At 45.0% G+C, this 288358-nt stretch overlaps 4 protein-coding genes and 1 long non-coding RNA gene across 5 annotated transcripts in view; 2 read left to right on the forward strand and 3 right to left on the reverse strand.

Moving 5' to 3' along the window:
- CFAP161 (cilia and flagella associated protein 161) overlaps nucleotides 1-953 on the forward strand; it is a 12523-nt gene extending 11570 nt beyond the window's left edge. Inside the window, exon 7 of the mRNA XM_027089251.1 lies at nucleotides 142-953. Coding sequence (XP_026945052.1) covers nucleotides 142-373 — 232 coding nt within the window. The 3' untranslated portion in view covers nucleotides 374-953. The remainder of the gene's footprint in view (nucleotides 1-141) is intronic.
- Nucleotides 954-32752: 31799 nt separating this feature from the next.
- On the reverse strand, nucleotides 32753-43906 carry LOC113610767 (uncharacterized). Its single transcript, XR_003429209.1, has 3 exons — nucleotides 43797-43906; nucleotides 39530-39542; nucleotides 32753-32764 (listed from the first exon to the last, which is right to left on the reverse strand). It is a non-coding gene; the product is annotated as an uncharacterized LOC113610767 (long non-coding RNA).
- IL16 (interleukin 16) lies at nucleotides 36126-152770 on the forward strand. Its single transcript, XM_027089163.1, has 19 exons — nucleotides 36126-36437; nucleotides 69105-69517; nucleotides 106317-106425; nucleotides 111960-112102; nucleotides 114439-114549; nucleotides 118026-118140; nucleotides 123700-123773; nucleotides 124993-125209; nucleotides 128110-128227; nucleotides 130418-130550; nucleotides 134505-134592; nucleotides 135309-135769; nucleotides 139271-139421; nucleotides 141986-143084; nucleotides 144636-144804; nucleotides 146906-147007; nucleotides 149290-149548; nucleotides 149777-149902; nucleotides 152285-152770. The coding sequence occupies exons 1-19, from the start codon at nucleotides 36398-36400 to the stop codon at nucleotides 152476-152478; spliced, it is 4122 nt and encodes a 1373-aa protein (XP_026944964.1). The 5' UTR covers nucleotides 36126-36397; the 3' UTR covers nucleotides 152479-152770.
- A 3266-nt stretch (nucleotides 152771-156036) lies between these two features.
- Nucleotides 156037-167790, reverse strand: STARD5 (StAR related lipid transfer domain containing 5). The gene is made up of 6 exons (XM_027089197.1): nucleotides 167628-167790; nucleotides 166897-166946; nucleotides 166411-166543; nucleotides 163187-163304; nucleotides 162251-162344; nucleotides 156037-157653 (listed from the first exon to the last, which is right to left on the reverse strand). Exons 1-6 carry the CDS (start codon nucleotides 167724-167726, stop codon nucleotides 157506-157508), a joined length of 642 nt encoding a protein of 213 aa, XP_026944998.1. The 5' UTR covers nucleotides 167727-167790; the 3' UTR covers nucleotides 156037-157505.
- An 8586-nt stretch (nucleotides 167791-176376) lies between these two features.
- TMC3 (transmembrane channel like 3) lies at nucleotides 176377-220533 on the reverse strand. The gene is made up of 22 exons (XM_027089234.1): nucleotides 220366-220533; nucleotides 218981-219127; nucleotides 215017-215092; nucleotides 209748-209829; nucleotides 206951-207057; nucleotides 205862-205960; nucleotides 205623-205765; nucleotides 202943-203090; nucleotides 202191-202234; nucleotides 198275-198422; nucleotides 196591-196700; nucleotides 193814-193892; nucleotides 192296-192541; nucleotides 191330-191458; nucleotides 190965-191032; nucleotides 189123-189251; nucleotides 187042-187152; nucleotides 185687-185812; nucleotides 184985-185063; nucleotides 182831-182873; nucleotides 180830-181079; nucleotides 176377-177196 (listed from the first exon to the last, which is right to left on the reverse strand). Exons 1-22 carry the CDS (start codon nucleotides 220452-220454, stop codon nucleotides 176377-176379), a joined length of 3273 nt encoding a protein of 1090 aa, XP_026945035.1. The 5' UTR covers nucleotides 220455-220533.
- Between the last annotated feature and the right edge of the window lie 67825 nt (nucleotides 220534-288358).

The following is a 288358-nucleotide window of genomic DNA, read 5'->3' on the forward strand; positions in this document are numbered from 1 at the left end:
TAGTGTTTTAGAGACCCGCCCCCCCCCCCCCCAAGAGCTTTATATAGCAGTCCGTTGGATTACGTGCTTTGAGATGAACTTAACAGCTTACTGAAGGTTGTAATTCCATTTCCAACCAGTGTTAATTCTTTCTTGCCCCAGTACCTATTTTGGAAAGGAAGCAGAGGTCGCTGCACACACATATCTGGATTCACACAGAGTTGAAAAGCCAAAGAACCATTGGATGTTGGTGACTGGGAATCCCAGGAAGGACTCGTCCACCATGTTGGACCTGCCTAAACCGCCGGCGGAGGACACCCGAGTCCTGGAGCACGTGGCGGAGCCGGGGACCAGGAACTCACCTGGCGCGCATGCGTGCACTCGTCCGATGTAGCTTTACAAGAAATCTATCTCGGTCATGCCTCAAGCTATTCTTAAGGAAGGCACAGAACTCTCTGAACTTTGTATTAAAACAAAGGCTGTATTCGGGTTATTGAATTAACGGTGGAGGTCTAGGACACAGGAAAAAACAAGCAAACAAAAAACCTTGCCTTGGGCCACAGCGCAGAAATGGTCTTTGAAAGTGACAGATGGTATTCCTTTGTTGATGACCAAATTCTGAAGACTCAGCTTCCTTTATTTAGACCCTACAGCAGCAGCTTCTATAAGGACTGTAAAAAACTCGTTACTTTTTAAAGCTATGTCTGTGTAATGAAGCTGTCGGAACTTTGCTGAATTCTCTTTCCCCCGACTCTGTACAATGTACTAAGAAATCAAAAATGGGTAGCTGTGGACTGTGGCCTTACTCTAGAGTTGAACATTTTCCCCCTTGTATTTTTGTGTCTCCTTCTAGCTTGCGAGGGTGGACTGAAGACCTCTATTTGACCTCCATTATTTTGTAATGATTTTCATATTGCGGAATCTCCTTATTTCTACTTTATCTTTGAAACCAGTACATTAGCTGTGGCATTCACATCATCAGACAAAATACATATGTATCCTTCCATGTGTTTGTCCGTCTACTCATTCTTTGTCGAGTGCGGAGCACCTATGATGTGTAAGGTGTTGTAATGGGATGAAGAGACGCCCAGCCCAGGAAGGAAAGGTGAGGGCTAAGGCTGGTTTGCTTTTAAATACCGTCGGCCCTCCGTATCTGCGGTTTCGCATCCGTGGCTTCAACCAACCGCTGAATGCGTAGTATTATGTTTATGATCTGCGGTTGGTTGAATCCGCGGCTATGGAACCCGCAGATTCGGAAGCCACATTAAGGAATTTGAGCATCCTAGGATTTTGGTATCCTCAGGGGCCCTGGAACCAATCCCCAGGGATACCGAGTGACGAGTGACGACTGTATACCCAGAGGCGGAAAGTAAGTCACGGGTTATGTAAATGCGTTGCAAATAGATGCGGCTTCAAGCCAAGGTGGCTTGAGCCTCTTCGAGGAGACAGGCATTTGCCCTTCACGTGCAGTAGGAGTTAGGGCGGCGGTTCCTGCCCTTGGCTGTTCACTGGGTTCAGCTGGAGAACTTTAGCAATTACTGATGCCTGGCACTAGCCCAGAAATTCTGAGTGAAGGGTCTGGGGTGCAGCCAGGGCAAGGAGCATTTTCAGTGGTCTTCGGCTGCCTCTGATGTACTGCCAGAGCTGGGATTCACTGCGTCAGGAGAGGAGAAGGAAGCGACGGTTCCTTGGGGGCGGTCAGGAAAGGCTTTTCTGAGTGGGCATTAAATCAGAATTTCTGGGGCGGGGCTTTAAAAAATACAGATGCTTGGGCCTACCTCTGGAGATTCTTATTTAATTGATTTGGATTGGAGCCCAGGAATCAGCATTTTAAAAACACTTGCTACTTTTTAAAAAATGTGCCGCCTGGGTTGAGAACCGCTGACTTAGCTGAGCAGAATTTGGTTTGCCTGTGTATCTCCAAAGGGTGTAACCAGAACTGGAAGTTTAAACAATCTGCAAGCGTCTAGATCAGTTCTGGTGCATTCTTGTCCTGCCATGAGGTGCCCGCGGAAAGCTTTCAGACAACATGGGGACCCACATTGCTTCCTTAAGCCATCTTTCAATGGTTCCCTGACTGAATTGCTAAAGAGCCTTTTTTTTTTTTTTTTTTTTTTTTGCGGTACGTGGGCCTCTCACTGTTGTGGCCTCTCCCGTTGCGGAGCACAGGCTCCGGACGCGCAGGCTCAGTGGCCATGGCTCACGGGCCCAGCCGCTCCGCGGCACGCGGGATCTCCCCGGACCGGGGCACGAACTCGTGTCCCCGGCATCGGCAGGCGGACTCTCAACCACTGCGCCACCAGGGAAGCCCTCGCTAAAGAGCTTTAGTCCCCCAGGAATACCGACCAAGTTTGCAAGCATATAGTTAGTGACAACTATGGTATGACTTCCACCTGGCTGATGGCAACTGTAAGGCCCAGTCATTTTAATTCAAAGATGTTAAAATATGAAAAAGAAATCCCTGTATATCTTGGAATAGGTGAAAGACAATAACTAGAAACTTAGTGCTATTGAACTGAGCGAACACTGTCACCTGTATATTACGTTGTGTGATCACATCAGAGCTTCTGCCTTGGGTCTGCTGAGTGCATTAAAAATTATTGAGGAGTTTTTACACTCATTTCCTTATTCTCACTATTTTCTGGGCTTAGATTGGATATTGTTCACAGCCATAACCCCATTTCTTGAGGAATATCTGTTGACTGAATCCGTATCCTTTGCAGAGGTGACAATAGGCTTGTAGAAGTTAAGCGATTTGCTCAAGGTCACATAGCTCATAAATAGCAGAATTGGGCAGGACCAAGTCAGATCTTCTAGACCTTCTTCTAAACCAAAGTTTTCTAACCGCACACTCTCAATTTTGGGGGGGGGGGGTCCAGATAATTCTTTGCTGTGGGGGACTGTCCTGCACCTTATAAGAGGGTTGGCAGCATCCCTGGCCTCTACCTGCTAGGTGACAGTAACACACCTCCACTTGAGACAACTAAAAATGTCTCTTGTCGTTGCTAAACATTCCCTGGGGAAAAAAAATATGCCATTTGAGTACCACTGTCCCTTGATCTTCTAGATCTTCTTTGTTTGCCATCGACAGAGGATGCTGTAGGGGGTTTTTCCTTTCTCTTTTTTTAAATAGAGGTTAGAATATACGGTGTCTAGGTTGCTTCCAGGTTTACTAATAATCTGCTTCTGGCATCTGACCTGAGCTTTGGTGGAAACCTAGAATTTTGTGTAGGTTGGGCCTCCAGGATAAGGTTGCTATGCGGACCTTTGCGTACTTCACCTTGATACACACAGCCAAGAGTGGTATTCAAATGGTTAAACAACCTACACAGTTTTTCCTGAATATCACTGAGCACCAACCTAACAAAACAAACTCCAGCCACAGGGCTGGGGTAGGGTCCTCAAGGCCCCCTGCTGGGCCCTGCTGGGCCAGACATTTACTCTCTAGTTTCTGAACTGCAGGGAAGTCCAAGGGTTTCCACCCCACCATGGAGTTGCCAGGGTTGCCCGGGGCATCTGAGGGACTTGGGTCAGTAGCTGTGGGAGAGGCACACAGTACCTTAGTAGTGGTCTCCAGTGTGGGATACACAAGCTGGCCCATTGAGATGTGAAAGGAAAAGTTTAGAACTTCTATGTATATCATTATTTTACCCTGTAAACTGCATTAATGTGTGTTTCCTATTGTTCAAAATGTTACTTTTTTTTAATGCACATATAGTTTAGTAGGCATGAATAAAATTTGTAAATATGTGTGTGTGTGTGTGTGTGTGTGTGTGTATGTAGTTAATGCTCAAAGCTTACCAGGAAGGGTGTACAATAACACAGTGTGGAGACCATTCTGTGTGCTGTGTGTCGCCGTTTGCTGTACGCAATGTGCCACTGAGTCAGTGCTGCTGCGTAGCTCTGTCCCCAGTCATGGACTACAGCTTCCCCCTGCCCAACCCAAGGTTCACGTTTGCTCAATGGCACAGATTTCTATCCATCCTCCACTGTGTGCTGGTTCTCTTACTAGGATGGTGGAGACAGCAACAAATAAGGCAAAGACCCTGCAACTGGGGGCGAAGGGAGAGGGAAGAAGAAACCACCAGTGATTATGCCCCGAACCTTCTATGATCCCTGTGGGAGAACAAGGAGATGCTCGGGGACCAGGGAAGGCTGCCCTCGGATGACACTTGAGTGAGAAAGGACACCACAGAGAAGAGCATTCCTGGCTAGGGAGGCCCGAAGTGGGGGGGCGTTTGGAGCAGTGGTGAGAGGGGGGCACTTGGCGAGGGGCCGGGTCACAAGGGGCTGTGTGCAGAGCTGCTACTCAACAGGTCCACCCAGTAAGTCTTCACTGGCTGTTAAAATAGTGTATCCCTCTGTATTGGTTGGAAAATAGCTACTGACCCAAGTCCCTGAGACGCCTCTGGCAACCCTGCCACCTCCCTGGGGAGGACCCTTGGACTTCCCTGCAATTCCACAACTACAGAGTTAATGTCTGGCCCAGCAGGGGGCCTCGAGGACCCTACCCCAGCCCTGTGGCCAGAGTTTGTTTTGTTGGGTTGGTGCCCAGTGACATTCAGGAAAAACTGTGCAGGTTGTTTAATAATTTGAATACCACTCTTGGGTGTGTGTATTAAGTTACTATATTTGCATTTTATCTGGAAGGTGGTGGTCAGCCTTCGAAAGAGTGTGAGGACGAAAGGGGCATGATTTTGCTTTAGAAAGAGTATTACGGAAGCAGCAGGGAGGTAAAGGGGTCCCCGGGGACAGATGAGCCTCTGAACTAAGGCAGTGTCAGGGGCCGTGCACAGGAGGGGATGGGTTGGAGAGAGGTCAGAGAGAGAGAGAGAGAGACAAACCTGGTGTATGTAAGACCAAGAGAAGACGAGGAGGCAGGTTTGGAGGGCGTGCCCATCCCTGAGACTCAGGACTCAGGAGGACCAGCAGTTGTGCAGGGAAGTTGAGTGGTTGCCTGGAGACAGCGTGATGTAGCCTGTTTGTCTGTGGGTCCAGCTGCAACCTTGCTACAGTGCCTTCCTCAGCATGGTGATGTCCTCCGCCAGGCTGGTTGGACCCACCAAAACCCCAGCTAAATCCTTGATAATTGGCAGCAAATAAAACTTTAAGATTGAGTAGTACCTATAACTCCCTGCCAGGGGAGCACGGAGGAGTCTGGCAAGCCTGGTGGCCAAGACTGGCCACTTCCCAGCTGCAGGGATGTTATCTCTCTGAGAATCAGCGCATCAGCTGTGAAATGGGGAGGGTACCGGCCCGTGAGGGCTGCTGGGAGAACCGGATATGTTCAGTTATGTGAAATCAGGTGCTCTGCGCGTGTAAGTGCTTCCCTGTTTCCCCTCTGCCTTTGTACGTGAGTTTAGCACATGGACATCCAAGTCAAGGAGTGAGTTTTTCTCCATCTCCACACTTGGTTCCAGCCTGGGATTGGACTCCTTTTCTTTCCCACACACAGTACACCTTTGTGCATTCAATCGAATCCAACAGACCTCATGACTTTTTTATATCAGGTACTGAGCTAGACTCTGGGAAGTATAAACGTGTTCTTACCTTCAGGGCCTCAACTGGGAGATGATGCTTAAGAGACGAAGAGAGGTTATTCCTGTTAAAGAAAAAAAAAAAAGCATAACCCAAAGCCATTGACTTGGGAGAAATGCAGGATGTATTAGGAAAGCAGACGGAAGTTCACTTTGATTGGAGCCTTGAGTAAGAGACAGGAGGTAAAGCCTTTAAAAGAAAGGCCAGGAGCCTCCCTGGTGGTGCAGTGGTTAAGAACCTGCCTGCTAATGCAGGGGACATGGGTTCAAGCCCTGGTCTGGGAAGATTCCACATGCCGTGGAGCCACTAAGCCCGTGTGCCACAACTACTGAGCCTGCGCTCTAGAGCCTGTGTGCCACAACTACTGAAGCTCACGCACTGCAACGAAGAGTAGCCCCGGTTTGCCTCAACTAGAGAAAAAGCAACACAGCAGCAAAGACCCAATGCAACCAAAAAAAAAAAAAAATTAATTAAAAAAAAAAAAGAAAGGCCAGAGTGTGGAAATTTGCATTTAATACAGTATGTAGCAGGGAGCTACTGCAGGTTTTGGAGCAGGGGAGAGATAGGACAAGAAAGGAAGGTTAATCTTGGAGGGACAGGTACAAGGTAAGTGAAAGGCAGAGGTCATTTCTGAATCCATAATCACAGATGATGAGACCACTAAGGCTTGAACCTATGGAGAGCAGAGCCGATATTCTTACTGATGGGTTTTAGCAGATGAATTAATCTTTTTCTATTGTCCCTTCACCAAAGGCAAAAATAGTAGGAACATTGCTTTTTCCATTAGTAAATTCGCTCAACATCTCTTGATATTATCTGGAGCTTTTCAAAAGGAAAATAGCTGCTTTATTTTTAAGAATAACCACTTAGAACCATTTATAGATTTGATAATAATTCAGTAGAAGTTCAGTTATTATGGAAATTTAACATAAGGAGAGTCAGTTAAATTACTGGCTTTGATTCCTAAAGGGAGACCATGTTGTAAAGAAGACAATTGGTTAATGTGTAAAGAACTCTTATAAGTGAAAGAGAAAACCACAATCATCCCATTAGAAATATAAGGCGCTGGGGCGGAGTCAAAATGGCAGTGTGGGAAGATGCCTAGCTAGCGTCTCCCCACAACTAGGGCACTTGCCAGCCGCTGGTGGGGACCCTGACGCCCAAGGAGATGGGAGGAACCCCCAAGTGAACCGGTAGGATGTGGGGGGACTGAGGGGGGAGGAGAAGTGGAGACCAGACAGGATCAGCACCCCTGTGGCTGGGGAGATCAGGAGAGGCAGGCTGGAGGGGCCCTCCAGGAGGAGCAGGAGAGGAAAGGAGGGTGTTTGCCCTGCCCACTCGAGCCCAGGAAGCCTGCTGGGCTCCCAGGTGAGGTCCCCCGCCCCCTGAGACCAGGAGTGGGGGGTACGCCTGGGCCCCTTCTGTTCTGTTGAGTTTAAGCCCCACCCCCCCCATGGCCCCCAGGGCCTTTTCCAGCCCTGTGGGTCCTAAGCATAAGCCCCGCCCACTACCCAAACCTCGCCCTTGCTTAAGCCCCACCCTCCACAGCCAAGGCATTTCCCCCCCCTTTTTTTCTTTTTCTGTCTTTCTTTATTTTTTGTCTCTTTTTCCTTTTCCCTCCTCTTTTTTATTATTGTGGTACTGTTGTACCTTCCGGTTGTTGATTCATCTATATTTTTATTTTTATATTCTTTCTAACATATCTGTTAGTTTCCTAGTCTAATTTTATTTTTTACTTTATTGTTTTTTCTCTCTCTCTTTTTATTTTTTGCCACCCCACGTGGCTTGCGGGATCTTGGTTCATGAACCGGTGGTCAGGCCAAAGCTTGTGCGGTGGGAGTTCCGAGTCCAAACCACTGGGCTAACAGAGAACCTCAGACACCAGGGAATATTCAGAAACCAGAAAAAGATATCACAAAAAAAGAAAACTATAGACCAATATCACTGATGAACATAGATGCAAAAATCCTGAACAAAACGCTAGCAAACAGAATCTAACAACACATTAAAAGGATCATACACCTTAATCAAGTGAGATTTATCCCAGTAAGCAAAGATTCTTCAATATACACAAATCAATGTGATACACCACATTAACAAATTAAGGAATAAAAACCATATGATCATCTCACTAGATGCAGAAAAAGCTTTTGACAAAATTCAACACCCATTTATGATAAAAACTCTCCTGAAAATGGGCATAGAGGGAACCTACTTCAACATAATAAAGGCTGTATATGACAAACCCACAGCAAGCATCATATTCAATGGTGAGAAACTGAAAGCATTTCCACTAAGATCAGGAACAAGACTAGGATGTCCACTCTCACCACTCTTATTCAACATAGTTATGGAAGTCCTAGCCATGGCAATCAGAGAAGAAAAAGAAATAAAAGGGATACAAATTGGAAAAGAAGAAGTAAAACTGTCACTGTTTGCAGATGACATGATACTATACATAGAAAATCCTAAAGATGCCACCAGAAAACTACTAGAACTAATCAATGAATTTGGTAAGGTTGCAGGACACAAAATTAATGCACAGAAATCTCTGGCATTCCTATACACCAACAACAAAAAATCAGAAAGAGAAATTAAGGCAACACTCCCATTTACCATTGCAACAAAAAGAATAAAATATCTAGGAATAAACCTGCCTAAGGAGGTGAAAGACTTGTACTCAGAAAACTATAAAACACTGAAAGAAATCAAAGATGACATAAACAGATGGAGAAATATACCATGTTCTTGGATTGGAAGAATCAACATTGTGAAAATGACTATACTACCGAAAGCTATCTACAGATTCAGTGCAATCCCTATCAAACTACCAATGGCATTCTTCAAAGAATTAGAACAAAAAATTTCACAATTTGTATGGAAACACAAAAGACCCCAAATAGCCAAAGCAATATTGAGAAAGAAAAATGGGTTTGGGGGAATCAGGCTCCCCGACTTTAAACTATACCACAAAGCTACAGTAATCAAGACAGTATGGTACTGGCACAAAAACAGAAATATAGCTCAATGGTACTGGATAGAATGCCCAGAGATAAACCCATACACATATGGTCACCTAATTTATGACAAAAGAGGCAAGAACATACAATGGAGAAAAGGCAGCCTCTTCAATAAGTGGTGCTGGGAAAACTGGACAGCCACATGTAAAAGAATGAAATTAGAACACTACCTAGCACCATACACAAAAATAAACTTCAAATGGATTAAAGGCCTAAATGTAAGACCAGACACAATAAAACTCTTAGAGGAAAACATAGGAAAAACACTCTTTGACATAAACCACAGCAAGATCTTTTTTTGACCCACCTCCTGGAGTAACAGAAATAAAAACAAAAATAAACAATTGGACTTAATTAAACTTAAAAGCTTTTGCACAGCAAAGGAAACCATAAACAAGACAAAAAGACAACCCTCAGAATGGGGGGAAATATTTGCAAATGAAAGAACAGACAAAGGATTAATTTCCAAAATATACAAACAGCTCATGGAGCTCAATATCAAATAAACAAACAATCCAATTAAAAATTGGGCAGAAGACCTAAATAGACATTTCACCAAGGAAGATGGCCAAGAGTCACATGAAAAGTTGCTCAACATCACTAAATATTAGAGAAATGCAAATCAAAACTACAATGAGGTATCACCTCAAGCTGGTCACAATGGCCACTATCAAAAAATCTAGAAACAATAAATGCTGGAAAGGGTGTGGTGAAAAGGGAACCCTCCTGCACTGTTGGTGGGAATGTAAATTGATACAACCACTATGGAAAACAGTATGGAGGTTCCTTAAAAAACTACAAATAGAACTACCATATGACCCAACAATCCCACTACTGGGCATATACCCTGAGAAAACCATAATTCAAAAAGGGACATGTACCACAATGTTCATTGCAGCACTATTTACAATAGGCAGGACATGGAACCAACCTAAATGCCCATCGGCAGATGAATGGATAAAGAAGATGTGGCACATATATACAATGGAATATTAGCCAAAAAAAGAAATAAAATTGAGTTATTTGTAGTGAGGTGGATGGACCTAGAGTGTGTCATGCAGAGTGAAGTCAGAAAGAGAAAAGCAAATACCATATGCTAATGCATATATATGGAATCTAAAAAAAAAAAAAGTGGTACTGATGAACCTAGTTGCAGGGCAGGAATAAAGATGTAGACACAGAGAATGGACTTGAGGAAACGGGGTGGGAGAGGGAAGATGGGGTAAAGTGAGAGTATCATCGACAAATATACACAACCGAATGTAAAATAGTTAGCTAGTGGGAAGCAGCAGTATAGCACAAGGAGATCAGCTCAGTGCTTTGTGACCACCTCGAGCGGTGGGATAGGGAGGGTGGGAGGGAGGCTCAAGAGGGAGGGGATATGGGGATATATGTATGCACATGGCTGATTCACTTTGCTGTACAACAGAAACTAACACAGTATTGTGAAGCAATTATACTCCAATAAAGATCTATTAAAAAGAAAGAAAAATAAGGCAAAAAGCTTGAACTGGAAATTATATAAGAAATAATTCAAGCATCCAATAATCATTTCAAAGCAAGTGCAAATGAAGACAATGAGATGCCATTTTTTCTTCCTCTGAAGAAAGGCAGTGCCAGAACCATAGAGTGTCAGAGCCCACAGGGACCAAACCTGATTTGACTTCCCCTGGTCATTTTACAGGTGAGGAAATAGGCTGGATCCCGGAAGGGACATGCTTAAGCCCATAGGGAAGATGGGCAGGGTTAGCTGAACTCCACATCTGTGTGACAGTGACTGTTGAGAGGTCTGGGCTAGTTAGTTTCACAATCAGTTAAGTCCTTTGGAGAATGGAACTAACTAGGGTAAGATTCATACAGGTGCTGAAGTCTGGATGGATCTAGAAGGTATTATGCTAAGTGAAATAAGTCAGACAAAGACAGATACCATACGATCTCACTTATATGTGGAGTGTAAAAAACAAAATAAACAGAACAAAATGAAAACAGACTCACAGATACAGAGGACAAATCAGTGGTTGCCAGAGGGGAGGGGGATGGGGAAGTGGGTGAAATAGGTGAAGGGGATTAAAAGGTACGGACCTCCAGTTATAAAATAAATAAGCCACGGCGATGTAATATACAACATAAGTAAAATGGTCAAGAATATTGTAATAACTTTGTATGGTGACGGATGGTTACTAGACTCATCGTGATCATTCCATAATGTATGCAAATGTCAAATCATGATGTAGTACACCTGAAACTAACATAATATTGGACATCAACTATATTTCAATTGAAAGAAAAAAAGAAAGGAAGAAAGAGAAGGAAAGAAAGAAAGAAAGAAAGAAAGAAAGAAAGAAAGAAAGAAAGAAAGGAAGGAAGAAAGAAGGAAAGAAAGAAAGAAGGAAAGAAAGAAAGAAGGAAAGAGAAAAGAGACTGGTTTCTCTCCTGCGGATTTGGTCTTGCAGTTTTCCAAAGCGGCCACAAGATGGCAATATTAAAAATGCTAACAAGTCAGTGCGGCCATCGCTCAACTGCTGAGCCTAATTTCAAAATACTAGGGAGTCTCCAGTTTTCAAAATGTATATTTTAAGAGGGGAAAACCCATAAAGGCCCTGCAGTCAGGGTATCAGTTCATTTTTTTTCCTTGTAAAAGAAATGGTGTATTAGGTGAATGTAAAGGCTGCTTACCAAATGTAAAACAGGTATCTAGTGGGAAGCAGCCGCATAGCACAGGGAGATCAGCTCGGTGCTTTGTGACCACCTAGAGGGGTGGGATAGGGAGGGTGGGAGGGAGACGCAAGAGGAAGGGGATATGGGGATATACGTATACGTATAGATGATTCACTTTGTTATACAGCAGAAACCAACACACCATTGTAAAGCAATTATACTCCAATAAAGATGTAAAACACAAACAAACAAAAAAACACACAGCATTGCAAGGGGTTGTGCCGAGGGACATTCAGGTTAGGGCACAGCCCCTTTGGGACTCTTCATTGGCATTCCACCTGAAGTCTGGAGTTTTCCCCAGGAAACTGCTTGGCACCCAGGCCCGGGACCCTGCGCTCTGCAGCTGCCCTAAGTGAGAGTAGCATGATGTCCAGGCGGGTGATTCCAAAGCCCTCTCTGTTCCTTTCCAACCTTGCCTAAGTCTTCCTCAACGCCAAGCCTCAGTTTTCTCTGCTGGGTTACTGACTTCCTCTCAGACTTGTTTATAAGATTGAATGAAATGACATAATGAATTCTCGAGAGAGGCAAGAGGGGATAATGGTTATAAGCTCCCCTCTGGGGTCAGACAACTCAGTGAGGATACCGGGCACTTCCTAGGTGTATGACTTTGGAGATCACGGCACCTCTTTGAGCCTCGATTCTCCCATAGGTTAAAAGATGGCTAACATGTCTCCCATCTCATAGGCTTGCTGCGGGATTATATATACTAAGCATTCAGCACTCCATCCAGCACCATGTCAGTAACAATACTAATTATCGTTATGACTTGGGTATCTCACACATATCTCTGCTGTCTGTGTGCTGCCTGGCGTTGCTGCATCCTGATTTTTTAATATCCATCTCCTCCACGTGACTGTGAGCTCTTCAAATACAGAAGCTGCACGTATGCATACATGATCTTCATTTCTGTACCCTCAGCGTTCACACTACTGAAATGCTCACCCCCTCTTCCCCCTAATTTCCAGGTAAATCAGTGAAAGCTTGGAGAGGGGAACTGTGTTGTCCAGCATTGCGCACGAATTAGCGCTCCCTCTGCACAGCCCTTGTCACTCTGAGCTGTCATTGTGCGTCTACTCCTCCACGTGCCATGCTTGACTGCAGGCTCCCTAAGGGCAGGAAAACCGATCTGGAGTTCCATCCCCAGTGTTAGAACATGACCGTCAAGATCATCATCATTGTAGCTAACATTTATGGAGGACTAGGCGCCAGGCACTGTTCTAAGTACCTTTTCATGTATTAATCAATTGAATCCTCACATATAACTTGTGAGATGGGGTGTCATCGTTATCTGAATTTATAGGAGGGGAGACAGACATAGAACGGTTAACTTACCCCATGCTGTACAACTAAGTAGGGGCGCCAGGCAGTCTGGATCCAGAGCCAGAGCACTTCATCAGTGAGGGGTGCTGCCCGTCAGCCAGAAAGCTTTTGATGCATTTCTGTTGGATTGAACTGAATCAGGAAGACTGGAAGTTGAGCAACATTATAGTGCATTATGGGGAGTAACCATAGGTATGCCTTCGAGTTCTGCATTCAGAGCTGCTTTAAACACGTCCTCCAAGGGCGCCTGGGAGAGCCTTGCCGGCAGGACACGATGAAAGGAGGGGGAGGGAGAGGGTAAGGAGCCTGGCAGCTCCAGAGCCATTCAGTCCCAGCGGCAGCAGGGAGCAGTGGCGGGGGGTATGGAAGAGGCTGGGAGCTGCCACAAGTCCATGGCGGGACCACAGGGGGCTCTTCTCAGCAGGAGGCAGTGCTCAGTTCCCTGGGCACCCAGGCTGCCTTGGCACAGCTGGAAGCTCAGTCACCCAGCTGCATCCTGCAAACCTGGAGGGGTGGTGTGTGGGCTTCATCTTGGGTACCAGCTCTGGTTGAGTAGAGGCAAGACTGGGTGTGTCCAGTGTCCAGTTTCAGTGGAGAGAGCATTCCAGCTGTCCCCATGTGTCCAGCAGGGGGCCGTGGGCCATGCTGGGCAAACCTTCCCTCTGATAGACCCCAATTCCTGCCGCTTCTCCAGGCCTCCCTGCGCAGCCAGCCTGCCTGGTGTTGAGGTTGTGGGTTCTTTCTGGGGCACTGAGTGCATCAGGCTGACCCACCTAGGGCTCTACCCCAGAATGCTGACACTGTGGGCGCCATACCCTAACTCACTGCTGGCAGGTCATGCACGAACCCCTCCCTCCCTCCTCCCCCAGAAGGAGGGGAGATGTTGTCTCCATGGTGTCCCCAGCTATGGGGCAAGAGCCATCTCCCCTCCTCTCTCCCTGCAACATCGTCTCTGTGCTGTGTTATTGTTGGCTGGTGTGAACAAGGTTGAACATCTGCCAAACATCTGCTCATGTCTCCTGTGTGTGCTCCCAAACAGACGGGCAGGAAGCAGCACCACCCCTGGACCAAAGTGCCAGGGGCTGTGAGCCACCACACAGGCACACTGCCTAGCATGTCTGGGGCTGGTGGGATCCCTTGGGGTCTCTGGGAGCTTGCCAGGTGGTGGGAGAGCTCTCGTTCTATGTCCTTCCCCTCTTCCCCGGAAGGGACAGTACTACGGTCAGGGATATTCAACAGAAGAGAGACCTGTTGGGGATGGCTGGGGGTAGGGAGAGGGGGGATATGCTAGAATTCCCCCAACCCTGGGGAGGCAAAGACAAGGGTGGATGTGGGAAGGAGAGTGGCTTTCTGGGTGCTCCAGGAAAGGGACCTTGATGTGAGCGCAAGCAGTTTATTTGGTGTGATTCTATTTGAGATGATGTGCAACAAGGAGGAGAAGAAAGTCAATAAAAGGCGCTTTATGAAGCAGTTATCATTGGGGGCACCTGGGACTCCATCCCACTGAGGAACCTGAAAGACAGTCTCATTCCCCCACCTGGGAGGTGGGCACGTGGGGACATTTCTTCTTCACCTCCCCTCTGCTGTCTGGAGAGCGGCGCCGAGGGCATCAGCTTCCTGACTTTTCTGCCTGCCGCAGAGAGTGGGCTGGGAGCAAGCCTGCAGGTGCAGAGGCCCCAGTGCTTGCAGGGAAGCCACAGAGGGGGATGGGCAGGACACGGAGGGTCCCTCCCACCAAGGGAGAAGGAATGTCAAGGATGAGGCTAGCTGGGCATTGGCAGAGTGGTTGTTCCTCTTCCCTCTCTCCTCTTTTTCTTTCTCTCTCTACCCCTTTCACTGTGAGTTGCCCATCTCCTACCCTCTCCTGTGGTCCTCTCCCTTCTCCCTCTCTCTGTCATCTCTCTTACTCTCTCCTTTTCCATTTGTACCTGCCTCTCCTCTCTGTTTTACTTATGTGGCCCTAATCCTGAACAAGGAAGGGATGGAATCATAAAGCAACTTCATTCTATTTCCCAAGGAAGGGCCCTTCCTCCTGTTCTATGGGACTAGGTGGTTCCTCCCTGTCTCCTGGATGAATACTCCACTAGTCCCTTCAGTGGTAAAGTGTCCTTTAACTACTTTATGTTGCTAAACACTTAAACATGGACTGCGGTTAGCAATTAAAATGTCATTTTCCCATGTAATAATCAAATTCTGGGCTTGATGGAAAATTGAGCCTTCCTTCCTCCTCCAGCTCGGCCCCCTGATGGCAGGAGGTTCCCTGTGTAGGTCTCCTCCCCCATCTTACCCACTGCACTTTCTAACCCTTTTGGGGTTGGAGCTTGGGGGAAGAAAAAGAGATCAGGACATCAGGAAAGTTCTTTGCTGACAGGCAGTGCTGGGAGACCCAGCTTCTGCGTGCTCCCATCTTGGCTGATGGCCGTGGTGAGTGTCTGTCTTTTTTTTTTTTTTGGCCGCACTGCACAACATGTGTGAGCTTAGTTCCCCCACCAGGGATCGAACCCGCGTCCTCTGCAGTGGAAACGTGGAGTCTTAAGCACTGGACGGCCAGTGTCTATCTTGAGGGTGCTGCTGTGTCCTCTGGGCATATCTCCCACTCCTGGGATCTTATCTAGAGTTTCCTGTGGAAGACAAATGCTGCTCTTCCTTGTTGCTTGCTCTCAGCCCCTGGGCATCCCCCATGTTTCTGGGTTCTTCCTCCTGAGGTCTGTTTGCTCTTCCAGGGCTCCTTCTGGACAGAACCTAAGATGCCCACATTGTCCCTCTTATGTGCTTCACATCTAGCTTACAGGAACAGTCATGGATTCCTGGAGTCCCAGCACATTCTAGGCATGCAGATCCGTCCCAGGGCAACCACCTGTTTAGTCACCGGAATAGCATCCCTTGATCTCCCGGGCAGAGGTGGTCCCTTTGCCCTCCCCTCTCCACAACAGACCAGCTCCCTGGGAAGCCTCACTCTCCCTGTCCGTGGCCCCTGCAGGGATCTGGTGAGGACGCACCGCTCGGGCTGCTCACTTCGGTGCCCCTAACCGGCACTGCAGAGCCCGGCATTCCGCTAGTGTGGAGTCGCTGTTTGTTAAGTGGTTGAGCGAGTCCTTCGGCTCTGGGCCGGGCGGAGGGATCTGGGTGTGCTGGCTGGGCAGGCCCCTGGCACAAGCGCCTTAGAGGAGTCTCTTACTGAGGCTGGTATTCAAGGTCAGATCCAGCTCCCATCTGCTCTGTGACGTTAGGTGCTGTCTTTAGCAGAGAGGGGGAGCGTTAAGGGCTGGACCAGGAGACCCGAGTCTGGAACAACGGGAATGCCCATGACAGCTTTGCCTCCTTTTCGTTTGCTTCGTACCAAACGAGCCATTGAGAGAGCTGGAGGAGCTGAAGGAAAGAATGAAGGCTCAGACAGCCTTTTGCTCCGGTGCTTTGTACAGCACGCCCAGGAACTGGGACGGCTGGCTTCTCTCGGTACTGCTGTTCATCCTTCACTTGGCACCGGGTTGGTATGACACCCTTGTGCAAATTCTGCTTCTCAGAAAGCTGAGGTTTCCTCCTGTCGTGGCCTCTTTGCCCCCTCACTGTCGCCAAGTCTTCCTCAGTCCCCTGAGCCTTCTCGCACCTGTTTCTATAGTTTTCCAAGAAAGTTGATTTTCAAGGAAAAACCTTTGGCTACAAGGTTGTTGGTTCAATAGAGTCCATCACTGTGACTTCTATTGCTTCCCCCTTGGCAGGCAGCAGGGTGATCTAAGAGAAGATTCTTAAAATGAAGTATGGTAGGAACCTGACGGATACCAATATGTTTAAAAAACATCGGGGCAATTTCCACAAAGGGAGATTATATACTGGGTTGAACCCATTTTTTATAGGCAACCATGGCTCAAAATTGGTAATTTTCTATAGCCCAATCTAATATTTGGTGCAAAGTATGAGTTGGGCATCATGGACTCTTGTCATACTTCAGTGGCGAAGGTGTTGTTAAACTTGATAGAGCCGTGTAACTTTTCTGGATATCAGTTTCTTTGTCCCTTTGATGTTGATACTGAAATAAACTATGGATTCCAAAAAAAAAAAAAAAAAAAGATAGGGACAAAACAGTTGTTTCAATCAAATGCTTCATTATGAGGTGTTTTCATTTTACTCATTCATTCATTCATCAAGCCCCTGGTTGTGGTCCAGGTGTTGGGGTTAGATATTCCTAGGCTGGCAGAGTCCTAAAAAAGGTTTCATATAGTCATCACCACGTGCCTGCGCACCGCGCATGAAAAGAGAGCCTTTGGTCCGCATCGTGTCTTGCGGACGCCTTCATTCCATGCCCCTGCTCGCACCTGGCTTCACACCCTCAGGCCATTGCCTGCGTGGCTGGCTCTGCTGCTCTTCTTGTCTCTTCTCCATGCCTGCCTTTACTCTTGGTTCCTATCCACAGAGAACCTTCTCAACCTTTCTGTCTTCTTGCCCCTCCCCAGGGTCTCCCAGGACTCATCACTTCTGGTACTTGAGGCTGAAGGGTTCACAGTTTTGTGAAACAAAGAAGTAAATGTGACAGGGTTGGGACATCTCCTCACAGTGCAATTTGAATGTGCACAACAAAGGACTCTTTTTTTTTAACAAATAAAACTTTTCCTTTAAAAATATTTCATTACTTATAAAATGCAGCAGAGGTAGTAGTGGTAGATGAGTAACAATATAACTTACAAAGTGCAAAAAGTATTTCTGGTGCCGTACTTTTATATAATACAATAAATAATCATGCTTTTTAAATGTGGTATCTTGATTAAGCATGGTTTTGTGTCTTTCCTTTATGAAAATTCATTTAAAAAGTCATTAAAATGTATACCTTTAGCAATTTTGTTTTTTATTTAACTTTGTATTTTATATTGGAGTATAGTTGATGAACAATGTTGTGATGGAACAAAGGACTCTTATACTCTGCAGCTACCGTGATTTTCTTCACAAAGCCCTACCTTTGGGTAAGGGGATGATGAGAAGGGGGCGCATTAGATCTAGTGCAACCCTGGGATCTTCTTCCAGTGCAATAACTCAAACAGACGCTTTAGGTAAAATTTTTGATCTCTTAAGTTTGTCGTCATCGTCTTTCTCTACCCCTACATGGCATGTGGGGTATGCAGAGGGCTTACCAGGTGTGCCTGGCAGCAGGGGAGAAGGCAGGTCCTCCAGTCCACAGTCTGTCCTGTTGGATCCTCGCTGAGCTCTGCCCTGGGTCACCTGGACTGGTAACTGCTGAGGGGTGACCAGCTCCCTCCCCTGGTATCTGTGGACCCTGATGATAGGAGTCTGTGGTTGGAATGATTAGTGATCGGGCCTCTCCTCTGGCCTGGTCAGGACTTCTTGGTCTTTCCTGGTTGGCCTAGCGTCACCTCAGTTCTCAGTGCACTGTGGCTGTCTTTTTTTTTTTTTTTTTTAACACTTTTTATTTTATATTGGAGTATAGCCGATTGACAATGTTGTGATAGTTTCAGGTGCACAGCGAAGCGACTCAGCCGTACATATACACGTGTCCATTCTCCCCCAGGCTCCCCTCCCATCCAAGCTGCCACGTCACATTGAGCAGAGTTCTCTGTGCTATACAGTAGGTCCTTGTTGGTCATCTATGTTAAATAGAGCAGTGTGTACTTGTCAATCCCAAACTCCCTATCTCTTTTCCCACCCTTCCCCTCCGGTAACCATAAGTTCATTCTCTAAGCATCACCTCAGCATCACCTGAGTTCTCAGTGTGCTGTGGCTGCCTTGATGCCTTCAGGTATGGGCCGCTTTGTCCCTGCAGCAGGGACCTGTCTGGTAAGCTCTCCAGCAAAACCCTCAGCTAACTTCTATGTATCCTTTTTGACAAATTGGAACTTCTCGGTCATGTGCACAGCACAGGGGAATGGGAAGCAGCTCGTTAGTGCTGAACTTAAGGGCCTCCCTCCCTAGTCCCACCGTATCTCAAGTTCACTTTGATGTGATTTCCCTCCAGGTCGTTTGGGTTGTAATTACCTGAGAGGTGAGTCCAGCTTGAATTGGGCAAAAGTATATTCCTCAACTTCCCTAAGTCATCAGGATCAAGGTATCAAGAGGAGATGTATCCCCTCTCCCTTCTTTTGCCAATCTCTCCTCCTGTCCGTTATCCTTCGGGGTCAGAGGTGAGGCTCCGGTTTCTCTACTTCCTCTGCATCGTACCTGCTCCCTCTTGGTCAGCATCTTAGGCCACAGTCTCCCTCAGAGGGCAGAGGAATTTTCTCTCTATTATGGAAAAAACTAAGAAATTTTGTAACCAGACCTGCTTCCTGATAATCCAGGGGGAAGGGGGATGAAAAACCTATTGGGAAATCCTTTTCTTGCAACAAATCTAGTTTATAGAACCGCTGTGTGACTGGAGCTCCAAAAATCCCATGTGATGCGGCAGAAGCTGAATCAGTAGCTTTGCCTTCCTGCTGTACTGGTCCCTATCTGTTTGCCTTTCCTTCCATCTCCAAGCACAGGTGTGTGCCTTAAGCTGTCTAGGAAAAGCACGGAAACAAATATGAAAGAGAAAAGCACATTAGTACCTTTAAAATATTACTACTATCTAAATGCTACCATTAAATACATAGGACTGTGGGAGAACAGAAGAGGGAGGGACTCTAGGATGCTTGATGGGATTAGAAAGACTTCTCAAAGGAAAGGCTAACTCAGGAGAAGGAAGGGCCTGTACACTAGTGCATCATCTTGAAAGAGATTCTTGAAAGACCTATACAGAGAATGCAGATTTCAAATGATCAAGTCAGGTGAACTGTTAAGAACTGTTATCTCCCAAGCAACTGAATTGCCTGTTGACTTAAGTATTTGTAGTTTTCTTCTGATTACAAAGTAATAAATACTCATTGTGGAAAACTGAGGAAAATAAAATAAGTATCCCTCATTTTTAGTGTGTTCCCTTAACATATATATATATATATATATATATATATATTTTTTTTTTTAAATGGCCGTCATTTAATTTGAGTTTTTTTTGTTTTGTTTTTTTGCGGTACACGGGCCTCTCACTGTTGTGGCCTCTCCTGTTGCGGAGCACAGGCTCCGGACGTGCAGGCTCAGCGGCCGTGGCTCACGGGCCCAGTCACTCCGCGGCATGTGGGATCTTCCCAGACCGGGGCACGAACCCATGTCCCCTGCATCGGCAGGCGGACTCTCAACCATTGCGCCACCAGGGAAGACCCCTGCAACATATATTTTGTATGCCATAGATATGCTGCCAGACTCATCTCAGTCTTTATATGAACAAGCAAGTGATGTGTTAAACCACTGAATTTGGGGGTTAATTTATGACCATAATATACCCTAGCTTATTCTGACTTATTTAGAAATTGACAGTAGAAGTAAGGTGCTGCAGTAACAAAAACCTACAATACCTGGCATCGATACATTGGTTAGGTGACCAGCAGCGAGGAAACAGGAGTGGAGGAAACCACCAGCCCCTCTCAGGCAGTGGTGAAATATTTGACTAGTCTCCTCTTATTCCTTGGAAGGCACATTTGGTTCCTAACGAACTTGTAGCTCCAGGAAAAGTGATCGGAACGTATAATGTTGGTAGTTGTGTTGGTTGTTACTGGCTCTGTTTAACAAGGTATTACAAGGCAGAGATGCACACAGAAAAGAATTGACTCGTTTCCAAGAGTAATGAGAGGGAATGGAGCAAGGCCAGAAATGAAGGTTGGAAAAATTAACTGCCTCTAGATGATACAGTCAGAAATGGGATTCAGAAAGACTTCTGAGTGGCCAAAGGCAAATTTAGGTTATGGGTGTGGTACCCAATGTGGTGTCCAGTTGGAATCAGGGCAGAAATCAAATTAAAGGTGTGGGTCTGGCGCCTATTATTACAATTTCGCTCTGGTTATTATGTCTCAGAGTAAATAGAAGAAGGATGTAAACTTCACACTTGCTGCTATAGGTTGCCTTAAGGCAGCCACTGTTGTATTGAGTGAAAGAGGCTTGGGGATGTGAAATAAAGAAATAAAGCAGATCCAGGAACCAAGTCTTGAAAAAACAATGGGTGTGGTTCCTGGAAGATGAAACTGGAAACTGACTACTGAGTTTGAGAGTCATACTGCCAAAAAGAGAACCCTGGCCTTAAAAATCCTGTGATTATTTGAGACCTTTAACCCTCTAGCCACCCTGAAGTTCCAGCCATCTACAGGCAGCAAACAGGCTGAGAAAGCTATGCAGCCCCCAAGGAGGACATACTTTCCAAAGTCTACTTCAGATGTGGCCAAGGAGGCAATGGAAAATGAAGAACTTTCCAAAAGGGGTCCTTCAAGAGCAGTAAATAATTGCAGTGCCCTCCTGAGCGCAGAATAGAGGGCTAGTCAGGGAACACGCCCCATCCTCAGGCTGGAAGTCTTCACAATGGCTGTCCAGTAGGGTTTCAGAATGTCTGTGGACCAATGAGTACTGGGTTCTTCCCATTTTTCTCCTCTTTGAATGGGAATGCTATGACAATTGAATACTAGGTGGGCAGAGGGCAGCTAAATTGACTTTTTAAATCGGCATTTGGCAAACACCACTGGTCAGATCCAACCTGCTGCTTGATTTTGTAAATAAAATCTGATTGGAACACAGCCATGCCCATCCATTTACAGATGGTCAGTGACAACGGTAGAGTTGAATACTTGCAACAGAGACCTTATGGCCCACAAGCCTAACATATTTACTCTCTGGTCCTTAAGAAAAAGTTTGCTGACCCCTGCTCTAGAAGGATGCTTCTCTGGACCGAGGGCAGCCACACCTGGCTCGATACAAGGACCACTGTGCATCTGCTGGAGATTCTGATCTTTTGAGCTGGGGGCTGTGACTCAATGGGACTGTGGGTCATCGTCCATGGATTGGGAGTGTTTTCTTGTGGGGGAGGAGGGAGAAAAAGGATATTGGTGACCAGACTGTAGCTGAGACATTGAATGCTCACTGACTATCCTTGTGCTCTTTCTAGCTGCCCGCCAGTTGGGCATGGTCAGAGGGTATGTTCTAGGCAACAGATCATGCATGAAAATGACATGTGTCACGTCTGGCCTGAGGCACTGAAAAGCCCATGTGAAACAGGAGGCAAGGGGGCAGGGCACAACCTTTAAAAGAATGACATAGCCATAGTACATGACGAAACTACTGAGAACCAACTAGGTCCAAGAAGGTGGAAGATCTGACTTCCAGTGGACCCTGAGCCTCATTATACGCTCATTGTAATATATTAGCATAAGCTAAGTGACACACCCACCAGTGCCATGACAGTTCTGAGGCCAACCATAAAAGGCCAAAAAGTGGGCGGTGGCCCAATTCCTGGGAATCCCCGCCCCTTCCCCCAAATAATTGGAATAATCCTCCCACTCATTAGCCTACGAAATTACCCAGCCCATAAAAGTTAACCACGCTGTATGTTGAAGCCTCTTGCCTTTTGCCTCTTGCCTTCCAAAATGACCCACCCTCTGTCTGTGGAGTGTTTCTCTCTAAATAAATCTGATTCTCACCTATCACTTCGTCTCTGAATTCCTTCGCGATGAGGAAAGAACCTTGAATTCACTGGGAATCCGTGTATAAATCTCTATGCCCTCTTTTATTTTAATTTTTTATTTTTTAACATCTTTATGGAGTATAATTGCTTTACAAGGGTGTGTTAGTTTCTACTTTATAACAAAGTGAATCAGCTATACATATACATATATCCCCATATCTCCTCCCTCTTGCGTCTCCCTCCCACCCTCCCTATCCCACCCCCTAGGTGGTCACAAAGCAGTGAGCTAATCTTCCTGTGCTTATGCGGCTGCTTCCCACTATCTGTTTTACATTTGGTAGTGTATATATGTCAATGCTACTCTCTCACTTCGTCCCAGTTTCCCCTTACCCCCCACCCCCGTGTCCTCAAGTCCATTCTCTACGGTTGTGTCTTTATTCCTGTTCTGCCCCTAGATTCATCAGAACAATTTTTTTTAGATTCCATATATATGTGTCTGTCAGCACACGATATTTTTTTTTCTCTTTCTCACTTACTTCATTCTGTATATAACTCAGCAATCCCACTCCTGGGCATATACCTTGAGAAAACCATAATTCAAAAAGAGTCCTGTACCACAATGTTCACTGCAGCTCTATTTACAATAGCCAGGACACGGAAGCAACCTGAGTGTCCATCGACGGATGAATGGATAAAGATGCGTCACATCTGTGCCCTCTGGTCCTCTGTTCTCGAACTCTGCACGCGTCATGTTGAGATGGTGGAGACGAAGGAGACAGCCAGGGTCCACCCCCCACCCCGAGTCACCACTTGGAAAGTACTGCCTGGCGAGGGGCCTGAGTTGCATCAGATTTTGTGTTGATGAGAAATAAACTTCCGCTGGGGTTAAGATACTGAGAGTTGAGGACTGATTTTGCTATTGCAGCTGAAACTGTTATTCTTTAAAAAAATTTCTTTTTATTGAGGTGCAGTTGATGTACAACATTAGTTTCAGGTGCACAACATAAAGATTAAATATTTGCATATATTGTGAAATGATCACCACAATAAGTCTAGTTAACATCCAACAACAGACATAGTTACAGAATTGTTTTTCTTGTGTTGAGAACTTTTGAAATCTAGTCTTCGTAACTTTCAAATGTGCAAGGCGGTGTTATTAACCGTAACCGCCACGCTGTACATTACATCCCCATGACTTATTTATAACTAGAATTTATACCGTTTGACTCACTTCACTCATTTTGCTCCTCCTCCAGCCGCCCTGGCTGCCCACTTCTAGCAACCACTAATCTGTTCTCTGTAACTACGAGCTTGGGGGTTCTTTTGTGTTGTTGCTGTTTTTTCAGATTCCACATATAAGTGAAATCATACACTATTTGTCTTTCTCTGTCTGACTTATTTCACTTAGCATAATGCCCTCAAGGACCATCCATGTTGTCACAGATGGCAAGATTTCATTCCTTTTCATGGCTGAATAATATTCCATTGTGTGTGTGTGTGTGTGTGTGTGTGTGTGTGTATCTCAATGAAATGAAATACATATGTGTATAATATAATATATATAAAAACATAGCATTTTCTTTTCTTTATCCATTCATCCATCGATGGGCACTTAGGTTGTTTCCATATCTTGGCTATTGTGAATAATGCTGCAGTGAACATAGGGGTGCATATATCTTTTCAAATTAGTGTTTCTGTTTTCTTTGGGTAAATACCCAGGAGTGGAATTGCTGGATCATAGGGTAGTTCTATTTTTGATTTTTTGAGGAATCTCCATACTGTTTTCTACAGTGGCTGTACCAATTTACATTCTCACACATAGTGCACAAGTGTTCCCTTTTCTCCGTATTCTCACCAACACTTTTCGTTTCTTGACTTTTTGATACTAGCCATGCTAACAGGTGTGAGGTGATATCCTGTTGTGGTTTTGATTTGCATTTCCCTGATGATTAGTGATGTTGAGCACCTCTTCATATACTGAAACTGCTATTCTGTCTGATTTAATATACATCACACCTATATAATATTGATAATTTAAATAAAATTGAGTTTATGCTTGTATTTAATTATCATTCAATTATACAATTTTATATTTATATAATTAATAGCTTTCCATACTATGTAAAATAATCTTTGAAACATGATTTTAATAACTTCCTAATATTTCATTTATTATTTCATTGCTAATGCACCGTGCTTAGGAAAGTATGGTGAGAAAGACAAGTTTCTGCATTGTGTGTAAAGGGGTAACTTTGTGCAATCTTTCTGAAATGCCATTTAACAACATGTTTATCTCCTGTGATCCATTCATTCTGTATCTGGAAACTTATCCTCAGGAAATACTAAGAGAGGTGGACGAAAACGGATAAACAACGATTTTTGTTTTAGCTTTGTAAAATCAAAGTTGGAAATAATCTAAACATTCAACAGTAACCAAAGAGTTACATAAATCACAGTGCCTCTCCAGGCATTGCCTGTTTGTTGATGTGGCTTGTTTAGTATCAGATGCTTTCAGCTCGAGACACAACATAGATCTGATCTAATAACTGGCAGGTTGGATGCCGCTGCCTTTCACACTGTACCTATTCATTCCCTGCTGACTGCCTTGGATCAGGGATGGGGCTGGCCAAGGCTTGTCTCCTTTTCGTTTCTCTGGCAACTGATGACTCTTGGCTGCAAAGATTCTTCAGATGGTCTCTTGGACATCAAACAGCGACAGCCCAACATTTGGTTACATAAAGTGCAAATGAATCATGAACACGTGGATTATATTTCCGTTCAAATACACAGGGATTTCAATTTATGGGAAATAGACTGTGGGCTGCACAGATTAGCACTAGGTTTGGGAAATTGGTCAAATCCCTGACCAGATCCTCAGTTTAGTTATGTCCATCTGTTCCCCCCACCAGTTCCCCTCCTTAGCACCCTAGAAAGGACAGCTGTTTCGTTCCAGGGCATGCTAAAAGCTAGTCTTTCCTCCAAGAAAGATGGGAGGCCAACTTAATTTGCCAAAGGTTCCTGAAGTTTATTTCTTTTGTCCCGAAGCCAGCGAAGACTAAACAAAATACAAAATGGACCCTCTTTTCCCCTTGGCTTCTGTGTTGGAAGTTTCTTAATTTTTATTTCTCTCTTTAGTTTCTTCTCGGCCTTGATGTTGCATGTCTCTTCCATTGCTGATCCCTTAAGTGTTGGAATTTCCCAAGGCTTCCTCCTGAGCCCGTTGTTCTTACTGTATTTTCTAGGTTATCTTAAACCTGAATCCTTGGCTCTGACTACTTTCTCTACACCTGTGATGCTCGGATTTCTATCCCCAACCCAGATCTCTCTCCTGACCCCTGATTCCTGCATCTGTAATGCCCACCAGGCACCTCTACTCTCTGTAGCCAACAGATGTCCAAATTGCACTCATCCTATTCCCCCTTATTCCAGCCATTCTCTCTGTATTCACTGTTCTAGTAACCGGAAGTGCTCTTCAATCACCAATGCCGTGATATGATTAGTGCAGAAAACTTTGAATCCTCACTGTATGTCAGCCACTGAGTTAGTTAAGGGGACGCAAAGATGATTAAGACCTAGTTCTTGCCCTTAACCTACTCATAACCTCGTGGGGTAGGTGGACATATAAATGAATAATTATAAGACACTGGAAAGCACAGCGTTAGAAATATGCAGAGGCTTTTCCACAGCATGGGAAAGGGGCACCATCACATTGATGCCTGAGCTGAGAATCAAAGGGTGAGTTAGGTGAAGTCGGAGAAGGGGAGGAACAGCAGGGTGGGAGCAGACAGAGGTGCACAGGGGCCAGATAATGGAGGTCTTACATCTCTTGTTCATAGGTTTGGATTTTATCAGCTAGTTTGTGTGGAATGTCAGAAGAGTGGGTTTTTTTAATCTTTTTATTTTACATTGGCGTGTAGTTGATTATCAATGTTTCAGGTGTACAACAAAGTGATTCAGTTATATATATACATGTATCTATTATTTTTCAAATTCTTTTCCCAATTAGGTTGTTAACAGAATATTGAGTAGAGTTCCCTGTGCTGTACAGGAGGTCCTTGTTGGTTACCTACTTTATATATAGCAGTGTGTACATGTCAATTCCAAACTCCCTATCTATCCCACCCCCGCACCCTTGACCCCTGGTAACCATAAGTTCGTTCTCAGAGGAGCGTTAAGTAGAGAGTATAACAATTTGATTTCTGCAGCTGTGGGAGAGTATGAATTTGAAGAGAGTAAGACAGAGGAGGGTGGAGAAGTTGAGATGCTAGAATTATCCGGGCTACATGTATGAGAGTCCAATCCAGGGAGCGTTTGAGAGATGTTGGAATGTACACTGGCAGGACTTGAATTGAGAGTAGAGATAAGGAAAAGGAGCCAGGGATGGCTTGTAGATCTGGCTTGGGCGATGGGGAATCTGCTAATGGTGCCAGGAGAGAAAACACAGACGGTTTCACAAACATTCTCCATATGCTGGATCGTAATTCCTGAACCTCTCCTGTTTCACGTCTCCGTACCACGGTGCGTGCTGGTTCCACTGGTGCAGACAGGCTCAGCATCCTGACTCACCTGATGAGAGTCAGCTTATCGGTCCAGAGCCTCTCCAACCTGGCTCTGCGTGGTCTGTGCCCTATTCTGTGCCCCCACGTCTCCCAGGACTAGGCTTTAGCCCCGAACCCACCCCACGGCAGTGTACCTGTCTCGGTCCCCGCCATCACTCTCCATCAGACAGCCCCTGAGGACGGCAGCTTGGCACCCATCCAGTGGCTGCTTGCCGGGTGCTGACTGCGTCTTGGGGAGATATGAAAGCCGCTCTTTCTGGTTATCAGGTTAAAACTCAACGCGTCAGCAAGATGAAAACAGCATGGAGGACATCTGAGCTTTGGTTTTATGACTGTTGCTCTGGCGTGGCCTCAGGGAGGTTTGCCGCACGGTGGTGACCATCTGACGGTGTGACCCGGGGCTGTAGCAACTTCTTTGGGCCCTATCTGCCTATTCGGTGAATAGGAAGTTTCACCTGTGCAAGTGGCTGGCCGACCCTTTGGAGGCAGAGTCCACTGAACATGGGGTGTGGGCTCAGGCCGTTCAGAGACCCACATGGGAGGAGAAGGGCTGGTGGAAACGAGGAGTAGCTGTATGAACAGCATGACGGCAACAAGAGGCCACAGCGAGGGGAGCCCAGATATGGGCCCTTCCCTTGTCTCCTTAGCTGCAAATGGAATCCTCGCAGAGGACGAGCACAGCAAATGATTAAGGTGTTGAGGACACAGGGTGGGGTAGTCAGGCTAGAGCAGTGGAAGGAAGAGGAGAGGGGACAATTGGCCCTAGAGGAGCAGTGTGCTGGGTCCACCGCAGACAGCGCAGGCTTGGAGACAACCACCAAGAGGCAGGGGGACCGATGGCCTCCCTGGTAGTTCTCCTGACTGTGTGGCCAGTGTAGGGGGAAGGCGGTGTGACATGGCCTGAGAGGAGTTGGGAGGGCACCTTGGAGAGACTGAGACTGCCTTTGAGGTGACGCTTAATGCCACCTCCTCCATGAAGTCTAGTCTAGTATGTTGTTATCACTGGGGCTCCTGTCCCCCCTTGAGCTCACTCCAGACCCTTAAGCCAGTCCAGTCTGCCCCCGCACTGTGTCCTCAGCTCCCGATGTCCTCCCACTCTGTGTTTTGGACACTGGCCTGGGGTCTGGTCTTGGCAACTTGGCTCTTGGGCTAAGCTTGAAAGTAAGCTCTGGCCTTTGCTGCCAACTCTCTGTACTTCAGACTGCCTTGGAGGGGACCCCTGGCCTTGGGTGGAGGCTGGGGCTCTTTTGGGTTGGCGTCCATTCAAGCACATCCAGTTCCCCCTGGAGAGGTGGGATTCAGACAGTGGTCCTTTGTCTCCCTGGCTTAGCACTCTGTCAGCCTCCATCTCAGCATCCCCACTGAGCCACGGCCTCTCCCAGGTCTCCCCAGCTGGACCACTGAGTAATTTCTCCACTGCAAGACTAAACTCGCTCGACCTTCCAAACGGTGGGCTTGTTACCTATCCACCCCCTCAAGGGAGAGCAAAGACATGACACCTCTGGGCTTACCATGGGGCTTTCATGTTTGTTCTGGTTCCCAAGTCATTCCTATGTCTCCCTCCTCCCCACTCACTGGGTCCCCTATTGCTTCCTGCATCCCTGCCTGGGCTGGTACTGGAGTGACTGTCCTTCTTGCTCCCTGTGCTACAGCAGACCGCCTGGCTGAAGCTCACTGGTCAGTCAGCCAGCCAGAGAGTGGCCGCTAGTATCTGTGGATAACTTGTTAGTTTCTTCCCTACCTTCTTGTCTAGGTTGGAGGAGATAATCAAGCTTTGATGAAGCATTCTGCGATGTGATGCTGACCACACCTGCCTTAAGGACCTACTGTACAGCACAGGGAACTCTGCTCGATATTATGTAACAACCTCAATGGGAAAAGAATTTGAGAAAGAATAGATACATGTATACGTATAACTGAATCCCTTTGTTGTACACCTGAAACGATCACAACATTGTTAATCAACTCTACTCCAATATAAAGTTAAAAAAAGAAAAAGAGCTTTAACAAACAGAAAAGGGAAAAAAAGAGGTCACAAATGTCACGTGACCACTACAGTGCCTGACACAGAGTGAAGACTCAGGAAGTGGTCACTGTCATCACCACCATCATCACCATCCTCACCATCATCATCTCTGTCATCACCACCATCCTCCTCCTCCTTGTTGTTCATTACAATTACTTGCATATAATCTCTCCATTTCCCAGTGTCCAGGCCCAGTCTAGGTGATCATATCATATGGAACTCAATCAGGGCAGCTGGCAGCCAGTGTCTTGAAGTGAAGGGTCTGCTCCCAGAGCAGAGTAAGCATGCTGTATACCCAGAGAGAGAGAGAAGACAAGCTGTAGTCCAGGAAATGAAGCCAGGGGCCCTGAAGCTTGGGGGTCACTGAGTTCAGTCCATCCACGGTCAGTCTTGAGTTGGGGAGGGACTACAAAGAAAGAGCAGGACGGGAACTACAGGGGGCAGAGCTGTGGGGAGGGAGACAGGAGCAGGAACCGGTGGAGGGTGGCAGCTGAGAAGATGATGATGTCCTACCAAGAGGTGGCTTGGGTCAGACCTGTGAGGACGGAAGAGGGTGCTGCTGAGAGCAGGCATGTGAGCTACCTGTGCTGGTACCCCCGCAGCCTGGTGTCTGAATCAGCACAGGTGCCTTGGAAATCCTGGCTGCCTTGAACTGACTACCTGATGCCAGGTATTATTGTGAGTTTCTTCCCTGTGGCCTGTGCTTGTTTCTCAGTTGCTCTTGGGGACTCATATAGAGTCAACTTCATATTTGTGGAATTTTGTGTATCGGCTGTGGGTAAACAGTGATACGTATGTACGTGTGCGTGTGTATATGTAACACGCACACACTGCAAAACCTTTGCAATAAGATAGGAAAAGTCCTCCAGAATAAAGCCTTTATACCTCTGGGTGTGCAGAAAATATTTTATGATAAATTAAAAATAGAAGACGAGATAAGATATTTACAGGTGTGCTTTCACAAGGACCAAGTGTGTGAAAGATTGCAAAAGCAAGTTCTATCCATCTCTGTGATTGCTGGGATGTCTCCCTGCTTGGGGAACTCCTGTGGACAAAGGAGACCGACCAGGGCATCAGTGGACTTCTCTAGATCATCTTAGTGTGCAGTAGACTGGTCACTAAGGGGTGGTTGAATGGGATCCTGGGGGCAGAGGAGTGGTGGGCATAGGTGGCCTGAGGACTCTCACATTTCTGTGATCCTCTGTCCTTGAGCCAGTCCTTTCTGCTCTAGGTCTCAGTATCTCCACGTGTTTGATGAGGGGGTTTCTTTAGGACTGCTGTTTTCCAGATGTGCTCATCAGAGCTCTAGCGGACTGCTGAAGAGCAGTAAAGGGGGCGGCTGGGGGCCAGCATCACCCTGCCTTCAACCAGAGCAACTAATGTTGCTCTGATCTGCTTTATCTACTGATGTTCCATGGAAGATGTTTGAAAAAAGGGATCTGGTCCTCCTAAAGTGTGGATTAGCTCCTCCCCAAGCCCTTCCACCTCTGACTTTCATGGTTCCATGACTATCCCAGCCAAGGCTTGGAGTGGGTACTAAAGATCACTGCCTTCCCATCTGGGGACATGAGGGATTGGTCCTTTTCGCTGGTGCAGTTATCTATTTAGTTCTTGACTGAGAAACTGTTATAGGTGTATTTCTTTTTAAAAATATTTTATTGAAGTATAGATGATTTGCAATGTGTTAATTTCTGCTGTACAGCAAAGCGATTCAGTTATACATATATATGTGTGTGTGTATATATATTCTTTTCCATTATGGTTTATCACAGGATATTGAATATAGTTCCCTGTGCTATACAGTAGGACCTTGTTTTTTATCCATCCTATATATACTAGTTTGCATGTGCTAATCTCAAACTCCCAATCCTTCCCTCTCCCACCCCTTCTCCCTCTTGGTAACCACAGGTCTGTTCTCTGTGTCTGTGAGTCTGTTTGTTTCTTGTAGATGTGTTCATTTGTGTCGTGTTTTAGATTCCACATATAAGTGATATCACATGGTATTTGTCTTTCTCTTTCTGACTTACTTCACTTAGTATGATAAACGCTAGGTCCATCCATGTTGCTGCAGATGGCATGATTTCATTCTTCCCTATGGCTGAGTAATATTCCACTGTATATGTATATACCACATCTTCTTTATTCATGTGGTAGGCACATTTCTGACCTTTACACGAGAATACCGGGCACCTCACCTCCATTGTTTCTTAGTTCTGTGACCCCAGGCAAGCCTCTCAACTTCTCTGAGCATCCACTTCCACCTCTGTAAAAGGTGGGAAAGCAATGAGGATTAAAGGATGCTATATGCGATAGGGTAGTTCTTTCTAATCTGAGAATGAGTGTGGACTGTCATTGTTAGGGGCTTAATAGTTAAGCAGGCTCTGTGGTTTCCAGCTCTGTCGCAGGTGACCTGACTGAATTTCAGCACTTTTTTCCTGAAATTTTTGATCACCCAATCTCCCAGTTTAGTCTGTATGTTTGCTCTTCTTTGAATGTTGTAGGAGGTTCAGTATGCCCTTAAAATGAATGTTTAAAAATTATAAAGCATTGTAAATATCAGAAATTGTCACAATAAGCCATCGCTATAATTTTCTGAGTGCAAAAGTAAAATTTAAAGGCAGTAAACATTTTAAAGTGAATGGGTTGGTTGAACAAGAAAATTGATTTTTAGGTGCATTTACCCTCCACAGGGATAAAGGCATTTGGGTTAATGATTACACATGAGATTGAAAAATAGTTTACTGCCTTTCACTGAGCCACCCCAAGCTCCCTTGGGGTCACTGTCATGCAGGCTGTCACATGTCCCTCCATGCAGTGTGGCAGCTCCATCTGTGGGCACGTGTGGAGACAGTGCTGACCTCATCGGAGGATAGAACAGGACACTTGCTGCTCTGGCCCTGGTTGAGAATGAAGAGGCAAAGCCTTAGAGATTGTGACCTTGGGGTGATGCCGGCAGACCATGGCTCAGCTCGTCCTTCGGTGTTAAATGCAACTTGACAATATCAGCAGGGGACCCAGATGCCCAGGCAAAGGGGAACGGGAGGATGAGGACTGTGGAAGGCGGTCCCTGGGCTGCTGCAGGCCATGAATCCATTATGCAATAGGGCTTGGGGGAGCTGGACTTGGTCTGGGCTGTTCCCCTTTGGGAAGGGGTCCATGCTGGAACCTGGTAGCGGCAGTAGCATGTGGCTTGGAAGAATGGAGCAGGGACAGGCCACAGGCCAGTCTTCAAGCTACAGGCCCCTAAATTTGATGGAATATACAGTCAAGGGTAGGCTCCAGGTCCAGCAGGGAGTGGACAGGCCAGTCAACAGAAGCAAGAGGAAGGCTTGACAGACCTGGCCAATACGTGGGGTCTGGGAAGACTCAGGGCTCATACAGGCATAGCAGATCCTGCATCCACAGCAGTGAGCACCCTCGTGGGCTCACCAGCCCAGCTCTCTGAGCCTCCAACAACCTGGCTCTCTGGTCAGAATTGGCCCAGGACGGGGTAGGGCTCACTTTGTAACTGGAGGTGTCTTTGTCTATAACACTGAGGGGCTGGGGGACACAGGGACCAGCCAGGGAAGGCGACCCTATCCTCTGAAGTAAGCGTGATCCAGAGGGCTTATTAAAAGTGTGTGTGTGTGGCGGAGGTGGACGGCAAAGGGCAAAGGCCTAGGGTCCTAGTATGGGGTCACTGCAGGTAGAGGAAGAGGCAGAGGCAGAGACCAAGAGGAGGACAGAGAGCTGAAACGTGGGGGTGAGGATCCATCTCTCCCCAGGTGATTTGACCAGTAGGAGATAGGACCCCCCCATTCTTTGGTGCAGACCCTAGGCAACAAAAAGATATCCTCTCAGTCACCTTATGCAGGGGAAGGATACCAAGGACGAGCCTTTATTTATGGGAAGAGGCCTCCACGAATGTGAGACCCCTCCATTATATTCCCTTATACTTTGTGGTTATATCTGAGATTGTGCCATTTGACCCCCTCTTCATTCACTTGGGTTGGGGGTACCTTCTGAGAGTAAGGAGCTGTAAATATATATATATATATAAAATATAAATATATATGTTCCTTTTGGAAAAATAAATTAGAAAAGAAATGAAAAGCACTCACAATTTTTCTCACTAGCCAGAGATAACCTCTATTTACATCTTGGCATCTACTAATAGACTATTTTCAGACAAAAGTCATGTATAAACATGCAGTCTTCCTTATTTCTCTGTTGTTGAACTTAACTCTTAACCCCCCATGTCTGTGGATGATGGAAGACTAATTTTGCCAATCCAAAGTAAATTTAGGCATTCCTGGTTTACTCCTGATTTCACTCAGGTCTCCTCTGGGTACCTACTCAGCCAGTTGAGGGTCTCCCTGCCTGGTTTCTACGTGATATGGTGGCGCCGGGGAAGGTTCACCCGGTCCTTGGTCCCCTCGCTGAGACCTTCACGGTAGAGGGAACCGGCCAGCCTCTCCTTTGTCCGAGAGGTTCCATCGCCACCATGTTGGCTGCCGAGGTATCTGGTTCTCTCATCACAGAGGTCACCCTGCTTCCTCCACACCCAACTGTGCAGAGCTCCTGGGCCAGCTGGGGCATTCAGGCATTCTGGGTACCTCTTCAAGGCACAGGGAACTTTCAGCTACACTCTCTCCTACCCAACCCTCCACCCTCCCATGGGAGACTCAGGGGATTGTCCCAGGATTTTGGTCTAACTCTCCCAGGTGGACGTTTCCACTCCGAGTTGTCTCAGGACACTCAAAGGAGGCTCTTTCCTCCCAGTATTTCAGATAGAAAGTGGGACACAGGTCTCTGTGCTAGGGCTTGTCCCCAGTGTGTACTACCTGTGTGTCTCAGTGCCAACCAGGAAGGGGCAGAAGTGAGGGGCTCCTTCCCAGGCCCCAACCTGCAGTCTTTGAAACTCATCCTCTCTTCAGTTGGGCAGACCTTTATCTCCTTTTAAATAAGAAAATAGCTTCTCTTATATCTTCATACGTTTTCCCCAAATCTGTGGGTTTATGGTATAAATTTTGTGCTTTGTATCCTCCAGGCTTTGCTCTTTGTAATCAAAACCAAGCTTCTGGCATCAAACAAAATAAAAAAAAATCCAAATGTGTTAGCGTCCTATTGCTGCTGTAACCAATCAACACAAAATTAGGAGCTTAAAACAATACAAAGTATCTTATGTAGTTCTGGAGGTCAAAAGTCCAAAATGGGTCCCCTGGGCTAAAATCGAAAGTGTTGGCAGAGTCAACATTCCTTTCTGGAGACTGGAGGGGAGAATCCTTTCCCTTGCCTTTTCTAGCTTCTGGAGGCCGCCTACACCCTTGGCTTGTAGCCCCCTTCTCCATCATCAAAGACATCAGTGTAGCTTCTTCAAGACTCTCTCTAACTCTGACCTCCTCCTCTGCCTCCGTCTCCCACTTTTAAGGACCCTTGTGATTTTATTGGGCCCACCTGGACAATCCGGGATAATCCCTCTATTTTAAACTCATCTGATTAGTAACCTTAATTCCATCTGCAACCTTAATTCCCACTTGCCTGTAACATAACAAGTTCACAGGTCCGTGAGAACAGCATGTGGACACCTTTGGAGGGACGATTACTCTGCTTACTGGTCAAATAATAACTCCTTTGTCAAAGGCTTAATTCATATGATCAAAAGCTATGACTTTCAAAATTATAGTTTTTGTTATTGATTTAACAAGATCTACTTAGTAGTTCCAAAGCCAATGACTTGACTTAATAAAACAATTTTTTTAAATTTAAAAATGTTTCTATCATCCTATAGGTGATACAGATTGGAAGCTATTACTGTTCATTGACCTGTGGGGCTAACATAATGGGTATTGGAAAGCTCAGTGGATGTTGGGAAGCTCATGAAGAAAAAAGAAATCCCTCAATTTTAGGTCTCCAAAGTTAATCTTGTTTCATGTATATGGGTCATACTACACAACCTGTGTTTGTAACCTGATTTAAGTCACTTGAAAATGTAAAGCAGATATCTTTCTATGGCAATAAATCTTACCTTATTACCTCATTTTAATTTCTGCAAAGTATTCCCCTGTTTATCTAGCCGGCTTCCCATTGCTGCTGCTACTGGGTATCACTAGAATGCAAGGCCCGTTTCTGGCCCTTATTGTTCTGCATGCGTAGTATAGCTGCAGCATCCTGACCTAGGCAGCTTCATGACCTAGGCAGTTAGGTGGTTATTCAAAGCAAGGTAGAGCAGGCAGCAGAGAAGTACCAGCTCTGGATCCCAGCCCTCATCTGGGGTAAGGATGACTCTCGGGGAGCTGTTCTGACTCCAGGTGCTGATAGCAGAGGTTTTCCTGGCACCCTGCAGCACTGCCCTGAGAAATGATTATTTAAGGGATGTGAGGGGTGAGGAGGTGGGGGAGGGGTAGAGTGGTCACAGTGACCTGGAGGTGCTTTGATCAAGTGACGGTGATTCGAGACTATGAATGGTGAGAGTGACATTGGTCAGGGGGCCAGAGGCAGCCATGGCAGGGGTCCATCCCTGGAAGACCTGGGCCACTTGGCAGGGGACAGGTAACCCAGGAACTGGACCAGGCTCTGTCACGTTTGCTTCCCTGGTGACTTTTTCTCTCTCTATCAGACAGAGCAGCCTTTCCCTTCAGTCTGCTCTCACATTGCTGCGTCCCGAAAACCGTCACATTCTTCTGCAGCTTTCAGCTCTGAGTCTTTGCCCACTTATTGTATATTCTTTTGGTCTTTTTGGTGGGGGAATCCAAGGATTTATTTAACCCAGCAATCAAACTGGTCATTTAAAATAATAGTACATCTTGTCCAAGTCTAAAAATAAATCCCCCTGGTATGGGAAGGCTAGCAAGGGGAAGTTGGGTAGAGCAGGCTGCAAACGTTTTATAGCCCAGTTAGCCAGGGCTTGAGCCCACTTTTCTTTCATCCCTCCTTGTCCTGACATGGGCGGGAGTCAGAGCGCCTTCTGTTTGCCTCGATTAGAGTCAGCCTCCACCTTCCCCCAAGCCCAACTGCCCTTCTCAGGACACAGGCTGCATTCACCATGCCTCGCTCTGCCCCAGCCCTTTGCAGATTTTATGAAAGGCGTTTTCACTTGGATTAAACAGGCACTGTGTTTGTGTGCGGCGTGTGTAAAGGAGAAAATGAATCACTTCGACTTTGGGCAAAGGACTGGAGGTGTTGTGTTTGTCCTTTGCAATTACATAAACACACCAGAACCCATGAAAAAGAAAAAAAGATGTAGGGTGGGGAGGGGGAAAGCCGCGTTGAGGGCTTGGGATGATCTGACAAGTTTAGCACATTTCCCATACGTTCAGTCTCAGAAAGCGTGTTCTGCCCGCTCATGACAGACGCCGAGGCCAAGGGAAAGTTTGAGGTTTTGCATTTCTGTTTGTGGTACCGGAAAAGGCTTATGATCTGAGGGCTTGATTCAGTGAAATAACATCGCCTTCTACACATTTGCTTCGCAAGGAGGGCAGGAGTTGGAAGCGACCGTTTTGAGATGTTAAAGATTTGCTGGCAGAGGGAAAGGGATTTTTTTTCCTCCCTCCCTGCCGAGGAAAAACAGTTCTAACGAGGAGTTACTTTGTAATTTTAACTCCCATTCAAATACTCCCAGCCCTAGAAGCTGCCGTTGATCCCCCGTGACTTCTTTTTTTTTTTTTTTAACATCTTTATTAGAGTATAATTGCTTTACAATGGTGTGTTAGTTTCTGCTTTATAACAAAGTGAATCAGTTATACTCAGAAGGGACCGGTCACGGCGCTCCCTCCTCCCTGGAGCCCCCGTCATGAGTTTGCAGAAGAGACTCTTCCCTGGAAGGGAGAATGGTGAGTGAGGCGGCTTCTAGGGGCTTCACGGGGAGGTGGGGATGGAGGGTTTGACTTTGTTTTTGGACACCGAGGGGTGGAAACCTAGGGAAGCATAATTTTGGTTATGCCGTGTGGTGTGGTGTGTGTGGTGTGTGTGTGTGTGTGTCTGTGTGTGTGCACGTGTGCAGTGCAGCGGGACACAGTCCCTCCCAGTCTGTCTGCGTTGTCCTCACAGAGGCTGGCTGAATGCTCACTAGGCTGCTTGGTGGAGGGGTGACAGATGGATGTATCACAGGACCCCCAAGGGGGATGAGAGTGAGCCCTGGCCAGGGCAGCTGCTTCCTACCTGCCCGTTCTCCCTCTGTGAGTGGTCCTGGCAACGCTCAGGGGTGGGGATATCAATATTTAAATGCTCAAAGCCGTCAGGGTCCCACGGCTGGACTCCGCTTCTAGCAGGATGCAGGACAGAAGGGGGAGCTGCTCAGCACCTGGGGGAGACCGGGGAGCAGGTCCCTGGAGCAGGGGGCCCCCTGAGCCTCATGGATCTGAGCCCTGGGAGGGGCGCCAGGTACCCCGGCCGGACTCCCTGCCTTGTTGCAGGTACAGCCCCGTGGATCAGATCATTTCTTATGACAACCTCCTTCCTTTGCTCCAGAAGCATAAACAAACAGGCATCAGGGAAAAGGATTTTAACCCCTCAGCCTAGCTTTTAAAGTCAACACTTGGCAAAACTTCAGGTCTGTCGTAACTTTGGCATAAGAGAATAAACACGTGGTTTTCTTTAAAAAGGAGAGCAAGGCGAGTCAAAGGCACATTCTGGCTCTTTCTGCTCCAGGAAGATATGATAGAGATGGCTAGAACCCTGGGATCCATTTGGTTAGGTTCTGTTAAAGAATTCTCTGAATTCTGAAGAAAGGCAGTGGGGCACAGGGGCCCAGAACCCGGGCTGTGGGGACGGAATCTTGGCTCTGAGATGAACAGGCTAGTTGGTGTGGGGAAAGGTATTTAACCTCGCTATGGCTCAGTTTCCTCCTCTGCAAAACAGGGGTCATAAATTCCTACCACACAGGACTATAGAAGCCGTAAATGAGATGAAGCTGGTGAAACGGCCCGAGCAGCATCTGTGCGATACAGAGAACGTTTCAACCCCCAAAGCAGCTGCTCCCCTGTTCTCCTGTCGTGACACAGGAACCCTCACAGAGTGCTCAGCCCTTGGGGATGAGAGAAGGAGGGTCCCATGGCCATGGCCTCCCTCTCTTGCAGAAGGTGGGCCAAGCTTCAGAGACAAAGTACAGGATGCATTTTCTTACACTGGGGCATCTTTGAGGACTGGACTTCACCTGGTATTTAGTAGGTGCTTGACGTTTGCTGAAACCATTTTATTCATTTTATTTCCACGGGGTCCTGCCACTTCCTGTCCCTGGCCGCATCACCATCTCTGGTTGGGTTTCCCTGGTGCGTGTAGCAAGTTCACTGGAGAGCGTTGCTCCAACACAAACCTCAGCCAGTCCAGCCGATCCCATGGGGCTTTGTACCCTTGCAATGACCCAACACTGCATGTGGGCTGCCCTGGGGAGAGGCCGCTGCCTTCAGCTGAGGGTAAGTCCTGGAGAGAGGTTCTGCTCTGAGCTGTTCCAGGCAACCTGTGTGCCAGCTGTGGGAATGAGTACTCAGCCCTGGGGCAACAACCCACAGCATCACTTCTCGACGGTAATCGAGTCCCTTCTTTCCTCTGGGTTCAGCAGCTGGAAGGTTGGGGGTTCAATGCACGGACACCTGTTCAGTTACATTCTTACACAGCATTATGACCTTGGATAAGCCCCTTCCCGTATCCAGGACTCACTGTCGCTGTCTGTAAGGTGGATGGAAGGTGTTAAGGAGAGATGGTCTCTAAGAACCCTTCTAGCGCTGCCTTTCCCCACGTGCAGATTCTGAGCATGTGACAAGGTGGTTGGTTGTACCCCCAGCAATAGTTGGGTCACGTGGTCTCCTCCACAGGTGCCTCCGTTCCTTCCGGCAGAAAATGGAATCAAGATATACCTGGGGGCCCTTGTGAGTCCCCAAGGCCAGCTGTCAGCAGGGAGGGGCCAGGCCTGTGAGATGCAGAGGGCGGGTCTCTGTAGGGCTGGAGGGCAGGGGGTGGGGTTTGAGGAGAATTCTGCCGTATGCTTTCTGCCGCCTCACCCCTGCTCTTCTCCCCAAAACAAAGTAAAACCACATTGGACGCTGCCATCCATCTTTTTCTTTCTTTCTTTTTTTTTTTTTTTTTTTTTTCGCGGTATGCGGGCCTCTCACTGTTGTGGCCTCTCCCGTTGCGGAGCACAGGCTCCGGATGCGCAGGCTCAGGGGTCATGGCTCACGGGCCCAGTCGCTCCGCGGCATGTGGGATCTTCCCGGACCGGGGCACGAACCCGTGTCCCCTGCATCGGCAGGCGGACTCTCAACCACTGCGCCACCAGGGAAGCCCTGCCATCCACCTCTAATGGTAAGGAGGTATATAATGTTGACTGGGACAGGCATGGATGTAGCTGGCTTTATTTTACTGCCTTTCCCACCCCACCACAGATTTTCTATTTATTTTTCAACCTACAAAGAGTGAAGTCACTATTTCAAACACTTGGAATTCATTCTCAGCAGATTATTTATTTAGAGCAGTCTGTGCTTCAGGCATCATGCTGGGCTCTGATGATCTGATGGGAGACTTGAGATTAAACAATCATACAAGCATCAATATAATGACAAGAGGGTTAGTTTTTTTTTTTTTTTGGAGTATAGTTGCTTTACAGTGTTGCGTTAGTTTCTGCTGTACAACAAAGTAAATCAGCTATACATAAACATATATCCCCTCTTTTGTGGATTTCCTTCCCATTTAGGTCACCACAGAGCATTGAGCAGAGATCCCTGTGCTGTACAGTAGGTTCTCCTTAGTTACCTATTTTATACATAGTAGTGTATATATATCAGTCCCAATCTCCCAATCCGTCCCACCCCCACTTTCCCCCCTTGGCGTCCATACTTTTTATCTCTACGTCTGTGTCTCTATTTCTGCTTTGCAAATAAGTTCATCTGTACCATTTTTCTAGATTCCACACACATATGCGTTAATTTACAATATTTGTTTTTCTCTTTTTGACTGATTTCACTCTGTATGACAGACCAAAGAGGGTTAGTTGCAATGAGAGGCTCTAACCAGGGAACCAGCCTAGTCTAGTGGTCAGGGCGGGCCTCCCTGAGGAGGTGCCCTTTGAGCTGTGTGCAGGTGTATAGGAGCGAGGTCAGGTGCAGAGGTAGGGAAGCAAGCTCTAGGTAAAGAGAACAGCATGCCGAAGAATAAGGATGAGAAAAGAGAACTGTCTCAACTCTTACGAGCTTAACTTTGTCACTGTGAGCTCTGCAAGCATCCTTCCATCCAGTCTGTTTTCCTTGCAGAATCTTTTAAAAAATCATCCTGGTGACTTGTTAGATCAGGGGAAAAGAGATTTTGCTGGTGAGGCCAGGTCTCAACAGCCCTCTCTCCGTGTGACAGCCGGTTCTCTCTGTTCCCCACATCTGGTGGCCAACCCCCGAGGGTGCCTCCTGGAAATCTCTCTGCAACTACTAGCACCTCCCTCCACCTGGGCTCTTTTAGCACCGGGCGCTGATTTAGGACCCTGATGGGCACTGACTCACTGCATATTCCCCCCACAGCCCTATGAGGCCAATGCCTTGTCTTGATCGTATAGGTAAGCAAAAATGAGGCCTGGGGAGCTTATCCAAATGGTGAGTGGCAGGACTGAGATTTGAACCCAGGGCAGGTCTGTTTCATTCTAAAGCTTGAGTTCTTAGCATGTGGCTGAAACATAACAATAATGATCCTGAGGTACGTACAGACGGATTCCCGTGCTGACGTTTCCACTGGGGGTTAGGGTTCTCAGTTCCTGCAAAGTTTTCAGAACCATCACCATTATGGCCCCCACGTTATGGACCCTTTAGATTGCTTTCAGTGGTATTTTTTCCAAAATCTTATTAAAAATGTTCAAACATACAGGAAGGTGGAAAAACCGTAGTCTAACAAGCACATACCCACTATCTAGCTTCCACAAGTAACACTTCATTTGTCTTCTCACGTGACCATCCGCCCCTCTATCCATCCACCCATGCACGCATCTTATTTTTTGAATACATTTCCAAATACGTTTCAGGCACCATTGCACTTCACTTCTAAACAGTTCAACATGGATGTAATTAAATCAAGTTCAGGGTTTGCCTACTATTCTCCTTTTAGGTAAAATTGACACACAGTGAATGTACATATCTTATGTGTACCATTTGATTAATTTTGACACATAGATACACCTGTGTAAGACAAACTCTTAGCATGATGGGAACATCATTCTCACCCCAGAGAGCTCTTCCATTCCCCTTCTCAGTTGCTTTCAGTTTTTCCTAATAATATATAACATGTCACTAGATTTAAGGGCCTGGTTTAATAAAGTACAGAACCTGCCTTGTCCTGCCTTGGCCGTGAGGGCAGAACCCTTGGTGGTAAAGGCCCCCAAGTCTGCTGGGGAGGCCTCACAATGGGTTCAAGTGCAGATTTTGGCTGGGGTTTGGGGAGAAGGGGACAGCACCAAGCAGAAGGTTTCGGGGGGCTGAGGGGGGCAGATATAGTTAGTGGTGCAGACTGGGCACGGGCTCCGGGGGCTCCAGTTGGGGCTCCGGGGTCTGTCAGTGCGTTTAGGCACAGGCCAGGATGGAGGAGATGGGGCAGGTGCCCTTTCGTGGGAACTGGACCCTTGGGTGGCGGGGAGAACCGTGCCAAGGCTCCGTATATACTCGTGTGTCCTAGGGCCTCACGGGGGGTCCCCACGGGGTCAGGGTGATAGGGACCAAGCCGTTTTCACCGGGGCTGCCTTCTAGTTCCTGATGCAGTCCAGACGGGTCCAGGAATTGGAGCCAGTACGTGCATCTGTCACTGGGAAAATGGACACAGAAGCAACCAAAATGGGTACCATGCAGTGTAGGGCAGATACGTTTCGAGTGTCTGAACAGCTGTGATGGAATGAGATGGCAATGGAGAGGGTCCAGACCCAGGGGCTTCTGGCTCCGGCACCCTGCATGCTGCCCTTCCCACTGTGGATGGCGTCTGGGGCATCGCGGGCGGAGTGCGGTTGAAGGAGGGCAGCGCTGATGCTTGTGGAAACACCACCGCACGTCAGGCGGCGACAGCATTCTTATTGAAGTCTTATAATCACACATGTTACAAAGGAGACATCTGCAGCTCAGAAGGGGGCGTGGCTTCTCCCAGGTCACACAGCCAGTCCGCAGCAGCCTCGTGGTAAGAGCTCAGGCCTCTGGACTCCTGGACCAGCGCTCTTCCTGCACAGACCCTGCGGTGGTGCACATATGCATCCCTGGGCATGCAGTCAGTTATATCCGTCTGTCTCTACGTCTATATTATATCTGCAGCTATGCATCTGACCACAAAGATCCCTCTCCCTCCTTCCTCCTGCCTTTTTGCCCTGTTTCTTTTCTTCTTCTCATCTCTTCCTCTAACAGGTATTTAACATCCACTTTGTGCCAAGGACTGTGTAGGGCAAGAGAGAGAGAGAGAGAGAGAGAGAGAGAGGAGACACAGTCCCTGGCATCAAGGGTCTCACAGTTACCGGGTAAGACCCAGATGAGAGAGCTTTGAGTGTACAGAAGAGCAGCTCCTTTTTCCATTCATCTGTTGATGGACATTTAGGTTGCTTCCAAGTCCTGGCTATGTGTGGTACATATATACAATGGAATATTACTCAGCCATAAAAAGGAACGAAATTGGGTCATTTGTAGAGACGTAAATGCACCTAGAGAGTGTCATACAGAATGAAGTAAGTCAGAAAGAGAAAAACAAATATTGTATATTAACGCATATATGTGGAATCTAGAAAAATGGTACAGATGATCTTATTTGCAAAGCAGAAATAGAGATGTAGAGAACAAACATATGGATACCAAGGAGGAACGTGGGGTGTGGGAGGAATTGGGAGATTGGGATCGACACATATACACTCTTGATACCATGTATAATGTAGATAACTAATGAGGACCTACTGCATAGCGCTAGGAACTCTACTCAGTGCACCGTGGTGACCTAAATGGGAAGGAAATCAAAAAAGAGGGGATATGTGTATATGTATAGCTGATTCACTTTGCTGTACAGCAGAAACTAACACAACATTGTAAAGCAACTATACTCCAATAAAAATTAATTAAAAAAAAAAAAGAAATTGCATTCTCCTCTCCACCGCCCCGCCCCGCCAAAAAGAAGGGCAGCTCCTAATTCCATCAGTGAGTTGGGAGGGAGGTGTCAGGGAAGACTTCCTGGAGGAGATGACTCTGAGCAAAACCTTGAAAAACACAGGAGAGCTGGCCGGGAAGCAGGGGCTCTGGGAGTTAGAAAGCGCATTGTGTGCCGAGGCGCGGAGGTGGGAGAAGGCACGAAGAGTCTGGAGGAACTTCAAGCCAAGGGAGACAGTCTGCGACCTTGGGCAGGGACTGAAAATTTTTACTTATTGAGTCAGTCATGTCACGACAATAACAAATGAAGAAAAGAAAGCAGGGATTTCTTCAAATTTAAAAATGTTACTTTCTGATGCAAGGCAGGAAGCGGCATTCCTCAGATAATTGTGTGGGCAGAAGGACTGCAGGAGGGGGACGGGCAGCCTCCCCGGCTGGCCAGGCTTGCTCCACCTCGGCTTGTCCCCTGTCCTGTGTGAACACGCTCCGGAGGGGGCCGGGCCCCCCGGCTGGGGGAGCTCCGGCATCCTGTGAGAGCCAGAAAAGACGGGGCACTTGACTGTCTCTACGCCCTTGGACCGAACACACGGTTCCTGCCAAAATCTTACTGAGTGGAAACATCCCCAGCGCCCTCTCCTCCCCCTGGGTGTGTCATTCATTAATACCTGGCCTTTTCTTGTGGCCTGGTGAAGGGGAAGCTTGCTGTGCAAACCATCCTGATCTTGGCCTCGAAAAAGCACCGCCCAGACACCAATCCTTCCCTCCTGGTTTGGTGTTTAACCCTTTCTCAACCTCCCACCCATGTGACTGCACGGCCGGGGATGGGTAGGGATTTCCAGATTGCTCAACATGGCACAGTTTATTTATTCAACGTTTATTCCAAGGGCCAGGATTGCCTGGACTTTGTTGTCAGATAACCTTGGGTTCAAAGGCTGGCTCCGTGCCTTGGGAAAACCGTTTTCTCCCTTCCTCGTCAGGAAAATAGGGATAACGAATGGCGCCAACCCTACGATTAGAGTTGGGAGATAGATGCTGTGTTGTCAGTACTTAGTGAAGTGTCTGGCTCATAGCAGGCGCTGCGCGAGTGACAGTTGTTACTATTATTATTATCATTACTATTTTTGTCCGCACCACGCAGCATGAGGGATGTCAGTTCCCCGGCCAGAGATCGAACCTGTGCCCCCTGCGGTGGAAGCTCAGAGTCTCACCAGGGAACTGCCAGGGAAGTCCCAGTTGTTCCTATTATTCATCAGTCGAGATTCTGTATCTCCAAGTGTTTTTCTTCATCCCACAGCTATGAATTAAACCAAGTGACTCTGCTCGGCCAATCCAAAGGGTTATTGGTGCTCTCAGAAATGAACTCTTTTCCCTTGCAGAGAACATTCTCACTCTGTCCCCATCAGTGACCTTGAGAGACTAGGAGAGAGGGTGTGAATATGTTTTTGAAGTTCTGTCTAAGTCTCAGCCTAATCACATAAATTAGATGAGGAAAATGTCTGCCAGAGCTCTCTGTAAACGCTAAAATACAAACGAGTGCAGAAGCTCATTACATGGCATTAGTCATTCATCTATTCATTCGGTTTGGGCTTGATTCATTCAGTAAGTGTTTACCGAGCCCTTCTAGACCAGGCATGTCCTAGGGCTGGAGACCCTGCAGTGAACAAAGCTGGCGAATTCCTGTTTGGGGTGCTTGACTGTCCATGGGGCACAGAGATACAGGCTAGAGACCGAATAGACTACAAGACACCTTCAGATGATGTCGAGTTCTATGAAGAAAAGGAGACGAGATGGGGAGTAGCTGGGGCCTAGTGTAGACGGGGTGGAGAGGAAAGGTCACATTTAGGATATCAAGGCAGGAAGGCGACAGCCGTAGGAAGATCTGGAAGTAGGAAATTCCTGGAAGAGGAAACAGCTTGGAAAAAAACTTTAGAGTGACATGAACTTGGCTAGTTCAGGAAAGGGGAGACTAAGAGGGGCAAGACCATGTAAGTCTTTCCGGACGTGGTAAAGAATTTGGACTTTATTTTGAAAAAGCAATGCAAAGCCTTGGGGAGGAGTAATGTGTGGGCCCCAGGGCTTTTCAGGGCAGTGGCACACTGCTCTGCATGACCCCATAATGGTAAATACATGATGTTATGCATTTGTCAAAGCCCACAGAATATGCAACCCAGAGAGCGAACCCTGATGTAACCTGTGGAATTTAGTCAATCACAATGTCTCAGTATTGATTTACCAATTGTAAGAATGCAGGATGTTAATAATAGGAGAGACCGTGAGTGGAGCATACGGGAACACTCTGTACTTTCTGTGCAATTTTTCTGTAAACTTAACACTGCTCTAAAAAAAAAAAATCTTTTTTTTTTTTTTTTTTTTTTTTTGCGGTACGCGGGCCTCTCACTGTTGCGGCCTCTCCCATTGCGGAGCACAGGCTCCGGATGCACAGGCTCAGCGGCCACGGCTCACAGGCCCAGCCGCTCCGCGGAAAGTGGGATCTTCCCGGACCGGGGCACGAACCCGTGTCCCCTGCATCGGCAGGCGGACTCTCAACCACTGCGCCACTAGGGAAGCCCTCTTTTTTATGTTTTTACTGTTTGATAATTTATGAAACATTTTAAGATACTTTCTTACGTTTTTGCAATATACTTGCTATGTTATTACATTTTTACAATATCTGTGTTGAAAACAACATGAATGAAGAAATCCATGGATAATCGAAATTATTTTGATAGAAACTTGAACAATTTCCCTAAAGAAGTAGATACAAGAATAATTATCAGAGAGTGATGTTTTAATTCATTTAAAGCACACATTGAGCTGTGACAGATGCATGAAGGTCTCAAGGTGAGGGAGACATTTGCCCAAACCCTCAATCTCCTTGGTGTCTTGTATTCCAAAACCAAAACAAAAGCATGTGGTTACTTCTAACAGCAAAAGTTTGTAGAGCTGTTCACAGGGGCTCCCTCTCCTGTTGTCTCCTTCCCTCTAACACCCTGCAGTGGGAGTTTTTTGTTATTGTTTACTTTTTATTTTTTGGCCGTGTTGGGTCTTCGTTGCTGCACGCGGGCTTTCTCTAGTTGTGGTGAGTGGTGGCTACTCTTCGTTGCGGTGCACGGGCTTCTCATTGCGGTGTTTTCTCTTGTTGTGGAGCGTGGGCTGTAGGTGCTCGGCTTCAGTAACTGTGGCATGCGGGCTCTACAGTGCAGGCTCAGTAGTTGTGGCGCACGGGCTTAGTTGCTCCGTGGCATGTAGGATCTTCCCAGACCAGGGATCGAACCCATGTCCCCTGCATTGGCAGGAGGGTCCTTAACCACTGCGCCACCAGGAAAGTCCCACGGTGGGAGTTTTTAATTCCATTTGGCAGATGAGTAAACCAAAGTTGAGACACGACCAAGATCCCATAGGAAGACCTTGCCCGAGCTTGGCATGTAGCTCAGGTGGGCCCCATTTCTCACCCAGGTGGGGCTCTCCCAGCTGCATCTTCCCGCCTTTCTTCAGGCACGAAATGAGCTCGCCTATGGAGACTGTCAGGGTGCAGAGGGAAGACTCCTTTTTCTGGAAGAGGTCCTGGAGGGCACTGATATGATACAGTCTCCACCACGAGGGAAACCACCCTGTGTCCGTAAAGGTCTGGGCAGGAATGAATTCACCTTTGGAGAGTGAGCAAGCGTGTATCATCTGAAAATGGAGAGGCAGGGGGCTTCCATGGCGGTCCAGTGGTTAAGACTTTGCCTTCCAATGCAGGGGGTGTGGGTTCGATCCCTGGTCAGGGAGCTGGGATCCCACATGCCTCAGGGCCAAAAAAACAAAACATAAAACACAAGCAATATTGTAACAAATTCAATAAAGACTTTTAAAAAACAGAGAGTAATATTCCATCGTATAGACACTGGAATATTACTCAGCCACAAAAAGAAACAAAATTGAGTTATTTGTAGTGAGGTGGATGGACCTAGAGTCTGTCATACACACTGAAGTAAGTCAGAAAGAGAAAAACAAATACCGTATGCTAACGCGTATATATGGAATCTAAAAAAAAAAAAGGTCATGAAGAACCTAGGGACAAGACGAGAATAAAGACGCAGACCTATTAGAGAATGGACTTGAGGACACGGGGAGGGGGAAAGGTAAGCCGGGACGAAGTGAGAGAGTGGCATGGACATATATACACTACCAAACGTAAAATAGATAGCTAGTGGGAAGCAGCCGTATAGCACAGGGAGATGAGCTCAGTGCTTTGTGAACTCCTGGAGGGGTGGGATAGGGAGGGTGGGAGGGAGATACAAGAGGGAAGAGATATGGGAACATATGTATATATATAACTGATTCACTTTGTTATAAAGCAGAAACTAACACACCATTGTAAAGCAATTATACTCCAATAAAGATGTTAAAAAAAAAAAATGGAGAGGCAGGAAGTGGATTCAGGTACAGGTGACAAGGCGTAGAAGGGAGGCTGTGGGGTCTGGGAAGGGCAAGGCTGGCCTCCTCACACCTGGGCTACCAGGTCGCCCCCCAGCCTTTCTGCCAGTGAAACAGCCTGGGCAGTTGATCCCCGGGCCCCAGCCTTGACTACACTGCAGGTGTGAGCAGAGCAGGCAACACTGACCGAGGCCCAGGCTTCCTGCACTTTAGAAGTTCCTCCACTGCGCCCCAGACTCAGCCCTGCCGTGTGGAACTGCCCCCTACACCCACTGACAAAGGCAGCTTTATCCCCAAAGTGCCTCCCTTGTGACCGTGGGCCTTGTTCCCACAGTAGTGCCTGGATCTCCAAAGCCTTGCTTGGAATTCCCAGGGCTTCCTACGAGTTGCACCTACACCCTCATTAAAGCCCCCAGTCAGCCCTGAAACATTTGGTGGTGAGCAGAGGAAAGCATTCCTTTTGTTAGAAGAGAGGGCCACACAGAAGTCCCGGCCCGGCACGTACAAACAGCTCACAGAGACCGTGCTTAGGAGAGATGTGTGGGATGGTCATGAAGGGGCAGACGGGTTAAATGTCACCCTTAGATCAGGTTCTCCGAGGGGACATGCGGGGGAAAAGCACTCTCACCATGCAATGAGAACCCTGATAGGACACACAGAGTGCCTTGTCCCTTTGTGCCGCGGTTCTCAACACGCTCTACGTAAGTGAAGTCCTCAGTTCTCAAACTTGAGCGGGCACCAGATGATTCTGGAGGGCCTGCAAAAGCAGAGTGCCAGGCCCGACCCCCAGAGTTTCTGATTCCGGAGGACTAGATGCAGCCTGAGAATCTGCATTTCTAGCAGAAGTTTCTACAGGCTCAAACTTGTTACATAACTTATTTTTTCCAGTGATCTCTTGGAGGCATCCCTTTTGATGCCTACAACTGGCGTGGGGACCAGACTGGCTCCTGAGAGCCAGTTTCTTATTTTAAGGACAGCCTAGCATAGAGAGGCAGCATGACGCCATGAAAAGAGCCTGGGCTTTGGAGTCGGGTGGATCTCAATTAGACTCCTGACGGGATCCCTTGCTAGCTAGGTGACCCCTGGGAAGGTGCTGGATTTTGCTGAACCAGGAGTGGGCTATGACCCAGGGTCACCAGGTCTGGCACACAGTAGGTCCTCAGTGAATCTCTGTGCGGTGACCTTTTCACCTGTAAAATGAGTATGGTAATATTTACAAGATGGATGGCGAGATAGTGTGAGCTGACGTTATGCCAGGCCCTTTGGAGGCACTGAGTAGCGTTTGTTACCTTTCTGCCCTCCCAGCCACTTCCAGGTTATCCAAGGAAGGCGGGGGTCAACTGGGACCCCAGCGAGGAACCTCGCTGGGCTCTGGGGTTCTGGGCGGCGCTGGCCTCCTGGGTGTTCTCTGCCAGCCCAGCAGATGGTGGAATTTGTTCTGAGCCGAGCTTCCCAGCGCTGGCAGCCCGGCCTTTTTGGACCAAGCGTCTTCACGCAGAGAAGTCAGATGGCTCAGGTCGGGAGTCTCCAAGCGAGCCGGTGCCAGGTTGGACACATTTGCCCTGAGTCACCTGTCCAGAGCAGGTTGTGAGAGCGTTGTCCGACTCACAGCATCCCAGCCATCAGCGCCTGAGATCCGATTTGAGACCAGCCTCTGAGTGAGAAAGGAGCGTCCATTTCTCATTCTTTGCCGGCTCTGACCCAGGCCCGGGCCCTGACTTTCCCGGGATAAATGGTTCCGTGGTCCCGGCTGGGCAGTTGGAGAGCAAAGCCCCAGGGGCTGTGAGCAGAGAGGTAGGTGGGCCCGGGTGAGAGAAGGTCCCTCAGGCAGCGGTTCTGACCAGGTGGCAGTTAACGGACGCAGGAGGCTGGCTTCTCTGACCTGCATGGGGACGGGGCCCGGTTGCTGGAACGTGGGCACCTGTTTGGAGGCTGTGCTGGGTTGGGCAGGAGGGGACACGGTCACTGGGGTAGGAATCGGGTGCCACCTTTGGTTGCAGAGGGGTGGGGGAGGAAGCCGTTTGAGAGGTTGGCGTGGGGAGAGGGCTGTCACTTGTCCTCACTTTGTAGCCCTGGGAGCTTCTGGGATTTCTGCCTGAACAGCCAAGACCTCGTCCTTGGGACTGGTTTATGGAAGGCGGCGGAAGGAAGGATGGAGAGACCAGAGGAGGCCCCCCCACTGCTCACTGTGCTTCCCCTCTCCCAGGCGGGCACGGTGCGTGGGCAGCCCTGCCACTGGCCTTGGGAAGACTGTCGGTCACTCCGCTTGCTGCAGATGAGGGTCCACTCCTTTAGACTAATTCCGCCTGGTTTCAGTCCCACGGTTGGCGCTCCTTTGGTTGATAAAGCTGCTTGCTTTCTGTTGTCGGAGGACTCAGCAGGTTCCTTGCTCCGTGAGGACACAGGGCAGCATTCACTTCCTTCTCTTTTTTTTTTAAATTTGAATTAATTAATTAGGCCACGCAGCTCGGCACGCGGGATCTTCCCCGACCAGGGATGGAACCCGCTCCCCCTGCGGTGGAAGTGCGGAGTCTTAACCGCTGGACCACCAAGGAAGTCCCATTCACTTCCTTCTCTTACCAAGTGAAATCCTCCCGTTTCTGGCAGAGTCCGTCAAAGGAGCCGAGCGCCAAGCCTTCCTTACTTCCCCAAGCAGCCCGGGATGCTGCCCTGTGGCTTCTTTCCCTTTCTCCAGGCTGCTGGGAAGGACAGGATGGCTCCATTCCTTTCCTCTCCTCTGTTCTCTTTTTGGTCCTGCAGTTAAGTGGCGGTCAACATTCATGACCACAGTTGAGGGTACCTCCTGTATTCCACGCATGATGAAGGCATGAGCTATCAGGGTGCGACAGTCCCCTCCTTGAAGCCCCGGCTATATATTTATTCTCCTCCACTGACGTTTATTAATCACACTGAACACCCAATCATTTCCTGTGCACTCTTCCTGCCCCAGGCTCTGTGCTGAAATCTTTTCCTGCATCATCTCATTTAAGCCTTAACAGCAACCCTGAGTTAGGTAGTGTATCCTCGCAAACTGCGAGACGAGGTGACTCGCCCAGGGTCACTCAGCTAGAAAGTGGCACTGAACCCCAGCCTGTCTGACTCCAAACTCTACAATCTTAACTGCTCTGCTACATGCCTCAACAAATATTTCTATTTCCAAAACACAAAGATGGTCATATATCCACAGGGTAAAAAAAAAAGAAAAAAATCTGAGTTGGATTATAATTACCTACAGCAGATGTTTTCTAGTTCTTTTTATCCATGGAAACCTGTTTAGAATTGAAATCTTTCATAAAAATTCATGTGTCAACAGTTTGGAGCAGAATTATTCAGACTGAAGGCAGGCTAGGAGTTTGAGACCTGTCCTCTTGCCAAACTCCCCACCCCCCTTTCTGGGCCCCAGCCAGGGTACCCCCGGGGTTTGGAGGTGAAGTGGGGAGGGTGCACTTTGAAATGAAAGCCTCTCACTAGCAGGATAGTGTCTTCATTCCTTAAGCACGACTGCTCGGCTACCTGAATTGGCCATTTGACCCTTCCCCTGCCCCGCTCACACCCAGACTCCAGTGTTGCCAAGAGATCTGCTCCGATCTGAATACAGGGGGGTCTTTTAGAGCTTTGTGCCTTTGCTTGTTGTTCTGTCTGCTGGAAATGCTCACTCTTCTGTCTTTCCCTCCCACGTGGAAAACCATCATTCAGCTTTCAAGCCTCAGCTCAGGGGCCGGTTCCTTGGTGACACCATCCATAATGTCACTTCAGATGGGGGTACTTGATTCAGACCATTATTATGAAACTTCCCACACTAGGAATATTATCCATGTACTCATCTGTCTTCTCTCACTGGCTGTAAAGGACCATGTCTTCATCCTTTACATCACGAATGCCTGGCACACGACCAATCTCAGAATATAGTTGTTGCAAAAATGAATGAACAATATCAACATAACAACAATGCTAACTCTGACAATAGCATCTTGTATTTGCATTGTCCGTTTGGGCTGGCAACCCATTTTAATATATAAGATGTTTTGGATACTAAGACACAAATCAGTGTGAATAGCAACATACTGTTATATGCAGGGAGAAAAATACCCCCCAAGGCAAAATAAACAAACTAAGAGCTTGGACTTTGGCTAGGAGGACTTTGGCTAGGAAGGCAGCCTGAAATTAGGAATTTCCTTCAAGTTCTTCTCTTGGATCCCAATTTATATAAGGACAAATCTATGTCGGTCCTGTCAGCTAGGCAAGTTATGGCAGAAGGATTAAGGGGGTCTGCATGAAAGAATGCAGAGCAGGGTGCTGAGGAAGGCTTGTGGAGGAGCAGGGTGCCTGGGTGGAAGGGCAGAGCCCACTGAGAGCTGTTATGCTTGCACGCTTGGAGATGCTGCAAGAGAGCGTGTGCCTTTCGCGGGAGCAGCTCATAAGTCTGGCAGTGCCTCTGTGCAGTGCCCCAGATGCTGAGGACCACCCAGAGTGGGGATCTCCACTGGTCTTGCTTCTGGCTGAGATTTGGCATGCACATCTGGGCCAGAAATGCTTCTCAGGTAGACAGCTACAGCAGCTAGGACAGGGCTGCCCTACCTGTTCGACGGGAGGTGCACCCCCCCCACACCTCCCACAAACGTGTTCTCCAAATGATTCAGAAGCTCTCCTCACTCCTGGGATGGCTGGCACTAGGGCTTGCTCCACAGCAGCTCTCATCTGGCAAGGGAAAGCTCCAGTCAACCTGAGCCCTCCCTCAGTCTTCCCTCTGCATATGAAAGATCTGAGCAGAAAATTTCAGGGTCGATCCCACCTCTCATATCTGGAGAAGCACAGGTCTCTGAGTAAGGACGAGCAAATGCACCCGAATCAACGTACACGTGAAAAGATTCAGAGGCTCAGAAGGGACCTAAATGAGGAACCAAAGCAAATACCCTCAAACGAAAGTACTGTAGGAAATCAGAGAAAACTTTAGAGTAGTGGCTTTCAAACATGACCCATGAGTGGACTGAAAATCAATTTAGTGGGTTGAGACCAGCTTTTTTTTTTTTTTAACAGAAAAGGAATAGAGTTTATCAAAATGCATCAGGTTCTTGGCAAAATCATTTTAAAATAATGTTTATTGAAGATTAGTTGATTTATAATGTGTTAATTTCTGCTATACAGCAGTGTGACTCAGTTATTATTCTTTTTCATATTCTTTTCCATTATGGTTTATCACAGGATATAGTTCCCTATGCTATATAGTAGGACCTTGTTGTTTACCCATCCTATATAAAATAGTTTGCATCTGCTAATCCCAAACTCCCAATCCTTCCCTCCCCCACCCCCTCCTCCTTGGCAACCACAAGTCTGTTCTCTATGTCTGTGAGTCTGTTTCTCTTTCGTAGATATGTTCGTTTGTGTTGTATTTTAGATTCCACACATAAGTGGTATCATATTTGTCTTTTTCGTTCTGACCTACTTTGCTTAGTATGATAATCTCTAGGTCCATCCATGTTACTGCAAATGGCACTATTTCACTCTTTTTTATGGCTGAGTAATATACCATTGCATATATGTACACACCTTCTTATCCATTCATCTGTCGATGGACATTTAGGTTGTTTCCATGACCTGGCTATAGTAAATAGTGCTGCTATGAACATTGGGGTGCATGTATCTTTTCGAATTATACTTTTGTCTGGGTATATGTCCAGGAGTGGGATGGCTGGGTCATATGCCAACTCTATTTTTAGTTTTTTGAGGAACCTGCATACTGTTCTCCATAATGGCTGCACCAATTTAAGAAAAATCATTTTTATATCATCTTTGTCATGTTTTCACCTTATTATACCATAGTAAGCGTGTTGTTTCATAAATCTTTTGTTTTGACTCTTTGTATTTATTTATATATTTATAACTATTTATATACGTAGACATCTAATGTGTTTATGTGGTACATACTATGATGTAAAATGTAAATTCTTACTGTAAGTGAATATTTACAAAGTTTCAAGAACAGTACTGTAGAAAGAACATTGGGTGGGATTTGGAAAGGCAGAGATGTGTTAGGAGAGCATTTTCAGCCCCAAGTATTCTGGATCTTCTCTTTCAACAAGATGGTCTTATCCCCGTCATCCAAGGCAGGGATTCCAGACCTAAGTCAGCTATGAGGTGATCTTGCGCTTTTCCTATCCTCACCTGTCCTTAAATCGATTAGAGGGGTTTAAGCAAGGGAAAGAATTGGAAAAAGTGGGAGGCACTCTGGGCTCATGTGCCTTCCGTCTTCTCATCCTCCAAGGGTGTTCAGAGTCAATTCCAGCCACACTGCAGTGGTCCGAGCACCTGGGGCAGCTGCTGATGGAGGGAGGAGACCCGTGGCCTTGACTAAGCAATGTCTGGGCACACACTTCCCCTGCACTGAGCTCTTTGTCAAAAGCAAACAGTAGGGCTTCCCTGGTGGCGCAGTGGTTGAGAGTCCGCCTGCCGATGCAGGGGACACAGGTTCGTGCCCCGGTCCGGGAAGATCCCACATGCCGCAGAGCGGCTGGGCCAGTGAGCCATGGCCGCTGAGCCTGTGCGTCCGGAGCCTGTGCTCCACAATGGGAGAGGCCACAACAGTGAGAGGCCCGCATCCCACAAAAAAAAAAAAAAAAAGCAAACATTATAAGTGTGTGTGTGTGTGCGTGCGTGTTGTGTGTTGAGAGAAATAGAAAATAATATTGAAAGAGATGATACATACCTCTTACCAAAACCGAAATCCCAAACAATCGTACACACACACACACACACATACACACGTGTGTGTGCACACACACAATGGCAGCAGTTGGACCACAAAGTCCAACAGTTCTTTTAGGCCAAAGACTATGATGATTTGTAGCTGTTATTTTGTTTTTCTTTGAATCTCCTCTCAGTTCGCCTTAGAGATCATTGGATATCAGTTTAATGCCCCTGCAGTTCCTTCCCCAGGAAGGGATTTTTGTTGTTTATCCAGGAGTATGTCTTGAGCATCTTTCTCAAGGCAGGTCTTTTAGCAAGTAGGTCATATTTTCAGTTTGTCTGTTTTAAATTTTCTTTTTTTGTCTTGATCTTTTCTCTTTTCTAGATTGTAATTAAGTGATGTATACATATTTATTACCAATGTATGATATTGCCACTTTGCCCACAGAAGGGCACCTGGGACAGCCCTAGGTCTGGATAAGGGTATGGTTTTAATTCAAAGAAGTGTTATCTAAAAATGGGATCTGAAGAGTGATGAAAATTTAGCGTCACCTAGGGTTATAGAGAGCAGGTGAGGCATTGGGAAGTGCCTGTGCCTCGGCCGGCAGGTTAGAGAAAGCCAGGGCTGCTCAGGAGGCTAAGAGCTTAGTTGTGCAGTGGACGGAGTTCAGGAAAGGAGCAGAGCGAGAGCTGCAGAGGGTGGTCGGGGCAGACCCTGCTGATGGAAGAGCAGATATTTGGGCCACAAAAGGAGGCTAACTCTAAGTTAAATCTCAATCATTGACGGTTCTCAACAGGATTTTGAAGTAAATGATAAAAATAATTTTGAAAGAGATAATATATAATGTCCTCCAAACAACCATTTGCTCTGAACTGAGAGGTTGGAATCAGGACGAAGTGAGAGGATTCCCAGCACCTGTAGGGAGAGGCATCAGGTACGGTGTCTTTCTTGGAATGGATGAAGAGGAAACAGCTACGCTCAAACATCACTTTCAAATATTCTTTATGGAGCCATCCATAATATAAAAATAGAACGTGAAACCTCTAATTCATTAAGGACAAGAAGCAGTGAATGGCTTGCCTGGAAATCAAGAAAAGGAGGCAGTAAGAAGCTACATAGGGCTTCCCTGGTGGCGCAGTGGTTGAGAGTCCGCCTGCCGATGCAGGGGACATGGGTTTGTGTCCCGGTCCAGGAAGATCCCACATGCCGCGGAGCGGCTAGGCCCGTGAGCCATGGCCGCTGAGCCTGCGCGTCCGGAGCCTGTGCTCCGCAACGGGAGAGGCCACAACAGCGAGAGGCCCGCGTACCGCAAAAAAAAAAAAAAAAAAGAAGCTACATAAAGAGAGCAAAACAAAGCATATCAGAAGGAAGACGTCTCAATTAAGATATGATATAAGGTTGTATATTAAATGTGTATAAGATATACAAAATATAGTATAAGATATAAGGTTGTATATTAAAATAAGAAGTCTCCCAGATACAGCTTAAAAAAGGGAAATTAAAAAACCCAAAGAAACAAACTCTCCCTCCCACTCCTATTATATCCCACTTGTAAGGGACACGTTTAAAACTAAATCACGTGAAGTTAAAAATAGTGATGGGCAAGAACCATGCAAATGCAGATTAAAAGAAAGTTTGGTAGCAATGTTAATTCTGTCAGACAAAATAAAAACTGAGGCAACTGTTAAACAGATCAAGAAGTACTTTTTACAAAATGATAAAAACACACAATGGAGGTATGAAAATCAGAGAACTTTATGCACCTAAGAAAGGCATTGAAATATGTAAAATAAAAATTTTTTGAAATATATTACAAATATGGTACCAGATTTCAATGCACATGACTCTAAGCTTTTTCAGATTAATTAGACAAAAATATAAATAGTTGATGACTTATAAGATTGAATATATACACATATTTTAATATCACATTTGAGTATATACATATTTGAAACTCCAAACAGAGGAAAATCATTCTTTTCAAATGTGCACTGAACATTTAAAACATTTAGTTACATCACATACTGGCTTACAAAATAAACCTCAATAAATTCCAACAAATAAAAAGTGTCCAGGGCACATCCTGTGGCCATGATGCAATTAAATTGGAATTTTCTAGTAAAAAAATTACAAGAACAACAAGGTTAAATCTTGGAAATTTAACCAAAAGAAATTAACAATAGCAATAGCAGTCTTCTAAAAAACTGAGTTTAAATTGGAAATCAAAGCTGCAATTACAGGCCATTTCTAAAATAACAACAATTAGAGCATCATGTTTCAAAATTCATGGGTTGTGGCCAAAGGGGTATTCAGAAGAAAATTTCTAGCTTTTTATAATAATGGTGATTATGACAATGGTGGCTATAATAACTAGCCAACAAACTGTGCTAAGGGATTTACATCCAGTATTTCAATTTATTATCTATCACAAAGTTGCTGTGAGGCGGCTCCTACAATCATCCCCATTTTGCAGATAACAAAACTTGAGTCACAGAAAAGTTAAGTAGATTTTCAAGTTTGGACACCTATTGGACTGGGATTTAAACTAAGACCTACTTGGGATCCATGCCAGACCAGGTAATCACTGCATGATATGCTGTTATTTCTAAAATAGGAAGAATGGATTTGGGGGAACTAAATATTAAACTCTAGAAGATGGAGAAAAGAATAAAACAAATATCAGAAAAACAGGAAGGAAAAAGGAATAAAACTTAAGCCGAAATAAATACGTTGGAAAGCAAACTGAAAAGAGTAGATGTTTTTACTAATTCTAAGAATGAGTCCTTTGAGAGGACCAATAGAATAGCTCTCTTCAATCAGGTAAATCAAAGCAGAGAGGAAGGAGGACCGGAGGACCAACTGAAATGTACAACACTGGCCATGAGAGACAAAGTGTATGTATATAATAGTTTCAGAGAAAAAAATTTAAATTGTGAATATGTAATGGACAGCTCTATACTAATAAATTTGAAAATCTTGACGAAAGGGTCATTTTATGAACAAGGTAAGTGATCAAAATTGACAGAGGAAAAGATTTTTGAAAAATTGAATAGACCAATAGCCAAGGAAACAATGGAAAGTTTCAAAAGTGATGCCAGGACCAAAAGATTTTATGGAAAACTATTTCAAACTTTTACTGGATATATTTTAAATTAGTAAACTATTTCAGACCCGGGCCCTCGGCAGTGAAAACGCAGAGTCCTAACTGCTGGACCTCCAGGGAATTCCCCCAATTCCTTTTATAATAACCTAAGACAGCCCAAAGTGGGGTGATAGGCCATTTCTTTTTGTGAGCGTAGATACAGAGATCCTAAACTAGATGTTAGCAAACTAAATTCAGTTCTCTATGAAAAGAATTGCACACTAAGATCCAATTGGTTCAAAATATTGGGGGCTCGGTCTTAATAATGCCAGTAATATGTTTCTTCACACTGAGAACTCAAAAGAACGATACACAACATGGCCAAGGAGCTGAAAAAGCATTTAATAAGCAACACCGTTCTTGGAGAAAATACTTCCCAAATTAAAACTAGTAGAATATTTCCTTAATATAATAAAAAATAATTTTATCTCAATATAGCCATCAATATTCTACTTAACTAGAGAATTTCCATTAATATCTAGAAAAAGACATGGAACTCCTCTATTGTAGCCATTATTTACTAAAATTCTGGAAACTTTAGTCAGTAGACTTAGAAAAATAAAATGAAATAAGTGGTATAAATATTTTAAAATGAAGCGAGCTTATTAATATGCAGAGATCCCATGATTGGAAATGCAAGAGAAACTATTGAATAGTTTCTAGGTAAGAGAGATCTGTAAGGTTGCTGGTTATGAAATAAATATGCGAAAGCCATAACTTACATATAAGCAATAACCAATTAGAAAAAATACTTTACAAATGGTCCATTCAAAATAAAAACAAAAGTGCTGACAAATAAATGTTACTAGAGATATTTAAAGCGTATATGAAGAAGAATATAAAAGTGGATTGAAGGTCTGAAAAGAAAAGCTGAACAAATATAAGAACAAAACAACAATTAAAAAAATGGTCCTGGATGGGAAGACTTTCTCCCCAAATTCATCTGTAAATATGAGGGAATCTCAATGAAAATTTCAACCAGATATTTTCAAATCTGAGAAAATTATTATAAAGTTAATCAGAACTACTAGTTAACAAAAATTAGCCATAAATTTCAATTTTATTCTTTAGAACAGAAACCTTTATTTTTCTGGTTATAATTGTGATACATGATTGTTGTCCAAAGAAATCAGGAATAGGAAATGATTAAGTAGAAAGGAAAAGCTCCTTGTAAATTCCATCTCCCAACATCTTCCTTCACCTTCCAGAAAAAATTATTAACAGTTGGGTTTTTATTCATACGAGTACACTTTTATAACCCAAACTAGTCGGTACGTCTACTTTATGGTGTTTCTTACAATATACTGTGGACCTCTTTCCATCGCCGTATATTTTATTCTTGATATTGGTCACATAATGTTCCATTGTGTGAATGTTCCATGATATGTTTAATAAAATCTCTCATTGATGTACATTTAGATTGTTCCTACTATTTTACTTTTTTCTTTTTCTTTTTTAGTCCATCTGTGTGTCAGGCTCTCAGCTGAGTCCTTTTCAGAGCTACCTGCTTTCGTTCCCACAGTGGTTAGCATTGTCATTGCCAATTTATGGGTGATCAGCAAGTCATAAGAGAGTTCAACACTTGGCTTGAAGTCGCACAGGTAAGGGGCAGACCTGGCATACAAACTAAGGCCACCTCCAGAGTCTAAGCCCTTGGCCAGGACATTTGTGTACCTGCTTGTCACTCCTCCCAATTACAAGCATCCTTGGGGGAGCTCTGGGCAGCTGACTGCTTATTTCATGGTAACAACATTTATTTTACCTTTTTTTGCAAACATTTTATTTATAGGTAGATAACATATGGTGGTTTTTTTAATTGAAGTAGAGTTGATTTCCAATGCTGTGCCAATCTGTGCTGTACAGCACAGTGACTCAGTTATACACATACATTCTTTTTTATATTCTTTTCCATTATGGTTTATGCCAGGATATTGAATATAGTTCCATGTGCTGTAAATTAGGACCTTGCTGTTCATTCATTCTAAATGTAATAGCTTACATCTAGCAACCACAAACTCCCAGTCCATCCGTTTCCCTCACCCCCCACGTTGACAACCACAGGTCTGTTCTCTATGTCTGTGAGTCTGTTTCTGTTTTGTAAATAAGTTCATTTGTGTCATATTTTAGATTCCACATATAAGTGATATCATATGATATTTGTCTTTCTCTTTCTGACTTACTTCACTTAGTATGATAATCTCTAGTTTCATCCATGTTGCTGCAAATGGCATTATTTCATTCTTTTTTATGGCTGAATAGTATTCCATTGTGTATACGTACCACATCTTCTTTATCCATTCATCTGTTGATGGACATTTAGGTTGTTTCCATGTTTTGGCTATTGTGAACAGTGCTGCTATGAACATAGGGGTGCATGGACCTTTTGGAATTATAGTTTTGTCCTGGTATATTCCCAGGAGTGGGATTGCTGGATCATACGGTAATTCTATTTTTAGTTTTCTGAGGTACCGCCATAGTACTTTCCATAGTGGCTGCACCAACTTACATTCCCACCAACAGTGTAGGAGGGTAACCTTTTCTCCACACCCTCTCCAGCATTTGTTATTTGTAGACTTTTTAAAAAATTTTTAATTAAATAATTTATTTTTGCTGTGTTGGGTCTTCGTTTCTGTGCGAGGGCTTTCTCCAGTTGTGGCGAGCGGGGGCCACCCTTCATCGCGGTGTGCGGGCCTCTCACTATCGCGACCTCTCTAGTTGTGGAGCACAGGCTCCAGACGCGCAGGCTCAGTAGTTGTGGCTCATGGGCCTAGTTGCTCCACGGCATGTGGGATCCTCCCAGACCAGGCTCGAACCCGTGTCCCCTGCATTAGCAGGCAGATTCTCAACCACTGCGCCACCCGGGAGGCCCTATTTGTAGACTTTTTAATGATGGCCATTCTCACCAGTGTGAAGTGGTACCTCATTGTAGTTTTGATTTGCATTTCTCTAATAATTAGCGATGTTGAGCATCTTTTCATGTGCCTGTTGGCCATCTGTAGGCAACAACATTTATTGAGTGTCTCCTATATGTGAAGTCCTCTTCCGAGCACTGGGATTTAATGAAGAATCCGTCTTAGCCAGTCCCTCCAGAACAGTGGTGGGTGGATGTGCCTACTTGAATTTGTCTAGGTTCTTTTTGAGGTTAATTCTATTTTCGGCCTTTTCCATCTTGGAGGGAATGCATGCTGAGGGGGAATAGTCCTGTCCATCTTCATCCTTTGTCTCAGAGACCTGGGTGTTTGGGGGGCACCCTGGTGATCTGACTTGTGCCTGCACGCTGATGGATTTGATCACCTTCCAGGATGCTGAAAGTGCAGAGGCCCCTGTGAGGGCCTCCTCTTAGCATCTTACACACGCCTTTAGGATTTTCTCCAGGAGCAGATTCCAGAATGTCTTTCCAATGGCTCTGACTTGTCATCTACTCTCAGGTGCAACCCACTACGACTCCTTATCACTCTGATGTCAGTCGGTTACCTGGAATCCTTCCTTCTGTGGTACTAGAGGGGATGTTTTCCCTGGTGTTTCGTCATAGTTCTGCAGAGAAGTAGACCAATAGGAGGTAGATGGATACATGGATGGATAGAAAGACAACAGATAGATGTAAGGAAGGAGATTTATTATGAGGGATTGGCTCATGTGCATACGTAGGCTGAGAAGTCCTAAGATCTGCTCTCTGCAAGTTGGGGGCCCAGGAAAGTGGGTGGTGTAGTCCAGTCCAAACCCAAAGGCCTGAGAACAAGGGGAGCCAGTGGTGTAAGTCCTGGTCCGAGTCCAAAGGCCCAAGAACTTGGACCACCGATATCCAAGAGCAGGAGAAGATGGCTGTCCCAGTTCCAGCAGAGAGAGTGATTTTTCTCTTCCTGCACCTTCTTCTTCTTCTAGTCAGACCCTCAAAAGATTGGATGATGCCCACCCACTTGGATGGGGGCAGATCTTCTTTACTCAGTCTACCGGTTCAAATGTTAATCTCTCCTGGAGAACCCTGACAGACACAGCCAGTAATACTGAAAACCCTTAGCCCAGTGGAGTTGACATATAAACTTAATCATCACGCCTGGGATCATTTCACCTTATATTGGTGTGGGAAAGGTCAACTGAAGGCAAAGGAACTTTTGAGATGTTCATCCACCATTCCTCCCTTCCTCCTTTCCTTCCTTCCTTCCTTCCTTCCTTCACTGGACATGCAAATGCCCCTACTCTGTGCTAAGCCCTGTCAAAGGTCTGCAAACATAAAAATAGTGAGATATGGTCAGTGCAGAGGAAGAAAGACCAAGGGTATAAAACTAACTTCAACACCACCTTCTCACTTTACCAGTTGGGAAAGAGGCTATGAGGTGCTGTGTCATTTGTCTTGTCCTGTGACCGATGTATACAGACATACACACCACCAGTCCCAGCGGCGTGTCCCACGGAATCCTATTAAAGATACTCTTTTAGAAAGAAAAGGAGCCATGAATTTCCTCCCTTCATTTCTTATCTCTGAGTCACTCTTTAGCTGAAGACAAAAATTATCCCCTGGGCAAGAGTGACCAAACTTTAAAAATTGCCTTTGATATAGAACACTGTTGGAGAATTCAGAAATTTGAAACATATTTTATCAACTAGTTCCCCTTTCTCCATATGGCTATTTACCGTCTCAGAGTTCTCCAGTCAAGTGAGTATATTCTAACCAGATGGAAGTACCTTTCCTCCAGTGGGTTAGCTTTGCCCAAAAGATAACAGGCACATAACAGTTTTTCTCAACAAGTGCTTTCCGAGGGAACAAAAGAAAACGAAGGAAGGAAAGAAGAAAAGAAAGGAGAGAAGGAAGGACTTCACTGATCCTTCTCCTGCGCCCCCAGTCTGGAAGTTTTTCAAGCCCCTTGAAAGGAAGAACCATCCGTTTCTTTGCACTTCGTCTTTATGCTTTTGGCTCTGCATTTTCTATACAGATGACAGCTAAGCCAAGGTGGGTCTAAACATACATTGGGAACTGTGATGGCGAATTGGTTCGTATCCCTTCTGGCCACACAATCTCCTCATGTGTGATGGGGAGACTCCTTCTGGCCTGAACATTCTGTGGAAACTCTAACTAAAGAGAATGCTATCATGGTTTGGGGGGGAAAGCCCCTCCCAAGGAGCTGGTTCCTGGGTGAAGTGGATCCTTTGGATTTTTCTGCTGGGAAGGGGAAGCAGCTGGTCCTTTTAGCTTAGCCATGTTGGAAACCTCAGCTGTGTATCCCTGGGAAGTCTCTGGAAGAGACCCACAAGACAGTCTCATGGAGGACCCACGGGGGGCAGAACACATTTGACAAGAGTTTGGCAAATGTTCTTGAAGTCCAGGGTAAAATCAGAGAGAGCTCATTAGCTTTGACCTGTTGAAGATGGCTGGAATCAGGGAATGGCACGGGCTTGCCCCCAACTTGCTCTGCTGACATTTGGTTCCATTAGGGACCAAGAGCTGTTTCCAATGTCCTGAGAGCAATTACCAAAGCTAAGCTGAACACAGTGCTGTGTTTTCAATTATTGTCTCTCTCCCTCTCTCTCTCTCTCTCTCTCTCTCTCTCTCTCTCTCTCTCTCTCTCCTCTTTCTTTCTCTCTCTCTATGCCAGGCCTAGAGGCAACACAGTCTCCCACAGAATTCCAATCCTGGCTTCTCCTCTACAATCCTTTTGCGATCATCCTCTTTCTTTTTTACATTTTCCATAATAACAAGGCTCATTTTGAAAACCCTCTTTGCTCTGGACCGAAGGGTTAACCCCTCATCCCCTGTGCCTTGCCCATCCCGCGGCTTCTGCCATCCCACACGACAGCCAAGGCCACAGAAGTTGCGGTTCTCTCTGGAACAGCTTATTTTAAGAAACTGACAGCTCTCATCAGACACTCGTGCAATGGTCCCCTGAGATTAGCCCAGTTTCCACCAAGGAATATTATCCCTCTGCTCTCCTAAATCCTACATGCAGCCAACTTTTCCACCACTGAGTGAAGCGCACAGCCTTGTACCTGGTCCAGAAAGCCCCCAAATGTCTGTGCCCTGGAAAATGGCCAGTGAGTGAGCTCGCCTTTGCTGGGACAGCTATTGTGGGTTAGGAGAGGACATGGGGGAGAAAGGGAATTGGGGTTGCAGTCTAAGAATCCATGCAGACGGTAGCAATGCTTGGTGAAAAAAGAAGGCAACAGGCCTTTATACCAGAGCCAGGAACTGAAGGGGAAAAGAATTGGGGCCTTCACTGGGGGTGATTGGCACCTCTCCTAGGCTTGAGATGGGATAAAAGACAGTTTCAAAAAGCCCCTTGGCCCTTGAATGTCACTGTTTTCTGTAACTTATGCCAGTGGCATCAGAGAGAAGAACAACTGTGCCAGCAGGATTTTTTTTTTTTAACATCTTTATTGGAGTATAATGGCTTTACAATGGTGTGTTAGTTTCTGCTTTATAACAAAGTGAATCAGTTATACATATACATATGTTCCCATATCTCTTCCCTCTTGCGTCTCCCTCCCTCCCACCCTCCCTATCCCACCCCTCTAGGTGGTCACAAAGCACCGAGGTGATCTCCCTGTGCCATGCAGCTGCTTCCCACTAGCTATCTATTTTACGTTTGATAGTGTATATATGTCTATGCCACTCTCTCACTTTGTCACAGTTTACCCTTCCCCCTCCCCATATCCTCAAGTCCATTCTCTAGTAGGTCTGTGTCTTTATTCCCATCTAACCCCTAGGTTCTTCATGACCTTTTTTTTTTCTTCCTTAGATTCCATATATATGTGTTAGCATACGGTATTTGTTTTTCTCTTTCTGACTTACTTCACTCTGTATGACAGACTCTAGGTCCATCCACCTCACTACAAATAATTCAATTTCGTTTCTTTTTATGGCTGAGTAATATTCCATTGTATATATGTGCCACATCTTCTTTATCCATTCATCCGACGATGGACACTTAGGTTGCTTCCATGTCCTGGCTATTGTAAATAGAGCTGCAATGAATATTTTGATACATGATTCTTTTTGAATTATGGTTTTCTCAGGGTATATGCCCAGTAGTGGGATTGCTGGGTCATATGGTAGTTCAATTTGTAGTTTTTTAAGGAACCTCCATACTGTTTTCCATAGTGGCTGTATCAATTTACATTCCCACCAACAGTGCAGGAGGGTTCCCTTTTCTCCACACCCTCTCCAGCATTTATTGTTTCTAGATTTTTTGATGATGGCCATTCTGACCGGTGTGAGATGATATCTCATTGTAGTTTTGATTTGCATTTGTCTAATGATTAATGATGTTGAGCATTCTTTCATGTGTTTGTTGGCAGTCTGTATATCTTCTTTGGGGAAATGTCTATTTAGGTCTTCTGCCCATTTTTGGTTTGGGTTGTTTGTTTTTTTGTTATTGAGCTGCATGAGCTGCTTGTATATTTTGGAGATTAATTCTTTGTCAGTTGCTTCATTTGCAAATATTTTCTCCCATTCTGAGGGTTGTCTTTTGGTCTTGTTTATGGTTTCCTTTGCTGTGCAAAAGCTTTTAAGTTTCATTAGGTCCCATTTGTTTTTTTTTTTTTTTGTTTTTATTTCCATTTCTCTAGGAGGTGGGTCAAAAAGGATCTTGCTGTGATTTATGTCATAGAGTGTTCTGCCTACGTTTTCCTCTAAGAGTTTGATAGTTTCTGCCTTACATTTAGGTCTTTAATCCATTTTGAGCTTATTTTTGTGTATGGTGTTAGGGAGTGTTCTAATCTCATACTTTTACATGTACCTGTCCAGTTTTCCCAGAACCACTTATTGAAGAGGCGGTCTTTTCTCCACTGTATATTCTTGCCTCCTTTATCAAAGATAAGGTGACCATATGTGTGTGGGTTTATCTCTGGGGTTTCTATCCTGTTCCATTGATCTATCTTTCTGTTTTTGTGCCAGTACCATACTGTCTTGATTACTGTAGCTTTGTAGTATAGTCTGAAGTCAGAGAGCCTGATTCCTCCAGCTCCATTTTTCGTTCTCAAGATGGCTTTGGCTATTCGGGGTTTTTGCATTTCCATACAAATTGTGAAATTTTTTGTTCTACTTCTGTGAAAAATGCCAGTGGTAGTTTGATAGGGATTGCATTGAATCTGTAGATTGTTTTGGTAGTAGAGTCATTTTCACAATGTTGATTTTTCCAATCCAAGAACATGGTATATCTCTCCATCAATTTGTATCATCTTTAATTTCTTTCATCAGTGTCTTATAATTTTCTGCATACAGGTCTTTTGTCTCCTTAGGCAGATTTATTCCTAGATATTTTATTCTTTTTGTTGCAATGGTAAATGGGAGTGTTTTCTTAATTTCATTTTCAGATTTTTCATCATTAGTGTATAGGAATGCCAGAGATTTCTGTGCATTAATTTTGTATCCTGCCAGTAGGATTTTTTTAAGCAAAAAAGAAGTTTTATTCGTTTGTCTAAGTGAATAGATAGTGTGGCTTCAGGCATGGCTGAATCTAGGTGTTCATATGGCATTGTCTAGGCTCGTCCTTCTCACTCTTTCTCTCTGTCCTCCTTCCTTTCTCTCTTTTTCTTCCCCTGTGGGTTCTGTACCTTCTGTGTTGGCTTCACTCTCAGGCAGCCCTGTCCATGTGGTGGCATCGGCAATTCTGGATTTATATCCCCTCTGTATAGCACCAGCAAAACTCCAGAAGGATTTTAAACTTTGATTGTCTTTCAATATTTCAAATACCTAATGGACTAGTGCTGGCTGTGACCAACAGACGCACACACACACACTTCCTTCTCCATGAGTCCCAGGTGAACTATGGGGAATCCTCATGAAGCTGAACGAAATGCAAAGAAGTTTGAATATTTTAATCCCTATAGTGGTGCTGGTGTTGAGAGTTACAAATTCTGGGATGTTGCATTGGCATAATGCAAAGGATCGTCGGTGCTGGGGAATGGTGGCAGGAAGGAGAAATTTACAATTTGGATTTGAAAGATGACATCCGGAAGTAAAGGCTAGTGATGAGAAGAAGGAAAAAAATTTTAAAAAGAACTACTGTAAAAGCTTGAATTCTCTATATTCTTCAGCCAATAGATCTGAGCATTGATATTTAGGTGAATGAATCCTCTAGAAATGAAGCAGGTTTCGAGCAAGCAGACCATGCCCTCTGAACTTGGGTTCATGACTTCGGTAAAATGCAGAACTGATTTTTTAAAAAAAAGAGTTTCAGTGGTTTTCGGGGAAGGAAGCAGACTCTGTGGGCTGTGGCTCAAAGAGGAGGTGAGCCTGAGAGCAGAAAGTACAAGTGTAAAACGTTTGTTCAAGAAGACAGGGAGGACAGAAGAATGGTCCGTTGTCAACATTGTGCCTGTTGATAACAGCATTGGGCTGTACACTTAAAAATCTGTTAAGATGGTAGATCTCATGTTAAGTGTTCTTATAATAAAGAAAAAGGAAAAAAAATATGAAGGGGATAAAAGAGAGGCAGGTAACAAGAGGAAGATAGGGATTCAACACATAGTTTTTAAAAGACAGACAATTTGAGTATGTTTACATGCTGATGATAAAACCCAGAACAGAGGGAGAGAATGAGGTGAAAGAAAGATGCTAATAAATGGCAGTGTGGAGCCATAGTAAAGATGCAGACTCCAGAGTCAGACTGCCTGTTTGAATTCCTGCTTTCACCGTGTTCTAGCTGTGTGATCTTGCGGAAGTGGCCTAACCTCTCTGTGCCTCAGTTATCTTTCTTTGTAAAATGAGGATATTGATGGAACCTACAGTAGATTTTGTGAGAACTAAATGGTAAAGCAATTAGAACAGTACATCATAAGCACTAAATAAGTGTTAGCAATTATCATTTTTATTGTTGTTAAGTCTAAAGAACTGAGTGGTATCCCGAGAACGGATGGGTGGGTTGACCTCAACAGGAGGGCAAACGTTTCACTACGAAGGGTATGGACAGGTATGTATGGATGGCAAATGGATTTGTATATTCGATGGTGGAAATTTGGGAGGGATTGCTATCTGAAAACTTCTGTGTTTCTATGAAGCAGAAGGTGACATTACCTGTTTATGATGAGGAGAGAGGTAAATCTAGTTTTGAAGACAGTGAAGTCTTGAAATAGTCATTATTGAGAATGCATGATCAACCTAACCATGGAAACACAGTACAGTTGTTGGCCAGAATGTTTCATGAAACCAATCTGCTCAGGAGTGGGCATGTCCCCTGCAGGGCTCAGAAACCTGCAAGCAGCTATGGAACTTAGTGGAGGATTGCATTCATCTGTGCTTGGGGTTTTGCTATTACAGTAACTCCCCTACAAACAAATGAGTTCCGTTCCGAGAACGCGGTCGTAAGTCCAATTTGTTCTTTAAGTCCAACAAAGTTAGCCTAGGTACCCAACTAACACAATCGCCTATATAGTACTGTACTGGAATAGGTTTATGATACTTTTCCCACAAATAATACATAAAAAACAAACAAAAACAAAAATAAAGAAAACAGTTTTAATCTTACAGTACAGTACCTTGAAAAGTACAGTAGTACCAGCTACATCACCACTGCTTTTACACTTGCTTCCGGACATCCTGGGCTTGAGATAAAAATACTGTACTCTATACAGTACTGTACAGTAAAGTACACAAAAGCACAGCCACTTGTAGAGGATGCACGCACGTGACAGTGTATGCCAGACACGTGAACTCACTTATGTGATTGGACAGGCGAACACATGTTCGCATCTTTGAAAGTTTGCAACTCGAAGGTTTGTATGTAGGGGACTTAGTGTGTTCGAGATGGAAGGACACAGAGTACAGGACTTTGGGATATTGGCCAGAGGGTGCTTGATGAAATGGACCAACATTGAGTTAATTTATACTAAAGCATTCAGAAGAGTGCCTGATGTATAGAGTAGGCTCTCAAAGAGTTATCCATTCATTCATTTTAATTCATTGCTATTGGCTGCTATAGATGATTGGTGGATAAATTGATAAAATTCAAAGGCTAATACAGAAAGCAATAAAATGGTGCAACTGGGTATTGAGAAACACTGTCTTCTTTTAAAAGAAGTTCTCTTTGGGGGGATTATGTAATGTGAAAGGGCTCCTACTTGATGAAATGCTGGAAGGCCTCTGCTTTTTCTTATTCAATACTAGTTGTGCACGAACAGCAGTACCCGTGGGCCAAGAGCATCCCACATTTGTTATTCTGGCAACAGGCTTGTTTTGTGGCTTGGGCCTGAGTCAGAACTTCTTTGGATGCAGCATCAGGGCCCCTTTCACCACCTGCCTCACGGAGACTGAATCCGTGGCTGGCCCCTCAAGGTGAAGCGGAGCTGAGCTGGGCTGGGCTGAAAGTGATGCCGTTGACCTGATGGGTGAAGCCAGTCTTTGATCCATCAGCCTGTGAGAGTTTGATCCCATGACAATAGGTGACAGAGCCAGAGACCCTCGGCCTGGCTGTGATACCGGCCAGGTGTGACCTTGGTCCCAGGAAAGGGCACACAGGTTTGCACACAGACACCTGTTGTGTGCTAAGCCCTTTGGCACGAACTGTCCCTGATTCACCTTGTTTTACACTCAAAACAACACTGATGGGTCAGCGTTTGGTGAGACTCCCAACCCTTCTAGTTTGTAGGCTCTTCATCTGAGAATGGAGCGCATAGACGTCAGCGGTCTTCAGCCTGGGCTCTGTGAATTCTCAGGTTGCTGTGGAGAAGATACAGACGTTACCAGGGTTAGCAAGAAGGGACTGGCGGGGGCAGCTTAGTCTTCCCCTTTGCCCTGATCTGCTCTAGAGTCTGGAGTTCCCTGTACGCTTTTGACTGAAGAACGGCTTTTACATTTAAAAATCTCGCAGAGCACAGGTCTCTGTGATCTCTAAAATTCTTCCCGGGATCTGATCACTGCCTCTCCTGCAAATGCTCTTTGTGGCTTTGCATTTGAGCCTCCTTCTCTGTGCCTTGGTGTCCCTGCGTGCAGAAGGAGGGTTTGGATAAGAGAAGCTCTGGTCTCCGGGATCCTGGGAGTGGAGGGCGTGGTAAAAACACTTGGGCTCACTGAACCCCGTGTGGCCGGCACCCTGGAAGGGCCAGTGATACTGAAGGATGATCTCTCCATCTGTCCTGTCTCACGGGCACCGCACCCGGCACTCGTGGCTCAGTTCCAGAACTCAGGTCTCTCTCCACTTGTCCACATCAAGTCACATTGCCTCTTCCCATTTTCTCTTTCCTCCAGGGACCCATGAAGTGGTGGCTAAACCCGGTTTGGTCGCCACCCGTCCACCGAGGGCCAGAGATCAGGAAAGGAAGAAGGGCAGCTTTACTTCCTCCCTCAGGATGGAGCCACACAGCCATTCTGGAAAGAGCAGAAAATCCACAAAATTCTGGTCCATCTCCCGGTCCCTGATCCTGTGTAATGCCAAGACCAGCGACGATGGCTCAAGCCCCGATGAGAGATATCCTGATCCTTTTGAGATTTCCCTGGGCCACGGCAAGGAGGGACTTTTCCTCTCATCTGTGCAGCTGGCAGACACGTCAGAGGCCGGGCCCGACAGCGTTCCTGATCTCACGCTGTCCTCCGAGGCCGCTCCACTGCAGGCAGCTGGGAGTGATGGAGGCCAGAACTGTAGGAGGATGCTCTTCATGAAGGTACGCCCAGGATTTGTTGGGCTGGAGGAGCCTGCAGTTGCCTTCCGGTGCTGTGAATGAAAGTCTTCGCGTTTTTTTATTCCAAAGTCAGGAAGGCACAGAGTTCTCATTCTGAACGAGAGCAGGGAAGAAGTTGAGGCAGGGCCCACTGGAATGATGACAAGGAGCACGGCAGTGAATCAGGCTCAGTTGACCTTCCTGCTTGAGACATTCTTTGAGATACGGTGTCAGGCCCAGGTAAACTGAGCCTGGGTCCCTGCTGGAAAATGCCAGGTGCAATATACTGGGAAGGGCTCATCTCCAGACAGACAGTATCCAGCACACCACAGGCAGCTCAGATCGAATCCAGTAGAGAACCTGATAGAAGCTGACTTATAAGGCCCGGACTGAGAAGGAGCTGGAAGGTCGAGCAGGGCAAGGAGTACAGCCTGAGTGAGTTTGCACTTGAATGCTGACCGAGAACGTTCCCCAGGTGCCCCGTGCCAGTTCCAACACAGGTGTGAGTGAGGGCTGGCAGGCAGAGCCATCAAGGAAGGGGGAGAGGGAAAACTAAGTAGGGTTTGGAGACTTGCCAAGATACAGAATGTTTTCTCTTCTGTTAGACAGTATTTCAATTTTTGTTATTATAGCAAGGTGGAAATTGCAGGGTACTGTGAGATAGAGGCAATTAAAGGATTTCACTCTCGAATTAGTCTCTATAAGTCCTATGCCCTCAGCCTTCCATCAAAGGCAGGATTTCTCAAGGGTCCAAACAGCCCTGAACCTTGGAGCCAGTGCGGCTCACTCAGGGATGGGCCAGCCCCGAGGGGCTTCTCCCACACCTTACTGCCAAGACCCGCGGGGCACAGTCACGTGACTGTCAACAGCAAATAGGGAAGGTGTTCCGGTACCTTTGGAGGAGATGCAGTGCTCTTGCATCTTTCCTTGAGGAAGAAAATCATTGCTTAACACATGAAGAGTAAACACCATCATGTAACATTATATAACAGGTTAGCAGGTCCGGCCCAATAATCTCCACACACAAGCAGCTACCTCAAGAGACCCACCCAGCCTAGGGTGCTCCATCACCCACAAGGTGGCTTCCGTTGATGTGACCTGAACTCACCCGATAGGGTAGAAGGAGGGAACAGCAGCTCAGTGGGTTTGGGGGAGCCTGGCCAGGCTCCTGGGTTGCCACCAATGATGTGACCAGTATACTATCCACCCACTGAGAGTCAAGTTTATTAATGACAATACCAATTTATCCAGGTCAGAGTTCACATAAATGAAATTTAAAAATCATTTGGAGATTCCAGCGGACTCCAGAACGAACTTTTCACTTGCTTCTATTTAACTGAACAAGCATTTCCTGAGCACCTGTTATGTGCCAGGCACAATAGGGATCCAGCCCCTGCCTTCAAGGAACTTGTCTCAAGTGGAGGAAAAAAGAATACACTCCAACGGGGCTGATGGAGGCAGCACATCTCTAGGGGTGGGTATCAGTACATTTAGTCAATGTTTACAGAGTACCGACCGGTGTCAGGCACTGTTCTAGGGAGTAAACCAGACTCAGTCCCTGCCCTTGGGCAGCCTTTCTTCTCGTGGGGGGATACAGGTGTTAACAACTCAGCATATGCTGTAATATTAAAGAGTGAAGGGCTCTGAAGAAATATTAAGCAGGATAAAGGGATAGAGAGCAATGAGGAGGGGTCACTGCCCTTTTTGAAAAGGTGATCACGAAGGCTCCTCCAAAGAAGTGACATTTGAGCCATGACCTGAACGAATGAAACAGAGAAGGGAGTCATATGAACATCAGGGGGGAAGAGCGTTCCGGGCGGAGGGAACAGCATGTGCGAAGACAGGAAGAGAAGAATGTGCTTGTGGAATGCTGGAGGAGAATAGGGTGCACGGGCGGTTCAGGGAAGGGGAGAGCAGGGGAGGATGGAGTCGGGGTGGTAGCCAGGCACCATACGTGGAGTTTTACTCTCAGAAGGATGGGGAAGCCTTGGAAGACGGAGCAGGGGAGTGACCCGATCCTTTTCAGGAGCACTCTGGCTGCTGAGCAGAGAAAGGAGCGTAGGGAGGCCGGTTAGCGGAGCTACGACAATAACCGAGGTCGGAAGTGACGTGGCTGGACTGAAAGGGTCATGGGGAAGGCACTGAGGATGCTCAGGGTAGGCATTTATTTTCAAGACAAAGCCAACGGGATTTGTCGATGGAAGGATGGAGGGGGGCGAGAGGCAGCAAGTTTAACTGCAAGTTCTGACCTGACCTACCCCGGGGAAAGGAGGTGGCCTATTCTAATATGGGAAATACTCAGGGCTGCAAAAATGATCGGGAAAATGTGAGATGTTGCCAGAAGGACGCAGGATCTGACAAAGCAGGGGTGGGTGGAAGAGAATCCTAGGTGGAAGGAGCTGTGTGAGCAAAGATGAGGGCAAGAGGCACCGAGTGCTTATGCGTGGGCCACCGTGCACAGGAGAGTGTGTCTCGAGCTGCGTTTTGGGCGCCTGTCCAGTGACAGGAGGCTGGAGACCCAGGGAAGCTAGATGAACAGGCATAGGACAGGAAACTGGCAAGGGGTCAACGATAAACTCCACCTTTTCGTCTCTCTGTGATTCATATGTGCACCATAATTTGGTTTAAAAAATGTTTTCACAGCTCTATCTCATTGTCTCCTTCCTGGGAGGAAGGAAGTCACAGCGGCATTTGTATTTCCGAGGGCGAGGGTGGGCTGTATGGCACAGGGGCTGGCGGCGTGGGCTCATTAGTCTGACTGCTTGGCGTTGAGTCCAGCTTTCCCAGTTGTGTGATCCTGGACAGTTCACTTTAACTTTTTATTTTATATTGGAGTATAGTTGATTAACAGTGCTGTGATATTGATAGTTTCAGGTGTACAGCAAAGTGATTCAGTTATACGTATACATGTGTCTATTCTTTTTCAAATTCTTTTCCCATTTAAGTTGTTATGTAATATTGAGCAGAGTTCCCTGTGCTATACAGTAGGTCCTTGTTGGTCACTTTACCTTTTTGTGTGCCCATTTTCTCATCTATGAAATGGAGAATGTTAATAATGATATATGAGTTTTCTTAGGATAAAGCTATAAGTATTTACATAAGAAAATCCACAGTGCAGTGCACATAGTAATTGCTTAATAAATACTATTATTATTATTTCTGTTTTAGGATGGGGATGCTGACTGTCACTGAGTAATTAAGTAATTCATGAATTCAATAGCATATATTAAATGTGCCAGGCCGTGGGCAAGACTTGTAGCTTTGCAATGCTCATAGGCTAATGAGGAAGACAGGGATGAAACAGATGATTCCTGTTTCGGGGTGCGGCTACAGATCTGTAAGGGAAATCGTGGGGGTGCTGAGGAGGAATGTGCTGTTCTATTTGGGGAAGGGCAACCCGGAGGGGGTGAAAGCAGGATCTCCAAGTAGACAAGTCCAGATCCTAGCCATACGAACAGGCAGAGGGACAGGAAGAAGTCTCAGAGGCTGGAAAGTGGTTTGTTTGCTGAGATGGGGGGAGGAGTGATGTGCATTTGCGTCAAGTTCGAGGCAGGGATGAACTGGGAAGGCAGATAGGGGTATTGGCCAGCTCTGAACCCAAGACTGTTTTTTTCTTTTTAAGGAGCACAGGTGATCTTTAACTATCCATGAATGAGTTCTGAGCAAGTAAATGTTTCAGTTGTCTGAGCAGGTCCTGTATCAAAAGTGCCAGGGCAGAAAGGCAAAGGTGACAGCTTGTCCCAATTTCCTTTTCTGGAAGAGCCTCTGTGTACTCAGTAACACCCCCCTCCCTGTCCCTTCTCGCAGGGACACTCTAGCCCCCGCCTGGCTTCTGCCCTGCACCCAGGCATGACTCAGTTGGCCCAGATGGACTCCTCAGCTTCCAGCAATGCCATGGTTACACTGATTTCAAAACAACATCTGGAAAGAGGCCCTGTGACATCAGCCTCTTCTCTAGAAACGCCTAATATGAAAATTAAAAAAGAGGAAGTTAGATAAACAGCCAACTGAAAAAAAAAAGCCTTATCGGATGTGTTGTGTTTGGCACAATTAGGACTAAGTAAATCATCACCCAGGGATGTGTCAAAGCTGGGCAGGGGTGTGCGGAATCTGGAGTAAGCATTTGGATCTGTGCTGTGCATTAAGGGACTGGCAGGGTCCTTTTTCAGGAGGAGCTTCCAGACCCCTGGGGAAGAATGTTCAAAGCCAGACTCCCCAACCTAATAAACAAAAACGCAATGTATCAGACCTAGACTTTTCAAAGGAGGGAATGCACAGACTCCTTGGCTACTCCAGACCCACTGTCTTTTTCCAAATGGCAAGAGTATTTTTTTTTTTTTTACATCTTTATTGGAGTATAATTGCTTTACAATGGTGTGTTAGTTTCTGCTTTATAACGAAGTGAATCAGTTATACATATACATATGTTCCCATATCTCTTCCCTCTTGCATCTCCCTCCCTCCTACCCTCCCTATCCACCCCTCCAGGCGGTCACAAAGCACCGAGCTGATCTCCCTGTGCTATGCAGCTGCTTCCCACTAGCTATCTACCTTACGTTTGGTAGTGTATATATGTCCATGCCTCTCTCTCGCTTTGTCACAGCTTACCCTTCCCCCTCCCCATATCCTCAAGTCCATTCTCTAGTAGGTCTGTGTCTTTATTCCTGTCTTACCCCTAGGTTCTTCATGACCTTTTTTTTTCTTAAATTCCACATATATGTGTTAGCATACGGTATTTGTCTTTCTCTTTCTGACTTACTTCACTCTGTATGACGGACTCTAGGTCTATCCACCTCATTACAAATAGCTCAATTTCATTTCTTTTTATGGCTGAGTAATATTCCATTGTATATATGTGCCACATCTTCTTTATCCATTCATCTGATGATGGACTCTTAGGTTGTTTCCATCTCCGGGCTATAGTAAATAGAGCTGCCATGAACATTTTGGTACATGACTCTTTCTGAATTATGGTTTTCTCAGGGTATATGCCCAGTAGTGGGATTGCTGGGTCATATGGTAGTTCTATTTGTAGTTTTTTAAGGAACCTCCATACTGTTCTCCACAGTGGCTGTATCAATTTACATTCCCACCAACAGTGCAGGAGGGTTCCCTTTTCTCCACACCCTCTCCAGCATTTATTGTTTCTAGATTTTTTGATGATGGCCATTCTGACCGGTGTGAGATGATATCTCATTGTAGTTTTGATTTGCATTTTTCTAATGATTAATGAAGTTGAGCATTTTTTTCATGTGTTTGTTGGCAATCTGTATATCTTCTTTGGAGAAATGTCTATTTAGGTCTTCTGCCCATTTTTGGATTGGGTTGTTTGTTTTTTTGTTATTGAGCTGCATGAGCTGCTTATAAATTTTGGAAATTAATTCTTTGTCAGTTGCTTTATTTACAAATATTTCCTCCCATTCTGAGGGCTGTCTTTTGGTCTTGTTTATTGTTTCCTTTGCTGTGCAAAAGCTTTTAAGTTTCATTAGGTCCCATTTGTTTAGTTTTGTTTTTATTTCCATTTCTCTAGAAGGTGGGTCAAAAAGGATCTTGCTGTGATTTCTGTCATGGAGTATTCTGCCTATGTTTCCCTCTAAGAGTTTGATAGTTTCTGGCTTTACATTTAGGTCTTTAATCCATTTTGAGCTTATTTTTGTGTATGGTGTTAGGGAGTGATCTTATCTCATACTTTTACATGTACCTGTCCAGTTTTCCCAGCACCACTTATTGAAGAGGCTGTCCTTTCTCCACTGTACATTCCTGCCTCCTTTATCAAAGATAAGGTGACCATATGTGCGTGGGTTTATCTCTGGGAGTTCTATCCTGTTCCATTGATCTATCTTTCTGTTTTTGTGCCAGTACCATACTGTTTTGATTACTGTAGCTTTGTAGTACAGTCTGAAGTCAGGGAGCCTGATTCCTCCAGCTCAATTTTTTGTTCTCAAGATGGCTTTGGCTATTCAGGGTCTTTTGTGTTTCCATACAAATTGTGAAATTTTTTTGTTCTAGTTCTGTGAAAAATGCCAGTGGTAGTTTGATAGGGATTGCAGTGAATATGTAGATTGCTTTGGGTAGTAGAGTCATTTTCACAATGTTGATTTTTCCAATCCAAGAACATGGTATATCTCTGCATCTATTTGTATCATCTTTAATTTCTTTCCTCAGTGTCTTATCATTTTCTACATACAGGTCTTTTGTCTCCTTAGGTAGGTTTATTCCTAGATATTTTATTCTTTTTGTTGCAATGGTAAATGGGAGTGTTTTCTTGATTTCACTTTCAGATTTTTCATCATTAGCGTATAGGAATGCCAGAGATTTCTGTGCATTAATTTTGTACCCTGCTACTTTACCAAATTCATTGATTAGCTCTAGTAGTTTTCTGGTAGCATCTTTAGGATTCTCTATGTATAGTATCATGACATCTGCAAACAGTGACGGTTTTACTTCTTCTTTTCCAATTTGGATTCCTTTTATTTCCTTTTCTTCTTTGATTGCTGTGGCTAAAACTTCCAAAACTATGTTGAATAAGAGTGGTGAGAGTGGGAAACCTTGTCTTCTTCCTGATCTTAGTGGAAATGCTTTCAGTTTTTAACCATTGAGGACGAGGTTGGCTGTGGGTTTGTCATATATGGCCTTTGTTATGTTGAGGAAAGTTCCCTCTATGCCTACTTTCTGCAGGGCTTTTATCATAAATGGGTGTTGAATTTTGTCAAAAGCTTTCTCTGCATCTATTGAGATGATCATATGGTTTTTCTCCTTCAATTTGTTAATATGGTTTATCACATTGACTGACTTGTGTATATTGATGAATCCTTGCATTCCTGGAATAAACCCCACTTGATCATGGTGTATGATCCTTTTAATGTGCTGTTGGCTTCTGTTTGCTAGTATTTTGTTGAGGATTGTTGCATCTATGTTCATCAGTGATATTGGCTTGTAGTTTTCTTTCTTTGTGACATCCTTGTCTGGTTTTGGTATCAAGGTGATGGTGGCCTCGTAGAATGAGTTTGGGAGTGTTCCTCCCTCTGCTATATTTTGGAAGAATTTGAGAAGGACAGGTGTTAGCTCCTCTCTAAATATTTGATAGAATTCGCCTGTGAAGCCATCTGGTCCTGGGCTTTTGTTTGTTGGAAGATTTTTAATCACAGTTTCAATTTCAGTGCTTGTGATTGGTCTGTTCATATTTTCTATTTCTTCCTTATTCAGTCTTGGCAGGTTGTGCATTTCTAAGAATTTGTCCATTTCTTCCAGGTTTTCCATTTTATTGGCATAGAGTTGCTTGTAGTAATCTCTCATGATCTTTTGTATTTCTGCAGTGTCAGTTGTTACTTCTCCTTTTTCATTTCTAATTCTATTGATTTGAGTCTTCTCCCTTTTTTTCTTGAGGAGTCTGGCTAATGGTTTATCAATTTTGTTTATCTTCTCAAAGAACCAGCTTTTAGTTTTATTGATCTTTGCTATCATTTCCTTCATTTCTTTTTCATTTATTTCTGATCTGATTTTTATTATTTCTTTCCTTCTGCTAACGTTGGGGGTTTTTTGTTCTTCTTTCTCTAATTGCTTTTGGTGCGAGGTTAGGTTGTTTATTCGAGATGTTTCCTGTTTCTTAAGGTAGGATTGTATTGCTATAAACTTCCCTCTTAGAATGGCTTTTGCTGCATCCCATAGATTTTGGGTTGTCGTGTCTCCATTGTCATTTGTTTCTAGGTATTTTTTTATTTCCTCTTTGATTTCTTCAGTGATCACTTCGTTATTAAGTAGTTTATTGTTTGGTCTCCATGTGTTTGTATTTTTTACAGATCTTTTCCTGTAATTGATATCTAGTCTCATAGTGTTGTGGTCAGAAAAGATACTTGAAACAATTTCAATTTTCTTAAATTTACCATGGCTTGACTTGTGACCCAAGATATGATCTATCCTGGAGAATGTTCCATGAGCACTTGAGAAAAATGTGTATTCTGTTGTTTTTGGATGGAATGTCCTATAAAAGTCAATTAAGTCCATCTTGTTTAATGTATCATTTAAAGCTTGTGTTTCCTTATTTATTTTCATTTTGGAAGATCTGTCCATTGGTGAAAGTGGGGTGTTAAAGTCCCCTACTATGAATGTGTTACTGTCGATTTCCCCTTTTATGGCTGTTAGTATTTGCCTTATGTATTGAGGTGCTCCTATGTTGGGTGCATAAATATTTACAATTGTTATATCTTCTTCTTGGATCAATCCCTTGATCATTCTGTAGTGTCCTTCTTTGTCTCTTCTAATCCTCTTTATTTTAAAGTCTATTTTGTCTGATATGAGAATTGCTACTCCACGTTTCTTTTGGTTTCCATTTGCATGAAATATCTTTTTCTAGGTCTGAAGTGTCTCTAGGTCTGAAGTGGGTCTCTTGTAGACAGTAAATATATGGGTCTTGTTTTTGTATCCATTCAGCCAATCTGTGTCTTTTGGTGGGAGCATTTAGTCCATTTACATTTAAGGTAATTATCGATATGTATGTTCCTATTCCCATTTTCTTAATTGTTTTGGGTTCGTTATTGTAGGTCTTTTCCTTCTCTTGTGCTTCTTGCCTAGAGAAGTTCCTTTAGTAGTTGTTGTAAAGCTGGTTTGGTGGTGCTGAACTCTCTCAGCTTTTGCTTGTCTGTAAAGGTTTTAATTTCTCCATCAAATCTGAATGAGGGGCTTCCCTGGTGGTGCAGTGGTTGAGAGTCCGCCTGCCGATGCAGGGGACACGGGTTCATGCCCCAGTCCGGGAAGATCCCATATGCCGCGGAGCGGCTGGGCCCGTGAGCCATGGCCGCTGAGCCTGCGCGTCCGGAGCCAGTGCCCCGCAACGGGAGATGCCATAACAGTGAGAGGCCCGCGTACCGCCAAAAAAAAAAAAAAAAAAAATCTGAGTGAGGTCCTTGCTGGGTAGAGTAATCTTGGTTGCAGGTTTTTCTCCTTCATCACTTTAAATATGTCCTGCCAGTGCCTTCTGGCTTGCAGAGTTTCTGCTGAAAGATCAGCTGTTAACCTTATGGGGATTCCCTTGTGTGTTATTTGTTGTTTTTCCCTTGCTGCTTTTAATATGTTTTCTTTGTATTTAATTTTTGACAGTTTGAGTAATATGTGTCTTGATGTATTTCTCCGTGGATTTAACCTGTATGGGACTCTCTGTGCTTCCTGGACTTGACTAACTATTTCCTTTCCCATATTAGGGAAGTTTTCAACTATAATCTCTTCAAATATCTTCTCAGTCCCTTTCTTTTTCTCTTCTTCTGGAACCCCTATAATTCAAATGTTGGTGCATTTAATGTTGTCCCAGAGGTCTCTGAGACTGTCCTCAGTTCTTTTCATTTCTTTTTCTTTATTCTGCTCTGCAGTAGTTATTTCCACTCTTTTATCTTCCAGGTCACTTATCCGTTCTTCTGCCTCAGTTATTCTGCTACTGATCCCATCTAGAGTATTTTTAATTTTATTTATTGTGTTGTTCATCCTTGTTTGTTTCATCTTTAGTTCTTCTAGGTCCTTGTTAAATGTTTCTTGCATTTTGTCCATTCTATTTCCAAGATTTTGGATCATCTTTACTATCATTATTCCGAAATCTTTTTCAGGTAGACTGCCTAATTCCTCTTCATTTGTTAGGTCTGGTGGGTTTTTATCTTGCTCCTTCATCTGCTGTGTGTTTTTCTGTCTTCTCATTTTGCTTATCTTACTGTGTTTGGGGTCTCCTTTTTGCAGGGTGCAGGCTCGTAGTTCCCGTTGTTTTTGGTGTCTGTCCCCAGTGGCTAAGGTTGGTTCAGTGGGTTGTGTAGGCTTCCTGGCGGAGGGGACTAGTGTGTTCTGGTGGATGAGGCTGGATCTTGTCTTTCTGGTGGGCAGGTCCACGTCTGGTGGTGTGTTTTGGGGTGTCTGTGGACTTATTATGATTTTAGGCAGCCTCTCTGCTAATGGGTGGGGTTGTGTTCCTGTCTTGCTAGTTGTTTGGCATAGGATGTCCAGCACTGTAGCTTGCTGGTCGTTGAGTGAAGCTGGGTGCTGGTGTTGAGATGGAGATCTCTGGGAGATTTTCGCCGTTTGATATTATGTGGAGCTGAGAGGTCTCTTGTGGACCAGTGTCCTGAAGTTGGCTCTCCCACCTCAGAAGCACAGCACTGACTCCTGGCTGCAGCACCAAGAGCCTTTCATCCACACGGCTCAGAATAAAAGGGAGAAAAAGTAGAAAGAAAGAATTAGTAGAAGAAAGAAAGAAAAAGAAAGAAAGAAAGAAAGGAGGGAGGGAGGGAGGGACGAGGAAGCAAGGAAGGAAGGAAGGAGGGAAGGAAGGAAAAAAAGAAAGAAAGAAAGAAGATAAAGTAAAATAAAATAAAGTAAGATAAAATATAATAAAGTTATTAAAATAAAAAAATTATTAAGAAAAAAATTAAAAAACAACAACAACCAAAAAAAACGGATGGATAGAACCCTAGGACAAATGGTGGAAGCACAGCTATACAGCATAAATCTTGCTCTCAAAGTCCACCTCCTCAATTTGGGATGATCCGCTGTCTATTCATGTATTCCACAGATGCAGGGTACATCAAGTTGATTGTGGAGCTTTAATCCGCTGCTCCTGAGGCTGCTGGGAAAGATTTCCCTTTCTCTTCTTTTTTCTCACAGCTCCCAGGGGCTCAGCTTTGGATTTGGCTCCGCCTCTGCGTGTAGGTCGACGGAGGCCGTCTGTTCTTCGCTCAGACAGGACGGGGTTAAAGGAGCCGCTGATTCGGGGCCTCTGGCTCACTCAAGCGGGCGGGGGGCGGGGGGGGTAGGGAGGGGCGCGGAGTGCGGGGCGGGCCTGCGGCGGGAGAGACCGGCGTGACGTTGCACCAGCCTGAGGCGCGCTGTGCGTTTTTCCGGGGTAGTTGTCCCTGGATCCCGGGACCCTGGCAGTGGCGGCCTGGACAGGCTCCCCGGAAGGGGGGTGTGGAGAGTGACCTGTGCTCGCACACAGGCTTCTTGGTGGCGGCAGCAGCAGCCTTAGCGTCTCCTGCCCATCTCTGGGGTCCGCGCTTTTAGCCGCGGCTCGCACCCGTCTCTGGAGCTCCTTTTAGCAGCGCTCTTAATCCCCTCTCCTCACGCACCAGTAAATAAAGAGGGAAGAAAAAGTCTCTTGCCTCTTCGGCAGGTCCAGACTTTTCTCCGGACTCCCTCCCGGCTAGCCGTGGCGCACTAACGCCCTGCAGGCTGTGTTCATGCCGCCAACCCCAGTCCTCTCCCTGCGCTCCGACCGAAGCCCGAGCCTCAATTTCCAGCCCCGCCCGCCCCGGCGGGTGAGCGGACAAGCCTCTCGGCTGGTGAGTGCCGGTCGGCCCTGATCCTCTGTGCGGGAATCTCTCCGCTTTGCCCTCTGCAGCCCTGTTGCTGTGCTCTCTTCCGCGGTACCGAAGCTTTCCCCCTCCGCCACCTGCAGTCGCCGCCCGCGAAGGGGCTTCCTAGTGTGTGGAAAGCTTTCCTCCTTCACAGCTCCCTCCCACTGGTGCAGGTCCTGTCCCTATCCTTTTGTCTCTGTTTATTCTGTTTTCTTTTGCCCTACCCAGGTACGTTGGGGGGGGGGGTGTTCTTGCCTTTTGGGAGGTCTGAGGTCTTCTGCCAGCGTTCAGTAGGTGTTCTGTAGGAGTTGTTCCACGTGTAGATGTATTTCTGGTGTATCTGTGGGGAGCAAGGTGATCTCCGCGTCTTACTCTTCAGCCATCTTCCCGGAAGCCCCTGGCAAGAGTATTTTTAAATGCCCTTTAAGTAGGATGTTGAGGCAAAGGGAAGGGAGCCCACTCAGGTGGGACTGAAGCTTACCTAAACCACCTTCTCGTTCCTCTTTCTTCTCCTTTCTCCTTCATCCCTTTCCTTCTGTTTCTCAAACATTGGCAGGCAAAGCACGTGCTACGAGCTCTCCTCTGGGGATAGAGAAACACATTTGATACTATTCCTTCCCTCAGATTGCTTGCAGGTGTGAACATAATCAATCCTGTTCCTTGTCCCCTCCCCTAAGCTATGGCTCTGCTGGTTCAGTTTTCTTATGGAAAGGGTCCCAGGTAGGGGAGGAGTAGTTGGGGAATTACATCCTCAAAGGAGCCTTCAAGGTTACCTTTCATTTTCCCAGAGCGTTCTACAGTCATAGGATTTATGTCCTTCATTATGGAACCTCCCTAGAGGCGAATGGGCCCAGGTCAATCACTGTGACATCTAAGCAATCTCAAAACAAGAGAATGGCTTAGGTCAAGCTGACCTAAGGGACCTGCTTGTCCCTCCAGGAGGCTCAGCATGTGTGGACGAATGCTGTAGGTAGTACTTCCTTGGAGGGAGCCAGAGTGGTGGGGTGTGCAGGTAGGATTGGGGCAAAAAATGCAGAGGGGGACAGTGGAGGGAGGGGAGAGAGAGGAGGTGGTGGGAATGGGAGAGAGATACCACTTCTACATCCCACAAGTCAAGCTTGACTCCAGATTTACTAGGGGTCCTTTTAAAGAAATTTTTTGTCTATTGCAAGGTCATAAAGATATTCCCCCGTGACGCTTCCAGAGGCTTTTTTGTTTTATCTTTCACATTTAGATCTTTAATTCATATGAAGCCGATTTTTGTATACCTTGTGTACACATTAAATATTTTTTTTCCTATATGGATATCCAATTGATCTAGCACTATTTTTTGAAAAGCCCGTCCTTGCCCCACTGTACAACAATGTCATCTTTTTTATAAGTCAAGAACTATATCTATCTCTCTGTTTCTGACCTCTCCATTCTAAGTATTTTTTCTTTTTCCTTTCACTGATATCACACAATTTTAATGATGATACTTTTAGAACAAGATTTTTGGTATCTGGTAATACAAGTCCTCTAGCTTTGTTCTACAAACTAGAGTTGATAATTCTGGTGGGCTTTTTACTGGAATTGCAAACTAGAGTTGATGCTTCTGGTGGGCTTTTTACCCTAATCCTCCTATAGATTTATTTGAAAAGAACTGACATTTTTACAATATTGAATTTTCCAATCTGCTGACATGATGTATTTCTTCAAAGTTTGGCTGCTTTTTTTTTTTGGTTTTCAGCATACGCAATTCTTTTTTTTTGCCATTTTTGAATAATCATAGCTCTATTTCTTCCTTCTAATTTTTTTTTTTTTTTTTTTGCGGTCCACGGGCCTCTCACTGTTGTGGCCTCTCCCGTTGCGGAGCACAGGCTCTGGACGCACAGACTCAGCGGCCATGGCTCACGGGCCCAGCCGCTCCACGGCATGTGGGATCTTCCCGGACCGGGGCTCGAACCCGTGTCCTCTGCATCGGCAGGCGGACTCTCAACCACTGCGCCACCAGGGAAGCCCTGCTTTATATATTTTGAAGTTATATTTTTACTGTGCATACACATTTAGCATTTAAAAATATTTTCCTGGTGGATTAACACCTTTATAATTTTGGAATAGTCCTCTTTAGTCTATCAATTACTTTTGCAGAGAAATGATCTGATATTAGTATAGCTTAGCCTACTGTCTTTTGGTTAGTGTTTGCATTGCATATCTTTTTCCTCTTTTTATCTACAACCTGTGTTCACCTATATAAGGAATATTTCATGTAAGCAGCATGTAATTAGGTTATTTTTCTTCCATCTTACAATCTTTATCTTATAATAGTGGGTATTCATACCACTTACATTTAATGTCATTGCAGATGAGTTTGGGTCTATATCTACTCTCTTAATTTTTGGTTTCTAGCTGTCCTCAAAGTTTTACATTTGTTTTTTTTATTCATCTCTTCTTGCCCTCTTTTAGATTAATACATTTTTTTTTACCACTCCATTTGCCCTTCTTTTAGCTTCTTAGTTATACATTTTTTACTATTTTTTAACCATTAAACTATACAACCTATGTTCTTAATGATTTAGAGTCTCCTATAAATTTGTACTCTTACCAGTTCTCAGACAACACTTAGACCTTAGACACACAGCTCCATTTATATGTCCCACTTCTTTTTGGATATTATCGTCATGCATCTCAAGTCTACAAATATTTAAAACTCAAGACCTGATAATTATTATCGTTCTGTAGAGTCAGTATTCATTTCCATTAATTCACATGTTTACCGCTTCCATCATTCTTCATTCATTCCTGCATGTCTGTGCCTCTCATTGCGATCACTTTCCTTCTGCCTGAAGCAGGCCTGCCTCTAACACGGGCAGGATCTGGGACAAGAGAACCAATGGAGATCTATATGCCAAATATCTCCATGTTTAAAAGTTATAAATTAAGGTAAAAATATGTTTAAAAATATATGTTCTGTCCTCCTCCCTTGACAAACATACCTTCATAAGTACTTGGACAGCCAAGTTCAAGTAAGTTCTTGGATTTCTCAGCATTTTGCCCTGGAATGTGGTGGCGCAGGGAGAGCCTTTGCTTGGCTCTCGGCCACCGTCCATGCTCCCCTTCTCCTACTACCCACAGCACAGTCCAGTACCACAAGAGGTCTTACCTGCAAGAATGTGGACACCTGCAATTCTCTAATCATCACCCCCCCCCACTCCAGCAAACAGCCACCCTGGCACCCCTCCAGCCTAGGGCTGTACACGTGAGTGGTGTGATTTGCTCTTGATCAGATAGACCCAGGGGAGAGGTTGCGGGCGCAAGGTCCTTTGATGCAATCTGACGCCTCCCACCTCATTTGTTTCTCCGTTTCTCTCTAGGTAAATATTAGCAGATCACCAAAAAGGCCTGAAGCCAGTATTTATCTACCCTGGAGCTGGCCCTCTTTTTATGGCACCGGATGAGATTGGGTACTGACACATAGTAGTGGCTCTATAAATATTTGTGGGAAGAATGGTTGTTGCATAAATGAGTGTAATGAGGCCACCCTTAAGGCCTAGAGTCTATTGACATAGCCTGAGCTGGCATTGGTGTTTTTGAGCCCACACATGGGTTTACATTGGACATTGCTTTGGGCATTCCCATTGGAGTCACTGGACACTCGATCTGGGGGTCTGGAGTCACTGGACACTCGATCTGGGAATAGGAGAGCAACAGATGAGGCCAGACGTGTGGGAGGGCCTCCCTCTGGGGCTGCCTTCCTAAAAGGATACAGAATGCTTTGATCCACATGGGAATGGCCTCTGTAGTGTGGAAAACCCTGCTTTTCTTTACAAATTCAAATTATCGGTTAGGCAAAGTCACCACTCACGCAGAGTGACTCAGGATATGATGAGGTCAGATCAACCGTCTGAATCTCTGGCATGTGCTGTTGCGGGGAGAGAGGGTGGTCGAGGCCCTCTGTGAGCAGACAAGTTTCTTCGTCTTGTTGCCTGCGAGCAGCTCAGCCTGTGGCTTTGAGGCCCAGCCTTCCTTGGCAAGTGGGAAACCCAATCCTTTGGCCGCTTGCCTCTTCCTGCCACAGAAGAGCAGCTTGTGGAGGCTGAGAGCAGCCCCTGGGAGGGAAGCTTGGGACTCCAGGACTCCCACGGAGTAGCCACATCCCCTGTGTGTGTGGGGAGGGAGCCTAGGGTGGTCCACGTGCAGGGAACTGGAGGGCTGGCCCACAGGTACGATTAAGGAGCACTTGCTGTCTTCCAGACATCACTTCACGTGATTTCTGGTTGCTCTTTCCATAGTCAAAGGCATTTGGAGCTATTTGCTTGGAAGCTGGTCTTCTGAACCTCATTGGTTCTGACAGGACACCATTTGGTTAGGGAAAGGGGGTCTGGTGGAGAGAAGCAGGAGGAGAAGGGAAATTGGGAAGAAGTAGTAAACCATCTACCTTTCCTACTCTTGTTTCTCAGTGTGGCCCTTCATATGTACATTACAGGCCACCTAAGGCTTCTCCCTATTCTTTGCATCCATCCCACTAGTTACTATCTCCAGGGTTCTGCCCTTGATGCCCCGGCTGCTTGGAATATCTTCTTGACTCTTGTCTTCATGAATCCATGTCTTAGTCATCCATTAAGGCTCAGCATCAATAGAATATCGGTCACGAAGCTTTTCCCGATCCTTCCTTTATTCTTTAGTTTCCACTATCCCTACTTGAAACAACCTCCTCCCTCTGGATTTCTAGGCCGTGCTGTGCCTCCTTATTTTACTACAGTAACTTATGACAGAAACACAAATGTACGTGTTCCCATTGAAGAATGAATTCTGGGTAGTAGTCACAGGAGAATGTCTGAAAAAATGTTAAAACCTGTGTGAGTTTCCATCACATGGATGTATCATAATTTATTATTTTAGGATCTTAAAAATAGTTTGTCAAATACTGAGAATATAAAAATGAATTTATAAAATGTATATGCGCTCTAAAAAATAAAGTTGCCCTAAATACCTCTCTATCAATCATCAAGTTGAAGGAACAAAACTTACCATGAACTTTGTGGTCCCTTGAGTGCCCCTACCTGCTGCCATCCCATTCCCGCTCTTAAAGAGGTAACCACTATCCTTAATTGTGGGGCTCTCCTTCCCCGGCTTTTCTTTAGAGTGTACCCTATCTGTTTATATTCCTGAATGATGTATTCTCTAGTTCTAGCTACTTTTTTTTGTGTGTGTGTGTGCGGTATGCGGGCCTCTCACTGCTGTGGCCTCTCCCGTTGCGGAGCACAGGCTCCGGACGCGCAGGCTCAGCGGCCACGGCTCACGGGCCCAGCCGCTCCGCGGCATGTGGGATCTTCCCAGACCAGGGCACGAACCCGCGTCCCCTGCATCGGCAGGCGGACTCTCAACCACAGCGCCACCAGGGAAGCCCATAGTTCTAGCTACTTTCGATTAATCTTTTCATATCTTTTTAAAATCCTTTTACTTTTGACCTTCCTATGTCATTATTTTCAAGTGGGCAGCATATAGTTGGGTCATTTTAAACTTTTATCTACTCTGTCAATCTCTCTATTTTGGATGTATTTAGATTGTGTACATGTAAAGAAAAATCAGTGTGTTTAAATCATTTACATTTCAAGTAATGATTAACATGTTAGGGCTTAAGTCTGCCACCTTATTATTTGTTTTCTGTTTGTTTCCTCTATTTCTTGTTCCTTCGTTGCTTTTCTCTTGCCTTCCTGTGGATTACTGGAACACATTTCAGAGTTCTGTTTGGATTTATTTACAATATTCTTGAGTATATCACTATTGATAATTTTCATAGAGGTTGCTATGTTATCGTATTGCTATGTATTGCCATATTGGTACAAGCGTTTTGCTATCTTGAGTGAAAACTGACTTCATTTAGGCCCCTTTACTCTCTTCATGTCTTAAATATTTCCTCTATATCCATTGAGTACCATATCGGATGACGTTACAACTTTTCCTTCAACCACAAATATGATTAAAGAAACTTATGAAGGGAAAAACAATCTATTATGTTTACTCCTGTTTTTACCAATTCTGCTGTTCTTTCCTTCCTGAAGTTTCCAGCTGCTTTATCATTTTCTTTTCATTTGGAGAGCTCCTTTGAGACATTCTTTAACGGTTGGTCTAGCAACACATTCTTTTAGTTTTTCCTATATCTGAGAATATCTTTATTTCCTCTTCATTTCTGAAGGGTATTTTCGATGAATATGGGATTTATAGTTGGCATGAATTTTTCTTCACTTGAAAAATATTGTCTTCCTTCCTCCTGCCTTCCATGTTTTCAGTGAAATCTGTCTTTTGACTTGGTGTTTTTTGGGGGAGGTAATGTATCATTTCTCTCTGGTTGATTTTAAGAATTTTTTTCTCTGTCTGTAGGTTTTCAGAAGTTTAATTATGAGGTATCTTGGTGTTAATTTCTTTGGGTTTCTTGAATTCAGTTCTCTAATCTCCATTTGCTTCTTTTAAAAAACCTATTTCTTGGTGGACGTCTCTTAATTTTTCATTTGTATCAAGAGAATTTGTCAATGATTGTTGAAACATTTCAATGATGACTGCTTTCTAATCCTTGTCAGATAATTCTGACATCTGATTCATCTTTGTAGTGGCATCAGTGGTTGTCTTTTCTTATTCAAATCATGTATTCCTGGCTCTTGATGTTAGAAGTGACTTTTCATTGTATCTTGGACATTTGCATTATTATGTTGGAGTCTCTTGATCTGGTTTAAATATGCCATTTTAGCAGGCAGCCACCTGCTTACGTTTAACATATAGTTCTGGACTACTTTTGCGGGCTCTTGTAATGACATTTTTAAGAGCCCTTGCTATGTTATTCTAGTCTGCTTCATTTTTTTGGCATGGCTAGAGCTCTCGCTTAATCCCTGCAGTTCTGCCTGCTGGGATGGAGAGAGCTTCTCTGGCCTGCCGGTATCACTGGTGACCATCTGCCGCTCAGGGTGAGGATGGGCGGAAGCTTCTGGCCCTGGGTCTCCTTTGCCACTAGCTGGAGGGCAGGAATACTGATCCTGCCCACACAGGTGAATCGACCTCCTGCTTGTGCCCCTGTTATAGACTGGGGGCTGGGTCAGCCTGGGGCTTTGCTGCTGCCGCTGCTGCAGGTAGATTGGACCACCTGCTGGTACTCTAGTTGTAGAACAGGGGCTGGGACGGCCGCCAGGGTTTGCTGCTGCCAAGACAGACATGTCACACCTCCTCTTGGTACCCTGGTTGTTGGGCAGGGGCTGGGGATCCCACTAGGTCTTTGTTGGTGTTTCCCATTTCCTGGTCTTGTGGCCAGACCAGAGAGAGCACTGTTGTTTGTTTGCTTGTTTCTTGTCATTGCCTATTGGCAGTTCTGGGTCGCAGGCCTTTCCAGGGCTTGATTTGGGTGTATAGTTCTTTATAAGAAACACAAAGAATTCACCAGGCTGTCATTCATCAAATTCTGTGGTCACTCGCCAATTAGCCTTCTCCCTGCTGGCATTCAGAATCTTTTTATTGTTATCTGTTATCTGTTGAATAATTTCCAGGGTATTTAGTTGTATTTAGCAGAGAGGAGGAAAGTGAGTCGACACCATCTTGTCCTAGAACCGGAAGTCTCAGTTCTACTTATTTTTGAAGATGATATGATCGCAATTGCGAAGACTTACTTCTGTTACTCCGTGTTATGTTCCAGAAATTTATTCATGTTATTCCATTTTGCTGTGGTTCATTGATCTTCACTGCTTTATGGTATTCTATTTTGTGAACACACAATTGATTTATCCATCCTACTACAGACGGGCTTTGGGAATATTTCCCTTTACTTCTCTTCAGAGACTGTACTAAAACGGTCACTCTTGTACATTTCTCCATGTGCATGTCTGCAAGTTTCACTAGGGTATAAAAATAGATGAGGAAGCAGTGAGCCTTAGGGCATGAATATCTTCATTTGTACCAGATATGCTAAATTATTTTCTAAAGTGATTGTGGCATCTACCCTTCCATCAACAGGTGTAAGTTTCTGATTGCTCTGCACCTTCATCAGTTTTCTTTTTAAAGATTTTTTTTGATGTGGATCATTTTTTAAAGCCTTTATTGAATTTGTTTCAATATTGCTTCTGTTTTATGTTTTGGTTTTTTGGCCGTGAGCCTTGTGGGATCTTAGCTCCCTGACCAGGGATCAAACCCGCACTCCCTGCATTGGGAGGCGCAATCTTAACCACTGGACCACCAGGGAAGTCCCCATCAATTCTTGACATCATCAGGCTTTGAAACTTTCCAGGCTGGGGCCTGTTAAATTGTCTTTCATATTGATTGTAATTTGCATTTCCCTAATTACTAGTAAGGTTGCACATATTTCCACCTGTTTATGGAACTTTTGAATTTCCTCTTCTGTGATAGGTCCTTCCAAGCTTTTTCTGTTTTTCTTTTGAGTTGTTGGTCTTTTTCTTTTCCTAATTTTTAGCGTGTCCTTTTACTCCTTTAGGTGATGAGCAGAAGTTCTTCATTTTAACGTGGGAGTTGTCAATCATGTCCTTTGTGCTTTTTGTATCTTATTGGAAAATTTCATCCTTTTCTAAAGTAAACACATTCTCCTACAATGTCTGTTCTCTTCTACTGTCTTCCGAGCATCGTATAATTTTGTCGTTATGTTTTTAATCCACCTGGAATTGATATTTGTGAAGTGTAGGGGTACCTTATCATTTTTTCCACATGGTTAATCTGTTTTCCCAGCAGGCCTATTGAAGTGCCCCTCTTTCCCCACAGATATGAGTATAGCATTAGTTCTCTCACAGATCAAGTTTCCTCATATGAATGTGAAGCTGTTTCTAGGCTCTCTGTCCTGTTCTATTGGTCAGTTTGCTACTGTTATGCCAAAACTCTACTGTCTTGATCATTATGTTTTTAAAATAAGTATTGTTCTCTTGTATTGAAATTTCTCTCTCTTCGTGCTTTTTAAGGTCTGTGTCTTTCTTTGAGGCCCTTGGCTTCTTGATAAAAATTTAAAGATCAGTTTGTGATGTTCTAAAACACATTTGAAATTTTGGTTAGTACTGCATTAAATTTGTAAATGAATTTGGGGGAGAACTTACATTTATAGAATAGTAAGCCTCCCATTTTCATGAACATAATGTACCTCTCCGTTATTCAGGCCTTAGTTAATGATTTTCAGTAAGCTTTGTAATTTTTCTCAGAAAGGGCTTACATATCTTTCATTGGATTAGTTCCTAGCATTCTTTATTTTCTGGTGCAATTGTAAATGTCAGCTTTTTAATAATCCTATTTTCTAACTGCTACTTCCTGGAATATAGAAATGCATCTTAAAATAGTTTTTGAAATTAAATTGTTTCCAGATTATTGTAGATTCATATGAAGATATGAGAAAATAATACAAAGAGTAAAATAATACAAATACAAAATAATACAAAGAGAAAATAATACAAATAATACAAATACAAATAATACATAATTTCCCCCAATGGTAACATCTTGTAAAATTATAGTATACTGTCACAGTCAGACTATTGGTATTGAAGTAGTCAGTATACAGAACAATTTCTGTTACTACAAGGATTCCTTATGTTGCTTTCTTATAGCCACACTCAGTTGTCTCCCACCTGTACCTCTGCCTTCACCTATGGCAACCATTTCTATACTTTTGTCATTTGAAAGCTTTGTGTAAATGGTACCACACAGTATGTAACCTTTGGGGTCTGGCTTTTTTTCACTCGACATAATTCTCTGGAGGTTCATCCAGGGTTTTGCATGCATCAGTAGTTAGTTCCTTTTTACTACTGAGTAGTAAGCATTGCATGGCAGGGGTGTGCAGTCATCCCTCAGTATCTGCAGGTTCTGCCTCCACGATCCCCAGCTGGTTGCACCAGCGAATGTGGAACCTGCAGATAGGGAGGGCAGACTGGACATAAGCGACTTGAGCATCTGCAGATTTGGTATCCTCGGGAATCCTTGAACCAATCCTTCCCTAGAACAAATGTAACACAGTTTGTTTAACCATTCACCATCAAAGGACATCTTTGGTGTTTTCACTTTGGGGCAATTATGAATAGTGATGATGTTAACATTCCTGTATAGGTTTGGTGTGAACATAAATTTTCTGTTCGCTGGGATAAATGCCCAGGAGTGCAATTTTTGGGTTGTGCCATAGTTTTGTGTTTTAGTTTTAAAGAAACTGCTGAACAGTTTTCCAGCGTGGCTGTACCATTCTACATTCATGTAAACAAAGTATAAGTGATCCAGTTTCTCTGTATCCTCCTTAGTATTTGATGTCACTATTTTAAATTTTAGCCATTCTGATAGGTGTGTAGTGATATCTCATTGTGGTTTTAATTTGTGTTTCACTAATGGCTGATAATGTTAAATGTATTTTCATGTGCTTATTTACCATCTGTATATCCTCTTCAGTGAAATGCCTGCTCCTATCTTTGCCTCATTTTCATTTTTTGAATTTTATTTTATTTTTTTATACAGCAGGTTCTTATTAGTTATCTATTTTACACATATTAGTGTGTATATGTCAATCCCAATCTCCCAATTCATCCCACCACCACCACCCCTTCCCCCTGCTTTCCCCCCTTGGTGTCCATACTTCTGTTCTCTACATCTGTCTCTATTCCTGCCTTGCAAACCGGTTCTTCTGTACCATTTTTCTAGATTCCACATATATGCGTTAATAAACGATATTTGTTTTACTCTTTCTGACTTAACTTCACTCTGTATGACAGTCTCTAGTTCCATCCATGTCTCCACAAATGACCCAATTTTGTTCCTTTTTATGGCAGAGTAATATTCCATTGTATATATGTACCACATCTTCTTTATCCATTCATCTGTTGATGAACATTCAGGTTGCTTCCATGACCTGGCTATTGTATATAGTGCTGCAAGTGCATGTGTCTTTTTGAATTATGGTTTTCTCAGGGTGTATGTCCAGTAGTGGGATTTCTGGGTCATATGGTAATTCTATTTTTAGTTTTTTAAGGAACCTCCATACTGTTCTCCGTAGTGGCTGTATCAATTTACATTCCCACCAGCAGTGGAGGAGTGTTCCCTTTTCTCCACACTCTCTCCAGCATTTGTTGTTTGTAGATTTTCTGATGATGCCCATTCTAACTGGTGGGAGGTGATGTCTCATTGTACTTTTGATTTGCATTTCTCTAATAATTAGTGATGTTGAGCAGCTTTTCATGTGCCTCTTGACCATCTGTATGTCCTCCTTGAGAGAAATGTCTATTTAGATCTTCCACCCATTTTTTGATAGGGTAGTTTTTTTTTTAAATATTGAGCTGCAGGAGCTGTTTATATATTTTGGAGATTAATCCTTTGTCCGTTGATTCATTTGCAAATATTTTCTCCCATTCTGAGGGTTGCCTTTTCATCTTGTTTGTAGTTTCCTTTGCTGTGCAAAAGCTTTTAAGTTTCATTAGGTCCCATTTGTTTATTTTTGTTTTTATTTCCATTACTCTAGGAGGTGGGTCAAAAAAGATCTTGCTGTGATTTATGTCAAAGAGGGTTCTTCCTATGTTTTCCTCTAAGAGTTTTATAGTGTCCGGTCTTACATTTAGGTCTTTAATCCATTTTGAGTTTATTTTTGTGTATGGTGTTAGGGAGTGTTCTAATTTCATTCTTTCACATGTAGCTGTCCAGTCTTCCCAGCACCACTTATTGAAGAGACTGTCTTTTCTCCATTGTACATCCTTGCCTCCTTTGTCATAGATTAGTTGACCATAGGTGCGTGGGTTAATCTCTGGGCCTTCTATCTTGCTGCATTTATCTATATTTCTGTTTTTGTGGCAATACCATATTTTCTTGATTACTGTAGCTTTGTAGTATAGTCTGAAGTCAGGGGGTCTGATTCCTCCAGCTCCTTTTTTTCCCCCTCAAGATTGCTTTGGCTCTTCAGGGTCTTTTGTGTCTCCATACAAATTTTAAGATTTTTTGTTTTAGTTCGATAAAAAATGCCATTGGTAATTTGATAGGGATTGCATTGAATCTGTAGATTGCTTTGGGTAGTATAGTCATTTTCACAATATTGATTCTTCCAATCCAAGAACATGGTATATCTCTCCATCTGTTTGTGTCATCTTTGATTTCTTCCATCACTATCTTATAGTTTTCTGAATACAGGTCTTTTACCTCCTTAGGTAGGTTTATTCCTACGTATTTTATTCTTTTTATTGCACTGGTAAATGGGATTATTTCCTTAATTTCTCTTTCTGATCTTTCATTGTTAGTGTATAGGAATGCCAGAGATTTCTGTGCATTAATTTTGTATCCTGCAACTTTACTGAATTTATTGATTAGCTCTAGTAGTTTTCTGGTGGCATCTTTAGGATTCTCTATGTATAGTATCATGTCACCTGCAAACAGTGACAGTTTTACTTCTTCTTTTCCAATTTGTGTTTCCTTTTATTTCTTTTTCTTCTCTGATTTCCATGGCTAGGACTTCCAAAACTATGTTGAATAATAGTGGTGAGAGTGGACATCCTTGTCTCGTTCCTGATCTTAGAGGAAATACTTCCAGCTTTTCACCATTGAGAATGATGTTTGCTGTGGGTTTGTCATATATGGTCTTTATTATGTTGAGGTAGGTTCCCTCTATGCCCACTTTCTAGAGAGTTTTTATCATCATGGGTGTTGAATTTTGTCAAAAGCTTTTTCTGCATCTAGTGAGATGATCATATGGTTTTGATTCTTCAGTTTATTAATAAGGTGTATCACATTGATTGTTTTGTGTGTATTGAAGAATCCTTGCATCCCTGGGATAAACCCCACTTGATCATGGTATATGATCCGTTTAATGTGTTGTTGGATTCTGTTTGCTAGTATTTTGTTGAAGAGTTTGCATCTATATTAATCAGTGATATTGCTTTGTAATTTTCTTTTTTTGTAGTATCTCTGTCTTATTTTGGTATCAGGGTGATGATGGCCATGTAGAATGAGTTTGGGAGTGTTCCTTCCTCTGCAATTTTTTGGAAGAGTTGGAGAAGGATGGGTGTTAGGTCTTCTCTGAATGTTTGATAGAATTCACCTGTGAAGCCATCTGGTCCTTGACTTTTGTTTGTCGGAAGAATTTTAATCACAGTTTTAATTTAATTACTTGTGATTGGTCTGTTCATATTTTTTGTTTCTTCCTGGTTCAGCCTTGGAAGGTTATACTTTTCCAAGAATTTGTCCATTTCTTCCAGGTTGCCCATTTTAGTGGCATAGAGTTGCTTGTAGCAGTCTCTTAAAATGCTTTGCATTTCTGTGGTGTCCGTTGTAACTTCTCCTTTTTCATTTGTAATTTTATTGATTTGAGTCCTCTCCCTCTTTTTCTTGATGAGTCTGGCTAAAGGTTTATCAATTTTGTTTATCTTCTCAAAGAACCAGCTTTTAGTTTTATTGATCTTTGCTATTGTTTTCTTTCTTTCTGTTTCATTTATTTCTGCTCGATCTTTATAATTTCTTTCCTTCTACTAACTTTGGGTTTCGTTTGTTCTTTTTTCTCTAGTTCCTTTAGGTGTAAGGTTAGATTGTTTATTTGAGATTTTTCTTGTTTCTTGAGGTAGGATTGTATTGCTATGAACTTCCCTCTTAGAATGGCTTTTGCTGCATCCCATAGGTTTTGGATGGTCGTGTTTTCATTGTCATTTGTCTCAAGGTAGTTTTAAATTTCCTCTTTGATGATTTCTTCATTGATCTCTTGGTTATTTAGTAACATATGGTTTAGCCTCCATGTGATTGTGTTTTTTGCGTTTTTTTCCCCTGTGATTTATTTCTAATCGCATAGCATTGTGGTCAGAAAGGATGCTTGATATGATTTCAATTTCCTTAAATTTACCAAGGCTTGATTTGTGACCCAGGATGTGATCTATCTTGGAGAATATTCAGTGTGCGCTTGAGAAGAAAGTGTAATCTGCTGCTTTCGAATGGAATGTCCTATAAATATCAATTAAATCTATCTGGTCTATGGTGTCATTTAAAGCTTGTGTTTCCTTATTAATTTTCTGTCTGGATGATCTGTCAGTTGGTATAAGTGATGTGTTAAAGTCCCACACTCTAATTGTGTTGTTGTTAATTTCCTCTTTTATAGCTGTTAGCATTTACCTTATGTATTGAGGTGCTCCTATGTTGGGTGCATATATATTTATAATTGTTGTATCTTCTTCTTGAATTGATCCCTTGATCATTATGTAGTTTCCTTCCTTGTCTCTTTGTAACAGTATTTATTTTAAAGCCTATTTTATCTGACATGAGTATTGCTACTCCAGCTTTCTTTTGATTTCCATTTGCATGGAATATCTTTTTCCATCCCCTCACTTTCAGTCTGTATGTGTCCCTAGGTCTGAAGTGGGTTTCTTGTAGATAGCATGTATATGGGTCTTGTTTTTGTATCTATTCAGTGAACCTGTGTTTTTTGGTTGGAGCATTTAATCCATTCACATTTAAGGTAATTATTGATTTGTATGTTCCTATTACCATTTTCTTAATAGTTTTGGATTTGTTTTTGTAGGTCCTTTTCTTCTCTTGTGTTTCCCACTTAGAGAAGTTCCTTTAGCATTTGTTGTAGAGCTGGTTTGGTGGTGCTGAATTTGCTTAGCTTTTGCTTATCTGTAAAGCCTTTGAATTCTCTGTCGAATCTGAATGAGATCCTTGCTGGGCAGAGTAATCTTCGTTGTAGGTTCTTCCCTTTCATCGCTTTAAATATATTGTGCCACTTCCTTCTGGCTTGTAGAGTTTCTGCTGAGAAATCAGCTGTTAACCTTACGGGAGTTCCCTTGTATGTTATTTGTCGTTTTTCCTTTGTTGTTGTCTTTTTGCTATTGCAGTTTTTTGGTACACGGGCCTCTCACTGTTGTGGCCCCTCCCGTTGCGGAGCACAGGCTCTGTATGCACAGGCTCAGTAGCCATGGCTCACAGGCCCCGCCACTCCGCGGCATGTGGGATCTTCCCGGACCAGGGCACGAACCCTTGTCCCCTGCATTGGCAGGCAGACTCTCAACCACTGTGCCACCAGGGAAGCCCCCCCTTGTTGCTTTTAATAATTTTCTTTGTCTTTAATTTTTGTCAGTTTGATTACTATGTGTCTCGGTGTGTTTCTCCTTGGGTTTATCCTGCCTGGGACTCTCTGTGCTTCCTGGACTTGGGTGGCTATTTCCTTTCCCATGTTAGGGAAGTTTTCGAGTATAATCTCTTCAAATATTTTCTTGGGTACTTTCTCTTTCTCTTCTCCTTCTGGGACCCCTATAATGCGAATGTTGGTGCATTTAATGTTGTCCCAGAGGTCTCTTAGGCTGTCTTCATTTCTTTTCATTCTTTTTTCTTTATCCTGTTCCATGGCAGTGAATTCCACCATTCTGTCTTCCAGGTCACTTATCCATTCTTCTGCCTCAGTTATTCTGCTATTGATCCCTTCTAGTGTATTTTTCATTTCAGTTATTGTATTGTTCATCCCTGTTTGTTTGTTTTTTAATTTTTCTAGGTGTTTGTTCTTTAATTCTTCTAGGTCTTTGTTAAACATTTCTTGCATCTTCTCAATCTTTGCCTCCATTCTTTTTCTGACGTCCTGGATCAACTTCACTATCATTATTCTGAATTCTTTTCTGGAAGGTTGCCTATCTCCACTTCATTTAGTTGTTTTTCTGGGCTTTTATCTTGTTCCTTCATCTGGTATATAGTCCTCGGCCTTTTCATTTTGTCTATCTTTCTGTGAATGTGGTTTTCCTTCCACAGGCTGCAGAATTGTAGTTCTTGCTTCTGCTGTCTGCCCTCTGGTGGATGAGGCTATCTAAGAAGCTTGTGTAAGCTTCCTGATGGGAGGGACTAGTGGTGGGTAGAGCTGGGTGTTGCTCTGGTGGGCAGAGCTCAGTAAAACTTTAATCTGCTTGTCTGCTGATGGGTGGGGCTGGGTTCCCCCCCCCCCGCCCCCGTTGGTTGTTTGGCCTGAGGCGATCCAGCACTGGGGGCCACAGGCTCTTTGGTGGGGCTAGTAGCAGACTCCAGGAGGGCTTATGCCAAGGAGCACTTCCCAGAACCTCTGCTGCCAGTGTCCCTGTCCCTGCGGTGAGTCACAGCCACCCCCTGCCTCTGCAGGAGACCCTCCAACACCAGCAGGTAAGTCCGGTTTAGTCTCCTATGGGGTCACTGCTCCTTCCCCCTGGGTCCTTATGTACACACTACTTTGTGTGTGCTCTCCCAGATTGGAGTCTCTGTTTCCCCCAGTCCTGTCGAAGTCCTGCAATCAAATCCCGCTAGCCTTCAAAGTCTGATTCTCTAGGAATTCCTCCTCCCCCTGCCGGACCCCCAAGTTGGGAAGCCTGAGGTGGGACTCAGAACCTTCACTCCAGTGGGTGGACTTCTGTCGTGTAAGTGTTCTCCAGTTTGTGAGTCACCCACCCAGCAGTTATGGGATTTGATTTTATTGTGATTGTGCCCATCCTACCGTCTCACTGAGGCATCTCCTTTGTCTTTGGATGTGGGGTATCTCTTTTGGTGAGTTCCAGTGTCTTCTGTCAATGATTGTTCAGCAGTTAGTTGTGATTCAGGTGCTTTTGCATGAGGGAGTCCATCCTTGGCTGTTATTGGCAAAGAGAGCCCATGATTTTTTGAGGGGGCAGCTATTTTGCATGGAAACATCACTACAAAGGTAGTGACATCTAAATTGATTCTTGAAGAATGAAGGGGAGCCAACGTGGGTAACTATACAGATAGGACAGGACACATAGGGTCTACCGATAGGACGTGTAACTAACTGGGCGCAATGGAGGCTTGAGTCAGTTTGAGTATTTTTTTTTTCTTAATTTTTAATGGAGTATAGTTGCTTTACAATGTTGTGTTAGTTTCAGGTATACAGCAAAGTGAATCTGCTATACATATACATAAATCTGCTCTCTCTTTTTTTTTCTTTTAGATTCTTTTCCCATGTAGGCCATTACAGAGTATTGAGTAGAGTTCCCTGTGCTATACAGCAGGTTACTATTAGTTATCTATTTTATATATAGTAGTGTGTATATGTCAGTTCTAATCTCCCAATTTATCCCTCCCCCTTCCCTTATCCCCTGATAACCATAAGTTTGTTTTCTACATCTGTGACTCTCCTTCTGTTTTGTAAATAAGTTCATTTGTACCCTTTTTTTTTTTAGATTCCACATATGAGCAATATCATATGATATTTGTCTTTCTGTGTCTGACTTACTTCACTCAGTATGACAATCTCTAGGTCCATCCATGTTGCTGCAAATGGCATTATTTTGCTCTTTTTTATGGCTGAGTAATATTCCGTTGTATATATGTACCACATCTTCTTTATCCATTCCTCTGCTGATGTATATTTAGGTTGCTTCCATGTCCTAGCTATTGTAAATAGTGCTGCAATGAATATTGGGGTGCATGTATCTTCTTGAATTATGGTTTTCTCTGGGTATATGCCCAGGAGTGGGATTGCTGGTTCATATGGTAGTTCTATTTTTAGTTTTTTAAGGACCCTCCATAGTGTTCTCCATAGTGGCTGTACCAATTTAACATTGCTACCAACAGTGTAGGAGGGTTCCCTTTTCTCCACACCCCATCTCCAGCACTTATTGTTTGTAGATTTTTTTTGTTTTTTTTTTTGTTTTTTTGTTTTTTGCAGTACACAGGCCTCTCACTGTTGTGGCCTCTCCCGTTGCGGAGCACAGGCTCCGGATGTGCAGGCTCAGCGGCCATGGCTTACGGGCCTAGTTGCTCCGCGGCATGTGGGATCTTCCCGGACCGGGTCACAAACCCGTGTCCCCTGCATTGGCAGGCGGACTCTCAACCACTGCGCCACCAGGGAAGCCCTGTTTGTAGATTTTTTGATGATAGCCATTCTGACTAGCGTGAGGTGATACCTCATTGTGGTTTTGATTTTCATTTCTCTAATAATTAGTGATGTTGAGCATCTTTTCATGTACGTTTTGGCCATCTGTATGTCTTTGGAGAAATGTCTATTTAGATCTTCTTCCCGTTTTTTGATTGGGTTATTTTATTTATTTATTTTTTTGGTAGTGTTAGAGAAGGAAGGACCTTCAATGACATGCCAGGGAGTTTGGATTTGATCTTGAATACGTCATAGATTTAATTAGGAAGTCTCATTTTTGTGAAATCATGCTGTCAGCAGAGTGTAGAGGGGTTGAAGTGAGAAAAGACTGGGGGCAGGGAAATTGTGAATCGATGAATGAACGGATGAATATTCCACTTTAAGTGGTTTTATTAAGATATAACTCACACACCATACAATTCACTTATTTAAAGTATACTGTTGAGTGATTTTTAGTGTATTTACAGAGTGGTGCAACCTTCACCACTATCTGATTTTAGAATGTTTTCATTACCCACAAAAGCCATCTAATACCCATTAGCAGTCATTCCTCATTACCCCCTCCCCACCACACTATTGCTCCATCCTTAATCGTCTACTAATCTACTTTCTGTATCTATAGGTTTGCCTCTTCTGGACATCTACTATAAATGGAATCATACAGTGTATGGTCTTTTGTCACTGGCTTTTTTCGCTTGAGTAATGTTTTCAGGGGTCATTATGTTATATCATATATTAGTACTTCATTCCTTTTTATTGCCAAATCATATTCCATTGTATAGCTATACAATGTTTTATTCACCTGTCCATCAGCAGATGGACACTTGGGTTGTTTCTGCTTTGGGGCTATAATGTATAATGCTGCTTTGAACATTTGTGTACAAGCTTTTGTGTGGATGTATATTTTCATTTCTCTTGAGTATATACCTAAGAAAGGGATTGCTGGATCATCTGGTAACTGTATATTTAACTTTTAGAAGAACTGCCAAGCTGTTTCCAAAGCATCTGCATCATTTTTTATTTCTACCAGCAATGTATGAGGGTTCTATTTTTTCCAAATCCTCCATATATTAGTGGATGTTCAGTGGGTGTGATGACAGCCATCCTAGTTGGTGTAAAGTGGTATCTCATTGTGGTTTCGATTTGCATGTCCTTGACGGCTAATGATGTTGAAGCTGTTTTCATGTGCCTCTTGGCTTCTTGTGTATCTTCTTTGGGAAGATATCTAATCAGATCCTTTGTCCATTTTAAAAATTGGATCATTTGTCTTTCTATAATTGAATTGTAAAAGTTCTTTATATATTCTTTTTTAAAAAATATTTTATTTATTTATTTGGTTACATTTTATTTATTTATTTGGTTGCGCCGGCTCCTTAGTTGTGGCATGTGAACTCTTAGTTGCGGCATGCATGTGGGAACTAGCTCCCTGACCAGGGATCGAACCCGTGTCCCCTGAATTGGGAGCATGGAGTCTTAACCACTGAGCCACCAGGGAAGTCCCTCTTTCTGTATTCTTGATACAAGTCCCTTACCAGACATATGAGTTGAAAATATTTTCTTCAATTCTGTGGGTTGTCTTTTCACTGTCTTGATGGTGTCCTTTAGAACACAAAAGGTTTTAATTTTGAAGAAGTCCATTTATCTGTATTTTCTTTTGTCACTCGTGCTTTTGATGTCATATCTACCAAGTCTTTCTCTAACCCAAGTTCATGAATATTTAGTCCTATATTTTTTTTTCTAAGAGTTTTATAGTTGTAGCTCTTACTTGTAGGTCCATCATTTATTTTGAATTAATTTTTGTGTATGGTGTGAGGAAGGGGTCTAACTTCATTCTTTTACATGTGGATATCCAGTTGTCCCAGACCATTTGTTAAAAATATTCTTAGGGCTTCCCTGGTGGCGCAGTGGTTGAGAGTCCGCCTGCCGATGCAGGGGACACGGGTTCGTGCCCCGGTCCGGGAAGATCCCACATGACGCGGAGCGGCTGGGCCCGTGAGCCATGGCCGCTGAGCCTGCGCGTCCAGAGCCTGTGCTCCGCAACGGGAGAGGCCACAACAGTGAGAGGCCCGTGTACCACCAAAAAAAAAAAAAAAAAAAAATTCTTAAAAATACTTTTCTTAGATGCCATAGGCCATTGTAATAGCCTAATCTAAAAGGTATACTATGAACTAGAACATAGCCAGCAAGAATGGATGTGTTGGGGCATTTTGAGAAGGTAGAATTACAAGGACTCTGTGGTTGTGGTCATGTAGGGACCACGGGAGGAGAAGCAGGACTTTTGGAGGACTCCTAGGTTTCTGGTTTCCACCCTTCCTCTCCATATCAGGAGGTATGTGGCCTCAGCATCCCACGTGACCATGTGACCATCCCAGAACCCATCTGCTGGGGCCAGTTATTTAACCTTCTGACTTAAAGGTCAAGTCTGCTGCTGCATGATCAACCCAACCACAGGAAACAAGCCTTGATCAGGAGGGCAGTTGGATTCCATTTTATGGCTCCCTTAGCAGCTATAGCATCTCAGTTCAAAGAGAAAATGGAAAGGCTTGTATGTAAGAGGAATGCAGTCACCAAGCTCCAGAAGGATCGAGCTCTGTCAGCCATGTTAAGGGTCTGGATACAAAATGAACGCTTCTAACAGAGTAATAGAGCCTTGGAACCTTTGGGGAACAGTTTAGACTCCAGAATAATGTTGCTTGTAGAAAGCAATGCCCCAGAATTCTGCATCTTCATTCCAGGTTTATTCCTTGGTTACATGCGGATCGTGGGTTTTTTCCATTGCTTGGGGTTGGCTGTTAAGTCCTAGCAGTTACGGGACTGGTCCTTACTTTGGGAGGGCTCTCTGGACAGTCTACCTCATTCCCCACTCAGGCACCAGTGGGACCGATACATGTAGAGACCGCCACCCAGGTAATGATGGGGCACACCACCCACAGAACTGCTGCTCTGGGTTGCAGTCTCTGAGGAGAACAAGGGGAGATGTGTCTGGAAATGACTTTGCCAGCCTCTGACCTCAGGGACCAATCCTTGGCCTCAAGAGCAGCCCCACCTTGGGAGCAAGAATAGAAGAGTTCTGTTCTGTGGGCTGGTGGGGGAGCTGTTCTGTGCAAATGTTCGTAGGGGCTCCTACAGAGACTCCTTTGTTGAGAAACCACTCCACCCAGGACATCCTTGCCAGACGGAGAGGGGCCAGGGAACCAAGGGAGGATGTTATGTCCTTGTGAATGATCTTCTGACATGTGATCATTTCAGAGAGGACAGTAACCCTTTTGCTCTTTAAACATAATCATCAGTTACATTCAAAAGTATAGAGCCGAAAGTGGTTATAGAAGTTGTTTCGTCCACCCCTTCACCTTACAAAAGAGGATACCAAGACCAAACAATCAACTGACCAGTCCAGGGTCATAAGAGGCTTAATGCTGCTGGCCTCATGACCCTTTATCTGCTCATCCCACTGTGCATATCTCGTGGAGAAACATTATGCTCAGGGTTTTATGATTAAAAAGAATGAATAGGGCTTCCGTGGTGGCGCAGTGGTTGAGAGTCCGCCTGCCGATGCAGGGGACACAGGTTCGTGCCCCGGTTCGGGAAGATCCCACATGCCGTGGTGCGGCTGGGCCCGTGAGCCATGGCTACTGAGCCTGCACGTCTGGAGGCTGTGCTCCGCAACGGGAGAGGCCACAGCAGTGAGAGGCCTGCGTACCACAAAAAAAAAAAAGAATGAATAATACCTTGAGATGATCTCAGAGTCTGGAAGAGCACTGGATCCTTGTTGATGTCCAGGAAATAGAAGGTCCATAGAACTTGTGCATTGCCTCTATTTTTGGAGCTTTTAGGGGCCATATAGTTTTTTACATGTATGTCTGATAGAAAATTGCTACTTAGATCTCATCTTCTGTTTATGGTAGTACATTTCCGTTCTTCCCTGTAGTAGCTGTCCAGTGAACAGATTCATACCACAGCCGTGTCAAAGTGAAGCACCTCCACTTTTCACAGCTCTCCAAGAGCTTGACGGTAGCCTGCTTAGATGCAACTCATTGAAACCATCAGCCAGTTCAGAGACTGGCTACATGGCAGAGGTTACATGTCTCATGTCTGAGACAGCTTTGGCTGGAGGACATAGAGTTGTGAAGTAGAAGGACTGGTCCATAAACTTTGTGCAGGCAGCAGAGGATCTATGGTCGGCATGTTCACAGTGAGATTACTGTTCCTGGAGCCATGGCCAGAAAAGGCTGAGCCGCTGAAATGTAGAGAACAGGGTGGCCGAGTGGTTGATCTGGCTGGTTCAATTTCTTTTGGATAAGGTCTAAAATCTTTTTTTTTTTTTTTTTTGTGGTACGCGGGCCTCTCACTGTTGTGGCCTCTCCCGTTGCGGAGCACAGGCTCCGGACGCGCAGGCTCAGCAGCCATGGCTCACGGGCCCAGCCGCTCCACGGCATGTGGGATCCTCCCGGACCGGGGCACGAACCCATGTCCCCTGCATCGGCAGGCGGACTTTCAACCACTGCGCCACCAGGGAAGCCCAGGGAAGCCCTCTAAAGTCTTTTAAGATTCCCTGTTCTGAATGTGGCGTTAACCATTTCCAGGTAATCTGGACCAAAAAAAAAAAAAAGACTCCACTTCTATGATTCTTCTGCCATCAATTGGCTTTATATGTCAAGCAATTTCGAAATCATCTTTTGGACAGGGAGCTTTATAAAGAGGATTAAAAGAAAGAAATTTAACAATAAATATACTTTGTCGTAAGTCTTCTAATGTGACAATTGAAATAAATGTAAAATTAATCACTTGTTTCTGGTCTGAAGTAATACATGCTCATTATAGAATATATGAAAAATACAGAAAGTTGTAAAAGAGAAAATAAGTAGCTATAATCCCATCACCCAAACACAATCCTGCTAATTCATGAGAGCAGGACCTTGTCTTTCTCGAGTACCGCCATTTCCTCATCCTTGGAACAGTGCCTCATACGTAGTAAATGCTTAGTAAAATATGGTGAATGAAAGAGTGTTACTATTTTGGTGTATTTATTTACAGTCCTTTTTCTAGGCCTGTTTTACATGATTGTAGTCAGACTCTATTCAGATCATAATATCTTTTTTTTCTAACTTACCATGAGAATACAAGTATATCTATATCCCAAAAGCTCTTTACAAACATTATTTTAAAAGATACTTAGTATTCTATGTTTTGTGTTTACCTCATTTACTTATTTATTTTCATCTTACTAGATATTTGGGGGGAAATACATCTCAATTGTACTTTGCAAATAAGGCTTCACTTCAAACAAGTAGACATCCTGGCTGTTTTATCAGTGAATCCAAAAGAGATACTGAAATAACATGTTATTATTTACTTTCATAGTCTCACTGGAGAACATGAAGAGGTGGGAATAATGCCAGAGGGCAGTCTTGATATTAGAATTAGGACATGACCTCGAGAAACTATCGGAGCTAAGAAATATCTTTTGACTACCATGTCGTATGAAACAGCTAATTCAAAGAACCAGCCATTTTGCTAAGTCCTAGAAATATGGAGTCTCAAGAATTCAACTGAACTAAACCACCTTCCATATAATCCCTGTTCTCTCCTTTAAAACATTTCCTGGGCTCCCCTGGTTAGAGAAGATAATTTTGTTCAGGTTAATATAGCGCCATCTGCTGGTGAAAAGGAAAATGAATGTCTAGGAAGATGAGTTCTCTGATTTTAACATTGATGTGTACAAGAAATAAAAGGGAATTGATATGTGGTTTCTTGCAGGACCCCTTGTGTCAGAACTGGATACAGTTTTAAAAAGAAAAAAAGGCTGTGAGTGGACTTCTGGCTCCAGACGGTTACAGAGTACACTTTATTAACTCCCCCACCTCTTAGAAATTTCTATCAAAAAAAAAAAAACAAAAAAAACCCTACCAATAGGGAGAAAAGCATGTCAGAACAGGAAGCCACGGAAAGGGGCCAACCACATTCTGGAACCCATGAGAACTTTCTGCATGACATAGTGCAGGTGAGACTGGATTGAGGGAAGGGCTTGTTAGCCTGCCGTTGACCACACGGGAGGGAAAGGCCTGGGGAATGAGTGGGACAGGGGCCAGCAGACCCCTCAACCCCAGTACCTACCAGCTCACAATGCCGGGGGCTGGAGGGGAGGATGGGTTACTTGGTGCACTAGGGAGAGGCAGCGGTAGATCGTCCCTCCTTCCACTCTGGGAAATGTACCAGGTGCTGGAAGTCGGCAGGCACTTGGTACACGAAATTAACCGGCACTGCCAAGGCTGGCTTTGAACAAGACGGACCTGTCAGAAGAGGGTGGCAGGTACCCCTAGCAAACCTCTACGCTAAAACACTAAATCCCGGGGAGCATTTGAGCCAATTAGAGTTTCTAGATAGGATAACCAATACCCCTAAACTCTATACTCAGCAAATCATTCAAGTGTGACGACCACAGGAAGACATTCTCAGACATGCAAATATTCAGAGAGCTTTCCATCTGCACAACTTTCCTGAGAACACACACACACATACACACACTCTCTCTTTCTCTCCTAAGGATTATGGTCGTGAGGAATAAAACCAACGTAACTCAAGAATTAAGTCAAGATCATTGTAGCTAATAAAGTTATGCAATAAAAAAAGATACAAAAAGTAGTTCTGGGAAGAGAAGTAAAATAATTAATGCCATTATCCTGTTAACCTCTAGCCTTCTGTCCGTCTGTCCTCTGTTTCTAAAATACCAGGGTGAGGAGAGGGAAGTGCGTGAAAGTTGTTTCAGATTCTCATCTTACCTGAGGAAGGGTCATATGTTTTCTATTTCATCACTGACCCTGATAGAGAGATGAGTTCAAGTATGTGATTTAATACATACTGCTTATAGACTCAGTACAATGAGTTCCCAAATTATTAGTATAAAAAAGAAGCAGGGAAAATTGGATCAATATGGCAAGGTAGAAAAAGAATAACAGAATGATAACCAAATTTAACTTAAGAATATTGATTTTTCAAGTCCTAAATGAAATTTTCACGGAGAGAAATCAGCAGTATAAGAAAATTGTAATACACTCAAGAATGCATGGGTGGTTCAATGTTAAGAAATCTCTTTATATAATATTCTTTGAATGACGGTTTCTAAGTGCCTATTATGTGCCAGAACGATGGAATTTACTTGATCATCTTCTCTAACACATTCCTCCCAGCCTCCCATTCACGTCAGTCTCTAGTTCTTTTCTTGGTAGCACTTATTATTCTCTGTCATTATATTTCACCTTTATCTGTTTGCTTGTTTGCTCTCGGCCTTCCGTCACGAAAATGCCTTTTCTCAGTGCCCTTCTCTGTCTTGCTCGCAGCTAAATCCCTAATGCCTAACAAAGAACCTGACATGTAACAGCTGACATAATCATTCAACATTTATTGCATTAGTTCAACATTTATGCAATCTCTATTCATTCTTTATTATAATTTGTATTCTTTGTCACATAAAGATATTATATTTTCATATTCTTTATTAACTGAATTAATATATCTATGAGTTAATGGATGACAGTAATTCCAAATCCCTGCTCTCATAGAGCCTGTAATTTAGGGAGGAGACAATCTGACAAGTACTTCCATGGTCAGTGTCGAATCTCAGTTTTTCTGTTCTAACTAAGTTGCTGAATAAAAGATGGAAATTGTTTTGCAGGAAGCTTCTACACCTTCCTCTCGAGAAAAGTCTGGAAAACTGGATGCACAAAGTAGTAACTTCCTGTTTCCCAAAGCCTGTCACCAAAGGACACGCAGCAACTCAACCAGTAAGTGTGTCATTGAACCATCTTTAGGAGCAGGGCTTAGATGTTGTTGAATATCGAGAACATCAGTGATGTTGGAGATTTGGAGGAGGGTGGGTCTCTGCTTGTCTAGAGGGACTAGCCCAAGATAGTGGTCTGCTTGCCCCTCTGAGAGCACCCTTCACTGCGTGTGCATGTCCTGGCCAGCTAGAGCACCTCTGCCCTTGCTGACAGAGCTCTCTGTGGTTTAGTCAACTTCTCTTCTAGATGGACTTCAAGTGCCAAGTTGCGAAGACGTGACACAGAAGATAAAAGACGAGGGCTTTACACCTGCTCTGTCTTCTAAGATGCTCCTTGGTCTTAGGAAGGCCACTGTCTCTCTCAGGGCCTCTGTCACCTCATCTGGTATAGGATGGGAGCTGGGGCTGGAAGATGTCGTGATTCTCGGTTGTCGCAAAGAGAACGGTGCTAATGCAAAGTCAGGAAAATGTGAAGAATGCAGAAAAGCACAAAGAAATTAAAACAATGCCAAATCCTAATTAGAGGCAATCTATGTTAACATTGTCAATTATTTCCCTCCTATGCCTATATATGCCTATAGAAAACGCACACACACACACACACACACACACACCCTTGACCTCACGTCATTGGGAATTCTTTGGTAAACACTATTTTTAGTGGATATATAGTGTTTCATTATGTACATAATCTGGTTAGCTTGCTCCCTATTATTAGATAGGTAAGTTATTCTCAGCTTTTTGCTAACATAATCAACATTGCTGAGGTTGTCCATGAAATTTTGTTCGAGTTTACAGTGATTTTCTCAGGTGAACTATACAAGGCAGTGGACTGATGTGTGGTTAGGAGCTCACACTTGGCAGCCAAGGCACTTGGATTTAGATCCTGCTTCCAGAAATAATTATCTCTGTGACCTTGGGCACATCCCTTAAACGCTCTAAGCCTCGTGTGATTCTGTTGTAGGATGGACCATCATTATAGTAATCATTTCCTATTTTTTGGACTACTAGTTGCCCTTTTTCATCACTTTTTTTCCTTTAGCATAATATCCTAGAAATGGAGTTTCAAAAGGTAAATATACCTTAGATTTTTACCTGGGCTTCCAAATTTCCAGAGCTAATACTCTAATACATGTATACAAATACCAATTTCTTCAATCATAGCCCACACTGGATGATAATTTTAAAAATATTTGCCATGCAGGTTTCTCTCTATTTCCCTCTTCCCCTTACCCATTGTCCGCTTTTTTGGTGGGGTGAGGGGGGGCTTGTTTTGCACCCAGGAGCAGCTCCACAATTTGTGGGGATCATTGTAAGATGAAAATGTGGGACTCCTGTTCAAATATTATGAAGAATTTCAAAATGGCGACAGCAGAGCATTAAACCAAGCTGAATGCCTTCTAAGTCTGGGGCTCTGTGAATTCACAGGTCGCGTGCCCGTGAAGCAGCCCTGCTTGCAGCCCAGCCACTGACTCTTTCAGATGGCGTCATCCAGGTGCCCTGGCCCTCTGGTTTCTAGTCGAGTTCAGTCGATCAACGGGAGACTGGAGGGTGGGAGGGAGAACCGCTGGGGTGTTTCTCTGCTCCCTCTGACAGTGCCCTGGTCCCAGCACTCCCTGGCCTGGTGATGCTGTTTCCTCTCTGTGCCCCTTCAGGTCTGGGATGGTAACAGCTTCCAGCTCTTGGCAATTCCTAGGTACCTCCTAGGTACCTCAAGAGGCCTTGTGGTTTTCTTGAGCCCCATCTACGCTTTGTCAATGGCCCCTTTATTCACTTTCTCAAAGTCCTACCTGAGTGTGCCTTTTGCTTTTGTCAAACCCTGACCGGCTCATGCGCCTATGAAATCAGTGGAAAGAACACCTCTCTACACAGGTGCGGTTCAACGTTCCTTCATTTGTTTATTTCCCTTCTTTTGAGTGCGCCTGTTTTTCTATGGGGAGGATCATTATTTTATCACTAATTTATGAAAAGTCGCTTGATAAAATTAATATTGGGCTGCTGTATTTGCTGAACATACTTTCCTCAGTTGGTTATTTTTCTTTTAACGTAATTTTTTAGCATTAAGATGTTCTCATCTTTATCTAATCAAACTCATCAAATTTTCCTGTCTAACGTTAAAAGTGTCTTCCACATCCAGAGAACTATTAAATGTTTGGCTGTGTTTTCTTCTAGTTTTTTCTCATGTATATTTATTTAATTATTACACTCTGACACCTTTAAGTTGCTTCCAGCTTATCGACATTTACAAAATAATTATAGATACATGCTGTACACATTTCTTTTATCATATTTGGTTACATATTTAGGAGAGAATCATTGAGGTTCTATAATATGAAGATTATTAAGTATAATCTTATTAAGTATGATATGAAGATTATTAAGTATACAACCACCTAAATTATTTCTACGTAGTGTTGTTTTTTCTAGTTTTTTAAATGATTTGCCTTTTTTTTCCCAACTTACTCTATCTGTAATTTATTTTTGGTGTTTGCTATGAAGCAATAATCTAGATAGATTTTTTTTCTAAGTGGCTGATTGCAGCATTACTCATTGGTAGTTTCTGCCCATCCTTTTATTTTACACTTTTTGTTTATTTTGTTTATCTCTTGCAAATGATATGCACTTAGATCTCGAAAGCAAATCTGGCCATCTTTTTAAAGAGAGACGCTTAAGCCATTGACATTAGTATTATAATTAATATTTGCTTTTACTCATGTTCTTTTTCATATTTATTTACTTATTTATTTGGTTGCACTGGGTCTTAAGTGGCAGCATGTGAACTCTTAGTTGCGGCACGCATGTGGGATCTAGTTCCCTGACCAGGGATCGAACCTGGGCTCCCTGCATCGGGAGCATGGAGTCCTATCCACTGCGCCATCAGGGAAGTCCCTCATGTTCTTTTTATACTTTCTGTTTTCATGATTACTTGTCATTTGTTTTCTGCCTCTTGCTCTCTGTGTGCGCGCGTGTGTGCGCGTGTGCGCGTGTGTTTAGTTTTTGCAGTGATTTGTAAGGTTTATTTAATTTTTCTCACCACTTCCAGTTTCCTTTAAGTTTAATCAATTAGGTTTAATTAATTAATAATACTTGAGACTATATTTTCCAAATTGTCCCCCTAATGGAAGATGGTGTTATTTACCTCTAGTCCCATTCCCATTTATTTTTCCATTTCATAATTCAATGTAAACTTAAATTAGAAACTCACGTTATTATTATAATCTTCAAAATATACAGTCAAAATTTATTTTGGTTTTTGCATTAGATTTTATAACCACGTTTTCAGTGAACTCACTCAGTGCTACATGTTAACTGATTTCAACTTCCCCCACTCAAGGTGATAATTTTGATGTATTTCCTTGCTGTTGGAGCACATCCAGTCATTTTTTGAAAGAGTAGGCGAGGGCTCAGACCAGTTAGTGCTTTCGAGAGACTGCTCGTCCTGACTCTGGGCCTATGTCCTTGCTGATTGGAACTCATAGTGGGAGCAGGAACCACAGAAAGCCCGAGTTGTTTTTTTTTTTTGTCTGGATCAGTGAGGGTAGAAGCGGAGTTAGCCTGGCCTGTTCCCCCTGTGCTTGTCCATGGCTCTAGATGCTTCTGTCCTGTGGACCGATCCCAGTTGGCCACGTGTTTGCTTGTCCTTATTCCCTCTGAACCCAAACGGTACACCGCTGCCCTTCTTCAGACGGCAGTCACCTTGCACTGCTGTGGGCAGAGAGAACGGGAGACTCGTTTTGGTTTCCTCACGATGAAGTAAAGAGCTCAACTCCCTCAAGGTTCCTCAAAAGCTGGACGCATCGCCTGGGGAGCCTGATAAACACACAGAATCCCCGCCCCCACCCCCACCTCCGCCCCAGACCCCATCCATGCAGACATGGATTCAATAGGTCTGGGTGGGGCATTGAAATTTGCCCCACTTATGATACACACCCAGGTAAACATGATGCACAGACAGATTTAGGACCATCTGTAGCCCCTCCTCCCAGCCCCGCTCCAGGATTCTTGGTCCCCTCTTCCTGGGGCGTGGTTTTCTGAACCTCCTGGCTTCCTCTCTCTCCTGGCCCCTCTGCGGTCAGAGGGTCTCTGTGAGTCAGGGAGAACCAGCTCCTTGTGTGGAGACGGCTGCTGGGTGCAGCTGTCCTGGCAGGGAAACATTGCCCCAGCCACCTGGAGTGCCAGTGGACCAGGACGTCTCCTTTCTCCCCCAGGCCTTTGTCCCTTCTTCCTCTTCCCTTAGGGATCTCACATCTCCAGGAATGCCCATTCTGTCCCGTGTTCTCAGCCCACCCTGGGCAGTGGCTTCCTTTCTTCAGCCTAAGTCTTTACCATCCTAAGAATGAAAGCAAACCAAAAGCTCTGCTCCCACGTCCCTTCTTCACTCTGAACCACCACCCATCTCATGTCTTTCTCTTGGGAGATTTCCCACCAAAGCCTTGTCCACTCACTTGAGTGGAGGGACACTGGGAAAATCGGCCCCTCTCTGCGTGCTTGCTGCCCAGTGCCGTGGCCACTGTTCACATCTCGAGCACTTGGAGTGTGGCTCGTCCAAATGCTCAGAGTGCAAAAGATGTGCCCACCTCAAAGGCTAAGCACAAAACCAAAAAGAGGATGCAACATACCTCATTAATAACTTTATGTATTATATGTTAAAATGACAGGGTTTAGGTCTATGGGACTAAATACAATACACGATTAATATGAACCTCACTTTTTCTTTTGACTGGTTTTTAATGTGGCTACTAGAAAATTTCAAATTCCATATGTGACTTGTATTATATTTCAATTGAGAAGCACTGATCTAGACAGTGAGGGGCCATAGCAGAGAATCTCTGCAGATTTTTCCAGCTGGAAGAGGTAGAGTTCCCGGTTGGGTGAAAGGAAGTCTGGGGTTCCCCCAAAAGAAAAAGAAGATGATGGCTTTGCATTTTCTTAGATCCCCAAAGAATCAAGAGTTGACCCTGCCTGCCTGTGTTAGGGGTGTGTATGTGCCTGTGTGTGAATGTGCGTGTGCATGTGTGTAAGAAGCAGTCAGGTGCTGTCGGGACGTTGGATGTTGCCATGGCAGATCCCACAGGCTCCTGCCCGGTCTGTCCTCTGGCTCTACATGTCTGGGGGCATTCCTCCTCTCCCTCCTCTCCCTCCTCTCCCTCCTCTCCCTCCTGGGTCGAGACTGAAAACCCCCTGGCAGCAGGCACTGGAGTTGACAGAGCATGGCGGTTTCCTGAGAGCTCAGCATGCTGCTTGACATGTAGGAGATGTCTTGCCAACTGTCTCGAGTTGAGCTGAGGGGAGATGGAAGTGACAGTCCCACCTGCACCCTGCAGTGCAGACAGCATGAATGGAGCTAATGCTGCCTACGTCTTCATTGGCCCCCACTCTGCATCCTGCACCCAGCACTGGGTGCTCCATGGTTCAAGTTCACTCTGGCCGCTGGCTCATGAGGGCTGGCCGTTGGCCGGGGCTGACGTTGTTCTCCCTTGAGCTTTGCTTTCTGACAGCACAAATGATCTCTTCCATTTTTTTCCTCTCCTGGGTTAGGTGTTAATCCCTACTGCACAGGAGAGATTGATTTTCCAATGACCAAGAAATCGGCGGCTTCCACAGACAGGCAGCCTTATTCCCTCTGTAGCAACAGGAAGTCTCTCTCTCAACAACTGGACTGTGCAGCGGGAAAGGCTGTGGTAAGAACGAAGGCAGGGGACCCTGGAGAGCAGGGAGAGAGGGGAGGGGTCCAGACTCAGCGGCGGCTGAAGAGACATTCCTAGTGGTTTGACGTCCACAGAATTACAGAGGGGAGGGGGTGGCTTCGTGAGTGTGGGCACCTCCAGGCAAAGAACCACATTAGGAATGGTCACCTGTGAGTGCCAGGCACTTGTGACCGCGGCTGCTTTGATGCTATGAGGAGCTAATGTGCAGAGAACATTCCACCCATGCAGACCCTGAACGGGCACTTTATGTGGGTCCCTTTATTTCATCTGCACAGCGACCCTAGGAGGTGGGCGAGGGAAGTGAGGACAAGTTAAGGGAGGCATGTGAATTCACATTGCTAATAAGAGTCCGCGCTGGGACTTGAAGTCAGAGCTTCAGGATTCCAGAACCTGTGCTTTTAGCCCCTGTGATGTAGTGAGTTGCTTTACACATTTTGCCTCTACAGTAAGTCCCCTACACACGAACGAGTTCTGTTCCGAGAGCGTATTCGTAAATCCAATTTGTTCGTAAGTCCAAGAGTTATCCTAGGTCCCCAACTAACACAGTCGGCTCTCTAATACTGCACTGGAATAGGTTTATAATACTTTTCACACAAACGATACATAAAAAAAACAAACACAAAAAACAAAGGAAACATTTTTAATCTTACTGTACTGTACCTTGAAAAGTACAGTAGCACAGTACGACAGCTGGCATCCAGGGGCTGGCATGGAGTGAACAGGCAAGAAGAGTTACTGACTGGAGGAGGGAGAGGAAGTGGGAGATGCTAGAGCTGAAGGATCGTCAGCAACAGGAGACGGAGGGCGAGCTGCAATGTCACTCACGCCTGACATGGATGGCCCACACATTTGCATCTTGGAAAGTTTGCAACTTGAAAGTTCGTATGTAGGGGACTTACCGTAATTCCTGAGCTTAGAAAGGAGGGTAACGTCAGCCCCATTGTACAGCGAGGAAGCAGAGGCTTGGCAAGGGGAGTAGCGGTCTGAATTCACACATCTTGAAAACCTAAGCGTCCAGCATTGGAACCAAGCCCTCACCAGTCCGTGCCCTTCCCACTATGGGGCACGAGGTTGCAGTCTGGGAGCCAAGCAGGTGTGAAGCACAGGGTCCCCTCACTTGTCACCCCAGCCAGCCTGTTGTGTCCCTGAGCCCCGGCCGAGGCACAAGGCACCCGCAGTGCCTCCTGCTGCCACCTGTGAGCATACGGCGCCCTCCGTCTGCAGCACCCTGTCCCCTTCCCTCACCTCTAGCCTGCAAACCCTACCCCATCCTTCAAAACCCTTCCTAGCACTACTTCCGCTGCGAGCTCTCCTGAGTCCTCCAAGTGCTTGACCCTTATATGTTTCCTGACGCCCATCGTAACGTGTCTGGGCTTCTCTTACAGACTCACCCAACGTGCCTTGTTGGTGTCATTACTTATGTTAGGGTCTTAGCTCCCCTGTAGGGTCCGTAGTCAAGCGATGTTTGATGTTTGATTCTCCCCACACGGTACACATCAGATGCTTGAAGATTTCATTTCTCTCTTCCATTCCCTTCCCTGAGCTATTATGCTTTTCGCTTACCAGCAGGAATCATCGGTGTTCCAGTGTTAGAAAAAGACAGCTTCCGAAGTGACAGGTGACTTTACAGATAAGGAACCCGAGGCACAGAGGGGTCAAGTCAGTTCCCCAAGGTCACCAGCTGATAGTTGGAGAGCCAGGCAACCGGGCTCCCAAGTCTGAGACCTAACCACCATGCTCCTTTGCCCCTCCCCGTGGCACTTCCTGTGGGGTGCAGGGCGTGTGTCTGTTTGGCACCCCTGCTCCTATGCAAGTGGGTAATCCCCTGTCTGCCTCCCCCTGGAATTTACATTCTGAGTTTTCACATCTTTGGGTTCCTGACCCTTTGCCCACCACCCTGTGCCTGGCACTAAATGGGGTCTCCGTAAATGTGGCTTGGATCCTGTCGAGGGTGTCCTTGGCCGTTGGCTTCCCAACCTGGGCTGGGGACTCCGGTTATGGGACTCGTTGTCCTGGGGCAGCGTGGTCTGTGTTGTGACCCAGGACCCACTCCCGTGACAAGCCTTAGTGAGTCTCTGGCTGCAGGTCCACAGGGAGATCAGGCTCCTGGGGCCACCAAAACAGCCCCCCTCCACCAGACGCCCACCCACACCCCATTCACCATGCTCTGGCTGCTATGCTGTGGACCCTCAGGAGAGAGGGGAGCGGGGTCCTCTCCTCGGCTGGGCCTTCCCTGTCCCCGTTCCCAGCAAGGTGTGTGCTGCCGTCCTGTTGACTCATCCTCTCCCCACCCTGGTCCCTTGTTCCAGGGTCCGTCAAGGCCAATACGGTCGCTCAGCACAGCTCAGCTCATGCAGCCCTTGGGGGGCCTCCAGGCATCCGTCATCTCCAACATCGTGCTGATGAAGGGCCAGGCCAAGGTGAGCAAGGACTGTGGCCAGCAGAAGTTACTGGGTCGACACGGGTTCCTGAGGAGCTGTCATGTCACGGGAAGGGTGGAGAGAGGGGCTGGTGATTCTGGCTCAGAACATGAGTGTTCGGATGCTCTCATGCCGGCACAGGGAGGGGCAGTCAGGGTTGCTCTGCACTGTGCGGGTCACAGGAAGACAAATGTTGCCCAGTTTTTCCCTGGCGTAGTACTTTCCAGAAGTTAGTTTTACCTGATGATTGAATTCAAAACATCATCATAGTCAGTTCAGGCTGCTATAGCAAAAATACCATAGACTGGGCGGCTTAAACAGCAGGTATTTATCTCTCACGGTTCTGGAGGCTGGGAGTCCAAGTTGAAGGTGCCGGCAGATGCCATATATGTTGAGGACTCCTCTCCTGATTCACGGATGCCTCGTTCTCTCTGTGTCCACACATGGTGGAAGGAGCAAGGGAGTTCTCTGGGGTCTCTTTTATGAGAGCACTAATCCCATTCATGAGGGATCCACCATTTTTCCTTTGTTTTTTTGGACCAAGGCAGTATTTTTCTTTAGAATAAATATATTTTGTAAACAAAGCAAGTACATATATAAACAAATTAGCCTTTATTTTCTTTTGTTTTTGCCTTTATTTTATTTTACTTATTTTTTATTGAAGTATAGTTGATGTACAATATTATATAAGTTTCAGGTGTACAACATAGTGATTCACAATTTTGAAAGGTTATATTCCATTTATAGTTATTGTAAAATATTGGCTATATTCCCTGTGCTGTACAATATTTCCTTGTAGCTTATTTATTTTATACATAGTAGTTTGTACCTCTTCATCTTCTATCCCTACCTGCCCCTGCCCACTTCAGGAGTACTCCCCCTTTATGGCCTAGTTACTTCCCAAAGGCTCCCCCTAACATATTAATTTGGGATAGAGGCATAAACATTCAGTCCGTGTGTCTTCCCCAAATTCAGATATTCAGACAGATTTTTGCCCCACAATTGAGAAATATCTAAAGGGGGGCACAAAAGCAGTGGTAATTGTGGGACATCCCAAATGCTCCTTGGCATTGCTTCCAGAACATGCCATCCCATACGTGGAGTTGACGTGGGCACTGAAGAACTTCTGAAATAGACATGGCAGCTGCTGCAAAGTTCTCAAGCCAGCCCAGGGAACCAAGATGCTTAAATGATGGAAGGGTAGGTTTCTACCCACCTCATATGATTTTGGTGTGTGGTGTGAGGGAAGATCTGTTCACCGATATGGTCTTCCTGCAGGAGGGCCCCATATGTCTGGAGTCCTTCCCTCCACCCCCATCCATCCTGTCTCCTGGGAGCTCAGCAGAGATAAATGAGGAGAAACAAGTGGGAAGTACTGAGATGATTGTTCCTCTAATCACAAGGGGGTCACTCTCGCCAGTGCTGATTTTCTCCAGACAGCCCCTCTTTCTGATTTCTAAATCACAATGCTTGTCCCCCCTTGAATTTAGGTCGAAGCATTTTTAACATGGTTGACTTTTAGACGGTTTGCAATGCTCAAAAGGAGGCAGAATGGAAAAAAGCACCAACACCCGTGCAAAGATGATCAACAGGGGTGTCAGTCATCTCGGTGTGCATAGACTGTACAGTCAGTAAATAGATGTCGTGGGCAGATGTGTCCCTGGGTGGATTGAACTGCCCTCGTTGGAGAGCCCTAAGGTGTTTGGTGTCGGAAGCCTGGAGTACAGAGCAGGGGCGATGGGTTAGAAATACGGTGGGTCTCCCACTGTCCTCCTGATACACCTCCACACCGAAGACCTCATCATTAACGGATAAGTAGAAGGAGGAAGAAGCAGAGCTAGAAGGTTCCACCAGTGCCTGAGGTAGCCAAAAACGATAAAACCAGCGACCAAAACCCAGGCATTGTGCTAAGGGCTTTGCAAGGGTCATTCCTTTGATTCTCACAAAACCCTATTATTATCTCCTGTTAATAGGTGAGGAGACCGGGGATCTGGGACTTACAGGACTGGCCCAAGGTCACTTGGTTAGTGAGCAGTTGACTCAAGACTTTCTGAGCCCTGGATCTTGTTCTAACCACTACAGCATCCGGCCTCCCCAGGGTGGGTGAAAGTTTGGGTCTAGAGCAATTATTTCAGCCAGGAAGAAGTTGGGAGCCCGGAAGCTGCCCTACCTCTCATTTTCCTAGCCCCATGCTACTCCTGGACACCGTTGCTCTTTCCCGTCCTGGAACACCCACACCTTCACCAGAAGCTCACACCAGCGCTTTGTCCACACAGCTTTCCTGTCTGGCCCCTGCTCGCCAGGCTCCCTTAGGGTCTTGAAGGTGGCTGCCTGGCCTGCCACCTCTGTGGTGCTGGGGCGATGCACACACTCGGCTCCGAGCAGCTGCTGGCCTCGGAGAAATTGCCCAGGAGCAGTGATGCTGTTACTTGGCAGCCATCGCTTGGAGGGGTCTTCCTGGGAGCCAAGTTGCTTGCTGCTTCCTGGCACGCTTGCAAGCTGAATCCAAAGGCCGGGCCTCCAGCTGGCTTTCGTGCCTTCTGTCTATAACATATGTTTCCCGAGCACCTGCGTCCAGAGAGCAGACACTGACAAATAAGGTGCGTTTCCCACCTCCGGGGAGCTCACAGTCTCCAGAGGAATCCATTGCGACCCAAGCTAGGCCTTCTTGAGAAGAAGGTGCTCTCAGTCATCAACCGAATAAAGCAGGCTGTGTGTGCCCCTCCTTCGCTGCTCTCTGGGCCTGCCTAGGTGGTTGTCCTGACTCACTGCAGGTCTACAGGCCAAGCTGGACCCGCCCGCCTTTCTCTTCCTGCCGTCTGTCGACCTCACGCCTTTCTCTTGCTTCCCCGGCCTCTGGCCTCCTCTCTGCTGCCACCTGGCAGCTCCTGACCTCGTGGTACTGCAGGGGCAGGAGGGAGAGCACAGGACTGTAGTAGTAAATTCCTTGAGAAGGGGAGGGGTGGGAGGTAGAACAGAAGGGGAGTGAACAGCTTTTGGTAGGAGAAGAGATGCTTCCTCCATTGTCAGCTGCTGCTTTTATGATTACTGGTGTTGGTGTGTTAGTTGTGGCTGCTGGATGTCTTAGTTAATAAATATTCAAACACAACGCTATGAGTTTGGCGATGTCAGCATCATTTTCCAAGGGGGTAAATTGAAGCTCAGAGACAGGAAGTGATCTGCCCAGAATTGCCAGTCAGAGGGGCAGAGCCAGGGTACTTGCTAGTCTCCATTCAGACGCCCCCTGTGTGGGGAACATCAGACTCGTGAGAAAGCCCCAGACACGACACAGCCCAGCGTGGCCTTGAACTCACCACTTTTCCCATTCCTCTGTTAGGTCCTGAGACCTCTAAGACCAAGGGCACCCCGCTCCTCCCCGAGTCCTCTGTTCAGGGCTGGGGCAGGGCCTCAGGACAAGGCAGCCAGTGAATGGCATGGAACATTCCGAAATCTGACCTTCTCCTCTTCTTTCCCAGGGCCTGGGCTTCAGCATCGTCGGAGGAAAGGACAGCATTTATGGCCCCATTGGAATTTACGTTAAAACCATCTTTGCGGGGGGAGCAGCGGCCGCCGATGGAAGGCTACAGGAAGGTAGATTTCCCGGCCTTCACTAGGTGATGTTGGTGGAATCAAAAGCAGAATCACTAGGCTACCAGTAGAAGCTACTGGGAAAGTGAAATGTGTCTTGAGCCTTCAGAATCCAGCTTGCGTGGATTCAGGGGTCTGCGGGCCCCGATGGCTCCGTCAGGCCTGGCACATTGGCTGGGTGTGTTTGCACACTCAGTCTCGGTCCTGTTACTGGCCTGGGGCAGAAGAGCCCTTCCATCCCTCTTGCGCCTTTGCTTGTCAAGGCCCCTCTGCGTTGCTGGCAGCCATTGGCATCCCCTTTGTTTCGTTTTCTCTGCCCTCCCCAGCTCACAGACACGGGGAACCAGGCCCAGGGCTTCCAGTGAGTCCTCTGTGAGCCTGCCCCGTGCTGGCTTCTAGGAATACAGAGGATTATCAGACAGGTTCCCTCTACTGAGGAGCTCAGGATCCGCCCAGCTGCCGCCCCTCCCCTTCTGCCCACCCTACTCCCATCCACTACCTCCCTCCAGCTTTTTCATCTCTTCCAGGGAGGGAAGCCCCTGGCCATCCTGAGAGGAAGGGGCCCAGGGCGCTGAGGTATCCTCTGAGTGCCCCTCCCTATCCCCTTGTCCTGGAAGGGAGGGTTTTCTCCCCACCCCCAATCCTACCCCACAGTCACGTGTAGGCTTGGCCCCAGGAGATCTCCAGGTTCTAACTGGGAGGCAAAATTCCGGGGCAGGTAGTCAGGGAGCAGAGGGAAGATGCTGCAGGCCTGACACTGAGCTACACGTGGATCTTTAAAGAGAAGCGATTTCACAACCTTCTTACCTTCTCTGTCAGGCCAGTTTCTGTAAACTCTGCTGCGAGCCAAACCACCTTTAATAACCTAACTTGTTCAGGGCAGGGTTGACCAGCTAGAGCCCGCAGGCCACATCTGGCCCACTGCCTATTTCTATAAGGCTCACGAACGAAGAAGAGTTTTCATGTCTCTTAAACGGCTGAAAAAAAGTCAAAAGAAGTTTGGATTCTTTTGTGAAAATTAAATTCAAATTTCAGCCTCCTTAGAAACGCTTTATTGGTACACCGCCATGCTCACTCACTGACCTCTCGTCTGTGGTTGCTTTTGTGCAGTGTTGAGTAGTTTCGACAGAGCATGTGGCCTGCGAAGCTTAAAATATTTACTATCTGGCTCTTTATAGAGAAGGTTTGCCAACTCTAACATTATGCGTATGGATTTTATTGTAGGGGCAGTGGGGAGCATTTGAAGCTTTTTATAATTTGGGAGGGACCAGCTAGGACCAGCGTTTTTAAGTTGATTCAGGAAGCCGAGTGTAAGATGAAGTGGGCTGGCTAGACACCAGAAGCAGTAAAACCAGTTCAGAGGCTGTTGTAAGAGCCAGGCTCCAGCTCTTAAGGGTCTGCTCTGAGGCTGTAATCCTGGGAGGAGAAAGATGCTGATGGTGGAAACAAGGGCTTCTGTGGAGGTGGCAAATGAGATCAGAGAACACGTGAAGGCGTCTGATCTTAGTAAACTAGAGAACGATGATGAATTATATATAACAGGAGGTGGAGGAAGGGTAGCAAAAGAAGGCAAACGAGGGTATTCAGGGTTGAGCCGCAGAGCGGAGTGAGGTCTCCAGGTGAGCACTAGGTGGCGCTGTCCAGCAGGCGAATGAAAATTTGGGTTCCAGTTCAGGAAGGGAATAAGGGTTGAATGTAGATTTTTAGGGTCATTTGGAAAGTAGCTGAAGTTATAGAGTGGATGCAGGAAGCAGGGAAGAGAGGAGAGAGAAGAGGGCCGAGGCAAGGCTTGAGGGGGATAGCTGAATCAAGAGGCATGCAGAGGAGTCATTGAGAGAAAAGGAAGGAAAGTGGGATCAGAATCTTGAGATGGGCCGGTCTGCTTCCTTATCTTCTGTACTTTTCTGTGTTTGACTAAAAGGTGGAGGAGGAATTGAAGTGGCCAGAAGAGAGAAGCCTGCCCAAGCCAAGCTTCATTCTTTTTCTTTCTGGGTATTTGTCTCGCTTAGTTAATAGTGATCGTAAGAATTCGGTGAAAAGGACGCTCAGCTAGTCGGCAGTCCTTGATTCTAGCCTCAAATAATTGACCAAATTGCCTTTTGTAACTTCTTTCAAAAGTGAAGTTTTAGAATACGCCCTTGAATTCCCCAGGAGATATGTCAGTTGCAACAAAAGTTTGGTGTCAAGATCAAGGCTAAGAATGTTTTATTTGTATTCCCTTTGCAAACAAATGATTGTGTAAGATTTATAAGGCAAAACCGAGGCTATTCATCTTCCACCAGATATGGCCAAATAAGGCTAAGGACTCTCTGGAGGGCCCAGAGTATGTGGCCCCCTTGGGATGGACATTCTAATAATCTGAAGACAAGTTCAACCTCTTGTGTCATAAAGAATGGACGTTTCTGAAGTGTGTTCTTTGTAGATCCTGCCTTCAGCAAGTACTTAGTTATATTTTGATTATTTTTAATTTGTCAGTTGTCACACCTCAACTTGGAATCTCATAAGGACAAGGGCCGAGCCTTTTATTTTTCTTGTCTAGTTTTAGCAACATAACAGATGAAGCTGGTCTGAATATGCTTCCCACCCCTTTATTGTCATAGACACAAGTTGGCTAAAACAGCACATCGGAACTCTAAAGAAAGAAATGGAAACACCCAGCTTCTAAGAAACAAAGAAACCACTTTAAATCTAAGCGTGAGATTCCCAGGAGTTGATGACATGATAGCACAGGGAGCTGCTTACTGCGTCTAAGGCCCAGGGGCTGGGATTCGATGCCCACACAGGGGCAGGAGAGGTGGTCTTGGGCCCTGGGAACCTCTGAGAACCTGTAGAAAGCCTTCATACTAAAGAGCTGCCCTCATGAAAGGCCAGCAAGCCCAGGGAAGCAACAAGGAAACGTAATTTTGTCCTTGGCCCTTGGGTGGGGAAAAGACATCTCACTCGAGAAAATGAAGAGGCAAACCCGTGTCAGGGTGAGTGTGCAACCTCAGCCGTCAGCCCTTGCAGCTCAGGACCCCCAAGCTGAGGAGCTAACGTTACTACTGGGCCTGAACCAGTCCTGAGACCTCGGGGTGCCTGCTGGAAATAAAGGAAAAAAATAAAAGTAGCCACGTGAGGGGTGTGGGAATTCCACAGAAAAACAAGCTCCCCTTAAAAATGAGTTGAGGGCTTCCCTGGTGGTGCAGTGGTTGAGAGTCCGCCTGCCGATGCAGGGGACGCGGGTTCGTGCCCCGGTCTGGGAGGATCCCACATGCTGCGGAGCGGCTGGGCCTGTGAGCCATGGCCGCTGAGCCTGCGCGTCCGGAGCCTGTGCTCCGCAACGGGAGAGGCCACAGCAGTGAGAGGCCTGCGTACCACAAAAAAAAAAGAGTTGAAAATAAAGATTACAATTGTTCAGCCAGAAAAAGGAATGAAATCCTGCCATTTGGGACAACATGGATGGACCTTGAAGGCATTATACTGAGTGAAATAAGTCAGAAGAGAAAGACAAACACCATACAATCACACTTATATATGGAATCTAACAAAACAAAAGACCTAACTCATAGCTATAGAGAACAGATGGGTGGTTGCCAGAATTGGGGGGGGGAGGGTGAATTGGGCGAAGGCGGTCAAAAGGTATAAATGTCCAGTTATAAAAAAAATAAATCTTGGGTGACTCTAGTTAGTAATACTGTATTGTATGTTTGAAAGTTGCTAAGAGAGTAGAGCTTTTCTTTTTTTTAAATTTTGTTGAAGTGTAGTTGATTTACAGTGTTGTGCTAATTTCTGCTGTACAGAAAAGTGACTCAGTTCTACACATATATATTCTTTTTCATATTCTTTTCCATTCTCGTTTATCACAGGATATTGAATATAGTTCCCTGTGCTATACAGGAGGACCTTGCTGTTTATCCATCCTATATATACTAGTTTGCATCGGCTAATCCAAAGTTCCCAATCCACTTGGGCAACCACAAGTCTGTTAAAAGAGTAGCTCTTGAAAGTTCTCATCACAAGGAAAAAAAACTTGTAACCAGGTGTGGTGACTAATATTAACTAGACTTATTGTGGTGATCATTTCTCAACATATAAGATCTTTAAAAAGATAAGAGAAGGAATAGAAAAACAATAAGGAAACAACAGAACACAATGAAAAAATAGATGGATGTGAAAAAAATAACTTTTAGAAATTAAAAAAAAGCAAAGTCATTGAAAGAAAAAAGAAAAACCTCAACGGATGGGTTAAACAGTAGATAAATGCAGCTGTAAGGAGAATTTGTGATCTGGAAATTATCCAGTAGGCCACATAGAACAATAGAGAAGCAAAAGAGGAGCCCTAGAGAAACATGCAGAATAGGTTGAGATGGTCCAAAATAATCTAATGGGAATTCTAGAAAGAAAGAATAGAGTGAAAGAGGGAAAGCGATAGGCGATGAGATCGTGGTTAAGAATTTTCCAGAATTATCCGGAATTTTCCAGAATTATGCAAACTTCAGTATGAGGTAGCACCCTAATACATCCTAGTGAAGCTTCAGACTATCAAAGACAAAAAATATATATATATTAAAAACAACCAGAGAAAAATGATGGATTCTCTACCGAGGGACCATAATTAACTGACAGCAGATTCACCCAATAGCACGCAGGCCAGAAACCCGTGTAAAAAATAATGTTTGCATCTGAATTTCCCAGCACAGTGTTGAATACAGAGACAGTGCTCTTTGTTTATGTATTGAATAGATGGAATGAATGGGAGAAAGTGGTTTTCCATCCCCATAAAAATGGATCTCTGGATATAGAAAAAATTCTTCTCTTAGGTATAGGAGGAAAAAGCTCTAAGTCCGAACTTTTTACCATATGAACTTTGGACTTCTCTGAGCTCACTTTCCTCTTCTGTAACTTGGGACCTACACTGCATTCTGGAAACATCACATCCAACCCACATTTACTGGGCACTGTGGAGGCCTCACCCAGAATTGGCCCTGGGGATGACAGCATCTGATGTAACAAAGCCCCTTCCCCAGGGAGAGACTTTCACAGTTCATCGATGACCACCGGGGTGGCAAGGGCTGTGAGACTGGTAGGTTCTGGGTGCCACGAGAGTGCAAAGTCAGCAGAGACCAAGAGGTTAAGAGGTGGTAGGTGAAGAAGGTAGGAGATGTACATTTTAGTTCAGAAGATGGCACGGAAGCAAGCATGGAACTGCACAGACCACTGTGGGAAAGGCAGGCGTGCGGCATCAGGAAATGGTCCAGGGGAGCGAATGGCATGAGGGGCTGAGAGGCAGGAGAGAAAGAGGTGAAACCCAGAGGTGGGCAGGGAGCCGATTGGGCCAGGCCTTGTGTGCCTGGCTAAGGACCCTGGATCTCACCCTGGAAAGTAAGCAGTACCAGAGAAGGCCCGGCACTGCTGCCTTGCCCACCTCCCAGGGGGAGAGCCCTGAATGAGGAGATGTTCTCTGTGATGCTTTGTACATCTCACAGAAACCTGGACGGAGGGTGGGGGCACTAGAGTTTAAGGGATAACACCTCCTGATTGGGCAAAACTCTTCTCAGCTACAATTTCTCCCTCTCCCAACAGGTGATGAAATTCTGGAACTCAACGGGGAATCGATGGCTGGACTCACACATCAGGATGCTTTGCAGAAGTTCAAGGTGACCGTTTATTATCAATATATGGCCAAACTCTGGGGCCTTCAGACAAAGGAATCAAGCTCCCAGCATCACCCTCCTTCCTTCAAACCTACAAATTCCAAATGTGGGCTCCTTTACGTGGGGCACCTTGCTGACACTCATCTGGGCACGTTGTTCAAAAAAGGCCTTACTCTGAAAATAATAGTGTAATCAGGACTGTTGTCGGGGGCTGCATCAACTATTTGAGGTTTATAGAACGGTTTTATTTTATTTTATTTTTTTTATTGGAATATAATTGCTTCACCATGTTGTGTTAGTTTCTGCTGTTCAATGAAGTGAATCAGCTATACGTATACATCTATCCCCTCCCTCTTGGACCTCCCTCCCACCTCCCCCAACCCACCCATCTAGGTCATCACAGAGCACCGAGCTGAGCTCCCTGTGCTGTATAGCAGGTTCCCACTAGCTATCTGTTTTACACATGGTAGTGTATATATGTCAATCCTAATCTCCTAATTCATCTCCCCTTCCCCTTCCCCCCTCATGTCCGCATGTCCGTTCTCTATGTCTGCATCTCTATTCCTGCCCTACAGATAGGTTCGTCGGTATCATTTTTCTAGCTTCCACATATATGTGTTAATGTACGAAATTTGTTTTTCTCTCTCTGGCTTACTTCACTCTGTATGACAGACTCTAGGTCCATCCAGATCTCTACAAATGACCCAGTTTTGTTCCTTTTCATGGCTGAGTAATATTCCACTGTATATATGTACCACATCATTATCCATTCCTCTGTTGTTGGACATTTAGGTTGTTTCCATGTCCTGGCTATTCTAAATAGTGCTGCATTGAACACTGGGGTACACATGTCCTTTTGAATTATGGTTTTCTCAGGGTGTAACGTTCTATGTATTTATATTACAATCTTTAAAGTTTCGAAGACAGTCACTGAAAGATATTTTTTGAGTCTCCATCTAGTTAGTTCACTTCAAGACTCCATCTCTTTGGCATATATATGTATATACTTCGTATATAAGATGTCATATCCGTATCCAGACATACTAATATATGTCATGTATATGTATACACACATTGCTGTATCTCACACACACACACACACCCCCGCATGTGGCCACATTTCTTTAAAAAACATTCTACTATTGTTCCCCACAAAGACCCGGGCTCTTGCCCTCGCCCCGAGCTGCTGCTGGAAGCCGTGGCCCTCTCTCTTTCCTTCCAGCAAGCCAAAAAGGGGCTCCTCGCCCTCACGGTGAGGACCCGCCTGACGGCCCCCCACTCCCTGAGCAGCCGCCTGTCCCCCCCACTGTGCCGCTCCCTGAGCTCCAGCACCTGTGTCACCAAGGACTGCAACTCCTTCATCCTGGAAAGCCCTGAAGCGCCCGCCAGCAGCGCCAAGCCCAACTACAGGATCCTGGTGGAGGTGTCCCTGAAGAAAGGTAGGCTGGCCTCCTGGGGGCCCCGCTGTCCTCCTCCGCCCTCTGCCTGGGCCTCCCTCCGCTGAGCTATCTCCCAGACTTTCTTTGGCTGGAAACAGGCCCAGACATTGTCCTTTAGCAGATTTTATGCCTGTTGTTTAGCCCCAAGGTCTAGGGCTCTGTTTGTTAACAGAAGCCCGGGACACACCATCCGAATTCAGTCAACATGTCCCAGTGCAGTGGATAAAATAAAACAGAAGGAAGCAAACACAAATCACACACACACACACACACACGACCAGGAGTTGTAGCTCCCCAGCTAATCTGCTAAGAGACCTTGGGCAGGTCACTTGCCCTCTCTGGGACTCTTATTTTCTCACTTGTGCCAGAAAATTGAGATCCTCTCAAGCTCAGACATTTGGGGATCAGCATCTAGTCCCTTCACACACACACACCCGCCAAGGGTGGATGCTAACTGCAGGGCCCCCCCTGCCAGATTACAGCTAGGCTGAGACCTGGAGAATGAAGAGGAGGCAGCTCCCGCAAAGGGACCAGCTCAGCTTGTAGGGACAGAGGGAAAGCCAGTGTGGCTGCAGTGAGGTGGGTAGCCTGAGAAGTGGTGTTGGAGCACCTGGCGGAGGCAAAGAGAGAGACCCTGTGGGGCTTTTCTGCTAGATTCTCTTCTAATTGCAATTGGGAGTCCTTGAGGGATTTCTAAGCACAGGCATAATCAGCTTATGCTTTAAAAGAAACATCTCCTAGGCATCTCTGTAGAGAATGGCCTATAATGTGACAAAAATGGAGGCTTGGGAACCGGTTGCAGCCGTTGGATCAGAGAGGATGAGAACGGTAGGTGAAGACGGGTGGGTGGCTTTGAGATCTGTTGTAGAAGAAGAATGAGGAATGAAGAGGGTAGACGGCAGGCAGCCTGAGGACTCAGACATCCCTGAGCCCCCAAGCCTGGCATGAATACTAGGCACAGGTCAGTACGTGCTGGCACACGCCAGCAGCTGTGTCCAGGACTCGCGGTGTGAGTTCACTGAGCAGGCGCAGGACATGGGGAAGACACGGCTCTCTTCCTTCCCCTGGTGGGCTCCGTGGTCCCTGGCCTTGGGGTGGTGTTTCCTCTGATCACTGGCATCAGAAATACCATAGGCAGGGTTTTTGTTGGATTGCCGTGTGTATATGACACAGCTTCTTAATCTCTACCCCCAGAGATTTCCCTTCCACAGTATTAGAAGAGAGGCCCAAGGATCTATAACTTTTATATAAGTACCCCAGGCAATTCTGATGCCTTCAGGGCTTAAGAACTCTCACTCTGGTCAGGAAACCTGATCTCGGCAAAGGGCTCTGACCTTTGTTTGTGGGCCATATCACAGCCAAAATTCTTCATCCATCAAACAGGGTTGCTAACAGTTGCCCATGGCAACCCTCCTGGGACATTGGGAGGACCAGCATCCGAGGTGAAAATACCCACAACCGTGCTTTGTAAACCACAGGTGCCAGGAGCAAACCACAAGAAGGTCTTTCTCCTACTCCCTGGCCACTCCATCTGGTCCTTCTTACCGGCTACCCCTCATTCTCCAGTCCTTTTGATGCTGGCCAGCCCCCGGCCCTCCTCTCCCACACACCCTGGGGGACCCATCCAGCCCCATGGTGCTAACACCACCACCTCCACATTGATACTTTCAAACTTCCACCCAGCCTTCTCTGCTGGGCTCCAGGTTCATCTACCCAACTATCTACTCCCCATGCCTCCTTGGCTACTTCATAGGCATCTCAGGAGTGACTGGGGCAAAACTGCACACCTGGTCGCCATCCTCATGATTCCGGCCCTCCATAGGCGTCCTGTTTTGGTAAACCGAATCATCACCCACCCAGTTATTCAAGCCAAAAAGTCTCAGAGTTCTTCAAGCTAAAAAAATCTCTACGAGTTATCTTCATTTTAATTTATGAAATCCCCATATTGGATCCATCAGCAAGTCTGTCTTCAAGATGCGTTCTGTGTATACCCATCTCTCTCCCATTTCACTAGCGGTAAAGTCCAAGTCACCACTGCTGGGTGAAGAGTAGCCTCCTAACTGATCTCCTTGTTCCCATTCTTTCTTGACCCTTCACAGCTCTTTCTTTTCCCAGCAGCCGGTCATATTGGGGAAAATAGAAATTAGCCCATGTCACTTCCTGCTCGTAACTTTCCTATGACATTTCTTCTCAGTGGAGAATAGCGTCCTTTCACTGACACATCCTTGTTGACAAGGTTCCACTTAAGCTGGCCCTTGCCTCCCTGTCCTGAATCCTCTCATACCACTCTCCCCGTGATGGGCTACGTTCCGGCCACACTGGCCTCCTTTTTGGTCCTGCAGCATGGCCTGCTTCCTTTCATCTTGGGCCTTTGCATTAGCTGTCACCTCTTTTGGGAATGATCTGCCCCCATCCCTGGTTCCTTCTTGTCATTCGTATTTTAGCCTAAATGTTGCCCTCTCTGAGCCCTGAAGAGGTCATCCTCTTGTGTTCTAGTGCATTCCCTATTAATTCTCTGCCTAATACTTTTCACCCCCCTGACAACTTCCTCCCTCCTTCCTTCTTTCCCTCCCTCCCTCCTTCCTTCCCTTTCTCCCTCCCTTTTCCTTTTATTCCTTCCTTCCTTCCTTCCTCCCTCCCTCCTGCTTTCTCTCCCTTCCTTCCTTCTTTCCTTCCCTTTCCTTACTTGACCTTAGCATCCTCATCTGCCTTGGTCACTAGTTGCTGACCCTAGAGCAGTGCCTACTCACAGTGATGCTGCATAAGCATGGGTGGAATGAATGCATTAATGGATAGGAGACACCAACTAACCCAGGACAGGTTTGGCACCTAATAGACGAGTGCATCCCTGGGAAAGCTCAGTCACCAGTGCCCCACCCCCATCCCGTTCTGCCTTCCAGAGGCCGGCGTGGGGCTGGGAATCGGCCTGTGCAGCGTCCCCTATTTCCAGTGCATCTCTGGCATTTTCATTCACACGCTCTCTCCGGGATCCGTGGCGCATCTGGACGGACGACTCCGGTATGTCCTGATTTCTGTTTTTGAAAAGACCCCTGATTTACAAAGGAGGGAAGGAATTCCTTAGCGCATCAGGAGACTGACTGGGAGATGAGATATTTAGAATGATCCAGGGATAGCTCAGAGCCTTTGTCCTCAAAGTGTGGTCCCTGGACCAGCGACATTGAAATCACTTGGGAGTTCCTTAGAAATGCAGAATCCCAGGGCCCTCCCCAACCCACTAAATCAGGACCTGCATCTTAACTAGATCCCCGGGAACTTGTATGCACGTTGCAGTGTAAGAGGCATTGTCTCAGAGAATATCAGTCCAAAACAGAAAACATGAAGTTAAACATACTTTAATTCAGATGTAAATAATACAGACTGTAGAGTGACATAAACAGGAGCTTCAAGGAGGTTTACCTGTGGAGTCAGTCTGTATGGAAAAAGAAGCTTACTCAGCAAATCAGTAGTATTAACTCCATTTCTCGGTAGCATAAACAGAATATTTTCGGGCATTCCACATGTATCTTGTTCCGAATAACTTCTAAGAGAAGTAAAAATCGAAATTTTATTTTCAACAAGGGATCTGAGTTTGGTAATTACATTTTATTCCAGTTTACCTTGTTACAGTACTGTATACTCAGTCCAACACTCATGCGCGGTATAGCTTCTCTCCTATAGCGTAAGAAGATACATGCTATATATTTATATGTATCCCAGATCGTATATCTTCATGTATACCTTCTCTACTGGGCTTAGGTTTTGCTGAATCAGGGGAGTTTTGCCGTGTGTTAAAATGTTTTCCTATCATTGTAGTATCGGGGCTGGCTAAAAAGTTCGTTGGGTTTTTTCCATAAGATGTTATGGAAAAACCCGAACGAACTTTTTGGCCAAGCCCATATACGCAAGCCCCGCTTAGGGTGGTATCTTGATGGAGCTTCTGAATTAGAGGTGGGCCTGCTGCTGTCATGGGCAGGAGGGTGACGCTGATTTGCTGAGCTGCTGTTACCTGGGACCGAGTGGCTCAGTCAGAGTGATGGCCTTAGTCCTAATATCTTTAGACAGCGTCTTCCCTCCTGGACCTGCAGCTGGGTAGGGACTGTTTTGGAAGCTTCCACTTCCCTTGGCATCAGGTGCTGTGTGGTCTTCAGTTACCTCAGTGAAAATGTGTACTTTCTTAGCAAGAAGGAGAAAGGGAACTAACTCAGAGACAGAAATGTAGAAGGAAGGGGCAGCCAACCGCAGCAGGAGGAAGTGTGAAATCAGCCACAGGGGACCTGAGTTCCAATCCTGGCCCTGCTGATAACCAGCTAGGGCAGAGGAGGGCAAATGGGGGCCCACCATCTGTTGTTTTTGTTAAATAAAGTTTTATTGAAACAAAGCCATGCTCCTTCTAAGGCTGTGTCTAAGGCTGTCCTGTCTAAGGCTTCAGTCTAAGGCTGCTATTTTTAGGCTGTGACATCAGAGTTGCAGCGTTGCCACAGAGACGGCACGGCCTGCAAAGCCTAAAATATTTACTATCTGGCACTTTGCAGAAAAAGTCTTTTAATCCCTAAGTGACGTCTTCTTGAGGAGATAATGTCACCCTCTCTGCCTCATTTTCCCCACGTATGAAGCAAGAGGATTGGATTGTACAAAATCCTCTGTGTATCGATGCAACCTTATTTTTTCTACCTCATTTTTTCCCCCATTTCCCGCCTTACAAGAATGAACTCCACTGCCTTCCCTCTTTATTCCTTTTTGCAAGAACCTTGGCTGCCCCCCCATCCAGTTATTTCTTCTTTACCTTTTAGCACGTCCCATCTGCTCTTCCTGTTAACCATTCTGCATATGGGAACATTGAAGCCCCAAGAGAGATGTGAGCAGTTCAATTGTGGTTAATTGGTTAATCCATTACATTGGTTAAACGACGCCCTCCATCTTGATCGAGCTTAAGTTAAATGGAAAGGGCAGAAAAAAGTTACAAACTTCCATGAATGTTGCCCCACACTCGGTATGCATTGTCTCCCACTTTGTGGTCATGCATGAAGGGGGTGTGCGATATGTCGCTTTGGTTGGCCCTGTACTGAGTTTCAGTCAGGAGGCGAAGGAGGTCTCCTTATTGCTGTGAATTTGAGGTCTCATCACACAGCCCAGGCAGGACTGGGACCTCGGGGAAGCACACGTCCTGCTGATGAGTTTGCTGATGGCTTCCTATTGATGCCTCTGCAGGTGTGGCGATGAACTTGTGGAAATCAACGACTCCCCCGTGCACTGCATGACGCTCAACGAAGTCTACGCCATCCTGAGTCACTGTAACCCGGGTCCAGTCCCCATCATGGTTAGCCGACATCCGGACCCACAGGTGACACCCTGCTGGGCATCCTCTTCTTCCCAGACCCACTGTCTCAGGACTCAAATGAACCAAGTGTCTGTCGTAACAAGCGTCTGCAGAGAGGTCCTCTGACAAACTCCTAGATGCAGAGGCGATTGGCGTTAGCTCAGGGAAGCTCTTGCAGCTGGATTACAGGCTCTAGGGCAGGAAAATATAGACCCAGGGTTCCTGCCAGTAGATAGAAGAGACTCACTCATGCATGCATCCAGTGGGTCCTCACTATGTGATTGTCTGGACCCGGGCACTGAGCACACAGGAAGAAGTGGGCTCGTGCACGCACGCCTGCCCTCCAGAAGCTTACGTTCTGGCTAGAGAGACTGAGAGAGAAATCATTGAGATACAGAGTGGTAAGTACTATGAGAATACAGGGATACAGAAGGGAAGGTGAGAGAAAGCAAGAAATATCACAAGTTAGTTTTCTCCAGGCAAAGAATTTGCGGAAGGTCATTCCAGGCAGTGGGAACACAAAGTTAGGCTGCAGAGTCATGAAGGGACCTGTCGTGGAAGGAGAGGGGGGTAGGTTCTCGGGCCTGGGAGGTAGGGACTGGAGGAGAGCATCGAGAATGGAATTTGGTGAGGCACTGGGGTTACGTGGCAAAGGGCTTTCCACAGGACGCTAAGGTGTTTGCATTTTATTCCGTGAGTAGTGAGGAGCTAGGGGAGGTCTCTAGCTCTATATGTAACGTGTTCAGGGTTTTTCTTTTTACCCTTTGATTGCACGGCAGAGGACAGGATGGAGTAGGTGGAACTCGGAGTTTTTCAGAGGAAGGAAACGGATGGTGAGGGCCTGAACTAAACAGCAGATGTGGGAAGAGAACAGAGAAGAAGGGGCAACAAGAGGCAACCTGGGAAGAATCAACAAGATCTGTTGGCTGATTAGCTCTGGGGCAAGAGACGGGGGAGCCTAGGAGGACTGGAGTATTTTTAGATTAGAAGACCGAGTGATGGCAACATCACCACCGGAGTAGAGAATCAGAGAAGGGAGGTGGGCTTGGAAGGGAAGAGAAAGATCTCAGTGTGGGATACAGAGAGATGGAGGTGCCTGGGGGAGGTTTAGTTAGAGATGCCCATAGGCAATTAGATTTAGGACTGACAGCGACTGGTAAGTGAGATCCAGGTGGGAGCAAGACTTGAGAAGTGCAGCCATGGGCGTGGGTGAGATGACTTTGGGGACCCTGGTGATAATCTCCATCACTATTGATTTCATCCTTAGTGTGTACCAGCTGGGTTTGCCAAAGACTTGACATACACAATTGCATTTAGTGGCTATACATCCCTCTGAAGTCGGTATGATTTTCCCCTCCAATTCCTCAATGAGGAAACAGGCTTAGAAAGGCAAAGGAACTTGCCCAGTGGTGGAGCTACGAAGTGGAGAAATGACGATTTAAATCCACCATAGCCTGTGTTCGTAACTAGTGGGCTCCCAAACTCCCAGCAGAGGTAGGACAGAGAACGGAATGATGGGGAAGAGCCACACGTGCCTGTGGGGTGGGATTCAAGCCCAGCCCTGCTCAGTTATTAAGCACTGACAATAAGCGCACTGGAGGAAAGCGAACCTCTCACTTACGGTAAACAAGTAACTCGTCTAAACCTCTGGGCAGTAGAACAGAAGAGAAAGGAAAGGGGTCTCGATTCGGTGATCCGTGCCTCTTGCTGCCCTGGAGGACCATGGCGAGAGAGCAGCGGAGGAGGACGCAGGGTAGGGGGGCGAGGCTGTGGCCCCTGCACTTGAGGGGCTTGCATTCTGGCTGGAGGGGGGAGGCATCCACACAGAGAGTCCACAGGAGGTGAGGACCCTGGGCGTGAGGGGATCAGGGGCCCAGCTGCTTAACCAAGGGAGCCAGGTCGTGAAGGGCAGGCAGAGCTTGGAGCAGCAGAAGGGCTAAGGCACTGCAGGCAGGGGACTCACACAGGCAGCAGGATGTCTCGCTTATGCCCAGCTTCGCTATTTACTTTGTGACCTTGGACATCCATCTAACCTCTTAGAGGCTCTGGTTCCTCAACTCTGAAATGGGGGTGTGGTTTTCACCTCACAGGACTGCTGTTGAGGGTAAATCTCTTCTACTGACAGTCTATCATTCGGCAGGAATTGTGCCCAGCACTTTTAATGATTTATTTAGTATTATTTTTTTTGCGGGGGGGGCTAAAATTATCTAACATGAAGTTTACCATCTTAGCCATTTTTTTTTTTTGGCCGCAGCGCGCGGCCTGTGGGGTCTCCATTCCCCAACCAGAGATTGAACTCGCGCCTCCTGCAGGTGAAGCGCGGAGTTTTAACCACTGGACTGCCAGGGAAGTCCCCCATCTTAGCCATTTTGAAGCGTGGAGTTCAAAATGAAGCGTGGCACGAAGGACGTTCACATTGTTTTGCAGCCATGACCACCAGCCATCTCCAAGGACGCTCCGTCTTGCCAAACCGACACTCTCTACCCCTTAAACAACCCTCATGCCCCCACCTCCCCACCCCTGGAGGTGACCATGTTACTTTCTGTCTCCATGATTTTACTACTCTGCGTACTTCATACAAGTGACGTCATACGGTGTTCGTCCTTTTGTGACTGGCATATTTCACGTAGCATAATGTCCTTTAGGCTCATCCATGTTGTGGCATGTGTCACCATTCCCTTCCTTTTTAAGGCTGAATAAGATTCCGTTGAATGTATAGACCATATTTTGCATATCCATTCATTTGTCGATGGACACTTGGGTTGCTTCCACCTTTTGGCTATTGTGAATAATGCTGCTATGAACATAGGTGTACAAATATCTGAGTCCCTGCTTTGCATCCTTTCTGGGTATATACCCAGAAGTAGAATTGCTGGATCATACGGTAATTCTATTTTTAATTTTTTTGAGGAACTGCCATCCTGTTTTCCATCGTGGCTGCACCACTTTACACTCTCACCAGCCGTGTAAAAGTGTTTCAATTTCTCCGTATCCTAGTCAACACTTTTCATTCTCTATTTTTCTGATAGTAGCCATCCTCATGGGTGTGAAGGGACATCTCAGGGTGGTTTGGATTTGCATTACCTTAATGATTAGTGATGTTGAGCATCTTTTCACGCGCTTGTTGGCCATTTGTATACCTCCTTTGGAAAATGGCTGCTCAAATCCTTTGCCCGTGTTTTACTTGGATTGTTTGGTTTTGAGTTGCAGGAGTATGATTTGCAAATGTCTTCTCCCATTTCCTGCGTTGCCTTTTCACTCTATTGATTGTGCCCTTTGTTGACTGATCCACAGAATATTTTCATTTTGACATTGTCCAATTTATCTATTTTTTTCTTTTGTTGCCTGTGCTTTTGGTGTCAAACAACGTATTTCTTAAAACCCTCTGTTCTTACTGTGAAGTAGGTTCTATTGTTGTCATCATTTTACAGAAAAAAAAAATTGAGGTTTAGAAGGTTAAGTACCCTGTGCAAGTGTGTGCAGTTAGAAAATGGGGGCGCTGGGACTTGAACACAAGTCTGTTTGGCTCCAGGACTCAGACTTTTAACTATTACTCTAAGGTGATTAATTACCTGTGACAATAAGATGATTAGGGTGATGGTTATGACGTCTTCGTTGTTGGTAATGATGACGATGATGATGTCCTGACAGCCTTAAGAATGGAATAGCTCCCAGAGGTAAACTCTGAAATGGTAACTTTGCCTAGTTTTGCAGCAAGTAGTGGAGAGAAGGTTGGAGAGTTGAGAGGGGCTGTCTTGGCAACCCTATTACTGACAGAGTTCGGACTTTACCTAGAAGATACTAGGGAACCACTGATGCCCAGGTGTTTTTGGAAATGGAATTTGTCGGCTCTTTGTAGAGTGGGTGTGAAGGAAAGAAACTAGACTCCAGGGACTCAGCTTGGGAGCCGGTACAGGACTCAGATCCTGATGCAAGAGTTTCCATTGTTTGCTTGAGGAGGTGATGGATATTTTCTAGGTCTCTGAACAGCAACTCAAAGAAGCTGTGGCCCAGGCTGTGGAGAATGTCAAGTTTGGAAAGGAGAGGCACCAGTGGAGTCTGGAAGGTAAGGAAACAGTGAACTTGCTTTTGCAGTATCTTTGTCTTCTTAGAAAGCTTTGAGTTTAGCCATTCACTCACCCTCTCCAATGGCTCTCCATCTTACAGATGAGGACATGGAGTGTGGGGGCCTGGGTTCCCCCAGAAGCCGACTCTGACATGGTGTTTGGGCTGCAGGATGTTTATTCAGAAGCATCCTGGGCTCCACACCTGTGGAAGGGAGGGGAGTCACAGGGCTGGGCAGAGGGACGAGCTGAGCTGAACTGACGCCAGACAGCTTCCGCCCACCCCTGGAGCTCAAATGGCCCGTCAGAGTTGTCCTGTTGGCGGAAGTGGCTGGGCCTTTCTAGCTCCATCTCCATCAGGCTTTGGAGACGGCTGCCCCTCGGGCGAGGTAGCTCTCTGTAGCCAAGGCGCTCCCTGCAGGGGCTGACAGCCACAGGCCATCTGCTCTCAGCACTCGGCACAGCTAGGACATCAAGCCCTTCCTTGAAGGGCCATCGAGGGGGTGCATCTCAGTCTCCATCACGTGGAGACTCAGAGCGTTTGAATGATTTTCCCAACCTAAAGTCACTGGTGCTGGGCACCGGACCCAAGACTGCCGAGCTCCAAACCAAAGTGACCTCGGAGGAGAATCGGACAGCCCGGGCAGGCGGCGTGCCCCCCGTGGCTCACCTTGGGAGCAAGGCCAGGGGTGGAGGTTCCCTTGTGCTTCCAATGCAGGTGTCAAAAGGCTGGAGAGCAGCTGGCACGGGCGGCCGACCTTGGAGAAGGACCGGGAGAAGAACTCGGCTCCCCCACATCGCAGGGCTCCGAAGGTCATGATCCGCTCCAGCAGTGACAGCAGCTACATGTCGGGGTCCCCTGGGGGCAGCCCCAGCAGTGGCGGAGAGCAGCCGCCCTCCGACCTGGAAGTCAGCACGCGCAGCCCCAGCCTGCCCCTGGGGCCGGAGCCAGGGGTGCCTCCTGGGGCATCATCCGGGCCGCCCCAGGAGAGCCCGGGCGGCCACCCGCCACTGAGAGTGAAGAAATCCTTCGAGATTTTGGTGAGAAAGCCTACGTCCTCCAAGCCCAAGCCTCCACCCAGAAAATACTTTAAAAGTGACAGTGACCCTCAGAAGAGTCTAGAAGAGAGAGGGGGCTCCCTGTGCCCTCCTGGACACACCTTGCCCACCTGCGGCCAGGTAAGAGTATGTCCGATGGGTTGAGCGTTCGCAGAGCGTTAGCCACAGGCAAAGGAGGATTCTCCTCCATCAGAGAGAAGAGGCTGGGCTCAAGCTTAGGGCCGACTGCGCAAAGAGAGGTTTGAAGCCCGGCAGATCTCAACTGAAGCCCCAGTCTTGTTGGTTGGCTTCTGTGTTCCCATCCATTACACACTGGAATTCAGGGTTGTTTTCACAGCTCTCTAAGCCTCAGTTTCCTTATCTGTTAATTGGGGCCAAGTTTAGAGGCTCCCTCCACGGGCTAGCATGAGGATTAAATGGAACCGACCGAGCGGATGCCTAACAGACTGTCAGGCATAATGGTGTTCATTGCTGCATTGGCTCTTCCATCGCACCCCTAAAGACCTCAAGTCCTCCCATCCCACTCCCCTTCGGGAAGGCAGGCTGACGGCCAGGCAGCTTCTACATCTTGGGCCGTTTTTATGCCCAGGCGCTGTGCTTTGTCTCAGTGAAGCCTGACAACCACCTGGGGATGAGGGTGCCCTTCATGCAAAGAGGAAGCCGAGGGACTTGCTCAAGGTCACATTGCCAGTGGGTCACTTTATCACTAGGCTGTGCTGTCTTTCACGTCTTCCCCGACAGCTGCCTTCTCTGGGCAGGTGGAACTGGGAATCCCCTCTAACAATCTGTAAAGGAGGGTTGGTAAATTTCAGCAGGAATAAGAAACCCCAGAGAGGAAGCTATCGAGTAGGAGGGGTGAGAGTGAAGAAGGGAGAGGAAACCAGGTTACTGAAGAGGAAGCACGGTTTTGCAGGCCGGCAGGATGTGGCTGGTTAGCAATTCATGGTGGAGTTGCTGACGTGGATCTGTTCCCTTGCTCCTCCTTTCTAAGCAGACATTTCATTTTCCTTCGAGCCTGAGACCTATAAGTCCAGGAGGGCAAATTAGGAACAGAGAGGCTGAGAAGCCAGGCTTTTTACTTTGTCCCTGGAGACCCAGAAAAGGAGCGGATTTGCCAGAGCAGGTCTGCCCCAGCGATGCCCTTGGGCCACCTGGCCGGGTTGGACCAGATATGGGGCAGGGGAGTCTCCCCAAGTGAGGCTGCTGGAGGAGGAATCAGGGTTTCTGCTTCAAACTTCCTCCTTCTTCTTCTGCAGAAGAGGGAGATCTGCTGCAAGCAAAAGTCCCTTGTCTTTGCCACGCTGTGATGCCTCTTCCGCATCCGTCGCTCCTGCCTGCATCCTCCCACCTTCTGCTGTGTCCCACGTGGCCCACAGACCCTTCTACGGCCTTTTACAAAAGCACAACCGACACCACATTATTTTCCTGGGCGTTGGGGGTACAGAGAAAGGATTATAGCACAGCAAAAACAGGGGGCTGTTTGCTGCACGTCATTCTTAAAAATCTCCACCGCCATGCCTGGGGATTTCTCACTGGGTGTTTCTCTCCTTGGCCCCAGTGTATAACATCTCTCCATCCTTCTCTCCCTCCCTCCACCTCCTCCTTGTTCGTTTTCTGTCTCTGTCTCTCTCTCTGTCCCCCCACCTTCCCCTCCACCAGTCTTTTCTCTCCAGGGTCCCAAGACCCTTCTCAAGTTTTTATTACAACCCCCAAATCTTTTTCATCTACTGTAACTCAAGGGGACTTAACTTTCACTACCAAGATCACCTTCAGCGTATTTCCTTCAACAGAAGACCAATCCTCTCCCTTCTAGAAAATCAGCTTGAACTATCACTTGTGGTTAAAAATCACTTTCTCCCCTAAGTCCACGTCTCTGTCTTCTTTCCTTCTTTCCCTTCTCTCTCCCTCTTTCACCAAGCACTGTGCCAGGAAACACTATTTAGAGCAAAATTCAAGTAAAATCAAATTTATTTCAGGAGCTAATTAAAAAAAAATACAACTTCCATATAGAGGGTGCAACATCAGGTGTGCTGATGAAAGACAAAACACATCTGTGTCTGTTCCAAGATGCAAAGTTGCTTTGACGACTGTGGTTGGTACCCAGAGCATCGGCCTATGAAAGTGTCAACCAATCATGGATATAGACAAGTGTCACCTCATCTTTCAGAGTTCCAACTGGGTGAAATTAAATTTCAGCCACATATCGTTTCTTCCTGCTGATGAGTGTCTTGGATACCGTCAGTCTAATATTTTAAGCTTCTAAGGCCATGGCCAAGCCTTGCTTTTACGAAGGACTAGTTCAAGAAACGCAACGATTCCTTTGAGTTCGTTAGTCTCTCAGTGTTTCCAAGATGCCCCCCTAGACTCAGTTCTACACTAGGGACCTTGGGCTGGGACAATGCTTTGGGAACATATTTCTAACTTCTGTAGAATTTTCATTCCTAAAGAATGTTTATTGACAAAGTAGGTATTAAATCTCAGGCCACGGACACTTTCGATGTCTTTTTTAGTCCCAAATGGTGCATTTGTTCCTCCTTCCTTCCTTCTTTTTGGGAGGAAGCCTGCAGCCCTGTCAGATAGCCAGCCCGTCCTTCCACCTGACCCTGGAATGAGCAGAACACAGATGCCATCCACGGCAACATGGCAGAGTATTTCCCTTGCAGAAAAATTTAGGCAGCATCGTTTTGATGATGTCTGCCTTTTTTTTTTTCTTTCTGAGTTGGTACTTTACTTATTCCTTCTAACTGTGTATGTCTATATCTCTGGAATACTCTCCCTCAGCTTCTCTGCCTAGAAAATTCTTACCCTTTGCTCAAGAACCAGACAAAAAGCACTTCCCTTGGGAAGCCCTCAGCACCTCTCTGGGACAGAACTGCTGCTGGCTGCTTCCTCTGGGTCCTGACAGCATCTCTTTCATGCTGTATGAAAACCCAAACTCTAGTCAAGCACTGGATGGTTACTTGGGGCTTGGTCCGTCTCATCCCTAGGCTGGTTTGTGAAGGAGCCTGAGTCCACGTTCAGGCTCAGTGGGGGAAACAATGCTGCCCTAGAACGGCAATATCACTCTGGGGGCTGCAAAGGGAAGTGACGGCACGGGTCCTGAGTATCTGTCATCCCTTGCAGCACGCTTTCTAAATAACTGAATAATGAATCACAGTGTAGAAGGCGACAGCCACGTTTTCCTCCAAGTGTTCTAACCTTAACTTGGTGAAGACTAGAGGGTAGTTCTTTGCCTGGTTCTCTTCCCTCCTGGGACGGGGGGTAGTTTTGCAGAAGGCAGTGGTAAGTGAAGCAGTGACAGTCCCCCGTCCCCACTCCCAAGCCTCTTTTCCCTGTCACAGAGAGCCCAGGATCTCCACATATGTCAATAGGATGAGCCCTTGTTCTGGACACCGGCTCGTGGGAAGCAGAGGGATGCTCTGGGCCTCCAGGAGGTGCTGGCTCCCTGGGTCAGCCAGGCAGGTACCACAGTGGAGGAAAGGCCCTTGACTGACAGGGCCGCTGCACTTCTCATTAAAGCATCTGAACGTCACCTCTCCAGTCCCAATCAAAGTGCGCCTTGCCTTCTCACAGCTGGAGGCTACCGTTTTGACACGGTCTTGCTTCCTGTTTACACCACAGGAAGCCAGCGAAGTACTGCCGCCGCTGCCTGTGCAGGAAGGCGCAGCAGGGAGAAGCCCTCACGCCACTGCCTGCAGCCCAGGACCTGCAGTCGGCCCGCAGACGACGTCCTCCTCAGAGGGCCAGCCGGGGAGGAGAGGAGGCAGCCCAGGTAGGTTTTCAATTAGATCTGCAGGAGGAAGGAACTTCCGGATCAAGGTCCGGTGCTCAGGGAAGGACGTGAGTCTGCCCAGAGCGTTGGAGGGTTCTGCACAACTCGACAGCTGGACTTGGGCCGATGAACGGTCAGGAGTCCCCCGAGGCGGTGGGACTGCAGGACCATGGGGTTGCTGTCCAGGGTGGGAACCTCCTGGCTGGATCTGTGATGCTGTGATGGGGCCGGGGGATGCAGGGGGAAGTCGGGCCAATCCAGACAGCCAGCTGGAGAAAGGGGCCCTCGGGAAAAGGTCCAGGACACGCCCACCCAACCACAGTGAGCAGCTGCTCCCTCTAGGGTGACAGCGTTCTAGTAAGCTGCATTCAGCATTTCCAAGTCTGGGAACGCGGGGTCAGAGAGGGAGGAATCAACAGCATGTTGCTGGCGGTCACCGCCTCCTGCGGGGGGAGGGGGGCGTGGATGGAAGGGGTGTGCCCACATGGCGCCCCTGGCAGTGCTGGGACATGAGCTGAATATGCAGAGCTTTGTTAGAAAGGGCATCGGACCTGGGGTCAGGGAGACCAGGGTAGGAAGCCCGGCTCTGTCCTTCACGAATGTGACCCTGGGCAGCTTTCTTTACTTTTCTGAGCCTCAGTTCACTCATCAGCAAGTGGGAAATCACACAGCAGCCCAACATGTGATTCAGTTCAGCCAGCGTGTACTGAGCGCTGGCTTCGTGAGGCCCTGTGCTAGCTTCTTAGGAAGGAGGGAGGGGAAGAGATAGAGACAGAGGTAGAGACAGAGACCGAGACAGGGGGAGAGAGAGAGAGAGAGAAGATATGAGAATGAATGAGAAAGAGAATGAGAGAAAGAAGAAAGACCAGTTCCTGCCATCAAGGAGCTCCCAGCAGTGGCAAGGTAATAACTGTGTCAGTTACAAACCTACATATTTATTACTGGACCTGTTTGAGAAACACTACGTGAAAAGCACACGGAAGGCTCTCAGAGGTTAAGGGACATTATGAATGGAAATAGCTGGCATGTCTCACCCAGAGCAGCGGCCCTACCACTGGAGGCTCCTCTCCCCGTCCCTCCCCTGAGTCCCCCCAACTGAGGAACTTGCCAGGGAATACCTTGGTGTTCTACTGGCAAGAGCTCTTCGCCCCAGTTTGCAGAGGGCTCTCCTGTAGAACGTCTGACTACTGAGTCTTACAACAGGCCCTGCAGCAGAGCGATATGTAAATGCAGAAGCAGGCTGAGGGGGCTGGGCTCACGTGGTACAGCCCCGGCGTCAGTACTGACCACCCTGGCCTGTGGGATGTTGCAGAAGGTCTCCTGGGCATCTTCAAGGCTTAGTGCTCTCCATGGTTTGCATACCTTGAGGGCTGGCGTTGAGACCAGGGGCAGGAGGAGTCAGCCCTCCTTAAACTGGGTTGCATTCTGATACCAGCATCCCCCAGAGCATGGGACCAGAGCAGCATACTCCTGACCAGGGCGAGATCAGACCTGGGGTGACCCGAGGGCCACGCATCTACTTGGCTTCTTGGCTGTGCAGGACTTGGGGGCCGGCCTCCCTCTGTTCCTGGGAAAGAGTCTAGTCAGACTCCCCTCTTCTGGCTTGTTCAAGACTGGCTTCCAAGAAAGACCACCAGTGGTGAGGGGCTGAACTTGACTAGGCGTGCCTGAGAGAGCAGGTTGGAATGACCTGTGGGGCTGCTCCAACACCAGTGCCCAGGCTGCATCCCCGGTGTATTACATCAGCACCCAGGGCTGGACGTCAGCATTCTTAGGTCCTCCAGACTCCAATGTGCCAGCCAAGTTTGGGAATCGTTGTCACAGAGCTTCTTTCTACCTGGAATCCTCTCATCAGCTCTTTAGGTAGGGGGAATGCTCCCTTGCCGAGCAAGCTGGGTAATTCTTTGAGTAGGGAGAGCGGCAAACTCACATGACTTCAGGCACCAGATGGATGCTTTAACGGGGGAAATGCCGACCTGGTGAGGGTGAGGGCTGTGACTGCGCAGAGCTGGGGTGTGCCCCGTCTGAAGGTGTGCATGCCCACTTTTGCTTTTTAATGACATGGCGGTCCAAACCAAATACGGCTGCCCATGTGTGACCCTTGGCTTAAAAGTTTAAAAGGTAAGAGGACCGCTTTGACCTTTCAAGTTCTAATGAGTTATCTAAGAGGCTATTTAGTGGAAAGAATATGAAAGTGGGGAATCAGGAGACAGGGGTTCTCACCCTGGCTCTGCCAGTAGATGACCCCTTGCCCTCATGACTGTTGGGTTCCTCAATCATACAATGTCAGAGGTCAGACTAGGTATTCTGTGCGAACCCTTGTAGCTCTAAAATGCTGGGATGCTGTGGAGTGACTCACAGCTCTGGTCCTCTGGTTCTGTGACCCTGCCTGTTCACACTTAGCCAGGTAATGGCACATTGGGTAGCAGCTCACCCAACAAGGGATCCACCACTTCTGCTTATCATCTCCTCTAGCATCCTTGCTATCCGTCATTGAAACTAGAACTTAGGAAGAAAACCCACGATCAGGTGTAACGCACAGCTTTGGCCTTTCTGCTCCCCAGTGACGCCAACGTCTCCGATAAAACACCCACTGCTTAAGCGGCAGGCTCGGATGGACTATACCCTCGATATTACCGCCGAAGACCCTTGGGTTAGAATTTCTGACTGCATCAAAAATCTCTTTAGCCCCGTCATGAGTGAGAATCATAGCCACGCGCCACTGCAGCCCGTCGTCACGCTGGGTGAGGAAGACGGGATTCAGGGCCACCCAGATGGGACTGTGCCCAAACTGGACACCACCAGTGGCGGTCCCACAGTTTACAAGTCGGCAGACGGCAGCACGGTGAAGAAGGGTCCTCCAGTGGCCCCCAAGCCCACCTGGTTTCGCCAAAGCTTGAAGGATTTGAGGAATCGTGCCCCAAGGCAGCCCCCAGAGGCAGCCTCCGCCAGCCAGCCGACACCCACCTCCAGGGAGCGCCCAGGGCCACCCCTACGGGCCTCCTCTTCCATCAAGCAAAGGATCAGCTCCTTTGAAACCTTTGGCTCTTCTCACCGGCCTGACAAAGGAGCCCAGAGACTAAGCCTCCAGCCCTCCAGCTCCTCCGGGGCGGAAGCAAAACCTCCTGGGGAGCAAAAGGGAGGACGGGCTTCTCGGGCTCCTGGTGTCTCAGGGCGAGGGGCTCCCCCCGCCGTGGAGCAGCAGTGGCCGGAGCCAGAGCAGCTGCCCCGGGCCTCCCTCGCGGCCCTGGAGGCCAGCGACCCCGGTGTGCCGGAGTCCCCTCCCCCCGGACAGCAGCCCGGTCAGAAAACCCTCTCCTCGGACCCCGACCCTCTCTCAAGGCTGCTGGCGACGCAGATGGAGGGATCTCGAGGCCCAGGGGTCAAGATACCAAGCCAGCGGTCACGGAGCTTCCCCCTGAGCAGGACCCAGTCCTGTGAGATGAAGCCACTGGATGAAAAGACCAGTAAACTCTACTCCATCAGCAGCCAGGTGTCATCGGCTGTCATGAAGTCCCTGCTGTGCCTTCCATCTTCCGTCGCCTGTGGCCAGACCTCCTGCAGCCCCAAGGAAGGGGCGTCGTCCCCCATGGCGTCCAGTGAAGATCCTGCTGCAATTAGCTCTGCTGAATCTCCTGCCTCAGACACGGGCTTCTCGCTCAAGTGAGTGTCTCTGCCCAGTGTTGAACTTTCTTGCCTTTCTTCCTCTTATAATCCTCTATGTCTTGTAAAACATCACCCAGGTTTGCTAAAGGATTGTTCCACCTGTTCTTTGACACACGCGCGCGTGCGCGCGTGCGTGTGTGTGTGTCACACCTCTGCCTTCTGTATTAAGGAGTTTTCACAACACCCGGCCTTGGGAGGGGTGGGAGGTGGGGGACAGAACTGGCCCCCTGCTGAATTACACGTGCATATTGGAACTAGTGCACCTTGGACATATCCGGCCATTGCTCAGGAAGACCCGAACGAGGCCAGGAGATGATCCCTTGGGGGTTCTTGCCACCTCCCTCTCTCCAAAGAAATCCACCTGTACTCTGCACAGGGTTCAGCCTCCTGGCCTGGGAGTTTGGACACCTGAGCCCCAGTCCCATCTCCCACACTGACGCCCTGACCGTGAGCTGGTTCCTTCCACACTCCCCCTCGGTTTCCTCTTCAGTTGAAATCAGGAGCTGGGCAAGACCTGCTCCACAGAACCGGGGGCGCGGGGGGCTCCCAGCAGTGCCCCAGAGCTCCTGCTGCAGGGCTGGGGTTTAGTCTTCCCTCTTGAATCAGAACAACCGTGCATTGATCAGTATTACGTATTGTTCTTATATTGCTGAGAAATGTTTGAGACTCACTGACCCAGATGTTGTATCAGGTGCCACCTACTGTGAGGAAACAGGAGAGATCCTCCAAAACAGCGGTCCCCAACCCTTTTGGCACCAGGGACCAGTTCCATGCAGAAAATTTTTCCACGGCCCCGGGGGGAGGGGGAGGTTCAGGCTGTAATGGGAGCAATAGGGAGCGAGGGGGGCGGCAGACGGAGCTTTGCTCACTCGCCCGCCGCTCACCTCCTGCTGTGCGGCCCGGGGGTTGGGGACCCCTGCACCAAGACACCCCCGGATCAGGGGCTGAAGAGCCAGACCAGCTCAAGCACTAGAGTTGGTCAGTGGTAGAATCGTAGCCTTTAATATTTAGGCTTCCCAGGAGCTTGCTCTTTCTGGCTGAGAGCCTGTTCTTCTTCTGGAACTGCAAGGCTCACCATAAGCATTTACTGCTGAGACCCCCTCCACCTTGTGTAGTGACTAGGTGCTAAGGTAGGATAGGCAGGTGCTGACAACATCTGTGAAGGAGGCCAAGGTGAGTGTGTGTGTGAAAGGACATCTGTCTTGGTGGCCATCTAGGTACAGATTTGTCCAAAGCATAGTTATACTCTGGGGTGAGGTGCTGAGGTTCTGAACACAGACTTTGGAGTCAGACACACCATGATCTGTGATTTCGAATCCCAGATCTCGGCCTTTCGTAACCACGTGACCATAGACAAGTTATTCCCCCTCCCTAAGCCCCAGTTTCCTCATCTCTATAGTGGAGGGATGCTGGTATCTATTTGTGAATTTGCTGCACCAAATAATAGAATGAACATTAGCACCGTCTTGGAAGAGAGTAATTATGCTGAGGATGTTAGCTCTTACTAATATCGTGATTCATGCTGTGTGCGGGTCCTCCCCATGAAAGCCTTTCAGAGCTGAGAGAATACACAGAGGGTCTCGGTGAGCCCACGGAAGTCGACGGCTCCGACCACAGCGCTCCTCAGGCTGGTCAATCAGTGATCTCCCTGCTGAGCTCCGAGGAATTAAAGAAGCTCATAGAGGAAGTGAAGGTTCTGGATGAAGCAACGTTAAAGGTAGGTTTCTTTTACAAGCACTTGCAGAGATGAAGGCCTTGCTGTGAGCAGTGTGGTCACCTCAGGTGGGCCGGAGGGGAAGCAGCGCGCGCTGCCTGGGCTCCTTGAGGTCGAGAAGGGAGTTCCCAGGGGCTGACACCAGACTCGGGTTGTATCCTGCCCGGGGCAGAGGGGCCGTGTATCACTGGACCACAGTAAGACCTTCCGGTGTAGGGAGCTTTGTAGCTCATGAAGTGCTTTCAGTCATAGACTTATTGTATCTTTTTGACCCTTTAATAAATGAGGAAGGCGAGGTTCAAGGTCACAGAGCCTAGGTTTTCTATCTCCACGTTCCGTGCTCTTTCCACGTCCCACGGGCTGCCTGCCCAGTGTGCGTCTCCAGGGAGATGCTGCGTGGGAGTGAGCCATCCATTGCAAGTTCTGATCTCTTGCCTGAAGACTTGCCCTGCACACCGAGAGGTGACTGATCCCAGGGCTCGTAAGGGTTCCCACACTTCAGTCAAGTCATTCTGAAAGTCCCACTTCCCCTAGGCCTTCTGAGCACGACCCAGAGGTGCATGGAGAGGAAGTGGTCAGAAAGAGCTGAGGCCCATTCAGCTCAGATGAGCTCGGGCTCATGGGCCTTGCATCCGCCTGGGCTGCCCTAGTCCATGCAGGCTTTTTGTGCTGGAATCATCCAGACTGGGATGAGAGGATAAGGAGGGACCATAGCTGGTGTTCCCTAGATCCAGGGTAGGGGTGAGTCTGACAAGATGCCCTGGGCCGGGATTCATCCTCTGGGGCTCTCACTCATCACCTGGGCACTGGGACCATCATCCCCAGGGCCTAATTCAAATGAAATAACAGAGGCAAAATTGTTGCATAAAATACAAAGAGCGGTCCTGCTTGGGGTGTTCCTGGGACAGTATTTGCTTTCCCATTTGACAAAGGGCTCTTATAGGGCAAGTAAACTGACACTTGGGTCAAAGTTGGGAGATGTGGGCCAGTGCTGGCGTAGAGGCGGGACAGTGAGGTCCATTCATCCCTTCATCCTTCCTGGGTCTTGGGGACTCCAGATCAAATGATCATAGAGCCAGCCGCGCAGCAGATGCTCTGTTGGTGCCAGAGCAAGTGAATTCTTTGACATAAGGTTATTCCCTCGCGCTAAGGCACAAATTGGTGGCCCGAGAGCCTGCAGGTATATTTTATGTGGTCTGCATGGTGCTTTTTAAAAAAGTATTGTATTCTAAATATTATCAAACCTGAATCAAAACCTGGATTTCTGGCTGCTCTCTTTTTATAAAAGGAACGAACGATCTTGTAGCACTGGGTCTGCATTCCTATGTAGCCGTGGGTCCTCTTAAGCAGATGTGCTCTCAGGTCTCTGCAGTTCCTGTCGCTCACATCTGCCCATTTTGCTCTTTGAAGTCATCTGCCTGGGTCCTGTATGCATTTGTGTTTGAGACCCCTCCACCATCGAGACCGGAACGAGGGTCTCTGACTTCAGACACTGCAGAGCGATTGTTCTGGCTCCAGCTGAGCCCAGGCGCAGGCCGGGAAGTACTGTGTGTGCCTGGGTGGGCGTGTGTGTGTGTGTGTGTGCGCGCGCGCGTGCATGCGTGCATGTGTGTTCTAGGGCAAGGAGTCAGCTGGGCTCCTAAATGCAGCTGCTGTGCCACATGGAGCAGCAGGTGTAAAGACAGAGCAGCCAACTTCTGCAAAACAGCCCTGCTCCCAGCTGTGCTGACCCAGAGTCCTACAGGCTGACCTCATCTTGTCCCACGCCAAGATGCCAGAGCTCTGTTATCTCACACGCTGGGATTTCCAGCTGACTTAGTAGCACCCAGCCCTGTCTCCGTACAAACGTGGACGTGGATTGCGTGAATAGGAGAGGAAAAGAACTCTATTGGTTGCCTTATGCACATTTTTTTTTTTTTCTTCTGAGCTTCCCATGACTCCAGGAATTATAGTCTTCTCTTTACAAATGATGAAATGGGTCTGACGTACCTGGGAGCGTGGCCAAGCTGGGGTTTGAGAACGAATCAGCCTGATGTTGGAACACTTGTTAAACTGTTCACGCTGTTGCAATAAAATGTTTTTTTATATATGTTTCATTCTGCAGCAATTAGACAACATCCATGTTACCATCTTGCACAAGGAGGAAGGGGCTGGCCTCGGGTTCACCTTGGCAGGAGGTGCGGATCTAGAAAACAAGGTGATCACGGTGAGTGGCCCAGCCATGGGGGCGCGTCAGAGCCAGAGGTGACGGCCCTGGGAGGGGGGAGCACTTACTAGGAGAGATCAGAGGAATGCATGACCCCAGGCCACTGGGTGTGAGGTTAGGGCGGGAGCTTAAGATCCTTTTCAAGAAGGTTTACAGCCAGGATTGAAGACCTGGCTGTGATATGTAGCATAGCACACCTAGATGGAAAGAGGCGTCACCTGGACAGAAAGAGCCCTTGGGAAGGCAGGTCCTCTACAGGAGGCTGTTTTCCTGGGTTTGCCCACTGGGAGATTGGGGATGTTAACATGCACGATTGCGAAGCAGATCTGAAGGTTGGTTGAGGGCAATGGGGCCCAGCTGGAAAGATCAGGAACTGCACAGCGCAACCCAGGATGTGCATGAGGCTTCAGATCTCACAGTCGAGCCCCCTGTTCTCTCAGGACCAACTAGAGCCCGGGTTAGACTGGGGAAGGCATCGATCCTGGATCATCTGCGTCTTCCCCTGTGGACCCTGTTTTCTTGGTCCACACAGTCTGATCAGCATTGGCTGCTGCCCTCTGCCCACTATGTAGGCTACCTGCACCTGACCCAGATGGTTTCTGGTCATCCCATCTTCATGGACCCAGCTGTGACATGGCTGCTTCATCTCTCCAAAGCTGAGTGCACTGGCGTCACCCCCATGGCTGTGTTGTCTCAGCATATCCTTCATGTGGACTCATCTGAACTCCCTTGCTCAGCTGAAAACAAACCCTCCAGCTCACAGGGGCAGCCAGCGTTAAACACACCACACCCCCTGGCAGTGGTAACTTGGTCCATTCCTATTGGGCACTTCGGAGTCAGTTGTGGGCGAGCAGCAGCTTCCTCCTTTGTAAGCAAGCTCTCTACCGCATAAAAGCACGTAAAACCAATGAGGACCTGTTTCTGACACTAAGCACGTAGCAGAGCATCATAAAGACGTTCCTGATGGTGCAGTTTGCTTTCTATTTGAAGAGAAGAAAAGAGAGCTTGCCTGTGGGACGAGTACTTTGGATCTGTGGGTCTTTCCTTGAGCCGGGACTTCTCTGCATCCCATTTGCTCGCCATCCCTGAGACACTGCCTCAAAAACCAGGAGCGATACACGCCAGCTGATCATATGCACCAGACTTCCCCTTTCTCCTTCCGTGTTTGAGCGCTTCCCTTCCTTTCCAGATTCATTAAAAGAGAACTCACATTGAGCACCGTCCATGACCAAGAGCAAGCTGGGCTCTCACTGGCATGTTCAAGTCGTCTTCCCCATACCTCAGGATGGGGGATTGGGGACATGTATGCTTCATTTATAGAGGACAGACTGAGACGCAGAGCAGAGATTCTGCTTCCTACTTATAACCAAGGGATTCTGACCACATCTGACCCCATAACAGACTTTTTCTAACACTGAAACAGGTTAGAGAAACAAAGAACCTTGTTCAGATGATAACAGCAAAACAACACGCAGCAGAGTTTAGTGATTGCCCATCCATGCTGTCATTCAGTCCTCTTCATTAAGCACGTTAGAATTTACATCATTAGAAAGGCTGAGGCAAAGACATGAGATTTTTTAATCCCACATATTTTTCAGAAAGGGAATGGGGGTGGGCGATGGTCCCTTTTAACTGGAGTTAAAGGATCAGAATTTCTAGGGTAGGAGTTTTTAAAATGTCTAGACTTCCTAGGATAGGAATTCTGCATTCTGCAGAAGATGGGGCCTGAGAATTTCTCTATGGAAAAAAGGATGCTTTGCTGAAACTTTGGGGGATCACTGTGTTATACGGTCTGTTCTTAGAGAATTATCATGCCAAATAGCACTGTAGAGTCTCTAGGATTTTTTTTTAAACTGTAGGCATTTTCAGAGCTTATGTTTTATCCAATGTTCTTAATTTTCTTAGACTTCAGAAACTTTTCTTACACAATACCTATTAATATGGCACAGAATCAGTGCTTGAATTAAAGTACTCTGGGAAATGCTGATATAGAGCACATAAGGCAAAAGATTTTAACTGAATGTTAACGAATTGTAGTGATACAGTCTCGGACATTGTGTTGGGAAGGATTCTGAGGGCCAATCTGGCCATTTTTGCTAATGACCTCTGGTCTGGGTGGAGGAGGGAATGCTGGCTAGCAGTCCTAATCTAGGACACATTTCGTCTTATTTTTTTGGCCCAGGGATCTGCTGGGTTTGACTAACTGGTTCAGATCCTCCTGCAGCAAGAATCTAGATCCGATATGGTGATTCCCGGCTCCTGACTTCCTTTGGTTTGCTCAGGTTCACAGGGTGTTCCCCAACGGGTTGGCCTCCCAGGAAGGGACTATTCAGAAGGGCAACGAGGTTCTCTCCATCAACGGCAAGTCTCTCAAAGGGGCCACACACAATGATGCTCTGGCCATCCTTCGCCAAGCTCGGGACCCCAGGCAAGCCGTGATTGTCACAAGGAAGCCAACTGTGGAGACCACGCCAGACCTCAACTCTTCCACGGATTCTGCAGCCTCAGCCTCGGTGGCCGGTGACGTTTCCATAGATTCCTGTAAGTTCTCCCCACATGGTGGAAGCCCCATGGGCCACATCACCTTTGGACAGGTGAGGCCCATGCCGGCAGGGCTGCGCAGTCATTTGTGGCCCCCAGAACACGTGGCCTGGCTTGTATGCCGCCCGGCACACATGCCTGGGTTTATCTGTACACATGCACAGATTTGCCGGGAGCATTAGCCAGGCACACTTGAGAGCACCCCTAACAGTCCCCCTGTTTTCTCAGCAGCAGAGGCCACCGTCTGCACAGTGACCCTGGAGAAGACCTCTGCAGGCCTGGGCTTCAGTCTGGAAGGAGGGAAGGGCTCCCTGCAAGGGGACAAGCCTCTGACTGTTAACAGGATCTTCAAAGGTGCGTGTGCGTATGCCTCTCAGCCTTCGCTCCAGTTGCGGGTGTCCGGCCGGGCCCCCCAGAGGCTTCTGAGCACGTTCTAGGCCATGTCGGTTTCCCACAACCCCAGGCCCTTTTGGGAGGCAGGCAAGCCTCTTAAGGACTCCGCTTTGCTTTTTCTCCCCGTTCTCCTTGGCTCAGATCCCTTTAATCTCCCTGTTTTACTGGGTCCTTGTACGTGACCCAGCCCTGGGCCTGGTTCAGCTTGGCAGGGCCGGGGCTAGGGTGAGGCAGGTGAGGCACTGCCCCGGGTGCAGAATTGAAGGCGGCACCGTAATATTCAGTAATCAAGATACATACTGTTTCAGTGCAATATTTTTAAAACTCGAAATTAATTCAGAAAGTCCACAATGAACAAAATATCAAGTTGTGAAACAAAGACAGAGTCTGACTTTCCAGGGGCACAACTCAGCCTTACTCACCTCACCCTAACCCTGGACCTGTCTGCTCCTACCTTTATTCAGAATTTTGAGATTTTGTTCATCATGGACTGGGGAGCAAGCCAGCCTCTAGTGGGGGGTCACTTGGGTTTTCCTGTGAAAATCATGAATGGCCTGCAGCTGTCACAGGTGATCACCTTGATTCTTCACTGCCTCTCATGCTGGACCCCCTGAGTCACAGAGCAGGGAGCTGTGGACAGGGGGTCACGTGGCCTGCGCTCTGGTCTAGCTCTGCTTCTAACTTCCTGAGCGACTGCTGCCTTCTGCACCTGAGGCTCCTTACCTATAAGAAGAGGTGTGGGTGTGTGTCTGAGGGCTCTTAGTACTGGCACCAGAGGCCCTCCCAGCTCTGCTCCCCAGACCCCAGGCGCCCCCACTGCAGATTGGTTTTGTTAGCGGGAAATCCGTTACAGCTGCTGAAACCCAGGGGGCGGACCGAGGCTCACGTGGAGCTTCCCCAGAAACCCACGTTGACTCCAGTTTTGCGAAAGATTTTTTTTTTTTTTTTGGCGGTACGCGGGCCTCTCCCTGTTGTGGCCTCTCCCGTTGCGGAGCACAGGCTCCGACGCGCAGTCTCAGCGGCCATGGCTCACGGGCCCAGCCGCTCCGCGGCATGTGGGATCTTCCCGGACCGGGGCACGAACCCGTGTCCCCTGCATCGGCAGGCGGACTCCCAACCACTGCGCCACCAGGGAAGCCCTGGGAAAGATTTTTTTAACTTGGAAGGTCAACTTGGAATGAGCGTAGGGCTCGAAGTCGAGAGACCTGGATTCCAGTGTTAGTTCTGCCCCTAATGGCAGCATGACCCTGGGCAAGTCCCTTCACCATCTTGGCCCCAGTTGCTTACATGGGGATGTAAGGGACCAAGGGAGCTGGAGTCCACAGCTGCACCACTCAGCAGCTTTGGAGCTTGTGGGAGCTGCTTGAGTCTTTGGTTTCCTCCCACGTGGAAAGGGAATACTAACAGAGCATACATACCTCACAGGACTATCGCCATAAATGCCAAGTGTTAACACAGTGCCTGTTATATATAATTGCCCAATATATTTTAGCTAATTTTATTTTTTTTTGAGAAATGTCTGCTTAGATACTTGGCCCATTTTATTTAGTTATTTATTTATTTCTTGGGCGCACCGCACAGCATGCGGGATGTTAGTTCCCCGACCAGGGATCAAACCCGCCCCGCCCCCCGCCATGGAAGCGCGGAGTCCTAACCACTGGACCGCCAGGGAAGTCCCTAGCTATTTTTTTATTAGGATCATCATTACTATTATCTTTTACTCTTATTAAATATTTGCAGATATCATTGTGTCAAACAGATGGGAAATTTTCTTTCAACACCAGCAGTAAGAGGGCACTCTTTCCCGACGTGACTCTGAAGGAGTGGGAGCCGTATGTGATTATGTCCTCTTTACGTGGACCCAGGGGTCTTCTCCAGGCCATTCAGAGCCAAAAGCACTGTGAAGATTGTTTCGTGAACATCCCACCAGCTCCATTCCCACACCACCCAATGCCCGGCCACCTCATTAGGAGTAGAGAGAACACATGTGCGGGGGAGGGATGTTGGGTATTGGGATGGTATCCAAGGAGGCTTAGAGGAGGACCCGGTTCCCTGGGGAGGTCTCCCCAGCCAGGCTCTGGCTTGCAGCTGCTCGAAATCTCCCTTCTCTGGGGACAGCGTGGGCCTCACCTCTCCCCAGGGCCACGGAGAGCTGGAGCCTGGTGTGCCAGCCTTGAAGTCACCGTTTTATGAGATGTCTCATTTCAGAACGACCACCGAGTTCCGGAGGGATGGGCGCCAGTTGCCTTCTGAGCTGCCCCGGCTCCTCAGAGACCAAGGGTAGGAAGTAACTGCTTGTTCCACGGTCACCTGTGGGACTCATTCTCTTCTCTCTCATCCCAGGGGCAGCCTCAGAACAAAGTGAGACGGTCCAGCCAGGAGATGAAATCTTACAGTTGGCCAGCACTGCCATGCAGGGCCTCACACGGTTTGAAGCCTGGAACATCATTAAGGCGCTGTCTGATGGACCTGTCACTATCGTCCTCAGGAGGAAGAGCCTCCAGTCCAAGGGGACCACAGCTGCTGGAGACCCCTAGGCCCAGCGCCAGAGCTGACACCAGAGCCAACTGCGTGCAGCTCTCCACAACTGCTAATTCTCAGGGTCACTGCTAACCCCACCCCGATGGGGGAAAGCACAGGCGTGCTTCCTGGTGGCTGCTTGCCCACGTCCGGACGGACCTTCTGGAACGTCACCCAACAAGTGGGCTGTCCCAGAAAGTTAGGGCAGAGTCACACTGGGGTGGCTGATACAAACTACAGACTATGTCTAGAGAGAGCTTACTGATAATATTGTGGTGCTGTAAATAAAATGGATATATGACAACTGGATATGAAATCCATGTTTTGCTTTGCAGATCTTCTAAGGACCATCACTGTGTCTTGATCCACCCCAAACAGCACCCTCTGTTGTTCCCATGACTCTGCAATGGTGGCAGATTTGGAGGGGGACAGCACGTCCTGGTCCACTTGACATCAGCTGGCCCAAGTCAAAGGCCGGAGGCTGGAACCACCCGCAGGGTCACTCACTCACTCACACGTCGGGCCGCTGTTGTTGGCTGCTGGCTGGGAACTCAGCTGGAGCTGTAGGCCTGTACACTGCAGGAGGCCCTCACTGTAGGCCCTCACTGCAGGAGGCCTCTCCCTGTGGCCTGGGCATCCTCACAACGTGGTAGCCGGGTGTCCCCCAGGGAGTGTGAGAGCCACGTACGAGCTGCATCCTTTTTAAGACCTTGCCTCTGACATCAAAGAGCATCACTTCTCCTACGCTCTATCAGTCAGAGCTGGCACAAACCTGCCCCGGTTTAAGAGAAGGGAAAGATTGCTGGGGCTGTTTTTGGAAAAGACAATCTAGCACACAAAACATTTGCAAAACTGGATTTGGTTGGGTTGGAGAAGTGCTCCTAGCCAGGGTGGTACCCGGTGGCAGAGCGAGTAAACAAACAATGGAAACTCCACGTGTGCTCAGCTGTGCCAACAGAACGGACTAGCGTGAGTCTGAGAGAGGACAACACGATGGCTGCCACTTAACTCCCACGAGCCAAGCACCGTGCTGGCCTAAGTGGACACTGTCCTTAGTAATCACAGCAGTGTCTACAGAGCGTGCTATTGTCCCACTGTATAGATGAGGGTACCGAGACCCAGATGTAAGAGGCAACTTGTCCAGCTGGTAAATGATATGCAGAGTGAGTCCTTACTTCTGTGGTCTGGGAGAGACTAACAGGCCAAGGTGCTTTTAAGTTTGGTCATCGCTTAAAGCCTGATTGTCAAGCTCGGGACAAGGAAATGCATGAGCAACACCCAGCACCCCCTGACGAGGCCTGGACAGTGTGTCAGCCCTGCTCCTGGCCCTGCTCCCGTGAATAAGGGTGTGAGGGAGGACCTGGCAAGGACCACAGACACGACACAAAAAGTCCTTACTCCTAGGCCAGTATCAGAGGGCCCATTTTTTTTTTTTTTTTTTTTTTTTTTTTTTTTTGTTCGCGGGTTTCTCACTGTTGTGGCTTCTCCCATTGCGGAGCACAGGCTCTGGACGCGCAGGCTCGGCGGCCATGGCTCACAGGCCCAGCCGCTCCGCGGCATGTGGGATCCTCCCGGACCGGGGCACGAACCCGTGTCCCCTGCGTCGGCAGGCGGACTCTCAACCACTGCGCCACCAGGGAAGCCCCTAGAGGGGTCATCTTAATGTCATCCAATAGCTTCTCCAGGGTCCACAGGAAGCTAAGAATCTGCTTCCTGGCAGTGAACTCTTAGAAAACTCTCCCGGGGAATCATAATCTTCATGCGAGCCCCTTCAGTGACTTCTCCACAGTGGGTGCCAGCCCAGTGCCCTATTCTGCCTGAGAAATTATGTGCTCAGAGTCATCTGTGTCGAGCTCTAGAGGAGACAAGAACTTGGAGATGACCATTTGCGTCAGCTCCTTAGATTTAAGAGAAATGCTGACTTTGAACATGGTCTGACAATGAAAGGTATGACCCCATTCAACATCCACCCTACCGGATCTTACTGTGTGCCTGTCCAGGGCTGGGCACCCAGGCCATGGGATTCAGCGGGCACACCCCTCACCCCCGCAATCTCACGTCTGCACACAGTCATGTTTCCTATAATCGGGTTATTGTTTTGAGTCTTATCAAGCAGCCAGGTGATGAAGGTGGACCAGCCTGGGGAAGGAGAGTCTTTCCATCAGGACTGGGAGGTGGTGACAAGGATGAGTGCAGTGCCAGCCATGGGCCTGGGGCACGGAGAGTGCCTCCTTGGGAGCTCAGATGAATCAAGTGAGTGAGTGAGGCTGTATGAGGACTCACATGCAGCCAGGGTGCGCCCAGGCCCTCCCAGGAACCCCTCTGTCTCTGAAGACCCCCTTCTCCGCCAGCTCAAATAGAACCACTGAGGACGCTGCCACTGCCAGCTTTCCAGTTTCAAATCAAGAATCAGCAAGAAAGGGACTTCCCTGCTGGTGCAGTGGTTTAAGAATCCGCCTGCCAATGCAGGGGACATGGGTTTGAGCCCTGGTCCGGGAAGATCCCACATGCCGCGGAGCAACTAAGCCCGTGCGCCACAACTACTGAAGCCCGCACGCTGCAACTACTGAAGCCTGTGTGCCTAGAGCCCGTGCTCTGCAACAAGAGAAGGCACCGCAACGAGAAGCCCCCGCACCACAACGCTCGCTGCAATTACAGAAAGCCTGGGTGCAGCAACGAAGACCCGACACAGCCAAGAAATAAATAAATAAATTTATTAAAAAAAAAAAAAAGAATCAGCAAGAAGGTCTTAAAACAAAAGCTCATCCATTTGAGCGTCACGATGCTGCAGTTTACAGGTGAGGTTTAGTGCGCCTTGGCCACCTTCTTCAGAGCTGACAGCAGGCAGAGAAAACAGTGCCTTTGCAAACAATGATTCCAGTCATCCCCAACACCGCAAACACACAAACAACAATCCCGGATCTACTTTAACTCTCCAGGGAAATGAGTCCATCCAAGAGTCTCTCCCAGGCAGCCCTCGTTCCGGGCTTTGTACAGCATCTCACTGATTCACCATCATCATCTCATCTGCAGGGACTCTTAAGCAGGCTACCCCAGGACTGGTATTCATGTCCCCAGATTTTCTTTAAAGACAGGAAGCCAAAGCACAGGAGTGTTAAGTGACTGTCCGAGGGCATCATTTCTAACTGGCAGGGATGGGACCACTTGCACGTTTTCTGACTCGGTCCAGTGCTCAAACCAGTTTGACCCACTGCCAGCAGATGCACGTAGGAGCAGTGCAGGTGCAGTCCATGCAGTGGGCCCAGTGAGACGTGTTCTTGGGAGGCTGACCTCCCCTCCTGGCCAGATGGGGCAGCACAGGTGGCTCCATCTTGGTACAACCACCACCTTCCTGGGTCTCCTGGGCTGGCGTGCCCAGAATTGGCTGGGTTTGGGAGATCAAATTGTGATGAGTTGATACCGAATGACGTCTGGCACAAGGTAAGGACCCATTAAGTACTTGGCGAATGAATGAATGAAATCTAAGTACATATAAGAGTCCTGGAGGGCTTCCCTGGTGGCGCAGTGGTTGAGAGTCCGCCTGCCGATGCAGGGGACACGGGTTCGTGCCCCGGTCCGGGAACATCCCACATGCCGCGGAGCGGCTGGGCCCGTGAGCCATGGCCGCTGAGCCTGCGCGTCCGGAGCCTGTGCTCTGCAACGGGAGAGTCCTGTGAAGATTTCTTGAGAGAAGAGGGAGTTGGGGGATGATCTTCATGGCATGATTGTGGGATCTGCAGCTGCATTAGAGCCCAGAAAGAAGGCTTTCTAACCCCTGACACTGAGCTTTCACGTTTTAAAGCTTGCTCAGACCTCGGCACATTCAGAAGACAGGCACCCCAGGACTCAAAGGGGGGAAGCAAGATACTCTGATACGAGGAGAACGTTTTCCATCTGGAGGCGCAAAGGCTGAGGACTCTGGAAATTTTCTGCACAGGGTGCTGGTAACCTGAGAAACTGCAATACGAGGGCACTCTGGTCAAACACACGTGGGCCTCCCTCACCAGCAAGTTGGTGGGCCCATGGAGGAGCTCGTGAGGGAATGTTGGAGGATTCCACACAGGACTGTGTGGCCCTGACCGGAGAGAAGGACAGGGAGTCGTGTGGCTGTGAAGCCCCTTCCAGGTGGCAAGGCCGTGCTCCCTGGTTCCGACGATGCACCGGGCTGGGCATAGCCCGTTCGGGGTCGTTTCATCTTCCAGCAGGGCCTGGGGGGGATTTTAGCCAGCACTGCTGGGGGTGGGGCATCTGCTCTTCTGTCCTTCCCGCTGACAGCAGTATGGGCTCACCAGGTCCTGGAGGCCAGAGGACTCCTGTTCCATCTTCTATAACAGAACACAAGAACCGGCAAATGCCCAGGGGAGAGGAGGCTCTCCTCCAAGTTCCCCTTGTAGGTGCCCTGAGCCCAGAATCAATTCCAGAGCGCTGCCTGGGCAGATTCAAACGGCCTGGTTTCCCTGGGGCGCCTGAAAGCTAACTCATGCAGGGGAAAAAGAGAGAAAAATGATTTGAACAGAAGAGACAACAAAAGGAGTATTGAAAGTGTTTTCTCCTGAATGCTTAACTCATTTTTTAAGCATCATTTTGCCAAGCTGACGTCTTTTAAGGGGGAAAGTCTGGCACATCCGGGGATCTGTGGCACAGGACTGAGAGCTCGAATGCTACCAAGGGGCTGGGCCAGGTTTTCGGGATTGATGGTGATTCTTCTCAACAAACGGGGAGACGTGGTCTCTGAGAGCGATCGGCACAGAAAGGCTTTGGACCCGCGAGCATCGCACGGTGCCCGGGCAGAGTCCCTGTCCGGTGGCCGGGGCCTTGGGGGTCCACCCTGCTGGAGGAGGGGTGCTTGGGAAATGGCAGCCCCACCCAAGTGGAAGGAGGCGCAGGAGGGGCCAGGGCTGCCTCTGGCTGATGTCTGGTCATTGGTGGGTTCCAAAGGTAGAGCGGTTCCACTGGAGCCCGTGTTCTCCCAGGCTCTCCAGCTGCGTCCCAACAATGGCAGCTCCGCTGAGTCATGGCAGTTCTCGGCCCACCAGCCAGGATGTCAGCCGTAGAATTTCTTCACTGCTTTCTGGAGGTTGGCGTAAAACCCGGCCATGCTGCGGGGAAAGAAGGAGTCCACCACGCCCTGCGGAAGGTAACCGCTGAGGTCGGTCTGGAAGAACGTGACCAGACTGGTCTTGTTGGGCTCCCTGTGAAAGCAAGGCCAGGGCTGTTATGCGTCTGGAGCAGAGAGCCCGCCCAGGGGAACGGTCCAGACCCAGGGGTTTCGCTGGGTTCACTGCCCAGGGCATCCCTCTGGACCTGCTTCTTTTCAGGATGGAAGCGGGTCCTCTCGTGGATGCTTCCATGGCCCCGCCAGGCCGTTGCGCGAGGACGACCCCCCACTTCCAGCCCAGGAAGGTCATTCGTTCCCTGTGCCCGACTCACTCGGCAAAGGCTTTCAGAGAAGTCACTCCTGTACCGGGTCCTGGGAGGAACAGACACAATGCTGCACTCTGTCCATTGAGGGCAGCGGTTCTCCAAATGGTCTGGCAGCTCCTGGGGGCTCCTGACACCCTTTCAAGGGGTCTGCAAGGTCAGAGCTATTTTCGTCACAACACTAAGATGTGATTTGCCTTTTTCACTCCCATTCTCTCAGCGTGTACTTCACTCTCACGAATTTTCTCTTGGCCAGGACCATGAGGGCATGGGCTTCGTGGAGACCACTGAGCATTTTATTTGAATGGAGCTGTCAACAGCTTCCGGGGGAGGTTTCCAGAGGCCACATGAGGTGTGATATCACAACAGACTGAATGCAGAAGCAGATATGAGCTTCTGTTAAACCTGACATTAAAGAGATTTCCCCAAATGTCAAACAGGGCCACTCTTCACTACTTTTCTCCTCTTTTGAAAAATATGGTTACTTTTCACAAAAATATTTATGGGAACATATGATACACGTATTCTCATTATTTTAAAATAAATGTTTTTTAAATATCCCAGTTTTAATTTCAAGTATAGTAAATACTGATGGATATAATCCACATGAACAGAAGCCCTTTGATGCCCTGAATAATACTGAAGAGTGGAATGGAGCCTCAGACCAAAAGCGTGAGAAGGGCTGACTTAGAGACCTGACGCGTAACTCGCGCCCGTGTGAAGGGGCTTTGGCTGTGGGTGGCAGAAGCCCCGAGGGAGGCCACAACACGGAACGTGGCACAGACCTGTGCCGAAGTCGAGAGGCGGGGTCCGCTCACCAACCTAGCAACTCAGCGGACCTCCCTGGGCTGCACACGCAGTGGCCTCATGCTCAGGGGCACAAGGCAGTGAAGCCCACCAGCGAGAGTCAGATTCAGTGAGGGGCGCGCACGGGAGGAGATGGGACCCAACTTGGTAGGGACAAGGGGTCTTCAGTGTCACAAACTTCCCAATTGCCAGGACAACAAAGGCACGGGCTTTGCGGAGACCATTTGGCGTTTCATTTGAATGGAGCTGTCAGCAGCCTCAGAGTCTCAACAGGAACCCCACGGAGCATTGCACCTGCCCATCAAATGTTTCCTGACATCCTGGAGGTCAAGGGCTGAGAAGTGGAGAGCCTTTAGAACCTTGCCCTCCCTCCCAGATGCACAGACAGGGCCGGGGACCAGCAGATGAATGACAGTGCAGGACGGTGCTGGCTGGGCAGGCTTCTCTCCTCTGCTCGTGCCTTCTCTGCACAGAGCCTGAACTCGGGGCGGGGCGGGGGGGGGCACAGACTGCCTTCCATCCCAAAGCCTCAGCATCATCGGACTCTATTCCTTGCTCACCAACCCCCAGCCCCTCCACCTTTGCTGGGACCTTCTCTCTTCTCTCTGTTCCTCCTCTCCAGGCTCACTCAAGCCCTCGTACTTCTCAGTGCTGTCCTCTTTGGCCTGAACAGGTGAGGGAGAAAGTCTGCCCAGTGACCATGCTTTCCTCCGGGTGAAGACGGGGCTTGGGAGGAGGTAAACACGCAACAGGCCGGGTGGAAGAGGCAAACTCGGTACCTTACAGAGTGTCACGGTGAAGAGTGTTTCTCGCTTGGACATCATTAACAGAGCTGGCAAAGGGGGGCTCAGAGAGATGCTGGAATCACCTGGTCTCCCCATGGAGAAGGCTGGGCTAGATAACGGCGTCCACCACTGGTCCTTGTTGTAAGGATCCGTGAGCTAACACGTGCAGAGCACTCAGCAGACTCGCTGGGCACAGAGCAGGGCTGCATTCACGACGTGACTACGCTACCCCTGCTACAAACACCAGCCCCCCCGCCTGCAGAACAACCAGAACCCGACAGCTCTGCCCTGTCCGCTGCAGCCACTCGACTCAGGCGCCACCATCCCTCACCTCTAATTAGTCCCCTTGCTCTGGCTCACAACCTCGCCCACTCCAGAGGCATCACAGCACTGGACACCCAGCTCAGGGCACATACTGCTCCAGACTCCCCGCCAGCTCCCCATTCGATTCCGAGGACAGCGCCCACGACTCCAAGATGTGGGCCCTGCTCCCTCGGTGACGGGATCTCCTTGCCTTTCCCCCTGCTCACTGCCATCTGGCACAATGGCCTCCTTGCCATTCCCTCAATGCCCCTTGCCTGCCCCCACCTCAGGGACTTTGGACCTGCTTATCCCTCCGCCAGGAACGCAGTCCCCCCAGCCCCCTTCCATCCCCAAGGCTCCCTGTGCTGTGCTTTGGTCAAACGTCCTATCAGGGGGGCCTTTGGTCTAGCTCCCCCATCCCTCCCCGGCACCTTTATCTGGTTTCAGTTTTCTCCAAATCATTTAAAATCTGATCATTACAAGCGTGTACATCTGATATAATTATGGTGCTTGTGTTTTGTCTGTCTACCCTGCTCCCACTAGAATCTAAGTTCCAAGAAGGCTTATCTGTTTTGAAGGGTCAATATCTAGATTAAGAGCATAGATTTTGGAGTCAGATGCTATAGCTTGACCAGCTCCTGGCTGTGTGATCTTGAGTAAGTTACATAACCTCTCTGTGCCCAGAGTCCTCATATAAAAAATGAAGGTAATAACAGTACCTTAGAATTGTTATAAGAATAAAAATGAGTTAAATTATAAAATATAAAGAAGAGTGCCTGACACACAGGAGTGATGTATAAACATTTGCTGCTGTTCCTGTCACGATTAGTATCACTTCTTGAATCCATAGCGCCTAGAACAGGCCTATATTCATAGAGTGATGGGAACCATCACAGTCACAGGTTTCAGGTCCACATAAAATGCTTTCAAGCGAGCTGACTCAAAACCTCCACACTAGGGACTCCCCTGGTGGTCCAGGGGTTAAGACCCCACGCTTCCACTGCAGCGGAGGCAGGTTCCATCCCTGGTCGGGGAACTAAGACCTCGCATGCTATGCGGTGTGGCCAAAAGATAAAACAACAAGAAATATATATATATATATATATATAACATATTGGGAAGAAATATTTGTAACATATATAATAAAAAATGTTTTTAAAATGTCTTAAGAAAAACACCTCCACACTAGCTGGGTTTTGGCTCTAAGTGACCCAGCTACAAAGTCTGTGCAATCAACTCTTGCCATCTGGAACGAGGCATAATGATACTCATCAAATTGTATGTTCTCCCCAAGGAAGATATCCATAGAATTCAGCCCCTAAGGGGAAGGTGCGCTGACTCTTATTCTGAAAATTCCTCTGTGCGCGCGCGCGTGTGTGTGTGTGTGCGCGTGTGTGCGCATGGTGAGGGGAGCTGTGTTGGACTGCAGCTATGCTATTATTTTCAAACTCATAAAGTTTTGCTACGTTTAACAGAAGTCTGCCACAAGATGTCTGAAAAGCCAGCTTAGTCAGAAGCGTTACGTGGACGTGTGGGATGTGGGTTTTCAGTACAATGCTATAGCACCGAAACCCTTCTCCTGGGATTGTGCAGTGACAGCATCGATGTTTCCCCTGCTGGTGTCTGTCTGTGGGTTGCAGGGTGACAGGGACAGACCCTCAGGTACAGTTTCTTTCTTTGTCAACTTGAGTGGTTCCCAGGATAAACCAGTGACCTTTGGGTTATTATTACACAGAAAGCTCCTGGTAAAAACCTGGCCCTGGTGGCCCAGCGGTTAAGACTCCACGCTTCCACTGCAAGGGGCGTGGGTTCGATCCCTGGTCAGGGAACTAAGATCCCGCACGCTGCTCGGTGAGGCCAAAACCAAAAAACCCAAAACCCAAAAAGAACCTGGCCATGACCTGCGAGAAAATAGGGACAGAACCATTTCTGAGCTCAGTTCTGGGGCTGACTCACGGTGTGCTCTGAGAATCGCCCTTTAGCCCCGAGCATCTCCACCCCATTCCTCGGTGAGGGGTGAGGAGCACCGTGTGGGATTCGGGGTGAGGACAGCTAAGCTCTTGCCTGCTCCAGGCTGGTGGAGAGCACTCAGAACATGGAGGAGAAGACTGGGTGCCCAGGGCCCCCATGGCCAGCCTGTGAGCCTGCATAGACCACCTAACTTCCCCGAGCCTCAGTTTCCTCATTTGCTAAACGGCACCGTGACATTTGCTCAGCTTGCCTGGGGCCGGAGGGAGGGTTCCCCACATCAGAAATAATGACACTTGCCCACAATTCTTTCCCACGTGCCTAGAACCTTGGCGTGTTACGTCACCAATGTGTGTGTATAGGGTTCTGTAACATCAAGGCCTACAGAGTGGCGAGGCATTTTTATTACTGCAAATCATCATTAATGTTGCCATTGAGTAGAATGTCCTCAGTGAAGCCACAGTTAGGTCTGGGCACATCATTCAATCCAAGAGGTTATCCTTACCCTGGCAGAGGTCCACAGAAGCAACCACAAGGATGGTTAAATCCTCTCACATAACCTGGCTTTGGGGGACATAACAGATGCTCCACACTGGTAGCTGGAAGACAGAGAAAGACGCTCAGTGAGCTACAACTTCGGGCAGTTGGGCCACTGCCACTGAAGGGCCTTACCGGGCACCCACGGTGGGTACAGACCAGTCATCTGGAGCCCAGGCGTCCGAGGACGACCCTGCCACTTGGCCCTGAGCTCTTCCTACTGCCAACCCCCTGTCCCTCACACTCACGTTCACACATACTCGTGCGCACGCACACACACACACTCATGTCCACAGCTTCCCCAAGCCTGCTGGAATATTAGAGAAAACATTTCAGACTATGAGGCCTGGGGACAGGAGAACGAAGGGACCCCTCTCAAATCGCAGCCGCGAGAGGTGTGGATGGACACACAATCTACCCCCATGTGGAAGAGTCAGAGGAGTGGCAGGCGCTGTGGCTTTCAGCGGGACGCACCATCAAAAGTGCAGAGGCAGGAACTCTGCTCCTCGTGGGAAGGAGGGGAGCGGACAGCCCCACAGCCCTCTCGGGATGGTGCTCCGTGGGTGCAGGGAATCACTGCACCCTGGGGTTCCCTGAAGCCAAACCGTACCCCGCATGTCTAGGGTACAAACTATGCACCTCAGCAGGGATGAAAACGGGGTGCTGACGAAATCTGCGATTTATAACTAAAATTACTAGTGTGTGGACTCTCCCACCTCAGACCTCCCTGGCACAGAAGCTCCCCAAACCTGACAAGGGGAGGCTGGCACAGAAAAAAGGACCCAGGCTGTGAGTGCTCCAGGGATTTCCAGCTGGTCGGCTTTCCTTGAAGAGCTGGGCGGGTGTGGAGGAGACAGAGCCCAGCATCCCACGAAGGCTTTGCAGCAGCCCTGCCGTCACTCACCGTTGGAACTGATGGTCCCATCCTCATACGTCTTGACCAGCACCAGGTCCACAAAGTCTCTGGGAGAGATGAGCTTCATGACGGCCGAGGGGGTGGTGGTTCTGCTGACGCACTGTGTCTGTCAGAGCAAAGGGGGATCCAGCTGCGTCTGATGGCTGTGCATCCGCTCCCCGCCCCAACTCGACTCGGAGCTCATCCACCCTGTCCCAATACCCCAGGGTCTGGAAAATGGGAATAGCACTGACAGCAGGGTGGTGCTGTGACCTGGAGGGTCTAGAATGAACTTTCCTGGACGTGCCAAGGGTCATGGCAACACACCCAGCTCGTAGAATCCAGGGTTGTGACATGGGCTGCCCATGGCCAATCAGGACCACTCTGAGCTTATGTCTCAAAAGATCATGAGAGTTGCCATTAATTGAGCACGTAGTAAGAGCCTGGCTGGACAAAGCTCTCAGTCGTCCTTTGCAACTGAGAAATAGGTTTCACGAACCCATTTCACAGGTGAGGAAACTGAGGCTTGGAGAGATGAAGGACTTCACCACAAAGCTCAGGGTAGAGATGAGGCCTGAATAGGGCCAGGAGTAGGATGAGGCAAGAGAGGCCATTCCTTCCTAAGGCCGACCGGGTACTTGCCTAACCCTGAGAGCAGTGCCTCCTTAAATGTGTGTCCTGGGCAGCTTTCTGGTTTCTCCCAGCCCCAGCCCTGGGAGGTAGCACCCCTTGAACTGCACTCCATCTCAGAATATCCCACCAAGTCCATCCTCCCACTTTACAAGCCAAGGGCCCTTCAAACCCACCCCATGCTTTATCCCACGATTCCCCTCCTCCAGCAGGACCCCAGTCCTTTCAAGGTCACAAGGTACAGGTCAGGCCCGAGGATAGGACAGTCCTGGGGAGACCTCTGGGGAGCAGGCGAGAAGGTCTCTTGCCTCTTTGGCTATTAAGACTAGGGGCACCGTGTGTTGCTGAGAAAACTCTGACCCTGGGTATGAGTCTTCCAGGTGGGCATGCAATCTCTGGGGGCACTTGAGAACTTTCCAGTGGGCTCTGGGAGCACTGGGAATCAGTTTCCAGATGGCTCATCCTCCATCCTCCTAGAATGACCTGCCTGAGAACAGCCTGCACCTTCATGCAGGTTTCCCTTTCCCACTTGAAAAAGGTGCCACATACCCCAGCCATCTGGAATCTTCCAATCATACACTGTCCTAGGGTGTAAAATCCTCCAGGGGGCCAAAGGGACACTGAGGGACGCTGATTTCAATATTTAACCAAGGCACTGCACACTGCAGTTAGAATTTCCATGTTTTCCCCTCTCTTAAAGCATATATTCTTTTTAAAGGCCAAAGCTTGTTGCTAGAAACAAGGTAATTTTGCCTTTTCTGAATTCTAGTAGTTTGTAGTTAGGAATGGCAGAAGTGATGAGATTTTTAAAAAAGTAACTATACAGCTTCCACTCCTGATTATTGCTACAAAACGCATCAATCCTGAAAGAGAGTGTCTGGAGAACACGATGAAGAGGACATATTGGTAAGAAATGCTGAAAGCGGCAGCACGTGTTACAACTGCCACAAACTTGTGGCAGGGCTCTGTATCTCATCCATCCACCCATCCATCTACTATCTATCAATCTTAGAATTAGGATATTTGAGATTTGTCAAAATCATGCTGTCATTCTGTTATTACATTTCCATTACGTTTCAAAGGGCATTAACCCATGTTTCCTCAACTTCAAGCATTTGTGTATAATTATTTGTATACTATCTTCACAATTTTTTCCTATCTCTGGTAGCACCTATCCTGTTATTCACTTAATATTTTTATCTAAATGTGCTCACTTTTTAAAAGTTAAACTTATTTTAAAAAGGAGGCTATTTAACTACTGGAAATGAAAAAAAGGTACCACTTGGCATAAATAAAAGACAACTGCAAACATATATATATATATATATATATATATATATATATATATACACACACACAAGGGATTTTTGGGTTCTAATTCTGAGCCTGAGGCCAGCTGTCTGTTTTTTATAATGGAGATTCGCAAGTGTTAAACAGGTGTCAAAGGCACATTAGCACCTATCCCAGACTTTTCCCTTCAAGTTATCAGAGAGATTGAAGATTTGAAACGGGGTGACCTCCCTATGTGTGATTCAGTTTCAGCTTTGACTGTTAAAGACCTAATACACTGAATCACCTAGTGCCCCAACATTAGGTGCCCCACCCTTCAGGAAACACTGACATCATTTGTGATAATGAACTGAGATGTGAATTCTTGGTCAAGGTTAAGAACACTTGGGTCCTACGGACTGACCAGTAAAGAACTATGGCTTGAGGTTTCACAGCACCATCTACAGAAACACCCAAGAGGGTACCATGTCCACAGATGTCAAAATCAAGGCACCATTCAAATTACAAAAAGCCGGCAACATTTCCCCAGGGCAACTTCTTAATTCGTTTTGGCTATGTTTTGTGTTGTTTTTTCTCCTTAACTTCTATAATCAAAAGGAGGTGGATACTTAATACTACAGCGGATCCCAGGGCAGGACAAACTAGATCTTTGTTGTCCAATACGGTAGCCACTAGTTCCATGTGGCTATTTAAATTTACGTCGAGTCATGAAAATTAAGTAAAATGAACAATTTATTTCTTCAAACTAGACACCTTTCAAATGCTCTATGGCCACGTGGGGCTAGTGGCCACCGTATTGAACAGTGCTGTTGGAGCATATTTCCATCATAGCGGAAAGTTCTCCTGGGCAGCGCTAGAGTAGATACCACACATTTTACCAATGGAGCAACTGTCATCCAGCATCTGCCGCCTGGCACAGCGTTACAGCTGGCAGAGAATCCTGACTCTTTGGCCAGGACTCAATTCATTACCATGGTCCCAGTAACGGGCAATATTTCAAACTAGAGCGGATGTTTCCAATCCAGGCACTGCTCAGCATCCTCAGCGCTAATGTTCACTCTGCACTCCTGCCTTCATCATCCACTGCTATGTTCTCTCAGCTCTGTTTAGGGCAGCTCTACCTCTCTGGGTCTCATTGTTACCTACCTGTACCTGGGCCGAGGCTGGGTTTGAGTGTCAAGCAGTGGGCAACCTGTTTGCTGGGCTTCAGGGGCTCACAGTGTACTCCTCTTGCCTAAAGGTGTCACTGACCCCCCGCAGAGGGAACAGAGTCAGGTTACTGTCTAGGGATAACAGTGCTTAGAAAGACTTACATCAGTGATGCTTTCGATAATTTCAAAACTGTTCACATTCTCATCCCACTTATCTCGTAGGGTCCCAGCAAGTGGCTTCACACAGTCCCACACCTGCTCTGGTGTCCCATTCACAATGCCTTCTCCTCGGTACCTGGAGCACAAAGAGGAATGTGACCCCAAGGCGTCAAACTTGTTTATCCTGGGATGACATATAAGGACTAGAAGTCACGTCTGTCACTGTTCTTTCAGACAGCCTTGCAGAGAAGGGGCTGACATTTACCAGCCCACCTCCCCTCAGGCCTGCAGGAATGGACGGAAGGCAAGATTTCATAAGAATATAGTTTGAGGAAATGATGTAGTTAAACACGGAAACTTTTCTGGAAGGTAACTGGCAAGTTGATTCCAGGTGCTAGGGTTGACTAGAGTCTCTTAGGAAGCAAACCCACAGAAACAGCAGGAAAGGTGTGGCACCTTTGACAAGCTTTGAACAAGGGGTGCACTTACAGGTTCCCTGGAAACTCCACAGACGGCCTCCAGGAAACTGAAACTCCGTTCTGTCAAAAGGCACAGAATCGCAAAATTTTAGAGCTAGAAGGGCCCTTGGGAGATCACCAGGCCCAATCCCCTGTTTTACCGAAGAAAAGTCGAGAGCCCCAAGAGATGCAAATCTCCAAGGTACCCAACTGACATGTAGCAGAGTGGGGACTGGTCCAGGACAAAGCTGCCCCCAGGAGGATGTGATGGACAAAGGGATCTTATGTGGCTGACTGGAAGAGCACTGGGGAGTTTTCAAACCACCTTAAAAATCACCATGCATCTTGTTTCCTCGGGCAATTTATGTCTGTTTGTTAAAAATCCTAAGTGTCCAGTGACCAGCACCACCCCTCTGCCACCTTCCCGGGAAGGCAGAGGGGCTCCTGCTCTGAGGAAAGGAGTAAAGGCTTTGGAGCCTGGTGCTTCCGGTTCCATCCTAACCATTTACCAGCCAGGTGACCTTGGCCAAGTCTTTCAAAGAAAGGGACAGATACTTATCTCCCGGGGGGGGGGCCTTGTGTGCAAAAACAGACTCGATAATTTTTTAAGGAAACAACCCCCAGTGCGATCTCCTCCTCAGTCTAGCTCCGGAGGATGGAACGCAGAAAACCTCCAGGAGAGAGCAGCCTGGGGGCTTCTGGAACCCCGGCCCCAGGGAGCAAAGGCCCCCTCGACCCCTTCCTGCCCAGCTCCTCACTCACGCCTTCCCGGCAAATCTTCCATCCTGACTCGTCTCGCCGGTACTGGAGCATCTTCTCCGCCACCACCTCGCTTATCTGCGCGGCCAACGCCGGGTCCATTGCGCCGAGAGCTGCGCGAGGTTGCTGGCTCGCAGGTGCGGTGTGCGGTGGCGGCCGGGCACTTAGGTATGGGAGGCCGGAAAGCCCGGGCCAGCAGGGGAGCCCGGAGTCCCGCCCCCAGCCCCGCCCCCGCTCTAGGATTGGCCTAGACCATCAGACAGACCCTGCCCCTCTCTGAGATTGGCAGGGCCGGAGATCACCGGCCAGTCACTGCAGGACGCCCTCCGACCCGTCCGAGGCGCGCCCCGCACGGTCCTGCAGAACCTTTTCGCCCGTCCCAGCTCAGGGAGGGGCTCTGGGACTCCGGAACTTGAGAAGGCCAGTGGTGGAGAGCCAAGTGGGCCGGGCCAGGTGGTGCGCAGCGTCGTAGACTTGTGTAAGGAGCGTGGACTTCTGTGTTGAATGCACAGAGGCTTTCAGCCAGGCGGGAAGATGGAGAAATTTCCATCCGAAATACCTTTCTAGGGCGGCTGTTGCAGGGGTGCAAGAGGGAATGAGCGTAGAGACTGGGAGGCCCGTTAGGAAGCTGCAGCGATAGTGAGAGAGGTGGGGGTGGCCTGGAGCAGGGGCTGGGTGGTGGGGGTGGAGAGAAGAGGACCCCTCGTAAAGTGCTTAGAAGGTAGAACGTAGAGATCTCTGTGACAGATGGTGGAGGCCGGAGGAGCAGGAAGCATCGTGACTCCCACCTTATGGCTTGAGCCACGGGTGGCTTAGCTGAGCTGGGGACAAGACAGGCTGGAGGGGGAACATGGTGCGTTCAGTTCTGGGCACGTTCAGTTGGAGGTGCCTGAAAGACCTCTATGTGATGTCCGGGAGACAGTGGGATACGCTGGCATCTGGGAGAGAGCTGGGCTCCAGATAAGAGGTCGCAGGGTTCTGTGCCTCTGGGTGGCATCTACCTTGGAGGGTGAGTTGGGGGGTCACACCCCTCCAGCCTCCTATCCTATCCTCCTCTTCAGCGCTATAACCAACTAAATATTTGAAAAGGTCAACACTGAGATCAGTTTGTATTTTCTGTTGTGTGTGCTTATTATTTCATTTAAAGGTTTGAAAAAAAATGGTGTAAAGAAAATGACTACTTGAAACCCCCTTTTGGAAGATGTGATGGGCTGCCAGGTGTTAAGAAGCCGGATGGGGAATTAGGGAGTCCAAGTTCTAGACCTGGTTTCACCCACACTTTGCCATGTGCTTTTGAGCAAGTCACTTAAGCCTGTTTGCTTGTAGGTGAAATGGGACCATAATGAATGTCTCCCCATGCCACTGTGATAGGCAAGTGAAGAAATGCATGTGAATGTACCTTGGAGCCATTTAAAAAAAAAAAAGGACCAATAAGTTAACCATGGTTAAAAAATTAAGCACATCAAAATCTCATAAAAAGTCAGATCATAGTCTGAGGGAAAAATTAGAGCGTATTTTAACTAGAAGGAAGTTTTCTTAACGTACCAAGTACTCTTACAAATCACTAAGTCATTTTCAAATAACCCAACAGACCAAAAGAACGCATCAGATATGAACAGACACTTTGCAGAAAAATAAATTAGCATGGCTAACATGGATATGAGAAGATGCAGAACCACCCCCAGAGTTAAGGAATTAAAACTTAAAACAAGGGGACACTTTTTACACCTATCTGAGGGACAGATCTGAAGAGGTTTGTCCCTCAGAGGACAAACAAAGGACAAACAAGAGGCTGACAAATCTGACAGCGGTTAATTCCGTGTTGATGAGTATATGGAGAAACAGTTGTTTTTATACAACTTTATACAGTTGTTTTTATGCTCTGTGGGTGAGAGTGTAAATTTATGTAACCTTCTGGGAGCAAAATAACATGTATTAAAATTTTAATTTACTTTTTTTTTGACCCAGCAACTCCTGCACACAGATGTGTAAGATTGATCTTGCAACTGGAAACAACCTAGTGTTTGTCAATAGATTAAACAAAGTTACAGGAAGTAACAATAGATTAAACAAAGTTACATTTATTAGATTATTATGTAGCCATTAATATAGTGTGGCCCAGATGAAAAAAGGTGGGGCTGGAACAGACAGGAAATACTCAACAGAGCCTAGGGAACTAGAAGTATGAGCGGATATGAGTGGACTATTTTAATCAAGAGCAATTCACTCTCTATGAAGGAAACAAATGGTATTTTCAAGCTTAACTTTAAAATAACTTAAAATTATTTAAATTCTTACCCGCACCAAATAAAATGTTTATATGTGTACTAACAGGGAAAATATCCACTATATATATTAAAAAAATGTAAATTGAAGGACAGCAGTACTGTAGATAAGAATAAGAGTCAGGGCTCAAGTCCGAGTGCCCTGGTTCAAATCCCAGTGTCACCATATACTAGCTGTGACCTTGGTGAATAACTGACCATTCCAGACCTTTGCATCCTCATTTGGAAAATGAGAAAATTAGTAGTACTACCTCATAGGGTTGACATGTGGGTTAAAGGATTTAATAAATGAATAGCAATGAGAATGGTGCTTGGCATACAATAAGTATATATTTATATATAGTATCATAGTATGATATATATCATATATCATGTATATATATCTTGAGTGAGAAAGAGAAATAACTAGAGATGTGCTTATATATGATATTTTTATGTTTACATATATGTTATGTATGTTTATACATACATATGTATGTTTATACATGTACTATAGATTCGGAATATTTACTTCTAGAAAGGTATAGAATAAACTATTAACAGGAGGGGGTAATGCCACAGGACACTTCTTTTTCATTTTATATCATCATATACTGCTTAATATATTAATTACTAGCATGTAGGTTTGCTTAATTTAAAAAGCGTTATTGGGACTTCCCTGGTGGCATAGTGGTTAAGAATCTGTCTGCCAATGCAGGGGACACGGGTTCGAGCCCTGGTCCAGGAAGATCCCACATGCCACGCAGCAACAAAGCCCGTGCGCCACAACTACTGAGCCTGCGCTCTAGAGCCCGTGAGCCACAACTGCTGAGCCCACGTGCCACAACTACTGAAGCCCATGAGCCTAGGGCCGGTGATCTGCAACAAGAGAAGCCACCACAATGAGAAGCCTGCACACCTCAAAGAAGAGTGGCCCCCGCTTGCTGCAACTAGAGATATCCCACATGCAGCAATGAAGACCCAACGTGGCCCAAAATTAAAAATATAAATAAATTAATTAATTTAAAAAATAATTTAAAAAATTAAAATAAAAAGCGCCATTAAAAAATTCAGTGTAGGGCTTCCCTGGTGGTGCAGTGGTTGAGAGTCTACCTGCCGATGCAGGGGACGCGGGTTCGTGCCCCGGTCCGGGAAGATCCCACATGCCGTGGAGTGGCTGGGCCCGTGACCCATGGCCACTGAGCCTGCGCATCCGGAGCCTGTGCTCCGCAACGGGAGAGGCCACAACAGTGAGAGGCCCGCGTACCGCAAAAAAAAAAAATAAAAATTCAATGTAGAATATTTCTAGAAAGCTGCAGCTCTGGACCCTCTCAGTCTGGAGCCTATTAGAATTTTGTTTGGGGATAAAACACTATGAAAACAAAGCTGCGGTAAAGTATGTCTTGCTGTAGAAAGCGACTTTTGTTAGACATCGAATGCTTAAGAGATTTTTATACTTACAAAAGGGAGCATGGGTTTTAAACTTTTTCTAGCATTATAAGAGACTTTAATCTTTGCTGCCAGAAAATGCCAGTCCTGGGTATACATGAAATATTTGGAGAAGCAAACTGTTTAATCCTGAGGCCTGTACACACTGGCAGCAGGAGACGGGTGACGTTGCGACAGCTGTAGGCAGGCCTCTGGTCTGTTTTGCCTCTGGAAGCCAGGACAGGGCAGGGTGAGCATCTGGCTAGAGCCGGGGAGGGTGTGAGCTGCCCACAGAGCTGCTCAGCCCAGCCTGCGTTGGGCTCTTTATTTAGCAATCTCCTTGAGGCTGCGGTTCAGAGCTGACAGGGTAGAAGGAATAACTGACGTCTGTAGATCCCATTGATCAGATCCCACCCATGAGGTCCTCGGGCCTCCAAGTCAGCCAGTTGTCCAAAGCAGACCTCACTGAAGTCCTAGATGAACTTTAAATAGGTGTGTATGTGGCAGGGGGCCCAGAGACTTCTAACCCAAACCACCGCCAGACCATCAAGGGGATGGGCCCAAGTGTCCAAGTGCTCCAATCCTAAAATCTCCTGAATGGAGTACTTGCTTTCTACCTAGTCACTGATGAAGAACTGTATGTGTGTTTACTTAGTTAGCTCAGGCAGCTGCTAGGAGAATCGAGTCTGTAAGCACACATGTATTTATGTATTCACCGGTAAGCCACTGTCCGAAGCACTTTACCTGTATTGTGTCATTTAACCCTCACAAGTAGAAACATCTATTCCCACTTTACAGGTTAAGAAACTGAGGATCACATGGGGTGTCCAAGGCCACACAGCTAGTAAGTGGCAGAACTATGGCAAACATCACGCCCAGTTTCTATTTCTGAAGGTCACATTTATACTCATGCTTTACCGATTCCTACTTCCTAGAAGGATATGCAGTGGTTACCGTGAAATGGGTAAAGATTAAAACACATACACAATAACCTACGAACTCTAAAAAGGAGGAAAACACAAAAACACACACATACAGAGTGGCAGAAAAACAGGACTACTACCTCAGACTAGGGAGTTAGTCTTCCAGAAGTGTGTAGAAAACTTTTTTCTGAGTTTCCTGCATTCACGAATTCAGAAACAGGAGTGACAGAGAGAATCATCCTCAAGTTGCTAAGATATTTACCAGACTGCTTTTTTCTGAGAAGTTTTGGGGTATTTTTGATTGTAGTATAGTTAATTTACAATGTTGTGTTAGTTTCAGGTATACAGCACAGTGATTCAGAATATTTTCCATTATAGGTTATTACAAGCTATTGAGTAGAGTTCCCTGTGCTATACAGTAGGTCCTTGTTGTTTATCTATTTTATGTATAGTAGTGTGTATCTGTTAATCCCAAATTCCTAATTTATCCCTCCCCCCTTACCCCCGGTAACCATAAGTTTATTTTCTACATTTGTAACTCTAATTCTGTCTTGTAGATAAGTTCACTTGTAGACAGAGGCAGACAGAGAAAGAAAAACATCATATGATATCACTTATATGTGGAATCTAAAAAAATCGTACAAACAATCTTATTTACAAAACGGAAATAGACTCACAGACGTAGAAAAGAAACTTATGGTTACCATAAAGGGAAGTGGGTAGAGGGATAAATTAAGAGTTTGGGATTAAAATATACACACTACTACATATAAAATAGATAATCAAAAAGGACCTACTGTATAGCACAGGGAACTATACTCAATAGCTTGTAATAACCTATAATGGAAAAGAATCTAAAAAGGAATATATATGTATGCGTATGTGTGTATAACTGAATCACGTAGCTGTACACCTGAAACTAACACAACATTGTAAATCAACTATATTTCAATAAAACTTTTAAAATGAAGAAAAAAAAGTACCAGTATCCACTTCTAAGTCAACATGAGCACATGGGCCACAGAGCTGTATAAAAGATATTTAGTGCAACATTGCTTTTAGCTGCAAAGAAGTGGAAATGACTTCAATGTCCATCAGTAAGAAATGGATAAATATCGTGTAGTTTATTCAAATGGTGAAATATTACATAGCAGGTGTAACAAGTGAGCTTGATCTGCATATGTCTTCAACCGACCTCCGAAACATAAATATGTACAATATGTGCAGTATAATAGCATTTACTTAAGTAAGACATACTTACATATTGTTTATGGATGTCTATACATACATGTTTACACACATGCACACACACAACATGTATAGCTGTAAACAGCTGGCTGAACGGACACACGCCGTGTCGTGTGTCACGTGCCTTGGCAGCCTGAGGGGAATGAAACTAAGTGTGGGGATTAGAGTAGCTTCTGATGACATCTGTCCTGTTTTCTTTAATAATAATAACAAAATGACTAGATGGAAATAAAATTTCAACATCTGTTGACACAGGGGGAGTATGGGTCCTTGTCACTCTAGTCTCTGTGCTCTTCTGCATCTTTTAAATTTCTCTAAATTAAAGACATAGCCCATCACTTTGTTGTGCAGCAGAAACTAACACAACATTGTCAAGCAACTATACTCCAATACAAATTTTTAAAAAATAATAAAATAAATATATTTTCAACCCTACAGAAAAGTTTCAAGAACAGAACAATCCCATACTGTTATAATCTGTATACTTTTCTGTAACACTTCAATAAAAGAAAATTCTGACCAACAAAAAGACATAGCCGAATATTAAGTGCTGGAGTACATGTGAGCTATGTTGCTCACTGAAAGGTGATGAACGTATCTGCAGCTCTGGAGAAGTATTGGCAAAACGCGTGTTTTCTTAGGAATGCTGCGGCGCCTGCTGGTCCCCTAATCCTAATGGAATCCTCTCTGCTCTCACACAGACACAAGTACTCCTGCGGGTGCCTGGAGGCAGGGCCAGGCTTTTCCAAAATATGTTTCAATGTCCCAGGGAGCTCTTGGCGAACAGCCCCAGACTAAGCATGTAGAAGAGCATACCCTCGTCGTGGAACTCCTGTGGGCACCTGTATTACAAAAGGACGTTCCCGTGGCATGTAGAGCATTTCATCTTGAACAAGGCACAACCTCCTGGATCTGTCATGGTCAGGAGGTCATGACATGAAGTAATTAAGCACTGTCAAGCAACTGGAAAATACTGCACACTTTTTTATGAATTTGGGGAGGAGTGTTCATCTGCGTCTACTTTTAAATGGCATTACTTATACTGGATTTTTCTTTGGGGTTAGAATTAGCAGTAGATCTTGGAAGATAACCCCGTTACCATGTCATTCGTGATTCACTCATTAGGACGCTCCATTTATTTATTCATCCATCCATTCACATGCAACTAATGTTTATTAAGTACCTAGGATAGGCAGCATTCTGAGATGGCCCCCAGGATTCCTGCTCTTGGTGTACATTTCCTATAAAATCTCCTGTTGAGTGTGTTTGAACTTGTGAATCTGGTAAGATTTCACTCCCATGATTAGGTTCTGTTATATGGTAAAGGTGAAGTTATTTAGAAGATGTAATTAAGGTCTCTGACCAATTAACTCTGAATTAATCAAAAGGAGATTATTCTGGGTGGGCCTGACCTAATCAGGTGAGTCCTTTAAAACAGAGTCCACATCTTGCCGGGAGAAAGAGAGTCAAAGCTCAGGAACCCCTCTCTTGCTGGCCTTGAAGATGCAAGGAGCCATGTTATGGAGAGGGCCATGTGGGAGGGAAACGTGGGCAGCCTCTGGGAGCAGAGGGCCTCAGTCTTACAACCTCAAGGAAATGAATTCTGCCAATAGGCACATGAGCTCGGAAGGTGACACCCTAGCCTCAGATGAGATGTCAGCTCTGGCCGACACCTCGATTGAGACGCTGAGCAGAGCACCCAGCTAAGCCACGGAAACTGAGATGATAAATGAGTGTTGTTTTAAGCCACTAAGTTTGTTATGCAGCAGGAGAAAGCAAGTACAATATCTGTTATCGGTCAGGTACCGGGGCTGCAGAAATGAATAAACACCATTCCTCTCCCAAAGGCACTCACCGTCTGTCGGAGGAGACGGAAAACTTAAAAGACACAATTTAAAGCGAAAAGTTACCATGGAAATAGGAATAGGGGTACACGTCCGGTTAACCACGGAACGCTCATGGCTGCCAAACCCCCGCATATGCCAGTGAAAGAGGCATGGACCATAAAGGTGAAGATAACGGCAAGTGGGGAGGGACAGCTCTGTTCCTTCCCTGGGGCTCACCGGCTGGATGCCATCAACCTGGGATTTTCTGTGGCTGTGCATTCCTTCTCCACCTACCACGTGGAGGAAGCCGGTCAGCAGGAGGAAAAACAAGGTCAACAAACAGACATAGAGTTGAAAGGTGAAAGAGAGAATCCTGAAGATGTTTGACACCCGGGTCCAACCGAGCCTGAAGCCAGTTTGATGCTCAACCCTCCCAGTTAAAGGAACCAGTAAACCCTGGGGATTTTGTTACCTCCAACCCAAGTATCCTGACTAATGAATACAGATAGGTAGTTGGGTAAACAGTATGGTAAGTGCTCAGTAAATTTTAGTAACTCTGGTCATTACTAAACTGATTATTGATATGAAATAATTAAGTAATTAAGCGCTGTGAAATCTTTAAGGGCAGCCACCTCATCTTGGGGTGTTGATCAGGGAGGACTGAGTTTTGTACGCTGAAAGAGAACATTACAATACGAACAGGCCACTCCTAAGATTCAGGACAAGGGCAGACACGTGGGGTGAGTCTTCTGTAATTGGATCAGCTGTCTGGCTTGCCTGTGATTTGGGGTCACCCTAAATGGAGGTCAAGGACTGAGGTTTTTTGAAATGATGGCCTAAAGTGGCTGGACCCAAAGAGACCCCCTGGAAACAGACCCGCACACTTGTGTATGGTTGTTGTAGATTAGGGAGCCATAGCCCTGTGGGTCTCAGGGCCGCAGCCGGCAGGCCACATGCCTGGATATGCCCCACTGATCTCACCTACTGGGTGTGTTTGTCTCTCTTCCCGCACGGCATTCCAATAGGCCTCTGATCTCTATGAATGGGACGCCAGGAGAAGGCCCTAGACATTTGAACAAATCAGGTCATTCAGATCTGTGGTCAGCTCCTGCCTAGACATGGCCTTCCTCCTGCCAAACTGGCCCGCAGACCTCGGAAACTTGGGCTGGCTGCGGGTGACCTGGAGACACTGGTCAGTGCTGCTGTTCTGCTGGTCACTGCTGGATGCTGCCGACATGGAATCAGATTCTGTGACGGATGGCTCGAACTTGGCCTTGACTCTCGGCTTCAGAGGGTGCGGGGGCGGTTGGAAATTCCGGTAGCGTGGCTTTTTATGCACATACATCGGCCGGTCAAGCTGACCCTCAACGCCATCATTCCAAGATTTGTAATGTGTCCGTCTCTGGAGCTCAGGAGTCAGGGCCTGACTTTCTAAACTTCTGCCAACATAAAAATGAGGAGCCCCGTGGAGGTCGGTCAGGGAGCGTGGGTAGAAAGCCCGTCTGCTCATTTTTCTCCTCTGCATCTCCTCCTCTTCTTCACTGAGCTGTGGAGAGGCCCAGGGAATACACTGTTGCATGTTCCTGGGGTACATCTCCACAGCGTCCCCAAAGATGTCTACCTTGAAACGTCTTTCTGGCCAGAAAGTTGAATGGTTTTCTTGGTGAGGGTCACGTTCATTAACCATATAGTATCTGGGGGCACGGGACCTATGACCCCGTGGCACCAAAGCTGAGACCCTTGATCCATGGTGGATTTGCTGAAGGTCTTTTCGGAAAAGAGGCTCTGAGTGAACGTCTTCGATGCGCTTTGTAAACATTCCAGGTGCGCAGGGTCTCTTCCTGTAAAGATCACTTGTGCTTGCACACAGACCACGTGGATACCTGAAAGACAGAGGTGGTTAAACACCTGCAGCGTTGGTGCTCACAGACCCCTATGCTGTCCCAGCACCGCGAGCTAGAACAGCAGTTCTCTGCATTTCCACTGAAACTTGTTCTGAAATGTTAATGGGTGTCCAGTGGTTAGGACTCTGTGCTTCCACTGCAGGGGGCACGGGTTTGATCCCTGCTAGGGGAACTAAGATCCCACATGCCGTGCAGTGAGGACAAAAAAAAAAAAAATTTCCTAATGGGTGTCCAGTGGGTTGCATGCACAGGAGGCTTCGGGGAACTGGGTTAAATAGATTTCTTTACTGCTGGAATTCTCAGAACCCTTAACGTAATGATGTGCACTGTGAATCTCCATGGAGGGCAAAGCGTTGTGCTGGTGTATTTCATCATGGAGACCTCCTTTTGTCCAGGAGCACATAGTGGGCCTAAGAACTGTGGAGCACATGCTGGGAACACTGCCCCTCACTATCTCTGCCATGCAGCCGTCCAGGTTCTTGGACACTTCCTCCCCATAGCCTATGTAGACAAAGAATGCCACCTGTCATTTCAGAGAACAAAGGATGTAAAGCCATCGGTCACTGCGGCTGCCGTGACGGTGTACCCTACGGGGAATTCGGATGGAGAAAAACAAGATACTGGCCCTAGATAGTTAAGATGTGTATCAAAGAAATCACTTCAATGAGCTCAGACTCTTGCATATTTCCCTAGAAGATAGAAAAGCACTAAAATCATTAACTTGAAATGTCTGTCTTTTTGTGATTAGCAGTAAGGCTTTGATGTTCAACCACGTGGGGTTTTTCAGCAAAAACTGCTGTATCTCCTAGCTCCTTCTTTGGAACGGTCCTTCAGAACCATCTGAGAGGCCGTGTCCCAGGTCATAGTCCTCAGTAAGTCCACCAAATAAAACATAATTCTCAAATTTTAGGTTGTGCATTTTTTTTTCAGTCGACACCTATCCAGGACTATTGGAATCTCTCCTCCGTACCAAAACCCAATAGATACATGAAGACAACTCCTAATATAGCAAGATTTTGAATTCTTTGTTCACTTAGTCATTGCTTTTACAAACAAAACAACCTCACCCCTTATCCCTGCCAAACAACTCTCCTATATATTACCTGTATTGCTTTCACTGTGTCACATTCAGATCAGATATAATTCTCCATGTAAGTTAGGGTCAGTGCATCCTTCTAGATGTCCTACCTCCCTGAAAAGAACGCAGGACTCTACTGCTTTCTTATGTGTAGGTACAACTGAAATAATTGACCCATACAAATGCAGGAATGATCTTGCCCATAACTTGGCCAGCCTGGAACTAAAATATAAAAGATCTTGCCGATAATATAGCCAGTCTGGAGTGAAAAAATAAAAGATAAAAAAAAATTTAAACAACAACGTCCTACTGTATAGTACAGGGAACTATTGATATATTCAGTATCTCGTAATAACCTATAATGGAAAAGAATATGCAAAAGAATATATATGTATATATACATGTTTATATAACTGAATCACTGAACTAACACTTGAAACTAACACTGCTGTGTAAATCAACTATACTTCAATAAAAAAAAAAAAGAAGAGATAAAGTCCCAACTCCAGAGAGACTCAAAGGCCTTAGTGGTCTGTGTTACACTTCTTTCCAGCAGCATCTCTGGCTTCCCTCCAGGCTCCCTTTGCTGCAGTCATTTCCCAAAGATGCCTCACTTCTTCATAACGTCATACCTTTGTTCATGCTTATTCTCCACTATGGTACATTCTTATTTTTTCTTTTTGGTTTTTAATTTTTAAATTTTTTGTGTTTTCTTTATAACATTCTTTCTATATCCTCCCAAAAAATATTAAATGGAGATTGGTTAAATAAGTCATAGCATATCTAGACAGTGGAATAATAATTGACCTTTTCCTCCCCATCTTTACTGAAGTATAACTGACAAATAAAAATTGCATATGTTTAATGTGTACAACTTGATTTAATATATGTATCCATTGTGAAATGATTACCACAGTTAAGCTAATTCACACACTCATCATCTCACAGAGTAACCATTTTTTGTTTTTTTTTATGACACATGTCATTGTCTCCTTTTAATAGAGGGATTTAATTGACCAAGAACTGCAAACTTTTTTTAAAAAAAACTGGTATATGGCTTAGGCAATACTGTCTATTACCAACCAAGAACACTGTGGAACATATTCTAGTTTCTTTCTTAATAAATAAAAAGAATCGTACACTGTGACCAAGTGTCGTTTATCCCAGAAATACAGGAATTGTTTTTTTTAAGTCTTAATTTTAAAAAATGGCTTTTCATTGATACCAGTTTATTACTCAACACTATGGTACATTCTTTTTTTTTTTTTTTTTTTTGCGGTACGCGGGCCTCTCACTGTTTTGGCCTCTCCCGTTGCGGAGCACAGGCTCCGGACGCACAGGGTCAGCGGCCATGGCTCACGGACCCAGCCGCTCCGCAGCACGTGGGATCTTCCCGGACCGGGGCACGAACCCGTATCCCCTGCGTCGGCAGGCGGACTCTCAACCACTGCGCCACCAGGGAAGCCCTATGGTACATTCTTGATTCTTCTCCATTCGGTGAGCTCTTACTTAGTTTTTAAGGTCCAAATATAATTTCTCCTAAGAAATATTTATGCATTCTCCATGTAGACTTTATCTCAATCCCCCTTGTCCTCTGAAAACATACTGTTTATCACAGAAGCATAGCACTGATCACATTATCTAATATTTAACTACATCCTTCTCTCACTATACTTTCAACTCTTGGAGGCAGAGATGTTTCTGCTTAATCTGCAGTATCCATCCCAGAGAGTGCAATAGAGTTGATTCTCAATAAAAGTGTGTTGATTTAGATACTAGAGAATTCTTTACAATACAAACGTGTTTGGATTATGCTAATTTGGAATTTTTTGAGTCAGAGTGTTGTTGCCATTGACAAGCAAACAACTAATATTCTAATTACAATTAATCCCGCTATTCATTAAACCAGGTCCCCAATGGAAAAAAAAAAATTTTTAAGGCATTTTCTTTTCTTAGGCTATAGAAATAAATACCCTAGGTTGGCAGGAAGCTTTGCTTATAGGTTATATAGCAGAGGGCCGAGGAGGAAGAATTTGTCCTGTTTGACAAACTTTGTCCCCTGATTTCTTCTCAACAGCAGATGTCAACAGGCAGAAATGGCCTTGTGGCCTTCGGGCAGAAATGGAATTTAATGGCTCTCACTTCCTGAACCTGTTAGGGCCTTTGAAGCCCTCATGGTTTTTTTGTTTTGTTTTGTTTTGTTTTGATGCACAAAAACTGAACTATAACTTTATTTTCTATTTGGAAATAAACACAACAAAAATAAGAACGAATTTTTATCCTTCTAAAACGCTCCATCAGGTCTGGATGACGGGGACAGTCTCCTCTGCTCTGAGAGACCTGTGTTCTTCTCGATGGGAAAATAAAGCTCTGGTCTCCTGCTTTTCCTCATCACCTAATCCTTCCTTATCCGTTGCTGTCCCTAACATTTCAGCTTCCCTAATGGCTTTTTATCCTGCTCTTTATGGCTCTGGACCATCACTGGTAAGTATTACCCAGGAGGCAGATTTCCTGCCGAGCTGCAGTTAACTCACCTGGTAGAGTTGTGCCCGGATCTGGAGATGCCAGGAAGAGGCAAGCTGGGATTGCCGGGTCCTGGCTGGGGACTCGGGGGCACGGGCTGGGTGATGGTCTCCACCCTGCTACTCTTGCTGCTCGATGAGTCGAAATTGACCACATTGCCATTGTTTTGAGGTGTCGCCGAGTGAGCTGAGGACAGCTGGCTGCCGAAATCGCTGTCCTTTGGAAACCTCTTGGTGCTGTCGTCTTGGGTTTGGATGCGGGCTGCAGGAAGAGAGAGGGTGAGGGGAAGACAAGCTGAGGGGGGACGCGCTCAGGTTGGTTTCGCTGCAAGTGTCCTGACTTCCAACAGGTGGGTCTGCAAACAGTTGTGCGCACTTGCAGATACTCCTGACCCCATGGGGGACAAACATTTCGTAATTCAAATCATTTCTTCACTGAGAGTTGGAGCTGGAAGGGAGCGTAGGAGGAATCAGATGAACCCCGAGGCTTTACACATGCACCATCTGATGCCCCCATGAGCAAAGTGGATTATTCACCAGCTTTGGGGCTCTGGTTCTTTATCTATACAATGGATACGATGAAGCTTAGATGATAATTATGATTTTTTGGAAACAGTTCACAGAGCATTCTGAAAAAAAGTGTGGTCTTGGGCTTGAAAAACATTAGATGACAGTATTGTTATCCTGAGAAAGTTCCTAGTTTTTGAAGGCAACCTGAACTAAACTTAATTATGCTTCATGGGCAAATAATATTTGATAATTACAGTGGAATTTTATAACATGAGCTGCAGTCTCTTTCCACAGCAGTTTTTTTAAAATTTTTTATTTGATACTGGAATATAGTTGATTAACAGTGCTGTGTTAGTTTCAGGTGTACAGCACAGTGATTCAGTTACGCATGTACATGTATCTATTCTTTTTCAAATTCTTTTCCCATTTAGGTCGTTACAGAACACTGAGCAGAGTTCCCTGTGCTATACAGTAGGTCATTGTTGGTTATCTATTTTAAATATAGCAGTGTACACATGTCACTTTCCATAGCAGTTTTTATCTGTAGGCTGGCTCTCTGAGGAAGTGGATGGAGCAAACACAACCCTTAGGCCTCATGACTCTTACTCAGGCATTTACTTGGAAGGAAACACATCCCTCCCAGTTAGCTCTGCATTGAAGCAGACAAAGGAGTTGGTCAGCAAAGCCTTTTTGGGTCTCATTTTTGTTTATTTTCTGAGGAAGAGTATGGACTACGTATGCCATTTTGCCGTTGCCCACTGATCTTATTAGTGGCTCCAAGTGGCAGACATGTTTCCTTTGAGCTGCACCTGCCCACTTTCCCCTCCCTTCAGCCCACACCAGACTTGTGCTCCTTGTATTATCATTCTTTCTACAGGGAGGCTCTTTCCTTTTCCCTCAATGAGCCCAGATGGGAACAAGTGTGTCCAGGTGCTGCTGGGGAAGATGGGAAGAAGTGTGCCCGTTGGGTTTGGATTTTATACTAGGGAATCTGTTTTCATGGCTGGACCTGCCCACCTGGTATTGCTCTGCAGGCAGGGACAGAGAGGACATGACCTAAGGGGCAGAGAACTGGGGAGGGGGGCTTGCAAGGAAAAAATGGGCCATTGAGAGGAAGTACACAAAAGTGAATAAGGCCAAGATGTTCTTATGGGTTTTCTTCAGATTTTTGTGCTTCTTTTTCTCTCCTACTTCAATACTTCCTTGTGATTTCAGATGTGTTTTGGGGTTATTCACAGGTCTGGGTCTGATGTAAAAATTATAGATATAAACCAACATTTATATCCCTAGATTTTTATTGTGTCTAGTTAATTGTGAAAACCACAGTTGAGTAGGAATGTTTATTCGTGATGAACTTTAAACTTTAAACTTTAAACTGTTGTACTGTACTACTGTACTTTTCAAGGTACTGCTCTGTAAGAGTCAAAATGTTTTCTTTATTTTTTGTGGGTTTTTTTAAAATGCTCACCAACTGAGACATCGGGAATTTTTGTTTGTACTTACCTTCTACCATTTGGGCAACCTTTTTCTTGTCTTCAGATCTTGCCTAAAATATAAATGATAACCATATGTTTGTTTTGGATTTACAGGAAGGAGTAACAAATACAGTTAAGTCCCCTACATATGAACGGGTTCCATTCCGAGAGGGCGTTTGTGAGTCCAATTTGTTCGTAAGTCCAACAAAGTTAGCCTAGGTCCCCAACGAACACAATGGGCTATACAGTACTGTATTGGAATAGGTTTATAATACTATTATAAAATAATGCACAAAAACAAACAAACACACACAAATAATACATAAAAAACAAACAAAAAATAAAGAAAACATTTCTAATCTTACAGTACAGTACCTTGAAAAGTACAGTAGTACAGTACAACAGCTGGCATACAGGGGCACGTTCGCATCTTTGAAAGCTCTCAACTTGAAGGTTCGTGTGTAGGGGACTTGCTGTACTATTCTTGGGGGTGGGGCTGGGGAACGATGTAGGTATCACTGCTAATCCTTTGGGCCATGGCTGAGCTACTGCCATCACCTGGGGACAGTGTGCTCTGGTCCTAAGCCTGTTACTTGAATGAATAAATGCTGACACCTGAGAGCTGAAGTTTTATCCCCGGCAAGTTTCATTTTTAGGGGCAGCTCTTTGATAGACCATGTTGAGATTCTGCTAAGCATGGTTTGCCTGAGACACAAAGGAGAAAATATGGATCAACCACACGGGAGATGTGTGTTTCCATAAAAATGCCCTTTGCAACTCCAGATGCATTTCCTTTTTTTTTTTTTTTTGGTGGTCATGCCATGTGGCATGTGGGATCTTAGTTCCCCGACCAGGGATCAAACCTGGGCCCCCTGCAGTGGGAGCACGGAGTCTTAACCACTGGACTGCCAGGGAAGTTCCTAGATGCATTTCTTATTTGACTATATATAAAATGAGTTGGTGTTTCTTTACATGAGTTGATATTTGTGAGAGTTGTTTTTTTTTAAACGGAGAAAGGTGGAAGTTTTTTGCGTGGGGTTCTGGGGCTGGGTGAAGCAAGTGAGGTATCCAGGGGTCAAATTTAAGGAGGTGCTCACTCTTGGGGCTGTGGGAGTGCAGGGTCGGTGTGACCCTGAGAGTCTGTGCCTCTAAGTTTGGCAGCCTGGTGCCTCGCCCCAGTCCTGGCCCTGGGGGAGCACCTGGGGTGTGCAGAGGAGGAGAAACTGTGGAAGGATGGGGGAGTGTTGGTTTCCCTCTGACTGTTCTGAGATCTATGGTTTGAGCCCCAGATGGGAGAGAAGGTATAGTAAGTCCCCCACATATGAACCTTCAAGTTATGAACTTTCAAAGATGTGAAAGTGCGTTCCATCAGTGTCAGGCGTGAGTGACATCGCAACTCGCCCTCCGTCTCCTGTTGCTGACGATCCTTCAGCTCTACCATCTCCCACCTCCTCGCCCTCCTCCAGTAACTCTTCTTGCCTGTTCACTCGATGCCAGCCCCTAGATGCCAACTGTTGTACTGTACTACTGTACTTTTCAAGGTACTGCTCTGTAAGAGTCAAAATGTTTTCTTTATTTTTTGTGGGTTTTTTTAATATATTATTTGTGTGAAAAGTATTATAAACCTGTTACAGTACAGTACTATGTAGCTGATTGTGTTAGCTGGGAACCTAGGTGAACTTTGCTGGACTTAGGAACAAATTGGACTTACGATTGCGCTCTCGGAGCGGAACTTGTTCGTACGTAAGGGGACTTACTGTAATGACAACCAGAATTTAAAAGATATGAAAAGGGTGGGTCTTTGGGTCCAAACAGTGTCTTTGGGCTCAGATGTCCAACTCGACATGGGATTAGGGAGGGATCCTTTCTCCCCGCCCAGTCAGTGCAGCCAGCAGAAAAGCCCAGTACATTGCAAGCTTGGTGGCCACAGGAGGGGGAGCTGAAGGGCTGAGGGCATGAGCGAGGCCTCTAGGAGAGGAGGCTCGTTCTGGCAATTGAGGGCCTGGGTATTCTTAGAAACAGCCCTGGGAGCTCCTGGCCGGGGAGGGGTGGCCTTGCACTCTAGCACGTGGCCAAGAGTCCCAGTAATTTGCAAATGTGACCTCACTGGTATTCCCTGGCCAGGGAAATCAGTCAGATGGTTGATGCCCATTCACGGTAGCAAAGGTCACATAATACTTGCGTTTTGGATCTGCGTTCTGAGCTGGTGGTTGCTGAGCTTTAAGGATCTTGCAATGCTCTGAAGATAATAGATGAGCATGCTAGGGCAGAAGAGCACAGGGCGGTGAGCGTACGTCATCCCCCTGGCCGGGCTTCTGTGTTCCCGGCCCGATGTGGGCTACCCACTGACCGCCCCACCACCCCCTGAGGACAAAAGGTATCAGTGAGTTTTCAGGCTGGCAAGTGCTGGGAAGGAACTGCTTTCCTTTTCTCTCTCCTGAGTTTCAAAGCGACCTCCATTGACCTGGAATTCTGCACGGATGACAGCCGTAAGGAAGGAGTGAAGACGGGAGAGGCGTGTTACAGTGTATCGTGGTAGGAGTATTGGATCAACTACTTGATGTTATTTCCCCTTTAAGTTAAAACAGACGCAAGTTAGCTGCACTGTAAAATTCCATGTTGAGATTAAACTGCTGGAAAATAAGATAATGATAATCACATTCAACCCCATGATCATGGCCACAGCGATCGCCGAAATGCTGTTGACGAATCAATCATGCTCTACCTCCCTGGCCCGTGTCATTCAGCAGCCCTGCTCAGATCATCCGGCTCCGTAAGTGACTTTTGAATGAACTCACCGAATTTATACAATTATTGGAAAGCAGTGCTTTCTTCTTGGCCAAACACGCAGAAGTCCCCCCAAAGCAGGCAGGAAAGTACTCACAAAAGAAGCAGCACAGCTGGCAGGATAACCACAGGGCTACTGATGTACCCAACCACAGAGCCAAACCACGCGGGAAAATCCTTCTCAATCGTTTCTGACACGATGTCATAAATTTTCTCTTGTCCGCTGTGAGAAAGAAAACCATAATTCCAGATTATATTGCTTTTGGCAGAAGGATCCTGCAAGCCATGAAAAAAAAAGAAAAAAGGCTAGCTAGCTAGAGTCCAATCCTCAAAGTCAGTTTCAAAGCTAAAGTTAAGTATCTGATGAATGTGAAAGATACATAACATTCCTGAAATGATTTCATCTGAAGGAGCCATTTAATTAACATGTAGGTTTGAAGATGGGGTCAGTAACTACATGGTGTGTGTGTGTGTGTGTGTGTGTGTGTGTAATGTATACAAAGATAGACTCTAAATGTTACATATACGTTGTATCAAAACTGACTGAAAGCAGATACTAGGTGAAGATAATTGAAGTGACTTCTGTCTTGATGCAGCTAGATAATGTAGAATCAAAAGTGACATGTAGGGCTTCCCTGGTGGCGCAGTGGTTGAGAGTCCGCCTGCCGATGCAGGGGACACGGGTTCGTGCCCCGGTCCGGGAACATCCCACATGCCGCGGAGCGGCTGGGCCCGTGAGCCATGGCCGCTGAGCCTGCGCGTCTGGAGCCTATGCTCCACAACGGGAGGGGTCACAGCAGTGAGAGGCCTGCGTATCACACACACAAAAAATTTTTTTAAAAAACTTCAGTCTTATCCAATCTCACGGCATCTCAAATAAAAACCATAGTCCAGGTCTTCCCTGGTGGCGCAGTGGTTGGGAGTCCGCCTGCCACTGCAGGAGACACGGGTTCGTGCCCCGGTCCGGGAAGATCCCACGTGCCATGGAGCGGCTGAGCCCGTGAGCCATGGCCGCTGAGCCTGTGCGTCCGGAGCCTGTGCCCCGCAACGGGAGAGGCCACAATAGTGAGAGGCCTGCATACCACAAAAAAAAAAAAAAAAGAAAGAAAAGAAAGTGACATGGACTATCTCTTAATAAAAGCTTTCTGAGTTCTGGAAGGGAAAGATTGACCAGGTAGAATTTCCTTCTAGCCTTGGAGCAATGCCGTTTCCCGTTTTGATTCGAAGTGGGCTGTATCTTTTAAAGGTGAGCACAGAGATGATTATACTTGAGGGCAGCCTGCTTAGCAAGGAAAGGGAAATGGTCTTGGATTCAAAAGACATGAGTTTGAAGTTTTTCTCTGCTGTTGACCTGTTTTGTGAGCCAGAAGGAGAATTCAGTTCAATGCGGGGGTCCTTCCTCTATAGCTGTCAGTAGCTCCAGGCAGAGTGGACTGAATTAAGACAACTTACCTAAATGGCCCGCAATTTAGAGATGGCTTGTACCGGACGATAGCAAAAATGGTTGGCAGCATGCATAGGAAGAGCATAAAAAGGAGCATTGCCAGGTAGAAGTTGTTGGATCTGTAAAGAAACCAAATGCCAGACGCTGAGTTCACTCTCTGGCCAGCTGCCGATGATGTCTGTGCACCCCACTGCCCCGCCCCCGAAAAAAAAACAAAACCGACACAGAAACTGTAGCCCGGACTCTTTGCAAACAGAAAAATCCTCCTCCCATCACTGCCTAGGAAAGGGTCTGTTATAGGATCACAGGCAATTTAGCAAACTAGAAATGGAGGCTCAAAGGTAATTCGTGGATCACCCAGCCCAACCTGTTCATCTACTAAACGCTGGCTGAGCACCTGTCCACCTCAAACCAAGAGACAGGTGACCCCATGGCCATCACACAATAAACTCAATTCATGGAAAACTCTTAGCACCTTTGCCCCACCCAGCTGAGTCCTTACCTAGTGGTTCCCTGTCCTGTTCCCAGCCTTGAACTTGTCCCCTATGTCTGAGGATGGTTTGACTCTTTTGTTACGGTTCTTGACTCTCTTACTTGGATGTCTCTCTCAACCTCTTATCTGCTCTGCTCCTGGCTGCTCAGGGTGAATGGTCTGCCTGAGTAAGCCCTGGGCCCTGGGCCCTAAGCTGGTCTGAAAGCTCGGCTGCCCAGGCTTCCCCCGAGGGCAGCACAGGTCTGTTTGGTGTGCAAGGCCCTGTATATAGTCCTGAAAAGAGAATGAATGGTCTGTTCACCTTGAGACTCTCAGCCTGCATGCTCTCTCTCTCTCTAATGAAATAGACTGGACTAGAAGAGAACAGGAAATGTCAGGGCACATACAATGTGGTTAAATAGGTGAGTGTTAATTTGTGAAACCTTTCTCTATTTATATACACACATTCTCTTTATATATATGTATAGACACACACACACACATATATATACACTCAATATATGTGTGTATCCATTTATAGGTATGTGTTATGTATATGTGTATATATGTATGCATGTATTTTTATATATAGGCCTACATAGATGTCAATGAATATACACATTCATATATAAATTATATATAAAACATATATATGAATATATGCATCTACACTGGTCACTGGGTGAAAGGTAAATACACTGTCATGCTGGTTATTGTCAAAAAGTTTGAAAGATACAGATACGCACCCACATCAGTAACTATTATGTCAAAATAAAATAAATGAGTTCTAATCAAGGTGTTCAAAATGTGATATGAATTCACCAAAATGGCTAAAGTGAAAAATACAGAGAAGAACAAGTGTTGACAAGGTTGTGGGACAACTGGAACTCTCACGTGATGCTGGTGCGAGTGGAAAGGGCGCCTCTGCTTTGGCAAAACAGTTGGCGCTCTCTACTAGAGGAGAACACATGCGTGGCCTGTGGGCCAGCAAGTGCAGTCCTAGGTATGTACCCAGCAAAGGACATGCGTGAGAATGTTCAAGGCAGTGTTATTCATTATAGCTAACCACAGGAGCATGGATAAAGAAATTGGGGAGGGGGGTGTCCTCAATGAGGTGATTCTCACAAGCACAGTACTGAGAAGAAGACAGGAATAAAAGAGGTCATACTGAGTGTGATTCTATTTACATCAAGTAAAAAATGGTGTGGCGGGGGGGAACGAATTACGCTGTTAGAAGCTGGTAGCGACCGGCGTCGAGTACAAGGGGGCTTCTGGGCGCTGTTCTTGTTCTGTTTCTCCATCTGGGGGTTGGTTACAGAGCTGTGTTCAGTTTGTGAATATTCATCAAGCCAGGTATTTGTGATGTGTGCCCTTTCTGGATGATTATTAAACTTCAGTAAAAAGTTGTAAAAGATGTGGCATGAGCTTAAGAAGAGTCATGATTCATTTGAGGGGTGGGGCATTGACAATGGCTTCAGGGAGGAAAGGCAACTGGAGGGCGGACAAGATTTTGACAGGCAAGGAGTTGGGGAGACCCCCTTGCTGGAGGTCACTCTGGCTAAGGCGAGTGTGGGTGATGTGAGTTCTCTCTGTGAAGCGGACTTGACGCTCACTGACCTGGAGGCTCGGAAGACTTGCTGGTGGGGCACGTTGCAGGTCAGCACGGCCCAGCTGCGCAGGTACATGAGCCCAATGAGTTTGAGGACGTTGAAGGCAGGGAGACATGGCGAGAAGAAGGCTCCCATCCTGAAACCACAATGGGAGGCCAGTTAGCGTCTGTTCTCCTCTGGTCTATCTTGGTTCTGAGAGCTTGAGGTTTAAACTCTGTGCTTAAACAACTGAAGAAGCCCCTGGAGATCTGAGACCCCAACCTTCCACCTGCTGGAGATAAGACAAGTCACTTCTGCAGATGAGCAGGGAGCCTGTTTTAAAATATCCTCTTGGCACAAGGATGCTAAGTGTCTCCTGCCTCTTCACACTTAGCAAAGGAAACGCCCTCTTCCGGTCAAGAGGCAAATGGTGGATAACTGCGGTTTCGGGCAAGCTCTAGATTTTGCCTGTCTATGGGGTTGGTGGGGCTACGTTAATACATTATTGACTTTCAGATTTGATCAACATTATGTGGAGCAGAGCTACTTTTGTTGGACCTTGTGCTAAGCATCCTCACACACTTTGGCCCATTTAACCTTCTGAAACCATAAAAGGAGGGGTAAATAGCCAAAGTTTTTAGACGTGAAATGTGGGTCTGGGAAAATTAGGTGATTTGCTCAGAGACTAATAAAAGCGTGACGCTATAGCATCCAAACTGAGAGACCTTTGAGAGTGACAGATCTGGGATAACATCCCGGGAAAAACAGAGGTATATCTACCCTGCCAATAAGGGCCAAATACGGAATGAAACCCAGATCTTCTGACTTTAAGGCTAAATCTGCTTCTACTGGATGTTTATTCAATACAATACTTGCGAAGTTTGGATTTAGCAGCAGGAAAATAGATACAAAGAGAGGTTTAATAAGTAAAACGCTTTTTTAAAAAAACTTTCGGTTTCTCACATCAGGCAAGACACTTAGCTTCTCTTTTCCTCAGTTTCCTCATATTTAAAATGGAGAAACGTTAAGTAAATGTCTTGTATTATTTTTAATACTGTATTTGTGAAAATATTTTTCAAAATAAGTGGACTCTAAGAATACAGAATTTGAGTAAAGGGATATTACTTTATATTCCATTCCTCCTGCATTTTACTGAATGATTATGAAGAGAGATTGTGTCTTCTGAAGGTATGGGACACCCAGGTTCTTCTTCTTTTTCGTCGTTTGCTTGTATTTTAACAAATAGCACTTTTTGTGGTCCAGTAGGGAAAGCCAGAGATGGAGGGATGGTTAGGGAGCTCTCCGCCGTGTCCCCATGGACACACACTCCATGTCGATCAGATGGTCCCTTTCAGCCTTTAGTATCTTTAGGAACATGATTGCCTTGGCTGGGGGCTGCCCTGGGTGAGCAGACCTCCCCTAGGTCTATCTTTCTGGGGGATAGCCGTGCACCTGGGCTTAACGTCCAAGTGAGAGTACGGAAGGAGAGTGGGTAGCTGAAGGCAGGCTTCCCAGCTGTGACACAGCCACTGATGGAAGTCCTCCTCGGGGGTCAGCAGCCTCTCCTCCTAGCCTCCCCACAATCCTCCCCAGCAGCTTATTCTACTGGTTCTTGTGCAGTTTTGTTTGTTTTTCAGTGACCGATAGTGGCCTAAAAATGGACTATTTCCTTCCTCATTCCTTTCTGCAAAATGCTTAGAAAACCATTACTGAAATTACTATATATGTGAAATAGTTCAATTAGAAACTCTTTATGTCCTTTCTTGACTCTTATGACTGTGTTTATTACGGCCATGTCCCATCCAGACTTGGTAAATTAAAATCTTAGCCCAGATTAGATGTAAGCACAGCAGGAAGCTTTGCTACGTACCAAATCATTCCTTGGTTGTAGACTAAATGTAACACGTTCTCTGCTATTTTGAATTCCCCGTATTCAGGCTACAAGAGAAAACGAACTTCTGCATTAAAAAACGTTCCAAATTTCTTTGCATAAACCAGTTCATTAGAGTCAAATACACAGAATTCTCTGCTCGCCTAGATACATAGAGATCATTGTCTGTGAGGCCATCCCAGCAAATGGTAAATGTAAGAAAGAAATGGGAACTCAGCTTTGTACAGCCTTTCCCTCTTCCCTCACGTATTTTCTCTCAGCCATGTCAGTTTCCCAGCCTGGCCATCAGGAAAGGATGGATCTGGCCGTACGAACTTCCCCAATGGACACGGCATCTTACTTACAAACTTGCTCTCCAGGTCCCAACACCAGTAGTCACTTAAGTACCGAACGAAAAGTCCTCGGAAGAAGTCTATGAGCAGAATGCTGGCCACAGTGAACAGCATGTCGATGATGGACAGCTTCAGCATCTCCTGCAACACAAGGCGTCCTTGGATGCCACCACGCCCTGCCCTTCCCACTGGCCACCTCTTCCTTGGGGTCCTCCCTTCTCTCTTCATTCCCATGGCTTGAGCCACCGGGCCCCCTCCAATGGCGACTTCATTTTTGGCACATAATAGCTGCTCAACAAATATTTGTTAATTTGAATTTTGATATCTGAGGCCAGCTTTACACAAAGCCAGGGAAAAAGTCTATGGTTCTGAGCCACAGGAGACTACCTGAGGTGTTATCATAGGATATAGTGAAGATGAAAGGCAGAGGGGTTCAGAGCAGAGTTTGGAGCAGATGCCTCGGTTTAGGGCTTCATTCTGCTTTTTTTATTTGATGTGGATCTTTTTTAAAGTATTTATTGAATCTGTTACAATATTGATTCTGTTTTATATTTTGTTTTTTTGGCGCGAGGCATGTGGGATCTTAGCTCCCCGAACAGGGTTCGAACCCTCATCCCCTGAATTGGAAGGCTAAGTCTTAACCACTGGACCACCAGGGAAGTCCCCTTCATTCTTCTTTTACTATCTGTGTTTTGGGGCAAGTTACTTAAACTCTAGTGCTTCAGTTTCCTCATCTCTGCTTCTAAGGATGATAATAAGATTCTAGACTAAGCGCTTAGAACAGGGTCAAGCACATCGTTAATACTGCCTGAGTCCTTACACTGATTATAATTCATTTTGAGACCTGGAAAATCCTAATCCCCCACTGAACTTTATTTTCCTTTTCTATAAAATAGAGATAATGACACTTCAGAGAGTCGCTAGAATTAAGTGATGAAATGGACACGAAAGGGCTTTATAAGGGAACGAGGGAGCCACCTGTCCAACGTATGTCTCCCAGCATTGGCCTTGCGGAGTCTGGGTGGAAGCAGTGGTCTTGTTGGCCTCTGAGAGAGGTGAGGTGTAAGTCAGAACATTGGCTTGTTCCAGGGCCCAAGTGCTGTTTCTCCTGAGCCCTATCCCAGGCCCAGGCGTGGACCACTTCTCTTCTCCAGGGGCTGCCCTGGTGACAAAGAAGATGGTAGAATCTATCCAATGAGTTGTGCTATTGGGGGGAGAAGTTTCCTGTGGAGAGAGGGAAGGAAGAAGAAAAGGTTGTCCAGTTATGTGTAAATAAGAATCCATCATGAACACCAAGGATATCACTGCATTGCTTGGGAATAATCTCTTTTTCTTTATCTCTGTTTCTCTCTGTCTCCGACTCTCTGTCTCTCTCTCTCACTATCTCTAGCTTGGTTGATAGCCACTTGTCTAGAGTTGGTCCGGTAACGAACATAGAGTTGTAATGAATAGCATTGATTTTTCCCTAGTAAAGTGTCAGAGCCTGTCCTAGGTTACAGCATGTTGTATTTCTCATTCTCACAAGAGTGTCAGGTAAGAATGATTATTCCATGTTACAGATGAAGGAACTGAAGCTCAGCTAGTTGAAGTCAAACGCTTAAGGTCATGTTGCTGGGAAGTGGCAGGTAAGGACCCAGTCTACGCAACATCAAAGTCCTGATGCAGAACCATTTCACCCTGTGGCCTCTTCTGTCTCATAAGCAGCAGGATTTGATGCTAGGAAGGTATGGCTTGGGCAAACAACCCTAAAGAAGCCTCCTTCTCCCTGCCTCCTCTTCCCCTACCATTTTGGGATAACCTCACAGGTGGGGCAGGCTTAACATGACCTCCAAAACTACCCTAGGCTGGGATGGTGGGGCCTGCCCTGAACTGCTCTCCATAAGATATTTATTTCCTCCTGATTTTCTAAGTGAAAATTAGTCCCATGGTCTGCCATTCTCCTGGGATCATTTACAATAGCTGTTGATAACCTTTCCTGATGGAATTCCAGGAAAGAGTGTCAAGAGACCCAGGTTCTCATTCCAGCCCTGTCACTGACTAGCCATAAATTCTGCCCTCAGTTTCTTTATCTTGGAAATGAGACCAAATTTCCTATCCTCTGTTGAGAAGACCACAAATGAACTGATTTTTGAACATGATGAACAGAGTGCAAATACTAGCAGTGATATTGACAACACTGATGATGACTCTGTATCTGTGTGTATGTGTGTGTGTGTGTGCATATGTGTATATATGTATGTATTCAATATGTATGTGTATATGTGTGTGTGTGCATGTGTATATGTGTGTGTGTATGTGCGTGTGTTTGTGTATATGTGCGTGTGTTTGTGTATGTATATGTGTGTGTCTTTGTGTGTCTGTATATGTGTATATATGTGTGTATGTGTGTGTGTTTGTGTGTGTGTGTATATATGTGTGTATGTGCGTGTGTGTATGTGTGTGTGGTGGGGGGGGGGCAGTGGTTGGCTGGGCACGTCCCCAGGACGGAGCACTCACCTCAGTGCTCATGCTGTTAACTTTGTCCAGGAGGGCGATAATCAGACTGTAGAGGTTTCCCAGGTACAGCACAAGGACCCTGAAAGCCACAAGCCCACCTTAAATGACCAGACCACCACTCCATGGTTCTAGACTGACCACAATTTGGGAGCGACCACCATGTTTTGGCTAAGACAGTTGCTGGTTGCCACACTTGGTTTCCTTCAGAATCAGACTGTGGGCATTAAAACAAAATACAGAATTCCAGAATCTACACTGTTTCGAGAGGTCTGGATGGGGTCTGGGAATCCTTTTATCTCCTTACCAGGTGATTCCACTATAGCCGATCTCTGGATCAGTATTTCAGAGCCGCTGGGATAGCAGACAGTGTGTGAGCTCAGGAAGCGGGGCTCTGAAGTGTAGAGTGAATTATCCATGTCCTGTCCTGTCTTCTGGTTTATAAAGTGATTTTCCAGGCATTATCTCATTTGAGTCTCGCCTGTGAGGTCCATATTATTATAACTCCCACTTAAGGGACAAGGGTATTGAACATGGGGAGGTCTTAAGTCACCTGCTCGGGTTCACACAGTTAAAAAGAGGCAGGTGAGATTTCAGGATCTCAGTGGTCTGGCTCTGAAATACAGGCTGAACCTGTCAGACGGGCTGAATCAGTGAGGGGCTGTGGGCACATCTACACCTGCTCACAGGTGGGCAACCTTGAGCAGATGGTACCTGCCCGCAGCAGCCTCTATCAGCCAGTGATCCAAGACTTGATGCCCGTTTCCCCGGAGTTGGAAGGTTTGGGGAAACACGTCATGGAGTTTCCCAGGCTGCAGCCTTGGGTCTTAACAGAAACATGTCTGGGAAAATGAGATGAGAAAGGAAAATGGCAGGTTTACAAATCTCTCACAGGACAGTGGTTGGCACTTGGAGAATCATGAAGCCAGTGCCAGTTGGTGAAAAAGAGAAAGCAGATTTAACATGAGGAAACGACTCCAGATGATTGGAACTTTGAGTCGCCCTCATCTCCTCAGGTGTAGAGTTTACCACCTGTGGCCACCAGTGTGCAGGAGTGAGCAGGGAAACAGGGGCTAGGACACCTCCGGGGGCATCATTCTGACTCATCTTGGCTTTCCCTGTGCACTGTGGAGGGATTCCCTTCAGCTTCCCTTTCTACCTCTGTCTTCACCTAACACAGGGCAGGACCCTCAGAGTCGACTTGGCACTTGTTGGCTGAAGGAAGGACCGAGAGAATTTAACCTTCTGCCGTCTTCGTGTCGCATGGCTCTGGTTCTCATTGTGCCCTGAATAGGCTGGTGAGTGAGTTAGTGGAACTAAAGTAATATATCCTACTCTTATTTCTACAATTAGCCTGAATTCATCAGGGGCAAGTCTCTTGAAGCCCCTGTTTCTCTAGTTTTGAACGAGAATAACGAGGCCAATCTGTATAATAGGACTGCTGTTAGACCAAATGCAATCACAGAATTGATCCTCCCCAGTGCCTGCCGTGAGGGAGTTGCTGAGGACAGCACTTCTCTCTCCTAGGTCAACAGAGGAGGTGCCGAGCAGAGCACAGAGACCAGGGTTCAAGCCTGGGGGGCTGGGAGTGCCTTCCAGAGCTACCCTGGGTGAGGGGCTTCCACACACCCCTTGATCTTGCGAGTGATGTTTTTCTATCTCTGAAGTGACAGTTGGACTTCAAGATCGTGGCAAACTACAGCCTTTTAGCCAAACCCTACCCTCTTCTATTTTTGTAATAAAGTTGCAGGGAACTCGGCCACACCCTTCGGATGATGTATTGTCTGTGGCTGCTTTTGTGCTACAACCTCAGAGTTGAGCCACAGAGACCGTGTGACCCGCACAACCAAAAAGATTTACTATTTGGTCCTTTATGGAAAACATTTGCCGACTCCTGAATGGCAGCCATTCTTCCCAAAGTGCTCTGTGGGAAATTTGTTCTGTGGAATGTGATCAAGCATTACAAGAGAAAGCACAAACCAAACACTGTAGACCCGGGAGGGATGGGAGGTAAATCAGCGGGGCTCGGACAGTGCCACCCTCTGCGACAGTCACCCTAACAGAGACGGGGATTTTTCGGGAAGACAGTGATGATGCCAGCGCTAGAGAAGAAGTGTGGTTTCAGGGGGTCGTCCCTCTGACCTCCCCCTCCCCCGCCCCTACTCCCCGCCTGCTGTGCTCACATCTGCATTAACCACCTGTATTCACACCCACTGACCATCCCAGCACAGCCCTGATGCCCGAGGCTCCCTGACTTACAAGAACCGCTTTGAGTCTACGCTTTGGGGAATTATTAGCAAAGCACGATGTTCATCTCGCGTCTGGAAAGACAGCATGGGTCTCTCACCTCTCACGGTCAGTCCACTGAGGGACCCAACGTGAGCGATACACGGCACACTGTCCATCATCTTCTTGGTCCTCTTTCTCTTGTATCTGCTTTTTCTGCCTGTTCTCCCCCTTCCCCTCCCCCTCCCCCTCCCTCTCTCCCACCTCCTCTTCCTCCTCTTGTTCTCATCACCACCTTTTCACCCGTTTCTTCCATCCTGTCCTCCCGGTCCATCCTCTCCAGCCCCCTCCTCTCTCCCTGCTTCCTCTTCCCCCTTCTTCCCACCATTCTCTCTTGTGGTCCCCTGAGTTTCTTGAGATGCAGCCGTAGGGGAAGTCCTGTGCTAAGTTTTGGGGGGAACAAAGCAAGCCCTGGCTCCCGAGGGACTGAGTTCCCACAGTGGGTGGCCGGACGGGTAACCCACAACAAGCCATTTCCCAACGGGTGGCGGTACCTTGCCAGCTGGAAGCGCAGTGTGGTCCGTGGGTGGTACATCTCCAAGGCGGCGATGAGGTCAAAGGCTGACGGTGCCAGCATGGTGACGAGGGACACCACCACGCTCACCTACCAAGAGAGGGTGTGCCCCACTGAGCTCCTCGGGGACCCGCATCCCAGCCTCCCTCACCTCATAGTTGGTCTGTAGCCTAATGTTTGGTCGGGGAGGGGGGTATTCAGAGGGTCATGCAGTTCTTACATGGAAAACCTCCCCCAAATCTTGGCTAATGAGCTGTTTTCAAAAGGCCACTTTGCCATGGGTTTATCCCTTCTAGGAACACTCCTTAATCTGAAGACACTCGTACATGCCTTTTGAGACTTACTGGTGTTTCTGCCACCTTCTCCAATTACCATCTCATTCTATTTCTACTTCCCTTACCTTGGATGGAAGAAGGAAATAACTGTAACTGTTAAGAATAGAAAAGGGAAGGCTAAGAGGTAATTTAATATTCTTTCTGCACATGGAAGATTAATTATCTAGAGAATTATGCCTGGCTCTTGTTTCTCTGGACTTATGTACTTTCTCTGCAAATGAAAAAGGAGGCTTAGCTGGTACACAAGAGGTGTGAGCTAAAGGAAGATATAATTTCTGAATTTACCTTTAAAATATCTATCTACACACGAGCCCATATTTATCAATATATAACCCACTTAACTGACATAAAACACGAAGAGGTATGGGAAGAGATTACCTAATGCAGTCTCAGATTTTGAAAAATTATTGTACATTGAGGATAAATTGATAAGTATCACCTTGCCTGCCCACTTTGTTTTTTAAATCCCAAGGATGGTAATCATTTTCATACAAGTGGTCTGAGAGGTAGCATTTGTGCAGGTAAATTGAGCCAAGTGTTCAGGACACGAGTTTTGCAATAAATATTAAGAATTATAAAATTGTTTATAACCTCCCTCTTGGTAATTTTCTATTCATGGGAATATTCCCATAAATGGAGAGGAAAGAACATTTTAAAAAATAAGCCATACGGGGCTTCCCTGGTGGCGCAGTGGTTGGGAGTCCGCCTGCCGATGCAGGGGACACAGGTTCGCGCCCCGGTCCGGGAAGATCCCACATACCGCGGAGCGGCTGGGCCCGTGAGCCATGGCCGCTGAGCCTGCGCGTCCGGAGCCTGTGCTCCACAACGGGAGAGGCCACAACAGTGAGAGGCCCGCGTACCGCCAAAAAAAAAGAAAAAGAAAAAAATAAGCCATTGGTGTGGGGCTGTTTGGGAAGGATTATTTGTGATTTAGAAATATGGAAAGCACCTAAATGTTCAATAATCCCCACACGGTCAACTTTGACACATGCAATGAAAGACAGTGCAGTTGCCAATGCAAGTCTAGGTGAAGTCGGTTTCTGGAAACGTATATAAAGGAACACGAAGCCAGAAAGGCAAAGCACAGTCAGCAGCAAAACTCAAACATAAAGACTGTGCAAATGCCTGAAGGTGTTTTTGAATCAAAATCTTCCTTATTAAGACCAGTGAAATCATTTAGCCAAGGCCGGGTGTTGCCACTCTGGCTCCAAGCTCTTGCAGCCCGTGCTCTAGAAGAAGAAGACTGCAATTTTTCCGTGGAGATGTTTCCAGGGAACCCACTTAAGAAACACCCAGGAAACAGAGGGGCAGCTACTGTTGTGTGGGTACCTCGTTCTTTTCCCAGAGCGTCAGCTCCTTCTTGGACTGTGCCAGCTTCTGGGACCGATCCACCACGAAGTAGATGAGATAGATGCTCCCAGCCAGCGAGAGAAGCACCAAGATGTTGGCGATGACCCTCAGGCAGATGGTCACTGCCCTGCGGGGAGAGGCAGGTATGAGGACGATATACCGGGCTCTGCACAGGGCACCCTGATGCACAGAAAAGGCCAGTGAAGGATGGGAAGACATTTACTGCCAAGTGGATTCTCTGCCCTGAAGAATCAGTGTTCTTCCCCCACCCCCAGAATCCCTCATTTCCTAAGAGATCAACAGTGAGTTATTAATCTAAGCCATCAGCATCAGTGGGGCTTGAAACACACACACACACACACACACACACACACACACACACACACACACACGTTCTGGAGTCTGAGTATTTGGGCTTCAGTGTTTGCTTTGCCACTTAAAATGGGAGTCCTGTGGCATATGCACATTTCAGTTACAGGAGCTCAGGTACAGGTGCTCAGGAGAGGGAAGGGGGAGGAAGGAGGGGAGGTAATGATCCTGCCTCTCATTTCACACCATGATTTCAATATTATACCACGTATTTACTTGGGATTGGTTATCTGTCTTTTCCCTCTAGAAAGCAAGTGCTCGATTGTTAAAAGTCTTCTTCACGGCTGTATTCTCAGCTCTTAGAACAGGCCCAGTCCATAGAAGCACTTCATAAATATTTGCTGGAGGAAGAAGTAAAGAAAGGAGCTGGGACACGGGCTCCTCTTTCCTCGCCAGGTCTCACTTCCCAAAGGCCTCTTACAATCAACCGTGTTGCTACTACAGTAAGTCCCCTACATAGGAACCTGCAAGTTGCGAACTTTCAAAGATGCGAACATGCATCTGGAACCTGTACCAGCAACGTCAGGCGTGAGTGACAGCGCAGCTCGCCCTCCGTCTCCTGTTGCTGACGATCCTTCAGCTCTACCATCTCCCACCTCCTCTCCCTCCTCCAGTCACTAACGTTTCTTTCCTGTTCACTCGATGCCAGCCCCTGGATGCCAGCTGTTGTACTGTGCTACTGTACTTTTCAAGGTACCGTACTGTAAGAGTCAAAATGTTTTATTCTTTGTGTTTGTTTTTTATGTGTTATCTGTGTGAAAAGTATGATAAACCTATTCCAGTACAGTACTAGAGAGCCGATTGTGGCTAACTTTGTTGGACTTACGAACACATTGGACTTACGAACGTGCTCTCGGGACGGAACTCGTTCATATGTAGGGGACTTACTGCGTTTACAGTAAGTTTCCAGTTTTAACTGAAAAAACCCTACTCTTCCTGGAGGAGAATTCACTGACTCCAATTGGCTTATCTTTAAGGCATCTGCTTCCGACTTCGGGGTCAGTCTTAGTCCGTTTTCCCTGAAAGCAGAACCTCAGGCAAAGGTGTGTTTGCGAGGAGTTTTTCTGGGAAGTGATGCCAGGAAGTGTGCGTGAAGTTCTGGGGAGTGAGACCACAGAGGGCAGGCGGCTGCGGGGTCTTCTGAGGGGCCTGTGAGGTGGCATCTCAGAAATGCCTGGCCGGGGTGCAAATGCGAAGCGTTTTCCATCAGCTCCTGTTCCCTGGTGGTCAAGGGCCACTCCAGAGCACTGACTCCCAGTGCTGCACCCAGTCTTTTGGTTGCATGAACACGTGTGGACTGGGATCTTGTGGGTGCCCCACACTGCAGCCTCAGAGGAGCCCTGGGCAGCGAGCAATGGGTACCAGTGGAGGCTCTGAGGGGCATGTGTGCAGCCGGTGGCAGCCTGCACAGCCTGCCTGGCATCAAGGGCTGGAGAAAGAGGTGTGGCCAGGAGGATTTGGAGGGGCACGCGAGGGGTGTACCACCCACTCCCCACCCTCTGGGTGACCTTGGGCAGGTCACAACATCTCCTTCTGCATGCATCTTAGCCTTTCCTCTTCGCAATGAGGAAACTCACTCCCAAATGGAATGCTAAGTGTCACCTTGTCTTCTGGCAGAGGGGAGCTTTCGATAAGGCGTCATAGAGCACCAGAGATGGAAGACTTGAGAGTGAGGTCCATTAACACCACCTTAGTGCTTCTTCACTTCCTCCTGTCCCCAGATCACCCTGTCATCATTTGTAGGGTCATGCTACCCACGTGGTCCCTGAGGCAGGTCCTGCATTTCTGGTCCCCCCTCCCCGCCTTCAGCACTGTTGGTCCTTGTGGCAATTACACCAGAAAATGCACGTGATGGGCTTGCGGGGGAAGTAGGCAGTCGCATGCTAGTTTTCCCCTGTCTCCACCCTCTTCCTTCCACCTCCTGTTGTAATATCCTGGATATCCCAGAATACCTCTTACACATCTATTTTCCTCAAGTTTTGACAGAATCAGGAGGACTCAGGATTTGTGCATGGAAGAGAGATGAGAATTCGGTTCCTTGCTGATTTGTTTGTTTGTAATAATGAATCATTGAATGAGACGTTTTTTAACTGGAATGCATTTAGGACGGCAGGAGCTTCCAAATTTGAGGGAACATAAAAACCTCCTGTGAGTTTTGCTTTGCGAGACCTGCTAAGAATGTGGAGCCTTGTCTCTCACTCCCAGAGACGTTAATTCAGTCAATCAGGGTGGGCGCCAAAGGGGTCTGCGTCTGCAGTGCCCACGGGTGATTCTGATGTGGGTGGGCGCTCTCTTTCCTCTGAGAAGCACGGATGGAGTCCCATCCTTTCATTTCATAAGTGAGGAATTAGAGGCCCGGAAAAGTCAAGGGAGTTTCAGGGTCATAGAAGTTAATGACGAAGAGAGGGCTAGAATCCATCTTCTGACACCCTGTGGAGAATCCTTCCCACCACGACACCCTGCTTCCTCTCGGGGGCTGGGTGTTTCCTCCACTCCCCAGGTCTCCAGCACTCCCCAGGACAGGCTTTCTGCACTGTAGGAACTAATCATGGGGCTTAAAGAACCAGTGAGGATGGACCTAGAGCCTGTCATACAGAGTGAAGTAAGTCAGAAAGAGAAAAACAAATACCGTATAATATCGCTTATATGTAGAATCTAGAAAAATGGTAGAGATGAACTCATTTGCAAAGGAGAAGTAGAGTCACAGATGTAGAGAACAAATGTATGGTTACCAAGGGGGCAGGGAGGGTGGGATGAACTGGGAGATTGGGACTGACTTATACACACTACTGTATATAAAATAGATAGCTAATGAGAACCTGCTGTATAGCACATGGAACTCTACTCAATGCTCTGTGGTGATCTAAATGGGAAGGAAATCTAAAAAGGAGAGGATATATGTCTACCTATAACTGATTCACTTTGCTGTACAGCAGAAACTAATGCAACATTGTAAAGCAACTATACTCCAATAGAAATTAATTTAAAAAAAGAACCAGTGAGGATATTGGATGAGCAGGTGTGTCTGGCCCAGGAGGACTGGGTCATCGCCTTTCTGTGTCGTCCATTCTGTGGCCGAAGGGTCTCACCCTCACCAAGGAAGCCCTCACAACCTTGAGAAGAACTCCAAACCCGAGAAGTCACTTTAGAAGTTTTGTCGACAAGCATTGGATACTACTTGTGTCCTAGGACATCAGAGATTTGTTGCTAAATAAAATTAGTCTTTGCTTAGTTTAACAAACTAGAAATTGGTGCTAAAAATATCTTTTATTATCTAAGCAAAACAATAGGAAGCTGGTCAGCCTCAGACCTCTCACCCTACTGCCAAATCCATGGAAGGAGGAACAACTCTGAAATACTGCTATCAAAAAATTATGGGGTTCCCACATTCCACATTACCAGAAGGACAGGTTTTAAGGAGAAGAACTGCCTGAAAAGGTGTGAAAATGAGATATAGTCTGGTGATTTTTCTACTAAATTAAAACAGCTTATCAATGAATTCAGGATGGGGAGTCTTCATACATACAGGTTTTTGCTCTTCTTCTTCTCCTGTTCTTCCAGTATAGCCTCCTTTAAAGAAAGACACATATGGTATCAAAAGCTTAGCATCATCGTTAATCATAAATATTCAGAAATAGTTTATGAAAGAAATGACTTATCCAGTATTTTTCATCATAACTTCAATGTCTAGACTCCATCCAATAAGATTCTATTGATATCAGTGCTTTATATGATAATCGATAGATAAAAAAGGAAATTGGGGAATGGGAAAAAGAGGGGAAGGAGTAAATTATTTAGGTCACTGAAGTGATCTAAATCATTTTTTTTCTCAAAAGGGGGCACCATTGAACTGTCTGTGTTGTTCAGTAGATCCAGGTCTCCGAATGCCTTTGACTGCATTATCTTCTAAGGTAACACTAAAAGCTTATATCCCTCACATATATGTATGTATTCATTTACAAGTTATGTACACGCAACACGGTAGCAATCCATTATGCAAATGAGCAAAGATACACACACTGAAATTTTAGAAGGATGAAAGTAAAAAAAAAAAGAGACGTTCCCGTATTTTTCTCCAGTACACCATCAGATTGTTTGGTGCCTGTTGGAGGCACAGTATGTCACGTCTCGGTGCAGACCGTGGCTGCCCTGGTCTGTGAGCACCGTGGGAAGGAGACCACGCTGACTCTCCCAGCAGAGAGCCAGCGGCTCACGCTGTGAAGGCTGTGATCTGCAGAGCCCTGACTCCCGGCAGCCTGAACAGGCTCGCTTACTCACCCTGATGCTGTTCACGATGGCAGCGGTTTTGCTCTCTGCCGCCTCTGGGTTTCCAATGAGGTAATCCCAGGCGCAGAACACCCGCCAGCAGAACGTGTAGTTTTCATTGGACGCGCTGGCGAGGCTCATGCGGGAATTCTTAGCCATCCTGCAAAAAAGGACCAGAGAAAACCATAATTTGAAAAGTTACATGCACCTCAATGTTCCTTGCAGCACTACAATAGGCAGGACATAGAAGCAACCTAAATGTCCATCATCAGATGAATGGATAAAGAAGATGTGGCACATATATACAATGGAATATTACTCAGCCATAAAAAGAATGAAATAATGCCATTTGCAGCAACAGGGATGCAAATAGAGATTATCATACTAAGTGAAGTAAGTCAGAGAAAGACAAATATCATGATATCATTTGTATGTGGAATCTAAAAAAAGGCTACAAATGAACTTATCTACAAAACCGAAATAGAGTTACAGATGTAGAAAATAGACTTATGGTTATGGGGGGGTAAGGGGGAGAGGGATAAATTGGTAGATTGGGATTGACATAGACACACTACTATGTATAAAATAGTTAACTAATAAGGACCTACTGTATAGCACAGGGAACTCTACTCAGTACTCTATAATGAGCTATATAGGAAAAGAATCTAAAAAAGAGTGGATATATGTATATGTATAACTGATTCACTTTGCTGTACACCTGACACTAACACAACATTGTAAATCAATTCTACCCCAATAAAAATTTTTATAAAAAAGGACCAGAAAGGGTCATGTAAGAACAGTGTCAGGAGCAGGTTCAGCCACTAGGGGGCTGCCGCGAGTCCACGCAGAGCAAGGAGCCCCATCTGGATGTGGGCAAGCAGAGTGCCGGCTGGGTTCAGCCCCTCTCCTGGCTTGCGTCCTCAGCCAACCCCTTTGAACAGTGTGAAAACAGCAAATTCTTGGGTGAGTCCCGTGCACGAGCTCTCCCGTCACTGGAGGTCAGGAAGTCCCTGAAGGTGTGTGCACCCACTGCATCTCTGTGCGACTGTGATTGTGAAACCAAATTCTTTACTCTGAGCTGAATCCATCTCCTTGGAGCCCCTGCCCATTGAAGTAACTACCCCACCTCACCGAGCAGAAGCACTTCGGATCCCTCCCTAACACGACTTTCCCTCAGGTGTATGGGAAGGCGGGGGTCACGATCCCTCCTTGGGTGCAAGTTCCCTGTCTTTTAGACCATCTCTCCTGTTAGAAGCTTTTACCACTCTGCCCATCCATACTTCCTGCTCCCGAGTTGACATCAATTTGTCTCTTAAATTGTAACATCTCGCAAAGAGCCCGTGTTCTAGGTGGGGTCGTGGGGTCTTGAGGCCATCCAGAGGCTAAGCTGGAAAGCTTCATGGGAACTGAAGGTCCTCAAGTCACTGTACATCCCCCTAGGTTTTTGATGATGGTGACGATGGTGATGATGATTGTTCTATCTTTTTTTAATCCCAGCCCCTTCTACCTGCACTTTGCAAAGATGCCACAAGGGGCAGTGTGATGAAGACGTACTGGTACACACGCATCTGAGGGAAGTAGCAGGTGAGCCAAGAGGGTGGGGGCCCGCTTCTCCTTGGGCTCAGAGCCTCTCTGTCACTCTGCATTTATCTAGCTCCTACACAGAAGCGCAGAATGTAACAGCCTTAAGGGAACCTGGTGATATTCTGAGCCAACCTGCCCATTTTACAGATGAGGCCCCAGCCAGTCTGCTTTCTTTGCACTGCGCCCTGCTTTCAATAACCAACTACATGTTTGAACTGCATCACAACACAGACGAGACTGGCCTTTACGTAATTTGTAACTAGGTCACAGGCAAACAAATAGTCGAAGGAGGATGCTTTGCTTTCTGCAACCTCTGGTCACCTAACCCATCTCGTTCACCTCTCTTTTAGTGCAGTTCCTATGAGACAGGCTGGGACCCGGGACCCTTTGCTGCAGTGCTGCAATGTTTGCACATGGACACACCTCCCCATGAGCAACAAAATACAAAGAAACTGTATGGGACTAAAAATAACTGTGTGCTTGTGCAGCTGGGGCAAATTCTGGACCCAAAAGATACAAAGAGACCAAAAAAACCCAACTGCCACTTTTGAAGAGTCTGGAGCAAAAACAGGGTGTCGGGAGCAAAAGCAGGGGGCTGCGCATGCCCCCTGCACACACCACCACCTACGGGGTGGGCAAAACACCTAAGCCACCCTTCTGGCCTGACACCTGGACACACACCTACCCGCACCCCATATAACAAACAAGCTTGCCCCCCTTCAGGGAGCAAGGGAACCTGTTGTTTGCTTTTGCTCCCTGCTGCTGCAGAAGGGGCCCTAGTAAGGCCTTGCCTGAATTTCTTGTCTGGCCTCTAGTCAATTTCTATTGGCTGGGGAAGGCCAGGAACCCTGGTCAGTAACATCTACATTGTCTAAACTGATGTTACCTGGTAAGTCTATTTGATTCTTGTCTCTCCAGACCCAACACAGAACCTGGCACAAAGCTTCAAGTGTTCAATCAGTGTCGATTAAAATGAGCATTTATCTCTTTTATCTGTGGTCTCCTCATCTGGAAAATGGCCTTGACTTTACAGGGTGAGTGACAAGATGAAATGAGATCGTATGTATCATTTTGGCATGTATTTTGAGAAACTGAACAGACATACTTTTTTAAGAGAATGATGAAGCTGTAAGCAAACACTGCCATCCCCACCAGGAAATAGGCCAAGGGCAGCCGGTAGCCAGCCCTCCCGATCCTCCTCTCACTGCCATAGTAGCCATAGAAGAGGACTGAGTATTGGAGGTAACCCTGCAAAGAGAGCACTCGGTGTCACTTCTGACTCCCAGGTCCCAGAACATTCACCACCCGCCTCGAGACAAAAGTGTGGCCAAGCCTGAACCTCACCCCCAGGGACCAGACGGTGTCCAGATCTTGGGCAGATGCAGTGTGCTCCTTGGGGATGGTCTTGCTGGCTGTGCTTCCAAAGGGTTGGCCTGCGATGAGCTGGTGAGAGAGGAAAGGATGTCACACGGTCCTCTGGGTGGGAAGGGACCAGAAGAAAAGGGGCCACTGATCTCCATGCACCTCTGAAGATGCTGTACATATGAGGTCCCTAGGGGGTGGATTCTCCTTGATACTCATGGATGAGACATTAATCATGAGTGGCCAGATTTTCTTTTTGCCTGATCGGGGCCTGTCTGGGTGTACTCTCTCTAGGCTGGACATGGCTTCTGTGGGTGGATGACTGAAGCCACTGGGTTTCTAGAATGGCATGGGACATGGCCCCATTTACTTTACAAGGATGAATTTTAGTTGAAAAGTGGTTTTTATTTTAACACAATGTCTGCAAACTGTCCCATAAGCCAAATCTAGCCTGTCGCCACTTTTTGTGTGGCCCGAGAGCTAAGGTTGGTTTGTGCATTTTTAAATGGTTGGGGAAAAAAAACCAAAGAAGAGTAGTATTTTGTGACACATAAGAATGATGGGAACTTCAAATTTCTGTATCTATAAATAAAATTTTATTAGAATACAGCCACACTTATTAGTTACCTAATGTCTATGGCTGCTTTCGTACTACACAGTAGATTTGAGAAGTTGTGACAAACCATACGGCCCACAAAGCCTAAAATGTTCACTCTCTGGCCCTTTGCCGAAAAAGTTTGCCAGGCCCTATTTTTTTTTTTTTTTTTTAGCGGTACGCGGGCCTCTCACTGTGTGGCCTCTCCCGTTGCGGAGCACAGGCTCCGGACACACAGGCCCAGCCGCTCCGCGGCATGTGGGATCTTCCCAGACCGGGGCACGAACCGGTGACCCCTGCATCGGCAGGCAGACTCTCAACCACTGTGCCACCAGGGAAGCCCTGCCAGGCCCTATTTTAACACACAGATTATCCTTCCCATGAGGATAATGAGTGCGGTTGTCTAATGCTATGGCTCTAAACGTCTCTACTTTTTAAAAAATGGCACTTTTAAACTCACCGGAAATAGTTCTTACCTCTGGAATGACAATAAAAGCACCTGTCATAATCGTGAGCACAATATTAATTCCGAATAACCATCTCAAGAATATGAAATAAGAGGCAACACCAGATCCAAAATGACCTAAAGAAAGATAATGAGAACGGTTTATAGAAAATCTTCCCAGTGTAAGAAGTTCTCTGTAAAACAACACTGTAATTTTTCTTACAGCAGCAGGACATAGACTAAGAATGCCATAATTGAACTTATCAGGGTGTTGTCCCACGATGATCATTTAGAAGGATTAAGATGTTCATTAATGTCTCCCAGTCATATACACAGATCCCTAATCCCTAATGGATTACTTTCCCTAAGGTCATATTGATCGAAAATGCTTTTATCAAATTTACATTTCACCTATGTTCAGAAGTATCAGCATCTTTTGAGAATTTAATATATTTCTTTTCTATTTTGCATAGTTCTGAAAGTTCCAAGGATATTCTAAGGATTCTTTTGTCTTAATTTCAAAAGAAATAACAGTATGTTGCATGTTAACATTAACACCTCACATGGTGTTAGATGGGTGAAGGGGTTATGAGAATTCTCTTTGTCACTCTTCCATGCATCTAAACTTATTCTAAAATAAAAAGTGTAGTTAAAAACAAATTTCTATTGAGAAAACAAGGGGGCATAGAAGAAGTTGGATTGGGATATGCGTGATACTTGTGATGACTTTCTGGACTTGTATCATACTTTGGAAGAATAACGTCTTGAAATTTTATTTCAAATCTAGCTTATGTTTCATAATAGGTAGGAAAACACAAAACATCACAAAGAAGACCAAAAAATGACCTACTGCCAGGTTACTAAATTAAAATCACTACCAGAATTACTTTCTAGTAAATTTTTAGGGGAACCCTCCATTTTCATTCTATATGTGTATTTTTTTGTATAAAATTGGCATATCTCTATAATATGCATCTTGAGCTATCAATATATTATGAGCATTTTCTCATACAAAATATCTCCCTATAAAATGAATTTTATTGTTCCAGCAAACCAATTTTACATAATTGATTTAACTTATCCCCCACTACTTGACACCTAGGAAGTTTCTAACTTTTCACTAGGGTAAATAATTCTGCAAGAATCAATTTCTGTCTAAGGTCAGATTTCCTGGAAGCAGAGTCTGAGAAAAGGATTCAGCTAACATGATATATTGAGGAAGTGCTCTCAGGATAAAGGGGGTGAGGGGGTCAAGGAAGGTCAGGGGAAAGAGCTAAGCAAAGATGTCGTCTCAGCTGGAGCCCAGCTTAGCCTTATCCCATGGGGACCTTTGGAGGGCAAGTTGCATCATAAGTTGGTTCCACTTTGAACAAAAAGCTGGACTTGAATACCCCTTTGTCATTGCCTCTAGGCTACCCATTGGGTCTGGGGGAGCAGGGGATGAGTGCCCACCATCTGGAACAATGTGGGCCAAGGCTCATCCTCTAGAGAAGGAGACAGCTATGAGTCATAGCAGCTAACATTCAGAGCAGCTGAGAAAAAGTGGACCAGCCAAGTAAAGGGATCTGGGCTGGGCACCAAGTGTGTCCACACAGCCTAGTGCATTGATTTTGTTGTGGCTGTTGTTTTCTCTGGTTGTTAAGGAGTGGAAGAGTTCTATCAAAGAGTACAAACATTTTGAAGACGTTTGGTCCAAATTATAACTTTCCCCTAGAAACATCATCCCAATTGACATTTCCACCAGCTGGTATTTAATTCCACTTCAATGTTGAAAATTTTTTCCCCCCTCAATTTGTCATCTTTTAGATCTGTTTATTGTTTATGTATGTAAAATTTCTCTGATGTATAGTTAAATACGACAGTACTTTCCTTGATGATTCCTTCTTTACTTTTATAATTTGACAGGCTTCCATTCTGAGATCACATTACTTATATTTCTTTTAATTCTCTCGTGGCTTCCTATTTTCTATTTAAATATTTAATGGAACTTTGAAATGAAAGATCTAATGTTATTCTTTAAAACAGTTGAATTGTTCCAGCATCATTTATGGTGCTGGGGTACACTGTTTCAATTCTTGTAGCTTTTATAATGTATTTTAACATTTTGGTTATACAAGTTCATCTGAGTTTTTCCTTTTAAAAAAGTTTTCAATTAGTTTTTTTTTCATATGAGTTCATTATGTTGAATACAAAAAACATTGCATTGAGAATTTTATTGGAATTGCATTAAAACATAAACATATTGAGAAAATCAACACCTTCCAAATATTAAATCATTCTATGTCTCTTCACAAGACTTTAAAAATATCCCATGGTCCAATTTTACAGTTTCTTTATTTCAGACTTCTGGTTATATTTATTCCTGGTCTTGTGTGTTGCATTTGTGTGTTTGTACTGTGTGTGTGTTTTTAAAGGTGACTGTGATTGATTTATTTTTTAGGATATTTTTCTAAATGATTACAGTCACTTCTCTCCAAATGCAAATTTCTGCATTTTTGTTCTGCAATTGCCATGTTATCCTTTTATTCCTCTACACAGTTTTCCCCTCTATCCTTTTGAGTTTGTATTGTGTCTAAGGCATGAACGGACAGAGAACTGCAGAGCCACAGTGGAACGTGGGACCGTTTTTATCCTGGGAGGTGGTGGGGACAGGCACTGTGTCTTCCATCTCCACGGACCCATGTCCAGCCTAGGTCGGCACTACGTGTGCAAGGGCCCCTGGCTGCTCAGTGTAAGGTCTGGGATGTACCAGACCCGTCTCAGGCCTCACCGTTGTCTGGCTACGGGCACCTCATCCCCACCCCACTCCTCCAAGTGCCAACACTTACTCTCGATTTTCTTTATCCTCATTTCCCAGGGGATGAAGATGACCACAAAGTTACAGGCCAGACGAGCAAACTTCCGCCACAGCTAGACAGGAGGGAGTAGGATTAGAGGGCTTGACATTCGTGAAGACGGCAATGCCTTTGTGGAACCAGGGTCCTAAATGGAGGCGAGGGCCGCAGACACACCAGTTGATACCTTTCATTATGATTTCACAGGCCTTTAGGGAGCCCGAGGACCAAAGCAGCCGCTTGTCTTCTCTGGGCTTCTGCCCAGGTGAAGGCTCCTGTTAAGGGCTCTAAGCTGCGGTGTCTGTACTGAGGTGCATATTCTCTAGGGTTTCAGCCTGCCTTATTCACACCATTCCTGCTGTGAGGACTAAGAACTACTTGAGGAATGATGTCCAAATACACCCCCTTGGTCTCCTCCGGGAGTGGGGCTCAGGAATCCACATGGCTCACAAACTCCCCAGTGATTACAGTTCCCGTCCCTATTTAAGGACCAAGAGTCTAGAACATACCCTGAAAATGAGCCCCATTGTGTGCCTCCCATCCTGCAGCTGGAGCTCATCTCCCAGCCTCTCTCCTGGCCAAAGTTGCCAAAATAAGGTCTGGAAATTTGTCTTGGATGTTGAAGACACAATCGCCAAAAGTTCAAAAATATATATATTTTTTTTCTCAAAGGAGAATAAAGCAAAATGTGAAAATGTGCCCTGACACTGGGCTTTCTCTCCCACAACATTAGCAGGTTGTTCATTTTAATACACAAACAATGTGGGTTTGTGTTGGAAGCAAATGATATCATTGCAGAAAGAAGGGTTACAAATGTAATTACAACCTTCTGAACTATAAGACAGCACGTGGTCCTGATGCAGACATGCATGATTATGTTATCCTGAATATGTCTGCTAAGGCCAAAACAGCTGCTTGTAAATGAAAATCTACTTGAATGTTATCAGAAGTTGGAATTGTTCACTTTCTGCTCATGATTTAAGACCCAACTCAAATACAGCTACTCCCATGGAGACCTCACACAGATTCTCTGTAGCCAGAAATACATTCTTCCATCTGTAAACGTCCCCAGCTATCATTCTGGTCTCTGATAATGCTTATCACATCCTAGCTTATATTGCCTTTATATTGTTCACCTGGCTTTTTCTCCTCCAGTATTGAGAGGAAGACCATGGCTTTCTGATTTGTCATCCCCTACAGCAGACAGAGGCAGAATGCCCAGTATCCTTTGGGGAGGGTTTGGTGTTGAAAGCATTTGAGTTTCTGGTCCATTGTAAAGTCGTTAAGAGTCCTCAATTGGTAGAGGAGCTGTCTAGGAGGGAAGAATGGCCAGTAGGAGCCTGTGGCTTAGCATGAGCTGGGCATTTTATAGAAGAGAATAAAGAAGAGAGGAGTGAGATGCGGTCCAAGAGTTAGGTCATGGCCAGATCAGGTGGGTTAGAGGAAGGAGTTTGGATTTGATTCTAAGTGTAATGAAACTCTGTCTATCTATCTTATCTATCTACCATTCATTATTATTAGTAGTTTTAAAAATAAGTTTATTTTATCTATTTATTTAGTTTTGGCTGCGTTGGGTCTTTGTTGCAGTGCACGGGCTTCTCATGGCGGTGGCTTCCCTTGTTGCGGAGTGTGGGCTCTAGGCGCGCGGCCTTCAGTAGTTGTGTCTTAAGGGCTCTATAGCGCAGGCTCAGTAGTTGTGGCACATGGGCTTAGTTGCTCCGCGGCATGTGGGATCTTCCCAGACCAGGGATTGAACCCATGTCCCCTGCATTGGCAGGTGGATTCTTAACCACTGCACCACCAGGGAAGTCCCTATCATTCATTATTTTAATTAAAGAATGGCATGCATAGTTTACTGTATCAAAGATTTCCCTGGCTCCTATGTGGAAGAGAGTAGAAGATGGAGGGACATGAGTGGAAACAGGAAGATCTGTTATGAGGCCAGTCAGTCTATACACCATCATGGGCAGGTACCTTCAGCTTCTGCACAGGGGAAGCGTTCCTGCCAAATCATGCCATGAAGGCTCTCAGGAAGGATGACGTCCCTTGCTGGTATCATGTGAGAAACCAAGGACATAGACTATTCGAACTAGAAGACATCTTAAGAATCAAGCATGAAAACCTCGTCAGGTTCCCAGTCATTACCCAGAGCAGGGAAACAATGGCAGAAGGACCTAGGTGTCCTGACTCTTGGTGTTTGGTGTTCCATGTGCCCAGGGTAGCGTTTCTGCCTACGTGACTGCTTGGGTCCTGGTGGTCTCACATGCTCAGACCTTGCTTTCTTATGAAGCATAGAAATAAACTGGTGCCAAAGGCAGATTGTCTGCAACAAGGTGCTTTCCTGCTGGAATCAAGGAGAAACCCATGTGCACAGAGGATGCAGGTGGGAAACAGTGGGAGGGGCTCCAGAGGACGACTTGTGTTCTGGAACTGTGATTCCCAAGAGAGGATAGAGTGGCAGCCCTGGTGAGTGGTGAGCAGGATCTCAGTCGTGGGAATCATGGGAGAAAGTGTACAGTAGTTATATTATACAAAATTTACTATTTGAAAAACGAAGTTATCATTTTTCTAAGAGAAACCAAAGACTGTAAATAGAGACAAAACTCACTGGGCTGCAGGTAACAGCTAGATAGCTTCTGTTTTCTCTGCTTTGGAGTGGCTGCTCATCCTCAGGGGTCTGTATTAAAATTTCCAGCGTAAAAAAATTCTAAATAGGGGCTTCCCTGGTGGCGCAGTGGTTGAGAGTCCGCCTGCCGATGCAGGGGACACGGGTTCGTGCCCCGGTCCGGGAGGATCCCACATGCCGTGGAGCGACTGGGCCCGTGAGCCATGGCCACTGAGCCTGCGCGTCCAGAGCCTGTGCTCCGCAACGGGAGAGGCCACAGCAGTGAGAGGCCCGCGTACTGCAAAAAAAAAAAAAAAAAATTCTAAATATAAAAAGGTAGAGGAATGATGTTCAGAATGAGAAGGGGGAAAACCAAAGTGTTAGGAAGACATGGTGGGAGGATGATTTTCTTTGACATTTTGCTGTGTCTCCAGAGGGCAGAAGACACTGTATCTCAGCCATCTCTTTACCCTGAGTGCCCAGCACAAAGCTTGGCACATGGATTAAGCTGAACTGGGTTGAACTGCTTTCTGTAGGGCCGCTGGTAAAATGGAAAGGACTGGGGCAGCTGTCTGTTAAGTGCAGGCTGAAAACTGTGGGACCATCTGTAGGTAAGACTGAACATTTGGATCACTTTTCTCATTTTAAAACCTCTGACTCTAAGAATTCAGTCCATTATTAACTTATACCTTTAATCCACTTTGAGCCCACTGTTACGAAATGCCCCAGGACTTTTTCATTGTTATATATATTACAGGTTGTCTGAACCCAAGTGAAAGACCCTACATTATTTCAGATATTTTTCCATAGCATTTCATACAGTTTATTTAGAGAAAATGAGAGAGCTTGGTAGCACATATGCTTATAAAAAGATAGTTTTGTTTTATAGATTTATTCCATAAGCTCCATCATAGTGTGACAGGCATAAAGAGTTATGGATAATTTTGATCATAGGAGTGGATTAGCGTCTTCAGGCAGATTCTGTGAAAAGTAAGAAGAAAGAAAGCCAAGGCACAATCTTGGGGATTCTTTGATATTTTATAACTATTCAGTTATGCAAAATTTATGACCAGCTTTAATTGAAACTTTACTAAGAATATTTTTTGTTTCAGAGAATCGAAAAAGAGTGTGTCTGTCAGTTTTTGTCTGTTAAAATAATAAACTTGAAAAAACGACAATATTCAGCATTAGTGGAGATACTATGAAGACAGCAAATTCTTTCCTTGTGGATGGCAAAGCTTTTGGAAAATAATTGATTAGTATTTATCACGAGCCAAAAAACATGGACCATACTCTATACTACAGAGGTCGTAGTTTTGACATTTATCCTAGAAAAAGAATTTTAAAAGATAGGAAAAGCCGTCTGTGCAAAGATGGTCTTTGCAGGGCTGTTAATACTAACGAAAAATTAGAAGCTATTTAAGGACCACCAGCAGACACATAACTAATTAAATTAATAGACATTTTTCTGATGGAATATTACACAGTCATAGAAAACAATAGGTATAAAAACTACATAGCAACATGGAGAAAAATCCTTGTTATGGTGTTAAGTGAAAAAACAGCAAGACAAAAATATTTGTATACTCTACTTACTCCGATGTGAAAATGATATATACAATGGCTGAAATGTGAAATTTTAAAATAGATTCTATCTTGGGAAGTAGGGAATTATAGTAGGAGAAATGATTTTTTCTTTGTCTTGGAAACATTTATGAAAAGTATTGGAATGTCTATAAACAGATAATTTCAATGTATACTAAAGTTTAACTGCAAGTAACTGAATGGGAAAAATAACAAACAAAAATCTTAGCATTGTATTATAAAATGAGCATTGGAACATGCCTGTAACTTTCTCATTATAAGAAATACAGTAAGTCCCCTACATACGAACGAGTTCCGTCCCGAGAACACGTTCGTAAGTCCAATTTGTTTGTAAGTCCAACAAAGTTAGCCTAGGTACCCAACTAACACAATCGGCTATACAGTACTGTATCGTAATAGGTTGATAATACTTTTCACACAAATAATACATAAAAAGCAAACACAAAAAATAAAGAAAATGTTTAATCTTACAGGACAGTACCTTGAAAAGTACAGTAGTACAGTACAACAGCTGGCATACAGGGGCTGGCATCGAGTGAACAGGCAAGAAATAAAGATACTGTACTACTTCACTCTATACAGCACTGTATAGTAAAGTACACAAAAGCACAACCACTTGTAGAGGATGCATGCGCATGACGGTGTATGCCAGATACGTAAACTAGCTTATGTGTTTGGACATGTGAACGCCCATTCGCATCTTTGAAAGTTCTCAAATTGAAGGTTCGTATGTAGGGGACTTACGGTACAGTGAATGAAACCTACACACATGGGTGGGCTTAACTCAGGGAAGAGGCTAGAGGATTCTCCCAAGGGCAGATATAACCTTTTTCTGATGAGCTGGGCTTACCCAGGGTCACACCATTTGGTAAGTGACAGCATCGGGAACTAAAATCCAAGTTTGGGGACATGCAGACCTTCAAGCTCTCCATACTGTTCTACAGCTATTAATGATGGATGTTCACAACCTATGTAGTACAGCAACGGCAAGGACAACTTCCTGGGCCCGGAGACCACAGGAAGGGTGGGCACGTCCATGTGTGGGCTCTTTACCTCTGCACCTGCCGCTTGGTAGCCTCGGGTCCTGGTCAGCCTCCCCTCAAACTTCAGCACAATGTCCTTCGCTCGCCTGAGAGAAGAAAAACTTGGTGTTGAGCGCAATTTTATGACCTTGATAATCTTGGCAAAACATGTGGAAGTGCAGCAGGAATAGATAGTCAAACAGTGGTAACCAGACAACTCCCTTAAAATATTTTCTATAACATTTAAATGCATGAAATCATAGGAAATGATGAGCGAATACTAAAATCAGTTGCAACTGAGTTTCTTAACACCCTGCCCTGATTCTGGCTGTTGGCTGGGTATTATGGGCTTTGGAAATCCTGGTATCAGGTACCAGCATCTCAGCTCCTCCACTTAATCTCAGCAGCCTTCTTCCTGCAATTAATTCTTTGGAAGTGAGAGTCAGACCTAGCTCAGAGAATCTGCTTTGAGAAAAGGGTAGTGTCTGGTTAATGTGAGCAAGAAAGTTGTGTCTATGTAGCCATGAACAACCTGATTTAGCCCAGACTAACTACTGGCACACTAGCTGACCACTTTTGTGAATTGACCTGATGGGTCACCTAAATGGCTAATCCTTGGAAATAGACTGAATTCATTAGGATAGATGGTTAAATTCACACTTAAAGAACCACAGGAATAGAAAAAAAATGTTAATTCCATGGAACGGACTGAAGTCAAAAACTCTTAGCAAAGAATGTCACCTTCAAGGTGACCTCATCTGTGACTACACTGATGAGATCTTCATTAATCCATGGTTGACCACTTAATTATACTCGGCATTGAAGAACTGCTGAATTATTCAGTTTGTTAGTTGGACCAGTGTACTTGGTAGGGAGTTCATGCATGTATATCCCAAGTCACACCCACAGGTTCCTAGCCTTTCCTTGATTGACACAAGGAACTAGCTGACTTCCTTTTCCACAAACAGCGCGATCGCTTCAGAACATGCCTGACCAGAGTGCTGGGCTTTGAACCTCCCTGACCTTACTGCAAACACTCCACCTTCATAGCCCCGCCAATGGGCTGGCTTCATTCTGGTCAGAACCAGACATGCAGGCAAGGGTGAGGGTTGATGTTATACCTTTTATAGCATCTAAAAGATAGGGGCCTATATAAGTGAAATAATAATTCATTTAATTTCATTCGTTATAATTTTTTTCCCTGCAAACATTTTCTGCACACTTGTTTGGGTCAAGTATAGTGGAATACAGAGGCGCATAAAATAGAGCTGTTGCCCTGGAGAAGCCCACTAGCTAATAGGGATGATAGAGACCTGAAACAACAATAGGAGTGGGTGGGTGTGTAAGTGTAGGAATGGGGAGCTGAGTAGGGGGCTGAGGCGGCAGTGAGACAGGCTGGGACCTGGGACCCTGTGCTGCAGTGCTTGCACCTGGACAAACATCTCCTTGAGCAACAAAATACAAAGTAACTTCAAGGGACTAAAAACAACTGCGTGCAAGTGCAGTTGGGGCAAATTATGGACAGCAAGATACAAAAAACCAAAAAGCCCAACTGCCACTTCTGAATGGTCAGGAGCAAAAGCAGGGTACTGCGCATGCGCCCTGCACACGACACCACCAAGGGGATGGGCAGACCACCTAAGCCAACCTCCGGCCCAATCCCTGCACACACCCCTACCCTCACCCCATGTAAGGAGCATGCTCGCCTCCCCCTCAGCAAGTGAGTGAGCCAGGAAACTTGTTGTTTGTTCTCACTCCCCCCTGCTGCGGTCGGGGCTCCAATGAAGCCTTGCCTGAATTCCTTGTCTGACCTCTGATTAATTTCTATTGATTAAGGAGGCCAAGAACCCTGGTCAGTAACAGCAGTGGGGACAGTAGCTGACCCAGGCCCCATCATAGACCAATGCTGACTCCATGGCACTGACCACTTGCCTCCCTACCGGGGAAATACATATATGCTCTGTCCCCCCATAGACAGAGCTCGCTGCTCTCTCTGTGTCAGCAATGCTCCCTTGAGCCCCAAGCAGTCAGGGTCTGCGCCTTCCACAGACCTGATGAGTCTCGCAGGCCCAATTAGTGAAGCACTGCTCCAGTAGCTTCTCAGGGTGACGGGGAGGAAAAGTGCGACGCGGGGATGACAAATGCAGGTCTCAGAGGGCGAGCAGTTCTCTGAGAGCTGGACCACTGGCCTGTGCCTCGCTGGCGTTGGTGTCTCGGAGCCCTGGCTGAGGTCCCTCGCTTACGCTTGTGGAGGAAGGCCTGGTTTGTTCTTTCGATTCTGACAGAAAAGTTATCATTTGCTTTGCTCTGCCCGCAGGTTAAAAAGAGTCACTCTCTTACAGTTCAGATAGTTATTAGTCATCAGCATTCCTGTATGATTTTTAAAATTCTGATAGAATACATGACTTTTTTATTGCAGTAGAGTTGATTTACAATGTTGTGTCAATTTCTGCTGTACAGCAAAGTGATTCAGTTATACATATATGTACATTCTTTTTTATATTCTTTTCCAGTATGGTTTATCACAGGATATTGGATATAGTTCCTTGTGCTATATAGTTACATGGCTTTTTTTTTTTTTTTTTTTTTTTAGGATAAATTGGTAGAGTTCCTCTGTCTCAGTAGAATAGAATATTGGAGTTGAGGTCAGGAAGCCCAGCTTTAAGGCTCAATTCCAGTACTCAGAAGCTGTGTGTCCTGGGGGAAGCCACTTAATATCTCTGAGTATCAGTCTTCTCATTTGAAAAATGTCATCCTTACTCAAAGAAATGGAAGTGATGAGAACTGATATCGGACCTGGAGAATTCACTGGAAACTTCTGGAAGTGGAAACCATGGATGACCTTAGCTATCTGCTGCGGCCACCTGGGGGGGCAGGCTGGATCTTTGGCCAGACTGGAGGAACAATGACTGGAGTGGAAATCTAATGAAGGCATGATTTGATGGGAAAGCAAGTCAAACATAATGGTGGACTGGAGAGACAGGGCAATGCACTTGGTGTCTGGAAAGGGGCACTAAAACGTAAGATACGACAGTGGTTCTAATCCTGTCCACACAGTAGGTACCCGATGATTACGTGTCATGTCTGTTTCTCTAGGAAGGTCCACTTCATGGGTCAGAGTAGCTCAGTGGCATTGGTCATTAAGAACAATTCTACTCACTCCCTTTGCTGTGATCCCAGGGACCCACACCATCAGTTACTACCCACTCATAGGGAGTGACTACTATAGCCCAGATACAAGGCTTAATATCGTATGGTTTACCTCATTTAATCCTTGAACCGCTATCAAGGGATTTCAAACTCTAGTTTGCAAAAGAATCACCCTGAATGCATGCTAAAAATGCTGGAGCCCTCTGCCGTAGTTCCTGATTAAGTCCGAGGGCAGCCAGGAATTTTTGTCTGATTGCTTAACAGCTTAACAGTGCCACAGGAGGTAGGTGCGCTCCACCTTCACTTCAACTTTACAGAGAAAGGAACTGGTCTTTAGAGAAATTATGAAAAGAACCTAATACCACATGGCAAGGCAATGTCTTCCAACCTTCAGCTCTTCATTATTACCTAAACAGACTCTCCAATATGACTCTAAGCGTCCCAGTCATCTAGTTTCCCACAGAGATCCCCGCCGCAAGAGGGGGGTAATAGCCAAGCAGGTAAAACTAATATTTATTTTCATTCTAGATTGCATACCTAGTGAGTTTAGTTATTTTGTTCATCTCTAGGCATAGGGCTAAAATCTAGTATTTGAAAAGGAGGTAGAAACCCAAAACACTCTCTACCAAGGCACACAGCCAACTCAGACACACATACACAGACACACACACTGAGCCCGTCTGGACCGGGTGGATCCCTCAGACGTGTCTGTGACTTCTCTAAGTCAGATCAAGAGCATCCGACCCACCACTCCCTCCAATGTGGATTTTTATGCTCGTTTCCCAGGGCAGGGCAGGGTGGGTGGTTTCGTGGGAAGCATACTTGCAATAACCCGTAACCCTTACCTCAGTGCCCTCAGCTTCTGTCCCATGGTCCAGGGTCGGCAGCGAATGTTTGCCATGAGATCTTTCTGGAACTGTATATTCTGGAAGATTTGTTCCGGATCATGGCTGTCCCCTGTTTCATCAGCAGTAAAGCTGTCATCCAAGTTGCTGAAATGATCAGGGCATTAAGGAGGAAATCTGATTAGTAGAATTGCTTCCATCCCAGATCTTGCCCTGGGTAAGTTTAGCATCTTGCTGCCCTGGGGTCATCTGTATGAAGTTAGTGTGTGTAGAAGGAGAGGGGAGGGATCCGGGGAGTCAGAGAGAGAATTCGGCAGTTGTTAGCAGCCACTGGAACACAGTCACTGGGTTCTGTTACTTTGATGGGTCAGTGAAAGAGAAAGGCTTCAAAGGATAAGAGATACTATCAGAAGACATAAAAGGAACCAAGAGAGTGCTCCTGTAGGATTACTGAATAGCAGCATCTTTGGTGGCAAAACCATTTCTTTTTCAGACTCATTGAAATAATCAGCTAATTCCAAAGAAAGGACGCCTCCTGTCCCCTAACTCTTGATGTAAAATAAATAAAAATCAAACTCTCTCATCCAGAGATCCCTGCTCTCTGTACTCCTGCTTTGATTCATTTGAAATCAGAGATAACAGAGGCAAACAGGAAGCAGTTTCTATGAACAAGAAATTAGCTAAGCAAATTTACATGTACAAATGTTTCAGGGAAATAGTTACTCTCTAGGAGAACAACTTTTCAACACATAGCAACACTTATTCCCAGTGAAAATGAATACAGTAATCTTAATGCAACTTTTCCGGAGGAGTTAAGGGTGTTTTGCCGTGGCTATTTCATCAATGATGCACTTAAAAGTAAGGGAAAATAATTCCTTTGCTTTTCTCTAATTCAGCTTGTTTTTACTTACTCAAAGGAGAATTTTCTCCAGGTTCTCCAAATTAATGGAGATTTTAATATACCTTTATAAATATTTAACAAATTTGAATAATACTCCCCCACTTCTAACCAGCCTGTAGCCTTTTCCAACAGAAACCTCATTTATTACGACAGATGTATTGTCTGCTCTCTCTTGACATTGCTGACTGAGTAAACAGAGAGAAAACAGATAAAGCACGTCTGTGGGTTTGGCCAGCAATAAAGCCAGGTTGGGGTACAGGCTTTTGGATTCTGATCGGAAGCAGGTAGAGCCGTCAATGTCTGTGTACATCGCTGAGGTTACCACCCTTTTTGTATAGTGACCTGGAAAAAGGAGTTTCGGAGTTCATTCTGAAGGAGAACCGAGCAGGATGGGGACTTGGTCCTCTGGTCAGATGCAAGCAAGGGTGACCCAGGCTTTCCCTCCTCGCAAACCTGCCCCAGTGGATGGATGGGACTGGCTCACCTGAGCAGCAGGGACTCCTGGTAGAAGTAGTGCTGGCTGGCATTTCTCCGGATGCTCCTATAACGCTGGGAAGCCTTTGATGGTTTCATGGGAGCAGACTGGCTGCCAGTGATTAGTACTGGTGGGCAGGGTGCTGGGAAGCCGGCAGGCAGGAGACTGCTCCAACGGAGGTTTCTGAACTGGATCTGCAAGGAGCTCTGCCCTCCAGTTCTCAGGAGCTGGACTGCACGTCTGTAGCCGATGCTCGGAGCTGGGGAGAAGCCAGGAAGCCAATCATGCATATGTATGTTAAGGCGGCTGTGGCAGCAGAGATTGGCTGGAGTCAAGACAGACAAAGGCAAGAGGCTTGGCCAGGTGACCTAAGAGCACTTGGTGCTGCCCAAATAATCACATTGGTTACCCTTGTGCCCAGAAAGGGCTCTGTGCTTTGCAAAGCACTTTGCATCTATTACCATGACTGGTGTTCACAAAACTTAGGGAGAATGCAAGGCATAGGTTTTTGGGTTTTGTTTTTAACTACCAAGAAAGAAGCTTAGAAAGGGTAAGAATCTTGTGTGTGTTCATGTAACCAGGAAGAATATATCTAACTCAATATTAGATCTGTTTCTTTTACTTTAAACTTTGTATTCTATTGCTTTGAGTTAAGAATGTTGCCTAGAGCCTGAAATATACAGGAGAGCCCACTCTCAAGGCTCTGACCTTTAAGGGTATAACACTTTTCCATTCATACAGAGATAAAAAGTTGCAGCACAGAGAATAACAGTTGTCTTGTTGGAGGTTTACAGGAACATCGTGAACTGACCTAGGTGGACAGCTGCAGGAACAGAGGATTCCTACACCAAGAAGTTTGCAATAACCAACCACGCCCCTTCTTCACCTTACCTTTAAAAGTGCTTTGCTGAAACCCTTTAGGGAGTTCTGGGTTTTTGGAGTTCTGTCTCCTTGCATGGCCCTGCAATAAACCTTTCTCTGCTCCAGACTCTGACATTTCGGTATTGTTTGGTCTCACTGCGCATCACACAAACTTGAATTCGATAACGTCCACACAGCAGAGCCCAAGGAGAGGCACCGTCATAACACTTCATTTGTTTTTATATATCTATTCTCAGCTTCTTTTTTTCTACTTTGAAAAAAGTCAAACCTACCTAAATGATAGAACAATACCACAAATATTGTTTACTCCTAACATAGATCCGCCAATTGCTAACACTTTGCCACATTTGCTTTATTTCTATCTATACACTTTTCCCCCTACACCATTTTAAAGTAACTATCAAGAAAAAAGCTTAGAGAGGGTAAGAATCCTGTCCGTGTTCATGCAATAGGGAAGAATAAACCTGACTCCATATTAGATGTGTTTCTTTTACTCTAACCTTTGAATTCATCCCCAAGTCCAGGACTTTCCCATAGCTTCACCATATAAACCTCCATGTTTTAATTAACACAAGAAACAATTTGCTCGCAGCAAGGTTGATCGTACATTAACTGAATGGGCTGGTGCAGGACTGAAATAGAAACAGCCTTTGCTATTGAAGACGCCCCCTAGTCCGTATACTAGAGATGCCGCAACCGGGTGAGTCAGTGAATGGGGCAGGCACCGGACAACAGGACAGAAAGGAAATCTATTAGCAACTCCAGGTGTGGGGCTTAGGAGGGGGACTTCATTCATGCACTCATTCATTCCTCTGTTAATTCATTAGCAAATCATGAGATCCCTCTTACTGTCTGCCATGCACTAGACTGACAAGGGAAGCCAGAGCCCTAGACTGGGGCATTGAGGTTCAGGGACTACCAGACAGGTAGTCAGACTTCGGGCTCTGGGCATGAGAACAAAGCAGAGGCCGGGGCACCAGAGCTGACCTTTGCTCAGAGATGGACTGGGGCCTGTGAAGTAAGGTCACCTGTCTGCCAATTTGCCTGAGGCCGTTTGACCTGATCGTCTGTCTTAATACTAGATAAAATTTGTGTTTATCAAATGAACAAAATGGCATAGTAACAGAATTATTTCTAGCCTCCTGAGTTTTTTTTTTTTGGTAGCATTCTTTTAGAGATCTTTACTTACATGAACTGTATCTGAGCATTTCAAAGATTTTTTTCATCCTACTTTTTCTAAAGACTGCTTTGCCTTATTTTGAAATATGTATTCAAAAATTGAAATATTTTATGTTAATTTTATGCAATCAACTATTTTCAGCATTTTTGTCTCTTCTTTGCTTATATATATTATACACGTGTATATGTATATATACACGTGTATACATATATATATGCTTGTGCTTTTCAAGGGGTAGGAAAAGATAATAGCAATTTTTGAAGTATACTACAGGGAATTATTGAAACAAATTACGATATGATGTGTTTTTATTAACATTGGTAAAATGAGTTTTAATGTGCTCAAATTTGTCTCTTTTTTTTAATTTTTATTTTTTATGGCTTCCTTGGTCTGATTTTTAAAAATTCTTTTTGAAGTCCACCTGGCATTTATTGTGGTGATGAGCGCAAGGTGACGGGGTCATTGCTACTCCTTGTTCCCAGCACGAGAGACTCAGATTCATTTCCCCAATTCCCCTCTGGGCCCCCTGCTCCTCTGGGCTCCCAAGGGCCAGGCAGAAAGAGGAAGTGCAGGCAGGGGATGTCGCTTTCTGAAAGCAAGGGACAAATTATTGAGCGTGCATCTGACTTCCTCTGACAATTTGATTAGAGGTTTTAGGTGTGCTGGGTGGTTTTAACTTAAGCCAGCATGTGTATATAGATAAATGACAAAAAATCCCTTAAATGTGAACAATTTAAACACTTAAAAAAATCAGAAAGGATCCAGTGTCAAAATGGGCTAAACTATTATTTCCTAGATGAACTGCTTACAGGTTCTGGGTAGTGGGAGAAGGAAGAAGATAATAAAGGTTGAAAAGGAGAGAAGTAGCAAGGGAAGCTCTATTTGTATAACACACAAATCCCTTTCAGTTGGAAAAAAAAAAAAAGAATAAAATTTTGTTAGAAATCCCAGGAGGTTTTAACAGAAATCATCAGATGGCTTAGCTTACAGGAACAATAACATTCATTCCCTTCATCGTCAATTAAAGACATTTCCCCCTGCTGCTAAGTGAATTCTGAGACATGAATATCCCCGAGAGGGTACTGAGTCGCATCAGCAAAGCCAAGTTCCCTTTTCTAAGTTATCAAGTGTTTAGCTCTGGATATTACAAGAGAGACTTTTCCATTTCTGGGATATATTTACTTGCCTGTTATATTGTTTGAGTGACTCTAAAAGCTTTTGTTTGAAGTTTAGAAATGCACTTTGGGTCCAGAAAATGTTACTGAGGGAAGACATTCAAGAATTGTTTCCAGTTTTCTAAATGACAACGGAATTTGTTGAGACATGAGAGCAAATTGTTATTGTTGAGTTCCTCCTGAAATCACCGCTGCCAGTAAGTTTGAAACTGAGCAGACACTCTGAGATTTCCATGAGGAAAATCGTGATACTCTTGTTACTCATTTTGAGAGTTGTGAGAGGTTGACCACAGGGCTGGAGGGGTCCTTTGCTACACTCGCTCCCTGCCATGAGTGAAGACAGATTGTCACCACCCCAACAGAATCCTGTGGAAGGAAGAAGTGATCATTATCAGATGGGTGGCAACTGGGATACGAATTATAGAGCTTTCCTATCCTGCTCTGCGGTTATGCTTCCTCAAAAAAAGAAATTTTTTTTCCTAGGTGATTACATCTAAACTGTCCTAGGAAACGGGGAAAAATCGAGCATTCTCAAAAACGGGGGTGAAAGAAAGCAGTTGAATTCCTTGTCAAGCAACCATTTAGTAGCTGGCTGAGGTTTCTCTTTAACGATTTTTAGGTTGTATTTTCCGTAGTTTGGGGGGACTTTTAGACAGTTCAGCAGTGTTGTCTCTCGGGAGTGGTGACCTCATCTCAGCATTTCCTTCCCATCCTTCACAGAAACGTTATGTGTCCAGAAGCTGATGGAAGCCAAAAACATCTACGGATCGGCTGAGTGAACAGAACAAAGCAGGTTCCGCACGAGACATCTTTATAATATGTTGACCTACCACCTAACCACGAAGTGTACCACGTTCTTGCTTTAGTCTGTGATATTTTAAAATCCTGTCTTTTCAAAAAATTATTTTCGTTTTTCCTTCAATTTTTACTGACATCTCTGTTCATCTTTTTTTTTTGACATATTTTCACTTCTTGCTTAATTGTGACCTTTCAAAATCCTTTTTCTTAAAGTGCAAAGCAATTTTTCCCTTAAAATTTTCTTTCCTTTCCTCAAGCAAGACTTTTAAACAATTAAATGCCCTTCTCTCTTCATTTTCCTTTAGAACCATATCTCCTCTTAGGTTAAAGCATATTTTCGTAGGTCCGTTCATATTTGTTGATTTTCAAATGAGGAGAGGTCTATTCTGGCCCATGTATGCTCAAAAATAGTTCATGTACAAACTCAATTCTCATCTTAAGTATTGTACCCATGAATGCCATGAGGATCTTCCTTATAAATCTTCTGGGATTTTTATACTACTTGTTTAGAGATTTAATAGCCCAAAGCAGGGGCAGCTAGGACTGGAGAAAAAGCAGACAAAAGTAAAATTTCTTATTGTGTTTCTCTTTCTTTTGCCAACCTCTGGCATCACTGTTTGTTTCCAAAGTCACTTTCATTACAGCAGCTTCCAGTGTGGCTGGGGCTGACTGGCTGCCTTCCTGTTGCTACCTTCTGCTGGGTCTGGGATGGGGGTGGGGAGTCCCGCTGGACCACAAAGGAGTAGGTTGAGCGCTTCTCTGTGGAGGTTGAAACTTGTAGCATCAGCGAGAAGCCCATCGGCAGCACCCTTTGGTATTTGGTAGTGAAACATTGTCTTGAGTCTCCTGGGCAGACATAGAGGAGGGTTATGGATCTGTAGTGACAAAAGAGATTCTAAACATAGGGTCTTCCTGTCTCTTGAGGGAGGCTCTGTGCGGTGGTAACATGGCTAAGCTGGAAAGGTGTTTCCCAGTGGCCCCTTTTCTGTGAGGCTCTGGGCTGTGGTTGGCTACAAGAGATACGTGAACGATCTGGAAGATGGAAGAGAAAGAGCTGCCATTTTCTGTGCTCTCAAGTTTGGCGACGAGCAGCAGGTGGTGCGTGGCTCACACACGTCGCCTCTGAGTCGCTAGCCCGCCCTGTTGGCGTGGGGTTGTAGTCCAACACTCAACTCCTTCTCCTCCTATTGGGTCTCTTTTTTCAGCCCCTCTGAGCGCTGGACCAGGTGTATGTGCACCTCTGTGTGATAGGCACCAACCACCCCTGTATGTCATCTGCATCTGTGAGGTTGGAGATGATGGGGGTCACAGGTGGGCTCTAGTTTGCCCAGGTGGGTTCCGGTCATTCGGCGGGGGTGGGGAAGGGAGGGATCTCTCTTGTCTTCACTCTCCTCCATTTCACACTCAGCTCTCCTTCCTCACTCCCAGGCCAGGCAACCTAGAGCAACTTCAGCCCAAGAGCAGAAGCAAAAGCAACACCTTTGCATCGACTTCACCAGCTGCCATGACTGAAGACCTTCTAACCCCTATTACAAATCCCAGATATTGACTCTGCTCCTCTAGTTGAACCCTGACGGAAAAAGCTCTCATGGCTGCTCCTGCCTCTGGAGTTTTTCTCTTAAATTAGGAGATGGTGGTATTGCTCTGCCAGAATTATTCGACTCTCTCCCCAAACCCTGCCTCCCCAACTCCTTTCTCAGAAAGGGCAAAGAGCCAAGTGGGAATTGTGATTAGATTCTTTTTATGTATTTAATTATGGCTGCGCTGGGTCTTCGTTGCTGCACGCTAGGGCTTTTCTCTAGTTGCAGCGAGCGGGGGCTACTCTTTGTTGTGGTGCGTGGGCTTCTCATGATGGTGGCTTCTCTTGTTGCAGAGCATGGACTCTAGGCATGCGGGCTTCAGTAGTTGTGGTTCACGGGCTCTAGAGCCCAGGCTCAGTAGTTGTGGCGCACGGGCTTAGTTGCTCCGCAGCATGTGGAATCTTCCTGAACCAGGGCTCGAACCCGTGTCCCCTGCATTAGCAGGTGAATTCCCCACCAGGGAAGCCCTTGTGATTAGATTCTTGATGACCTACTTTGGGTTAGTAGTTTGATCTGTCTATGATGTATCTTTAAAAAGCTCATTGAAACATGTATTATGTGACTGATATCCTTGCTTTTACCATGTTTAAAGTTTTCCCTTATTTTTATAATCCTTGACCTTAACCTTTCATTCAAGGCGATTGGGGGGCTCGGATTACCCTTATCCTATTTCTTGGGATTCTGCTAATCCTGTTTTCATTTTGCCATGTCAATTTCCACTCACAGTTTCTTAACTCTTCCGGTTTCCTTTATAACTCACTATCTTTTCTTGTTACCTCAATTTGCCTCTCGTTTCAGAAAGAATCATTTGATTTTATTTCATTGGGAGAAGTAAATACGGTCTAAGATTTACGTTTTGTTTTCTGCAGGAAATCTTTTTTCTGAAATATGCTTTTTCTCTACTCTTACATGCTTCACGTTCATTTCCTTTTTTATGTTGCAGAATTTTTAGTTAATTCTTTTTCTATTCATGCTCCTTGAATAAGCAGTGTTCTGAACGTTTGGTATTTGCTCCCCCATAACGTTCTTTGGTTTTCCTTGCTGCTTCAGGGATGCTGTTGGATTCCTCCTCTCAGCTCATCACTGGGGGAGACTGCTGGGTGATGACTTTGTGGGGTGAGGCAGTGGAGGGGGAGGTGAGGTGGGGAGCATCTTGAAAAGAAGAATTGGGTGTTCGTTCAGTTAACTCCTCCCTTCTTGCACCAGAAGGCAGTTCTCTCCTTGTGTCCTTTTGTTCATGGTGGCCTCTTCCTCAGATCCTTATGTGTATCAGTCTGCCTCCCTTCCTGCTCTGTTAGGAACTTTTCCACAGCAGATCTTACCACATTGGAGAGAGTCAGAATCTCTGGAAAATACCCATGCTGGAGACTTCCTGTTTGGAATGGCCACTCTTGTTTTGATCACCTCCGTCCCTACAATCTAATTCTGAATATTCATAATATTTGTCATTGTAAAACCATTTTAAGTGTGCAATTCAGTGGTATTTACATTCACACTGTTGTGCAAAGGTCACCACCAGGCATCTCTCTATCCATTAAACAATAACTCCCCATCCCCTGCTTCCCCTTGATACTGACCAGGGTTCCTGGCCTTCCCCAATCAATAGAAATTGACTAGAAGCCAGACCAGAAATTCAGGCAAGGCTTTTTTGGGGCCCCTGCTGCAGCCGGGGGGAGCAAGAAAAACAACTGGTTCCCTTGCTAGCTCCCCGAGGGGGGGCAAACTTGTTCCTTATCTGGGGTGAGGGTAGGGGTGTGTCCAGGGGTTGGGCTGGAGGGGTGGCTTAGGTGATGGTGTGTGCAGGGAGTGTGAGAAGTACCCTCCTTTTGTTCCCGACCCCCTGCTTTGCTCGCGGCTCTTCAGAAGTGGCAGTTGAGTTTTTTGGTCTTTTTGTATCTTTTTGTCCAGAATTTGCCCCAACTGCGCATGCACGCAGTTATTTTTAGTCCCGTATAGTTTCTTTGTATTTTGTTGCTGGAGGAGAGGTTTGCCCAGGTGCAAGCACTGCAGCAAAGGGCCCCAGGTCCTCAGCCTCTGGCAACCATCGTTCTGCCTTCTGTCTCAATGAATGTGACCACTCCAGGGACCTCAAAGAATTGGAATCATACAGTATTTGTCTTTTTGTGACTGGCTCATTTCACTTAGCAAAAGGACCCCAAGGTTTATGCATGTTGTAGCCTGTGTCAGAATTTCCTTCCTTTTTTTTTTTTGCGGTACGTGGGCCTCTCACTGTTGTGGCCTCTCCCACTGCGGAGCACAGGCTCCGGACGCACAGGACCAGCGGCCATGGCTCACGGGCCCAGCCGCTCCGCGGCATGTGGGATCCTCCCGGACCGGGGCACGAACCCGCGTCCCCTGCATCGGCAGGCGGACTCCCAACCACTGCGCCACCAGGGAAGCTCTTCTTCCTTTTTAAGGCCGACTCATACTCCATCGTATGTATTTACTGCATATTGTTTATCATTCTGAATGTTTTTAAGCTACAGCAGGGAAAGGGGCAGAATAAAACTGCTCCCATCTCTTGCACTATCTGTCTTCATATGTAGCCCCTGCTCTTTCATAATAGTGGTGTTTATGGGGCTCTAGCAACTTCCTGTGGATGTACCTCAACTTGTAACAGGGAAGAACCAAATCAGACTGCATGTTGGATCTGTTTCTTTAACCTTTGCTTCCCGTTGCTTTTGTTCACTAAAAGGATACTGTCTATGCATAATGGCCTGCCTTGGGGAACCCTGCCCCTCTGCCTGAATTTTAAACCACAGCACCTTTGTTCAGGGAAACAAAGGGACACTGTTCTACCTGTGGATGGCTGCAAGAAAGAAATTAACACATCCCCTCCCTGAGGCTGGCCATTCCTGGGGATATTTGCAAAATTTATGACCTTTTTACTTTACTTCCTCATCTCCTCCCCCTCTCTGTGCTATAAAAGAAACTGGCATCCAAACCCAATAAAGTCATATTCCTTTGCCTCAACAGCTGTCTCTGAATTTGGCCAGTTGTGTGACGAGCAGAGCGAGCTTGGACTCGGTAACACACTTACCTATGGACAGGAGTTCTAAAGTGTTCATCACAGCTTTCCTTAATCTTCTTCCATTTTACCTTATCTTCTAGAAACTTCTCAAAGCACTTAATATGTGGAAGCGTCTCTTTCCCAGTTCCTAGTGCTACTGCAGATTTCCCCCTAATTTAAAAAAAAAAAAAGAAAAAGAAACCTAATACTCTCCGCTTCTACTGGGTGGAATTCCTGCTACCTTTTCTCCTTCAAATCTTTTGTCAAAGGTTAGACGCTTAGGAGAGAGTTTGCAATATTAACAGTCACTGACTATCCTGGAGGCTTGCTTTTCTTACCTGCAGAGTGGCAATCACCTTCCAAAGTTGTTGTATGAATTAGTACTAGTATGCATGTTGAGCTTAGCACAGTGCCTGGAGCATGGTGGAAACCCAACAACCTGCAACTACGTTTTACTGTTGTGTCTCTAATGGTAGCATTATTTAAACCTCACCTTGAAAGCACAGCTAGAATGGTTTGAGTTTAGCAATATTATACGAACTATTGTTATGACCACTATCATCACCATTACTAACATTATTTCAACTTCAGCCTGAAAGCTTGATTAGAATGGTTTTGAAATTATTTATTTCTCGAGACCTGACCTGATTCATGTAGAGAACTTGCAAAGAAAGTATAAGGCAAATCTGCTTACTAACTACATGACAGACACACACCGTGTCCTCTTTATAAACTTTAAAAAAATTTTTTTTTAATTTTTGGCTGGGTTGGGTCTTTGTTACTGCACGCGGGCTTTCTCCAGTTGCGGTGAGCGGGGGCTACTCTTCATTGTGGTGCACGGGCTTCTCATTGCGGTGGCTTCTCTTGTTGCAGAGCACGGGCTCTAGGTGCACAGGCTTCAGTAGTTGCAGCACGTGGGGTTGGTAGTTGTGGTTCACGGGCTCTAGAGCCCAGGCGCAGTAGTTGTGGCACACGGGCTTAGTTGCTCCATGGCATGTGGGATCTTCCCAGACCAGGGCTTGAACCCGTGTCCCCTGCATTGGCAGGTGGATTCTTAACCACTGCACCACCAGGGAAGCCCACACTGTGTGCTCCTTTATCTGGCTACAAATACAATTTTGAAAACACCTTCCCCTTTCTAAAAAGCGTACGAATCTAATAAACAAGCCCAAACGGTAGCCAATTACCAGTATAGAATTTAACTCTGGGTGTTTGCATTTACTGCAGTCGGCCATGGAAGAGGGAAGCAGCCTGCCAAGGTGGAGAAACACAGGGATTCAGTCCCAGAGCTCCCAGGGAAGCAGGCTGATTGCTGAGAGAGACCTCACTGTGTCCTTGAACACGTGGTCCCAGCCAATCACAGGAAGGATGAAATCTGTTAAGTGATATCTTTTGTGAGATTTAAAAAGGAAGACGAACCAGGCTTAATTATGATTGGGTCTTATTAAATTTTTACCCTGCAAATTTGGAAACTCTGATAATGCAGACTTGGCATATGTTAAAGAGAATAAAGATGTGTGTACGATTCAATGCTGTCACGTGGAAATTTTATGTTAACAGCACACCGCTAGACGATGCAGGCCAATCATTTATGGGAGTTTATTGTATCTCAATTTTGTGTACTTATTTTCGACCCTTAGGTGCCATCTGCTTGAATGTTATTGAGGTTCACTTCCAGTGTAATGCTTGGGCTGCAGGAATAATGCCCAAGTGCTGGGAAAGCATCTGAGTGGTTGCAAGATGGAGAGAAAAGATTCATGAAGGCACAGGCAAGGAAGGATCGGGGTGGGTTGCAGGAGAGGTGTCAGTCCAGGCTGTACACATCAATCCTAGGAAGAGGACCAAAATCCCAGAGCAGAGAGCTGAGCTAGTGTAAGTGAGAGCAGCACCGTGGTGAGAACGATGTGGGAGCCACTCTCAAAAGAATGGCTCTAGGGTGTGTCTGCATGGCCACCGTTCAAAACAGAGAGCCCGTGTTGAGCTCGCTGGGACCCTGGAAGCATCGCCTGCCTGTGACCTCACTGGACAGTGGTTTAGCGCAGCTTAGAAAGAGCCGTCTGTTCCTCCTTGTTAGTTTAACCACATGATACACAATCCTGTAAACAAATTAATTTCCCCCGGGAGTTTTGAAAGCATCCTAACTGTATTATCATTTTTTCTGCATAAAGTAAGCTTAGCAAGAAAACAATTACAGAATGGACTTCAAATGAGCTGTAAATGACCATCAAGTAGAGATGGCAGTCAACAGACATGCGGGGGGTGGGGGGGCAGTGGGGTGAGGGGTGGGAATAAAGTGTCCTTGCTAAATCCAGACTTGTTTATGCTGAAAGCTGGGTTGACCCTTTCCTTTTCTTTCTCCCTTCGGGCAGAAATTCTTTGGCACCCTCATTGAAGAAAATTCTGTTCCTCTCCTACTGTCCATAGCCTTTTTGCTCTGTCCCCATGTAGAATTCTCAAGCTTGGCCTGTTCTGGGGATGAGCTGACATGGCCGAGGCCAGGAGGACAAGCAGATGTGCCAGGATGTAAGATGTAAACAAGCACATTTATTCCTGTGTTTGCTCAGCAGGCATTTACCAACTGTCTGGTCTGTGCCTGGTTCTGCGCACTTCCTTAGAGATGAAATGGAAAACAATACATGATCCTCTCCTTAAAGCAACATGATGCTTCGTGGCATGACAGACAAACAAAGCAAGAATCACCAGGCAGTGAGGGAACCGCTGTGTTATGCGTAGGAGGAAAAACTCTCCTCTACCCGATTTGCGTCTCTGGCTGGGCTTCAGAATTACATGGATATGAAACAGATTAACAGGAGTCAAGCATTCCAGTTTTACTGAATTTTCACATGTACACTGAAGCCTTCTCAAGAGAATGAAGATCCAGAGAAGTGAGCAGAGAAGGAAGCTTTTGTATTTTGTAGACAAGGAAACAATAAATTTGTGAACAATTGACAAGACAAAGGGATGTGGGCCAAAGGTAGTAAATGGGGAATAAGTATCAAGGTTTGTTAATACAGCCTTCTCAGCCCTGAATTCCCTGTCTCTGCTGAAAAGGATGCCTTCTATCATCCTGGTACAGGGAGGGTACCTTTCACATGGGAGACTTGTCTCCTGTTTTTAGAGGGACAAAGGAGGGCCAGAGTGTCTTTCTTGTACTGGCTGTTTCTTAAGTGCCTTTAATCCAAAATAATATGCCAAAGTGACATATTTTGGGGTGACATGTCCTAGTCAAAAGAAATGATGACTAAATGTAATGTGGGATCCTGGGTGGGATTCCTGAACAGCAAAAGTCACTAGGTAATAGCTAAGAAAATCTGAATAAAGTATGGTCTTTAATGAATGATAATGTATCTGCACTGGTTCATTAATTGTGACAAATGTACCATACGAATGTAAGCTATTAATAATGGGGGAAACTGGGTGTGGGATATTATCTTTACAATTTTTCTTTAAATATAGAAGTATTATAAAATTAAAGTTTATTTTTAAAAAAACGTGGTACTATCAAGTACGGGGGGGGAAATAAATTTCTAAGCTGCCTTTCCAAATGTCATCTCCTCCTTTTATTTTTATGCTATTTCTTTTGTGCAAACCACATGTTTACTGTAATGACTAACGACATGGAATAATAAATGATGACAAAAGCTAGCTTTCACTGAGTACCTCCTGTGTGCTATTTACATCTATTAAATATGAGTATACCTCTAATATAACCCTGATAATAAGGACAGTTATGAGGCAAAAAGGAAGGGACAACCAGGTCTCACCCATATCTGATTTTTCTGTCCTTCATGGACACATGGGGGAGACTATATTTCCCAGCACCTTTGTGATTAGTCCAGGTCCTGTGCCTGGTTCTAATGACATGTGAACCAAAGTAAAATGTGTTATATATATAGACCATTTAAGAGCTGTTATAACCCATCTACATGTCTTATCTCCTTTGGCAGTGACCATGGAGGTTATGGGCTGAGATGGCAGAGCCACAGATGAAAGTAAGCTGGATCTCTGAGTCACTACACGGAGAAGAGCTTCTCTGGAACATCACCGGAACCACATAAGTCTCGGACACGAGCCAGATACTAATTTTTACTGTGTTGAACACAGCTTCTTTAATGATGATTCTCACAGACCGGAGACTTAATGTATAATATCTACTATGTAATCACAATGTAATTATGTAGTAGTCTTTATTGATATGACTGATGATCTATTTTGTAATAAAAATCTCCTGAATAATATTGGCTGAAGGAATGACAGTCCCTGAGAGAATTACAGCCTTGTTTCAGACGTTTTTGTAAGTCCTTGAAGCAGACCTTTCTGGTTTTTCTAATTCCAATGGCCAGCCTAAAACTTTTACTGTCATTCTCACATATTCTGACCTCTGCTCTTTCCTGTTGCTCGATGATCTTCCTATAAATTGTATAGGAAATGAAGCAGATGCAATTACAGTGTCCGCCAGCCCTGATGCAGATAAATAGGCGGAAGTCTAGCCAAGTGTCTTCCCAAGGCAGCCCTCGGTGTCTGTTACTCAGAACAGAAAGAAGTAGCCTATCTATCGCAGCCCTGCCTTGTTCCAAAGATATCATTAGCTCCTGGAGAACAGGGATTGCGAGAAAGCCATTTCAGATGAAAACACAAGTCAACACAAACAAAGCTTCTTTGGGAATAGAGCTATAAATTTGCATTAGAATTCTGACTTCCCAGTGAATAATCTATTGACTCTTTAGGCCACAGCCAACCTTTCATGATAAACTTCCTCATCTCTGTGTCACAGGAGACCTCATCTCTAGGCTGGGGCTGGGTCCCTTCATATGGTAGAGGCACAACCAGGCATATTGGGAGGGCTGGTTGAATGGGCCAGTCCGAGACTTATCTACATGAGAAACTGAATGATTAGATGGTTTGGAACAGACTGCCGGTCTTTCAGAATGACATCTCCAAGCTACTCTTTAAGTTTACAGGTTGTAGAAATGAACTCTTCTCAAGGGAGGAGTTGAAATAAAGAGTAAGTGAACTAACTCCTTTGTTCTTATTTTTTTTGTCTAATAATATGAGAATAAAAGCAAGGTCTTTCTTTGACCCAGCCCATGACAAAATGCAAGTGGAGAAAGGATTCCCCCCAATGTCTTCACTTTTAAGGCAATAGGAATGAAAAACAAAGAACTTTCCCATCTAGGCTGGGTAGATACAAAGAAGAGGTTTTTTTTTGTTTTTTTTTTTTTTGCGTTACGCGGGCCTCTCACTGCTGTGGCCTCTCCCGTTGTGGAGCACAGGCTCCGGACGCGCAGGCTCAGCGGCCGTGGCTCATGGGCCCAGCCGCTCCGCGGCATGTGGGATCTTCCCGGACCCGGGCACAAACCCGTATCCCCTGCATCGGCAGGCGGACTCTCAACCACTGCGCCCCCAGGGAAGCCCACAAAGAAGAGTTTTAATGTCTGTTTGGACAGCAGGTCCGTACCTGAAGACTGAGGTACTCCAGGAAAATCTGGGAGCCACTATAGAGATGTCAGTGCCAGAAGGCCACACAGGAACATTGGAAGATGACCACTTTTGAAAGAGTCCAAGGATTCCAATCCTTTAAGCCAGAAGGCAGGATTCTCCCCATCCTTCTTTCACACTTTGAGACTTTGTTATGCGTTAGCCCCCTACTTCCTAACCCCACCTCCTGGGCCCTTTAATCCTCACACACTCTGACTTTACCAACCCTCACTGTCCTTGTAACTCTGATATGGCATAGAAAATGGACACCTCCTACAACCAATTCTTGTCATGATCCTTATTATGTTAGCTGGTGTGTAATAAACTGTATGGCTGACCCTTGCCCCTGTAGCTCTAAACGTTTGGAACTTCTTGCACAATAGGAGTGTCTTTGTTATTAAGGTAGGTCGACTCTAAACCTTTGGAATTTCTTGCATGGTAGAAGTATCTTTGGGGACTTCCCTGGTGGCACAGTGGTTAAGACTCTGTGCTCCCAATGCAGGGGGGCTGGGTTCGATCCCTGGTCAGGGAACTAGATCCCACATGCACGCAGCAACTAAGAGTTCACATGCCACAACAAAGGAGCCCTCAAGCCACAACTAAGGAGCACGCCTGCCGCAACTAAGACCTGGCACAACCAAATAAATAAATGAGCGACTGACTGAAAGAATGAATAAATAAATAAATAAATAAATATCTTTGTTATTCATGGGGCCACATTTGATAGTTTATGCTAAGCAGATGACTCAGGAAGGGGGCTGGTCCTGTAAGAAAGACCAGCTGTGTGATTAAGTGGGGTGAAGCTTTGAGGCAGGTAATATCAGCCCAATCAGGAGAGCAGCGGGGCTGGAGGTTCAGTTCAACCGTATGGCCAATGATTCAATCAATCATGTCTACATAATGAAACCCCAATAAACACTCGGGGCACCAAAGCTGGGTAAGCTCTCCTTGTTGATAATATCCTGCGTAATGTCACACATTGATCTGCTAAGAGGGTAACTCATTTAGACCCCACCATTCTGTAGGCATCCAGGACCCCATCCTGTGTATGTGGCACAGCTGAAATGTGTTCTGCACCACAGGAGGGGGGATATCTACATGGCATGGTTTGGATGGAGGCTAGGGCAAATTCTCACAACATAGACAGATGTTCTTCTCCTTGGATAATTGAAAGCAGTGATGGCTGTTCTCCATTTCTGGTCTTCCCTTGATGATGAAATGAAAGACAAACGGGCTCTAAGATTATACTGACTTGCGATGCCTGCTCACTGTGCTGCTGGAGATCTTTGGGTCTTATTCTCTCTTGTCTACCTTGTCTCTTCCTTCTCTGGCTCTCCCCCGGCTTCCTGGTATCTAAAGGCAGGAAATAGCAACCCTTCCTATTATTTACTTAGACAAGTTGCCCATCTCAATGCCATTGAGCTTTTGAATTTCACAGTCAAGTATCTGCAACCTTTGTCTTCTGGTTCTGTAGTGAAGGACTGATGTCTCATTGTCTGGCCTTGTCGGGGGCGGGGGGTATGCAGGAAGGTACAATAGAGTCCAGGATACAAGTGATGGAAACTAGGTGATCTCAGTGTGTGTGTGTGTAGGATGTACACAGACTCATTTTCCTTTCCAGATGCCAAAGCCCAGTGATGACAAGGCCACGTTGAGAAGACAACTCCTGCCACCTTGGACTTGGAGAGACTTACGTCAGAATACTGAAGCTAGGACTTCCCTGGTAGCACAGTGGTTAAGAATCCGCCTGCCAATGCAGGGGACACGGGTTTGAGCCCTGGTCTGGAAAGATCCCACATGCCACGGAGCAGCTAAGCCTGTGCACCACAACTACTGAGCCTGCGCTCTAGAGTCTGTGAGCCACAACTACTGAAGCCCGTGTGCCTAGAGTCCGTGCTCTGCAACAAGAGAAGCCACCGCAATGAGAAGCCTGTGCACTGCAACAAAGAGTAGACTCCGCTCGCCGCAACTAGAGAAAGCCCGTGCACAGCAATGAAGACCCAACGCACCCAAAAATCGTCCAAAAAAAAAAAAAAAAGAGTACTGAAGCTAGACTTTCTTCACATTCACATTCCCCGATTGGGAAGATCTTTCCCTGTGGTAATCAACTGATACCAGACCTTGTCCTACTCAGCGGGTGTGGGTAGGTAGGAGGGATACCTGAAATTTTAGGGGCTCCCATCCTGAAGACATGACCTTTAAGGCCAGAAAGAAAGCGATGCTTCCCACCCTTTTGCTGCACGCTGGCCCTACTGCTCAGCCCATTACCCCATCCCATTCAGTGGGATGTCCAGGACATGCTGAGTTACCTTGTTAAGGAGACTAAATGGGGCTGTCACCTTCATCCCATAAGAAACTACTCAATTTGAATTCTTCCAAATCCAGTGTAAACTCCTGAATAAATCTGGCCCTACGTGGTCCCCTGCTCTGTGGCCCTCTTCATTGGCAGTTCACATCACAGCTGTTTATTTCTTCAAGATCAGCAGGAGAATCTCTCCTTCCTGCTGAAAACAGGCTCTATGACCTCTATGTGACCCCTCCATTTTATAGATGGGGCCAGAGGCTGGACTAGAAGTGAATTAAGGTATTCATCCTAAAATTGTTGAGTACAGAAATTCCAGGAGCTGGGATGCTTTCCAGGACTAGGATAGTCTCCACCTTGTGTCTAAATTCAGCTCTGCAATCACTCTTATTACTGTGGACATCGAGCAACCTAAAAGTCAACTTAGAGGAGCCGCTTAGCTGTCAACGTCTTCCACAAGAAACATAAACACAGCTTGTTAGCTTCAATTGAGCAGGGCAGGTTTCATTCACCCTTTTGGAAGGGGATTTCAACTTGTACAGTGAACTATGCAGAGATATCTATTCATTCTTTTACTCAGGGGAGGGCCTACTATGTGCTGGGAAGTGAAGATACACTGGTACATGGCACAGTCCCTGCCCCCAGTGAGTTCACAGTCTAGTGGGGCAGTTGTGCAGACAAGGACATACAGGGTGTTAGATGCTATGCAAGTAGGGTGTGCTGTGGAACACCTGGGATACCTGGAGACTCCAGTGGGTATTGTAGAACAGGAGGCATCTGAGCTGATACCTCAAGGAGGTGTAGGCGTTAGCCAGGGGAAGTGCACTGGGATGGAGGAGAGAGTGGCTGCTCATTTCATATGAGGTAAGAGTGGGTAGAATTTTAAAAAGGAACAAAATCTTAGACCACAATGTAAATTACTACCAGGAGCTTCGATTTTGTCCTGAGCATCAACATTTAAGTCATATGCATTTAGAAAGAGCACCCTGGTGTCCTAGGACATGGATTGGGAGGGCAGGGGAAGGTTAAAAGCTAATATGGGCCCAACTAAGATAGTGACAGGAGGGATGGAGAGAAGGATACAGAGGTGGATTAGATCTAGGCCATGACAAGGTCCTAGGCGCTATTACGATAGTGGTAGCTAAAGTGGAATAAAGAATTTAAAATTTTATGGAAATTGAGATGGTCTGAGAATCTAAAAGGTCAGGACAATGGCTGGGTGGTTCTTGTGCAGGTTGACATCCGAGCTGCTAAATTGGGTGTCAAACTTGCATTAGTTTCCTATTCCATGTATTCCATGTAGTTTCCTCTTCCACCACAAATCTAGTGGATTAAAACAACACCCATTTTTTATCTCATAATTTCTGTAGGTCAGAAGTCAACTGGGCATTCTGAGCTCGACTGAGTTTCTTGCTCAGGGCATCACAAGACTGAAATCAAGTGTCATTTGGGGCTGTGGTCTCATCTGCATCTTGGGGTGCTTTGCAAAGCTCATGTGGTTGTTGGCAGAATATAATTCCTTGCCGTTGCAGGAAGGAGTTGCACTCCTCCGGTTCCCCTGCTGTGTGGCCCTCTCTGTAGGCTGTTCACACCACAGCTGCTTATTTCTTCAGGGTCAGCAGGGGAGTCCCTCCCTCCTGTCTGCTAAGATGGAGTTCTACATAATGTAATGCCATCATGGCAGGGCCATCCCATCAGCCTTGCTGTAGAACATGACATATCATCAGGAGAGTGTAATCCCATCCTAGCCACAGGTTCTGCCTACAGTCAGGGGAAGGGTTACCCTGGGTGTGTGCACCAGGAGGTGAGATTCTTGGGAGCCATCTCAAGAATTCTACCCACCACAGACGTCTTTGAGGGAGAGGGTAGTGAGGAGGGCAAGTCCTGAGGTAACAGCTGCGAAGAAGAGAGGAAGCTCCAGGGCTTTCTGGTCTACCTGGGAGAAACAGCAGGCCCACTGTGTGTGAAGGGCCCAAGCTCATTCACAACGGTGTAACTGTATGACACTGTACCTCTGGGAGATGGGAGCTCAGTGGTGGCAAGCTGTAGCTCTTTTAAAGACTCTCAAATATCATGGTATCAGAATTGCAGGAAAAGTTAGAAGGCTGTGCAGACCTGCCCATCTTCCCTGGCTGTTCATGCCAGCACATCTCTACTGTTAGGGGTGACCTTCTCAAGTCAGGTTATTCTCTGTTTCTTTCCATATCTCTCTTTCCAAAGGGAAAGTAATCTCCTAGGTAGCCATCTGTGTCTTTGACTTGGATGTTTTCTACATCCAAATGTGAAATGAAGCTTCAAACCACATTAAGGAAATTTCTAGCATTAAAAGCTAGGTATGACGGTTTAGGATTTGGGAGCCTCTGAAATGAGAGATTCACAGTCTTTCTTCCTTTCCCTCTCTGTAGCCCGATTCCCTTTCTGTTTATAGCCAGGATTCATTATCACCTGCAGCAACAGTGACTGGAGACAGGAAATATGAGGACCTGGGACACTTAGGTAGCTCATGAAATCAGCCGGATTACTCTCTGACTGTGCACTCACATTCCAAGGACTGAGCTCCCGCTTCGTTCTTTGTGAAATGGCCCTGGCCTCCCATGTGCAATATCACATCTCCATCAAGTTCTCTTGTGCCTGCTGCCCTCCTGGGCTCTCTTTACCCCAGCACAGGGTCTTGCTGAGTCCCAAAGAATCCAAGCCCATGACGGGGTCCCCTGCAGCTCACCAGACTCCTCTGGGGTTAGGTTGTGCCCCTGGGGGAGGGAGCTGCCCTCAGGCACTCTGAGGCTCATCTCCCACCAGATATGCAGAGCATCAATGTTAAGGGCAAATAGGTCAAGTGATGTTTGAGAGAAACGTTTTAGATCAGGGCTTCCTAACTTGCACACTATAGTTTATTAGGGGCAGCTGTGGGACAAGGGGAAATATTACAGTAAGGGTTGGAGATTGACAAATCCAATAGCTTACAAAAGGATCTGAGACTGTCCTATAGTAAAGAGGTCTTTACTAGTTTAATCCAATATTTTCCAAACTTTTCCATTATTTTGAGTAACTCTTTTTCCTATAAAGTAGTGGTCTATTAGAAATGCTATTTTGGACAAACTAACAATTTTTTAGAAACCACATTTCCTCCCAAATAACCCCCATGAAACAAGGAAAATCGGGGTGGGAGGGAGAATTTACTGTCTCCATTTTTAGGGAAATTAGAAAGGAGTTGAGACTGGACAGAAAACACACGTACTGAAGAAAGAGAAAACATGCAGAGTAAAGAGACAGTCCAGTGCCAGCAAATCTCAGAAAGGAGCAGCACGACCTCCCCCCTGAAAGTCAGAGGTGTGCCCTGAAGGGGAACACCATAGACACTTCGTCTGCAGTAACAGGTGCAGGAACTGCAGTGAGCAAGGCTGGTGGCAGAAGCCCTCCTGGGCCTGATTTGGTTTGGAGAAGCAGAGGGAATGGGAATTTCAAGGAATCACACAGGAGAACCACACGCACATGATGCAGCCAATTTCTAAGGTAGCATAAAAGGTGGAAGAAGTAGTAAGTCTTAAATAAATAAATGGATAAAAGAGCTGTCTTAAAAAATGATTTCATGATGAAGAAAAAGCAAACTGGTGGAGCAGCTATATAACATTTTTTTAAAGGAAAATATGGAAGAAAACAGGAGTAAAACTGCCAAGAGATGGAGAACACACACCATAACAGTGTTGACTCAAAAGAGATAAAAATAGTGACCAAGTAATTTGCCAAGAATTTTTTTTTAAGCCTTCATCAGCATCAAGGAGTCTCAGGAGCAGAAACACAAGGGAGGTGGAGAGAGAACAGAGACAAACATCACAGGTAAGAGGATAAAACTGGAAGGAGCACAGGAAAAAATAGGCATTGTGGAAAACACAGTGAAGACACGAGATAGAAATGCAAACAGTGAACACAAAGAAGAAAAAATTAAAGGGTTGGGGAGAAAATGATGAGTAAAGAGACTCCAACGTATCTTCAGTGAGAAAACTAAATCAATGGAACAGAATTGATATTTAAAGTTATAATCCAATAAAGCATTCCTGAAACAAAATATGTGTAAGACACATCTTGTATCAGGGAAAAATGACCTATGGACAAAAACACAAGATATATCTGAATAAAAGTATTGCACCTTATAGGTAAGGAAGGACTCTTCCAAGTGTCCAAGCAAAATAAAATCAGTTATAGGTGGAAGAAAACTCAGGCCGGCTTCAGATTTGTCCATCGTAACCTTCAAAGCCAGAAGAGAGCATAACGAGACTTGTAGATGCTCAACAAAAGAAAGGAAAATCCAAGGATTTTATTTCCAAGTGAATTGTAATGCAAGTGTAAGGGCTACAGACATGCTGTGGGTAATTAAGAACTCAGACTCTTTTGAGGAAATCACCAAAGGATGCATCTCAATGAAAAAAGAAATGGCTGAGTATACTATGACAGAAGGACCAGTGATGAGCAAGAAATATATTTAATTGTAGAACTAAGAGTAAAATAATGCAGAAGTAAGGGTTTAGAGAAGAATAGAAATATTATATTTGCTGATATATAATATTTGATATAAGCAACAGAATTGGATGAGAGAAATCGATTCAAGGTGGGGAGATAAAACAAGAATACCCAGCACCTGGTCTGTGAGAGTTGGGAACCAAAGCAATTAAGTTAAAGCTTAATTTATATCAAGTAATCAAAAAAAAAATCTAAATCAAGTAATCACGTTATTTAGTAGTTCAAAAGCAACAGGGAGAGATATAATATTATCAACTAAAATGGGGTTGTAGGAAAGGGAGTGGGGGAAAGGAAGAAGAAACTTGCTAATTTATCACTTTTTGTTCTCATTGAATCTAAAGAAATCAAGACATGATGGTATTCAGTGATGTCATATAGGTAACCACTAGAACTCACATACAAACCTTTAGAAATACAGGTTTCCCCTGATACCTGGAAGCACCAAGCAGAGCCTTCCTATGAAACCTTTCTCAAGCTGAAGTGGTGTAAAGTGAAGAGTGTCCCCCGCTTTCCAAAAGTTCAAGTTAGGTCGCTTACTTTTAGGAAAGTCCTACATTAGTATGGCAATGGCTTTTTCGGTAAAAGTAAAAATCCTCTTCGAATTTCTCTCCAGGTACTAATGCAAGGTCTTTCGTAAAAGCCAAGTGGCATAAGGCAAGCTTTCAGAAAGAGGGATATACCTGTATTAGAAAACCAGACACACACACTCCACATAGCAAAAGACTTTTAAAACGATAAAACAGGAACTATAGCAGAAAAGAATATGACAGAACTGAGACAAAACATGTCATATAAATAACTACTAATGGGTTGAACTAATCTATAAGGAGAAAAATACTTTGTTGGATCAAAAGCAAAATGTGGCTCTCCTCTGTTTATAAGAGACATACCCCAAACGATGCAACGGAGAAGGGTTGGAAGGAAAAGATGGGCAGATGTATACAAGGCAAATTTAAACAAAACCAAACAGGAGTGGCAGTCACAAAACCAGAAAAGGTGGTATTTAGTCCATAAAACATTCCATGGGAGGGAGAAGTGCATATTACAACTCTGAAGTTGAGCAGGGTTAATGCAGGAAACCGTTCTCATACCTCATGAGTGAGGCCAGCAGAATCCTGTTTCAGGACGGCTGTTTACCTTGAGCTGTGAGGAGTGTAGACCTCTTGAAGTGATAAAACACCTTCTTTGTGATATACAGTTTTGGAAAGAAAGCAGATCATTAAAGCTGGTGCTGGAAGACAAGAAAAAGAGTCTCAAGAAAGTGTTAAAATGTGGCGGACCCAGGGGTAGGGCTGAACCAGTTGGTTTTTACCTTTCTTAGCAGATAAAAGTTTTGAATTTTATTAAATTGTGGCTAGAGTTTTGGCTAGAAGATGAAAGTTGGAGAACTAAGATATTAAGACTAATATAAAACAGGCCTATGCAAAGGACAGAGAGGTAAATGATGCTATCTTGCCATTTGGCAAAAAGGACTTAAATAATATACTGTATGGATGGAGCATAAATTATTTCACCCATATATTATTTCTACAATTTAATTTTTTTTATTGTTATAAAAATTCTACTGAGGACATTTTTGTGGCTAAAGTTGAATGTTACACGTGTTCATGATTATTTCCTAAGGATAAATTCCTAAAGGTAGGACAGCTGATTCAACAGAACGCGTATTTTAAAGAGATTTGATATTGATCACAAGTTGTACTCCGAAAAGTCTGCACCAGGACTTCCCTGTGGTCCAGTGGTTAAGACTTTGCTTTCCAATGCAGGGGGTGTGGGTTTGATCCTTGTTTGGGGAGCTAAGATCCCACATGCCTCATGGACAAAAAAGCCAAAACATAAGACAGAAGCAATACTGTCACAAATTCAATAAAGACTTTAAAAATGGTCCACATCAAAAAAAAAAAATCTTAAAAAAAGTCTGCACCAATTTACTTCTCAGAAAGCAATTTATGAGAGTGAACATTTATTTCCGAAATATCAGGCAATGATTTTAATCTCGGACGGACAATTTGTTAAGTGAAAATGCAATCATGGTGTGGTTTAAATTTGCATTTGTTTGATTATTAGTAGGTGAACTAACCATATAATGTCTTATATATTCATTAGCCAATTATATTTCTTCATTGTGTATTTTCTTTTATTACTGGGGCAATTGTTTTTTAAATTTATTCTTACTTGGTTGACCATCTTTGGCAGGACCTAACTATTAATGCTTAGTTGTCCACAGTCTCTCCACGCCTGTGACTCACCTCAGTCTACAAAGAGAATCCTCAGTGGCAAAACCAATTTTCTCCCTTCCTACACTCAGCCTCTTCTAGCTCTTAGAGCCTCTCTCTTTTTGACCAGGTCCTAGATTTTTTTGTGTGTGTGCTGCAGAATAAAAAATTACATGGAGAAGGATGTCCTGGAGCATAGAGGAGCAGGGAGAAGTACTGAGGGATGGGCTTGGGCAATCTACATGATGAAGATAGTGCGTAGGATAGGAAGTTGCAGCAGAGATTTGAGTGTGTTTTGGTTAAAAAAATCAGGGAATTGGGGAGTGTATTAGTTTCCTATGGCTTCTGTAACAAATTACCACACACTTGATGGCTTAAAAAAAACACATTTATTCTCTTACAGTTCTGGAGGTCAGAAGTCCAAAATCAGTTTCACTGAACCTAAATCAAGGTGTTTGCATGTCCACCCTCCCTCCAGAGCACCTGGGGGAGAATTTTCTCCTTATCTTTTCCAGCTTCTAGAGCTGTGTTCCTTTATTCCTTGGCTTATGTCCACTTCTTTCACGTTCAAAGCCAGCAGGGTAGCATCTAGCTTCAGTCCTTACCTTGCCTTATTCTTCTGTGTCTTATCCCCCTCTGCCTCACTCCTATAAGGATACCTGTTGTTACGTCGGACTCACCTGAACAATCCAGAATGATCTCCCTATCTCAACGTCTTTTAGGTAATCACATCTGCAAAATCCCTTTTGCCATATAAGGTCCAGGGATTTGTCATCCACGTATTCCAGTGACTAGGATCTGGATATCTTTGGGGATTACGATTCAGTCTACTACAGGGGGGGAAAAGAAGAGGACCTGGGAAAAGTGTCACCAAGAGTATAGTGGACACTGTTACTGGTCTGTCCAGCATCACTGCCACCACTGGAGAGCAGCCATGAGGTGTCATTCAGAGGGACCTTTGTCCAGTTCCAGGAGCGGGTCCTGACTGGCATAAGCTGCTCACTATGACAATCTCCCTGATTTTAGTGATGTATTCAGGAAAGGTCACTTGAACAAATTCAGACCAACTCAGGGCCCTCCCAGCCCTCTTCCATGGTGGTGGAAGGAGAAATTTTTTTCCTACTTGGATTTTGTTTCAGCTATCCCAGAGGTTAGGAAAAGAAGCCCAAGTGATTGCAGTCTTTATTTTATTTTATTTTTTACTATAAACCTCACAGTGATATTTGACTTATCAAATTATTCTATTGAATTGCATGAAGATTTTTTTGAATTGAAGTGGGAAAAATAATTTGATTTCAAAGAGAGAGAGCTAACAAATATAATGTAATTTCAGAGTATTGCTTATTATTCTCCACAAAATCATTTATTATTATTATTATTTATTTAACTTCAATGTTCATTGTCCAAGAAGTGTGTTGACTCCAAGAAATATTTTTTAAATGGAATATTCTGAGGACATCATTGTGGGAAAATGTTGAGCATCCTTGGTCTTTTCTGCTCATTGTGGATGTTTTCTAGAAGATGGCTCATCTTAGACACACTTCAGGCTTCTTATAAATTAGCAGTCAATCCTTTACAATACTGTATTTCTTAACTCTCTTGGTTTTCTTGGGTGACTCTTGTTGGAGAGAGAGCTCCTGTAATTACCTATGACAGGAAATTCTTTATCGGCCATTTCCCGGCACTAAGAGTACGGTGTGAGTGGCTTCTGTTCAGTCCAGCCTCCAGGTAAGAGCATGGGGATGTCCTCTCTGAACAGGTGTTTTGGGGAAGCTGCCGTAACTTCCAGGGCTCAAATCCAGAATCTCTTGCAGGACATGCTTCATGCGGTAGTGGTCAGATCATCACCTGCCATGCTTCATTGAACTTGGTGCTGAGTATGTCTGAGGGAGATTTCTCTGCCTCTATTGTCATCCTGGACCACAATCCCTCTCCTAGTTCTTGCCTTCTTGTCCCTTTGTTCTGACCCTGTGGAGTGACAGATTCTCCTGTGGAGGACAGCAGTGTCTCCATGTGTCAGCTCCTTTCTTTCCAGGGACTCTAGTGGTCCCAGGTAAAGAATGCTTGTGAGCTGTGCACAATGAACGGACACATTTTAAAAATGGGACAGGGTTTTAAAGATGGATGAGTTCAATGTCTCATCAAGTGTGGAAACAACGGCGAGAAAATCCCTGACATGCTGTCACCTTGTGTCAGACAAAGTCCTTCCAGTGACCCGACAGTCATATGAAATTCGTGGAATCAGATTTTAGGATTCAGAGCGGTCTTAAACATGATCTAAGGTAGTCTTTCTCAAGGTCAGGTCCATGGATCACTTGTATCAATCATTTGGGATGTTTGTTGAAGATTCAGGTCCTTGGACCCTACTACCTACTGAATCATACGCTATGGGCGTAAAGTCCATGCACCTGGCTAGAAGAGATGATCCTCTCTCTCTCTCTTTTTGCTTTTACATTTATTCAACAAATAGAAGAGCTGATTCTTAACTACACTGACATCAGAGATGAACTATACTAGACTAACTCCCCCATCCAATTCTCAAACCACCTTGACGTTTATGCATGTTACAGATTTTCCCCAGAAAGAGATATATATGCCCTACTCCCCCACCCCATATATCCTATTATATTATTCTTCTTGGGCCGCTATAACAAAATACCATAAGCTGGGCGGCTTAAACAACAGATATTTATTTCTCACAGTTCTGAGAAGTCCAAGATCAATGTGCCAGTGGATTCGATGTCTGATTAAGGTTCCTGTCCTGGGTTGTAGACAGCGATCTTCTTGCTGTAACCTCATGTGGCAGAGAGAGAGTGAGCTCTGTTCCCTTCCTCTTCTTATAAGAGAGCTAATGTTATCATGAGAGCTCTACCCTCATGACCTCAGCTCAACTGAATTACCTCCTAAAGGTCCCACTTCCAAATACCATCACACTGGGGATTAGGGCTTCAACATGAATTTGGGGGAAACACAAATATTCAGTTGATAACCTTGTGCTACTGTTCCCCCTGCCCAACCACCACCAAATTCCTGTCCTTCTTACCTCAAAGAACATTCATTCTATCTTCCCGTGAAAGTAGTGTCCCCAAGGCTCTGAGTGGCCCTGCCCCCTGGCTTTGGGAGATCCCTCTCCCATGGCTCTGGGTAGAGACTGGCTGGCTTATTGAAGCTGAGGCGATGGCCTTGATGACCTGTGAATTGCTTTCATGGTCAATCTCCCCTTTGTGCTGAAGAATAGTGCATGTTGGAAGCCTACCTTGATTCTGTCCTATTGTCTCTGTTTCCTTTAGTCCCAGCTGGCCATGTGTCTGCTGGTGTAATCCCATTGCTACTCCAGGATTCAACTGAGATGACCAATTAGGTCTTTGGTTCACATCCACACTAATTTTTTTTAGCAAATTATTGATCAGCCACATTAAAGGCTTCTTCGCCAAAGACCACCATAGTGGGGATTAGAATTTCAGCATATGAATTTGGGGTATAAACATTCAGTTCATACAACTATCATTTATCTAGTTGGAGGAGTCAATGTCATGGACTTTTTTTTTTTTTTTTTCACTGTTGCTCCGGACGTGCAGGCTCAGCGGCCATGGCTCATGGGCCCAGCCGCTCTGTGGCATGTGGGATCCTCCCGGACCGGGGCACGAACCCGCATCCCCTGCAATGGCAGGCAGACTCCCAACCACTGTGCCACCAGGCAAGCCCTGTCATGGACTTTTTAAAGCCAAGAGCCTCCTTGAGTTAGGCTTCTAATATTGTGACCTACACATTGCTCTTGGTGTATCAAGGGGTCCTCGTGTAGTTTGGCAGTTTTAGAGAAAAAATGATGAAACAATTCTACTTACATATGTTTTATAAATTCAAAGTGTAATATTATTCATAAATTTAAAATTTCATTGCACTCCTAGTTATTCTATTATAAAAGTTGTTTAAGCGATCCAGGTAATGCTTGGGAAAGTTAGTCTCAGCTCCCATTCAGCTAACAGCCCAGTGTTCCCCATGTTGTTTGTATTTGACAGGTGGTTAGCCCATTTGCTTTTTTGTTTTTGTTTTTGCGGTACGTGGGCCTCTCACTGTTGTGGCCTCTCCCGTTGCGGAGCACAGGCTCCGGACGTGCAGGCTCAGCGGCCATGGCTTACGGGCCCAGCCCCTCCGCGGCATGTGGGATCTTCCCGGACTGGGGCACGAACCCGTGTCCCCTGCATCGGCAGGCGGACTCTCAACCACTGCGCCACCAGGGAAGCCCCTTTTTTGTATTTTTACATTACTACATTGAAACTAATGTCTAGTGGTAGAAATCAGAGGTTAGGAGGGCTGAATGCAGAGGGCCTGCCCAGAAACTGCCAGGAGATGGAAGAACTGGCCTGGGTAACCCCCATCTACCACATCCTTCAGTGTAGGTGAGAATAGGACTGAGGAAGGGATGGGACCCTGCTGAGTCATAGCCAAAGCCTGGGGCTTTGCACACTTCTCCTCCAGGCAAAATGAGAAGTGCTCTAAGAATCACTTACAGAGGTTTGGACATTCAGTAATGTCTGTGTAATTTCCCTGGTGACACAGTGGTTAAGAATCTGCCTGCCAATGCAGGGGACATGGGTTTGATCCCTGTTCCGGGAAGATCCCACATGCTGCGGAGCAACTAAGCCTGTGTGCCACAACTACTGAGCCTGTGTTCTAGAGCCCGCAGGTCACAACTACTGAACCTGTGAGTCACAACTACTGAGCCGGCGTGCCTAGAGCCCATGTTCCACAGCAAGAGAAGCCACCGCAGTGAGAAGCCTGCGCACCACAACGAAGAGTAGCCCCCACTCGCCGCAACTAGAGAAAGCCCGTGTGCAGCAACGAAGATCCAATGCAGCCAAAAATAAATAAATAAATAAATAAATTTATTTTTAAAAATCCCCAAACTATAATGTCCGTGTGAGTGGGGGGCAGCGGGCTTCTCAATCCCTGGCTAGACATTTGCGTAGGCAGTGAATTGCTCCTATAAGCTATCTGTGCCTGTTCAAACAAAAGAAAAGAGGGGAGGGAGATGGCAGATAGAGGGGCAAGAGCGAGCGCCCTCCATCCCCATCCCTTTTATCTGGTGGGACAGGGTGGGCAGATTTCCTGCTTTTCAAGTGGACACCATGGAAGGTGTCAAGCAAGAGCAGCTGTAGGCTCACCAGAAAACAAGAGGATAAGGGCATCTCTCTGGAGGCAGGAGCTGGGGAGGGGACTTACTGAGGGATTAAGCTGGAGTGACTCTCCCAAGTAATAAAGAAAATGAGCATGAGGAAGCCACCTATGGCGTCCCCAAAGGAACACATGCGTGTCTCACAAAATAGTCTCCTGTACAGAGCACACTGGCTGCCAGAACAGCAATGACGCCAATTAAATAAAAACATCTAAAAAAAAAAAAAAATCTTTGCACCTTTTCTCTGATTTATCCTCCCCTGCCCTAAGGTGGGAGGAAAAAAGAGAGGGAGAAGTGCTCCAGAGAGCATGTATCATATCCTGCTCAAGTCTCTGGTCTGATGTCTGGCAGGTCCTGGGGAACAGGAGACGGGTGACATGACATCTGGTAAGTGATTGAAATTCAAAACCAACTGCATTAGACTGGGCTGTTAACTATCACATAAGTACTGGAAAGTGACTGAAAAGTTATGAGATTTGCCCAAATCGTCCTTAAATGGATGAGAAACGAGAGATCCGACTTATTGAGTTTGAAAGCAAAGATGAGAGAAAAACAAAAACCATTTCCTGTTGTGCTTATTTAGTTTCGACTCTTGAATAAATAGAGTTACACCCTTGAGTGGTCAATATCTTAAGTAGCGTGAATTTGTCACCTAAAGAGCAAAGATCACAATTTTTAAGGTTGAGAATGTGAGACCAGGGATTCAATTATGGGACAAACAACTTGATCATAAAGAGCTTAATTTTTCTCAAAGCAATAATTTACTTTCTTCATTGAAGAGAGAATCTTATATTGGGTATGTTTTAAAGTCACATCTAGGGCTCTCCTGGTGGCGCAGTGGTTAAGAATCCGCCTGCCAACTCAGGGGACACAGGTTCGATCCCTGGTCTGGGATGATCCCACATGCCGCGGAGTAGCTAAGCCCACACGCCACAACTACAGAGGCTGCACTCTAGAGCCCACGAGCCACAACTGCTGAGCCCACGTGCCACAGCTACTGAAGCCTGTGTGCCTAGGACCCGTGCTCCGCAACAAGAGAAGCCACAGCAGTGAGAAGCCCGTGCACCCCAATGAAGAGTAACCCCGCTCACCGCAACTAGAAAAAGCCTGTGTGCAGCAATGAAGACCCAATGCAGTGAAAAATAAAATAACTAAATAAATAAATTTTTAAAAAGTCACATCTATATGCTGCAACACGCTATGAAGAAATTCTGTTTAGATCCAAGTGTAACTGGAGACCATTTTCCTCTAAAGATAACAACAATGACGCCAACAATAATAATAAATTTAGCACTGCCTGTGTGCTGAGTTCTGTCTAAGGTGCTCTGTGTTTATCAACTCAGTATATATAAAATATATATACTTTTATAAAGATAAAAGTTTCTGATGTTCCTATTTTTGAAAATTCTTTACAAACTACAAAGGCCATATGATTATCAGAGGATATTACTGATACTGCAAGAATAACAATCACTAATATAATAAGAATGTTTCCTTGTTTCAGAAGTTGACTTGTGCGTTATGTTAATGTGAATTAAAAAAAAAAAAAGTTGTGTGCAGCATGTTTTTAAATCACAGCCTATCTTGTTGTTTCTTCAACGGGCAGCCCGTTGGAGACCATGGCCCTCTCTTCCATCCCATCCATATCCGGGGATTCTGGGTTCCTTCTGTGTGTGTCCAGACATTTTTTCTTGTGCACCTATGACGGAATTCTCCATACTAAACCTGAATCCTGCCTGTGTTGGTATAATGTCCTCAACTCTATTGTGAAACATGAAAATACTTCTCCTTGGGAGGGATCAGATCTTGTTCACCCTCCAGCTCCAACCAACACATTAAGCCCCAAGGGCTGACTTCTCTAGAATTGCATTGGGTGTCATTTCCAATTGCAAATAAGAACTCCAACGATTTGTCTTCAGAAGCAAAGCCATCTGCCTACGTCCAGCCTGGCCTCATGCCTTGATGATACCCCTCCACGCGTGGCCGGTGTGGTCAGCTGAACACTTAACCCTTTCGGGAAGTACTCACTACCCAGGGCTCGCTGTCTTCACTGGCATAGAACCTGCTCCCACCAGCTGGACTAGAAAGCTTCATTATTCAGAAGCCTTTGGGTAGAGGGCTCAGAAGGTTCTGGTGCTACCTAATACATCTTATTGTTTGTTGAGCACTGCACTCCAGGCTCTGTGGTAAGCACTTTACACACATTACATCATTTAATTCTCACAATGACCTTTTAGGGTACAGACTATTAAACTCATTTTGGAGGGAAAAAAATCATTTATATAACTCATTTAAGATCATACAGTTTGTAAGTGGTGGCGGTGGTATTTGAACTAGTGCAAACTGTCTTCAGAACTCACACTCTTAAATAACAATGCTTTACATATTTTCCTATTGTCCTCCTTACACTTGAACTTGGGCTAATGCAGTTTAAACCCGAGTCTACTCAAGCCCTAAACGGTTGCCTACGAGTCCTTTCAGTGCAGGCAGTCCATCTGTATAGCTCATTCTTTCTCACACTTTGAACAAACGATAAACCATGCTATCTGATTTTACATCAGGAAGGACGTGTGGTCAAAAGTATCTAAATAAATTCCTCAGCCCAGTGCTTCGCTTCACCTTTAAGGATACAACAAAGAGTCTGACCTGATGAATTACGTACTCATTCCTCTTCGCCACACATTTGGACCTGTTTCGTAGAAATAAATAATTGGATGTGAATTTAGCATCCGACCTCCAGATGGCACCAGAGAACCAGAAAAACCAGGATTCCGTTTCCAAAGATCCTTTGTGTTGCTTACAGGAGTCAGGCAGGCCAACGGAAACCACCCTGTTTGTCACAAGTCACCATCTGTGACACCCTCCCAGGAAGGGAGGTAATGAGGCTCTTTGCTAATGCCCGTTGCTGTTATAGATTCATGGCTGTGGAAATCTGATGCAAAAAAAACGCAAGCTTTGTCTTCTTGCAGGACCCCTAGAGATGCATTCTCTGGGGTCTCTTTGGAACAAACTTGGGGAGTGCTCAAAGATGTGTCACTACAGAGCTGACTTATGAAAGTTCTTGTTGCAAAGTCATCAGATATACAAAAATATCTGCTAGAAAAGCAGGAACATAAAAAGTCTACACAACCTTAGACTTTGTGGTTTATTCTCTTTTAAGATAGCAAAGTCCTGCTATGGTTTTCATCAAGCGGCAGAAAAAGACCAGATTGAAAACTGCAGCAAAGGGTCTGGGAGATGATTCACTAACTACAGGGTGAATTTGCATCAATCTGCAATCAGATACCTGTACACACTTTGTCTTCAAACCAATGCAGGAGAAGGCCTGGCTCAGCTGACAGGGGAACTGGCAGTTCTAACAGACAGTTGCTACCCACCTTACCTTCCTCCATCTGTTATTAGCTGATCTTGCAGACACAGGTTCTACCCAAGAAATCAAAGAGGCACCCCGACCTGCACCCTGCCCCTGCTATACAGTAAGTCTCCTATATATGAACGAGTTCCATCCCGAGAGCACGTTCATAAGTCTAATTTGTTCATAAGTCCAACAAAGTTAGCCTAGGTCCCCAACTAACACAATTGGCTCTATAGTACTGTACTGGAATAGGTTTATAATAATTTTCACACAAATAATGCATAAAAAACAAACACAAAATAAAGCAAACATTTTGACTCTTACAGTACCGTACCTTGAGAAGTACAGTAGTACAGTACAACAGCTGGCATGCAGGGGCTGGCATCGAGTAAACAGGCAAGAAGAGTTACTGACTGGAGGAGGGAGAGGAGGTGGGAGATGGTAGAGCTGAAGGATCGTCAGCAATTGGAGATGGAGGGCGAGCTGCAATTTCATTCATGCCTGACGTTGATGGAACGCACGTTCGTATCTTTGAAGGTTTGCAACCTGAAGGTTCGTATGTAGGGGACTTACTGTACTGCACATCTAGTCTTCCACAAGGAAGTCACACACTAGGGAAGCATGGGTCATAGTCAACCTCCTCACCCCCCAGCAGCATCAGCACCTTTGATCCTACGTTCATGGTTGAATTCTGCAGCACCAAGACACTCGCCCTAGCCAGACGCCAGTGTGCAAGGGGAGACCTGGAAGGTTCTTTCCCTGCCTCACCACCTGGCTCTGTCTCATCTCTCAGTTCATACGTCACCTCACTGGAGAGATCTCTCCTCACTGTTCTGTCTACAATGATTCCCAGTCACTCTCACCATCTCCCTTCTTACTTTCATCTAGCCCTTTCCAAGATAAGAATCATCTCATTTTATATTTTCCTGCCCCTGCCCCCGCCAGAGTTTATGGTTGAAGCAAGCAGGAACCTTTTCAGTCTGGCTCCTTCTGTATATCCAGCCTTGGCACGTTGGAGAAAGCTCAGGATGGATTGAATGAAGGATTGAATGATGACTGATAAGCTGGTTCATTTCTTTATTTTCTTCTGGTTGTGAAATTGGTTTGAAATATGGCTTGGGATCAAAGCCATTGCCAGAGAATATTTTGTCAACATAAATAGCTGAATTATGCCGTAGCAAAAGGCAGTGTATAACAAGAGGAGATTGTAGATAAACTAAAAGAATATATTTACTCCAGTGATGGAGCCATGAGACATGTTTTGAATCGTGATGAAAAAGAGAATCCAAAGGCATAAGAGTCCTGCTGGTGACTAGTTGCACAAAACGTGTACATTTCTATGAAAATAAGCATATCTGGGCTCAAAAAGGGCAGAGTAACATTGTCACTATCTCAGGTTTATTTTGCTATTTTATCTAGAGTTGCACAATCACATGAAACCTCCACTAACTCCCCAATCCAGAAGGGGGTGAGGAGCGCCTTGGATTCTGTCTGTATTTACAGTCTTGTACATCGCAGATTGCATTCTAACAGCCTTCCAGATGAGCTGGAAAAGGTCATCTGTCAGTACCTCCAGAAAGTTTTCTTAGACTCTTAACTCTGGTTCCTAGGCCATCTCACTCTGTATTTCTTTTTCATTGCACTGATCACAATTGTAATTAAGAAGGGAGTTGTGGAATTTGTGATCTAACCTCTTTTACCTCCCTTGGAATGTCGGCCCCTTGAAGGCAGCGACTGTGTCTGTTCCTGTTCAGTGCTACCTTCCCAACCCTGAGCCCAATGCCTGGGAAATCAAAAGTCATCAATTAAACATTGGTTGAATGAATGAATAGATACATTGAGCACTTTTTATGCTCCAAGTACTTTACTACATTCTTATCCACTTTTTTTGCCATTTCATCTCATACAAACCTGTCTAGAAGATGTCAGTTGTATCCTCTGTTGACAGATGAGAAACTGAGGCTTAAAAAGATGAAGCAATATAATTAAACAACAGCTGAACAATAACATTTACAAGTCACCCGTTTTAAATACTACTTCACTGAGTTGTGTGGATTATTTTGGAAAAAGGAGGTCTTGGCAAAGAAATGCCTGGAAGCACATCCCATTTTGAGAGAGTAATGATCTGTGACACCCTTCAAGGTGTTGAGGATTTGATGGGGTAGAGCACATAAAACACAGTGCCTTGCATATTGTAAATTCTCTACAAATATTATGAATTAGTAAATGGAAAGGGAGGAAACATCTCTCAAAAGGGGATAAAAATGCATTTGATCAAATTTAATATTCAACCTGATGAAAAGTGCTTTTTATACTTCTGTGTCCATCAGTATGGTGGTCTAGGGATTCTGAAAACTTCTGCTACTGCAAAATAAATAGCTGCTGGATAAATCAGAACAAGCATATCGTATAAGCGTTGCTGAACTTTCCAGAAAGTAAAGTGCTAAACTACCCTAGTGGGGACTGAATCCAGGATGTAAAAAAGCACAGACCTGGGAGCGTCACAGGTTCTACCCAAGAAACCAAAAAGGACAGCAAATGGGGGAACAAGAGATTAGGGCTTTGCCTGAGGAGGAGGGGGGATGAACTTGAGACACCCCACCACATCAGGACACTTAAAAGCGATACTCCCTCAAAAAGGGAGTTAAAACATTTACACCTGCTGCTGCAGAGCATCAACAAGGAAATCTGCTCATCTCCACACTCCTCTGGACTGGGGAGAACAAACAGACAGACAGACAAGAAGCCAAAAAAAGTATAACAAAACAAAACAAAATTTTTCACTCAGAAAAACTGTAACCCAAAACGAGACCTCATTCGAGCTTGGCGAGTGACTAGTTACTGCCTACAGGGCCATGACAATCCCCAGCTAAGAAAATGAAATTTAAATGGTATTGGGTTGGTAGTGCCCTTGACACTAAACAGAAGCAAATGCAGATCCTCTCTGGAGAAAACGATCCTCTACCCAGAGTCCTCAGGGTTCCCAGAGAATAAATTTAGCCAAGTACAAACTCATAAACAAAAAATTTCCAAACCAACTGCTATGAATTTGAGGATTGGCAGAACTCTTAAAAGAATAAAAATAGTGGGTATATTTTCCAATAGTAGACAAAGGATGGTAGAATAAGAGTGCATATGTGGGCAATTAATCGAAAGTAAGCAAAAAGAGAGAGAAAAGATACAAAAATATTAAAATAACATAAAATAATTTCAGATAAATACAACTAAATAATTGAGAACACAAAAAGGTGAAGGATCTAAACACATCTGTTAAGAGGCACAAATTGTGTTATAAGATTAAAAAGACACCAAATTTAGCTATCTGCTGACTATAAGAGACTAAAATACCATATAAGGACATTGAAATGACAGAAATATCAAAAGCAAAAGGTGAAAAGAGATACACCAGGAAAATGTTAACCAAAAGGAAGCTGATGTCTATTAATATCAAACAAAATGGTTTTTGAGACAAAACATCGATGAGTGTAGAATATCACTAACTAATAATGAAAGTGTCACTTCATCAGAGAGAGAGAATTCTAAACACAGTTACCTAAAATTGCATCAAAATATATAAAACTAATTACAAGGAAATGGTGACAAATTCATCAGTATATTAAGAAATTTCACTGCCCATATCAGTAGTAATTGTAGGTCGAACACACACACAGACACACAAATTGGAAACTTCGATAACACGGTTAATAAGGTAGATTTTATTGGACATATATAGCATCTGACAAGGAATACAATTTTTCTCGAATACACATGGAACAGTTATAAAATTTGGATAAGTCTTAAGCCATAAAGCCTCAACACATTTAAAATAATTATTTTCATACATGACACATTGTCTCACCATAGTGCAATGAAACTTGAAAGCAATAACACAATGATAATGAAAAATGCACCATGTGCTTAGGCATTTAAAAACTCATGAATCAAATACCCCAAAATGGAACTCTATAAACACATTAACATTGAATGCTAATAAAAGCACTACAATCGTATTACAATATGATGTTTTGATTATTTAGCCTATGAGATTATGAAGAATAAAAACAGGTTTGGGGTAATTTAGGCAACTCTTATGGATACATTCTTAAAGTCTTGAGTGCTTCCAGATGAGTCTATTTTATGATGATGAACTGATGCCCATCTTGGTATGATTTTTATTTCAGTATAGCAGCTCTAGTATCACCATCTCTAACTTCCCCTCCAAGTTCTTATGTTGAAGTCCTAACCCCCAATACCTCAAAATGTGGCTGGAGTTGGAGATAAGCCAAGTTAATTAATTTAAAGAGGCAATTAAAGTAAAATGAGAATGAGGCCATTGTGTGGACCCTAACCTAACCTGACTGATGTTCTCATGAAAAAAAAAACACACACCTACAAACCATGTGAGGACATAGCAAGAAGGCGGCCGTCTGCAAACCAAAGAGAGAGGCCTTGGAAGAAATTGAACCTGCCAACACCTTGATCTGGTTCACAGTCTCCAGAATTGTGTGAAAATAAATCTCTGCTTTTTAAGCCACCCAGTCTGTGGAATTTTGTTGCGGCAGCCCCAGCTGACACATACACTTACTAAGTATGTGCGAGTCCTAGCTCTCCAGGTGGTTTCTATGTGTAACCTTGTTGAAAAATTAAATATTTTCATGTCCACGTTCTAAGAAAGAAAGGGTACCAACAAGTGCTTCAATGGATCCCATTTAATCCTTATTTCCTTGAATGTACCCTCCTGCCTGGGCAGAGTCTGACAGACATAAGAAAAAGACTTTGCTCTGCTAATCTGCCCTTTTCTGCTCAGCTTTTGGCTTCAAACTGTAACCTGAGACTCTGAAATTGCTGAGTCCCTTGATCTCTCCTTATTCTTCTGAGTCTGAGAATGATCTCAGCAAGACTGTTCCTGGCGTTTGCTGTCATGTTTCTGAACATGACCAAGGCCAAGAAGAGAAAACATTGGTTCCTGATGCCATGCAGCTCAGAGTTCAGACAGTTCACCCTGGTCACAGAAAACTGAGGGCATGTCTGTTTTCTTGCAACTGCCCCATCAACCATAACATTAATTCCTCAACAGTGGATATGACACATGGGGAGTAACCAATGTTGGGACAATTTTGATTGAGGAGATGATTATGGATATTTTAATTAGGCAATTTAAATAATAAAAGTGATAACTGAGGTGTCAGATAGATAGGTGAGAGACTAGAGAGGAAATACAAGATACTGTAATGTTTCAGGCTTGTAAAAAATACTTAAGGTTTGATCTAGAATTTGGTAATGAAAAGGACTGAAAAATGGTGCAAAGCATTTCAAAAGAAATCGGCAGGATTTGAAAATCTTTTGTGATATAACTGGTGCATTTTGGGAGAAGGAGTAAGCTTGTGTATCTGGAAGAATTGGCAGAGTTGGCCCTTTTACCCTATTGCTCTTATTTGATAATTCTAGCTCTATTTTCCATTATCATTTTTTTGTTTTGGCAAAGAGGCTATGGTCAATTTATCAATTTTACATTAAATCTCTTCTTTAACATGTGATAAAAGTAAGTTACCTTTGATGCCTGTATCTTTGGATGACAGTAGGAGCTCAATTTCCAGGAAAGGAAGCCAACTTTAGAAGTTTTAAAAAGCTGAAACAACATCATACAACCATGTCCTCCTTGTAGAATCACAAGTGCGTTGAGTTTAAGCAAATGTAATTAGACCTGGAAATCAAATTAAAATATGGAGGACATGCTTTCTGTCCTGAGACATTTTCCTCTCTGCAAATCAGACAGAAAACATGTGTAATTTATGAGAATGCTGATTAAATTACCCTTTAGCAACCACCTTTTCATGGCATTGCTTCTCCAAAACCCACAAGAGCTGTAATGATCATGGAAGAAAAGTTTTTCATATAAGACTTTAAGAAAATAAAATTAAATAAAATGTGATAATTGATACAATTAACATTGGAGTCACTGGATGGTATAATCTTGGGGAAATCTGCTGATTTACATTCACAAATCTTTAAGTCAGACTATGCAACCAAAATAGGTTGAAAATTTGGTTTCTCTTGTGTGTTTGGACACTAATCAATCAATTGTATATATACTTCTATCGCTGGCTAAATATGGCCTTTGTGGCAAAAGATGTTTGCTAGTGTATGTTTGGTTTCATTGGTTTCTCAGCTTTACACATATTAGAAAATAAAGGGACCCTGATTTGGTGAGATAGCAGTAGAGAGAGTGGCAAAAACAAATGTACGTGATCCCCCTAAAATGATAATCTGCTGTTTCTCCCCTGTTCTCTTCCGCTGGTATGTGAGGGAACTTGGCAGATAGGAGATGTGGAGAAGCCCTGCTACTAGGGTACAGCGTGCAAATGTGATCTGGGCTCAGCAAATTGATTCCACCTCTCCTGCCTTCCCACTTAAATCATGCAAAGAACCTAAGAGGGAAGTGTTTTACCAGCACAAGTCTCAGGGAAGCACGCTTCCAACTTCAAGACATTTCAGCCCAATTTCTGCAGCCAAGGTCAGATGAAGGGAAAAGCCAATCAATATACGTTAAGTCACGTGAGAAAGAGGATCCAGTACAAGAGTGGTTGTGAGAGTCTCCCAGGAGAGTCCTGCAAACATCCCCAAGCTTAGAGAGATAGACTCAGGGGTCCATGAAAATTGCGAGGCTTGGTTTGAAAGCAACTGTCACTATACTGCAGCCCAGAAATTTCCCCGGATTTCTTGGGGATTGTACAATTTGTAGCGATAAAAGTTCCATCATTTCACAATGTGTACATATATCAAAACATCACATTTTACACCTTAAATATATATAATTATTATTTGTCAGTCATACCTCAATAAAGCTGGGGAAAAAAAGTAATACATATTCATTGTGGATATTTTGAAAATAATCATCTATCATCGGACCTCTCTGAGAAAATCATTATTAACCTTTTAGCTTTCTACTTCCTGTTATTTAAACGCATAGGCATGTTTATGCATGTAAAGTTGTTTTATCATGCTTTCTGAACTCATTTATATCATAATCATTTTATAATCACAAAAATTATCACCAAATATGGTTTTAAGGACACCATAAATGTTTGTACCATAATATATATATATTTTTTTTGCGGCACGCGGGCCTCTCACTGCCGTGGCCCCTCCCGCCGCGGAGCACAGGCTGCAGATGCGCAGCCTCATCGGCCATGGCTCACGGGCCCAGCCGCTCCACGGCACGTGGGATCCTCCCGGACCGGGGCACGAACCCGTGTCCCCTGCATCGGCAGGCAGACTCTCAACCACTGCGCCACCAGGGAAGCCCTGTACCATAATATTTTTAACCATTTTGCTATCATTGGATATTTATATTGTTTCTAATTTTCCTTTATTATTACTGCAATTAATGATTTTTGAATGTAAATCTAGCTCATAGTTGATTATTTTCTTAGAATATTTTCCAAGAGGTAGAATTGCTGGAGAAAGTGTACAGTATGAAGGTGATTGAAAATAAATTTTCAAATCGCCCTTTTGAGTGTTTGGATTCTTTTGCAGTTTACTATTGGGATGTGAGGGTGGTTCTTTAACCATCCTTGATAATCCTGATATATATCATTTAAAAGTCTTTGATAATTGGACAAACCAAAATGACAGTTTTGGTTTGTAACTTTTCACTTATTTTATTATTTTTGAAGTTAAACATATTTTGCACTGTGTTGGGACACTTGTTTGGCTGCTATAGTGAATTTTTGATATTGTGTATCAATTTTTCCATTATAGGAAAGGAGATAAGGAGAGCAGGGGTTCTATTTTGTCCCAGTATTCATCTCTGATTCCTCCCTGACCTCACACCCTATATTTCATCCATTATCAAATCCTAATCACTCCACCACAAAAATTTAAACAGAATCTGCTATCTCCTGCCTTGCACACTGATAAACCCAGACACAACCACCATCATCTTGCATCTGCACCAACAACTTCCCCATCTCCCTGCTTCCACTCTTACTCCTTTACCATGCATTCCCCAGAGGGATCTTTGAAAAATGAATCAGAGACATGATTCTCCCACTTAAACCCTCAAATGGGCTTTTCATCTCTCCTCATTTTCATCTTCATCCAATATGACCGCTGGACTTCTTTCTGAGTCTCTCAAACATGCCAAATTCCATTCAATTCTATTCAGTAAGTTCAAAGCCTTCGCACTTGCTGTTTTCTTTGCCCAGAAAGTTCTTCCCCAAGTCATCACATGGGACCTCTTCAGAGAGGTCTTTGACCATCTGGCCAAAATAGTCCTCCTTTGACCCACTCCAGTTACCTCTGTATTTGATTAGCCTATTTTCTTTAAGGTATGTTTCCGGTTATAAAATTACATACATACATATGTGTGTTGACAAGGGTGAACCAATAATCAAGGGTACCAAGAATACACAATGGAGAAAGGAGCGCCTCTTCAATAAATGGTGTTGGGAAAACTAAATATTTCACTTGCAGAAGAATGAACTTGGACCCCTATCTTACATCATGCACAAAAGTTAAGTCAAAATGGACCAGGGACTTAAACATAAGATCTGAAACCATAAAACTTCTGGAAAAAAATATAGGGAGAAAATGTTTTGACACTGGTCTTGACGATGATTTCTTAGATGTGACACAAAAAACACATACAACAAAAGCAAAAATGGACAAGTGGGACTATAACAAACTAAAAATCTCCTGCACAGCAAAGGGAACAACTAATGAAATGAAAAGAAAAATTGGGGGATAAGAGAAAATATTTGTAAACCATATCTGACAAAGGGTTAATATTCAAATATATAGGGAACTACTACAACTCAATAGCAAAAAACAAACAACATGATTAAAAATGAGCAAAGAAATGGAGTAGACATTTCTGCGAAGAAGACATGGAAATAGCCAACAGGTATATGGTAAGATGATTAAAATCACTAATCACCAGAAAAATGCAAGTCAAAAACCACAATTAGGTATTACCTCACATTTTTTAGGATGACTTAACAAAAAACCAAAAGGTAAGTGTGTTGGTGAGAATGTGGAGAAAAGGGAATGCTTGTACACTGTTGGTGGAAAAGTAAATTGGTGGAACCACTATGGAAAATAGTATGGAGGTTCCTTAAAAAAATAGACATACTACATGACCCAGCAATTCCACTTCTGGCTATATATATCTAAAGGAATTGAAATAAGGATCTCAAAGAGTTATCTGCGCTCCCATGTTCATCGCAGCATTTTTCACAATAGCCAACACATAGAAACAACCTAAGTGTTCATCAATGGACAAATGGATAAAGAAACTATGCTATACAGGCAATGGAATATTATTCAGCCTTTAAAAAGAGGAAATCTTGCCATTTGCATCAATATGTATGGACCTTGAGAGTATTATGCTAAGTGAAATAAGCTAGATACAGAAGGACAAATACAGCATGAGTCCTCAGTTATATGAGGAATCTAAAATAGTCAAACCCACAGAAGCAGAGAGTAGAAAGCTGGGCTGGAGGAGAGGGGGAAATTGGGAGGTATTAGTCAAAAGGTACAAACCTGCAGTTATGTAAGATAAATAAATCCTAGAGATTTAAATATATTTATTTATTTATTTGGCTGCATTGGGTCTTAGTTGCAGCACGTGGGATCTTTGTTGAGGCATGCGGGATCTTTCATTGTGGTGCGCGGGCTTCTCTCTAGTTGTGGTGCACGGGCTTTCTCTTCTCTAGCTGTGGAATGTGGGCTCCAGTGCGTGGGCTCTGTAGTTTGTGGCACGCAGGCTGTCTCACTGAGGCGCGGGAGCTCAGTAGTTGTGGCTCATGGGCTCTAGAGCACAGGCTCAGTATTTGTAGAGCATGGGCTTAGTTGTCCCGCAACACGTGGGATCTTAGTTCCCCGACCAGGGATCGAACCTGCGTCCCCTGCATTGGAAGGTGGATTCTTTACCACTGTGCCACCAGGGAAGTCCCAATCCTAGAGATTTGATGTGCAGCATAGTGCCTGTGGTTAACAGTACTGTAGTATATACTTAAAAATTTGTTAAGAAGATAGATCTTATGTTAAGTGTTCTTATCACAAATAATAATAATAATAATGGCAGGAGGAAACTTGAAGGTGATGGATATGTTTATGGCATTGACTGTGGTGATGGTTTCATGGGTGTATGCTTATCTCCAACTTCATCAAATTGTATACATTGAATAGGTACGATATCTTTTTAGAATAAATAAATTTATTTATTTATTTAGGCTGCGTTGGGTCTTCGTTGTTCCGTGCGGGCTTTCTCTAGTTGCGGCGAGCGGGGGCTACTCTTCGTTGCCGTGAGCGTGCTTCAGTAGTTGCAGCACGCAGGCTCAGTAGTTGTGGCACACGGGCTTAGTTGCTCTGCGGCATGTGGGATCCTTCCCGACCAGGGATCGGACCCGTGTCCCCTGTGTTGGCAGGTGGATTCTTAACCACTGAGCCACCAGGGAAATCCTGACTAGGTACAGTATTTTGTATGTCAGTCATACCTCAATGAAGTGTGTGTGTATATGTATATGTATTTCTTTCTGTGTTTACGGTCTCTCCTCTCTTTAGCATTATTAAACATGATGAGGGCAGAAACTTTATATTTTATAGGCTAGGGCACAGAGACAGTCCTTGAGTCATAACAAGCATTTAATTAATCGTTGTTAAATAAATGAACGACTAAATATCTGTCAGGCATAGAGCACAATGATGGCCACATAGTAATTGTTAAGTAAATGGAACTTGCTCTTATTATTGTTACACCGTGAAATGTTATTTATCCATCATTGGAGAGAGATTGAAATCTTGCTTTGTGTTGCTTTTATCTTTCCTATCAACTTTTTGGCCCCTGTAATGTTAATCCTCCTATTCAAACAAGAAAAACATAGTAAAAATAGTGTCTCAGAGTGTATTTAAATATAAAGCTTGTTATAGGCACAATGCATTCAGTAACCAGGAACCCTAGTCTCTAATTAAAATAAAATTCGTGAGTTGAAAGAAGCCTTTAATGGCTTTGCTTGAGGCATTTGTTAGGGATTGACCAAAAGACAACACAGGCTGATGCATTGTTCCTGCCTTGAGAAGGATTTTGGACTTTTATTTCATAGCTTATATAAGAAATCTAACCTTACCATCAATTACTCTTGGTATCTTGGAATAGCTTTACGTTAAATATATATTCACATAATGCAAATGATATGTTAGAGTGTGTTCGAATTCTTAGCAAAGCTAGGCTGCAGATAAAATTTAGAACAGAAGGAATTACAATAACAAATGAGCAGTGCTTCGTTAACAGCAGGGCTTTTTGGGTTGTTTGTTTGTTTGCAAAATATAACAGCCAAGAATACGGCACCTTTGTGTTTCTCTACCTTTTTTGCAGTGTTACTCTGCGCATGTCTGGGTTGGTGCTGTGGAGCATTATGGGTACCTTTTTTGCCCATAGGAAGAAGAGAGCTGCTCACAGGCTGGTGGATAGGAGGGATGGGACTAAAACCAGGGTTTACAACCAGTGATTCTAAAGAAGGCAGTAGGACATGCATAAAGAAAAGGCACCCTGCAATATGGTGGCTAATTTCATGGAAATACTAGTTGCAGAAGCCCCGCTTGGCAGTGTTTCTTAACCCTCTGTGGTGATGGAAATTTGTTTCCTTTTTTAAGCAAAATGCACATGTGTGCCTATACCAATAATCTGAACACAATTTTAGGAGACATATGCTCTCTCCATGGACACTATGGGCATATGCTCTCTCCATGGACACTTGAAGATGGGAGATTTCTTACATCTTGCAAAGCATCAATGGCTTCAACAAAAGAGAACTGACCTTTTGTGAGTTTTCAGATAATGCAAAATAGAACTGCGTTAGCCTTAGGAAGAAAAAAACATTTTTCTATGTAGTGACTTAGATTTTACAATGCAATCTACCTAAGTCTTTCGGCATTTTCGAAATAGCAAAAGACAGACCCAGTAAATTTTTTCAGGACCACAGAAAAAGTGTGGTTAGAAGAATATCTAACACTTGGAAATAAAGCCAAAGGATGACTCCATGTCCTTTGAAATGTCATACTGGGGCACTATTTCATAATCCTTCCCCTAAAGGTTATTTATCATCTAGCCGAATACACCTACACTTGACTTTGTTACCCCTTGATTAGAACCCACACACTGTGAAGTTACATGCTCATTTGTGTATTTCTGTGTTTGGTAAAAAAATAATTCCAAATATTACTTTTGTTTAATCATGCTGTACAACTCTACAGAGTTTTATATCTATTAGCAAATTCATTTCAGCCTTTCTTGGACTGACTGACTCCATCAATCTTTATTCCTTGAATTGTTCTCTTAAGAGTTTACCACCTTACTGGTCTCTCGTTAACTGAGTTGAAAAAAATATTTGGCGCGCACTCATTCTATATTTGTATGAGTCATGTACGCTGTAATTTGACAGTGGGGATGGCCCTGCATTGTGGTTTTAAGAGTACTTTGCAGCGTGGAGGTTGCCTGGAAGCCACAGGCTACAAATCAGATGCAGAAGCTCCTTCATTATCAGGAGTGCTCTGGATATGGTCCTGAACATTGATGCATGTAACTAGGAGGGAGCAGAACCAAGCTCACTGCATAACCTGGGCTTGTAATGAGAGATCGTGAGCCTGCTTGAGAGGAAGATGGAAATGCCTTGGAGGGAGAGGGGGTAGCTCACATATCCAAGGACAGAATCAGAATTCAGAAAGGCCTTGGAAAACTGGAACATTGGGTTGAAATAAACCACATGTAACGCAAAAAAGGAAAACTACATTTGAGGGCTCATAGTATCAATTGCAAAATATTTGAATCCTTTGACTCTGTAGTCCCACATATGTAAATCTATCCCGAGTTAATATTAAAAAATATGGGAGGAGATTTTTGCACAAAAATGTTAATTGCAGTGTTGTTAAGAATAATGAAAAATTGGAAGCAATTGAAATGTCAACAATATGGGAATGATTAAGTAAATTGTAGAGCATCTAATTCATGGGTTTTTTTCCTAACAAATCAAAAAGAACATGTATTATGAAATATAGCACATAGTAGAAAAGTGTACACTACATAAATGTGCAATTTACTGAATTATCCTAAAAGGAACAGTCAGATAACCACCACCCACACCAAAAAATGAAGCACTACCAGCACCCCGTTAGTTCTCATGTGTTCCTTCCAAACCAAAAACCCCTTAAAATAATCGTTGGTCTGAATTTTATGATAATCACTTAAATTTTTTTTGTTATAGTTTTACCACGTAAGTATGTATTCCTCAACACTATAGTTTAGCTTTGCCTTTTGAAATTTATTTAAATGGGATTTTTTTTGTTTGTTTGGATATTTTTGCTTAACACGATTTTTTCCTTTCTTAAAAAATTGAGAAATAATAAAGATGCCATACAATTCGTCCATTTAAAGTGTACAATTCAGCGTTTTTTAGTATCATCACAAAGTTGTGCAGCCATCATCACTAATTCCAGAACATTTTTATTATCCCCCCCAAAACCCTCTACCCATTAGTGGTCATTCCTTACTTCTCCTTTCCTCCGGCTCCTGGCAATTACTAACCTACCTTCTGTCCTTGTGGATTTGCCTCTTCCGGATATTTCTGGATATAAAAGGAATTATACAGTATGTGGTTTTTGTGTCAGGCTCCTTTCACTTCACATACTGTTTTCAACGTCATCCACTTTACAGCGTATTTTGGGACTTCATTTCTTTTCATGACTGAGTAACATGCCAATGTAAGGATATACCACATTCTACTTATCCATTCGTGAGGTGATGGACATTTGGGTTGCTTCCATTTTGGGGGTTATCAGAAATAATGCTGCTATAAATGTTTGCGTGCAAGTTTTTGTATACATATATGTTTACATTTCTCTTAGGGATATACCAAAGTATGTAACAGCTGGATCCCATGGAACTCTGTATTTAACCATTTGAAGAACTGCCTAAACTGGTTTTCAAAGCAATTGCACCATATTACATTCCCACCAGCAATGTGTGGTGGTTCCAGTTTTTCCACATCCTCGCCAACCCCTGTTATCATCCATCGTTTTGATTATAACCATCCTGGTGATTGCGAAGTGGTATCTCATTGGGGTGTTGGATTTGCCTTTCTGTAACTTTGAGCATCTTTTCATGGACTCGTTGGCCATTTGTATATCTTCCTTGGAGAAATGTCTATTCAAATCTTTTGTCCATTTTTTTTCCACCCCAAACTCCTGGCAACTAGTGATCTTTTTACTGTCTCCACAGTTTTGTCTTTTCCAGATTGCCATGAAGTCAGAATCCTACAGTATGTAGCCTTTTCATATTGGCTTCTTTCACTTAGTGGTATGCATTTAAGGGTCCTCCATGTCTTTTCATGACTGTATAGCTCATTTCTTTTTTTAAGTATTCTTTATTTTTTTTATTTAATTTATTTTTGGCTGCGTCGGATCTTAGTTGCGGCACACAGGATCCTCGTTGAGGCATGGGGGCTCTTCATTGTGGTGTGCAGGCTTCTCTCTAGTTGTGGCACACGGGCTCCAGAGTGTGTGGGCTCTATAGTTTGCAGCACACAGGCTCTCCAGTTGAGGCATGCGAGCTCAGTAGCTGTGGCGCTCGGGCTTAATTGCCCCGCAGCATGTGGGATCTTAGTTCCCTGACCAGGGATCAAACCTGCATCCCCTGCATTGTAAGGCATATTCTTTACCACTGGACCACCAGGGAAGTCCCTCTCATTTCTATTATTGAATAGTATGCCATTGTATGGGTATACCACAGTCTGTTTAAGTTAATTGCTTCCAAGTTTTGATCATTATAAATAAAGCTTCTCTAAAAATTAGTGTGCAACGTTTTGTGTGGACATACAGTTTCAGCTTGAGTAAATATCAAAGAGCATTTTTTCTGGATCATATGGTAAGACTATATTTAGTTTTGTAAGAACCTGCCAAACTGTCTTCCAAAATGTACCATTTTGTATCCCCATCAGCAATGAGTGAGAGTTCCTGTTGCTCTATGTTCTTGCCAGTTTTTGGTATTGAAAATACTCTCAGTGTTTTGGATTTTTGCTGTTCTGATAGATGTGTAATGGTATCTCCTTGTCTGAATTTGCATTTCCCTGATGACATGATGTTTGAGAACCTTTTTATATGCTTATTTGCCATCTATGTATTTTCTTTGGAGACGTGTCTGGTCAGATCTTTTGCCCACATTTTAATTGGGTTGTTTTCTTGTTGTTGAGCTTTAATAATTTTTTATATTTTAGATACCAGTCCTTTCCAAGATATGTAGTTTGAAAATATTTTCCCCCATCTGTGACTTTTCATTCTCTCCATGGTATATTTCAAGCAGGAGAAAGTTTTAAATTTAATGAAGTTCAACTTATCATTATTTTCTTTCATGGATCACGTTTTGGTGTCCTCTAGTTTTTCGAGCATATTTAGGTAATGGATTTAAAGTCTTTGTTTAACAAGTCCAACATGTGCACTTCCTCAGGGACGATATCTGCTGACTGGTTCTTTTCCTACGTATATATGTCATACTTTCTGGTTTCTCCACACATCTCGTAAATATTTTTGTTAAAAACTGAACATTTTAAATAATATACTGTGGCAGCTCTTGAAATCAGATTCTCTCCATCTGTAGGATTTACTATTATTGCTGTTTGTTGTTATTGTTGCTGCTGCTTTTTAAAAAATCTCTTTCTTCAATTAATTCTGTAAATTCTGTATATTTTTCTTGTGTGACCTCTGACGTCTTTGCATGGTCAGTTGAGTGGTCAGGTAATGGTTGGACACGATGTACTTAAATTCATGGAATCATTAAGTCTCCCTGTCTTTACTGAGAATTCTGTATATGTTGGGGGCATGCTTTCAACATTCAGCCACCTAACTTATTATTCTGTCTTAGTCTTCTCTCTTAACTGGCACAGAACCTCAAGGTCGGTCAGATGTGAGAGCTTTAGAGCTTTCTTAGGATTTTCCTGAGCCTGTGCACAACCCCATATATACGTGTGTTCTTCTAGATTCCTAGGAAAGTGCTCAAGCTTTTCAAAGCATCCTCTGGAAATCTCACTCCCTAGCTTTTCCTTTCAAGTTTTTGGTCTACTTGTTATTTGCTTCAATTGTTATTGTCATTTCAGGTAGCCGTGATGTTGAACAATTGCTGCTAATTTTTTTTTAACAAATGTCACTGGGCAAAAATCTATTGGCATTGTGTGACCTCTGAGTCAAGTCAAATAAAGACAATCCTTGTGTGTGTTGTTTTCCAGGGAACTGCCGGACAGGTCAAATAGCGGTAATTCTCTGACAGTGGGGCTTTGAAAGAGCTTCAACCCGCTCTGGCCCCTTGAGTGACTGACAGGCTGCCACCATAATAGGGCAAGTTAAAATATCCCAAGGCTCATTATTTTTATCAAGATTCCAGCCCCTCCCCCCTTTTTGAATAAACATTCACTTTGTTGCAAGTCTTTGGTTAATTTCTAGAATTTTGAAAAAGTTAACTTTGTCAATTTTTGGTATGTTTTTATTGCTTTTATGGAGAGGATTTTCAGAGGTCTTTAGTACATCATTCTCACTCATATCTTAATATTATCATTTTAAGATTCATCCATGTTTTTGATTGGTTTCCATCTTAATATTCTGGTCCAGTGAACCATCCTCCCCTAAGTGGGAAGCACCCCTTTATCCTGCAACTAAGCACTTGATTATGCAGAAAAATTCCACCTGTCTGGCCAATCCGGTGGATGTCCTATCCAGGTAATTTCTGTACCCACAATCAAAACTAATATTCTTTATAGCTACTAAAAACAGTCCAAACAGTATCAGAAACCTATTGCTTCATCATAAGAGGTAACGGTACACATTCCTAAGACCCTATCTGACCATAGGATGATTTGAGGACATCTCAGTTTTCTCCAAATTATGAATTTGTTAAGGAAAAACCTACTCAGTTTTTCTACCTGTGTTTCTCTCCTGGGTATCTCCTCTACTTTTACATAGATACTTCATTTCTGATACTTCTGGTCACCAAAGGTGTGGAAGTTTTCCCCCACATCAAGCCATTCAGCAACACCATCTGGGTGTGCTACAGTTTAGCTCAGTTTTGACACTACTTGCCTAGAGAGGGCATCAGATCCCACAGGTTAAGGGCTCAGTCCCACAAGACTGCCCAGCATGGCCAGCCACATGCACTTCGGATGCCAGTTGCAAGCCCTGGTTTTCGTCTGTGTTTCTGACCAACTGGCTGTGAATTGGAGGTTTCCACAAACCCCTCCTTGGGTTTGATGAATTTGCTTCCTTCGGCAGATTTGCTGAGGACTTAGGCTCAGAAGACAGCCTCTCAGATCGCTCTGAGGGATGGTCTGAAGAGGTCAGAGAGGAGCCAGGATACACGGGAGTTTTGTAATAAAAACCAGGTAGTTGGAGGATCAAAAGATTGCTGTTAGTTAAAGAAAACCAGACATCTCAAGTAAATGAATTTAGTGCTTTTCTAGGTATGGAAAGTTGCAAGAAGCTGGGCTCACTGAAAGCATTCCTTTGATAGGCACCTCAGCTGTCTAGGGCCAGTATCCTGCTTTTCTCCATCCTGAATTCCCTCAGGGCGCACGGTTGGGTGAGGCTACAGTGGCTGCTGGCTGGATGGCCCAACTTCTTTTGTTTACTGATACAGGAGGAGACATTTTTCATCCACAAGTGGCTCACAGAACTCAGGGAAATACTTACTTCCATTTGCCAGTTTGTAAAAGGATATGATAAAGGATACAGATGAACAGCCGGATGGAAGAGATGCATAGGGCAAGTTATGGTGGAAGGGGTGTGGAGCGTCCAGGCCCTCTCTGGGCATCTCCACGTGTTCATCAACATGGAACCCCCATACTTTGGGATTTTTATGGAGGCCTCATCACGTAGTCATGATGGATCATAAACTCCATTTTCAGGCCTCCTCCCTTCTCAAGAGAATGGGGGGCAGGGCTGAAAATTCTAAGTGTCTAATCATGGATTGGTCTTTCCAGTGACCAGCCCTCATCCAGGAGCCCACCCAGAGTCACCTCATTAGAACAAAAGACACTCCTATCACCCAGGAAATTATAAGGGTTTCAGGAGCCCTGTGTAAGGAACCAGGGGCAGAGACCAGCATAAATTTTCTGTTAACTCTCAGGATTGTAGGAGTCCATGAAGAATTCTAATCGTACTAATAATTCATTACTCACTCCAAACCAGAAGACTCTCATCAGAAGAGGAGTGATATGGAAACCAAGGGAGCTTTCACCCGTGCTCCTCAAGGTTCGATAATATGGACCCGGCTGTTCTCTTCTGTAGGAATTTTGTAATGAGAGTTAAGTCACTGGGGGTAGTTCAGGAAGATCTAGTATTTCCTTAGATTCAGGTCACTGGGTTACACACTTGGGTCTGATGCTTACAAGTTCATCTGAACTTTAATCTCCTCATTTGTAAAACTGGGAGAGTATGACCCACCACACAGCTTGTGGTAAGGATTAAATGAGATAATATTTATGAGAGAAGTGAAAGCTATTCTAACCTAAGGGCTTATCAGGATGACCTAGAAAATACCCCTGAATCTGGGTCCCAAGACAATGTTGCTGCCAGGGGGCATCTACTTCTGCCATGCCTTGGGCACACCTCACAAGGTTCAGATTTAATTGGCCTTGAGTGTGTCCTGAGTATCTGGGGTTTTTGAAAAGCTCCCCAGGTGACCTATCATGCAGTCAGGGTAGCTTCATCCTGCTAAGAATAGTTAAAAGAGAAGAAGGCTTCAAAATGATGGCTTACAGATCTCTGTTTATCTCCATGGCTGCAACTGACAGCTTGGGTTTTGCTTCCAGAAAGCTTAAAAAAAGAAACAAAATGAGGGAATGTGTGAAAACAGTTCTTGAAATAACTCTCAGGGATGCTTGAATCCACGCAGGAGAATAAAGATGAAAAGACCAGCAGGCTTCTTTCACTGTTCTGGATTTTCTGTGCTGAAAATGAAATGATCACCTAACCTAGATATGGCTTTTTAAATTCTCTTTTCAAGGTTTTATTTTCTGTAGCAGTCTCTCCTACTGTTGTAAAATACTTCAGCAATAACGAACGTCTGAACACGTTTCAATAATGCAAAAGAGGACTATGTTTGTGGCTATTCCTAAAGGCAATGTGTGTCTTCTACACAGAGGATCCACCTGCCTGCACCACACACCTCCCCCTCCCCCGCCAATGAAGCCAACATGATTCTTTGTTTCTTTCTTCCTTTGACTCCTTCTGACTCATTTCAGAACTGTTGGTGTTCTGACCTAACAGTGTCACCTCATTGCGGGTGAAGTGAATTGCAGACCCAACAATTCTTCCTTATCATCTCCTTTCTTCCTATTCAGAAAAATAATACAGAAGACATGAAGCCCGCATTTACTGTATTCAAAGATTGATCGATTGATTCCACCTAGGGCAAACTTATTCCAAAAAAAAGAAAACTTATATACTTTGACACCTGTTGTTAGTATCTGGAGGAGGAAATAAGGGTCCTCTCCAACACTTGGATATAAATTGGTAAGAGCCACACACCCACACTGGTTATAATTAGTCATCTAAGGGATCAAATTAAAAGATTACCTGTGATCCCGTGATTGCAATTTGAGAGACATCCACAACTCCAGACAAGATGACTGGAGAGTCATCTTAAGGAGGATGAACGTGAAAGTGATTTTATTTAATTCAAAGATACATAAATATCACACCTTCATTTCCAAGTTTATCTTAGAAAATTGAAATCACCTTCTTTGTCCCACTCAGTGGCTTTTTTCTTGAAATCTTTTTTTATCTAGTATTATATTGCTGGCCTTATCCTTTATTTTATTTTATATTTTTTATTTATATTTGCTTATAAAAGCTTTCTCAATTCCTTTAATTTAAAATTTCTGTACTCTTTTTGTTGCATTGTTAAAATGTCATAATTCTTTTGCTTTTTAAAAAACTTTTGTATCCAGCCTTCCTACAATTCTCTCCTCCATCCCTATCCCCTCCCCCCACCCCCCAAAATAATACCTGGGAATATGACTGGAGTTGCACTAAACTAACAGATTATTTTTTAAGAAAGAACAGCAATTGATTAAGGATATTGACTTTCCCCACATAGGAATACGGTATGTCTTTCCATATCTGTATCAAAATCTTTCCTTTTTTTCCCCCAGATCTTTCATGTCCTCCAGTCTTGAAAATTTCCACTCTAAATCCTATATGATTTTTAAATTCTGTGAAGTTTTGCCTTTTACTTTGATCCATTTACATTTGTTGTCATGAGTTGGCTCTGAGGACTCTGGCTGCAAGACTATCACAGAACTAGCCAAAGCCACAGCGATGATTCTAGACAAGGGTTTTCAAGGAAACTCTTTTTTTGTTGTAAAATTTGACAGCTTGCGAAACAGGTCCAAGATGAAGTGGGACTATTCCTGTACCAGGAAGGAAGCCCTGCTGTATCAAGCATAGCATGAAGCACATGCCCAAAGTGAGGGAAAACTGCCCAAAGGAAGGACTGTTACAGGGGTCTCCATGGGCTCCAGGTCCATCACCTCCCTCGGGGCTGGTCAAATGGCATAGGGTCTGGGTATCTGTAGGGAGATCCCCAACTGTGCTTAAGTGATCCAGCGAGAATCCATTCACTTGTTTCTGGAGGAAACAGAGGGACAGGATCTAAGGCTAAACACATTTAAGGACCAAACGTGGAAACAAAAACATTCCAGGGTATAAATATATAAATAGCACGCAAGTGTCAGGAAAAAAACATACTTTGGGAATTTTTTTTTTTCAGGAAGAAAAGTAAAATCAAGACATCAAATTTTGCTGTGAGTTTTTTATAAAATTAAAAAAAATTTTGCTTTATTTATTTTGAGGATATATCATTCACTGCATAAAAGTTTATGACAATAGTTCTTCATTTCAATTGATCTCCTTCCAATGTGTGACTTCGTTTATATCATTGAATGTTTTTCACATTTATTTTCGAATGTAATACACATCTGTCTAACACAAATTTGTTTTCCTTGATTTTAAATATTCTTTTTTAAACAGCATAAACTTAGGTTTATATTTTTGACCCAGTCTATGAGGTTTTGTCTTTTACATAAATGTTTTAATCTATTTATGTTTGTTATTTTGATATTTTTTGAAAGGTTGGCTAGGTAGGTATATATGTGGTATTAGGTCTCTAAATTACTCAATTATATTCAGATTTGCAGTGAAAAAATTTAACTTCTTTAGTTTTTAATCTAGTTTTTCTGGTTCCCGCACTTTCACTGAATAGCTGGGGGCAAGTAAGGAATTTAATAAAATTTCATGCATTTTCCCATTTCTTTTGGTTAAATGTTTACTCTTTTAGATTCCCTACCTACCCACTTATATGAATGTGGGGGAGGAAATATCCTTCTTAGATGGTCTTTGATACTTTTCAAAACGCATAAAAGTAATTTGGAAGTAAGTTTCTCAAATAAAGCAATATTTCTAAAACAAAAGCAAAGGAAAGAGCAAAGATGCATTCAAAATAAATATAGAATGATTTAAAAACCTTAAACTAAATGTTCGTATTTTAAATAATTATTTCACTTGAAGATGTAAGCACTGCTTTTAAACTCAGATAATATGATATTAGATACGGTTAAAAATGAATGCTCTTCATTTTTCTTTCTGTTTCTGTTCCACAAATATAGGCACTGTTAACAATTTGGATTGCAGTGGATTTTCTGCTTATACATATGAAAATATACCATATATAATATTATTTAAATGTGTTCATATGCTAATATCTGTTGTGTTTCCTTTTATATGACTTCGTGTGACTTATGTGTTTCATCGTTTCCTTTCGTTTGTCTTTTAGTTCATGGTATTTATTTTTGTCTTCTCCAGTGATTACGCACTTTAAATTCTTTAAATATTTTAAATTACTTGCTTTATATTCTGCAAGTGATGGGAATGGAGTCACATCATTTGAGTATCCAATTTGGGCAAATTCAACTCTGAGACTGGAGAGAAAGAGGCTGAGAGAATGCTTTCATCTTCTCATTTGCCTTCCCAAGGACTTTTCCCCAAATGCCAGAAGGAAAAGAAAGGCATCACTTTAAACGTACAGAACAATGAAGGGAAAAAAAGATCACATCTTTTGAACTTCAAGGGCCTGATTCCTAGTAATCTAAAGGAGACAGTGATTTTTTTGCAGGGTAGATTTGGCTACACGCTTTTTCTTTTAACCTTTTGCACTGATTTTAGATTCTCACTCCAGCATCAGAGGCAATCCATTGTAGTCTTGAATTCCTCAGAAGCCTTTTAAAAACCTGTTTCTCTGATTTTTGGAGCCAAGACTGAAATGTAACCTTTACTACCCCACCTAATTGAGGCGCACCTTTACGAAGGAAAGAGATGCCAGGGGCTGGGATCAGAGGGCCAGGCCAGGGCCATACCGTGTCTGCCTCCCTCTGCCTGGAGAAACAGGCTCCCTCTTCGAGGACAGGTGGCATGCACTGTCTTCACTAGTACTTTCCAATCTCCCCAGAAAAATAGGAATTGTGTTAATCTCTCTGCTCCTATAATATTTCCTGTTCCTCTGATCTAACAGGAAAATATGGTGTTGTAATTCGTTATATAGATTGATACCTCAGCTTTTCTGAAGGCAGAGAATCCATTCTTATATCTTTACATTTCAGTGCTAAACAGTACCCCGACTATGCTTGGAGCTTGGAAAATATTTCTGAATGTGGGAATTATATACTGAATAAATGGGTAATTAAATAAAATGAGAAGAAGTGAACACTATACTTTTTTTCATTAAGTCTAAGATACAAAAATTTCTACCTTCTGATGTTGGAAAGCAGGATGCATTTCATAGTCCACGATGTGTCATGGTTTCTTGGGAAGCTTTTCTTATTTCTTAATGTTCCAGGGCTGGTATGGCCCAAAGGTTACTGCAGGACAAGGTTGGCCTTGAAAATAGTTGGCCACTGACTTCCCGTGTCTGAAGTCCCCTCTAGAATGAAGGTTGTTCTCTGATAACGTTCTGCACCAGATTAAACAACAATTAAGTGTAAAAATGCTTTAATCCAGTTTTTAAAGTCTATAGTATCTACTACTGAAAGAGGAGTAGGAAGATGAGCATACTTGTCACAAAGGTAATATGACAGTAAATCTGCAGAGTCTTACAACTTCTGTATCTTTTATTTCAGGATATCTGGAATATTTCCTAAGAGAATGATTGCTTGAAAAAAGATTAACATACAAAGAAGTTCAATGCAGCATTATTTATAACAGCAACATAGTAGAAATTATACAAATGACTGAAAGATAGGAATTTTAAATACAGTAAGAAATAGTTACATATATATATCTAATAGGGCCCTTGGAAGTCATTAAAATAATATTGTAGAAGAATATTCAATGATATGCAAAATACTTATGATGTACCGTTAAGTACAAATGGCTGAATGAGAACATTATGTATAGAATTACCTCTTTTAAAAATAAAATTAGATATGAATTATATGTAATTATTATATGTGTATACTTAAACATGCACATAGAGAAATACCAGCTAAAAAGTTACAAGTAGTGATTACTTTGGAGTCTGAAATTATACGTGATTTAATGAAAAAATATTTAATTATGAGAATTCAAACACAATATTACAAAGAATAGAATAATGAACCCCCATGGACTCAACACCTAATTTCAGTTGTTAACTCATGGCCAATCGAGTTTCATTTACATTTCCATATTAACCCTCCCACCTACCCCAACTGGTTTATTCTGAAGCAGATCTAGGCATTGCATAATTTCATTTGTGACATTTCAGCGTGCATATCTAAAACATAAAGGGTCTTAATAAACTATCCACACTACCACTATCAAACTAACCTAATTGTTAGTACTCCTCAGTATCAGTATTAAGTGTTCAAATTTTCTCAATTCATTCACTAATACATTAATATACAAAATATTAATATATGTATAATGTAAATATATATGAGTATGTAAGAATATATATTGTTTGGTTTATTCAAATCAAAGTCTAAAAATGACATTTGGTTGATACATCATCTAAGTGTACTTTAATCTATAGATTCCAACTCCCTGTCTCTATTTTTCCCCTGCCATTTATTTGTTGGAGAAACCGGGTTGCTCATCCTGTAAAATTCCCATACTCTGGATTTTCTCAGTTGCATCCCCATAGTATGCATAGTATATTTCACTACCTTCTGTATTTCCTGAACCTTGTAGCTGGATCTAGAGGCTTGATTAGACGCAGGTTAAAGTTTTTAGCAAGAATACCCCCATTGCTGATCATCACTTACATCCATTATTCCATTAGGGGCTGCAAACCGCTGATAGTTTTTCTTCTTTAGCTGGAATAATTCTATATAGAAAAACTTCCCCTCATCAATTATTTGATTGTACTGAGGTATAGTTTGTATAGCAAAGGCAGGATAAATGCTTGTGTCTTTTCTTTATACACCTGCTTACGGAACAATGAGTTCATCCCCAGCATCTTCCAAAGATGATCAACCAGTTTTTAAAGTGTTGTTATGAACACATGGATTTAAATAATTTAGCATGTCTCATCTATTGCAGTTATTACTCCTACTGTTGCTTAAATTTCCCCATCTCTGTCTGGTAAGAGCCACTTGAAGTTGGCTTGTGAATTTTTCTGACCTGACCTTGTTTTCTGGGAGTGTTGAGAGAATGACACAGAAGATGCTGGGGAGAGAAAGACAATCATGTATGCCGTGGTCTGCCATCTTGATATCATCTTGAGGGGGATGGGAAGCCACAGAAGGGACTTAAGCAAGGAATGACTTGGAAAGCAAGGAATGACTTGGAAGGGACCCAGAGTGGAACTGCAGATGGATTCTGCAGATGTTCAGATCAAATGATGGCAGTGGGGAGGGAGCGGAGTGGGGCAGATTTGAGAGGTGTTCTTCTTGCACTCTAAGAGCACCCATTCTTAGGGTGCTTTTTCCTAGATGCTGGTTCTTTAACCGGGTCTCAAAGAGATTTATTCACATCTTCAGATGGTTATCCAAACATGATTTGGAAGAAAATCCTGAACCCAGGGCCTCTCTGATCTCAGCTAGTTCATCAGAAATATAGTCGAGGGCACATTATCAGCTCCCATAAATCTGCGGGGTTTAGACAGTGACGGGGACACTTTTATTAACTTTCTAAGTATCTCCTAACAGAGGAGACCTTGAGAGTGGCACATGTTCCTTTATCAATCATTATCTGGAGCAGTGCTTCTCAAAATAGGGCTTGTGAACAGGAGCCCCTCCTGAGCTATTTGTCACTGGTCTGCAATGAGATAAATATAGGAACTGAGAGTAAGCGTTAGAACTTTTATAGCAATTGGACAGAGTGAGTAATTTTATGTCTGTTTAATCTAAACATTAAAACAAATCCCTGGGCTTCCCTGGTGGCACAGTGGTTGAGAGTCCGCCTGCCGATGCAGGGAACACGGGTTCGTGCCCCGGTCCGGGAAGATCCCACATGCCGCGGAGCAGCTGGGCCCGTGAGCCATGGCCGCTGAGCCTGCGCGTCCGGAGCCTGTGCTCCGCAATGGGAGAGGCCACAACAGTGAGAGGCCCGCGTACCGCCAAAAAAAAAAAAAAAAAAAATCCCTGAGGATTATATTTGGTACCTTTTAAATTTCATCTTTATAAAAATTCACTTTCATTATCTTTTCCAAGATGATTGGTCAGTGGTGTGTTGGGGGGACGGGGGGCGGAAACGTGTTACTTTCCACACAGAATTTGAGAAATGCTGGTGCAGAAAACATTCTAATATCTCCTGACTGCGGTGAAGAGGGAGCTCATAGTTGTAAACGGTGACCTTAAATACTCATTTGGAAGTCGTTTGGGAAGAAATCCACACATAGAGAAGTTTATGCTGGCAAAAAAGAGACAAAATGTAAATGCAATTATCTTTGCCATGTAGCACACATTTATAGTCATTGTTAAGTAGTTCTGTGTTTTCGATTACAAACTTGAAATTGCAGGAGAGGAAAATGCCTCATACGTGATGTCCTGATTGTATGCATTCCACTAACAATTCAACCTGCTAGATCTTTGTACGGAAAATGTATTCATTAGCATAAATTATGTACGCAGATGAAAACGTGCGCTAGCTCTTCTTAATAGCCATTTTAAGCCATTTCTGACTCACCCCTGCCTAAGTTTCCAAAAAATACAAGTGGTAGGAACTAATTAATCAGGGTCTGTTTTTGTCAGCCTCCAAGAGTCAGAGCGAAGGCAAGCAATTGATTTTGCTGCTTTTGAAAAACCTTGTTTGGTAAGTCATCCTTGCCAACAGGATAAATGTTGGCTGGCTTCAGGAAAAACTAGAAGATATAACAGTGCTGGAATAGAGCCGTCAGACCGCCTGTGATAGAAAAAGTAACTTTGAGGAAAAGCCATGTAACTTTGCCCCAATTTCTCCCCTTAGATTATGTTCGACAACACACAGATGGTGAAGGCTCAGGAAAAAGTGTGCCCAGGACACATTCTGATTTTCTTACCCACCAGACAGAAAACGCATTGGAGAGAATTTTATTCTCCCCCAGATTAAATTTGATACGACCACTTGAAGACTCACTATATTGGTGAAATGAAACATGGCAATGTTTCTCAAGTTTACAGGATTGAGTATTCTTCCCAGGACAGACACAGCACAGCTCCATCTTGGGAAGATGGAGCAGAACACAGAGAGCATCTCTTAAAGGGACACTGGATCTCCTGGTTAGTGCTGTGTACTCTTCCTTTATTGAGTTAGATTATAGGATACCACAAAATTTACATATTTATTAAATGTCATGATAAAAAAGTAGTGGAATGACTTCATTTTGCATACTGTGGGAAAGTATACGTGATTTAATATTCAATAAATTTGGAGCAATTTGCTATTCATCTGAAAAAAATGAATTGTTTCTCTACGTCATATTTATAAAAAATTAATTCCCAACATTGTAAAAACCCCTGAGTGTCAAACAGCAGCAGCAGCCATTCTATAACCTGGGGATTTGGGAAACCATTAAACTAATACAGGAAATTGCACATCTTTAAAGAAAAATAGTAAAAATTTTTTTGCATCACAGAAGATACAAACAAAATCAAAGTTTATTGATAACTGAGAAAATATTTGCAGTGACTGTAATTGAAGTATCCGTTAGGATAATTTCACCTGCAAATAATACACTATCCCCACCCCCAAAATGGCCTAATGCTATTTTCATCAGTTTTTGGGGGGAGTGGCATATCTCTTTCAGAAGGCCTCCACTCCCATAAACTTTTTCTTATGTCTTATTGGACATATTAGGACATGAGGCCACTTTCATACCAGTTTCTGGAAAATGGGAATGATATTTTCATCCTGGGTTAGGAATCGATACTACTTCTTTACCTGGGCCTGAGAACTTTGTCACCTGATACTTAAGAAATTCAGGGTTTTGTTGTCAAGGCAGAGGTGCAGGGTAGGGGGTAGGGGGGTATCATTGTCCCGTAGTAGTAAATAGTTTTAATATGAAAAAGAGCTCCTTCAAATTGGTAAGTGAAAAAGCCCAATGGAAATTTGGGTAAAGAAGATGAATTAGGCAATTCCAACCAGAGAGAATTTTAATGGTCCCTAAGGCAGAAGAGACTGTCAACCTTGCCGGTAGGTTGCCACAAAATCAAACTGCAAAAATTAAAAGAGAGAGAGAGAGAGAGAGAGAGAGAGAGAGAGAGAATACCAAATGAGTGGAAATAGAAAATTGCTAGAGCCTTCCCAGAAAGTGATTTTATTAAAATGTAAAGCATTTATTCTTTGAATAATTTAACTTGAGGAATCAACAATATCAATAGACAAGGGTATATGAATAAGAATGTCTATTGAAAAGTTGTTTGTAGTAGCCAAATAAAACATTGAAATAACCTAACTTTTCATCCAAAGGAAGGTGGCTGAATGAATTGTGCTACAACTGTGACATGGGATATTATTAGCTAATAAAAGGAATAAGTCAGATATGTAGTTGGGAAGGAGTTGGGACGTAAGGGAAAAACATAAGTAAACAAATTAGAAAGTCATGGAAAAAGTGTACAAAAACATACATCACTGATTCTGTTTATAAGGATAAAATTTGGAACAGAGTTGCAGTGTCCAGGAAATGTTCAGTTAACCTGAAGAAGGAAACACTCTAGGACCTAGAACCCCACATTTAGAGACATGCACCGAAGGGTGCACTGTAACTGTTCTCATGGTAAAAACTGGAAACAGCCTCAAGGCCCAACAGTAGTAGAATAAACAAATTAACTTGTACCATCATGTATAAATATACTACATTTTGTAAGGATATTATTACAATACAGTAAAAAGTGAATACATTACAATTATATATAAAACATATTAACTATAAAAGATATTGAACAAATGAAAGCAAGTTGTAGAATATGTATAGTATGATAGTTTATATGAAATTTAAAATCAAGGAAACAATTATTTCTAACAAGAGAGAGCTGGTCAAAGATGCATACCAACTTCAAGATGGGGTTATTGCTACTGGGGAAGAAAAGTAGGATGGACAATGAGATTAAGGCTTCAACTCTACCAGTAAAGCTTTGCTTCTTAAAAAATATGGAAATTGTTGGCAGGTGTCAAATCTGGGTATCGGTACGTGAGATTTCACAATACTATTTTCTGTATCTTTTTTTTTTTTTTTTTTGTGCGGTACGCAGGCCTCTCACTGTTGTGGCCTCTCCCGTTGCGGAGCACAGGCTCCGGACGCGCAGGCTCAGCTGCCACGGCTCACGGGCCCAGCCACTCCACGGCATGTGGGATCTTCCCGGACCGGGGCACGAACCCGTGTCCCCTGCGTCGGCAGGCAGACTCTCAACCGCTGAGCCACCAGGGAAGCCCTTTTCCGTATCTTTTGAATATTTTAAATCTTTTATAATAAGAATATATTTTAAAGGGGAAGTTTCGATTCACTTGGCTTGTTTATTAATCCATGAGGTTTGTTCCTTTCATCCACGATCTTCCACATTTACTTTAAAAACTCACATCTTTATTAAAGCAGAAAAAACAATATTCAGACAGAAATTGAACTTAGTACCTAATAAATTAATCTATATCTAAGCATTGCTTCATTTTGAAATAAATTCTCTGGATCACCTCAAACGTAATTCAGCCTCATGTAGTGAAAAATCCCAATTGTTTCTGAAATAGACCCAGATTTAAACCATGACCCCCAAATTTCCTAACTGTATAATCAAGGAAATTATTTAAAAAATTGAGCCTGGCTCACTGAATGTTAACGTGACTTGGCATAATTTGGTGGTTATTGTAAAGACCAAATAAAATGTATGTTAAATGCCTAGCACAATACTTAGTAGGTATTTGGTATTCAAAGACAATGGTAAGTATAATCACAGATAATATTCACTGAGATCTTAACTATTTCCTACCTCTTTGTGTGCATTTAATCATCTCAACAACCCTGTAGATACATTTATGATGCTCTTTATTTTCTGATGCAATTAAATAACTTGCCAACAGTTAGCAAGTATTTAGAACTTAAACTCAAGTTTGTCTGACACCAAATTCTGTGTGCATAAACACTAAGCTACAGGATGAGAAAGCCATATATATATATATATATATATATATATATATTTTTTTTTTTAGAAGTCTGTAAATTTTGTGATTCTGACCTGGATCTCAATGAACATACCTATGCTACACCAGCTAGCTCAGAATCCAAACTTAATAAGACCTGACTCCTGATTGATGTTGAGCCAGCCCTGGTTTCTGCATCCTATTTCTTAAGGAGTGAGCAAAGGTTTTGAAAGTTCAAAGCCAAACACAAATAATGAGATAGTCCAGGATCCCCCACACTTCACCTGTGAGGGTGGGTACTCAGGGGCTTTGAGGTAGAAAATATTGGTGAATCTTACCAGAGAGACTGTTACTTCAGCTCCACGGGCTGCTTCCTCTCCAACCTACTTTCCAAGATGACCACCGCTTACCTTGGAGAACAGGACAGTATATGCTGCAGCTGCTATTTCTTCTCCAACTCTCTGCAGTAACTCATCAGTTTCTCTCCCTACAGCTGACGTGGTCTGAGAAGTGGGGCGATGCTCAAGAAGGCCGTTCTTTGTCCTTGTTTCTGTGCAACCGTCTCTTCTCCTGTCTGGTCACCAACAATCTAATGGTCAGGCTTTCCATTGTGTCTTTGCTTCCCTGCATCTTTTTCTGAGGCTGGTTGTATGCTCTTTACAGCTATTACAGTGCTTTCATGAGGCCCTAACAGGAGCTTCCCACAATGAGAAAGCAAAACACATATTGACTATAATGAAAGTACAAGGTTTAACTTTTAATGGAACCACAAGAATTACAGCTCCCTCCTCCTCTTCCTTCTCCTCTTCTTTCTTCTGCTTCCTTTTAACTTTTCAAAATTTCAAAAATACACAAAAGTGTAAAGAAAGAGGAGTAGAACTAGCCCCCATGAAGAACTCATTCCATGGCTTTAAACACCTTGCCAATATTGTTTCATCTATCTCTCCTTTATTTTTTTGCTGATTTTAAAGAACATCTAAAGGATCTTTTCATTTTTGCCTGTGGTGCAGCATGTCATCGGTTTGTTCCTTCAAATGCACTCCCTACCTTTTAGCTCCTTGCTCTGTGTCCAAAGAAACTTAGCTTCGTCTATATCATGGATTCCTTTCCTTCTGGCTTCCTATTAGGTTTGGCAAATGAGGAGTATTACCAAGAGATTGGAAGGTAGGAGAAGAATGAGGTTGGAAATGTATATCCCTAGCTGCATTTGTTGGGTCCCAATGGCTTGGCCACATCCCTTGCCCAAAGATGCAGCTCTTGTCAGGCAATCTTCACCATACAGCTCTCCCTGGATTCATCAGATTATCCAGTTTGTGTGCCATCTTTTCCTACTGGGATCCTGGCTGGTCTACCCCCACCCTCATCCTCTGAGCCTGTTTTTATTCCTGTACATCTGCGTCTTTGTTCCTTCAGGCTGCTATAACAAAAATACCATAGACTGAGTAGCTTATCAACAACAAAAATTCATTTTTCACAGTTCTGGAGGCTAGCAAGTCCAAGAGCAGAGTGTTGGCAGGTTTGGTGTCTGGGGAGAGGTAGATGGCTGCCTTTTCATCATGTCCTCACATGGCAGAAGGGGCAAGGGAGCTCTCTGGGGTCTCTCTTATAAGGGCACTAATCCCTTTCATGAGGACTTTGCCTTCATGACCTAATCATGTCTCAAAGGCTCCACCTCCAAATACCATCACATTGGGTATTAGGTTTCAAAATATGAATTTTAAGGGGGGGGGAGGTGGGACACAGACTTCAGTTCATTGCACTCCCTGTGCCAATTAATAGTCACTAACCATATAATATACTAAGATTGAAACTGAATATTAACCCATTCTCTGGCATTCCTCATACCTGATAAGACCTGGTTAAAGCCTCCTCTCAACTACATATTTTCAGTGACATCGTTCAGAATTCCAAGATCACATTGACTTCAGCCAGAGTTATATTTTTATTTATTTATTTAAAGTAATTTATTTATTTATTTTGGCTGCGTTGGGTCTTCGTTGCTGCACGCGGGCTTTCTCTAGTTCTGGTGAGTGGGGGCTACTCTTTGTTGCGGTGTGTGGGCTTCTCATTGCGGTGGCTTCTCTTGTCGTGGAGCATGGGCTCTAGGTGCAAGCGCTTCTGTAGTTGTGGCTCGCGGGCTCTAGAGTGCAGGCTCAGTAGTTGTGGCGCACGGGCTTACTTACTCTGTGACATGTGGGATCTTCCCGGACCAGGGCTTAAACCCGTGTCCCCTGCATTGGCAGGTGGATTCTTGACCACTGTGCCACCAGGGAAGCCCAGAGTTATATTTTTAAAATGTAGTTCTGGCCACTAAAAGCGTTGGTAGATTTTGGTAATTCTCCAAGGTCTGAAGAATTAAGTGAGGTGTTCTGGTCGATACATGTATGTGTACTAAGAAAGCCCTTTTATATCCTCTAAATAAATGACTACTGCGAAACTTGAAAATTTTCTACTTATGTATAGGTTCATTTTTATCTTAATATGCTTAGGATCATCAATGTTTATACCATATAGAAGGAGGGAGTAATGAAGTAGAAATAAAGCATGTAATAGAGAGGATGAACAAGGTCAAAAGTTAGTTCTTCAATAGATGAAGCCTTAAATGTAGAAGACAAAGCTATAAAACTTTTAGAAGAAAATACAAAAGAATATGCTTATGACCTTGGCATAGGGGAAGAATTCTTAAGCAAGACACATAAAGCATACTCCAGAGAACAAGACTGATACATTTCACTCCATTAAATTAAGAATTTATGTTTAACAAAAGGCCCATAAATAAAGTGACGTGGCAATGTATAATATCCAGAATATATAAATAATTTTAACTGATGAATTAGAAAAAGAAAATGGCTCATAGAAAAATAGGCAAAATCTTGAACAAGTATCATATAGAAGAAGAAATGAATGACCAAAAAATCTTATGAAAAGACTCTCAATATTATTTGAACTCAGAAAAGGCAAAGCAAAACTACAATGATATTTCATTTCACACCCATCACACTGGCAAAAGTATTCAAATGTGTAAAATCGAATGTTGACAAGGACGTGGAGAAACAGGAACTCTTCTAACTGTACCGGAGGAAGTGTGAATTGGTGTAGCACGACTTGAATACAATTTGTCATTCTCTAATGCAGTTGAAGATAAACATCCCTCTAGACTTCCTGTTCCCATTTCTAGATATCTAGTTAGACATTTAGAAATAAGTCCTTGAAAATGTTCATCAGGAGACAGAATCAAGACGTTCATAGCTCAGTAAAGAACAAAAAAAAAAAAATCTAACAAAAATCCAAATATACATTATGAATAGACTGAATTCATGTATTGGGTGTATTTGCACAATGGAATATGACACAGCAATAAAAACATAAACCACAGCTATAGACAGCAACAAGGATGCCTCTTAGCCTCGGTGAATTAAAGGTAGTCATAAAATAATGCATACAATATAAATCCATTTACAAAAAGTGTTTTTAAAGTGCAAAAACCAAATAATGTACTGTTTAAGAATGCATAGGTATATGGCAGACCATGAAGAAAATGAAAGGAGCAATGAACCCCAAATTCCCGGTGGGACTTCCTCTGAAGGAAAAAGGAAAACGGTGGTGGTCTCCACTTTCTGACAGACGGGTTCCTGGCCCCTGACTGGCCGCCGGTCCTCACCAGGCAGCCTTGGAGGTCGTGGGCGGCCAGAATTGGTTCTGATTGGTTGATGCCTGTGCCTGAGTCTATTCTGACAGTTAAATAGGCTTAATACTCATCTTGGTGTGTGGATAGTTATTCTTTCCATGTTACAAATATTTTTGTGACTGTTTGTACCAGTAGAACTCAATGGAATAGGAGAATCTATGGAGGAGAATGTGAAGAGGACTTAGTTTTGGATTTCCATCCTCTCCTAAATCATAGACTTAAAAGCCAGACTTAATGACCGGTTAAAAAATGAGTAACTAAAAAGATGAGACAGTACGGTAACTTGGAAAAAGAAAGAAACTAAAAGCTTAAGGAAAACAGAATTTAAGAATTTAGAAGTTAAATACAAGGAAATGAAGGGGGGGCAAAAGAATGATATATCAGGACTTTGACAGGTAATATTACAAGTTTAAAACATATTAACAATCTATGGAGAAATTAAAAGCAATCACAAGAGAAAAAACCAGTGGCTCAGAACTTACAGTGATCTAATTACGTCATAGTTAAACTACCAAAGGGTGATAATGAAAATTCACAGAAGATAAATAATTAAAAAGAAACTTATAAATCAGATTAACAAATGAAAATTATGAAAGCTGGAAGCTCACTCATTATTCAAAAAATATGATTTTTTCTATGTGCCAGAAAAAGGGCTCACCACTGGAAATTAAAGCTCAGACATCAACGGACATAAAAATTATGTTGATGTTAAATTATTAAAGGGTAAATAATAAAAGATATAAAATATTTAAAGGACAAATAGACACAAATTTTAAAGGACCGTAAAAATGAGAGGTAAAAGGGATTATGAAATCCTGAAAGCTTAGAAGGTTAAAATGAGATGAAACAAATTAAGGTGCTTTAAGAGAAATGTTATCAGTCCAACGTTAAGAAACCAAAAAGCTTAGTGGTAACAGCACACGTTGGGAGTGATCACTTGCTGGTGGTGTGGCCATGAGCATGTGCCTTGTCTGCCTCCTACTTGCCTGGTTTGTAAAAAGCGGATAATAATGGTTCCTACTTGGGGGGTTTGTGGGGATCAAATGAGGTCACGAGTATAAAGCAATTAACGCAGTGCCTGGCTGAGGTCAGCTCTCAACAGCAGTTAATCATTCCCTAAGATAAGCCCAAACGACTAATTTTGGAAACTATAGGACTGAGGAAAGGAAAGGAAAGACAGGACCCAAAGGAAGGCAGTCAAGCCTCGTTTTTCCTGCTCAGCCAGGCCTGTAGCTGAGCTGTCTTAGGACCAGGTCGGGGTGGGGTGGGGGGGGTGGGAGGGTCTTAAGAGCTGACCCCAGTGAGAGGGTCATAACCTCTGACCTCTCGCTCTTGCCTATGACCTTTTACAAGTTTGGACCTCTGATGTCTGCCGCCAGATTCTGGAGCACTCAGAGGTGGGAATGAGGCCCTCCCAGAAGGCAGCCGTCTTGCCCTGCTGGTGTCCCTGCCCCTCTCCACACCCCGCCCCCCCAATGGCAGTCAGCCCTGTTTAGATCCACAATTAATTCCCCAATCCCTCAAACCTGCTAGGAATCTCTTCAGTTTCCTTTGGGGTATGTTCTTGACGGGTGTAGAAGAGTACCAATCTTAACATCCCAACTCAATGATGACCAGGTCACCCTGGCTTTTTAGTCATTCGCGACAACACTTAAAAATCTTCCTCTGGGGCTTCCCTGGTGGCACAGTGGTTGAGAGTCCGCTTGCCGATGCAGGGGACGCCGGTTCGTGCCCCGGCCCGGGAAGATCCCACATGCCGTGGAGGGGCTGGGCCCGTGAGCCATGGCCGCTGAGCCTGCGCGTCCGGAGCCTGTGCTCCGCAACGGGAGAGGCCACAGCAGTGAGAGGCCCGCGTACCGCAAAAAAAAAAAAAAAAAAAAATCTTCCTCTGATGTCCTGCTCCGTGTCAGCCTGTGAGGAGTTTCACCATGTAGTCAGGGCACACTGCAGAAACCACCACTTGTGATACTAAACAAGCAGAGACAAATGAAAACAATCTGTCTAGGCTTGTTTTTTTCTTTTCCTTTTTCCTAAACTTTACTTTCACGGGGAGAGAAAAGGAGCTTTATTTTAGGATATGAATACTTCTGGATGATTTGCACACTGGCATTTGTATATTGCATGGAAATATGTTAAAAGTGAAAAAAAAAAAGAGAGAGCAAATTGGCAAAGGTCTGTATCAAATCACAGAGGAGAACAACTTTCAGGGATTGCTAAGTGGGAAAGTAATATCTGAAGTGATCTTGCAGTCAGGAATATTGGCAATGTCAAAAGTGTTCCATTTTATCCTCCAGCAGAAGCAGACTTTGCAAGCAAATCTGGCAGAGTGAAAGATCCTAAAGTGTGTTCTTAACTCTGCACATTTTCTTTCATGTAAAGTGCCAATAAAGAAAATGAAAGAACTGAAGGAGGTACAGAGGGGGAATGAATTCTCCTTTGCTGTCCACACAGCACTGGAGAAGACGAAGAAGGCAGTTGTATGCATTGGCATTACACAAGAGAATGTCTTTTCTTTTCTTCATTTTAATAGTTTTATTAGTTCTTGTTGATGTCAAAATTCTCTAGAGAGCATCTATAAGGCATGTCTAAAACAGCCGAAAGAATCCCAGAACAGAGATTCTGTCCACTCTGTCAACTTAGAGCTAAATGTAATGTAAGAGAATGTAAAAGAAATCTCTTGAATCTGGTAAAAACATGGCAGTCGGCGGCCACATATTCATAAATGTATTCTTCTCACATATCCCCCTTAAAGTGACCACGGCTGAGGAAGGGTTTGTACCATCACTCGAATTCCAGAAACTTCAAAAATATTTCACGAACCATGATGAAGTTAAGCTGACATGGGAGAAACTTAATGCACAGTTGAATTTCAAGAGAAGGAAGTTAGTCCACCTGTGTAAAGCCCCTCCCTTTCGAAGTTCCATTGACATGACCAAAGAAATATGGAAATAGGAGAGGAAAATCAGTCTCAGTGCTTAAAAAGAGAAAATGTCCTCAGTGTGCCAGAAATTTGGGGGAACTT

This window comes from Aethalodelphis obliquidens, unplaced genomic scaffold (genome assembly GCF_003676395.1).
Source record: "Aethalodelphis obliquidens isolate GAN/ISIS:26980383/991018 unplaced genomic scaffold, ASM367639v1 scaffold65, whole genome shotgun sequence".
NCBI lineage: Eukaryota > Metazoa > Chordata > Mammalia > Artiodactyla > Delphinidae > Aethalodelphis > Aethalodelphis obliquidens.

Coding starts and splice junctions, on each gene's coding strand:
- IL16 (XM_027089163.1), top strand. CDS start 36,398: ATGAGTTTGCAGAAGAGACTCTTCCCTGGAAGGGAGAATG. Junction 125,210..128,109: donor GGAGGTGTCCCTGAAGAAAG/GTAGGCTGGCCT, acceptor TCTGCCTTCCAG/AGGCCGGCGTGGGGCTGGGA. Junction 130,551..134,504: donor GCCGACATCCGGACCCACAG/GTGACACCCTGC, acceptor GATATTTTCTAG/GTCTCTGAACAGCAACTCAA.
- STARD5 (XM_027089197.1), bottom strand. CDS start 167,726: ATGGACCCGGCGTTGGCCGCGCAGATAAGCGAGGTGGTGGCGGAGAAG. Junction 166,544..166,896: donor GTGGAGTTTCCAGGGAACCT/GTAAGTGCACCC, acceptor TTTGTGCTCCAG/GTACCGAGGAGAAGGCATTG. Junction 157,654..162,250: donor TTCTGTGGACCTCTGCCAGG/GTAAGGATAACC, acceptor TTGCTTTCACAG/GGAGCCCAACAAGACCAGTC.
- TMC3 (XM_027089234.1), bottom strand. CDS start 220,454: ATGAAACCATCAAAGGCTTCCCAGCGTTATAGGAGCATCCGGAGAAAT. Junction 207,058..209,747: donor GAGGATAAAGAAAATCGAGA/GTAAGTGTTGGC, acceptor ATCTTTCTTTAG/GTCATTTTGGATCTGGTGTT. Junction 182,874..184,984: donor TCAGAACGCAGATCCAAAAC/GCAAGTATTATG, acceptor TTTATATTTTAG/GCAAGATCTGAAGACAAGAA.